A 288,358-nucleotide genomic window follows, 5' to 3' on the forward strand; every position below is an offset into this window, starting at 1 on the left:
GTGCTGGCAAGTAAATGCAAGCAGGCTAAGAAGAGCAAATCTTCTTCCAATGTCCAATGCAGGTCTCCAGCAGAAGGTGTGGCCCAGATTAAAGGTGTGTACCACCACACCTGGATCTGGGACTTGTTTTGTCCCAGGCTGACCTTGAACTCAGAGATCTCCTTGCCTTAGTCTCCTGGGATTCATAGCCACTATGCCTCAAGATCTCCATGCCAAGATCAGTAAGTCATTACAAAGAGACCTGAGAGTCCAAAGCTAGAAACTGACAGAAAGGCAAAGGAGTCGATAGCTTTCAGATACAAAACCACCTTAAGTTTTTGGAAAAGGATGTGGCTGCTGCTGGAGTCAGGCTACAGGGTCAGAGTTGAGCTGTACAGCTGAATCCAGCTGCAGAGGTAAAAGGGCAGGATCTGGTCCAGAAGAACAAATGGGTGGATGGATACAGATCTAGATTAACAAACAGCCAGGCAGATGGTAATTTGAGTAGCCTGTGTTAACAAGCCGTGACAAAGTAGAGCTGAAGCCCCTGGGAGAGCTGGGAGTTGTCAGGTTCTCAGACAGACCCACACAGGATGGTCAGACGACAGGTTAGTGGGGCCGTCAGCATTACAGTCATAAGTCTCTGCCCTCTGGGGTCCTATTTCCCTGGCCTATGTACCTAGTATATTCTCAGGAACAGGTTTTTGTTTGTTTGTTTTGTTTTTTTGTGGTATGCTACGGACGTGATAGTTGCTGTTGTGGTTCTACCAGTGCTTTGCTTTCCTTTTTCACGGCACACCAACAGCTTGGATCAGACATAGCTGCTGATAACTGTCTCTCTGGCACCACCGTGAAATGAAGGCAGTGGCTGTTCTGCCCCATCCCCAGCACCAAGAATGACTCTGGATTAGGTAAATTTGTTACGTCACTTGTGTTTGACAAGATATCTGACAGAAGGAACCTGATTCAGAGGAATCCTTTTACTGGGGATTACAGTTTGAGGGTATTAGGTACCTACCACACAGTAGGAGGTAGCTGGTCTCATTGCATTCATGGTCAGGAAGCAGAAAGCAATGAATGCTAGCACCTCTCTTACAGTCTTTTCATTCTGTCTGGGACCCCAGCACATAGAATGATGTCACCAGCATTCATAATGGGTCTTCTTGCCTCAGTTTAATTAACCCATATGGCAGCTGACAACTGTAACACCAGTCTGAGGGCATCTGAAGTCCTCTTCTGTCCTCCATGGGCATGAGACAGCCACATAGGGCAAAGGTATATACAGTCAAAACACTTATGCACATAATAAAATTAAAAATAAAGGGGCTGGAGAGATGGCTCAGTGGTTAAGAGCACTGACTGCTCTTCCACAGGTCCTGAGTTCAATTCCCAGCAACCACGTGGTGGCTCACAACCATCTGTAATGGGGTCCAGTGCACTCTTCTAGTGTGTCTGAGGACAGCTACAGTGTACTCATATAAATAAAATTTAAAAAAAAATAATAAAAAGAGAAAAATGATGTTTTGTGAAGGATAAAAAGAAGTAATTCCATTTAATTATCTTTTTAACACTAGGCTCAAGATTAATTTCTTTAGTATTGGCCTGCTTTATATTGTTCCCCTCTCATCCTGAGATGCCTTTTCCTCTATCCTTTAGTTAATATTATTTAGTTAATAGTGCAATGAGACAATAGATAGTCATTAAATATTAGCATACAAGAACACGTTCGAAACACGAAGTGGAACTCGGTGGTAGGATTGCAGGTTTAACATGTTCCATGCCTTCGATTCACTCCCCAGCATCAAACCAAAACCAAAACCAAAACCAATGAGCCAAGCAAGCAGACAACAACAGAAACCCATGTATTGTATAAATGATTTCAAGTCACCACTTATCCAGATACAAAGTAGTCTTCATTACATCCATTATTATTTGGAACAATACTATGTGATATCTTGACAACAGATACAGGTTTAGCTTTTCTCATACAAGATGTTATAAAGTGATAGTTACCACACGACAAAATATTCGAATTGGAAGGAGCTACTTCCTAACTCTGAAATGAAGGCAGCCTGTCAGAAAAGACTCATGGTGTGGAGTGTTTCTAAAGGCAGGTGAGTTATGGTTCCTTCCTAGAAAGCCAGAGCTCTCTCACAGAACAGGCAGGAAGGCAGAGGGCTCCAAGGCAAACTCCCAAACTGGAAGTACAGTGTACCAAAGAACTCCCTGGAAGAGGTGTGAAGGAGTCATGTTTCACTTCGACCCCTTTGGATTACCTGCTAAAAGCTCAATCATAATTACAGTAAAGTGTGTTAAGATCAGAAATTGAGTAAAAATTGTTGTGGTGTTTGACAGGGATAGAACAGAGCCCATTGAACTCCACCTTGGATTCAGAAGGGCCTGTCCTCCCTTCCTTCTTTTTGTTAGACTTCCTAGTGGGCGATTGCTACGTTGAACACATCCTCTAATCAAAAGCAACTTTTGTGTTTGGTCTCTTTGGTAAAATGTCCAGGCGACTTCATTCCAAATCTGTCATTACCAGGCCATCGTTTTCTTTTACAAAGCCCATGGGACTCCATCTTGGGTCAGTTCCTTCCTTTCCTGTGACGTTTGCTTGATTTATGTCTTCTAACTTTATTTTCTTGGTGTCTTGAAATAACCGAGTCACTGGTTCCACCCTGCTCTTCTCAGCTCCCTGCGTTAAGTGATCACTTGCTTCCGGGTCTATCGGTGCGGCAGGTGAACGAATAGCGGCTTTACTCAGCAAAAATCCCATTGGGACCGCTGGTCAGACATTAGGGAAGTGTGAGGCCCCCTCTTAAGTAGTGGGAACGTTTCTCCAATGGGATTACTGAAAGAAAATCAATAACAAGTGAATGCAGTAGGAACACCCACAATTTCATTGCGATGTCTCTCTGAGGGGAATGCTCTTCCAGTGGTGAGAACACAGGACTACACTCCACCCTCCAGTGTTTACGTTTTCTTTTTCAGCAAAAGATTTTATTTTTATTCTCAATCACGTGCCTGTGTGTGGATTTGTGCGTGCAGGTGCAGTGCCCAGAGAGCCCAGATCCTTGTAAGCCGCCCGATGTAGATGCTGGGCGCACGGATCCTTTACAAGAGCAGTCAGTACGCACTCTTCTGTGATGGCCTGGCTCTCCAGCCCCCTTTACATTTATTTATTTACAGTTTCTTTATTTATTTACATTTTCTTTTTGGGAAGTAATGTAGGGCCTATTGATTTCCTTGAAGGTCTTCTAAAACTTACATCCACGCTCCCTTTCTTTCTCTAGCTATCTGTAGGTGTGGGTGCCACAGTGTGCATATGTGTGTGTCTAAATCAGAGAACTACTGAGAACAACTTGTGAGACTCAGTACCCAGGGTCTTCATGTTCTACCTTGTGGTTCCTAAGACTGCCAGGCTTGGTGACCAATGCTTTTATTCACAATGACAACCTCCTTGAAAGTTATTTATTTATTGCACATGAGTATTTTGCCTGCATGTATATATGTGTACTGTGTGCATGCCTGGTGCCCATAGAGGCTAGCAGAGGGCATTGGATCCCCTGGAACTGGAGTTGTGAGCCACCATGTCGGTGCTGGAAACCAAAGCCAGGTCCTCTAGAAGAACAAGTGCTCCTAACTGCTGAGCCACCTCTTCAGCTCCAAAAGTTTGTTTTTGTTTTGTTTTTTTAAGAGAGATTTTCTTGATTGTATGTTTATTCCATTTCAGAAAAATAATTGAACTTCTCAACTTCTCTCAGTCCTATCTATAATTCTTGCTAATAAAAAATTTCATTACTACTAGGTTAAGTAAACAATCACCAAATGTCCTTAGCTACCAGAAAAATTCAAATTAAAACTTTGTTGCAATTCTATCTTGCCCTGTCCACTGTCAAGGAAACAAATGGCAACTGACAGGCTGAAAGGCTGAAGAGGCAAGGGGAGGAGGAGTCCTTAGTCATCACAAGCAGAACGGACACTGGTGGACCCATTATGGAAGTCAGTACCGGGGCCTTAAGAAACTTAAACTAGCCGGGTGGTGGTGGTGCACGCCTTTAATCCCAGCACTTGGGAGGCAGAGGCAGGCGGATTTCTGAGTTCGAGGCCAGCCTGGTCTACAGAGTGAGTTCCAAGACAGCCAGGACTACACAGGGAAACCCTGTCTCAAAAAACCAAAAAAAAAAAAAAAAAAAAAAAAAAAAAAAAAAAAAAATCCATAGGAAAGTCAATTCCTGCCCCTGGGAGACAGAGACAGAGCATCTTTGAGGCAGGCTAGACCAGCTAGACTAGCCAGCTCCAGGAACCTGGAGAGATCCCGTCTTAATAAATAAAAGCAGAGAGTTATCAAGCAAGACACCGAACGTCAACTTCAGAACACCCATGCAGACACATAGGTCAATGTGTTTCCATTTACACATAAACACACATGCACGCAAAAAAACAAATATACACACACAAAAAAGAATAAAAGCATTAAATGACGTGAAAGAAGAAGAGGGGACACTGGGGAGGGAGGAGAGGAACAAGTGGGGGGGGGTTAAATAGGAGGGAAATACAAAACAGGATTTTGCAGTTTTATGTAGGTACATATGTATGCAAATGCCATATAAGCCCATTTTTGCATACTAACTAAATAAATTTTAAAATTGGAAGCAGACATTTTAGGCATGTAAATAGGCAGAAAAAAGATATAACCCGTAACCAAGAGGCCAAAGAAGCTAATAGAAAGAAATTTAAAAATATCATGAATTACAGGATTCAGTACACATGTACTTTAACATAGTCAAGCTATTTTACATATTCCCAAGATAATGGGAGAACAAATATACAGAGAATATGTGTGTCTCTGTGTGTATACATACATACATACAAAAACCTATCTATCTATACATACATACATACATACATACATACATACATACATACATACAGGGTTTCTCTGTGTAGCTTTAGCTGTCCTGGAACTCACTCTGTAGATCAGACTGGCCTTAGACTCACAGAGATCCACCTGCCTCTGCCTCCTGAGTACTGGGATTAAGGGCATGTGCTACCACTGCCCAGTTTAGACAAGATATGTTTTATAATGGAGGATTTATTTTTTTTTAAAACATCAAACTTTCAGCAATAAAAAACACAATTTTAATTTTTATTGAGACTTATTTTTATGTGTATGAACGTTCTGCCTGCATGTATGTGTGCACTGTGTGCATGCAGTACCTGTGGAGACCAGAAGAGGGCAGAAGATCCTTTGGAACTGGAATTAGAAGGTTGTGGCCTTGAACCTGGGTCCTGTAGAAGAGTAGCGGCCAGTGCTCTTAACCACTGGGCTTGCTCTCTCCCCAACCACCTCTCTTTCTTTTTGTTTTGGAAACTGGGTCTCATGTAGCCCAGTGCATGTAGTTCAGGGTGACCGTGAACTCACTGGAGATGATACTGACTTTGAATTCCTGATCCCCCTGCTTCTTCCTCCAAAGCGTTCTCATTACAAACAATACCACAAAGTCTGGCACCAGGAAATAGTTTTCAGCTGAAGAGCTGTGGCTGAGGTTAACTCCAACCAAGAGTGGTTTTTATGGGAGAAACCTATAGTACACATAAAAGAATCAAAAATTTAAAGCTAAAATGTGCAAAGACGTTAAAATTTAACCCCCCTCAGGATAAAAATGACAATCAATAAATGGGCTAATGAAATGGGCCATTCTCAAAGAAGAAACATATACGACCAGTAAATGTTTTGAAACATGCTGAAAAGCATTAGCCACTAGGGAAATGCAAATTAGGGTTCTACCTCACCCCAAATCAGAATAGCTCTCATCGTGAAAACAAATTACAAGTGGTGGCAAGGATGTGGATGTGCCCCTTAACAGTGCTGGATGGCAAGCATACTGACCTGAACTCAGTGTGAAGACTTCTCTAAAAACCAAAAACAGAGCTACCTATGACTTAGTGTTACTGCTTCTGACATGCCAGAGGTCTTCATATGCTACCACAGGAACATTTGAACATTCATGTTTATTGCTGTGCTATTCACAATAGCCAGGAAACGGATCCAGCCTAGACCTGAACAGATGAATCAATAATGGAAATATTATACATGTACTATGAAGCTTTACTCAAGTATAAAGAAAAATGAACTCACAAAATCTGCAGAAAAATGGATTTGGCAAATTATTTTAAATGAGATAACCTGGACTTGTGAACTCAAACGCCGTATGTTCTTTCTTGCATGCTGATTCTAGCTTTAAATGTTTAAGTAGGGGGTATGTACGGGTGTGAGTGTGGGTATAGCTCATGAAACTGCAAGGTGAGGGGGGAAAGAGTGGTTTAGGGGTAACAGAACACTGTGACATGAAAACAGGCAGGGATCACTGGAGTGGGACAGCAAAAGAGAGGGGATGGGAGAAAAAGGGCAGGAGGAACAACAGAAACAAGTTCTGAACGCTAACGCCACAAGGAAACCTATGTACTTTGCGTCCTAATAAAATAAGTGAAAACAGGGTAAAAAAAAAAAAAAAGCTTCTGGCTAAGATGGGTAGAAGCGGTAACGCACTCACAAAGCAGTAAGACCTATCACACTAAACTGAAAAAAGAAAAAAATGGCAGCATAGCGCACTGCTCTTTTCTTTCCGTTTAAAAAGATTAAAGATGCCATTTTAATGCAGTTGGATAGCCAGAAATACCACATCAGGTAAGAAAAGGAGGCCCAAATCTGCTCACTGGTAGGAGCCAAACTTGGGGTAAAAACTTCAGACACAGCATTTAACATCTCAGGAGGTTTTATATCCTTCCTTGGTTTTCATCGTCAGGCTTGCTAGAGAGGACTGGCATGTAGAGAAGAAATACCAGCCTGGCATGGGGTAGATAATTGCTGGGTGTGACATTTCCCAGGTCCATTCTGACCCGAGTAGACGGGTGGCTAGGTGCCCCGATCACCGGGACAGATCGGCTCCCGCAGGGAGGTTGCAACAGGGCACCCCACCTGAAAGGTCCCATAGCACAGCTTCCTGACGATGGCGCCTCACCTGAGCAGCTCTAGGGCGTAACCGCCTCCTTCAGCCACGAACGCCTGAGGCTCCTGGGACCTCAGCAGGTGCTCTAGGGCTGGGCGACGGCCACCGCACATGCGCGTCTCCGCAGCCTCCGCGCAGGGGCGGGCTGAAGGATGGTTACTAGGAGACGGGACGCACGGGTCGGCCATCTCGGCGCTGCACGGCCGTGCGCCTGCGCGGCGCGGATGGGCCAGGAAAAGGCCTCAAGTCGGAGCCCTGAGGCGGGCCGGCGGCTATCTACGTCGCTACGTGCTCGCTCCGGTGCGCGTGCACGATCCGTAGTTTCCGCGAGAGGGCGTGTCGAGCCAGGTACGCGTGCGCACGGGGGCTAGGGCGTGCCGGACGGAAGTGGAGCAGAGGCGCCCGGGAGGTGGAAGGAGAGCCCCACTCAGGTACAGAGCGTGAGGGCGGGGCGTCGGCCAGCCCGGAGCTAACCGCTCCCGCCCTCTTCCCCGCTACGCCCTGCCGAGCGCCCGCCTCCGCCGGGGCGGGGTTCAGGGGGCGGGAAGGAGGAGACTGGGGCGGAGGATGGAGGCTGGGGTGGGGCTGGATGCCTCGCAGGGCCTGAGGCCCCCCTCAGTTGCTGGGATGAGCTCCGGGGAGGACGACGGCCCGGGAGGCCGGGGGAGGGCTGCGGAGCTCCAGGGAGAAGCCGCGGAGGTGCGCTGGGCTAGAAGAGAGCCACCCCGGGGCGGCTGCAAGAGGGTGGGGAGAGCCTGTGGGTGGTCCAGGGTGGGCATCGCTGCTTGGGTGGCTGCGTCCTGGGTAGTCCGCCGGATAAGATGGCTTCTAGGAGCAAACCTTATCCTACTTTCAGGGGAGTTCACGGTTAAGCACAGTTCCTATGGTGACCGCTTCGCTGCCTGCCTCAGCTTGGTTGTTGGGGGACTGTTTTGCTTAGAGACACTGAAGTGAAGCCCTGACATTTGGAAGCTCAGCCGGTCTGTTCCTGAACCCCTCAGTGTCTCCTCAATCTCTTCTTTATAAACTAGGAGGCAGGTGAAGGCAGAAATTGAGATATTGCATGAAAAAAATCTCATAATCGTTTTATAGTTTGTATAGAGAGAGGAAAGGCAAGGTAGGCTGGCTTTTGAAAAATTATTCGTCTCAAATAGGCATCTGTCATGCACTTGATACCTTAAAATGCCGAAGTGTGTATGTTCATAAGATATATTCCCTCAGTCGATTTAAACTTTAAGAAAGGTTTGCACGAGTGACAGTGTTCGGTGTTTTCTCTAAGCCTCTGCAGATGTCCGTGTCCCACTGTATTTTCAGGATTTCGAGTACATTTTGTTCACTTTCAGGAAATAAAGTCATAGTAATTTCGGAATAGAATAGGTTAAGATAAAGGAAAGTTATCACATTTAAGTGTGCCTCAAGAACAAAACAGTTGTATTTTTAATTAATCAATGAACTAAATCCTTCTGTCTTAATTATTGAGAAAGAAATAAAATAAATATCACATCAGTCAGTATTCCTTTCAAACCCCAAACCTCGATATTATTTAATGGCAATTTTAAAAACAGGTTTTACTTACTTTCCAAAGAAGAATCACTGTTGTAGTCCAGAATATAACCAGGCAAAGAGAGAGTCTCTGGGTTTTGTTTTCAGTCTTCTGCCTACTTTGTTTAAAAATAATTTGGGTTTAAAGTTTTCCACAAGTTGGGTCCTTTAGAACAGGTGTTATTTATTCCTCACGAATCAGCTGCTCTTCTCTTTGCTTGATCCCTATACTGACAGTGTTAGCCACTTCCTTGCTTTTCCTAATAGCTTTATCATCATCTTACGCTAACACACATCGTACAGTCTGGAACTGTATAAGTTATGGAACTTTATAAGGGATTGGTAACAGGTGTTCTACAGCTTCTGGACTCCACACTTAGAGATTGTATCCTTATTGCTTCTAGGTAGTTTGCTGGTTAGTGTTGCATTGTAAAGGTATGCCACAATTTACTGTTGGTGGACAGTAGGTTTTAAAATAACTGACAGGGTTATGGATACTAAAATATATGCCTCTCATGTTTTGAGGAGAGGCAGTTGGAAAGGTAGTTCTTTTGTTTTAGTTACACCTTTTGTGTTTGTCTTAAGTTACTAATCCCTTTGGTCCAGAAAAGCCTTCAGAGAACAACTAGCCCCTTTCTTGTGTTTCTAAGGTTTTGATAAACACTGCTTCTCCATTGTTTCATGCTGCACTGAGGACATAAGTTATTTCTTTAGAGACTGGATTGTAGAAAGGAGATGAGCTTGGAGCTTGGATTGGAATAACTGGAAAGATTTTGTGGTTTACCTTAAGAAAAGTTTAAACTTTAATGACTTAAAATTTTGTTTGAAGTGAGTTACCAAAAGATAGTCACTTATTTTTGTCATAAACACGGCATTCATAACATTTTTGTATGGTTATCCACATCTGGTAGGCAATTCTATCCTTCTTTGATGAGTCTGTAAATCTAACTTTTGGAGAGAATTGTAAGAAAAGAAAGCAAAACTTTAACCCTAGTTTAGCTTTTGCAGAACCAGTTTTCAGGGCTGAATTGAAAATACTTCAGTATTTTTAATTATTGTATCAATATAATAGACACTTGCCAAATATATATCATGTGATTCAGTTTGCTTAAGAGCAACAACACTTTGTATGTTGTGTGTGCCTGTGTATGTGTTATATGCACGTGTATACATGTGTGTGAAGGCCACAAACTGATGTGGGTATTGTCCCTCAATCCCTCTTTACCTTATTTATTTTTAAGGTAGCACCTCTCACACCTCTGAGTTCAGCTAGTCTGGCCGACCAGCACGCCCAGTGATCCTCTTGTCCCCTGCTTCTCTCCAGTGCTAGGATTACAGGCACACACAGCCACTGCTGTGTCCAGTCTTTTTTTTTTTTTTTTTTTTTTTTTTTTTAACAAGGGGCTGTGATATGAACTCTGATCCTCATGTGTATACAGTGTGTACTCTCCTGACTCTGATGATACATCTTAAAAATAATTTTTAAAAGTTAGTAATAAGTGGAAGGGGAGTGACTGGAAGGGGATGGGGGAAGTTAGTATACAAGTAGTCTGTTTCATCATGACATTTCATGCACATATATTGTTGTATCTTGATCCTGTATACCTCTCTCCCCTTCCCACCTTTTGTTGATATTTTCTAAGCATATAATCTTAACTTCTATTTCACTGAAAAATTAAAGTCCCACTAGATAGGAAGTTCCTCAGATTTTACCTCTTATTTAAAATTTCACTTACCTTTTCTTTTCTCATTCTTGTGTCAGAGTACAGTGTACCTTCTACCTGGATTTCCTCATGTTATTCACCTTTCTGCCCTTTCACCAATCAACATTCATTTATGCCTTCATTGTTTCTCTGCTGTAGGGCTTTGTTATCTGCAAAGACTTTAGGGAATGCTTTCTTTAAAAAACTTCAGTGTGTGTGTTTGTATGCACAATGTGCATCAGGAGGTCAAAGGACAACTTGTATGTCTGTTTATGTGTATGTGTGCTTGCACCTTGCATACTTGCTTGCCAGGGTATATGCTTGCCACAGTGCACATTCGGAGATCAGAGGAACCTGTGAAAATTGGTTCTCATCTTTTACAATGTGGGTCCCGGGGGATCAAACTCAGGTCATCAGGCTCAGGCACAGTGCCTTTATCAGTTGAGTCATCTCACTGGTCCTGGCCTTAAGGAATTGTTGAAGTGGTTTTGTGTATGCAGGTTAGATATCATTCATCGGAAATGCTTAAGATCAGAAGTGTTGCTGTTTCAGAGTTTGGGGACTTTGGGATATTGCATGTATATGATACATTCCAGGGATTAGGGCCAAATATAAACAGAATGTTAATTTATGTTTCATATGAACCTTATATCCATGGCCTGAAGGTAATTTTCTGTAACACTTTTGGTATACTTGGGTTTTGACTTTGACCACTCTCCTGAGATCAGGTATGGAATTTTCCTTTGTAGCATCAGAACGTTTTGGAATTGTGAGGATTTCAGGTTTGAATTTTCAGACTAAGGATGTGCAGACTTTATTTGCATTTTCTTGAGAGACACAGTACTTGTTTGATTCTGGAAGGGGTCTCTTGAAAAGAATGAAGCATACTTTTCTCCTTTAGGCAGTGAAACTTCTACAGTCTTAGTCTTCCTTTAACTTTTATTCTGCCTCTTTGGCTCTTGCAGCTATGCCGATTAAAAGCTTACATTTTATGTTTTGATTTTTAATCCTTACTCATTTATTAGTCCTCTTCAGATTTATTTTCATTCCTCCACAGAAACTGCTTTAATTAAATTTTATTATTTTAAAAATGTTTTATTAACTCTAAATATTTATTCATTGAATAAATACAGGTGTTTCATAGAGAAATTTTGGTGGATGTTTTTCAAACATAGCAACCAGACAACAGCCTAGACATCTTGGAATTTATATCCCAGTAGAAAAAACAAATAAATAATATAAGTTCAAGTATCGACAAGTGCAGTAGCCTGAGTGGAGAGTGATTGCAAGAGAACCTGCTTTAAGGAGGAAATTGAGGGAGAAAAGACAAAGAGCTGAGGTTTCGAAGGTGTCAGACAGGCTGAGGAGAGAATATTCCTGGCAGGGAAAAGTAGGAAGAGCATACAGTGGAATGGAACACATCCTAGCTCATCTGCATTGTTGAACCAAACACCGAGTCCTAGGTAGATTGTAAACAACAGATATTTAATCCTAACGGTTCTGGATGCTTATTAACAATACCTTATTGTTGTTTCCTCATGGTACAAAGTGTGAGAAGCCTGGGGCTTCTTCTATAAAAATCTATGACCTATAAAAATCATGACCTAGTTTATTTTTTAGTGCTAGGAACTGACCCCAGGGCTTTAGGAATGCTACCAACTGGCTCCAGTATCTCTTGACGTCATCATTCTGGGGATAAAGCTTTCATCATATTAACTTGAAGGACATACAGTTTTTCAGGTCAGAGCAACCCATGAAAGGAACAGAAAGATAAACAGTAAAGGTAATTGATAAGTGAAGAAAAAAGTACCAGATCTTTAAAGAGAAGACACCAACTCATACAGGGCCTAAAGAAGTTTAGATTTTATCCTAATTGTAGTAGAAAGCCATTGGAGTGTTTTTGAGCAAACTCTATAAACATTTTAAAGTGATTACTCTGATTTTAGGGTGAAGAATAAGTTTTATAAAGCAAGGGAAGGAGCAGGAAGACCAGTAGGAAACTTGTAATTCTAGGTGCGGGGAGGGTTGTACCTGGGTCTAGGCCCATCATACAGTGTGTAGAATTGGATGATGTCTTATGATTTCTATTGCTGTGAAGAGACACTATGACCATGACAACTATATAGGACAACATTTAATTGGGGCTGACTTACACTTCAGAGGTTTAGCCCATTTTGATCAAGGTGGCAAGCATGGCAGCATGCAGACATGGTACTGGGGAGGCAGCTGAGAGTTCTGCGTCTGGATCTGGAGGCAGCATGAAGAGGTAACAGCACTGGGCCTGGCTTGAGATTTTGAAACCTCAAGCCTACCATCAGTGACACACTTCCTCCAACAAGGACACACCTCCTTATAGTGCCACTCCCTATATGCCTAAAATGGCCATTTTTTTTTTTTTTCAAACCTCCACATTTTCACTCCTTGGCCTCCATAGGCTTATAGCCATATCATAATACAAAATGCACTTAGTGCAATTTCAAAGTTCCCATAGTCTACCATAGTATCAGCACTGCTTAAAAGTCCAAAATTCTAAAGTCTCTTCTGAGACCCATGTAGTATCTTATCTGTAGTCCCTTGTAAAATCAAAATGAAAAAAACAGATCACATGTTTCTAACATAAAATGACACAGGATAGACATTACTGTTCCAAAAGTGAGAAATACTGGACTAAAGCAAGACTGAAAACCAGTTTGGGGCAAACTCTTAAACTCTGAATCTCCAAGTCTGATGCCAAAGTCCTCTTCAGATCTTCAGCTACTTTCAGCTTTGTTGACTGTAATGCACTTCTCTCATGGGCTGGTTCCACTCCCTGTTAGCAGCTTTCCCCAGCATGTAGCCCATGGCTCTGGCATCTTTATCATTTTGGGGTCTCCAGAGCAATCCAGGCTTTGCCTTCACAGATTCATCATGCAGGGGTCTTTCTGGGCTTCCATTCAGACACCCCTGCCACTGGACTGGCCTCAATGGCTTTTCTTAGTTGAGGAGAGAGATTCTATAACTCCTTTCTTGTACCCTTGTCTCTAAAGCCAGAACCATGTTCTGCTGCTTGCTGGGGCTAGGACATGCTTTCTGTTTTGATTGTTTGCTTCAATGCATAAGTTTGGCTGTCCTGGAACTCACTCTGTAGACTAGGTTGTTCTTGAACTCTGAAATCCACCTGCCTCTGCCCTGCAGGTGCTGGGATTAAAGGCATGTGCCACCACACCCAACTCTATAAACTTTTTAAAAATCTCTTTTTATGTTTCTTGAATTCCTTTTCACAAGTCATAAGCTTGGCTGGGTCGGGTCTTGTTCTGAGATCACCACTCCGCTATTCCACTTAGCATCAGACTTCTCTTTAATCTGCATACATGTCCTGGTGCTCCTTTTCTCCTCAAACTGTACATTTTGTAGTTTTTCCTTCCCAGTGTTCTCCTTTTCACTATAGATCTATGGTATTATTGGCCACCAATAAGGTCAGACACAGTCAGCATTAGGCTGTTTTGAAATCTCAGCTAACACAACCCAAAGCTCTTTGGTTTAGCCTCAGGCAGACTTTTCAGACATAAGCAAAAAGCAGCCACATTCTTTGATAAAATATCACAAGAACAATCTCTAGGACACATACTAATAATATTCTCCTTTGAAATCTTTTGAGCCAGACCCCAACAGCTCAAATCATCCTCAGTACTACTGTCTTCCACGTTCTTATTAGGATAGCACATTAAGCACTACTTAAAATCCCCAATCACTTTTCTAGGCTGAAAACCCAAAGTGTTTCATATTCCTCCAAATAAAACATAGTTCTGCCTATCACAGCAATACCCCAGTCCCTGGTAACAACTTTTGTCTTAGGGTTTCTATTCCTGTGAAGAGACACCATGAGCATGGCAACTTTTATATAGAACAACATTTAATTGGGGCTGGCATATGCTTCAAAGGTTTAGCGCATTAAGGTCAAATTGGGAAGCATGGCAGCACACAGACATAGTGCTGGAGAGGTAGCTGAGAACTCTGCATCTGTAGCTACAGGCAGCAGAAAGAGATAGTAATACTTGGCCTGGGTGTGGAGGGACAGGGAAGTGGGAAGAAAGTGGAGACGGAGCCCACGAAGATGCCAGGAGTCAGACTCTGAAAACCAGCATCAGAGTACAGGTCTAACTTTATTGTTGATCACATAAGTTTATCTATAGCTTTGTTAGCCAATTAGTATATGTTTATGTATTCAAGAGCAAATGGGGTGGGGATGGTGCAACCTGTGTTGCTTAGCAGAATCAGACTCCCCTGTCCATGAGCCTGTAGGGGAGGATCCAATCCCCTGGGGAGATTTCCATGGAGACTGGAAGCAGCCTCTGCCCTGGCCTTGAGTCCTTTGTGTTGTCTCACTGGTATGCTGGGATCCATGTGAAATCACGTACAGTGGATCTCGACTCTTCAAGGAGCCTTGAACTTGGGGCGCCTTGCTCTCCATCCCACTTCTTCCTCCACCAGGTTTATCTCTACACCCCCACAGGTTTGAGCTCTGACACCTCAAGCCCACCCCTAGTGACATGCTTCCTCCAGCAAGGCCACACCTACTCATAGTGCTACTCCCGGGCCTAGGATGGCCATTTTTGTTGAAACCACCACAGATGGATTTAGGATATACATTTTGGAGATAGAACCAACATAACTCGTTGATATATTAGGTGAGAGTCAAAAAAAGAAAAAAGTCAAAGACACCCTCCTTTTTATTTTATTTTTTATTTTTAACCTTGGGCATGTACACTCTTGATGGTGGCTCATCACGGAGATCTGGGAAGAATACGAGGCAAAGGAGAGCTAAGGGCAGGCAGTGAGGGAGTTCAGAGTTTTGTTTCAGACATCTTAAAGTTGCTGTGGCAGTGAATATCCAACGAAAGCAGCACAGTGTTAAGCAGGCTTGTTCATAGGTCTTTGGGAATGGAAAATAGTATTTTCTAAATATTCTAATATCTAAATAAGTAGGTATTAGAGATCACTGGAATATGGAGGTCATCTGTATAGTATGTGAAATGGGAGATATTTAGAAAAGCCGCTGTGTGGTCTGGCTCTGCCAGCTATCTGTGCTGCCCACCATGTTCCCACACTAGAAGTGGCCAGAGGCCAAGAGCATCCCACGAGACGTTACTGGGATGGCTGGTTCTGCCAATTAGCTCCATGGAGACCATGACCCAAAGCATGGATCTTGGGCTAACTCCATCATCCTCATGGTTCTCTGCTAAACCCCAGACGATACCCACCACGCTCGCGGTTCCTGGTAGAATGAAGACTCTTAATGCTTAAAGATTATCCAATGGATTTATATATTTGGAAATGTTCAATATACAACATAGCCAACCAATTAGAATTGTTACCCAATATCTAACCTTTTGATTGAAATTGCTACCCAGGACTGCTAGAGATTCATGGTTCTTCCTCCATGTTGTTTCCTCTCTCCTTCTCTTTTCCCCTCCCTCTCCTTTTCCTCCCAACTCCTCACTCCGCCTACCTTTTGTATTACTCAATCATGGAGTTCCACTGCAAATAGAGTGTAGCTGGAAATATCCTGCTACATATCACCCTTTCTGTTAGAATAAAAGAAAAAAAAACTTTCCCTCAAAATATAATTAGAGCACAACTATTACAAATTTGTAACAGTAAGGTACAAGATAGACCTAATATCCAGTCCAACATTATTGTCAATAAAAAGACCATTGTCATCTATCTTAACTTAAAAGACTGTAGTTCTGTACCTGGCTTATGTCTTGGGTTTAGAATGAATGCCATCTGAAAACCATCCTTTCAAGTCAGTTCTCGCAAAGTAAATAACCTGGGTTGGCTATGAGACTATAAGTCTTCAGCCCCATCAGAAATCCAGAATGGGTGAATTAACTGAAGATATGGGAAGCACAAAGCATAGCTTTCAAAACTTAGACAATTATATAGACCGCTGATTACCTGGGCAGTCCCTTATACTTCAAAACGTCAGAGCATCTGATCTTCAGCCTCTGGCCCAGGATCATCTGACAGACCTAGTAATGCAAAATTTCTAAGGGCTGATTTCTCTGTCTAGGTAGAGATTATCAGTCAGCTATTTTGCATAGAATGTCCTATTTCTGGACAGTAATTTGTTTGTAGATGAAAAGAGGCAATACTTGCCTAGTGGTTGTCTCACCACTACTGGAGTAACTCCAAAGATGCTCAGTTTTTTCTTAGAATCCAAGAAGGGGAAGCTGTCAGGAGCAGACAGGTCTCTAGTCAAATGATCTTTAATAAAGAAATATCTGTACTGTCGATTCTGTAGACTTTTGATGTTTTTGAAAAAAACTATCTATATAAAGCAATCTGGACTTGTCTGTTAATTAATCTCAGTTATTTCTAATTAAAATCTAGAAAACACCCTAACAATAAACTTAGAGCCATGAATTTGCTATTGGGCCCTTAACTCACATTGCTTAATCATCTAAAAACAGTTAAAAAAAAAAAAAACAGTTAAAGAAGGACTGGGTCTAAGCCTTGTATGCACAAATTTTTGAATCAATAGAAGAATTTTATACCAAATAAACCCTTGAATTTGTATCAAAATAAATTCTGTAACAAAATAAGAAATTATGACTTCAGCTTAGTAACAATTATAAATATTTCTACCAATAGATTGTGGCTATGTGATCAATTCTAACTATTCCTCTCTGTTCCAATAAAAAACATTACTTTTCCCTAGAAAGACAGCCTAAAAATAGCCACTTCAGGTCCCAAGCCCAGAGATTTGGGGTGCTGATCTTCATAAGTTCTTCAAACTGAATCTGAGCATTGAGATAATTGAAGAGAGGTGGGGGGGGGAGGGTAAATAGGGGAGTTAGTTTGGCCTTAAGAAGGCCACACCAGTGATTGATAAGCCTCTGATGTCTATGTCTTAACTGGATCTAGCTGGAAGTCCAGGACATCAGGAGTTCAAGTAGGTCAGCTCAGCATGTTTGATGAGGAGATTCACTAAGGTTGTATATTCTGTAATATACAAATTTTAGTATCATCAAGATAAGTTTTTGTTTGATTCTCTGGAATCTAGTCTTCTGGAGGCCTACCTCTGTCATATCTAACCCATATAAATCTGGGAGGTATAAATACATCAGTCACCTTTTCTAAAAACACACAGACAGAACCTTTTTTCCAAATCAGCATATCCTTGAGCCAGTAACCAGAAAAACCTTTATACTGACCTTTTGTCCAGAGGAAAAACATAGTTACACATCTCAAAATCACACCCATTTTGAAAGTTAATCTAAAACAAATGAAGTAACTAAAGTACTGTAGGTGCCTATTCTTAGGCCTTTCCTGTTTGCCAAGCAGGATGAAACCCAAGATTCCTGTGGGGCCCACATAAACAGAATTTGAGTATCCTGTGAGGCGTATTAAAGCAATATATCGTATACCATTTTTAACACAACTGATTCACACTTCTATCTATTCAGCTCTCTAACTAGAGCAGCTTGTAGTTATACACTATACTCTCTACTCTGGAGTCAGTGACAATTTCCCCTATCTTAGTTCTGAACCACATGCTAGATTCCCCACATGATTCAAATAAATCTGTTTATAAATCTTTCCTAAAAACAAATAATCCCTATGTTGTAAATTCACAGTTAAATCTATGTTGTAAATTCACAGTTAAATCAGTATTTGCCCCAAGACAGGGGCTTTTTTTTTTTTTTTTGGTTTTTCGAGACAGGGTTTCACTGTCTGTCCTGGAACTCACTTTGTAGACCAGGCTGGCCTCGAACTCAGAAATCCGCCTGCCTCTGCCTCCCAAGTGCTGGGATTAAAGGCGTGCACCACCACCGCCCGGCTATCACAGTTGCTTTTTTTTATTTGGCTCTCTGACTCAGAGCAGCCAACTATGTTAAACTGTCTGTCCATAGGTCTCTTCCTAGAGCCACAGACAAATTTTCCCTGCCTATCTTTGTTCTGAGCTGCAGGCTAGATACCCCACATGAATCGTGACAAAACTGTTTCTAAATCGTCCCTAAAAGCAAATAGTCTCTCTGCCCTAAAGGTAGGTTACTTGATTCTTTTCCTAACAAGAAGCAGCCTGCAATTTCCCACAGCAGGGTACCTGCCTGCAAGCAGTTTCTTTTCTTTCTTTTTAAAAAAGATTTATTTATTTTATTTATATGAGTAAATCGTACCTGTCTTTAGACACACCAGAAGAAGGTATCAGATCCTGTTATAGATGGTTGTAAACCACCATGTGGTTGTTGGGAATTGAACTCGGGACCTTTGGAAGAACAGTCAGTACTCTTAACTGCTGAGCCATTTCTCCAGCCCTGCAAGCAGTTTCTTCTGTTTCAAAGTTCCCAAACTGGAGTCATATGACTCGTCCCAGCGCTACTCACTCACTTTTTTTTTTTTTAAATACAACTATAACTCTCAAGTAAATAATCTTAAATGTCTAGTGAGTTTGTACCCGGTGTTGGTGCGCCATCTGTAATGGTGATATTTAGAAAAGCCACTGTGCGGTTCAGCTCTGTTAGCTGTCTAGGCCACCCACCGTGTTCCTGCACTAGAAGTGGCCAGAGGCCAAGAGCAGGCCAAGAGCACCCCAGAGATGTTACTGGGGCAGCTGTTTCCGCCAGTCAGCTCCATGGAGACCATTGCCCAAAGCATAGATTTTGGGTCAACCCCATCACCCAGACGATACCCACCATGCTCGTGGTTCCTGGTAGAATGAAGACTCTTAATGCTTAAAGATTATCCAATGGATTTATATATTTAGAAATGTTCAATACACAAGATGCCCGACCAATTAGAATTGTTACCCAATATCTAACCTTTTGATAGAAATTGCTACCCAGGACTGCTAGAGATTCATGGTTCTTCCTCCATGTTGCTTCCTCCCAACTCATTTTTCTTACCTCTTGTACTGCCCAATCATGGGACTCCACTGCAAATGCAATGTAGCAAGAAAATATCCTGCTACAAGTTTGGAGTGTGGAAATTGGCAGGCCAGGCACTGAAGTTTCAGATTTACATCTTTCTTTACTACCCACTGTATTGTCTTGAAAGCTAGGGGAGGAATGGTAGCAACTCTGGCATGAAGTGTCAAGTAGGTTTTCTTATTTAATTACTAGACTCACCTAATACCTATTTTTGTGGAATCCTCACTTGATTTTCAGTTTACCAAGGAGAATAAAAAGTTTAGTTTTGTTAGCTTAGCATACTGCTTTTAGAAGCCTTCATGTTATATAAAGAACTCTAGAGGCTGGAGAGATAGGTCAGTGAGTGACATGATAAAGACTTGAGATTAGATCCTAAAACCCATGTGTTCTAGTTAGATTGTTATTGTTATGATGAAATAGCATGACCACAAGGGACTTGGGGAGGAAAGAGCTTATTTCCACTTACAGTTTGTATTGGTTGCTTTTTTGTTGTTGTGATAAAATGCCATAACCAAGGCAACTTATAGAAGAAAGGGTTTATTTGGAGCTTACAGTTCCAGAGGGTTGGAGTTAATGACCACCATTGTGGGGAATATGGCTGCAGACAAGCAGGCATAGTAGTGGAGCATCTGATAGCTCATCTCTGGATCCATAAACAAGAAACAGAGCACATGGCAGAGGCTTTTGAAATCTTAAACTTAGCCCCTCCCCCAGTGACATGCCTCCTCTAACAAGGTCACACTTCTTAATCTTTTTCAAATATCCACCAACTGGGAACCAAATATTCAAATGACTGAGACTTAACAGGGGATATCTCAGTCAAGCCACTGCACAGTTGTAGTCATAAAATGAAGGTAGGGTAGGAGATCAAGGCAGGAACCTGGAGGCAGGAACTGAAAGAGACCATGGAGGCATGTTGCTTACTGGCTTGCTCAGCCTGCTTTCTTATACCATCTAAGACCACTTGCCCAAGAGTGATACCACTCACGTGGGCTGGGCCCTCTCATATCAATCATTAATGCAGAAAATGCTCTACAGACTTGCCTACAAGCCAGTATGATAGAAGCATTTTCTCAGTTGGCTTCTCCTCTTCTCATATGACCTTGGAATGTGTCAAGTTGACAAAAACCAGCCAGCATACCTTGTAAAGCCAGATGGTAGCAAAAGCATGGAAGGTGTATTCAGGAGAAACCCTGGAAGCTTATGGGCTAGCTAGCATGGTAAATGCCGCAACAGACAATAGACCCTGTGTAAAACAAGGTGGAAAAGCTAGGGCTGACACTTGAGATTGTTCCCTGTCTTCCTCCACTTGTGCAGACAGACAGACAGACAGACACACACACACTTTAGACAGAATGGTAGGGGCATAACTTTTGTAAAACCCAAATGAAAAGGACCTCACCGATCCGTGGAGAACTGCAGACGCACCCCAAATCACTCACGAGAAACACAACTTGATGCAAATTGCAAGAGGTTTACTGGCTAGCCAGGGCTGTCTTTCCTTCAAGCCCGCGCAGGGGCAGCGGAATTCAGCAGCAGAACAAAAGAAGTTTACAGCTTTTAAGGGGGCATCTACAAACCAGGTGGGGGTGGAGTTAGGGAAGGGGGAAGGAGGGGGAACAGGTCACTAGGTCATCGATACATTTGATCTCAAATTCCTAAGATGGATGGTGTGTCACTTTATAATTGGCTATTTCGAACCAGTTTCACACCATATATCATGAGCTCCAGTTCAAGGGGGTCAGGCTTATCTCAAACTTTTAGCATCCTGGCACCAACTGTCTCAGGGCTGCTAGTTCAAAGCCCGGCCAAGCTAATCTCGGGCCCATAGCATCCTGACACCATGAATCTTAAGGTTTGTTTAGTTAGGGCCATCTGTTCAAATGGTCAGCTAATTTCCTGGGACTGAGGCGACACAGTGTTTGACTTACAGGTTTTTATGTCTTTGCTTTTAAGAGTAGGGTTCAGGGGATCAACTTATGATTTTTCTATCTTTCACTTTCAGACATTGCTTTTTAAGATTCAAGTAAATGTGTAAGGAAGATATATCTAGAAAACATGAATACCTAAATTGTTGTTTAATAAGTATATTATGGAAGTATATATGGAAGTCTTGTTGATAACATCATCCTCATAGAATAAAAAAACAGAGATCTTGAGAATATAGAGTTCAAACTGAGCCTTAAAATGTTAGTGAACAAGAGTGTTTCTAGGTCTTTGTATTAAGGATGTGTAGAATAGTTCTTGGAGGTGTTAGTCAGGAGATAAAGTTGTCAGAGTGGAAGGGAACAAATTGTGAAGAACTTTGTATGTTGGGCAAAAATAGATCTTAGCAATTAAAGCCAATAAGGACTGCAGGGAAACTTTAGAGTTGCAGGGTATCACTGTATACAATGAATAAGAATCTCCATTTAATAGCACTCCTTTGTAATTCATATATTCACCAACATTTAAAAACGAATTGCCAAAGTGAGAAGTTGTTTCTTCTGCTTTTCTGAGTCAAATTGTTTGTAAATAGGAACACACTTGTCAACAGAAACCGAGTGAGAAGTGGTAGGATTTTTATATATCTCATAAAGTTCTTTTTTTTTGTTGTTGTTGTTTTGTTTTTCGAGACAGGGTTTCTCTATGTAGTCCTGGCTGTCCTGGAACTCACTCTGTAGACCAGGCTGGCCTCGAACACAGAAATCTGCCTGTCTCTGCCTCCCAATCTCATAAAGTTCTAAATGATTCATAACTTCAAGTAGTCTGTAGATATGTGCTGACATTCCAGGTGGGGTAGTAGCTAGAAATGATTAGAAATGTATTTTCTATCTTATTTAGGGAAAGGAAAGAAAAGGAAATAGATCCGCTAACCAGTCTGCACAGGCTTGTTAGCGGGGATATCTTGATTTTATAATTTCCTCAGAGTAATGTTGGAGAACAGCAACTGTGTTGAAGGAAAGCTCTAGCACAGCGGTTCTCAGCCTTTTCAATGGTGTGACCCTTTACTGTAAGTTCCTCGTGTTGTGGTGACCTTAACTATAAAATTATTTTGTTACTACTTCATTGTTGCTGGTTGTATTAGAAATGAGGCGCTCAGCTAGCTCTGGCTAGCTGCCATCTAATTTCCCACTCGAATGCTCAGCACCAACCAGAGCTCCAGAATCTCACCACCCAGCTCTCTAAGTTCCCACTGGCGGGTCACTACCACGCCATTTCCGTGCTTCAAACTCCCACAGCCTTTGAGGATCATGCAAACCCAGGCTTTGCCGCCATACCTTTCTCTCTCAAACTCGGTTATGTCACCACGAGAAGAAAACACCACACATGGAACAATGGTAACTCAATCTTTGGGCGCAACAACTAAAACCTAATCTTGTAAACCTTATTAAATCTAATCCCTCTGGTGGCGGATCCTTAATTCACCATGATAGCGAGAAAATCTTCCACTATATCTTGTTCATACGCTCACCCTTGTCCAAAAGCCTTCTTCTTCTTCTCCTCCTCCTCCTCTTCCTCTTCCCCCTCCCCCTCCCCCTCCCCCCTCCCCCCTCCCCCTCCCCCTCCTCCTCCTCCTCTTCCTCCTCCTCCTTCTCCTCCTCCCCTTCTCTTCTCTTATCCAGCATGGAAGTCCCTCCTACTCGCCCAGTGATTGGCTCCTTTTTATTCATAGGGGATTGGTTCACAGGAAGTCACCTGTATGAGTATGTGACTCATTTTTTGTTTGCAACCCCTCCTAGGAGAGCAGAAATTAACATCAAAATGAAGACTGCACAGAGCCATCCACAACACTTCAGAAGTATAATTTTGCTACTGTTATGAATTATAATATATGAATTATATAATAGATAAATTATAATCTGATATGCAACCCCCAAAGAGATTGAGACCCACAGACTGAGAACCTTTGGTTTAGGATGTACTTTGTAAATCAATCTCTCTCTCTTTCTCTCTCTCTCTCCCTCCTTCCCTCCCTCCCTCCCTCTCCATCCCTCCCCCCTTCTCTTTAGTTTTTTGAGATAAGGTTTCTCTGTGTAACAGCCCTAGCTGTTCTGGAACTTGCTTTGTAGATGATATCACAGAGATTTGCCTGCCCCTGCTTCCCAAGTGCTGGGATTAAAGGTGTATACCATTACACTCATCAGCAAATTCTCACTTTTAACACAACAATAGCCCTGAGACAGGAAGATATTAATACTTTTCTAAATGACATAATTTCTTAGATATATTGCTACGTAAAAATGCTGTGGAGCAGTGAACTCCCATGCTAACCTGGAAGACTTAGAACATGTGTTATTCTGTAACTGTGCATCTCTGTGGTAGATTCCCAGACATGAGAGAACTTGGATGGAAGCTAGATGTATACTTTTGTGTTAGTAGATTTTGTACAATTATTTTCCATAAGCTATCATTTTATACTACCACAAATGATGATATGTAATTGTGAAGTTAGGTTCTAACTTATGAGTTTAGGGAGGTGGCTCAGAGGTTAAGAGTGCCTCTCTTCAAGCATGAGGACCAGAGTTTGAATCCCTAGCACTCATTAAACAAACAAAACCAAAAACAAACAAACAAAAAAACCCATCCAAACAACAAACCAAACAGTAACAACACCAACAACAACACCCAAAGCTGAGGCATGGATTTATATTCCACTAACCCCAGCATAGGAGAATGAAGAGACGTGGGTCCTGGTGGCTCTCGGGCCGAATTGTCTTGCCGAAATGGTGAGTTTCCAGTTCAGTGAGAGACCTCTCTCTCAAAGCAGTAAGGTGAAGCATGATCACAGTGTCCTGTGGTCTCCACATTTATACACTCATATGCATATTAAGTGCACACACACACATACACACACACAGAGCCATATATACAACTCAATTGGCCTTTGTCAAGGTGGTGGTTAAAAGGAAGTCCTCACTATTGTTTTAATTCATATTACATCTTTCAAGGGTATTTTAAGTGTTTCTGTAAATATTCATATTCTTTTTCTAATATTTTTGGTAGAATATTTCTTTTGCCTTTTTATTTATAGAACTTGTGTTTCAAAGATTGTATCCCCTTATGGATGAGTAACAAATGATTGTTACTATACAATGGCAATAGTTAACATGACGGATGGCTGCCATATTTACAAATACAGGTCTGGAGTAGACTCTTATTTGCCATCAACTCTTATTTCTTCAGGAAAGTGATAGGACAGGGCATATATCTTTAAAAAGCACACTCACCACCATAGTGTTATTTGTAAAACATAGGTTTTTTTTCCTGTTGTTATCTTTCCCCGTTTTTAATTCTTGGAATTGTATTTTAGTTACATCATTTCTTTCTTCCCTTTCCTCTCTCCAAAGCCTCCCATATCCGCCCTCCTAGCTCTCCTTCAAATCTCTCTTTTCATCAATTGCCATTACATGCAAACATACATATTTGTATATACATACGTCTTTCTAACTATAACTTGCTGAGTTCATATACTGTTACTTGTGTGTTCTTTTCAGAGCTGACAGTTTGGCACTAGACAACCAATTGTTGGCTCTTCCCTAGGAAATACCATCTCTTTGGCTTACAGCTTTACTCAGTTGCCTATAGTTCTGTGTAGTGTTGAGGCTTCATGGTCTTTTCCCTGTCCAGTTTGGCAAGTTTATTGGTGTCATCCTTGCTCAGCTCAGATTTGTGGGTCATGTTGGTGAGACTTTATAGGTGTAGCTTCTGATGTTACTAGATGACACAGTCTCATAGCAAACTCCCTGATCCTCTGGCTCTTACAATCTTGCCCATCTTCTGAAATGTTCTCTGAGCCTTAAATGTGGGAGTGTTTTGTAGATGTATTCATGGGACTGGGCTCCACAACTCTTCATATTGATTGGTTGTGGTTTTCTCTAGTGGTCTCCATCTGTTGTAAAGAGAAGTTTCCTTAATGAAGGGTGAAGATTATACTCATTTTTGGGGTGTAAGGACAAATGTGTATAAATGTGTACAAATGTAGGGATTATGCTGGTTTAGTAAATTTGTAGAATTAGTAATTCTCTTCCAACAACAATGATTTCACTACCACTGATTAGTTATCTAGGTTTCCAGTATCAGGCATGGTATCTCTCCTGTTGAATTATCTCTTTTGTTTTGTTTTTAAAGATTTATTTTATGTGGGTGTGTTTGTGTTCACATGCATGCATGTGTACCAGGGTGCCCACAGAAGCTGGAAGGCTGCATCTAATCCCTTGGAGCTGGAGGCATATATGAGCTGCCTCCCTCACTTTGAATGCTAGGATCTGAACTGCAGTCCTCTGAGTAAGCACCCTTAACTGTTGAACCATCTCACTAGCTCCAGGTTTTATATAAAACCTTAAGAAAATATAGCTTGGTAAACTTCACTTTACTGATGGGAAAGTTACAAACAATAGAAAATATTATGAAATAGATTGTTACTAATTTTCAAAACTTGATGTGAGAAGTCACAGCTCTGTTTTAAACAGAGCACCTCTCATTCTTTTTGTTAGGTTACCACCAAAGAACATCAGTTTGGTCTCGGGGCTCCAGTTTCTGAAGCTGGAAGAAACCAGAATAGTTTCCAACTAGAACAAGAAGTGAGAACCCAAGACAGATTCATCTCTACACTGAAATTACAGGTTAGCCTTGGTTTATATATTCATAAATATTTTTCTTAATTTGGCATGTGAGTTTATTTTAGAACAAGATGTTGAGTAAATAATTACTAATTCAGAGCTTATTTAAATCTAGTGATCATTCAATCATTCAATTTGGGGTGGGGGGTTGGTTGATTGAGACAGGGTTTTTCTGTGTAACAGCACTTGCTGTCCTGTAGACCAGGCTGGCCTTGAACTCACAGAGATCCTTCTGCCTCTGCCTCCGAGTGCTGGGACTAAAGGCTTGAACCACCACTGCCTGGTTTCATTCAATTTCTATAATCACTTTGATATAATAGATTCAGAGTTAGTGAATGAAAACTATGTATTATGTAGTATTTTTATTCCTTTCAGGATCTTGTTATGTAACCCAGGTTGGCCTCCAACTCATAGCATTCCTTTTGTGTTAGCCTCACAAATTATAGAGTTATAGAGATGAGCCCATGCTAGACACATCAGCTGCCTTTTAAAAAAGATTTATTTATTTTATGTATATGAGTACACTGTTGCTGTCTTCAGACATACCAGAAGAGGACATCAGATCCCATTACATATGGTTGGGAGCCACCATGCGGTTGCTGGGAATTGAACTCAGAACCTCTGGAAGAGCAGTCAGTTCTCTTAACTGCTGAGACATCTCTGCAGCCCACCATCAGCTGCTTTTTAATGCAGAATCTTACTTAGCCATTTCCAACCATGAGAGATAGTGGCCATTTCTTTCGACATACATTGCTGTTAAATTCCAAGTGGTTAAATACTTATGATATTTAGCTAGCAAATGACAAATAGAATTTCTTTGAACTTCCAAGTTAGCAGGGATTTAAATGTAGTGCTCTGTGCTACAGGTGTGAGCTCATCCAGCACATGATATAATGAAGGCTCTTAAAACAGACCTTCCAGGGGCAGATATAGCCCAGTCGGGTGAGTACTTGCCTAGCATTCACAGAGCCCTGGGTTTGATCCCAGCACCATACAAACTAGGAATAGTAGAACATGCCTGTAATCCTAGCACTCAGGAGATAGTGGCAGGAAGATCAGAAGTTGAAGGTAATACTCAGACTTACAATGAGTTTGAGGCCAACCAGGGCCTCCGTGAGACTCTGCATGGAGATGGGAAGCGCGGACTTTGGGGAAGATAAAGTGGATTCATCATTTCCTTTCCTGTTTCCTTCTGGTAAATTCAGCCTCAGACTGTGTATGTGAGATATAAAACAATATAACTGTTTTCCCTTTCATTAAACGCAGATTCTTTTCTCATACAGTATAATCTGAATACAGTTTCCCCTCCGTTTACCCCTCCCAGTGCCTTCCCACCTCCTCTCCTATCCAGACCCACTCACTTTTTGTCTGTCACTAGAAAAGAACAGGATCCTACCAGATAACAACAAAATATAAAGTATCTAAAATAAAATAAAATAAAATAAAATATATCATATTGAAAGTTGGACAAGCCATACCCATGGAAGAATAAAAGATCCCCAGGAGCAGGCATAAGCACCAGACCACTCATTCCCATAGTCAGGAGTCCATAGAGTACTAAACTGAAAGCTGTGATCTCTGAGGTTCCTTGAGCTCTGAGGGGAGGGGTTTGATGAAGACATCTGTGTAGAACTGTGTGTGCCACAGTCTCTCTCTCTCTCTCTCTCTCTCTCTCTCTCTCTCTCTCTCTCTCTCTCCCTTCCTCCCCCCCCCCCCATAATGTCTGGCTGTGGGTTTCTATATTTGTCCCTGTCTGCTGCAGGAGGAGGCATCTCTGAAGATGCCTGGCTGAACAAGGTACTGATGTATCATTAGGAGCCATTTTAGTGTTACTCCCCACTGCAGTAGGTCTCCACACTACCCCTCAAATGCCCTTTAGTTCTAGCTGTCTCTCTGCTCATTATCGTCCTAAATCCCATATCCCACCCAAGCCTCCCATCCTCATATCTCTTACACTCCATTCACTCTTAATATTTATTCTGTTTCCCCCTCCCAGAGAGATGTGTGTCTGTGTCTGTCTGTCTGTCTGTTCCTTCCACTATGCCTATATTCTTTAAGCCTGTGGATTGTTGCTTGGTTATAATTTATTTAATGGCTAATATGCATAAAAAGCTAATGCATACAATGTGGACTCAAAAAAAAAAAAAATCCCAGAGAAACACAAGGCAGACAACTAAGGTAATAACTGCTTGCTTCAAAACAAGCAAATTAAAAAACAAAACAAAACTACAGACCTTTCCTGCCAGCATAGGCCAAATAAAATCCTTTCCAGGCAATGACAAGGATCCTCAATTGTGCCTCTTCTTGACCTCATTTCCTTACCTCTACCCCTAAGAAGAATTGATATCAAAGGAAACTAAGTAGGGAACCAAGACTGATTTCTATCAGGTAGTAGGGAGGTGCATAGTCTCTGAGGTCAGTAGACACAGAGTGCACCAAGGCATCTGCTTCTACCTATAGTAAGAGGCACCCTTCTTGCTAGGAAGGTATCAGAGGAGAGTTAGAGCAGAGTCAGGACTTCTCCTAACAAGGCCTCTCTTATGTTTTGAATTTGGATTGTTTCTCTTGTTTTGAATGGGCAGTCTCCATTTTGTGGTGCTATTTTAGCTATTTTAGTCATAGCTGCCTGTGGTTCCAGTCTGCCCTCTGCTTCCTGGTCCACCAAGATGTGAACCAGCCCATTCTGCCTGTGTCAGGAACATTTGAGTAAGGCTGAATTAAAAGGCAATGAACAAATTTATTGGTGGAGGAAATTTCAAATGTTCTTGGTGTGGTGGTGGGAATCAAACCAGGGCCCTGCACATGTTAAACAAACACTCTATTCATTGAGTAATGGTCCCAGATCTCAGAAGAGGAAGTTTCAAGACTACATAATATTCAGGCTATTGCATGATTATTGCTTATTGTTTTCAGGAAGGTTTATAATGAGGGACAGGAAGTAGAGAAGAAAGATGTGCAAAACATGGAGTTTAGGAGCATGCCACGTGTTTAAAACTGCAGCACAAGCAAGTGCACAAATTCTTAAAGAGGTTAGCATGGCTGAGGAAAAGACGTTCATTCACCTTGCACTGGGGCAATAGGAAAAGTGCCTTGAGGGGATGCTTGACTCATGAAAGGCTTTAGGATGCAAAACTGAAAAGCCATTCAAGAGATTTTTTTCTTTGAGAGAGCCTCAGGGGTGTCTTTTAAATGAGACAGCTTAGGGAAGGATTTTCAGTGCACAGGTACTCAGATGTACTCAAACTGTGGTCCATGGGTCCCAGTTCTTGAGACGGCAATACAACATGAGATCACCTACATACTAATTTGGAAGCATGCAGAATGTAAGAATTCTAGTTATCTTAGAGGCTTACATCAATATTTTTGACAAAAGTCTGAGAAGTAAAGCAGTGAGTAGCACTGTCAGATTCCCTACAGGGAATTTGCATGAAGCTTTGAAGGTGAATCCCAAGTTGTGGTAAAGAACTCAGGACAGTGGAGTTTTGAAGAACCTGAGATACCTGATGAGAAAAGCTGTAGCACCATGTAGATTTTGCCCAAAGAGAGTCCCTATGCGTTTCAGACAGCAAGACCTATAAGCTGAGACACCTAAGTCCATTGGAGCTTACAGAGTGATACACATACACCAGGTTCCAGGCCTGGAGGACTCCAAACTGCCTCTTCTAAAGCACTTATATCATGGATTGGATAAAAGCAGGCTTTACTATCAGGGGCAAGAAGGGTATTTATGTATTTATTGATGATCCATTTATTTTGTTTACCCACTTAGCAATAAAATGAGTGTCATGTACAGAATACATAATTCATGATGCATAAAGGAGTTCAGCATATTGCTTAAAAGTCAGTGGAAAGGACAGGTAGATAAATTATTTTAATGTATCTTATAAAATAATAAGTGCAGAGAAGCTAACTCAGTCAATATGGTGCTTATACAAAGACCTGAGTTTAAATCACAGAACCTGTGTGAAAAAGTCAGACATGACAGTAATTCTGCTTGTAATTCCAGCTCTGGGGAGGTGGGCACAGGCATATCCCTGGGATCCTCTGGCCATCGAGAGACCCTATCTTTAAAATGCCAGAGTGGATAGTGCTTAAGGAATGACATTTGAGGTTGTCTTTGGTCTGCACACATATGAGCATATGCATACCACACAGCACACAGATTTACAGCATGAAGGGGGTCCCGAGGAAACAGCTCAGTAGGTGGAGGGCTTGTTACACAAGCATGAGAAATGAAATTCAGGTTTCCAGCACTCATGCAAATGCTGGCAGCCTTCTGGTAACCCTGGCATGCAGGAGTCAGTTGGCTAGCTAGATGGGGCAAACTGGGAGCACTGGGTTAAATTGAGGGAACTTGCCTCAGTATACGGTGGAGAGCAATTAAAGAGAACTCTGTCTTCCACATGCATACACATGTGCACACTTACCTTTTCACCCATCTGCTCATACATGTGAATACACACATGTGGGTGCACACACACACACAGAGTCCAGAAAAACCCACACACCAGAACTGTGAAGACAGTTGAATTAGAATTGTTTAACACTCACATCCTATGACATATTAAAATAGCACACTATTGATCAAAGTAGATGAGATAAGAAAGGTAGGGAAAAATGAAGAAATTTGGTATGATGATTTGAACGTGAAATGTCCTCCATAGGGTGAAAGTGTTTGGGCACCTGGTTCCTGGTTGGGGCAGTGTTTGAAAATTTTGAAACCTTTGGGAGATGGGGTTGGGTTTGGAAAGTGACTTGCGGGTAGGCCTTTAAGGGTAAACCTGCCTGAGTGCTCTGCTTCTTGGGATGACCTTGGTGTGAAGACCTCTGCCACATCCTTCATAGATCCTCAGGAACTGTGGTCCTGAATAATTGTCTGTACCCTAAGTTCTTTCTTCTCTCAAAAACCATGGTCCCAGATAATTGTCTCCACCTTAAGTTATTCTCTCAGGAACTAGGGTCCCAGATAACTGTCTCCACCTTAACTGCTTAACTGCTTTCTTCTCTCAAGAACCATGGTCCCAGATAATTGTCTCCACTTTAAGTTCTTCCCTCAGAAATTATGTCACAGTGACCAGAAAATCTAATTTGCTTTGTGAAGAACTGGTATGTGACTGGTGAGCAGGTAGTTTAACATGAGATTTCTGTTCAGGTTCCCACAGCTTGGCTGCACATTTAGTTTAAAGGAAGCAGAAAGAAAATGTTAAATACTCTTACCTACCAGGCAGGAACAAGCTAGTTTCTTTCCTGCACTTGAGGCCTAAGAAATTTTCCTGAGGCTTCTCCTGAAGAGGATTTTATAACATATAGGATATAGCACTATAATACTTAAAATGTTTCTAAATCAGTACAGGAGGAGTGTTGCAGTGTGTCTGCAGCTTAGGTGCACACACTGGTGCAGGAGGAGTGTAAATAAATTGCAAGTATTTTTTTTAAAAGCTGCTTTTAAAAAAAAAAAAATACTAATTTTGTTTTGCTTTGTTTTGTTTTCAAGACAGGGTTTCTCTGAGTAGCCCTGGCTATCCTAGAGCCCACTCTGTAGACCAGGCTGACTTTAAACTAAGAGATCGCCTGCTTCTGCCTCTCAGGTGCTGGAATTAAAGACATGCACCATCACTGCCTGGCAAAACAAAACAAAACAAAAAAAACTATCGTTTAAAATAGTATTTCTATTAAAAACATGAAATTTACATGAAAGATGCAGTTATTAAGAAAAAATAATTTGGTGGCTAGGAATGTAGCTTAGTAGTAGGCTGCTTGCCAGGCATTCATGGGGGCCTAGATATGATCCTCACCACACTGATTAGTTATTTAATTATTTAATTATTAATTAATTAATTATTTAATTAACATTTTCACTTTTTTCCAGGTTGGTGAAAACATGGTACAAAATGAATAAGACACAAAGATTACAGTTAGGTGTTGTTGCTAGTTAAGCAAAATCTGTCTTTTTGATTCTAACACCCAATTACTTTTCTCAGAAGGAAGCTAAGGGACCCTTTTAACATGATTACTTCCTTTTTGGTTATAACAGATTGAAGATCTCAAACAGACTAATCATGGCTTGGAAGAATATGTTAGGAAACTCTTGGATAGTAAGGAGGCGGTAAGCACTCAAGTAGATGATTTAACCAGCCACAATGAGCATCTTTGTAAAGAGTTGATTAAACTTGACCAACTAGCAGAGCAATTAGAAAAAGAAAAGAATTTTGTGGTGGACACTGCCGACAAAGAACTTGAAGAAGCAAAGGTAACTAAATTTATCACCAATTATATCTTAGTTGTACTTTAAGCATGTGATTGTAAAAGTAAGTTGGAAAAGTGTAATTTTCATATAATTTGGAAGCTTTTTAGTTTGGCACATGTTAAACTTATCATAAGGATTAAGTTATATTTTCCTCATACTTTATTTATTTATTTATTTTTACATTTTTTTGCTCATATTTCTCCCTAAGTTTTTTTTCTCTCTCCCTAAGTTTTATGAAGCTGTTATGAAAATTTCAAAGCAAGAAGTATAAGTCTGTATACACAATATTATTCTACTTCCCCATTTCTTCTCTTTGCATCTCTACAAACAGATACGTTCCCCATGCCTTTGTTAGAAAGGGTCTTGTTCTCTAGCCCAGGCTTGCCTAGAACTCTGGATCTTCTTGCTTCCCTCGCTTTCTGAGAACAGGGATTCCAGGTGTTATGGCTGACTCTATTTAATTTTTACACACAGTGGTTTATCATTGACTTTTAACCAAATGAGAAATGTTTTATGTTGTTAATTTGTTCATCTTGCTTAACTTAAGAGTTTTAGTTTTTGTTTAGGAAGATCTTTATCACATCAAGAGCTATAAATTTAACTTTTACATATATGAGTAGTGCATTGTAGTTATCCTCAGAAGAGGGCATCGGGTCCCATTACAGATGGCTGTGAGCCACCATGCGGTTGCTGGGAATTGAACTCAGAGCCATCTCTCCAGCCCCCTAAATTTAGTTTTTAAATCCTACCTTTACATTTTTCAACACATAAAGTTCATTTCTTTCATTTGAGAACATAAAGTCCTTGCCTGGAGAAGAAGGTCCTAGAACTCCCAGTGAGAATAAATAGAGCGGCTTATCTCTAGCCTATGCTAATGTACTTCACGTGGTCACTACCCAAGTATTAAAGGGCTCTTAAAAGTAGTGTGTATATTTTCAATATTTCCCAATAAACTTGTCACTTTATTTTGACCTTTCAAGCATAGCTTAGTAGTTAATTAAGTACAATCTTCGTCTCGACTGTGAATATTGTCAAGTTGAGAGTTTTACTGTTCTTCATTTTTCATAGGAAGAGGGAGACTGTCTGGGTATGGTTTGAAATTTCAAAGCCCACTCCTAGTGACATGCTTGCTCCAACAAAGCCACATCTTTGAATGGTTTCAAATAGCTCTATCTGCTAGTGACTAAGTATTCAAATGTCCTATGGGGGCCATTCTTATTCAAACCACCACACTTATCTCTCCCAGCTGAAATATTATATGTCTTTAAAGTCAAAAATCTTTAACTGTTATGTTTAAAAAAAAAAAAAAAAAAACAAACAACTCTTGGGTGCTGGAGAGATGGCTCAGTGGTTAAGAGCACCAGCTGTTCTTCTAGAGGTCCTGAGTTCAGTTCCTAGCATCCACATGGTGGCTCACAATATTTATAACTATAGTCCTATACAATCCAATGCCTTCTTTTTGTGTGCAGATGTACATGAAGACAAAATTACCCATATACATAAAATAAAATTTAAAAGTATCTCAAGTGCCTTAGAATCTGAGTGGTTATTATGTATTTTTTGAGTGACACAGACAGTGTTTGGTATGTATTTTGACTATCATCTTTTCTTTCTCTCTTTGACTAGAGTATAAACTCCCCAGGGCATTTATTGTATTTCCCACCATGAGTCAGGATCACACTGTCAGGCACACACCCAGTAGGCAACCACTAATCAGTTGTTAGGAAGGCAAAAACCACAGGATTAACACTTGTTCTTGGCCAGTTATAATTATTTTGAGGATAGGTCAAGTACTTTTGTTATAAAGGTTCTATATGTTTATTGTAAAATTTTCAAGTTTATGGGTATAGCTTAGTGGTAGATTGCTTGCCTAGAAAGGTTCAATCCCCAACACCACAAGCACACAAACAAGATTTCAGTTCACCTAGAACACTATAAAGAAGAAAGTACTACCTACCACTCTCATACTTGGATCTATTCTCACTCTCTTTTCTTCCTATTACAGATTACTGGTTAAGTTTTATCTGCATCTAGCACATGTGTACCTCCATTTTTTGAGGCAGTATCACACTGGATACTCTGTTTTACAGAGTCTTCATACTTAACAAAGAACAAAAATCTTTATACATTTATACTAGAGTTATATCTTTTTAGTGTTTGTACAGTAAGATGTATTAATCAAGGTTCTCTAGATGAACAGCCCTGATAAAATGAATCTGTATATAGAAAGGAGGATTTATTAGAGTGGCTTACAGACTTTGGTCCAGTCAGTTCAACGATGGCTGTCTACCAGTGGAAAGTCCAATAACCCAGTAGCTGCTTCATCTTCCATGCTGGATACCACACTAGTCCTCAGTAGATGCCAGAATCCCAAAGAAGTAGAAATGAAGAAACAAGGAATGCCTTGCTCTCCAGTGAGAGCAACAGCAAGCGGAGAACAAGCATTTCTCTCTTCCATGTTCTTACATAGGCTGTCACCGGAAGGTGTGGCCCAGATTAAAGGTGTATCTTCCCATCTCAGAAGATCTAAATGTAGTGTGGGTCTTCCTACTTCAAATGATTTAAGTCCCTCACAGGTGTGTCCACCTGCTTTCGTTTTAGCTAATTCTAGATGTTGTCAAGTTGACAACCAAGAATAGCCATCACAGTAGCATAAAATAAAACATTGAAACTTAGTGATTCAGAGTTGTACAAAGTTTATACAAGCTATAAGTTATGTTCCAAACATTAGGACCCTTAATAGTTTATAAACTTCAGTCTGACTTCTAGAGGGATCTTAGACGGCTAATAAAGAAAAAAATAGGATGGGGATATATTGAATTTTACTGATAGAACTTTTAATTAGTGTTTGTGAGGCCCTGGGCTTGGATCCTAGCAGAGGTAATTAATTGTTCCAGGAAATTCTAGTTTAAATTGTAGCATGTTTATCTTAGTTCAGGATAATGAGACAATAATGTGGTGTTAATTAATTACGAATATATTCATTGAACTTATTTGCTGTCTTTAAGCAAAGAGCTTTAGTATCTGTAACAAAAGAGTCACTTGTTTTGAAACATCTGGTAGAGATATGTTGCATACATAGCTATAGATGATAGCTGTACTGTAAAACAGAGTATATGTTCAGTCATAATGCTGATGTGAAAAGTGTCTTGTGAGCTGAGTAAGTAATGCATTAAAATAGTTCATCAGAGAGAGAAGACTGAAATACTTCACCACAGCCTTACATTGCTTTCCTGTTATAATCCTCAGAATTATAATTAATTTCAACATTTTGATCTAGTTAATGAGACAATATTGTACAATATAATAAATTAACATTTTATGGAAAACATTGAGTAAAGGAACCCCTTTTTAAAGTTTGGGTTCCTTTATTGCTGAAGGTAGGCAAGCATAGGGGACAGATTACCTTGTGCTTAAAATATTCGCTGTGAATGCTTTTATTTTTAAATGGTTTCCTCTTTATATTTTTTCCAATTAAGTCAATTTAAGCATCTTTAGTATAAATGACAGAATTTCTAATATTTCAGATTGAACTCATTTGCCAGCAAAATAATATAACAGTATTAGAAGATACAATTAAAAGACTTAAATCTGTAAGTACATTTTTTATAAATACATGGTAAGCAGTCATTTTTATTTAGTTAGTAAGCTACTAAAAAAATTAAATATACTCCTTGACTTGTATCTTTGTGAACAGTAAAACATTTTGTTTTCTAAACTTAACACCCACTAACAGAGGTTTCTGGGCATCCTTGTCTTCAGAGTGTGCCTTCTTGCCTCTCTGGTATCACTGCTTTCTTCTAGACAATGACAATAACCTTTGGTGGGTTTTAGCAAAGAGGTTTTTAATTGTTACTAGCTTTAAAATGGTAACTTCAGAATTTTTAATTTTTGATATATAAGATGCATTCTTCTATACTTTAAATTTTATGTCTTTCATAATTATTATTTTTAAGTTAGAAATTATTACTTAGTACCAGTTGATGCTTTATTTATCTTACAGCATGAAAAATTTTCTGGTTATATATTTTAATTTTTTATTTAAAATACTTAAAACACCATCTGAAACATGTCAACTTTTTCTCAGTATTCATAAAACAAATATAAAAACATTTTAAAAGTTTTTATAAATGTCTGTGTGAATGGTAGTTCATGGCAAGGTTCTTGAATGTGTGAACTGTTGAGAATTTATTACATATCCATTCATTGAACAAGTATTGAACAAACACAGACACTGAAGTATAATGTAATAGGAAAGAGTCCATAGTCAGTCATTCTGTTTCTAAGATTTGCTTCAGGTCTAGATGTTTCTGAAATTACTAATTATATATATATGTATGTACACATGTATGTATGTATATATGCATGCATATAATTATATAAATAAAATATATAATAAACATATATAATAACATATATTCTTCTGTAGATTATTAAATTATTGTTTTATTTAAATAAAGCACACCAAAATGGTAAAAATTATTTTTAAAATGATGTTTTTTTAAAAAAATAATGAATAAGTTTTTACATGTTATATTTTTTAACATATTAAATTTAATATTTTGAAGATTTCTTTGTGTTTCTATTTTTAAAAGGATGCTATAATTTAGCTTAAAATAATTGCTTAACTTTTTCCTCCTTGGCAAGATAATTTTAGAGACTGAAAAAGCACAAAATAAATCTCCTTCTAGACTTGATTCCTTTGTCAAGACTTTAGAAGCAGACAGAGATTATTATAAGACTGAAGCTCAGAATTTGAGAAAAATGATGAGAAATAGATCTAAGAGTCCAAGACGCCCATCACCAACTTCCCGGGTAGGTTTGGAGGACATTTTTTATTATTATTATTATTTATTTTTATTTTTGGTTTTTTGAGACAGGGTTTCTCTGCATAGCCCAGGCTGTCCTGGAACTCACTCTGTAGACCAGGCTGGCCTCAAACTCAGAAATCCATATGCCTCTGCCTCTCAACTGCTGGGATTAAAGGCGTGTGCCACCACTGCCCGGCTGGAGGACATTTTTTAATCTTTTAGTTTGTTTCTCAAGTTCTGACTTTTATTCTTTAATTTATCTAATTTGGGGCTAACTAATTTGGCATTTTACATGAATTACAGTATCAAAGAGGTTGGGAGGCAGACAACAAAAGCTCTTTATTCCCAGTAAAAGTTGTGGTTGGGAGCTAATGAGACCAGTGTGGTGCAGTTCGGGATGAGGTTGTAAAAGGTGATTTTGCTGTTGTTTTTCATTCCTTTTATCCGTGGTTATGGTCACTAAGGAGAAACTGTACTGCCAGCAGCCACACTGCCTCCTTAGCACTGAAAGAGGAAGACTCTCAAACCAGAAGTACTGCTGCACACTTATATCTTCTCAGCACCTGGGGGGCAGAGGCGGGGGATCAGGAATCCAAGGCTAGCCCTGGCTTCATAGTGAGTTCAAGGTCATCTTGAACTATCTGAGACTGTCTCAACAGCAAAAAGTAAAGTAAGAACTTGAGATATCTTAAATAATAATTCTAGGGTGCAAACTGTGATGTAGAGCTTTTGAAGTCAACTGCAAGAGACCGTGAAGAGCTGAAATGTATGCTGGAAAAGTATGAACGTCATTTGGCAGAAATCCAGGGCAATGTCAAGGTTCTCACATCTGAGAGAGACAAGACTTTCCTTCTTTATGAGCAGGTAAGCATATAAATACACAGATTGTATAAGAAACAGCACTCACTTCTAGACGTTTGCAATTCTTGTGTAGGTTTTATGACCACAAGTAAACATGCCAGTGAAATTAATCTAACACTTGGAATTATATTTTTTCCTAAGATATTCTCTTTTCCTTTTCTTTTATTGTGGTGCTGGGAATCAAACCCCAGGACCTTGTGCATTCTAGGCAAGTACTCTGCCACTGGGCTACATCCACAGCCCTGTTCTCAAGGTACTCTTTTTTTTTTCAATGTAATAATTTTTCATTAATTAATTAATTTATTCACTTTACATCCTGATGGCAGCCCTCTCCCTCCTCTCCACCATTTCACCCCCTCCTTCCATGACCCCTCCCCCTCTCCTTTTCCTCAAAGAAGCGGAGGATCCTGCCCTGAGTACCAACCCACCCTAGCACAACAAGTTTCATCAAGACTAAGTACATCCTCTCCCACTGAGACCAGACAAGGCAGCCTCAGTATTAGGGGAAAGGGATCTAAAGGAAAGCAACTGAATCAGGGACAACTACCACTCCAAACACTCGAAGACCAAGCTACACATCTGCTACATATTTGTAGGTGGCCTAGGTCCAGTCCACGCATGCTCTTTGGTTGGTGGTTCAGTCTCTGTGAGCCCTCATGGGCCCAGGTTAGTTGACCCTGTAGGTCTTCTTGTGGTATCCTTGACCCCTCCAGCTCCTTCAATCCTCCCCCCAACTCTTCTGCAAGACTCCTTGAGCTCTACCTAATGTTTGGCTGTGGGTCTCTTATCTTTTTCCATCAGTTACTGGGTGAAGAGGCCTCTCAGATGACAGTTATGCTACGCTCCTGTCTACAAGTATAGCAGAATATCATTAATAGTGTCAGGGCTTAGCTTTCTCTCTCAGCACAGGTCTCAAGATGGACCAGTCATTGGCTAGCCATCCCCTCAATCTCCGCTCCATATTTATCCCTGCACATCTATCTTGTAGGCAGGGCAAGTATAGATATTGAGAAACTATATATCTTTTTTTGAAATCAAGAGACCATCTGTCTTAGGGATTTACTACTGTGAACGGAAACCATGGCCAAGGCAACCCTTATAAGGACATTTAATTGGGGGTGGCTTACAGGTTCAAGGGTTCAGTCCATTATCATCAAGGCAGGAGCATGGCAGCATCCAGATAGGCATGGTGCAGCTGAGGAGGAGCTGAGAGTTCTACATCCTCATCTGAAGGCCTCTAGAAGACTGGCTTCCAAGCAGCTAGGATGAGGGTCTTAAGGCCCACGCCCATAGTAGCACACGTAATCTAACAAGGTCACACCTTCTAATAGTGCCATTCCCTGGGCCAAGCATATACAAACCATCATACCAGCTGAGTAGATAATCATCAAAATTGAGAGTCAGGAAGCAAAGTGGGATATAAAATCATCTGTAGATGTGCAGCAGATCTGGGGCTTCAGGATTGTTGAGTAGAGTTCAGAGACCATGTTGGGCTGTGAGTAAGGACTGGTGGAACTTCCTGTCAGGGTAAAAGTAGCTAAGACAGAAATAGCATATATAGAGATATAGCAAAAATAGAGAAAGATAAGCACTGTGGATATTCATTAAACAAATATTCCACCCAAGGTGTGTTGAGGTCAAATTTATATCTCAGAGTTGGTAAGTGGAACATATCAAATCTGTCTTAGCTACACACACATATACACATATACATATATATCACATATACACACCATATATATATATATATATATATATATATATATGCTTATACTTATTTGTGAACTCTTGAAAATAAAATTTCTACCATTTCCTTATTTCCTTGCTGCTTGCATATTATTCTGGTTTTAGTTTTAACTGACTAGATATACTATATGTGTAATTTAAGTTTTTCTTTTTAAAAATTCTATGTATTTCTATCACAGGCACAGGAAGAAATTGCTCGACTTCGACGAGAAATGATGAAAAGCTGTAAGTCTCCTAAATCAACCACAGCACATGCTATTCTTCGTCGGGTAGAGACGGAGAGAGATGTAGCCTTCACTGACTTACGAAGAATGACTACAGAGCGAGACAGCCTGAGGGAAAGGCTCAAGGTGTGGCAGTTTTCTGTGTGTCTTCAGTGGTACAGCATGGTGACAGTGGCACTGAGCCTGTTTTGTTGTGCTTGTGTCTTAAACAGATTGCTCAAGAGACAGCATTCAATGAGAAGGCTCACTTGGAACAGCGGATAGAGGAGCTGGAGTGCACAGTTCACAACGTAAAACAAAACCCTTGCTTCTCCTCCCTGTGCTCTTCCCTGTCTCTTTGTACTGTGTTAGGAAGAGTTCTTGTAGTTTTCTAAGATTGCGTTGGCAGTCCTAAACTTGTTAAGGTGGCCTACATGACCTGTTATTTCCTTAACACTGCGTCACCTATTCACACAGTCAGTTCTCCTCTAGAGAAACAGGGGTGCAGCTTTTTATTTTTGGTGTGTTTGGTTGCAAAGCTTTTTTGTTTCTATTATTAGAACATAGTCTCAGGAATATTAATTTTAATTGGAATTTACTTATTTGGGGGGTGGGTGTACAGGCTCTCATTATATAGCCTAGGTTAGCTTTGAACTCATGATTCTGCTGCTTCAGCCTCCTGAGTGTTGGCATTATAGTACCACTACACTTGGCTAAATTTTCATTTTTTTTCTTATCTCCATGTTCAGTTAAAGATAATATTGCCAAATTTGAGTATATCAAGCATGTGGGGTACTCTAGATATGTATTTGCAGTGTTTCAGGTACAGAAACAGTTAAGGGTTTGAATGTACTGATATGTTCATTTGAGGTATTTCCTATATGTAAAGAGTAGACAAGAGAAAAAATTATTTTCATAATCCTACTTTATGTGTAATATATTAATCTTAGATAATGAATCTTTGTACATATTCATTATGTATATAGTCAAATTGAACCAGATTAAGAAAGGTAAACTGACATACTGAGATAGACAGGCTTTATAGAAACACTATGTAGTGACTTGGTTTTACTCCTATTATAAAAGACTTTATCCATAGAACTTTCTGCAGTGTTCAGGTCTTCCCTAGTGATTGTCTCATCGAGTAGATTCTGCACTTAGTGGAGGACTATCTCTCTGCTGCTATGACCAGTACGGCTCCGCCCTGATGGTAGCTAACTCTGTCCTTCCACTTGTGTAGCTTGATGATGAGCGCATGGAGCAGATGTCAAACATGACTTTGATGAAGGAAACCATAACCACTGTGGAAAAAGAAATGAAATCATTAGCAAGAAAGGCAATGGACACCGAGAGTGAGCTTGGCAGACAGAAAGCAGAGAATAATTCTTTGAGGTAAACACTACATTGCCATTAAACAACCAGCAGTTTGCTGTACCGAACTTCCCTGCTTTATAGTACATTTCATAATGAAAAAAGGAAGCAGTTGTAGAAACCTCAGCAACATGTAATGGTGTCCTGAGATTACTGCTACACTCATTCTAATGTTAAGTTTGCAACATGTGTCAAGTTTAATGTTTTTATACAGTTTTTATACAGCCCTCTGAAAACTGAGATACTTAACTTTGGCATTTTATTGTTTAATGTACTTTTATAGCTCTAAATTCTTTTTTTTTTTTTTTTTTTTTTTTTTTGGTTTTTAGAGAAAGGGTTTCTCTGTGTAGCCTGGGCTTGTCCTGGAACGCACTCTGTAGACCAGGCTGGCCTTGAACTCAGAAATCCGCCTGCTTCTGACTCCCAAGTGCTGGGATTAAAGGTGCGTGCCGCCACCGCCCTGCTATAACTTTAAATTCTTTTCTAAGATCTGAACAATTTAAGAAAGCCCAGGCTCAAAACCTTAAGGGAAAGATGGTTTCTAACACAGGAGTAAATTAGTTAACTCTTTCATTACACTAGTATAATGGCAGGAGGATTGTTGCTGGAGCAGTTTGTGGGCAGGAAGATGCCTATATACCCGAGATTCTGCGTTAGTATTTGTTCTTGTGAAACAAAACTACTCAAGTTTCAGTAGAGATGAATTTCTCTTTATCTGTAGACATGAAAAATGTTAGTTGATATGAATGTGTAATATATTATTAATTCTACAGAAAATAATTGGGCCATATGTGAGTTCCCAGAGTCTGCCCTTGATCTTGAGGACCTGCAGTGTATAGTAGGAACCACTTGTCTGGACAGATAATTACTTAAAACCCCTGCTTTTCTTTGTAAAATTAAAATGCAAGTGATACCAAAGAAAGAAAACAACAACAAAGCAAACCTTGGGAAATAAAGAGAGTAAGGAAAGGTTAAAGTCGTCTATATAAAAGAGAAAAGGTTAGTGTAGAACTACTTCCAGCCAGAAATCTGTTCAGTGTAGCACGGAGGTTTCCTGTGTGACTGAACTCAGCAGGTGGCTGTTTATACCTGGTGTTTTGATTTCATCACATAGGACTCTGTGTTGTTAGAAGTTCTTACAAATGTGTAATAACCTGGGTGTGCTTTGTTCCTTTGGTGCAGGACCTTGCTGTGTGGCTTTGCACTTTTGTAGTGCCCTGCTTCTGTAGGATAGCAGTGTGCACCCTGCCCAAAGGTTTCAGGAGGAGGATTTTGTGTCGTCGTTGTTGTTGTTTTTGATGTATGTTTGCTTATTTAAAAACTTTTACTGTTGAATAACTGAAGCACATACACTAAACAGTCAATATTTGATATACTAAGGTTGGAAAACTTTGACCTTTCAAGCCATCACCACAATCAGGGTTCTAGCTTATTCTGCACTCTTATGTCTCCTCCTGTGATTTCACACACTGTTGATTCTCAGATGACCATTGGTTTTATTTCAGGCATGTAGGTATTTGAATTTTCTAAAAAGTTACACCATTAAAATTATATTGCATATGTTGCTTAATCAGGCTACTTTCCCTCAGTGTGTTTATTTTAAGATTTGTTCTCCATGCCGTACATACTTTATACTGTTTGACTGCTGACTTGTATGTCACTGTGTGGGTATGTACATTGACACTTGCATTGTTTCCAGTTTGGGTCTATAATGAATAAAGCCACTAAGTTCTTCCCTATGTAAGTCTTTGTGTGCACATATGTTTTATTTCTTGGATTTATATCTAAAAATAAATGGCCAAGTTATATGATATATTTTCCTTTCAGGGGAACCATTAAAGTCTTTCTCAGTGTGGCTGTTGACTGTGCATTTCTCCAGTAGTGTTGAGTTTTTCAATAGCTACATATTCTCGATGACATTTGGTATGCAGTTCATTTTTAACACCAGCTATTATTTTGTTGAATAGTTCTGTTTTTAATTTTTATAAAAATTTAGCTTTAATGTGGAATAATAAAAATTATATGTATTTTAAGACTATAGTATATTGTATATGTTTTGATACATATACATTGTGAAATGATACTTTGTGAACTTGCCTGCTGTGCTCACTGCTCCAGATCCTGTTTGTGCAGGTAAGTACTTAGTGCTGGCAACTAGGCAGTTCTTTTTCTTGCCCTTTGTCTCTTTCTTCTGCATTTGTGAGGGAGTGGTTTTCTTTATTGAGGCTTCAATCCCATTATCTTTTGTGTATTTCGTTTGGTTCATTGTGGTTATCATGAGGCTTACTACTATATTCTCTAGTTATGGCAGTCTTTTCAATGGCAAGTGTCATTCACATGGAAGGGCAGCTGTCTATTGAGACAAATACACTTCAGGTCAATATGCATATAAGTGACTTTGCTAGATCAGTGGGGTAGCTGTATCTTTCAGTGTTTGAAGCACTTTTAAAAAAATTTAAAATACTATACTCATAGATCAGTGCCTTGTTCAGCCATCTTCAGAGAAGCTTCTTCCTGCAGCAGATGGAAACAAACACAGAGACTCATAGCCAGACATTATGCAGAGAGTGAGAGACCTTGGAACACTGATCCCCAAATGGGCTGTCTCCATCAAATCCCTTCCCTCAGAGATCAGGGAACCTGGTGGAAGAAGAGGCAGAAAGATTGTAAGACTCAGAGGGGATGGAAGACACCAAGAAAACAAGGCCTTCTATGAGCAAATCTAAGCAAAGCTCATAGGAACTAGCCGAGACTGGAAGAGTAGGCACAGGGTCTGTATGGGTCTGCACCAGGCCTCTGTGTGTACCATTACAGCTTCCAGTTTAGTGTTTTTATGGGATTCATGAGTGTGTGAATGAGTGGGTCTCTGCTTCTTGTGCCTTCTTTTGGGCTTTTTTCCTTCTGTTGGTCTGTCTTATCCAACTTTGATTTGATAGTTTTTGTTTTATAATATTTTGTTATAATTCAATATCTTTAGAAGCATGTTCTTTTCTAATGAGAAACAGAAAGGGAGTCTGAATGGAGGGAAGGAAGGAAGGAACTGGGAGGAGTAGAGGGAGGAGTTTAAAAACAGGAAACAAAAAGAAACCAAAATAAATACATAAATAAAATAAGATAAAATAAAATAAAATAAAATGGTAGCTATCCTTATAGGAGTGAAATGGTATTGCAGTTTTGATCTGTGTTGTATAATATCTGCCTGGTTTTGCTAAGAGGCTTGTGAAGTTCCTATCTAGGTGTTTATGTTTTCCCCGGAAGTGCGGAGTCTCAGTCTGTGTTTCTGTGTAAGTGTCTTCTCTACACTCCTGCAGGAGACTGTTAGCTCTCTCAAGGGTTCATAGGCCTCAGCTGCTCTTCGCTCGCCCTCTTCTCCAGCAGTGTTTCTAAGTGTTGTGGCTCTGAGTCATGGCTGTGCGTTTACAGCTTGTTTCTTCCGCTTCGTCATGGCGGCTGCTGGTGCTGCCTCACTTTTACTCCTCGTTATTTCTGCTTTAACTCCAAATTTCTCCTGGACTCCTAGCAATAATTGTAATATATCTGCTGAATATTTTATCTGTGTGTTATTTTCCTGATTTCACTAACATGTCTATTTATGTTCTCTTATAGCTTAACTGCCTGAATCATTTATTTTGAATTTTTGCCCATGGACCTTCTAGATTTATATTTTTTGGGAGATTGTGTCATTTTTTTGTTTTTTGTTTTTCCCCTTCATGGTTCTTGGTTTGTGTTGATGTATGCACATTTATTGCCAAGTTTCAGTACGGATGCATCTTCACACAGCAGTGAGTACAAAATCTAGTTCATACAGTGGTGAAGGCACAGTGGCCAGTCTTCACCAGTGAGTCAGTTGGTGTCAGTACAGGCTGTGGGCATGTGTCCTCAGCAGCCATGACTGTGGACGTCTGAGTGATGCTGATGCTATCACAGATCTTCCACTTGTTTTCTCTTTTCTCTAAGGAGAAACTATGAATGAGGACATCTGTCTTGACACCTGTGTGGTACATGTGGGCATGCCTGCCCCAGAGCCCAGGTCCAGCTTCGTTGTTCTTGGCTGCTTTTTCTCCAAGGATGGATGCATGGATATGTTTGCTCCAGAAATGGTAGTGATCTTTGAAGGGTGACTGGGGAGCTTGGTGTGGAAGTGAGATGTGTGCAGTGATGGTGGCTCTAGAGCTAAGGGACCAGCTAGCTCACTCTGCTTCCATATAAGATATCTGGTCCTGGGTATTTGTGGAGCACTGGCAGAGTTATAGTGTGCAGTGCACATGCACCATAAATGCACATATGTGTATGCTGAACATGCACAGCATATGGGACAGGCTCAAGGCAGTGCTAGCCTGTGGAAGTACTGCTTCTGGTATCTGAGCTGCGAGCAAGCCCAGGTCGCTTATTACTCTGTGGTTTGAAGCACATGTGGATATTGGTGGAGTGGTCACAGCCCGAGGGCAGCAGACAATGTGACTCCTTTTTGAGAGGAAGGCCATAACAGCTTCTCCCCATTTAGCAGACCTGACTTGTGGTGGGGACTGATGGTGGTTATCTTCATGGTGAAAGCTGCCAATGTCTCATGCAGAATAGGCCACTGGTGACCAAGGGACCAGCCTGTACATGGCTGATACTTGTTCTTAGTGCCTCCAGATGTCCCAGGGCTCTGTGTGTGTGTGTGTGTGTGTGTGTGTGTGTTAGAAAGATGAAAGCTGGACTGTTTTCTGCCATACTGTGTTTGTTACTGTTTTTTGTTTGTTTGCTTGTTTTGTTTTGTTTTGTCCTGTTTCAGCTTTCTGATTTCTGGGATCACAGACCTCAGCCATCACCCTGACCTGCCATGTTGTTAAAGTAATTTTTGTTTCTGTTTTTGAGAATAAAACTCTATACTGGTTACCTTAGCTTGCTTTGTATTGTTCTAATAAAAAACATGACCAAAAGCAACTTGGAGAAGAAAGATTTTATTTGGATCACAGTCCATTGATGGAAGTTGAGGCAGGAGCTGAAGCAGAGCCCATTGGGAAATGCTGTTTACTAGTCTGCCCCTGTGACTCATTCAGTTTTCTATCTTATACACACCATAGCCACTTGCCTAGGACTGTACCACCTACAGTGGCCTGGGCCTTCCCATATCAGTTACTCAAGAAAATGGCATGTGATTGTCTGCAGGCCACTCTAATGGAAGCATTTTTACAGTTAAGATCCTCTCTCCCAAGATATGCTGAGGTTTGTGTTTGTGTAACCCTGATTTTCAGAGGGCCTGTCTTACTTCCACTCCAACAGTGTGCAGGGTGTTCAATTTGTACACATTCGTGTTAACATTTGATATTTCCTGTTGTTTTTGGTGGTCCTTCTAAAAGGTGTGAGGCTTCCCATAGGGGGTTGGACTTATATTTTCATAATGAGTCATGATACTGAGCATCATTTCCTGTGCCTCTTGGTTATTTGTATGTCTTCTTTGGAGAATTATCTTACTTACATCCATTGCCTTTTTCCCCATTATTGATATTTATTTATTTATTGTGCATAATATTAGGTTTCATATTTTTATGAACACACACACACACAGGTCTTAGTTAGGCTTTGTATTCCTTAACAAAACATCATGACCAAGAAGCAAGTTGGGGAGGAAAGGGTTTATTCAGCTTACACTTCCACATTGCTGTTCATCACCAAAGGAAGTCAGGGCAGGAACTCACATAGGGTAGGAACCTGGAGGCAGGAGCTGACTCAGAAGCCATGAAGGAATGATACTTACTGGATTGCTTTCCTTGGCTTGCTCAGCCTGCATTCTTATAGAACCCAGGACCTCTAGCCCGAGGATGGCACCTCAATGTGCCACAATGGGCTGGGCCCTTCCCCCTTGATCACTGATTGAGAAAATGCCTTACAGCTGGATCTCATGGAAGCATTTCCTCAAGGGAGACTCCTTTCTCTGTGATAACTCCAGCTTGTGTCAAGTTGACACACAAAACCAGCCAGTACATATATGGTCAGAGTATATGATATATATGTTCTTTTTCTCTCACACAGCCCTGCTTTTCCCTTCTTTCTTCATTAGTTACATTGTCCCTCTAGACACTTTGCTTCTACTTTCTTGTCATAATTCATACATGAATTTATGTGTCTGTATAAAAGTTAGGGTCTAGAGACAAGAAAGCAATATATTTGTCTTCTAAGTCTAACAGTTCATTTAATGTAATGACCCTTATTTAATTTTATTTTCCTACAGACAACATAGTTTCATTCTTCCTTATGACTGCATAAAATTCCATTGTGTATGTATACCATATTTTCTTTATCCATTCCTCTGTTGATGGGCACTTAGTTGGTTCCATCCTTTCCCCATAACTGCTGTGAAGAGAGCTGCAGTAAACATCAACAGCAAGAGTCTTCGCTGTGGTAAATCCTCAAGAATTGTATAACTGGGCACTTCGGTAGATTTATTTTAAGGTTCCTTCTAGGAATTGACATGCTGATTTCCATGATGGCTGAAAACTTCCTTTTGAGTTACAATGTTAATCCTTAATGTATCACATATTTTAAAATACAACACACTCAATATGCTTGCATAATGTTTTTATTCTCTACTATATGTTTATGACTAATAGCAAGAAAGTTACATTTTTGGCAGAACTCCCTCTCTCTTCCTCCCTCTCTCTGCCATCCCCCTCCTGCCTGAGCCAGGGTTTCTCTGTGTATCCCTGACTGTCCTGGAACTTGCACTATAGACAAGGCTAGCCTTGAACTCACGTAGATCTGCATGCCTCTGCCTTTTTACTGCTGGGATTAAAGGCATGCAACTACCATCACCTGGCCTGGTGAAACTTAAAGACTATGGAAATTTTTTATTGATTATTAAAATTTCTCTGCATAGACTTCTTATACAATAATTTTATGGTCCTTTGGAACAGGAAACTAAAAGTGGCTACATGTGACTGGGATAATATGATTTTCAAAAACATGTCTTATTTTTGCAACACAATGCTGTTTAGAGTCATTTGTGCCATTGCTTATGGAATCGATTTAATATTTTTTAAATTGCTAAGTACTGCCCTGTGGAATTGATAACACTACATGTGTTCATTCAGCTGGTGAATGTTTGGGTTAATTACTTTGTTTTTTACTCTAAAGAATAAGGCAGGTATCTATTTTTTATCTCTTTTTTTAAACTTATTTTTGTTTTGTGTATATGGGCATATTGCCTGCATTATGTCTGTGCATCATGTGTGTTCAGTGACTATGGAGGCCTGAGAAGGGCATCAGATCCTCTGGAACTGGAGCTAGAGACAGGTACTAGCAGCCATATGAGCGCTGAACGAGTAGAACCTGGCTTCTCTGTGTGAGCACCAAGTGCTCTTAACCTCTGAGCTGTCTCTAGCACCTATACATGTTGTTGGTTTATAGCTATATTTTTTTTCTTTTGGGAAGGGTCAGTAGTGGCATTTTTGGGTTATATGATAAGTATGTCTTTAACTTGACAATAGTTTTCTGCAGTTTATTATTATTAATTATTAGTTTATTTAATAATATAACTAATAATTTAGGATGCCTGTCTTAGGGCTTTCAGAGAAAATTAAGCCCTACACCACTAAAGTAAGTATTACAGATAGGAAGCTACCATTCAGTGATTCTAGATTCCTATAAATCTAGTTTGTACTGTTGAGAAATTGAGATGTATTACTATTGTAATTTTGTCTAATTCTTAATTTTCTTCTAGAACCCCACTTCAAAGAAGTTGTATGAGTGGGTTTTGTTGTTGTTGTTACTGTTCTGCGTTCTAGTGAATATTATTGTCCGTGTCTGACTTCCTAATGATGTTTAGTACATTTTTGTGCCATATCTATAGCTTCTTTGTGTATTGTCTGCTCACATCCTTTGTAGATATTTTATTTGATTATTTATTTTTATTTTAACTTTTTATTTTAATCAATCAATTAATTATTTTTTTCAGTTACTTTTATTGGATATTTTATTTACATTTCAGATGCTATCCCCTTTCCCCACCCCCACCCCCACCTAAGAACCCCCTTTCTCATCCCCCCCTTCTATAAGGATGTTCCCCCACCCACTCCCACCTCGCCATCCTCAAATTCCCCCACTCTGGGGCCTTCACAGGACCAAGGATCTCCTCTCCCACCTTTGCCCGACAAGGCCATCCTCTCCTACATATACAGCTGGAGCCATGGGTTCCTTCCTATATGCTCCCAGGCTGGTGGTTTAGACCCTGGGAGCTCTGGTTGGTTGGTATTGTTGCTCTCCCCATTGGGTTGCAAACCCTTTCAGCTCCTTCAGTCTTCTATCTCACTCCTCCATTGGGAACCCCATGATCAGTTCAATGGTTAGCTGTGAGCATCTGCCTCTGTATATGTCAGGCTCTGGCAGACCTCTAAGGAGACAGCTATATCAGGCTCCTGTCAGCATGCACTTCCTGGCATCCACATCAGCATCTGCCTTTAGTGACTGCACATGGGATGGATAGGACTCAATGAAGTTCTCTTAGAATTGGGTAAAGTATGTTTGCATTCAAGCAGAAATGGAAAATACTTCTGAACTAAATGCTAAATGGTTTTTGAAAAGAGGACTGTATAAAGAAATCAAAGAAAACCCATGTAGTAGAAAGTTCAGTTTTGGAGTTGCCAGGAAATATCTGCACAAAAATGCTTTTCTTCTGGTTGTTTTCCCTCAGTCTCACAAAATATTAAATTGATATTTATACATGTTCACTAGCACACCTGTACTAACTAGTTTAATTAACTAATCTTTAAGACAGGGTCTCACTGTATGACCCTGGCTGGTCTAGGACTCATAGAAATCTTCCTGCCATGCCTCCCAAGTCTGAAGGCAGATTTTAACTACTCTGTTTATTTTTTTTAAGATTTATTTTCTTTTAATTATCCTTGAGCCTTTAATCCCATTTCTTGGGAGGCAGAAGCAGGCAGACCTCTGGGGTCAAGGCCAACCTGGCCTATACAAGTGAATTGCAAGACAGCTAGGGCTACACAGAGAAACCCTGTATCAACCTCCCCCCAAATCATGTTTATATGTGTCTGTGTGTCTGAATATGGATATATGCACAGATTGTAGGTGCCTTTGAGGCCAGAGATGTCGAATATCCATAGAGCCAGAGTTACAGGTAGTTGTAGGCACACCAGGTGTGTGCTGGGAACCACATAGGTCCAAGAGCAGTGCAAGCTTTTGACTGTTGAACCAGCCCCACTAATTGGTCTAACAACAGTAGGATTTTTCAGTGTTTGAGAGATACTTTTTTTTTTTTTAAAGAAAGCATCTTAATCAAGGCCAGTTGACAATAGAATAAAATTAACAGCTTACTTTTCTTTCATTGTGTTTAAAAGCCCATCCCTGGAATGTAGCCAGTTTGATCATAGTATGTGGTTACTGTACAGGTAGACCAGTCTTTGTTCTCAGATTAAACCCAAAATTAAGCACTCAGCTAGAGATATAAGGCTGTGGAAGCCAAACACAGTGCTGGAGCTTCACAGTTCTCAGGCCCACAGCAGTGACAGAAGGCTCTAGAGCTGTGGCTTTCAACCTTCCTACCTCAGCCTGCTGTGACTGTTTAATACAGTTCCTCATGATGTGGTGACACCAACCACAAAATTATTTTATTGCTACTTCATAACAGTAATCTTGCTACTGTTATGAACTGTAATGATAATATCTGATATGTTGGTACTTAAAGGGGTCTTGACCTATAGGTTGAGAACCATGTCTCTAGAGGTTAACCTACTTTCTGACCTCAGGCTGAGGCTATAGGACTCCATGGTTACCCTCAGATGATAGGCTCATCTCCTAGTCAGAGTTAAAGCTACTACCACGTTACAACTCACTGCCCCCACTGACCTTCCTGCTGTCTGAAATACTCAATGGTCAACATCCCAGCTCCTCCCTCTCCATGACTACCCCCTATAGGGCCCTTTCCCTCTTCCCCTTGCCATGACTCCCTCCTAGGCTTATCTTTCACCATGAGGCAGTGGCACATTGTCCCCAGGTTCCTTACTTTGTGATTGTTCCATTTTGTAAGCCCTTAAAAGTAGGGAGGTTTGGTGATCCACCTTGGTCTATTAGGCTTGTGCAGCAAGTGCTTTTATCTGCCGAACCATCTTACCATCTTTGTATGTACATTTTTCTCATTGTTTCCACATCCTGGTAGCAGCTATACATAAACCAAGTGTGTGCGTATTTCTGAGACTCTTCAGTTCTTTTGAAAGGATCTTAGAAGTCTTCTGTCCAGGTTGCACATAGATGGGGGGTTTTGAACACTATATTTGATATTGATGATATGCTTGGTGTGTGTGTGTACATGTGCCACAGTATATGCTGAGAAGTCAAACACAGGTCATGAGCACTAAGTGCCTTTACCTACTGAGTACCTTGCCAGCTCAGTAGTTTTAGTACACAAACATGAGCATGTGAGAAACAGCACGTTAGGTAGCTTAGCCAAATATATTGGGGGATTTCCTCTGGTGTGTTTTTTGACACTTGAATCACAAGATTCTGGAATAGTTAGATTATCTTATCTTATTTTAGAGCATCTTGTGACTCTCAGGGTGACTTTGTCCTTACTTTGAGTGGAGGATGATCTTGAGCTCCTGATCTTCCTGCTTTTGGAAACTCCCAAGGCATGAACATATAGGAGCTTATTATTATCGTATCTCTGAATGTCTACTTGAAGATTTGGTTTAGTTAGTTGTGATCTATTAATTTGACTATTTTGATGACTATATATAGTTTTCCATTTTTTCTTCTTCTTCTTATATGGTCATAAGTGTTTTATAAAGATCTTTTAAAAAAGAAGTACAGCTTTAATAATGCAAGAATAGCTAAGTGTATAACAATGTTTTACATATGCTGACGTGTGGGAAATAACTACACTTTTTGCTTTTTATAACATTTTGTCAGATTTGCACCTGTGAAAAAGTAAATAAAACTTTTCATAACTTTTAGATGTATTTGCTTTATTTTTTGTTCATGTGTTTTGCCTGTATGTATGTATGTACACCATATGTACATCTGGCACCTGTAAACCTCAGAAGTTAATCAGGTCTCTGAATGTAACTCCCTGGAACTGGAATTGTTGTGCCTATTTTCATTAATTTTGACTTTGAGTGCTTCACTTGACATTTAAGAATTCCACTTTGAAGTATATGAGTGTATTATATTTTACTGTTTGTATAGTGTTTTTAATGAAATATGCTTCCCCGTAAAGTTCTTTTTTTACTTGAAATTTTTATAGATATATATAATACTTATTACTGCTAACTCTTCTGCTCCCTCCCTCCAAATATATATATATATTTTTTTTTTCCCAAAAACTATATATCTAGTACACCCAGTCGGCGCTGCCAGTGTGCACATGGTGCTGTCTACTGGTGGCATGGACAAGCTGCCAATAACCACCCTTTGAGAAAAAGTGACTCTCCCTCTGGTAGCAGCAATCAACTGCCAATAGATCCTTGGCTAGGAGTTTTGCCTTGGGAGTCACTCCCACCACCATGTTAGAATTTTTAACTACTTTGATCTTAGGCAGGTAAGCATAGTTGTGAGTTCATATGTCCAACACTCACACTATGTCCTGAAGACAGCAGTGTGTATCACTCCTCTGTACCCTCTGGCTCTTACATCTCCCTGCCTTCTCTTTCATGACATTCCCTAAGCATTCCAAGTCATGGAACTCTCTGAGCAGGTAGAGTCTGCATTAACAACTACCTACTGCAGCAAGAAGCTTCTTTGCCAAAGGTTAAGAACAGTTCAAATCTATGGATTAAACAAAAAAAAATTTAGAAGACAATTTGACAACATGACCATCTAGAGAAACAACACTAAGCCTAACATTGAGAGTTTCATTTAAAAATCCATGTCTTCTGGAGCATGTCTGTTCACACAAGACACCTCTGTTCAAACATCTTTTTTCTTTCTTGTGATACTCTTTTATTTTTATAACTATTTTATCTGCATGTATGCCTATGTACCACATGTGTGTCTGATGCCCATGGAAGTCAAAAGAGGACATCAGCTCTCTTGAACTGGAATTAGGATGGATGTGGACCACTTCTGGGTGTTGGGAACTGAACTTGACTCCTGTGCAAGAGCAACAAGTGTTTCTACCTTTACACATGTTATTATATTCTTAATTAGCTCACTTTCAAGTGGGGTTCCATAATATTTGCTTATCCTTATTTTTGGTCAATCTATACCTACCCTCCTTTCATTCATTCCTTTGAAGTTCTTTACTTTTATCCACTTAAATTTGCCACAGTAGATTCAGGTTAGTGCTTCCATATTCTAAGATTTCATCTTTTATTAACCACCATTCCTTTGAACATTGCCTTGATTCTCTTTCTTTGATTTTGATTTGGTAGATAACAGACCTTCAGATTTCCATTTTTATCTCTTTTTCTATCTGTTTTTTTACCTTGTTACCTGTGATCTTAATAAAGGTGATTTCCTTTGATTTGTTTGCTCCATTTTTCTAGTTGTCTCTTTAGCTTTATCTGTTAACTTGTCCATTGAGCTTTGTTGTTTTTTTATGTTTTAATGGTATTAAACTATTAGTTTAATTGTGTGATCATATTTTAAAATGTTGTGGCATTTGCATTCTATATTATAACTTATTTAAACACATCTGTTTTAAAGTTTCTGTACATTAGTACTGTACTCTGGAATTCGGCGGTATCTAATTTAGGTTTAACTTCTTATTAAATGTGTATTATTTCCTAATACAATTTGTGATTTGAGATAGGGGATCTTTTTCAGTAGGACTGTTTCTGAGTATTAGCTTTCACCTGGACTGAGAGTGTTGTCTCCAGATAAGTTTTGCCAGTGCCACAGTTTTATGTGTCCAATTTGAAGCCAACTTTGACTTTCTTTAAAAGTAAGAATTCCTCAAGGAAGAGTTCCCTGAGGCTTTTAACCGCCACCAGATTCTGTTCTGCTAGTGGCATAGCTCAGTGGCCTTATGTGGGCTATTTTAGTCTATTCTTTGTAATAAAGATACCTGTAGCATCCTTTTCTTTTGTAGGCCACTGAGTCAGACAAATCCAACTATGACTTGTATAAGTGTCATGGCTTGATTATGCACAAATAGTTATCCCATACATATTACTGTATATTTTGTCATATATGTAAATTGTCAGACAGTGATGGCACATGCCTTTAATTCCAGCACTTAGGAGGCAGAGGCAGTTGAATCTCTGAATTCATGGCAAGCCTAGTCTACAGACCAAGTTCCTGGACAACCCAGAGTACGTGAAGAAATCCTGTTGTGTAAAACCGAAACAAACAAACTAATTAATAAAAATAAAGTGGCTTCACATTATTTTTAAAATGCCTGAGTGTGATTTTGGTGAATGACTAACTTCTATATTTCAAGAAAAGGAGTTCACTTTACTTCCACACTTGGGGACTGTGGACTTCATGAGGGTATGGACATTGCCAACTTAGATCACTGCTGCTTCCTCAACTTCTAGTGCCTGTGTTCTTATACATGCCAAACAGTGTGTGTGGAGTAAATAACATGCTGTTCATGGGAGATTTAGTTGTAAATGTGAAAACCCAGAATAAACCTAGAAGTCTGATAACAAGGAATTTGCTTAAAACGTATATGATTATCACTCAAGTGATACTTTTCAGCTAGAAAATCACAATCTGGAGAGCTGCATTGTAAGATTTAAAGATACTAAATATTAAGTATAGGTAAGATGTGTTTCAATTTATCTTTATAGTATGATAACTCTAAAATGTGCATAGCAAAGCACAACAAAGCAAAACTATTAAGAGTATATGTGGCGTGCGCGTGCGTGCGTGTGCGTGTGCGTGTGCGTGTGAGTGTGTGTGTGGTGTGTAAAGGCCATAAGTCACCATTGGGAGCCCTCCTCGGTTGCTCTCCATCTACTTTTGAGTTCCAGTCTTTCTCCTTGTGAATCTTGACCTCACTGATCGGGTAGGCTGTCTGACCAGTGATCTCCAGGAATCTGTCTTTCCCTGCCCTCTCCCAGCCTCAGTGCTTCTCAGCCAGCCTGTTATTTGGGTACTGGGGATCTGAGTCCAGTCCTCATGTCTGCACAGTGGGGCTTTTACTGCCTGAGTGATCTTTCTAGCCCAGCTTCTTATTTTGCAAATTTCCTATGGTATGGCTTTATAAGAACGACAGTATTAAGAGGGACAAAACATGAGTGTCCTTAAGAGCTTTTGGATTTAAATATACTAAACATTGACAAAACAGAAAAATTCCAGAATTAGTTTTTATTATTAAAATATTTTCAGACTTTTATATGAAAACACAGAAAAAGATCTTTCTGATACTCAGCGACATCTTGCTAAGAAAAAATATGAGCTACAGCTTACTCAGGAGAAAATTATGTGCTTGGATGAAAAAATTGGTAAGTTTTTTCTGTTATTGCCTTTTCTTAAGTTTGGTAGAAATATACATTTTTCTATATTACAATTAAAGTATATATATATAAAGTATAAAGTACATATACGAAGTACACACACACACACACACACTTAGGGAGAGGCCCTTAGCCCTAAGTTTATGAATAAGATTAATGGAAAATGCATTTTTATTTGACTGTAACATTTTAAAGCTTAGATTTAGGACCAACAATTCTTAGTTATGACTTGAATTTCATCAGTCAAGAGACAGTTAAAGCCACACCCCTTTTTTTGTGTGATAATTAATTGTGATCTGATTGTATTTGTATGATGTTGCAGCTTACTCAGAGCTATTGAAAGGCATTGTACTGTATGTGTATTTTCACTTTGGGTAGAAAATGTTCACATACTTAGTTATATATACAATAGTGTTTGAGTTTACAAAAAATAACTTCGATAAAAATTCCCATTATATTGATGGGAACATCTTATTGCTATTACAATCAGCAGATAAGTTTTTGTCTGGATTATGGAAGACTAAAGAAGAGAAAATTAGGGTTGGGTGGTGTAGCTCATACCTTCAATCCCAGTGCTTGGTAGGCAGAGGCAGGCAGATCTCTGTGAGTTTGAGACCAGCCTGGTCTACAGAGTCAGTTCTGGTCTGCAGAGGCAAGGCTATACAGAGAAACCCTGTCTTGGCAACCAAAAGGGAAATTATTTTTAGTATTTGGAATTCTCAGGAAAAATCATCTTTACCAGAGAAAAGCACATCAATTGATTATCCAATACCAAATGGTCAGCCCTGAAAACATACATACAAATAACATTATATCGTCTGAGCAGGTTGGATTTAAATATTTACACACATACAGATATGTAACAACAGTTAACAAAAGGAGGCCATAAATTTGAAACAGAACAGGGAACTATGTGGGAGGTTGAAGCAAAGAAAGGAAAGGGGGGGTGTGGATGATGTAATTTTATTATAATCTCAAAAATAATTTCTTAAACTCCTTCCTGTTGTTTAGTAAATGTTAGCATGAGTAGCTAGGTAGGTGGATTTGCTGCTGATTGGGACATGAAATTCTCAAAGAGAAATAGGAAAGATAATGTAATAAGATACCCTAAATAAATGGGTATTTTAAAACCATGAAGTCACATAGGGGGAGGGGAAAAAGCAGAGAATAAGGACAAGAGAATCCAAAACAGGATAAGAAGAAGCCAAAGAAGCAAGAAAAAAAAAAAATCCAGAAGTGGATCTGTTTCGAAGGCAGGAAAGAAAGTGTTTTAAAGCAGAGGGTGTGATCTCTTGTCAGAGACTTTTGAAGAATGGACTAACATGGAAGCTAAAAATGTCAGTCAGCTTTAGCTCCCTAGCTGCTTTGGTAACAGTGATGAGAAAAGCGTGGCGTGTTATTTGTGGAGGAAGCAGTGATTCAGGAATGAATGAGAACTCAAATATGAAGTGGGAAAGAACAGGAAAGTCTGAAGACTTGTGTATACATAAATATATTTATATACATAAAATATGTACACACACACACACACACACACACACACACTTGCACCATGAGGTAGGGTCAGAATCTTTGAAGTGTAGGCCAAGAAAGCAATGAGACCCCTCATGTTGAAGATGCCTGGACTGTGAGATGCCCACCAATGGTAGTGGCTGTTGAGAAATAAAGCCAGTCTGAGCCTTTATGATAGACAGAGTGCAGATGCCTACATATATACATATATACACACATATACATATATACACATATATACATACATATATATGTGTGTATATATGTGTGTTTGTGTATGTATATATAAACATATATGTGTGTATATATATATGTATGTGTTTTTATATATATATATATATATATATATATATATATATATATGTATATGGCTACACAAAATAAAGAACTAGACTCTTGAGACATTTTAATTTTGGATAATCAGTTAGTGTGTTCTTCCCTAGGGAAGGCTATTTTTTTTCTGAAAATTCTAAATATTAGAAATAATTTTGTCTTTCATAAGCCTAACAAAAATTTACCTGGTCCTTCTAAGAAGACTTAGATATGATGACATCAACAACATAGGGAACTTTATCCGAGTGATTTTATTTGTAATCCCAAACAATTAAAAAACAGCAAGAATTTAGCATGGTAGGTCATACCCACAGTCTCAGCACTTGTGAGGTTAAAATTGGAGGATCATGAGTTCCAGACAGTCTGGGCTAGTAGCAAGTAACAAGTAACAAGTAGTAACAAGTCCCAAGCCTGCAACTGGGGTTATGCCATGAGACCCTGTCTTAAGAACAAACAAAACAAAAAATTTAAACAAGCTAAATACAGTGAAATGGAAAGTATCAAGGAAACAAAGTGGTAGCTCTGGTGAGATACAAAGGCATCCAGCTAAGGCTTATTAGAGCTTTAAAGAAATGGATATTAGCAGTTTCCTTTTCTGTTGCTGTGACAAAGTACTGACAAAAACCCTTAAGGAAGGCAGAGTTTATTTTAGGTCACAGTTCAAAAGTACCAACTCATCCTGCCAGGAAGTCAAGACAGTAGGAGCTTAAAGCAGTTGCAGACATATCCACAGGCAGAAGAGACAACAGAACATGCTTGCTGCTCAGCTTGCTTTCTCTACTCTTTGTACAGTACAGAATCTACTGCCTAGGTGATGTTCGACTCCCAAGTCAGAAGTGTCTTTCCACATCAATTAATGTAAATTAAGGGGGACCTATGTAGGCATACCATTCTCTCAGATGAATCCTAGATTGTCATGTTGATATCACCATAATAGCTGGATGATAGGTTGACTGGTTTTCATTAGAAATATACTTAGATATAGAATCATCAAAACGTGTGTTGCCTGGGAGTCATTACTGCCCACACAGAGAGACATGGCATTGGTAAGTACTGTATGTGACAGAATGGCATTACCTAGTAAGCACTGTGCTGGAGTGGCTCTTGACAGGATTAACTCCATAGGCACTGTTCTAGAGCACTGACTGGTCTACCAGCACTCTCCTCTTAGAGCACTTGAAGAGGGGTTCTCAAATGATGGCACCTGACATGGTCTCCTTGAAGGCTAACAAGACTTGGAGCCAGAGTTGTTGAAGGTTTATACCAGGTAATTCTGCTCTCCTGGAGCATCTGCCTCTCCAACAGTTCCCACCCACTGTGGATTAGAACCACTGTGGGGCTGTGGGGAATGGTGTCCTTGCCGAAATACAAGTTACTGTGCACACGCTCAGGATTTTTGATTCAGTAGGACCATGCGAAGTGTAAGAATGTATATTTCCTAGGTGGTTCTGACAGAGTTGGGTGATAAAAGCATGATTTAAAAACCTCTGCTTTGTTTAAGTTATTTGTGCCTTCAACATTGACTTTGGCTTGTCAGAGTTAGTTCTCAGAGGATACCACAGATGATTCTCTTTCTTAGAAATTTTAGAAAAATAAGGAAGAATCAAAATATTGGGAAGCAATTGGCTCTACAGCTGACCTGATATGATATTTTATTAAATTTTGTTGTCAACTTTACAATCAATATGCATTCTAGGCTACAAGGGAGAAAAATCTACAGGTTGTTTCGATGTTCCACCAGTCTCGTTTATTCCCCTTATAGAGTAGTCTGGTTCCATGGTGATATAGAGCTTTCCTTGGCTATAATTCAAAGACATTAATTGTGCTTTTATATTTATGGGCATTTCAAACTTTGTGATTCACAATTGTTTGTAATCACCAAAAAAGATTTTATTTGGGGTAAAGTATTCTTAAGTGATTGGGTAACATAAGACAACTAGTTGGAAAATATTTCAGTCTGATGAACTAGAAAAAAGAGTCTATCTTGATTAAAACAACACCTTTATAATTATTTAGATAATTTTACAAGGCAAAATATTGCACAGCGAGAAGAAATCAGCATTCTTGGTGCAACTCTCAATGATCTGGCTAAAGAAAAGGAATGCCTGCAAGCATGTCTGGACAAAAAGTCTGAGAATATTGCATCCCTTGGAGAGAGCTTGGCAATGAAAGTATGTTCTGAGAGCTAGTAGACAAGATACGCTTAAATAAAATGTTTAAATATGAAACTGTGGGTTACTTGACTCTGAATAAACGAATAGGATTTACTCAGATTTTCCTAGAGAGCCAAAACTTTAAAATCTGATGTTGAATGTTTTAAGCAAGTTTTAGAAAGTATGTATACAAATCCACTAGCTAATGTTTTAAATTTTCTTTTCATCATGAATTAGTGATTTGTATTTACTGATAATGATGAAATCGAGTATCAAAATAAAGTGGTAAGAATGTTTTTTTCTTTCAAACATTTTAAATCCATTGCCATATAATGTCATATGTTCATTCCATTAAAACTTCCTTTGTGGTTGTAAAATAGGAACATACTTTACTTTTTTTTTTTTTTTTTTTTTTTTTTTTTTTGCATAAATCTCACTGTGCAGCCCTGGATAACCTAGAACTTAGTGTGTAGACTAGGCTGACCTCAAACTCTCAAAGATCTGTTTGCCTCTGCCTCCCAAGCGCTGGGATTAAAGGTGTGCACCACCAAGCCCAGCTCATTTAAGATATTTTTGAGCACATGTTTTAGTGACATTGTCAGCTGTGTGCTTTTTGTTCATAAAGCTGGACAATAAAGTCGCCCATGATTTTTTTCTTGTTAAACAACAGAAGATTTCATGAGGAAAACAGAAAAATACAAAAGCTCCTTTTTTAGCTCATAAACTGATCCTGAAGGCAAGTCTAGTCTGTTTTTACATAATGTTTTTAGTAAAGATTGTGTCATTGAAGTAGGGGCCATCTCTATTCTAAGGGAACTAATTCATTAATATATTCATCTGTCATCCAATCTTTGAACAAATATTTATTGACACACCCCGGGTGATACAATAAAGACTGAAGGTAAATTGGGCCGTAGATTAATAGAAAGAAGATCCTACTATTATAGGAGGTGCCATGTGTTACTGGAGTTTGTCAGAAGCATGTCTGATTCGGCCTGGGGCTTGGGCCAGGAGGAGAAAGGTCTAGGAAGCCTTCCCAGAGGGACATGTCTAAATTTTTATAAAAGATGACTAGAACTAAGCTAGAGAAGGACTTAGGGAAGAGGACCGTGGGACTGTGGTAGACAAACAGAGCAGCTTACACTAGAGTCCACTGACTCTTGTGGGAGGATTTCAGAATAGTTCCAGAGTTTATGGCTGGAGCATAGGCTGCAAAGAGTTACATATAGACAGAGAAACAACCAATCACAAAGATACACGTGATGTTGACCCCGTGGACTTAGCCACGATGATGTGAGTGAGAGGTTACAGCTGGATCTCTGTTTTAGAATGAACTGTCTGTCGATTATAAATCCGCATGAAAGATGGATGGACTGAGGACCTGAGGCTAGCGACAGGGATTGGTAAAGAGTAAGATGGTGAGGCCCATCCTCAGAAGCTGTGGAGTCGTGAGAGAAACAGATCTGTTAAGGAAGTAGGGCTGAGATGTGCCTTCTTCCTCCTCAATAATCCTGTGTGTGAAGAAGGAACACAAGAAACAGAACATGCCCGGGAAGAGTGATCATTCACCTCCTGAGTTAGAATTGTCTTAGGGACATGCACATGGAATACTTCTAGGCTGCTGGAATTTTAGGTTTAGAGTGAAAACTAAAAATAAATTTGAAATTATGAGTATAATTGAAGTCATGGAAAGAAATGGTGCCTACATGTGTGTGTGTATACACACACGTGTGTGTGCATGCATATGTGTGTGCATGCACGTGTGTGTTTTGTGTGTTTGTGCGTGTGTTTTCTTGCTGAAATGATCTTTTAAAAATTTAAAGGTTTTATGAACCATACATCATCTGAAGGAAAAATAATTTGTTAAGACAGCATTAGAGAGCTAAGAGTGATTGCCAGGTATGGTGGCACATGCCTGTAAATCTGGAGAGGCAGGAAGATCTTTGTGAACTCAAGGCCAGCCTGTATTACAAAGCAAGTTCTAGGCTATCCAGAGATATATAGACTCTGTCTCAAAAAACCCAAACAAAACAAAAGAGATAATGTTCTCTGTAGTGACACTTTAGAACTGTACTAACAAATACCCTTAAGTAGAAAGCAAGACATTTCATGGTGTAATGTGGAGATACAGAAACAAGCTAATCTGGAGAACTCTGCATTAGAGTGAATAAGCTGTTCTCCCACCCCCGGTAGTCTTAGCTTTAATTTTAAAGGTTTTATTTTTATTTATGAGTTTGTGTGTACGTGCAATTATGTGTGAATGTCTGAGGAGGCCAGAATAGTAAGTTGGATCCCCTAGAATTGGAGTTACATACAGTTAGCTGAGAGCCACCTGACATAGGTGCTGGGACTCAAACTCTGGTTGTCTGGAAGAGTAGCAAGTGCTCTTAACTATTGAGACAAATATCAAGCTCTTGGTAATCCTAGTTTTAAGAAATGTTTTGCTACTTGGTATCAATTAATGGTAGAAAATAGAGTAGCAAGCACATGGATTTTTGAGTATGAAAAGCTAGAATTGGAAAGTTTTAGTTTTTCTTCTTTATAACTGTGCTCTAACAGTTCACATGAATGTATGTTCTTCACTGGAAGAACATACTCAGGTTGTGCAAGTGATATTACATTTTATTTTTAGGAATATTAAGTTTTCTCATGTTGGTAGGTTTGGAGATTGGTGGTATTAGAGTTCTACTAAAAGAAAAATTGTCCGAGAGGATATCTAATTGGGTTCTACTCAGTAATTTTTGCCCTAAATATTTTATATGTTTCTACAGAATCTCGCTTTTAAAAATCTTTTTGATTAAAAAAAACCTGTTTAGGGTTATAAAGTATATTCTGTACTTAATCATGTAATGTCTTTCAAGGCACTTGATGTTCAGTGAAGCTTTCAAAATTCATTTTTAAATTATGACATCACAACCTACCTAAAATCTTGTATAAACTGCCTTTTTTACTTTTTAAAAATTTGTATGTGTGCGCACGTGAGTGTGTGCATGCATGTGATATATGTATGCCTTAGGGTTTGAGTTTTTTACTGAACCCAAAGCAACTAACTTGGCTAGACTGGCTGCTGTCAATCCTTAGAGATCTCCCTGTCTCCACACCTCAGTGCTAGGATCACAAGTGTGCACCTTGTATGGCTGCTGTGGATGCAACTGAGGTCCTCATGCTTGTCCACACTTGTGCAGCAAGTGCTTTACAGAGTGAGCCACCTTCCCAAATCCCCAAATACTCCATTTTAAGTTGTGTGTATGTGTGTGTGTGTTTGAGGTTTTCCTCCATGAGTTTGTTCTTCAGAGGTATGAATTATGTTGGTAATGGGTGTTTTAATCATACCCTGGTGAAATATGTTTGGTCACACTGTCACATACAGAGTCTGCATCATTCTACCAAAGAGCACAAGCTAAAAACACTCTAGAGTGGGGCACATGAAGATAGTGCATGCTCTCTGAGGGTTTGGAAAACATGGTAATACTATCGGAGGCAATACATTCAAATCTATTTCAGCCTTGACTAATTCCACTCTTTCTGGTTTTTTTTTTCACAACAGCTCTGAAATATATTAGGGCAGATATTTGAAGGTTTGGTTGCTAATATAAATAAGGTACTCAGTTGTTTTTGTTCTAAGAGATAATTGCCTATGGTTCTTATGTGTGGGATTGAGCATAGGGAAGAGAACACTAATTGGTTGTCAGATACCAAATACCAGCCCTGAAAACATAACATACATACCATACAGACTGAGCACATAGTATTTATGTGTTTAGGGATATATGTGTACATACATATGCATATGCATATACATATACACACATGATAACAATGAATAAAAAAAGGAGTCCATGGATTTGAAAGAGAGCCATGGGGGAGTTTGAAGGGAGGAAATGTAAGGGGAAATGGCATTATTATATTCTCAAAAAATAAAATAAATAATTAAAAAGAAACAAGGTCAATTACATATCATCCACTTCCCCAAGTTTTATAATGTAAGGAACATATAGAAGTAAATTAATTCTATTTAGTATGGAATATTTTATTGCCAAACCATGGTAGTTATGGGGGTCTTATATAACTGGATGATAACACAAATCTTTTAACACAATATTAGTTATATGATCTCATATCAATACACTTATGAGAATTCTTTCCTTTAATGAATATATTAACTTTACCCAGCACAGGTATATACATTAACTATAGGATTAAAGTGTAGAAAAGAATATGGTATAAATGTTTACAAACAAATGAAAATCAAGGGATATGGTTCTTTTTATTATTCAGCTTTGGTAGAAATGAGTTTTAAATAATTTTAATTTAATATTTTTATTAATTTTAAGGAAAAGACCATTTCAGGCATGAAGAATATCATTGCTGAGATGGAACAGGCATCAAGGTAAATCATTCAAAAATATTTGAGTGCTTACTGGAGTCACAATATAATTTATGTATACTACAACGAGATTGACAGTCAGGAGACTGTGTTATGTATCAGGTCTGACGTTCAACAGAGGCTTAGGTGGTCTCAGAGAGCAAAGAGGAGGATGTTCACCAGGAGACATAAAGGGGAGGGCTTCTAAAGTAGACATAGTAGCAAAGATCCACAGTGCCCTCAAGTATAAGGGAAGTGAAGGGGACTAGAGAGATGGCTCAGCTTTTAGGAGCATGTTTTGTTCTTGCAGAGATGGTGGCCCAGATCTGGCCACCATCTTCCCACGTTCTTCTGCCCTTCAGTAGGCATGTGGTACATATACGCACATACAGGCAGAACAAGCATACACGGGAAATTAAATACATCTTTGGATAAAAAGAAGTGACAAAAGGAGAAGCCAAACATGCAATGAGGCCTGTACACTACACTACACAGAGTCTGATTTTCATCCTTTGGAGAGTAAAAACTATTAGAGATTTTAAAGTATTAAGATAATTTTTTTATTGAACTATCCAGGAAGAAGAGTTACTAAATTGGGCTTTAGAAGAGATTAGAGCAATAGAAGGAATGAATTGTTTATGATGAAAGACTTTAAGGAAATATCAGGCATCCAGGTCCTTCATTGCACATGACAGGATGTGTGTTCAGAGAATGATGATTTTGCCTCTGAATCTAAAGAGCCTCTGGGAACTTGTTGTAGACATGTCCAGCAAGCATGAATCTGCAGTGTTAGCAGGGAGTTAACCACAGAGACAATTCTGTGGGTTCCATGGAGCTGGGAACTATGTCAGGCACTGGAGGAACAGAGTCTTATAGAGGAGGATAACTATCCTATCAATAGTTGTCTGCATACTGCAGGAACAGAGAGATCTGAAGCTGCCCAGTCCATAAAGCTAGATACCTCAGCAGCCTGAAACCAGGGGGCCTAGAGCTCCTTGGAGAGCTGCTGGTGTTCAGTCTACATTGGACGACTGAAGAAGTTGGAGTCTGTTGACAGTGGGAACAGCTATAGTTGCATACATTCAGTAAGAAGGGCCAGGGACAGACAACACTGCTTTTTTTTCTGGAAGAGCCATTTAAAGAGTGCTGTCCACTTTGAGGATGGGCTTTCCCCAGTATGTTAAACTTCTCCAAAACCACCATCTCAGACATTATTCCTAGAGGTGTGTTTCCTAGGGTCTTTAAGTGTCATCAAGTTGATAAGACCGGCTATTGCAACTCTATCTCTTATCAAGTTGACAATCACATCTAATGCTTTTTTTTTCATTTTTAAATGAAGAATACAACAAGGTTACAAGTCCAGGTAATGAAGATACCTATCCCATGTCCAACTGAAAATGCACTAATTCTTCCTCCATAAAAATGGCCAAGTTCTTTGAGGAATGTTGAGGGTTTTTTTTGATAATTCATAAATTAAGTTTAATAATATAGATATAATGGCACATAAGTTCTGAAAGCAACTAAATTAATGTATTACATGTTAAAGCTATAATGCAGGAAAGAAAAACACAGAGATCTGCTTAATAATTATGTATGTATATGTACACATGCACATACACACACAAACAGGAAGCGTGATAATGAAAATCCTGGTTTCTATAACTAGTAATGTGTCTGTATCTGATAATGTACTGCTCATTCTGCATCTCCTCTGCTTCAAAAATACCTCAGTGAGTCTGAGTTTTTTATATAGGGCACGACTCACACCTTCAGCTAGGGCTTATCTACCTAGGCTGAATTGAAGTTTCTTTCCCATTGACCTTAATCAAAGGGTATTATAACACTAAGAGATGCCCTAAAAGATCTGCATTCAGACATTCCCTCACTGTGGGGTACTAGTCAGTCCGCCCCTGGTAGTCTGAACCAATCCTGATACTTTAATTTCTTTCTTAGCATGCCTTAGGATTTTCTTAGGATGCCTTAGCTTACAGATCAGTAGAATGGTTCTTGTACCTTCTGACTGAAATATTTTCCAGGCTCAAGAACCAAAGCTTGTAGGGCACCAGGATATAATGTTGTGGGAATAGAAAGTAAACATTCTAGTGGATCACTAGGGATGATGGGGCGTGGTACCATTTTCATTGTTATTCTAGTGGATCACTAGGGATGATGGGGAGTGGTACCATTTTCATTGTTATTCTAGTGGATCACTAGGGATGATGGGGAGTGGTATGATTTTTATTTCTATTTCTTAACTCTTGGATCACGAGTCCTGGCTAGAGGGAAATAGTATCATATGTTGGATATTGATTCAGAACATATACAGCCTTCTGGAAAACCCTGTCCTAGACCTCTGGGCTGTTACCACATAGTAGGTGTTTAAACTCAATCTTTAGAAGGTGGTTCTACTATTCTATCAAATCAGCTGCTTCAGGATGGTTAGGAACAAGGTAATACCAGTAGATTCTACAAGCCTAAGCCCACTGTTAGACTTCTTTGGCTGTGAAATGAGTTCTCTGGTCAGAAGAATTGCTGTATGGAATACCATGACAGAAAATAAGGCATTTTGTAAGCATTATATGCAGGAAAAATAATAAGCATCTTTTCAATAGGACAAAGGACAGATCTTTCCATGATGTAAGTAATCCAACATAGAAATAACCAGTTCCAGGCATCACTAAACCCATTAAAGAAATTCATGCTCATATTTCTATTTCTTTACCCTACTCCTAGCCCCAAAACCTTTATTATGCAGAGTTCTTTACAGGAATATGACCAATAGAATATATATGTATAGTAAAGAGGAATTGCCTCTCATGCTAGGAGCTAGGTATTCTAGCAGTGTTCCAGAAGCACATAGAAGTTGGTAGCTACCTACCCCAAGAAACTGGATGCCTCTGCTGTTCCTAGTTGATGCTGGAGGCCTGGAGCTCCCTGTTGTGCCATTGATGCTCAGGTTGTATTGGGAGGAAGGCCAAAGAAATAAGTGTGGTATCAGAGGAACAAGGCAGCAGGCATGAGTGCATGCTCAAGAAAGAGGCAGGCAGTGTGCTGCACTGACTTCCCTTCAGGTGACACTGCTTCCCCTCGGAAAGCCAGCTGGAAGTTGTTGCCCACTTTGAGAATGGGTCCTCCCCATCACTTAGTTCTCTCTGGAGCCACTCTCAGACACAGGAGGGTATGTCTCCTATATTTTAAATCCCCATTGAGTTAAGAATTAAAACTCTTGCTGGAGTTGTAGTCATGACAGGGATTACTCTGAAAAATAGGGCTAGAAGGAGAAGAACAGGGCTCTGAAACCCGACTTTTAAAGGCACAGAGAAAGAGGATGCGGCAGGGGAGTCAGCCTTAATGGCTATGGTGAACTTCCTATATTTGTTGGAAGTATGAGATGCAGTGACCCATGCACTGACTGAAGTGTGAAACTGCCAGAGAGAATGGAAACATCTTTGCAACGAAAGCTCCTTTAAATGCAAGCATCATAAACTTCTTCAGTTAGTTTTCATTCTGAATGTCCATCTTCTGTCCTGTGAGAATTTGTTATTCTATTTCAGTAAACTATCTCTTTTTATGTACTGTTTGATTTGTGGAATAGACAGTCTACTGAAGCCCTGATTATGTGCGAACAAGATATTTCCAGAATGCGCCGGCAGTTGGACGAGACAAATGATGAGCTGGGTCAGATTGCCAGGGAGAGAGATATCTTGGCTCATGAGAATGACAATCTTCAAGAACAGTTTGCCAAAGTCAAACAAGAAAACCAGGTATATTTCCTATTCCTAGAATTTTTTTCTCAAAGAAAAAAATTATTTCTTCTGAGACACAATCCTCATTTCATTTTGTAGAAAAGCTCTGACACTGCAACCCGCTACACTCTTGTTCTCTACTTTCATAACAGATTGACATATAATTTCTAGATGAATGTCTCAGACATAAGTATTAGATACTAAAGAGAAAGAAATGGAATAGAATGTACTTGTTTTAAACCTTAGAAAAACTTCTGTATCAAAGGGTATTTGAAAAACAAACAAGGATTAAAAGCTATGAAAAGTTTTAAAGTAGGGGCATATTTATGATGGACTGCATCATGTTGTAATATTATGTGTGGACTATGGTATATTTTTGGACCTTTTTTTTTTAGCACTATGATATTTTTTAGGGAAATTCTAATTTTTACTCTGTAACCCAATATATTTCAGTCTGACAGTCTTCACTTCTAATAACACTATATAAATTTGAACATTAAAACATTCTGTTTCTTGAAAAGATAGAAACTGAAGGAAGCTGGTGGCTTATCTCAGTCAGTATGTGTTTGTTAAGCATGAATCCTGAGTCTGACACCCAGAACCATACAAAACCAGGTCTTGTGGTACTGGGTGACCCTAGTCCCAGGTTATCCTTGGCTATAAGTCAATTTGAGGTCATTCTGGGATACTTGAGTTAACAGCTACTATTGCTGTTTAATATGCATTTCTGTTTATGTCATTCAATTCAAAATTTTAATACTATTAGTTACTGTTTTATTGTTGTGATGAAATATCATGACCAAGGCAACATATAAAAACAATTATTTAATTGGGTACTTGCTGATAGTTTCATAGGATTAGTCCATGATCATCATTGCAGAGTGTAGTAGCAGGCAGGCAGGTATGCTCCTGGAGCAGTAGTTAGGAATTTGCATCCTCATCCACAGGTAGCAGGCAGAGAGAAAAGGAGACCAGGCCTGGCATGGGCATTGGAAACCTAAAATCTCATCCCCACTATAGTATCCAGTATGCCGCTTATTAGCTTACCATGACGTAAATTTCTCTGCCTCCTTAAACTGCACACTCTTTATTGGTCACTGGAAGAAAACTAGCATCACAAGAGTTTACACGTGTTCCAGGGTAATCTTCTTCTTCCCTTAGGTCATATAAGAGAGGTCTTTATGTAAACCAGAGGCTAAGAAAGAACATGGCAGGAATTTTGGAAAATGGGAACCTTAGAAAGTTTTATCCTTAATACCACACCTTTTAACAGAAATATAAGTTCATTGTAGAACCTTCTTTTTGAAGGAAAGGAAAAAGAAATATCTCTCGGTGTCTTTACCACCCAGTTACTGTTGTGTTAGATTTTCATGTGTATCTTTACTTATTTCGTAGCAATTGCAATATTAAACATTGTGAATAGAATGTTTTATATTTCAAGTGTAGAGAATGTCTTTCTCTCTTCTGAGCATCTAGAAATGCTCAGCATATCTCTAATGGTAATGGTTCACAGGTTCTCTGGAACGATCTTGTTTACAATTAGACAATACCTAGAAGTTCCCATTCCTTACCACAATTGAAACTTTAACTCTTCACTAACTTGGTAGCCAAAATACTATTCTGTTGTCTTAATTAGCATATTTTTGGTTACCAGTAAAGTTTAATTTAGTGTTACCAACTTATACTCCCTTATGATGACTTGTCTGTCTGGGACCTTTGCCTGTTTTATTTTGGGATTTTTTTTTTTTACTACTTTCATATAGATTTTGATATGGTTGTTATATTAAATTTATATAATCATTTGATTCTAATATTTACAATTTAGATGTTTTCACATATAGAAATGTTTATTTATTATAGTCAAATCTAGCTATCTTTTTTTGATAGGCACTGTCCAAAAAACTGAATGATACTCATAACGAACTCAGTGACATAAAGCAGAAGGTCCAGGATACAAATCTGGAGGTTAACAAGCTGAAGAACATATTAAAGTCTGAGGTACATAGATACAGTTTCCCTTGCTAATGATACGTTTTCATAAGACCTTATTTAATGATCTGTTAGAATTGTGAACCAAGTCTTTATTCCATCAGATATTGCAGTTTTAACTGTGCAGATTAACCATTTAATTCCAAATCACCACTGTCCTGTAAGATGACTCTAGAACATGTCTTCTTTCAATTTGCTAAATTCAGAGTAAACACCCTAGGTAAGTAGATTCTCTTTAGTTGAAGAACCAGAGACATAAAATAGTGCGTTTTCTGTTACACACTGACAAAAGTGGCTCTTACTGATTATTGACAGGGTAGGATAGATCATACTGCTTTTAAACCATTGGTTTCTAAGAACCAGTAGGTTACTGTCATTTGCACATCTCTTTAGCCACTACTTGATCTAAGGTGTGTGTGTGTGTGCATGTGCATGTGTGTGGGAGAGAGAGACACTTTAGAGATTTCTGAATGTGGATGTATATATCAGCTCTGTAATACATAGTTTGTCTGAACATAGAGGTGCATTTAGTACTGTGTACTAAGTACATAGAGATGTACTTAGGTAAAATGTCTAAAGTAGTGTAATAAGTCAATATCATAGGTGTGGTGTTACCTACCTGAGACTCAAGGTGTCTGTAGGAACTTTGCTTCCCTTAGCTGTGTATTTGACTTCACATATCATTTAATATCTGCATACAAACATATTTTGAACAATTGCTCATGGTGTACATAAAGAATATTTTTAAGGGCTTGCTGAGGTAAGGCATTTTTAGGACTCCTAGATTGTACCTGTCACCTGCTGGAGCTTTGGAGCTTCCGAGTCTGGGGAGTATACATTTGATTAGAAAGGGTGGGGTGTTCATTTGTTGTACTTTGGTTATTTTATTAGCTCAGGATTTCTGATAGAGAAATGCACTGTTTCCAGGAAAGTGCATTTCTGACATTAGTGAAATTCTAATGGAAGTTTAAAGAGCAGGCAGGCTAGGCAGACCATAGTACTGAGGCCTTTTCCTTATACACGTGTGTTCTATGTGAATGTGCATGTCTCTCTGCGCCTGAGTGTGGATGCCTGCAAAGGCTAGATGCCCCTCCCGCCGGAGCTATGGAAAGTTGTGAGTTGCCTAACATGGTTGCTGGGAACCAAACCCGGGGTTTTATAGGAGCAGTATGAACCATCTCACCAGTCCCTAAGATAAGATACATTTTTTGAAGTAGCCAGCAATGGTTATTTAACATAGTATATCATTTATGGAATTGAATTTTCCCTATAGAAAGCTGGTCCTACTTAAACTAATTTATTTTTGGTATCATTTTGAAGATTAAAAAAAAAATCTGGTTCCACGAGTGGTAGATACAACTCAGTGGTAAAAGTACTTGCCTAGTATGTACAAGGGCCTGGATTCAGTCCCTAGCACTGCCAAAAATAATCTGGCTTTGTATTGTATGCACAACTTATTCATAAGTGTATAATATTACCATACATTTGGTATTTTTGGCAATACTTTTGAGCAATTTCTGACAACTTAATAGTAGAAAGCCCAAAAAAGATTATAGTCTGTGACCAAGAAAATTATGCTCAGAGTCAGGAGACATGGCTCATTCGTGAAGAGCTCTCTTACAGAAGACTCTAGTTTAGTGTTCAGGACCAAAGTCAACTCCAGGGAACCCAAAATCTCTGGTCTCCAAGGGCACCAGCTCTCAATGTGAATGCGTTCGAGTGTGCGCGCGCGGGCACACACACACACACACACACACACACACACACACACACACACACACACCAGTTTAAAATAATAAAAATAAATCTTATCAGAAATTGACATTTAAGATATGAAGGGGTCATGCAGAAATTCTGTGGCCAGTACATGCAGCTCGATAAAAAGGTTGGGAACAAGGTTGACCGCTGAGGCCAGCAGGGGTCAGTAAACAGTCATGGAGGAAAAGATTCCCTAAGAAACACAGGATGTGTTGTCTAGGTCCTGAAGGTGAGTAATGTGCTGAGTGGGTGGGTGACTGCGGCAGGTCGGGGCACACTTCTTTATGTTCCTTACAGGATGACCGTCTTTCTAGTTTAAGAGGTTAGTAGGATTTCTTCAAGGTTATGTAGCAAGTGACTTTCCAGTGGCCCAGATAGCAGTGTTCCACGTGCACTTTATGTAAATACTTTAAAGTTTTAAAGTAATACAGAAGATTTGCTTTTTAGGAATCTGAGAACCGGCAAATAATGGAACAGCTCCGAAAAGCCAATGAAGATGCAGAAAACTGGGAAAATAAGGCCCGCCAACTAGAGGCAGAAAACAATACACTCAAACTGGAACTTATCACGGCTGAAGCAGAGGGCAACAGATTAAAGGAAAAAGTTGATGCCCTTAACAGAGAGGTTGAACAAGTAAGTTTGTAGAAATGTGCTTACAGTGGCTCACATGTCATATTAAGTGAGCTTGGCTTGTCTCATCATACCGACAAACAGATGAGTTATATAAATGCACTGTAAGTTATAGCCTCTTAATTATTTTTTTATTCACCTTGGTTCTCTGGTACTCACAACCAGAATAACTATCAGCTTTTTTTTCTTAGTTGGGAACTGTTAAAAAAAGAAAGAAAGAATAATAAAACAGATCTATTCTTCCCCTGTAGATGTAAGGACATTAGCACACTGCCACGTTTGTTTCATGTATCTTTGTTTAAGGAAACATATCATCAGAGTTAGGAGCAGTGTGGCTCAGTGGTTAAGGGTTCTTGCTGATCTTCAGAGGACTTGAGTTCATTCCCAGGAGCCACACGGGGATAGCTCCTACCACCTGTCATTGCAGCTTTAGGAAATTGGTACCCTCTTGTGGCCTCCACAGATACCAGGACTCATGTAGTTCTCTTATACGTGTGAGTGTATGCATGTGAGCGTGTGTGCACGCATGCACACACACACACACACACACACACACACACACACAATAAAAATATGATAAATTAAAAGAAACCAAACATTAAACCTAAAGCTTCTCACACAAATATTGGGTACATGTAACTTTTACATTATTCTGGCTGCTTCTCATGAGCTTACATTCTCTGTGCATCTCTCTCCTACCAGTGACATATGTTTTCTGTTTTCAAGTCAGGTTTGTGTGTGTGTGTGTGTGTGTGTGTGTGTGTGTGTGTGTGTGTTACCTGCCAGTGTAGTGGCATATGTGTGTGGAGGATGAGGTTTGCAACTAGCATCTTCCTCAGATGTTTTCTACCTTACCCGTTTTCTGAGACAGGGTCTCTCAGTGAACCTGAAGCATGACAGACAATTAATTCAGCTAGCCTGGCTGGCCCAAAGGCCCCAGGACCACCCTCTCTGCTCACCAGTGCTAGGGTTGCAGGTGTGCTCCACCATGTCTGGATTTGTTTGTTTTTTTAAAACACAGTTTCTGAGAGGTCAAACTCAGGTCCCCATGTTTGCATTGCAAACATTTTACTGACTGAGCTATCTTCCTAGACCTATTCCTCCCCCAATCCCCACTGTGTGTGTGTTTTACGATTTTTATTTTTAAAAAAGATTTTTTTAAAAATTTTATGTATATAAGTACATTGTAGCTGTCTTCAGACACACCAGAAGAGGGCATCAGATCAGATTACAGATGGTTGCAAGCCATGTGATGGCTGGGAATTGAACTCAGAGCCTCTGGAAGAGCAGCCAGTGCTCTTAACTGCTGAGCCATCTCTCCAGCCTTATTTTTATTTTTAGTTATATGTATGTTTGTATGTTTATCAAATCACTATCTAAAAGTTTACTCTTGCCAGAAACCATGGGTTATAATTTGCATAAATAATATATTCAGCATTATGAGCCTTAATTTTCTCCACAGTTGTGTTTTGTGTTTCCTAGATTACAAGTGAAAATGAATGTCTTTTAATGCAACTTTTAAAAAACTACAACTGATTTTTTTTTTACCAAAACAATGTGTCCTCTAACCCCATGAAAATTACACAAACTCTCAGAAGCAACTGTGCATCAGAAATTAATTTGAAAAAAAAGAGAAATTAATTTGAAAGTTTTCCTTTCATACATTGTTAGCAAAGCACTTTTTAGGATAAGCATCCTCTGTTCTAAAAAGACTGTGTTCTAAGAATACCTTTGATGGACATGTAGGACCTCTTTAAGGAACTACCTCCACATATGGCTAAGATATTTGAGGCTTTCCCTTCAGCAAGAACAAATCCAGAACTAAAAGCCCAATAGCAGGAAGCTGGGAGTCCCTGGCAGAAGGCTGACACTTGCCTGGTTCACATTTTGTCAACAGCAGGTGGCACATGTCTGATGAAGACACAAGTTACAGGGCTCAGTGTTTATTGACCACTTAAGGTTCCTCTTGCGGCTGTTGACAATTAATGCTACTTTAAATCTTCCTGGTGATGATGGTGGTGGTGGAGGTGGTGGAGTTGGTGGAAGAGGTGGTGGTGGTGGCTTGAGTTCCTTGCTGCCACTCCAGTGTTCTGGATTCCCAAATAAAAGACACACACACAAACACACACACACACACACACACACACACACACACACACACACACACACACACACACACACACACAGATTTCTATTTTAATATGCTTTAAACAGCTCAATGGTCGGTTCACTCCCAAACTTCCACGATGCTAATGCCTCCCCTCTGATACTCCTGAGTTATTACTTACTAAAATTTATATTCTATCTTTGTTACCCTAGACCCAATTAGTGGGGCGGGATCCTGGGGCCACTTTTCCATGGCTCTTACATGATTAGTATGTTGTCTCTCTTCTGCAGCTCTCAGGCCTGGATCTTAGTCCTTTTCTGGCATGGCAAATCTCCTTTCTACCCTTGGTCCCCTTGCCCACGAATCCTGAAGTCCCACCTCTGTTTTCCTGCCCTGCCATTGGCTGCTGGCAACTTTATGTACTAATCAGAACCAACTGGGGGCAAGGACCCTCAGCATCTTACAAACTGACTCTTGTAAAATTTTGGGAATCCAAATAATATAATGCAAGCATTAGACCAAATTCACAACACCTCTTAGATGAGTTTTCTCTTAAATTTCTTTTGAATAAATTAAATTTTTTTAAAAAAAATTTTGTGTGCATGAGTGTTTGCCTGGATGTATGTGTACATGAGTCCCATGGAGGCCAGAAGAGGGCATCAGATTCTCTGGAACAAATTACAGATGATTGTGTACAGCCATGTAGATGCTAGGATCCAAACCCTAGTCCTCTGCAAGTGCAGTAAGTGCTCTCAGCCATTGTGCAGTCTCCAGCCCTTGGAGAATGATTCTTTTCTTACATTTGCATGCATTTTTTCTATTCAGTTGTTTGGTTGGTAGGTTTGTTTTTCAAGACAGAGTTTTGTTTGTTTGTTTGTTTTAATGTAGCCTTGGCTATCCTAGAACTTGCTCTGTAGATCAGGGTGACCTCGAACTCACAGAGGTCTGCCTGCCTCTGCCTCTCAAGTGCTGGGATTAAAGGCATTGCAACCACCACTGGCTGTATACTTTTCATATTAAGTGGCAGGAGTTCTCTATAATATTCTTGATCACAGCCCTTTTGAAGATTTAACTGTTAACTTGTCTTTTATTTGCAAGATAAAGAGATGTTAAATGCAGATGCAATTAGAATTATTATGAATTTTTTTCCCATATGATTTATGATTTTATGTTTTCTTTAAGTGATTCTTTAGTGTTCTATGACCTGGAAGATATGTTTCTATTTTTTCATTTAAACTTATACAGTGGGTGAGACAGATAGGAGAAAGGAAGGATCAAGAAAAAGTTGGTAATTGTTACCAAAGTGCACTCAGGGGAGGGGAAATGCTTATAATATCCTTAGTATTCTAGCTAGTAAAGCAGCGAATGACTGCTGTTTGATATCAGAAATTGATATAAAAGGAGATACAACTGTTGATACCCTGGTTTGATCATTGCATACTGGGTGTATTTCACCACTATGATGTCAATTTAAAGACAAAAGTTATCCTTAAAATGTATGTAAGTGGTAAGTGTATCTCTATCATCCCCCTCCCCCTGAGGTTTGAGGGAGGGGAGTGATGTATGCATCCCATCTGTGGTTGAGCATTCCCAACAGGAAGTGATATATGTATCCCATCTATGAATGAACATTCCCTACAGGGAGTGATGTATGCATCCCATCTGTGGTTGAGCATTCCCGACACTTACTTTCTGCACTTTGATCAAGTAAAGTTTCTACTTTAACTACCACCAAAGACAAAGACACTTACTGCTCTAATGAGGACCAAAAGTATAGCAGGCTCACCCCTAAGACCCGTGGTCTCTCTAGCCATTGGTTCTTGCCGAGATTTTCAGTATGAGACATGAATTTCCTCATGTTGAGTAGACCATAAATTTGATGAGAAAACACTTGGTTATCCCCCAAAACATTCATTCCACTCTGCATCCATGGGTATATCTTGCCACACCAGTTGTTATTATAGCTCACAGGGCCAATACTATTATTAAGTAATAATCCTGGGTACGACTGTCAATGACTTTCCACCCCTAGCAGCCTGCACAGCACCTTCCAGTAATATGGTTGCTTCCAGGTCAGCTCCAGCTTGATTTCTTCATGTTTGGTGACTAAAGTATGTGGTGTCTTCAGCTACAGAATACTACTGTTCTTTCCTCCCCTTTGAGATAGGATGTCAGTGTATAGCCCAGGCTGATCTTGAACTCATGACATGTCTGCTTACATCTCCCAGATTATAGGCATGTACCGCCACACCAGGCTTACACGTTTTCAAGTTACTACTTTTTCTAATGCCTTTTATTGAAAATTACTCCTGTTATACAGTTCTCCTATTTAAAGTATATTCACTGGTCTTTGGAATATTGAGTGTTATGACTCTGTAAAAATGAGCACTTTTGAACATTTTCATCACCCTAATACGAAAACAATGTGCCCATTAGCTGTCACAACCAGCTACTCCACTTTCTTCCATGTCTTTGCTCCATGTTGGGTTAAATTCTATACATGGTATTAAGTATAAGTTTGTACCCCTAAGATAAATCCTACTTGATCATTATGTATAATTATTATTCTATTTTTTGGTGCTAGATTTGGTTTTCTAGTAATTTTTGTTGAAGTTTATTTTTTATAACAACCTATATGTTTGTTATAAGATCCAAATGGTAATTGTAGGATCCATGTGACACCAACTTCTTTTTTTGTTGTTCCTTATTTTTCTTTTTTTTAAATTTATTTTTATTGGATATTATTTATTTACATTTCAGATGCCATCCTCTTTCCCCATTTCCCCTCTTTAGAAAACCCCTATTCCATACCCCCTTCTCGTTTTTTGCTTTTATACAATGTTTTTTTAATGTCAACCAAAGGCTTTATAAGTTTAGTAATGCTCAATATCAATCAGAAGAGTAACCTAATACCCAATCTAGATATATCAACTATCTTTGACTGGCGGAGACATGTGAACATCCGCCTCCATGTCTGGCCCCCCCCCTCTCATCACCTAGCTCCTCCTCCTCCTCCTCCTCTCCTTACTCCTCCTCTCTGTACTCCTCCCACCTTAGCTCCTCCTACACATCACCCTTCCTGTTAAAATAAAACTTTTCTCTCAAAATACAGTTAGAGCATAACTACACTAATTTATGTCAGTAAGGTGCAAGATAGACCTACTACCCAGTCCATCATTTTGTTGACTAAGCAGAACCTCTGTCATCTCTCCTAAATAAAAGACTTAGTTCTGAACCTGGCTTTTTTTTTTTTTTCTTGGCTTTAGAATGAATGTGAACTAAAAACTATCCTCTCAAATCTTTTCTCTCAAAGTAAATAGCAAGGATTCGCTATGAGACTATAAGTTTTCAACCCCATCAGAAATCCAGAATGACTGAGTTAACTGAGATTATGGGAAGCACAAAACATAGCTTCTAAAACAGCCAATTTATAGAGACCGCTGAACACCTGGACAGTCCCTATACTACAGAATGTTGGAGCATCCGATCTTCAGCCTTCTGGCCCAGAATCTCTGACAGACCTAGTGATGCAGAATTATTAAGGGCTGATTACTCTGTCTTGGCAGATATAAGCAGTCAACTATTCTGCAAGTGTGTCCTTTTTGGACAGTATTTTGTCTGTAGATGGAAAGAGGCAATTCTTGCCTAGTGGCTGTCTTACCACAATTGGAATAACTCCAAAGATGCTCAATTTCTTCTTAGAATCCAAGACAGGAAACTGTCAGGAGCAGATAGGTCTCTAATCAAAATGAACATTAATATAGAAATGTTTGTAACATCAATTCTGTGGATTTCTGATGTTTTGAAAACCAACTATTCATGTAAAGTAATCTGGACCCATGTAAGGTAATCTGGACCCAACTTCTTATAATAACTTGGAAATGTTCCTTTTGCTTCTAGTTTTTGTAAGAGCTTGTATAGATTTGCTGCCAGTTCTTTAGAGGTTTGGTAGAATTGAGTCTAAAGCCATCTGAACCTGTTCTTTCTGGAAAGTTTTTAAATTGCTAGTCAGACTCTTTGTTACAGGCCTATTCTATTTCTCTTTTATTCATTTTAATATTTTGTACCATTTAGTAATTTGTCAATTTCATTGAATTAATTTAATTACCTAGTATATCTTTATAATTATTTTATTTAATAAATCATACTTGCTTGCTTTCATCAAATTGAGAGTATCTTTTGCCATTATTTACTCAAGTCGTTTTTCTCCCTGGCCTTTTCTCTAAGATCTGGAATTAAAAGTACAAATGCATGGGTCACTTGATACTGTTCCACAGATTATGAAGGCTCTGGATATTTCCCCTGTCTTTTCTTCTTTGAATTCTGTTATTGTATCATTGCTATTTTTGTGTGTCATGTGTTGTGTGGTAAAAACAGATGAGCACATTTGCGTCTTTATACAATGTCACAACTAATTGAATAACAATACATTTATAACCTAAATCAGTTTTATTAGTTTCTGTTTGCCCAGCAATTTTGCCTTATAGCTAGCTGTTGGCAACCACAGGTTCTTTTATACTTTTCTTATTTACGAGTAAGTAATTAGTACTGTGCATATTTATACACATGGGTTATAGAATATCCAAGAAGAGTTTAAAACACTATAGAGTTTAGAAAGGCTGTCCTGAGATAGAGGTAGAGACCTGACACAGGTGCAAGAAAAGCCTATCTGTGACCAGATAAGACAAATTCTGAGCCCACAGGGGCAGAGCTGCTCAGGGCAGGATCTGGATGCAGGTCAGGACTAGAGACAGGAATCCAGGATTCAGGGACAGGTCAGGGCAGAGAAGGAGTCCTTTGTTATGGCAGTTTTCCTGGACAAGACGCATGAGAAGGTACTGACCAGGCAGAGGACCTGCCAACAGTTGCTCTTGAAGGGCTTCTTCTAAAGTCTCAGGTAAGGTTCCATTTGCTTTGATTGATAGTTTTTCTCCCTTGCCTTTCTGTTAAGATTCTGGAATTGAAAGTACAAATGTGTGGGTCACTTGATACTATTCCACTGATTATGAAGGCTCTGATATTTTCTCTTAGGAGTCATATTATATCAGATTATATTATTATTATATTATCAAATTTTTCTGATATATTGTCTAGTGTTGTTATTTATTGACATGATCTTTGGAGCTCATTGGCCAATCGATTTAGCTGAATTGGTAAGCTCCAGGCTCAGTGAGAGAACTTATCTTTTCAAAAGTAACGTGGAAAGTGACTAAGGAATGCACTTCATGTTGGCCTCTGAGACACACATACACAAAGAGACAGAGAGAGAGAGAGAGAGAGAGAAAGAGAGAGAGAGACAGAGAGACAGAGAGAGACAGAGACAGAGAGACAGAGACAGAGAGACAGAGAGAGAGACAGAGAGAGACAGAGAGACAGAGAAAGAGGATGTAGAGCCACTCTTTTGCTCTTTCTTAGTATTTAAAGTGGAGTAACTCATATTAAGGCTGTTGCTATGTAAGATGGCACACTGCGTCAAGTGTACACTGAAAGCTGATATCTGTACAACATAGACTCAGCCAAAGTAGGCCCTGCATGTTCTGCTCATTGTCTTCTGGTACTGCCCTCTCTGCAATGTTATATCTGCTTACAATGACTGATGCTCATTCTGGTTGTGAACACAATATTTTTCTTAAGATTTATTTGTTTATTTTATGGTATGTGAGCACACCATTGCTCTCTTCAGACACACCAGAAGAGGGCATCAGATCTCATTACAGATGGTTGTGAGCTACCATGTGATTTCTGGGAATTGAACTCAGAACCTCTGGAAGAGCAGTCAGTTCTCTTAACTGCTGAGCCATCTCTCCAGTCCCAGACACAATTTTTTTAATGAAATTTTTACATGTCTGACATGTTATATTTACATTCATTTGTTAGTTGTATTTTCTGGGACAGTTTTGAGGTGCACATGCTTACCTTGAACTTGCTACATAGCCTTGAATTTCCTTTTGTGTGTGTTGCCGATGATTAAGCCTAGACAAACCTTCTCCCACTGGTTCATTTCCTAGTCTTCTCACTTTTTGAGAGAGCAGTGAAGTTGTGCCGATAAACCATGAACTTTGGACTTCTCTTGTCTCTTATGTACCTGAATCCTGGGTCACCAATCCAATTTAACTGATTTAAAAATGTGTAGTACCTTTCTATTCACTAATAAGTTGTCATGTTGCCAGCACATTTAGGTTGACTGTTATTTGATTCATCCTTTCTGTTTAACATCATTTTCTTTCTTTTTATTTTTCCATCCTACATATTTATTTTCCTTACATATTTCTGGCTGCCACTGCTTATAGATATGGAAGTTACACATTGTACATCTTTTCCTTTAGATGTTAAAAATAAGTGTTAACATCACCAACTTCCTAACAATAGTTGACTAACAAGCACCACATCCTGCTCACTAGCACACACTTGAGCTTTCTGTCAGCCCAACCCCCACATTTCACAACCATACCATGCACTATTTTAGTTTCACAGTTTTTATATTCCTCAATACATAATCATTGCTGTTCTTGTGATCAGTACTGTTTGTATGTACCTAGAGACGTATAAAGCCTTTGTTCACTTGCTTCTCGTGTTCTGTTTCTTCCTTACTTGTTTTCCTTTTCTGACCTTCCTTCCTGCAGAAACCAGTATGTTCATTTTTTTTCCATCTCTTTGAAAATGACTAACATACCCTTAACCTTGAGATTTACTTTAGCTGAATATAGAATTCTGGACTGAGAATATTTCCCTTTATAACTTTAAAAATAACCTGGTATGTATTGGAGAACTGACTCAGTGGTTAAGAATGCATACTGCCTTTGCAGAGGACCTGAGCTCAGTTCCCCTGCCCATGTCTGACAGCTCACAACTGCCTGTAATGATCAAGAGGGTTTGATGCCTTCTTCTGGCTTCCAGGGATACCTGCATGCCCATAGTGGATACATACACACAAATAAAAATAGAAATAAATCTTAAAGGCAGTGGCCCCTGTTCTTGTTGGTAGATCTGTTTTCATTCCAGTGTCTCTCCTTGAATGTGTCCCTCTTATGGTCTTGTCTTTTTCATTGCTTCAGTTCTATTGCCATGTGCTGAGATTTGTTTCCTCTGGTTTTGGTATTTTGGGTTTTTCTTCCTCTGTTTCATTCAGAGTACTTGTACCTTTTATTAGTTCTGGAAATGTTTCAGATATTACTTCTTGGACATTATAGCTTTCAAGTTCCCTCTCCTTTCCTCTCAGCTCTTGCTTTATCTTGACTCATCTCCCTTCACTATTGGTCCTGTTATAGTGTGTGCACATCTGTGTTCTGTGCCTTTTCTTCCATGTCACTGGTTCCTTTTCCTCTGTTCTAGTCTGTTCTTGGTGTCTTTGTTATGGTTTTCACTGCAGACACTATGTTTCTTTCTAGAAGAGCTATTCAATTATTTTTCAAATGTGCCATTTTTCCATGTGTTACTTTTTTTCTTTTCAGATTCTTTCCTTAATGTCTTTTAACTATTTTGCTCAGTAAGGTGGATTTCTGGAAGTGAGATCTTTTTATGTTGCTCTATTTCATTCAGAGTAGAGGAAGATGTGGCTTCGAGGTGGATTTTGACCTCCTGTATTCACAGACTTTTCTTAGAATTCTCCACTGCATGGAATCTCGTGTGGTGCTGTGGGTTTGCTTTTGTATAGTGACTCTAGGTTATTACTGACAGGGCATAAATCTTATGTTAACATTTAGAAGTAGAGATGAGTAAAGTAACATCCCAAAATTATTAGAATTAAAGTTTATGTTTACCACAGAAGAAATTGTTTTCCTATCCAGAGATCTGGTCCAGATCAGCCTTTAGTGGTTTCTGTATGGCTAAAGAGACATCCCCCCTTCTTTCATTTATAGCACATTATTCAAGAATCCCAGGTTATCTAGAAGGCATGGTTTTGTGTGTGTGTGTGTGTGTGTGTGTGTGTTTGTGTTTACAGAAGCCATCTAGGAAAGAAAGGCTATAGCAAGCAAGTTTCCTGGAGATGTCCCACCTTTGAATGCCTGTGATGGGTGCATGCTGCAGAGGTATGGCCCAGAGACTTCATCCCAGGATTGCTTCCCAATGCTAATATGCCTTTCCTGTCACTATAACATAGCCTAATGATTCCTGGGCATCAGCCCACCCTATTGGGCAAATTTCCTGCAAATAACATGAAGATAACCTTTCATGAATTAATGCTGTTTAGATGAAGTAACGACTTTATAGAATTCCTGATTTGATTCAAATAATTTTAGAAAGAAAGTTCAAGGAAATGGTTTTAGTTGTTCAGTTAAAGAGATGTAATAAAGTTAGAGCCAAGAACAGACTATAGCTCCTCCTCTTAGAATATTAAGTAAAGGCTGCATAATAAGGAATACAATGAGCTTTTCATAAATTGCACTAAGAAGAGAAATCAGCTTGAGACAGATTTGTGATCCAGGAAAAACATTCATTCTAGGTCAGATCCACAGGTGTGCACCATGATAAAGCAAGGTCATATGAAACTGTTGCCTTGAACTTATAATGTGCTTATAGAATGAAACACTGCTTTGAACTTACTATCGACATCCTTCTGTAACATTTTATCTATGTGTAATTTTATGAAGAACTTTTGTCAGAAGGTATAAAAAGGCTGAGAGAGAAAAATAAAGTGTGGCTGTTGAGGCTGTGTTCCATCCACCAAATGTATATATGTCTGTGTCTGTCTGTTTGTATGTATGTATGCATGTATGTATGTATGTATGTATGTATATACACTTAAGGGTTAAAACAGTTTAGATTTTCTCTCTGGGCATTCTTGCAGCCCCCAGATAATTAAGTTTTGTTCTATCAGTAGTGCTGACCCCATAAATTGCCCACCACTGTCAGCAGGGAGTTGGGGGCCAATTGGCTGCTATCAGCATGACCCCAATCACCAACACCATACCCTCAGTTTACCCTGTGATATCAAAGCTGGTCTTTAACTGTGTGTGTGTGTGTGTGTGTGTGTGTGTTTTACTGGCAATTAAATCCTATTTTTCATGTTTGCTAGGCAAGGTGCTGTATCCCTGAACTGCAAAACCTAAATGCTCTCTTGCTTTGCTTCCTCTGGGGAAATAGGAATTTCTTTCTTCTCTGTAAGCTCAGATGTGAAATTAATAAAAATGTTTTGTTGCAAGACATGGTAGAACTTGAGAAGCAGAGATAGGAGGAATTATCTGATTTCAAGACCAGCCTGGTCAATGTCTGATCTACATAGTGAATTCCAAACCAGCTTGGGCTACATAGTGAGACCATGTATTAAAACAAAATGTTTTGTTGCTCAGTTTTATCTTGAGAGTTTTTCCCTTAGCTTAGCCAATCATCTTAATAGAGTCTACAACTCCAGTGTGAACTTCTGAAACACAAGAAGCCTGATCACCTCACCTCACCACTGAGAGCACAGCTTACTAAACCCTGCCTGACTCAGTGTCTCCTATTGCTTTCCTGTGACCACTAAGCTCCACTCATACCAGCCTTTTTCCAGTTCTTGGAGTGTGTTATTCTTGCACCCAACAGAGCTGGGGCGCTTTGCATGTTTTCAGCTTGAAATGCCTGTCCCTGCCATTTGTCTGTTCACTGTTCAGTCATTTACTTGGGGAAGCCATTTCTGACCTTCTGACTCCTTCAGTAGAGGTCGATTATTTTGTTGCCTACTTTCCCCAGAAATATGTTCTTAATGTATTTATACGTTCATCTATAGCATATTTGATTGATACTGGACTCCTTCAGTAGTAGAAGTTTGTGAGAACAGAGGTAATTTTGTTTCCCACTGAATTTGTCTCTAGGCACAGTGACTATAGCATGCAAAGTCTTTTGTAAACATGTGATGGTGAATGGACAGATGGACAGTTAGACAGATGATGTGAAGAATGAGTAGGAATGGCTACAGAAGGAAGAGAGCTCAAGAGAGTGAACAGGGCATTGAATTATGGCCAAAACACATGTGCTAGGAACAACTTTTAGTGTTTTATTCATGCAAAAGCACTTGTTAGAACACACACAGCCGTCACCTCCCAGGTCTGTTATGTTGATGTTGTAGCAAACAAATACTTCTCTTGGTAGGTGGCAGTGCACTTACATAAGCAGCGTGCTAGGAGAAAAGGTGTGCAGAGTGCAATGATTTTGAACATTTGAAAGCATTTATGTAACTTGAATCTCATATTATGGTTTTAAAAATATGCTTTTCTCCATAATTGGTTGTGCTTAATTTGTACTTGCTCAGAAGCATTTTCTCTCAAAAGTATTAGTGTTAGAAAATTATCAGTCCTCATTTTATGATAGTATGACTGATATAAGCTTGTCAGTCAAAAATTGAAAAAGAATTCTCTGAGGCAGTGGCTAGTAGCTTTTATTTTTCTTGGCAGCAGCAAGATTTGCTTTGTGGACCATGCCAATTGTGAAATGCAGATTCAACTATAGAGCAACCATGTGTATTTAACTGGCATTGAACCTGCAGGTATTTTAATAGGAAACAGTTTTTTTCCTAATTTTATTTTAAAAACTACTCATAGGATTTATTTAAAGGGAGCTGAAGCCTCAGTTTGTCTCTCTCAGAACACAATGTGTATCCTATCAGCACCGGTATCACCTGAGGTCTGCTATCCCGGAGATGAGAGATTTGCCTGCTGTGTTGTCCACGTGGACACTCTTACGGCTAAACTCTCTCCATCTATGTAAACAACCATCTTGTCCTTGCAGCACCTAAATGCAGAGCGCTCTTACAAATCCCAGATTGGAACGTTACACAAGTCTCTAGTGAAGATGGAGGAGGAGCTTCAGAAGGTTCAGTTTGAAAAGGTGTCTGCACTCGCAGATTTGTCTTCCACGAGGGAACTCTGCATTAAACTCGACTCAAGCAAAGAACTTCTTAATCGACAGCTGGTTGCCAAAGATCAGGAAATAGAAATGGTATGTAATACATTTATGATTGCTGCTACTTTAACAGTACTATATTTTTGAAAAAAGAGTTTTGTTTTTTATAAAATACTATATCAAACATTTATGACTCTTAGCTTTAAATTTTGTTATTATGCTTTTTAATTTTTATTTTTAAAATTTAAAAAGTTAATTTATGACAGCTGAATTCTAAGGAATTCAAGAACATAAAAAACCAAAAATCTTTCTTTGAACTTGTAGTTTGCAAATACATTTAGCTAGAATTATAAAACACATTGGCAGAGCTGTGAGCGAAGGACCACAAGCCTTACCCATCTCAGCTAAAACCTTGATGACATTCTCTTCACCAACTCCATCTAATAACTGGATGAGGTCTTTGAAGTTGTAATGCACTTGATTATATCTGCTTTTTCCCACATTACAGATAGAATATTCAGACCATACAGACCCGTGCTATCCAGGACCTCTCAGTATTGGCATATGAATAATTTGAGAAATAGGAGGAATCCATAAGGAATTACTGCTGAACTTGGGTGGCTGGGTGGGACAGCCTACATAGGCAATGGTGGAGAGGTTCGCAAGGACTCTTAAGTGAAAATAAGTACTTTTTAGTGACCAGTGTGGTATGTTTAAGAAGAGCTATCTGGAAATAAACCTGGAAAGATGAATCCAACTCTGAGTGTATAGACACTGGACAGTGTAACTGAAATGTCAGCAAATTTTGGTCACCTTGGTTATTGGATATTGTTAAATCTTACTGAATTTCTTATCTTGTTAATCCACCCTTTATGCTATGTTTGAGAATCATGTGTTTAGTTTATATGAATCTACTTTTAATCTTTTAATGAAGTGCCATCTGCCAAAGCCTCACTCTTTCTTAATTTTTTTATTTCATCATAAACTTTTAAAAGATTAATTTGCTACTGTAAAAACTTGAAAAATATAACCTTTTACTTAAACATTTACTTGATTTTTTTTTAAATTGGGAAATTCTTAGCATGTTACTATAACAACCGAAATGATATAAAGTTGAGCTATCAGTAGTTACAATCTCATGGTTTATAAACTAGCATGCCACTTGTAAAGTGAGTAGAGTTTTAAATCATTGCCCTCAGCAGAGGGCTTTATATAAAGCCATTTATATAAAGCTTGATAATGGCTTGATTGAAGAAATATTCACTGTACATGTTGTAGCTTCCTCTTCCCAGTTCTTCAAAATTACTTGTGACATTAACTGCTGTGACTGAACTATTTGTGTCTTGATTTTGTTGGTAAGCTGTGATGTCACATGCAGGGATCATCCTTTTTTTTTTTTTTTAACCTCTTCAGTTGTCAAACACATGGAGATTTTAAAACATTCTGTGTAGTTTAAATGAGAGTAGCCACCATAGGCTCATATGTTTGAATGCTTCTAAGAACTGTTTGGAAAGGTCAGGAGGTGTTGCCTTGTTGGAAAAGGTGGGCTGTGGCTGGGCTTTGAGGTGTCAAAAGCTCAGGCCATTGCCACTTGGCAGTCTTTCTGCCTCCTACTTGTTAATAAGGATGGAAGCTCTCAGCTCCTCCAGCACCATGCCTGCCTGCGGGCTGCCATGCTCCCTGCCATGATAGTGATGGACTCACCCTCTGAAACTGTAAGCCCTAATAAACAGTTTCTTCTATAAGTTGTCTTGGTATTTTAACACAACAACAAAAAGTAACAAAGACAACTTGTAGTTTTTAAGGTGATAGATTTGGATCTGATTTAACAAATAATATGAAGAATACCTGTTACTTAGTTTCCCTTAATGATTACATTTTGCAAAACTATAGTCTGATGTGATTATAGTATTAACATTGATCCAGGCAGACAAGAAACTTTCTACTGCAGAATCTATCATGTTTCCCTTTTGCAGATTTACAGAGTTGTCTACTATAGCCTATCCACATGCTCCTTAACCTCTGTTGGCCATTAGCCTGTTCCCCACTTCTGTAATTATCTCACTTCAAGAATCAGTAAGAATGTGGGGAGGACAAAGAGGGCTGAGGGGGTGTAAACAACAGCAATGTATAATATATATTTACAGATGTAATGAAATACTGTACTCTGTATGCCAATTAAAAGTAATTTAAAAGAATGATTATATATATATACATATATATATGTATATATATATATATAATCATACTATTAATTTTTTGAGGGTTGGCTTTTTTTCTTCTCAGCTTAAATCTCTGTAGACTCCCTCAGGCTGTTGTGTGTGTCTGTCACTGTTTACTGGAGAGGAATACTGACGATCATCTGGGTTGTTTTCAGTTTGGAATTTTTGAAAATAAAGTTACTATAAACATCTGTGAGAAGTTTCTCTTGTTTTATTTGCTTTTTGAGATAGGTTTTCACTATGTAACTTGGTTGTATGAGCACAAATCTTCACTTCTGTGCAAATGCTCACAAATGCTATTTTTAGGTGGTACGTTAATTGTATGATTACTTTTCAGAAAAGTTTCATGCAGTTTGCCTAAGTATTTGTATCATTTTTCATGTCTGTTGATGATGAATGAATGATCTAGTTCCTCTGCATCCTTCCTTGTTCAAACTTGTTGTCGCTTAAACTTTTTTCCTTAGCAGTCTTGTGTGTACAGCGCTATATCAGGGTGATTTAAATGTGCATTGCCTACTGTGCAAAGTTGATCTTTTCTTTATGATGTTGTTTGCCATCTGCATGTCTTTGTTTGTTACTACATTTCTCCTGTTGCTTGTCTTCATTCTCATTGGATTGTTGGCTTTCTAATGTTAAAACTGGCTTAAGGAAAAGCAGCAAACCTGGATAAACCTCCAAATAAATATAGAACTTGAAACAGTAATTTGAAAACTTCCAAAAAGCAAATTGAGGCCTAGATTGCTTTAGTTGTAAATTCCCTTAAATGTTGAAAGATGTGCTAATGTAAAATGTTTTACGCTTCCAAATAAGAGAGAACATGTCTTAACACGTCTAAGACTAAGACTCCAATATGATGCCCAACCCTGGCTAGAACCCCTACTCAAATGTTGGACTGAAATGGCATGTGAGGTGTTTCTGTGTCAACACGGGAAAGTGTTCAGGTGTTCATCATTTAGTGTTTGCTGTAGGTGTTTCATAGATGCTTTTTTAAAAATAAGATTGAGAACATTTCCTTGTATTTCCAACTTATAGTTTATGTTTACTTACATAGTCATCACAAGAAAAGAAATAAAGACCAGCATTTCTTATGACTATAATTTCTTTAAGAAGTCTTAAGTGTACTACAAAACCAATACAGAGCTGGGGAGACTACATGCTATGTAAAATGCTTGCAGTTTGCTTCTTCCCCACCTACCCCAATCTCCTAATTATGAGGTTAGGTTAGTGATTTGAGATCTTCTGGAAAGGGCCCAAAATATAAGATCATTCTAAGGACCTACATTTGGATACCCAAACTCATGTAAAAGCGCTGGGTACTTGCAGGTGCCTGTAAATGTCCTGAAGAAGCACAGACAGGTGGATGCCTGGAGCTCACTGGGCAACTATTCTAGCCAGTGAGCTCCAGGTTCAGTGAGGGACCCTGTCTACAAAAAGTAAGGTAGAAAAGCAATTGTAAAAGACACCTAAGTTGACCTATGACCTCTACACACATGTGCCTGAAACCAATCAATGTAATACATATTAAATAGTCGAGAACAAAACCTGATTTTCTCAAGTAGATGAAGAAAAAGAATTTGTCAAAATTCAATACTTTTATGTAAGAAAGAATAACTATAATCTGGGATTATAGGAAACTTTTTCAATCTTATCGGAAAGCATCTATGAAAAACCTACAGTAGCCATTATACTTGATGGTGGACAACAAGTGTTTCCCTGATAGTGACACATATGCCTTGCTGAGCATTTTGATGAGCATCTAATGGAGGGTGTAGCCAGAGTAATAAGGCAAGAAAGAGAGACAGAGGCATTCAAATAGAAAAAGATGTAAAACCATCTCTGCAGGTGACATGGTCTTCTACATAGAAAAGGAAACCCTAAAAAATTATTAGAACTAATGCAACCATGAAATTGTAGAACACCAGCCCAATGTGTCAAAAATTCATTATATTTCTTACTTCCACCTATGACCAATCATCAATTGGAAACAACAATAAAAACAGTTCCATGAAATTGACTGGCATAAAAAGATAGCATCAGAAAACTACAACGTTCTTAGGAATAATTTCTAAATTTTACTTATTTCTATGTGCATTTATACATGACAACTGTGTGTGGGCTGGTATGCCATGGCATGTGTGCAGAGATGAGAATACAACTGTGTTGAATCAATTCTCTCCTTTCTTTTTTACATGGGTAAGCACCTAGATCAAATTCAGAGCTCTAGGCCTGTGTGTAGTTGCTCACTTTCTAAGCCATCTTCCAGTTTTAGGAAGCGATATATTAAAAGAATCATAAAAGTTTTACTTTACAAGCAACAACTTATTGTTAAAAGAAATTATCAACTGAATGAATGGGAAGGCATCCAGAACTTGGTGGACTATGGAGACACCATAGAGTAAACCATAGAGACACAGTAAACCATGGAGACACAGTATAGTAACCCATGGAGACACAGTAAACCATAGAGACACAGTAGAGTGACCATGAAGACACATGAACCATGTGAGACACAGTAGAGCAAACCATGGAGATGCAGTAGAGTAACCCATGAAGACACAGTAGATCTACAGATTGCTTAGTTATTCATTTGTTTGTTTTCATTCTTAAAAAAATTTTAAGAACTGTGGGCTTGTTTATTTTATATATATGAATTTTTCCCTGCATGTATTACATGTATGTCTGGTTCCTGCAGAAATCAAAAGGGGGTATGAGATATTATGAAACTGGAGTCATGTGTGGTTATAAGACACCATGTGTGTTCTGGGAGTTGAACCCAGGTCTTTTATGGGAATAACTAGCACTCTTAACCACTGAGCCATCTTTCCACTTCCCTCAATATATTTTTTATCAATTTCGGAGAATTTCATGTACAAATAGTGTTTACATCATTTTCTCTTTTCTTTCCTTTCTCTAACTTTTCTGATGTTCCTCCCACTCCCTCAAAATGATGACCTCTTATACATATATATATATATGTATATATACATACATATATATGTATATATACATACATATATATGTATATATACATATATACATATACATACATTTACTCATACACACGCACGTGTGCACACACACACGTAACGTGCCAGACTTGTTTAGTGTTGCCAATGTGTACACGCATACAGGGATGAGTACTCGTGATGGGATAACCTATCAGTGGGCTTGTCCCTTGGAGAAGGCTGATTCTCTTCAGTAGGAGCCACATCTCTTCATCTAGGGTGGGGCCTTGTAAGATTTCTGCCTGTCCACATCGGCATGTCAACTAGTGTTGGGATTGTTCAAATCTTGTTTAATCAAGAGTTTACATGGGTGTTTTCTTTTAAAGGATAAAACAATTTCTTACAGATTTTAGCAATGACTAATACTTGATAATACTAATATGTTATGTTATTGATTTGGGTACTTTATTTGCATGAATAGTATGGCATATTAATCATACCCCAATAAAGCTGCTATCAAAGAAGCAGTTTTATTTCATAGTCCTGCTAGCAGAATATAGGAAACCATCCTTGTCATTTTTGTGATGTGAACATAAACAAACTAACAAAGTCACTGGGTTGACAGACTAGAACAGTGTCTTGTTGGCTTTAAGTTCAACTGAAAAACAGTAATGTCTAGATACAGCTCTGGACTGCTATGACCAGAGTGGGGAATGCTTCTGGCATCTGGTGAGTAGAAGCCAGGCAACTCCATAAGCAAAGAGTTATTCAAAGTGAGAATGTCAGGGTAAATAGGGTATCAGGATAAAAAAACTCTGGATTAGGAATAGCACCGTGTTTTATTCTGTATCTGATTACTACTAGCAGGGTGTCCTACTTTGCTTTGCTGCTGCTGCTGCACTAAATACCATGACCAAAAGCAATGTATGGGAAGAAAGAGGTTATTTTCCTATACTTTCAAGTCACAATCCATCATGGAAGGAACTCAGGAAAGGAACTCAAGGCAGGAAACTAGACCATAACATAAACCGTGGAGGAACTGCTTACTTGACGGTTCTTTCTGCTCATTCTCAGCTAGCTTTCCTTCTTTCATTATCTTTTAAAATTGTTCTTATTTTGTGTGTCTATGTGTTGTGGTAGTTTGAATGAGATTTTCCCCCATAGACCCCCATATTTGAATATTTGGTTCCTAGTTGATGGACTGTTTAGAAAGGATTAGGAGGTGTGGCCTTATTGAAGATGTGTCACTGGGGTTGCGCTTTGAGATTTCAAAAGCCCGCACCAGACCCAGTCTTCCCCGCTTCTATATTGTGGATCAGAATACACTCTCAGCTTCTGCTCTAGCACCATGCCTTCCTTTCTGTCATCATGCTCTCACTATAACGATCATAAACTAATCCTCTGAAGCTACAAGCAAGTCTCCAAAAATAGATGCTTTCTTTTATAAATTGCCTTGTCCATGGTGTCTCTTCACAGAACATTAACTCAGGTGTTTTGCCAGCATGTCTGACTGTGTACCATTTTCTTGCCTGATGCCTGTGGAGGCTAGAAGGTGTTGGACACCCTAGAACTGGACTTACAGCCAGTTCTGAGCTGCTGTGTGGATGGTAGGAATCAAACATGTTTCTGGAAGAGCAATCCCTGCTCTTAACTGCTGAGCCATCTTTCTATCCCTGCAGCTAACTTTATAACACAGTAAGACCCACCTACCTAAGGGATGGTACTATCTACCTAGGGATGGGCTCTTTCCTATCAATCATCAATCAGTATGATTGGTCATAGATCAGTCTGATTGAGACAAGTTTTCTATTAAAGTTTCTTCTTCCCAATTGGCTCTATGTTGGGTAAAGTTGACGATAAAAACTAACCAGCACAATCCATCCCTTGTCAACTTAAGCACAGACATGTCACTATTTAACTACAACCTTTCCTTGCCTTGTCTTCAAGATTGCATGTTAATATTAGTAGCACAAGACAAAACACGTCCGTCCAACTTTTAGAAGTCCCACAGTCTTTAAATTTTTCAGTAGTTTTAAAGCCTAAGTTTTTTATTTTAAGAATCCAAAGTATCTTGTCTGTAGGCTCCTATAAAGTTAAAAAGAACATGTTAAATACTTCTTGTCCCAGAAGAGAAGAATCAGGACATAGGAATAATAAGATTAAAGAAAAAGCCCCAAATTAATGTAAATAAAATCCTGTAGCCCATTGTTCAGGACTTACACATAATTTTCTTGCCTCTGGCAGGCTTGGACAGGCTATGTCTCTAGCTTGACTGCTCTCAAGACAAATAGTCATTTCTAAGGCTCAGGATGGCTCTGTTACACATTTGACATTGTCTATGGCAGATTCCAATGCTAACACACACTGTTCCAGGCCTCTTTATGACCCCTGCAAGCCTGGAGTCTTCATTGGACTGAAGGTACACCCTTACCAATGGCCTCTTCTAGCTTCTCTGCAGGAAAACTCAAACTCTGTCACACAGTGCTAAGCCTCAGCTGTTCTTCATAACACCTTCCTTCATGCCTTCAAAGCCAATACCATGTAAATGACTCTTACATATGTAACTTGGCAGGCCAAGTTCACCTGCCATCTTGAGATCTTTCCTTGGTCTCCTTAACTAGTTTCCGTTTGTTGACTCTGATGAAATATAGATCTATTCTCAGGAGATACCACCTTGATAATGTTGATCTGGTATAAGTCACAGATATTCTTCAACCCCAGATCACCAGCATCCATTGTCCTAGTAAAGCACAGGTTTCACCTGCACAGATTCCTAGTCCAAAATATCACAGAAATGGCCCAGATAGGATCTTTGCTTTCCTCTGAAACTTACAACCTGGGCATTCTGGTTAGTTTTTATTGTAACGTTGGGACAACCTAGAGTCACCAGGGAAGAGGGCACTTCAACTGAAGAATTGCATCAGATTGTCCTTACCTGTAAGAGGTTGTCTTGATTAATTGCTGATGCCAGAGTTCCCAGCCCACTGTGGGTGGTGACATTCCTAGGCACATGGTCCTGGATTGTATCAGAAAACTTGGCTGAGTGCAAGCAGGTTTCTGCTCTGACTTCCCTCAGACTGTCACCTGGAAGTGTCAGTCAAAGGCATCTTCTCCAGGTTGCTTTTGGTCATGGTGTTTATCACAGCAACAAAAAGAAAACTAGATCATGGGTTTTCTCCCCAATGTGTTTGCTATTTAACTATTTTTTTCTTTTAAAAAATTTCTGATCATAGTAGTACTTTTATTTTCTCTCAGTTTATATGAGTTCATTTATGTAACTTAGTTCTTTTCTCTCTGTCCACTGAGGTATTTGCCCCTCCCTAGTAATTTCATTTTTATTCATGTCTTTTTATTAGCTTTTAAAATGTATATATAATTATTACCTATATTACAGAATAAGAAATCATTCTTTTCACTGATAATCCTTTTTGAAGAAGTATTTAGCTTACTGAGAATACTTTGAGCTCAGAATACCTTCAAAAGGGCAAGCTTTCCCTAGGTTTATGTTAGAGAGTAGGTGGCATGTCTACCCTTCATGTTCCTTGCCTGTACAGTACAGTGATATGTCCTGAGGTATTTAGTCATAACGCATCCAGTTCAAGATAATGCTGGAGTCACAAGCACATTTTTTTGTCAGTTGTCCAAAACTAGATGAGAAAGTGTCAAAACTGGAAATAAAAGTGTTTGCAATTGGGACTGATGAAACTGTTAAATAGTGAATTTTCTGATATGGTCTGAGGGGTGGGGAAAGTGGTAACACATGTACATTGTGTGTATAATTGTTAATGAGAAACAAAGTCACAGTGTGTGGCACAGACCCCTGATAACATGTCAGTTAAGTGAGTGGACAGGAATAAGCATGGCTGTCTTTCTTCACACAGATGGAGAATGAGCTGGATTCTGCACGCTCTGAAATAGAACTGCTCAGGAGTCAGATGACAAATGAGAGGATCTCCATGCAGAATCTTGAGGCTTTGCTGGTGGCCAACCGAGACAAAGAGTACCAGTCTCAGATAGCGCTGCAGGAAAAAGAGTCTGAGATCCAGCTGCTGAAGGAGCACCTTTGCCTGGCAGAGAACAAAATGTGAGCTGGCCAGCAGTGTCATTTAGGAGAGTTTTAAAGCTGAGATCTAGAGCTTGAAACCCACAGTTTGCCATTGATTAAGCTGAGAATTAGAAATATTGTGATATGCCTAAGATGTAATGCCATAGTTTAGTTTTTCTAATCTAAGTTTTTAAATGTAACAATCTCTGCTGATTGTTTTGAATATAGTAGTTGAATGTAAAATATTGCCATGTAAAGCAAGCACCGTGAAACCACAGGGACTCTTGCGTTTATGGCCATTTGGTATTGCTGTCTTCCCATTTGTCACATCATAGCTCCCTGTGTGTCTGTAAGAGTATATACTAGATGCTCAGAGGGAATGAGCCCATAAAACACTGAGGAGTCTCTCAGAATTTTTATCCTAGTACTTTAAAAAGAGGTTATACTAACCTTTGATTTGAAGATCCTTAGTTTGATATCCCAGTGTCTGGATAGTAAAAGTTTATTAAATTTGGCCACTAATTATCTGTCTGGGTGGTGAAAGTTTATGAAATTGGTCACTAATGGGTCCTCAGCCTTTGTTCCTCTGGGACTCATCCATAAGGCTTGTCACCCTGTCTTCCTCACACCTGAGCTTGGCACCTGGGCAAGCATGGTAAGCATTTTCTCAACACTCAGCCACCAAGGATCCCAAGCCAGGGTTAGTTTTCTTAACAGTCCCCTGGGTCCTCATGGTTGTAACTGAGTCATTCTGTCAGTTCCAGTCAGAGGCTGTTGTGAATCTCAGCAGGTCCCTCAGGGTTTCTTTCTCAGACGGCTTGGAGGAAATACACCTTAGTAAAGAAGAAAGCTCCCACCATGTACTCTATTTCAGAATGCTGCTAAGTACTGTGGCTCAGAGCTAGCTAATGTGGGAAACTTTTCTAAAAAGTGCGTTTGTAAAGAATGTTTGCACAAATGAATAATATAGATTGATGGTAGATAATGCTGCCCCATTTGTGTGTACAGAACAAAAGACAAGGTTTGATTGATTGAATATGGCTGGGATCGCTGAGGCCTTTCAAGTAATTAAGTGTGTACACTGATATGTCTAACACATGCCAGTAAATCTGCCCCTAAAAATCAGTGCGTGGCTGAGGATGACCTCAGTCAGTAAGATGCTGGCTATGCAAAAATAAGGATCCAAGTTTGGATCCCCACCAGTATGCAGGTAAACCTGGGAGCAGCAGCAAGCAGCTGTAACCTCTGCACTGGGGAGGGGAAACAGACAGATTCCTGAAACTCACTGGCCAAACAGCATACCAGATGGATGAATTCCAGGTTCAGTTGGGAGACACTCTTAAAAATACAGTGGAGAGTGAATGAGCAAAACACTCAAGTCAGCCTCTGGCCTCCCCCACCCCCACATGTGCATATACACAGAACAGAAGCAAGTTCAACATGTGCACACCACACATCATATACCACATACGACACACACACACACATACCCATACATACATGCACCACACACCACACACAGATCACACACCACACACACCACAGAGCACATACACATCACACACACACACACACACACACACACACACACACACACACACGAAATAACTCAAAAATCACAATGTACCTTGGATCCAGCTAAGATGCCATTGGCAATATGACTTAATATACTCTTGGGGTTACAGGCATATTTTGAATTTAATCAACTGTCACTCTGTTCTTTTGTATAGGGCCATCCAGAGTAGAGATGTGGCACAGTTCAGAAATGTTGTAACACAGTTAGAAGCAGATTTGGACATTACAAAAAGACAACTAGGGACAGAACGATTTGAAAGGTGAGTTAATCTCTGTAGAGCACTTGGCCCAAATATATTGTTTCTTAGCTAACAGCTGGTTTATTTCAGTGGTTCTCCCTGTGGGTGCACATGTGTGTTATTTGTTTTTTGCTTTTGTTTTTGAGACAAGGTCTTATTCTAGCCCAGGCTAGCCTCAAACTGCTGATCCTCCTGCCTCAGCCTCCAGAATATTGCTGTTATAAGAGTCTTCTTGGCTCAGTCAGGAGTTTATTATTTCATGGTGGGTAGATTTTAACGTTTAAGTTGAGCTACAGTTTCATGATAGGTTTAATATTATACTGAATATAAATGTTAAAGCATTATTATTATTATTATTATTATTATTATTATCTTTATAGGGAAAGGGCTGTCCAAGAACTTCGCCGCCAGAATTACTCAAGTAATGCTTATCATTTGGGTTCAATGAAGCCAAATACAAAATGTCACTCACCAGAGCGTGCTCACCATCGATCTCCTGACCGAGGCCTCGACCGATCATTGGAAGAGTAAGTGTGCACAGGACCTGGAGTGTAGCCGTGTTCACAGTGAGATGCGAGGAAGCGAGGAAACTGATACTAAACCTGCTTAATAAGACATGGTGACACCAACAATAAAGGGTTTTCTTCTATAAATGAGTTTCATATGAATACTGTACTGAAGCGAGTAGCTCTGAGGAATGTCCAGCACTGTACTGTAATAGTGTTTGTTCCCCCTCTCGTTATGTAATACTTAAAATCAAAGCTAAGGCCTCATCGTGCTCTGACAGTGCACTCACCTGGGCCATCAGCCTACATGTTGTAGTGTCAAAGCCGTAATTCTTTTTACTTCTGCTTTTTCACGTACATTTATTACAAAATGTGGGTTAATTACTATTGCATCAGAGAATATTTATGCAACATGAAAGTATTTGCTACTTACTTCTATTTTACACTTTATTGTTATATTTCACAAATGTTTAAAGTTTTATTTGGGAATAATTTAAGACGTGTATGAACTAAATGTATAAAACTAAAACTACCTCTCATTCAATTTACTATTGTTAAAATTTTTACCCATTTGTTTTATTGTATAAAGAAGTGTCTCATGTACCCACACTACTGCATATTTCCCCTATCACTCTGTCCATCTGTCTGTCTGTCTCTCTCTCCCTCCCACCTCCCTTAAAAAGCAACAAGTACACCCAACTCCAAAATACCATCATGGGTGTCCATCTTGTCTTCCCTTGTGTTGTATTTGTTCTATCACCATAAGGTCTGAGGTTCAACACCAACAGCACACCCCCACTCCTGACTCACTCCTCAGCCCACAACGTGTCTGAACAGTCTCTAGACTTCTGCAACACCATCAGTTCAGTAAATATAATAATTAAAAAGCTCAATATCTGTTTGTAGACCATCATTCCTGCCCTTTATCCTATTTTTCCCAAGAGCATTAGCTAAATATCTAGTTCATGAATGACTTAAATTTGTTTTTGTATTCACTTATGATCCACTAATATCTGTATTATGACCAGTCATGGACATAATGTGTTTTCTGTAATAGTCTAAAAATGCTAAAAATTAAATATTAAAAAACACCCCCACTTTATAATGTATATATTCATATGTATGCATATATCGATATATCCATATGTATCCATATGGAGATACACACACACACACACACACATATACGTATATATGTATATACATGGATGGGTATTTTGCATGCATGTATGTCTGTGTACCAATTGTGTGCCTGGTACCTGCAAAGGCCAGAAGTGGGCATCTAGTTCCCTGGAACTGGAGGTAACAGCTGTGAACCACCATGTGGAATCAAACCCCAGTCCTCTACAAGAACACCCAGCACTCTTATTAATACTGAGTTTTCTCTAGCCTCATAAACCCCAGAATTTTAATGTGCTAGTTTTGCTTTGATCTATTTTCTCTATTATTAATTTTTATTCATTTTATTGCTTTCTTCCTGTGTTATTTTTTACTTTGTTGGAGTTTTCTCCTAGCTTTGGGGGTTAGGATTAATAAGTTACTGCTGTTCTTTGTTTAACTGCTAGAGACTTACACTCTCCATTTTTCTCTGTTGCTGCTTTGAATGACCTCATGTGTTCTTAAATGTTTTGCTTTCCTTTCAGCTTGTTTGTGAAATTCTGGTTTCTGTTTTATTTTCACTTTTGTCAGTGACTTGATGGGAAATCTTATAATTTCCGGTTGGAAAGGTATATTCTGTTTTAGTTTTTATTTCTGCTATATTTGCATCATGACTAGGACATACTATTTTCACTATTTCTGTTTCATGAGCTCTGTGGTCTGCATGCCTTCCACATGACCAGTTTTTACAAATGTGTGCACTTGAGCAAGTGTATTTCTTTTTGCAGTGTAGTATTATACCTACAAAGCACTGACTTTGTGGTTTTATGCACCTCTTTTAGGTAGATCCGATTACATTCCATCCACTTGGCCTGTCTTGTCTTGTGAATAATATTTTAAAGTCTCCTGTATATCTTAATTTCTCACACCTCCTATCTTTTAAGGCATAGAATCCTCTGTTTATTTTCAGAAATAGAATAGTGCCCACTAACACCAGTTCTCTTAGAAGTCTGCAGTCATGTAAAGAGGGGTAAAGTAAAAGGGGCATTGAGTACAGGGATGAGAACAAAGGGGTTGTTTACACAGATGGCAGGATTGTATATGATGAGAAGAAAGGATCTAAAGGTAAAAGTTTGGAGTTAATAAGTTTATTAGCATATATTAAAAAGCGTGTGGAATAAAAACTATCAAGATCTAATATTAGTCTACATGCCACACCAAACAAAACACAATTTCAAAAGTCAGAAATTTCAGTAGCATCAAATACGAGGGATTTTAATCTATCAAATTCTTTCTAGGTAATCATAAGACATTAATTTGAGACCAGCAGGCTCTAGGAGCTAGCACTACATGGCCAGAGCTTGCTTTCTTTAAAAGCTGTGGTTTTCTCTACTTGCTTTCGAGTTAAGATGTTCTAGGTTTCAAAGAACAATCTTCTTTCTGTGTAGGGGTAGATGCGTGCATGTTTGTGTAAATAGAGAGGCCAGAGGCCAACTCGGCTGTTGTTCCTCAGGTACTGTCCACCTTCTTTCTTTGTTTTGAGACAGGATCTTTCCAGCTGGTCTAGGCTGGCTGTCTAGTCACCCTAAGATCCCTGCTTCTTCTTCCCCAGCACTTGGGTTACAAGCAGAAATCACAATGCCCAGCTTTCTTTGAGTTGTAAAGATCAGACTCAAGTCTTCATGTTTACAAGGCAAGCACTGTACGATGGAGCCATCTCCCCAGACTTCATTTTCTTGACATCAGGACCACCTTGGAACTTAGTATCACTCCTGAATACCTAGCTGCTGTTTACCACCTTCTTGGTCCGGCTTTTGAACTGAACTGAACTGAATTGAACTGAACTTGGAAGATGCCCTCCCATTTTCTTTTGGACAGATATAGCATCTCACTACTAGGAAGTCAGTCCTAAGTCCAGCCTGCTGCCCAGGTCATTGGTTTTCTCTCTCCTTTCTGCATGTGGTGCTTGTTGTATGTAGCACCAGTGTTTGTCTCTCACACTGGCATAGCTCTAACACAGATGCTGGGACGATTGCTTCATATGTGGCTTGCTGTCTTGCTGCCTGGGCACTCTGAATTGCCACCCTTCCTTTCTGTGTGTAACTTTCATGAAGTGGTTTTCTCTGAAACATTGATACTCTTTGTTTGGTCTGGTATCTGATACTGTGTATCCAAGTTGCTGATCCACTGTTACTGTCTCCATTCTCCTGGTAAGTACCCTTAGCTCTTTCTCGATCTCTCTGTCTCACTGTGTCTCTTTTATGAAGTATTGGTTTGAGTTTTGCTTTATATGCCATTCAATTTCTTTTTACTAAGGTTAAAAAACTTTAATAGAAGTAAAACATTTGTACATTGTTACTGTAATTGTTGCATTTGGTTTCAAATCCAATACAATATCTTGTTTATTGTTTGCATTATGTTGTTTCCTGTATTCCTCCATTTGATTTGTTTTCTTTCTTTTAAAAACTGCAAATTTCTTGTAATATTTATAAAGGTTTGTATTTTATGTGTTACTTTTAAACTTCATCTTTCACTGTCAACTTAAACTGTTATCCCTGAAGCTGGAGGGATGCTAGGTAGTTAGGGGTGCTTGCTGCTCTGCCAGAGGACCCAACTTTAGTTCTGTTTCCTCTGCCTCTAGTTTCGTCTCTTCCAGGTTGTGAAAGAATTGCTACCATATGTCATATAGACTCACACTGACTCACTCAGTCTCAACATAATATATTTTGGGTCTTGGACAGAGTCTTATATGTCTCTTTTAGCTGCTAAGCCATATTTCAAATTCATCAGATGAATGGATGGACCACAAGTGACTTTAATGGCTATTACCTTAGAGACAGCAGTGAAAACAGTGCAGAGAATTTCATAGATCTTTTCCAGTTCCTGCAGCATCAGTACCTTGCAAAACAGGAAGTCAGCACTAGTATAACTCAGTGTACAGACTTTATTCATATTTTCCTAACCTTCACATGTATTCAGTGTGCATGCATGTAGACACATGTGGAGTCTTGGTATACACCACTTACTAATAACCAGATACTGACTTGTTCCATCAGCACCAAAGAACTTGCTTAGGAGATGATCTGAAGGAAGGGTACAATGGAATACATGTGACATGAAAGCAAAAGGGGCAACTATTATCGGATAAAGGGCCCTGCAGGTGGGGTGGTGGGAGGGGCACTGAGGCAGGGATACAATAGGAAAAAAACCAATAACGTATATGTATGAAAATGCCCATTACTAATTTAAAAACATTAAGTGTAAAAGAAAATCCTCCTTTGTGGTACCCATCCCTTTAGAGTTAGAATCTGCACCTCCTGTGTCCCCACCAGATAGTCCACTAACTTCTTCTCTACACTCTAATTCCATCCCTTGAGGAGCCTGTGAAAATCCAGAGGACCAGCTTTGAGACTGACTTTTTCATTCAGCAGAATGCTCATGCCAGCCATCTGTATGTCTCAATATTTCATTCTTTTTTTAAATCTTTTTTTTTGTTTTGTTTTTTGTTTTTTTTCGAGACAGGGTTTCTCTGTGTAGCCCTGGCTGTCCTGGAACTCACTCTGTAGACCAGGCTGGCCTCGAACTCAGAAATCCACCTGCCTCTGCCTCCCAAGTGCTGGATTAAAGGCGTGCGCCACCACCGCCTGGCTTAATATTTCATTCTTACAAAGTTGAATTCGTTCTTTACGGTATGAATATACCATGGTGTATGAACAAGTTCACTATGTCATTTCCCTTCACAGAAGCAGAGGGGATAAAACCCAAGGACTGCTAAAATAACACATAATACACCCTTTTTACACACACTAACATTATTTAATTTAAAACCTTTAATCTGTTTTGTTTTTTTTTTTCTATTATAGGAATCTTTGCTATAGAGATTTCTGACATGTGAAAAGATTCTCCACAGCCTTGGAAAGGTCAAAGATACAAATGGATTTTTTTCTTTTTTTTTTTTTTTTTGCTATGTGATTGCATTTATCTTTTGAATGCTTGACAGGGTTAAATGTATTTATTAACTTTGTGCCTCTGAGTCTGTTCTCGAGTGCCCTAACACAGATATCTGGGATGATTGATGTATGCAAACAAAATGCATATGGCTCTTTCCACAGCAACAGTGAGTGTGAAGTCTGCTTACTTCACTGTTGAGCACTGTTTTGTTAACTATCCGGAGTAAATAAAGAAGCTTGAAAAAGAGGGAAAAGTGTTTTTACAAAACTGATTTTCTTTCCTTTCTTGCTATCTCAAATGACTGGTTGGTTAGATTTTTGTCTTTGTGATTTATATTCTCACGGCTGGAGAAGCTGGGCCAAGATGGGCACAGCCTAGCAGCACTGGCCTGGGACCCAGTGTCACATTTTGGAACCAACCTGACATAACTTCCATGCCACAGTCTACCTTCAAAGTAGGAGCGTGCCAGGGCTCTCAGTGTGCACTGTTGCTGTGGTACTCAGCCCAAGCACCATGCGTTTTTACAGTTGAGTTTGCTCTTACTGTTGTTAGAAAGGTAGGTGATGATCTATCTATCCAGATGGAAGATTTTTAAAAAAAAATATGTATTCTTCATAAGTTTTTTTCAAAACATTAAAGTACCACAATGAACTTACTTGACATTTTATTATTATTATTTTTTTGCCTGTGGCAGCTGTCTGTAATCTAGAGTGACAAGATGTTTCCTTTCCCTCACCTGCATCTCTTATGTCTTTTCTGTCCATAGGCTGATTTACTGTTGATATTAGAGCCTGAATGCTACTGTATTTTACTGATATAAGCTATTTGTATTCTTACATTTTAATAAAAAAACAAGCCCTGTCATTAATAGTATTTATATGATGGACAATTTCTCATTGTATCTAGTCATTATTTGATATGGCAATAGGGACAAGGGTAGTGGCCTCCTGAGATCTTATTTCATCAGGACATAATCACTAGTATTCTGATACTTTATTACAAATTCATGTCATATGCTCACTTTAGACTGGTCTTCAAAACCTTCAGGCTTATTCAGCCTGTCTTAGACAATCATTACAGACTGGCTAACAGATGGGTAAAATAGGCTACCTGTTCATAAAAGTCTTAAAAATGATGTGCAAAATAACTTCTCTTACTCACATCACATAACATACCGATTTACACATTGCAGAATTAACCTCTACTAGGCGGGCGATCCAGTGACCTTGGCACTAGATCGTCACAGTGTTACTAATAGTTCACCTAGAAAATCTGTTCACCTGGAAAACCAATAAGAGCTTAATGTTACTGATGGTAAACTTGCCAGGTCATATGCAGATACAGAGTGTTAGGAGAGGGCATGGGAATAAAGTGTATAAGAAAGTATTCTCATACTTGATTAAAGTTGTACTTGGTTTGTGCCAAGCTACAGTTTCAAAGGAAAATTCTATGTTATGTACAAAGGGACCACTGTTACCTAGAGGCAAGAAGAACCTTGCCTGTGTTCTATATTGAAACTTTGAAGACAATCTTTTCATTAAGATAATAGTCAGGAACATTTGTTTGAAGTGGGATTCTTGTTGCTTGATATTAATACTTAGTAGCCTGTTGATGTGGTGGAGCCTGACTGCAAATACAGAATACCAAAAATATTCCTTCCTGGAAATAACAGCAACCAAAAATTTCCTGAAAAGTTCTCTAAGCACAGAAATGTTATTTTCAATTCAAAATATCTACTCCTGCTAAAACAAGTGTTGAAAAAGAGAATTGTTAACTCAGCGGGGCAAAAGAATTTTTGAAGTGGGCATGCCTTTACTCCTAGGACTTGGAAGCAGAGGCAGGAGGATTGCCAGAAGTTTAAGATCAGCCTGTACTATACAGTGACTTCTAGGCTAATTGGAACTACATAGAATCTACTTCAAAAAACATTGCTCTATAAAAAGCCCATTATAAAGTTCTAGGCACCCTTGGAATTGTTTTTGGTCTTGAGTTTATTTGAACCCTCACCCAGTTTTCTCTAAGAAGTAAAAGCACGAGAATCTGTGTTGATGTTCATAAGACAGTATTTCAAAGGGAGTGCATATTAGGTTTTGTGATTATACTACAATTATTAGAGGCTGTGGGTGTGGCTCCATGGTAGAGTTTGCCTTGCATAACCAATGGCCCAGGTTCCAACCCTAGCTTTAAAAACCATTACCATAGATTGTGTCTCTTTATTAAAGTTTAACAGCAATAGGAATATGTAACAAGTTTATCGTTTTCAGACAGTGTCAACTACATAACACAAAGGTTGAAACTGATGAAATGTTACTCAAGCCATGAAAATCTAGTGTGTTCAGAGTCCTTATTGGTGTATGCTCTTCTTTTCTGCCGTCTGTGCATCTCCCTAGACAATCTCGTTCTGACTTTAATCTGGCTCCCCAAATGCTGTGCTCAAAGTTGCATTCCTTACATGATCAGAAACATAACTAATTTGATGAGACTCACTCACTACAGTAAGGTCAGATGAGAGCTGCCAGTTGAAAGCAAGAGTCCTTAAAGTCCATCCCTCTGCAGCCTACTGTGTATTATACTCAAAGCAAACCGAAGGTCACTGAGTGCCACAAGACAAACCACAAACTATCAGGAAGTCACTTTTTAAACCTTTGCCTTGTCTGGGTTTCAAGATGTGAAAAACATACCACAAACACGTTAAAAACCTCGGGTAATTAGCCTACCTTCTCAGACCCTGCATGTGCTACTACTTTGTCCCTGAGACTCATTAGCTTTAAATGTTATGTAATTTCCAAATTGAATAAAAAACAGCATGTTTTATAAGATGTTTCTGTTAAATAGCTCCCAAAGCAACTTGTCTGAAGATATGATTTCCACAAAACACCCAGACTCACATCATAATCCACGCCCTTTAAATGAACAAGATTCAAAATTTACAACTGATGGCCCGACTCAGTGGATCGGCCTGAACTCACCACTGCCTTGCAATGAATTCTTGAGTTAAAAATGATTTTTTTGTTTACTTTTAAGGGAAGGCATTCTAAAGGTATATTGTGATTTAGAGAAGACTCCTCTTGAGATGACAAGACTGTAGAACCAGTGTAATGTAACCATAGCAGAAGACCACTTGTTTTGGTGTGCCTCATTGGGTTAGAATTCACAAAAGAGGAAACATATCCAATCACATGATGACTGTGCAGTCAAACATATTCAAGTCTGTACATTTAGTAACATGGCCTCTTCTGTTAGGCACGAATTATGCAAGATGGTTTAGATAACAGTTCTTATTATCACTAATGTGATTTCTTGGTTGAATCTAAATAAAATCTATAGTAGGGAGATGAGGCACTAGTGTGTAGTAACCCTGCCTTCTTACAGTGCAGACGGCAATGTGATGCTGATTATAAGAAAGATATCATTTCCTTATTGTCCTAGTCAATAATTCCTAACCTTCACTTCACTTTATATAGCAACCTAGACACCTCCACAGAAAAATACAACAATATTAACTGGCCTAGGGTACCAGCAACATAAATAGAATTAAACATTATAACTCAATTTTACAAACTCTAACCAATTCTTCTTAATTTTGCAAACATAATTAAATAGATTATAATAGATTCATAATACATATTCTATTTGTCTTACATTATATCTGCTGTAGTATATATTGTCTGTTTTCCAAATATGTTAATTTTTCAGCGTTAAGAGTTTTTATTTTGTTGTTTCCCATGAATTTCTAAAATTATGGTTTGTTTTGCTTTTTAAGATTTGTTGTTATTTTATTTCTTAACATTTGTTTGCTTTGTTTTATATTCATGAGTGTTTTTGCTTGAGTGGTGTGGTATGTGTACCACATGTAGGCCAGGTGAATGTAGAAACCAGAACTGGAGTTATAATTTTTTATTTTTTAAATTATGTGTATATGTGTGGTATATACATATCTTGAGTTCAGGTGTCTGCAGAGTCCAGGAGAAGGCATCATATCCCATAGAACTGGAATACAGGTGGTTGTGAGCCACCAACTGTAATTCTAGTTGTATGTGATGTCTTCTGGTCCTCTGAGAGAACAGTATGCAGTCTCAACCATTGTGTGTTTTTACATATTACAATGAAAGATCCTTGCCAGTCTGTACTACTGCTGTGAATTGTGTACTTTTGTGTGCTGTACACACAGTGAGTGAGCGGAAGTTGCTGTTTACTCTTATAAATGATGCTTTCTAAACAAACCTGGTTCTCTCCTGAGAGGACAGTAAATATTGGAGACAGGACACATAGCCTAATTGAGCATCCAGTGATTACTTCACCTCTGTGGAGACTGTGGTACCTGTGAGGATGTTTAGAGATGTAATTAACTATACATCTTTATGCACACCCAAACTGATTGGAAATGTATTTGCCAAATTTACATAATTGGATACCATTTGGAACTGCTACCAACTTTTGTCTTTGACTATTCACCATTAGAAATTTTTGTGTTATGTGCATATCTAAACCCATCATTATATGTGTGTGTATTATATACACACAAGTAGTATTTGCTTGTGTTTTTTTTCTTTTTTCTTTTCTCCAGACTAAATTTCTTTCCTTTGTAAGTTACCCAAACTGTGGTATTCTATCAAAGTAACAGAAAACAGACTAAGCAGCCATTTGCAGGAAGCATGGTACACGTCATTTGGTTATGGGTTTGTATAAGCCAACAAAAAGGTGACTCTTTAAAAGCTAATGCCCTCAAAACTGAATGGTCCTCATCTATTAAAGGAGTAAAACAACATTCAGTTTGGTCAGTCTGTTTCTGAGAAGATGATCAGGATGCTAGCCAGCACCAGAGAGCAGCAAGGTGGAAGGAGAAAGAATTGGATGGTATGATGATTGTGCCCTCAGCAGCCCTCAGGGGAGTCAAGAGACAGAGTCCCCACTTGTTCTAGTATGTCTCAATGTTCAGCTCTCAGGTCACAAGAGCCTGACCTCTTCTGGTTCCTCACACCTCCACACTCCTAGGTCCTAGCCAGATTTCCACTGTTAACATGAATGACTGAGTTTAGAGCTCATGTATTTAATATATGGAGATAAACTAGCCAGACGAGGCTACTGCTGTCCACAAACATCCATACCTGTTGTCATTTTTTATTATAACAATCTGATCCATAGAAAGTTCTGATCACTTCTTGCTTAAAAAAATAGTGTTTCTATAAAATCTTTATTAATATTTGCTGATTGGTTATTGACTTCTGCTCACCCAAGACACAGAGATAAAAGGCACAGTTTGCCCTTTGTGAGTTCACAGTCAGGTTTCAGAAATACAAGTGAGTAGGGAATATTAGAAGCACAGGTTCAGCAAAGACCCTACAGGATTAAGGAGGATTGGACTGGCCCGAGGATGGCAAGTGATGCACAACCTGCTGTGGGGAATGGACTTGGGGAGCCATGTCATGAGAAGGAAGGGCAGCTTGTGGAAGGGCACCATGGCATCAAGGTGAGGACTGAAAACTGGATGAAAGTTCACATAAGGTGGAGCATTATACCCGAGAGTCTGTACACTGGGATCTTACGGAAGACAGGGTCTATAAAGGGTTTTATTTCCTATACTAAGGAGTTTGAAAGCCATTGGAAATATTTCAAGGTGCTAATAAAGAATTCTAACCAGGGGACTGATTGTTTGGATTTGCATTTTTGAAGAATCACTTGATATGGGGATGGTCTAGACTATAAGTCCTAAAACTGAAACAGTGGGAATGGGGGTGTGAAGCTGATCACAGAGATAGTTAGCAGATATTCACCTTCATGGGGAAGGAGAGAAAAAGAGGACTTTTGCCACCAGTTTCACAGTTGCTGGCACAGACACCTGTGGGTGTTCCATTTGCCACAATGGTAAACAGAAGGAAGGGATGAAGGCACATTCTCAAGGGAGCCCTCCAGGTGGTCCTCCTGTCTCTCTGGCAGCTCTCAGATTCCTACATCTCCCCCTTAAATGATAGCTTTTTATAAGGGATCTATTTTAGACACCCCTTCATTATAATTTGTCCCAGAGATCTCATTCTGTTCCATAGCTTTAATTGCCATCTGCATCCTGGTGACTTATTTCTGTTTCCAGATTTGATCTTTTCTCTTGAGACCATATCTCAAAGGGTCTACTTAATATCTCCACCCAAATATTTGGGTTCAGTCACAGTATGTCTAAAGAACAGCCAGCACTATTCCCTCCCAGCATCCTATGTTCTTGCTCTCCAGAATGCCACTAATCATTATCTTGACTTTTAAGGCCAGTTGTCATCCCACAAAACCTCTTCCTTCCTTGTTAGCTACAGGAGCCAGCCCAAATACCACTTCATACTAACAAATACTGCTAAAAGAAACCAATACCTAAGTAGATGAGAAGACAGCCTGTGCTTGTGGATTAAAAGGCCTGAGATTGCTAATATGGTAAAATCTCCCCAAAGCCACCCACAGGTTAGATGCAACAAGAGCAAAGCCCCCAATGATGTTCTTTTATATGAATGAGAACCTGATCCAAAATTTTATGCAGAATTTTAAGAGACCAAGAAAAGTCAAAATAGTTTTTAAAATAGAAAAGTAAGATTGGAGGGTTCATGTTTCCAAATTTCAAATTTTCCTTTGGATTAGTCAAACAGAATTGGCTTTAAGATGAACATACAGGTCAATGACATAGAGTTTAGAGTGTAGAACAAAACCCATGCATTTAGGATCAGTTGATTTTCAATTCAGGCACCAAGCTCATCCCATAGGAAAAAGAACAGTGTCAGGACATTCTCTTGTGAGATGATGAAATTGAACCCTAGCCCACACTACATACAAACAGCAAACTGAAATGGACCAAGCTCCTGATTTTAAGAGTCAAACTATAAAATTTTTAGGAAAAAACAAATAAACAAAAGACAGAGAGCTGGAGAGATGGCTCAGCAGTTAAGAGCATTTGCTGTTTCATCAGAGGACCAGAATTCAGTTCCCAGCATCCATGTAGGGCAGACCACCAACACCTGTAACTGCAGCTTTATGGGATCTGAAGCACTTCTCTGGCCTCCATGCATGTATGTGTGGACATGTGCATGTGCACACACACAAATTTAAAGATACAGAGACATTATTTTGGTTTGGCAATGGTTTCTTAAATATAACTCAAATCACAACAACAACAAAAAAAGCCCTCAGAATCTTTAATTTTGTGTTACAGAAGATACCATCAAGAAAGTGAAAGACAATTGACATAAGGAGAAAATATCTGCACATGATATCAGACAAGGATTTACTATATCTAATATACATTAAAAATCTACAACAAAATCCAGTCCAATTCAAAATAAGCAAAAGCCCCTCAAATATTTCTCTAAAGAAGACCAATAATCAGATTTTTTAAAAAAAGATGCTCAATGTCATTAGTCATCAGAGTGATGGGAATCAAGCCCTTAAAATCCTACTTTAGACATGCTGTTACAGCTATAATTTAAAGAAAGGGTGTCTAACATGTACTGATGGAATATGGAGACATTGGAATTCTTATTCCTTGCTGAAAATATAAATGTGACCACTGTGGGGAAAAGTCTAGGAATTCTTAATTCCTCAGTAAGTTTAACACATAACTATTGTAAGAATTAGATAGTTTCATAAGTGTATCCCTCAAATGAACGTAAAGGTAGGATTCTAACAAAAAACTTTCATACCAATATGCATAGTAGCCTGTGGGGAGCAACAGAAGGCAGCTATCATCCTTGCAGCCATCTTGAGCCATATACCCTGACAAGAGAATTGATTACAACAGCCTACAACAGCAAAGCACACTCTGATAACATCTTGTTTTAGATACCCAGGATTTTCCCTTGGGTGTGTGAGACTTAAAGGTGTGTGACTTAAGGGTGTGACTTAGAGATCAGATTTAGAGACAAGACCTAAGGGCATGACTTAAAGGCATGGCTTAAAGGCATGGCTTAGAAGTGAGACATATAAAAGGCGAGAGGCAGACAGAAGAGACAATTACTAAGTATTAGACACTTAGACTTGGAAAGAGGATTAGACAGTAGGGACTTGAAACTGGAGACAGGCAACAATTATTAGACACTTGCACTAGGGAGACTGAAGAATAAACGGGATTGAATCACACTCTGTCTGGTCTCCATTCTTCAAGTCCGTCCTCTCTCTCTTGCTGAACCCCGACCCACAGACCAGAACAGCTTGGGGCAGTGAGGGCTCTAATGACTTAGCCCCCAAGCTTTTGGCAGTGCGGGCTCCAACATTGGCAGAGCGGTCCATAACACTTTGGCCCCCAAACGTCGGGTAGAACAGTTCTCAACATTTTTGGCGCCCAACGTGGGCCAGCTCAGGCCACAATAGTAGCCATATTCACAATACTCAAAAGAGAGTAGGGACCAAGAATATCAGCTGCTTATTTGACAAGCCAAAAGTAGTAAGCCCACTCACTGTCCAGGCCAGCTGGACAATCAAGTGGGACTCTTAGACCCTGTGGAGAGGACTGAGATGCGTGAGAAAATAAAAAGACACAGCAAGTCAAGAAGTCTGATCAAGCTGGCAAAATGTTTATTATTTATTTATTTATTTATTTATTTTTGCTTTTTCAAGACAGGGTTTCTCTGTGTAGTCCTGGCTATCCTGGAACTCACTCTGTAGACCAGGCTAGCCTCGAACTCAGAAATCCACCTGCCTCTGCCTCCCAAGTGCTGGGATTAAAGGCGTGCGCCACCACAGCCTGGCAAAATGTTTATTTTTCACACAGGTTATATACTCTAAAAACAGGATGTGGGGAGGGTTAGGAAAGGAAAGAGGGCTTTGCAGGTGGAGGAAGTTAGCTGCAGCTGTGGGGTCTAACTAAGTTATTCTCACAAAGCCTTTCCAGTACCAGGGGTTCTAAAAACATCTATCCATCAGGATGTTGGCTAAATCTAGAGATCAGGAGGAAGGGTTACTAAGGTGGGTTGCTATGAGGCCTTGTTTGAAGTTCTGAGAAATGACAAGTGAATCATGGAAGGTAAGCAGAAAGAAGAATAGTAGATAGGAGAGCCAAGGCTGAGTGTTTGCCAAGAATAAGGCCTTGCCATGGCTTCCCACACCCATATGATAGAATATTATTGCCATAAAAATGGGAGTAGGAAGTAATCCATGGTATGGCATAGATAACTCTGAAAACCTTGTAGCAATTATAAAGATACACATAAATCCGTGTATTCTATGGATTAATTCATATGAAATATGCAAACTAAAATTCATAGGGGCACACTGAAGACTGATGCTTGCCAGAAGGTCACAGGAAGAGACTGCTTTGCGAATACAGGGTATCTAGTTAGAGTGAAGATTTCTGAATGAGACAGTAATGGAGTAATGGTTGTACTACATTGAAAATGAGGTAGAATTATAGCATTTACAGTAGTTAAAATGGTAAATTGTGTTGTATGTATTTTGTTACAAACTTAAATCCTTTTTAGATGGTCTCACATACCCCAGACTGATTCTAAGCTAGTGATTCTCTTACTGCTGTGATTATAGGCACACATCAACCATGCCTGGCCTCTGTTGGCTTTAAAAAGTAATTTTCTCAGGGTTTCTATTACTCTCTGTTAGTCTGATTGAGGATGTTTCCCTGTAAAATCATGAAATACTCCTTTGAATCGTTTATCACAAATAGCTGCTCATAGAATACTTAACTAATATCTGGTTTTCCTCCTGTGATGATTAATCCCCACTGTCAACAGGACTTAGAGTCCTGTAGAAGGCACACTTCCAGGTGTGTCTGTGAGTTTACATCTGATTGACTCAGGTCCTGAACTAAATGGCAAGGGTGAAGGAGAAAGCAGACTGAGCACTGGCATCCGTCACTCTCTTCTGCTTGATCCATCAGATGTGGCCTCCTGCTGCCATCTGATGAATTGTACCTCTTCAGACTGTAGGCCAGACAAACTCTTTATCCGTTAAGTTGCTTTTTGTCAGTGTTTCTAAATGGCTCTCCATGGGGAGACATAAGCAATGTCTACTCTTCAGTGGTCCCAACCACAAGCCCTGACACGATTCCACCAAAATTCACTCTGGAGAATCAATGAGTTCACTGAGTTTCCTTATAGCAAAGGTGACAGGTTACGTACTGGGACAGGATATGAATACTCCAAGCCACGACCAGCTGGCCCTGGAAAACCCTTACCCAACCACATGTTTTTATTTATTTCCCTAGTGGCTGCTCTAGTGGTTGCAATATGCTTCATTAGAATTTGTTTCCTATTTTTGCTTAATTCCAATTAAATAGATGATAGACAGATACTTACCTATTATCATTCTATCAATCATCTTATCAGTGATTCTACCTATGTCCACTTGTCTCACATCGTATGTATGTTTATGTAGTCTCCATATATACAAGCCCAATAATTACTTGTTCTTATGTTTTTCAAAGAATATCAGAGAAGGAAGAGAAGCATCATCCTCTTTTGAGATTTACACAAATACATAAATGTGTATTGCATGTTTTGCCTGCGTCTATATGTGTGCACCATGTCTGTGCCTGATGCCCATATCTGTCAGAAGAAGGCATTTGATTCTCTAGAACTGGAGTTATGGGTGGTTGTGAGTCACCATGTGGATGCTGAGAACCAATCCTGGGTCCTCTGAGAGAGTAGTACCATTGAGGAGTAAACAAAAGTGCCTTTAACTGTTAGCCATCCCCTTGGATCCAAGGGTGCATTGTTTCTATATTATATTGTTCTTATATTTTAAAAGAATATTAACTCTTCTGTCCCAAGTTTGATTCTCTCCAGTTTTTTTCATGTGAATTCAAATGACCCAAATGGTGTTATTTACTTATTCTAATATAATTCTGTCCCTGTATTGTCAAATATGCTGCACATCTATCTCATACAAGACTAATTAATACTATTATGTGCATATCCTTTTATATAGTGGCTCTTCAAAGTCAGTTAAGACAATAAGAAAGAACCAACTTTGCACTGTCTTGTGTAATTACCTAAATAGTTACTTTACCAAAACTCTGTTTTCGTGCATGGATTTGAGTGACTCTCATGTTGACTCCAGTTGTCCTAAAGACATTCCTCTACCATTTCTCCTAAAGTTGGCTTGTCATTAGCAATTTCTCTTCATTCAGGGGAACTGAAAGATCTATTTCTCATTTTTGAGATATGGAAATCTAGGCCAGTGGTGTGTTCCTTCGAGCGGTTTAAGCATGCCATCCCATTGCCTTCTGGCCTCCATTGTTTCTGTTAGAAATAAGCCGTCCATCTCCTGAGGGTCTCAGAAGGCTCCTGAGAAGTCAAGGCTGCAGCCAGTTCTCACAGGATGTAGGTTATTTCAAGGGAGGGTGATACAAAAGAGCCAGGCTGGGCCCTGAATTGCTCCACATCATAACATGCATTCCCATAAGCCATGCTCTTCTGCCATGATATACACTCCATTGATCATGAAGGGATGCAATCAAGGGACTCCTACCAAAACAGCATCATGCTTTTTAGACTTTCCACCTCCAGATGTAATCCAAATAGACCTCTCTATAAATTTTTTTAAAAATTTATTTTTATAAACATTTTTTAAAATCATAAAATTGTATTAAACATTTTTCTGCCTATTGGTCTATTGTTGACACTTTATGAGACATTCTTATTATATCATTTTAATTCTGCGTGTATGTTTTGCTGTACGTTTGTATGTGCACTTGTATGTTTGTATGTGTACATGCATGTGTACACACATAAGAAACTAGTAATCAACTTTGGGTCTTGTTCCTCAGGTCATGTCCACCTTGCTTTTTGAGCTCCAGAGGTCTACCTGTTTCTGTCTCCCTAGCACTGGAATTACCACCTCACCTAGCTTTTTAAACATGGGTTCTGGTGTTTACATTCATGCTTGCAAATCAAATACTTTACTACCTGAACTATTTCCCCAGCCCTTATTTTATTCTTGTATTTAACTTTTTATTGACTCTGTGAATTTCACTTCATGACTCCAATTCCACTCTTTTTCCTCATATTTACCCTCTACCTTGCAACCTCCCCCACAGAAGAAAAAGAAAAAAAATCCCTTTGTGGAACCTGTAATGTGTGGCAGTGTGTCCCACAGTATACCCTTTTGTCCACAGTACTTTATTTGCAAGTGTTGCAATGAGACGTTGGTCTGGTTCAAGGCCTCTGACTTGTAATATATTATCAATAATGGATCCTCACTGGGACTCCTCTCAGATATCCTGTTGTTGCCTTGTGTTGTGAAGATCTCAAAGCTTTGGATCTGTAGGACCAGCTCCTTCACACACTCCAGCAGTTCACAGATGGGGTAGATGTGGGGGAGGGCCAACTCAAAGCCCTGGAGGTATCTGAACTGATCAGCCCACCAGCTCTCCACCCACACCTCCTGCATGAGCCCCCCAGAACTGCCCTGGCTAGCTCATCCAATGCTGTGGCCAGTGAGGGAAAGAGCCAACTCTACTTTTTCCGTGCCCTCAGGGCCAGCTCACCCAAGCCTATGCCTGCAGGGCCAGCTTTATCCCATGGAGGTGGAGGGCAATTCTTCAGAGTGCTGCAGCAGGTGAGAGGTAGTGACAGCTCTCCTACTCTCATGACCCTGGGGCCACCTCTCCCACCTGCTGTAGGTATCAGGGTAGGGGTATCTCTCTGTCGCCCACACAGCTCTAGGGCAGACAAGTGGCAGGGCCAGCTCTCCCACACCCATGTCCTCAATGTTGGCTCACCTTCAACCCTGGCAACCAAGGCTAGTCCTACAGTGCTTCCTGGGAGAGGTGCAGGATTCCTCAGCTCTCCTGAGTGCTGTAACTGTTGAGGGGCAAAGCCAGCTCTGCATAGCCCTCAGACATCAACATGGCCTCAGGTAACAGCCAAGATCAGGGATGTCCACCTGGCCTTTGGTGATAACATAGCCTCTCTGATGCAAGGGCACAGCCCCAGACATGGCCCTCAGTGGCAGCACAGGCTAGGATTTCTGCATGGTCTTAGCATCATTGGCTACCCACATCAGGCTGTTCCTCATCCTCAAGTGCCGAACTCCCCCCCTTCACTTTGCACACATCCTTCTGCTTCTCTTTCTCATCCATCTCTCACTTACTTGCTCCTCTTACTGGTACCCAGGGTCCTCTAGGTATCTGGTGTGGTCTCTGGAATGCTATGCCCTGCCCATGAGAAGTGGCACCAGGCAGGGGTCATCTTGAGTATGGTCTGCCCTACTGGGCCGCATGATCCTGGCTTGGGGGCGGGGTCTTTTGGGCCCCATAGCACCTGACCCAGCGCTGATTTTAATTCTTTAAACTTTTAGTTCCTGGAAGTATAATAGTTTCTCTGGAGTTTTAGTCTACTCAGTTCAATGAGTAGAACCCTCAATAGCACATCCATTGTGTGCTTTCTCTCCATTTGTGTAGTGGTCAACTCTAATACTTCCATTCTGCAAGCCCTGCCCTGATTGGTTCATTTTTAAGATTTATTTTTATTTTTAAATTATGTGTATGGGTGTGTATATCTGTGTATGAAATTGTGCACATGAGTGCAGGTACCCGCAGAGGCCAGAAGACGACATTAGATTCCCTCGAGGCTGGCGTTATAGGTTAGGGTTCCGGTAGGTGAGCTACCGGAAGGGAGTGCCGGAAACCGAACCCAGGCCCTCTGCAAGAACGGCGAGTACTCTTCACCACTTCGTCAACCACCTTGTTATTTTTGAATGGTCGTCAAAGTCATCATTTTTTTTTTAAAGATCTAAACTGAATTAATATTCAGAGTATGGCAGAGTCCATTTTTCTTTTTCTTTTTTCTTTTCCTTTAGAAATGTGTCCAGGGGTTTTTGTTTGTTCTAGTTTGGGGTTTTGGGTTTTTTTTTTCCCCACAGTTACCGGTGATAGTACAGGAATAAACTGATCAAGAGTGGGTGGTTGATGAGGGTGAAGGCCTTAGAAGAGCAGTTGTGCTTGGTGGTTGTTATGGTTTGTATATGCTCGGCCCAGGGAGAGGCTCTATTAGGAGGTGTGGCCCTGTTGGAATAGATGTAGCCTTGGAGTAGATGTTGTCTTGTTGGAGGGGGCGTGGCCTCATTGGAGTAGGTGTGTCATTGTGGGTGTGGGCTTTAAGACCCTAGTCCTAGCTGCCTGGAAGCCAGTATTTGTTAGCAGCCTTCAGATGAAAACGTAGAATTCTCAGCTCCTCCTGTACCATGCCTGCCTGGATGTTGCAATGTTTCCGCCTTAATGACAATGGACTGAACCTGTAAGCCAGCCCCAATTATAAGAGTTGCCTTGGTCATGGTGTCTGTTCACAGCAGTTAAACCCTAACTAAGACAGTGGTCATAAAGAAAAGATGGGATCCCCTTCTATCTGGTTGTGTGTGGAAAGCTTATCTTCAATCCCTTCAGTTGAGGTAAGCAGGAGGTCGAAACAAAGAAACAAAAGGGGAGTGGCTCAAGTGGCATAGGGGAGGTATGGCTTGTGCTGGAAAAGACCAAGGGTTTCAACTACTCAGTGAGCACCTGTGCTTCCTCAGCATCCTGCGGAGCTAGTGCCAGGAAAAATCCAGGGTCTTTTTTTTTTTTTTTGGTTTAAACTTTTTGTTTCTACACTTAGAATTTTGTATCTTCTGTTTTACACTTACTAAAACAAAGACCAAATTTCAGAAAATTTGAACAATGTAAAAAGTATCTTTTATTTGCCTGAAGTCATTGTCATCTCCAAGGCTTGCTGTCTCTGTTTGCTTACCTAGGCAAGTCTTACAAAGGCAAACATTTAACTGTTTCAGAGGCTTAGTCCGTTATCATCAGGGCGGGAAGCATGTTAGTGTACAGGCAGACATGGTGCTGGAGTTGCTGAGAGATTTTGATCCAAAGGCAGCAGAAGGAGACTTATTCCACAGTGGGTGGAGTTTGAGCACAGGAGACCTTAAAGCCCGCCTCCACCATGACACACTTCCTCCAACAATGCCACATCTACTCCTAATAGTGCCACTCCCTGTGGGCCAAGCATTCAAACACACAAGTCTAAAAGGGCCAAACCTATTCAAACCACCTCAGGTGGTATTGGGAGCCGATTCCTAGCAGAAAGCGGCTATCATCTTTGCAGCCATCTCAGACCATATACCCTAACAAGAGACTTGTTTTGCAAGCAGCCCACAACAGCTGAGCACACTCTGATAAACATCTTGTTTTTCTCACATATCTTGTTTTGTTGTTTAGTGCCCCCAGCTGCAAGGCACACATGGTAAAGTGTCTTCACTTGTGTTCCCCTGCTTGTTCATGACTGCAAGGCATGTGGTAAAGTGTATATATACCCATGATTTCCTTTTAGTAAAGGGGACTTGAACAGACTCTCTATCTTGTCTCCATTCTTCATGTCTCTTGCCCCTCCATCCCCACTCTCTTTCATGCTAGACCCTGTTGACTGACCCGAACAGACTGGGTCACTTGGTGCCTAAACGTGGGGCAGTGCAGACAGAGACAAGGTGGTTTTATATATGATATTGTATATATGATAACGTTGAGCTGGGATCAATTCAAGCACCACAAATATGACATGTTTTTAAGATTTAAGGAGGAAAACTACTTTTCTATTTGCTACCTATTTACAAGTGTCCCGCTGAGCCCAGTTTAAACCAGTTTCATCTTGGCAGCACACAGACTTTACAGTAGTGTACCTGTATCCCCTCCTAGGCTACTGTGGGGAGCCGACAGAAGGCGTATATCATCCGTGCAGCCATCTTGAGCCATATACCCGGATAAGAGACTTGATTACAATAGCCTACAACAGCTGAGCACACTCTGATAACATCTTGTTTTAGATACCCAGGATCTTCCCTTAGGTGTGTGAGTCTTAAAGCTGTGATTTAGAGCTGAGAGTTAAGGGTGTGACTTAGAGATCAGATTTAGAGATAAGACCTAAGGGTGTGACTTAAGGGTGTGACTTAAGGGCGTGGCTTAGAAGTGAGACATATAAAAGGCAAGAGGCAGAGAGAAGAGTTCAGTACAACTTGGAACTAGGAATTAGGTTAGAGAGTACAACTTACAGTACACCTTGGAGTAGGATTTAGGCAATGAGGAAGAAGACACTTGGACTAGAGAACTCGGAAGAATTACTATTAGGCATTAGGCACTTAGCACTTGGAACTTGGAACTTGGAGGCACTAGGGACTAGGACTAGGGACTTGGAGAGAAGAAGAGATACTGAAGAATAAATGGGATTGAATCACACTCTGTCTGGTCTCCGTCCTCTCTCTCTCTTGCTGAACCCAGACCCGTGGACCGGAGCAGCTTGGGGCAGGCTACAACATCTAATAGGCAATTGGCAAGATTCCGAGACAAGAAACATTAGACTCTTCAGTGTGGTAGAAGTCCTCTGCTTTCTGAGTTGTCCTGACAGACAGTGGAATCTCAGAGACAATGTTAAAAGGGTCAGTTTCTCTAATGATGTTTCCACTGATATCAGTACAATTGGAAATAAGCCTAGCTCAAGGGCAAATAATTAGTGTGTGCCTGCCTGAGGTTCAGGGAAACAGTGTCTAGATAAGCAGACCCATTCATCTATCTAGAGGCTTACATCTGAAGAAAGAAGTGGGAAGATTCAGAAACCTATCTTGTGGCTGACATTAAAACAAAACAAAACAAAACAAAAAAAACAAGCTTAAAGTGGCATTTGTTTCCATATAGAATAAATGTATTTTTCTTTCATTAGCTTGTTCCCCTCTTTCCCATGAATCCCATGTTTGGCACCAGTGACTCAGAGATGCTCAGTGATTATTTGTTCAACAGATGAGTGTGAGTTTTTAATTCATCATTATGAAAGGCCTTTCTCAGTGCTTGTCTGTAACTCTGAGGAATCACTAAATGATATAGCCATACAGCCAGTTTAATGTGGTTTTTACAGCCTACCTGTGCTGGTAAACCACACACCTGTCTGCTGGCCACAAGCACTGCTTGGCTGGGGTAGGGGGTAGGGGGGGTAAGGGAGAGTGAGGGAGGCCTGCAGTTGTACTTACAATACCCCAGTTCTTCCCTCCCCCTCCCCCTCCCCCTCCTTGTTCTCCCCCTCCTCCTCCCCCTCCTCCTCTTCCTTCTCTTCCTCCTCTTCCTTCTCCTCCTCCTCCCCTCCTCTTCTTTCTCCCCCTCCTCTCCTCCCTCCTCTTCCTCCCCTCCTCCTCTTCTTCCTTCTCCTTTCCTTCCTCCTTCTCTTTTTCTCCCTCCTCCTTTTCCTCCTCCTCTTCTCCCTCCTCTCTCTTCCTCCTCTCCCTCCTCCTCTCCCTCCTTCTCCTCTTCTTCTTCCTCCTCCCTCTCCTCCTCTTCTTTCTCCTCTCTCTCCTCCTCTTTCACCTCCTCCTTTTATTAATTAATTTAATCACTTTGCATCCCAGTCAAAGCCCCCATCCTTCCTCTCCTACCAGTCCCACCCTCACCAATCTCTCCCTCCATCACCTCCTGCCCTTTTCCTCAGAGAAGGAGAGCACCCCCCACACACACACACACACACACAACTGGGTACCACCCTGCCTGGGATATCAAGTCATAGCTGAGACCAGGAAGTCCAGCTAGGGGAAGAGAATCCAATGTCAGGCAACAGAGTCAGAAACAGTCCCTGTTTCCAATTGTTAAGGGTCCCACACTAAAGCATTCTAAATGCAGATAAAGGTATTTCCCTCATAAATAAACACAGATTTAACAAGGCCTTGTCATAGTTTATGCAACCAGCCAACAAAAACAAAACTCAAACAGTGGGTCTTCACAGTGGGTGGTAAAGGCAGATCTGAAGAGAGAGTCACAACAGGAAAACAATCCAAGAACACAACATGTCCTGAGAAGCTGAGAATTGTATATCAAAAGCAGATTAACTAATGAAACCGGGGTCTGGCCATTTCGAGGAAGCAGCAAACAGTGAGTGAGCAGTTAGGACTGAGGTTCACATGGACCTGAATACATCTACTGGAGGAAAACTATGCTGCCTTTTAAAACACACTCTAGTAAGTAACTACACAGTCCTCTGTGTGTGTGTGTGTGTGTGTGTGTGTGTGTGTGTGTGTGTGTGTGTGTGTGGAGAGAGTGGGAGTTTGATAGTGAGAGATTGAGAGAGAGAGAGAGAGTGAGGGAGAGGGAGAGGGAGAGGGAGAGGGAGAGGGAGAGAGAGAGATATCAAGAAACAGAGAGACAGAGAGAGAGAGACAGAGACAGCGAGAGAAAGAGACTATTTGAACCCAGAACATTCAGTTGCACCTGTTATAAAATCCGTATATGTGTTAGAAAATTAAAAACTGTATTTGTGATGATTTTATGCTTGAAGAAAAATTCCCTCCAATTCTATACCTTGATTAAACTATAAACTATAAAAACTACTAAACTTGCTATAACTGACAGACTGAACATCTGAACATGACAGCCCTTCCAGGACATCTCTCAAATTCCTCTGCTTATCCACAATCCTCAGATATTTGTGGAACTGGATCGTTAAGAGAGAGGAGGATTTTCAGGAAGTACACCAAAAGATAAATGGCTCTAGGTTTCCGTCCATGCCCCTCAGGCAGATTAGCCTTTTGAGGTTTTGAAATGAACACCTTGGGGGTGGATGAGGGGCCAGTAAGCAACTAGCAATGTAGCAACAGAACAGTCCCTTCCTTCATAGCAATGAATGGCAGATTTCTAGACATTGATTCTTAATGAAAAAGAATGGCTAGGAATCGTCTATTTGAGTTACCATAGTATCAAAGCCAGACAGGGCAGTCTGTTGTCTCCCTGGCTGCTTCTCTGTACTGTCTGTTCTCTCGTGTGCTGTGTTCATTGTTTAAAAGCTCTCTGGGGCAAAACAAAGCAGGCATATCTGGTTCTACAATGAGGATGGAAAGATTTGCTTTCTCTGGAAAGCAGTCTCTTTGTGACTAGGACCTCACAGGATCCTAGACCTGACACCTGTTATTTCAGATGCATCAAACAATGACTAGACAAAGCTGCTTGCTGGGCTGAGCCAGGGGTGGGGGAGGGGGAGAGGGTGGAGGGGGAGAAGCAAGGGTTCTGATTTGCTTTATTTTAGTATTAGAAAGAGATAATAAAAATAGAGTCGGCAATGCTCTTTGAATGCACCTTTATTATAACAGGTTACAACCAGGCAGAAAAATACACAATGCTCGTGTTTTTATAAACAAAATAAATTATGAGATGATATAACCATAATCTGAGTAGAAAATACACACTACATCCAACTTTAATAGTTTCTTTTGGCCCCAATTTCAGTCACTATTCCTGTCTCCTCCTAGTAACCAGCATCCTGGCATCTAGGGCTGAGACTTTAGCTTAATCCCTGCAGAGGCTTTCAGCAGAGAAGCTCGCTCTTGCTTCTCTTTCAGCTGGGGTTTTATGCATAGGCTTGCCCATATTGATAAACACGGTAGCTTCAGCTGTTCATTTCCATGGTGAAGACATGTTATTACCCTAGGGTAGCCCCCTAGGAGCTCACAACCACCTGTAGCACCAGATCCAGGGGATCTAACACCCACATCTGGCCTCCTTGAGCGGTGTATACATGGCATATGCTTGCATAGACATGTATACAATAATAAAAACAAATCTCAAAAAAGGAATGGTGCTTCATTGTATGCCTTTCGGCATGTATGTGGGGTATGCATCTACACAGTAGAGTTGATGGACTGAGACGGCTACTTGGGGCATTGTCTCTCCCATTATGGGGTGATTTCATTTAAATATGTATATATTTTAGGAAGCTTCTACAGTAGTGGGTTTCCATATTGGTTTCCCAGAATGCCTTTGGAGTTAGTCGTCTCTTCCCATATCCCCTCCTTGCCCTGCTTTCTCATCCCCTTCCCCATTTAATCCTCCTCATTTCTCCCTTTGTCTTTTCATAATACTATGCTTCCATTTTCCTTGGGAGATTCACCTCCTTCCCCTGGTCCCTTACTGTGTACCTGAGGCTCTGTGCTTATTTGGATTGAAACACACGTATTGAACGATTAAAAGTAAATAAACATCCATTGTCAGGAATGGGTTAATCTTGTTGAATCATTGACCAAAGGGGCTCCATGAAAACCCCCAAATATCACAGGGCATTGCCAAGGCCATTGGTTATTCTGCATGGCCTGACAGTATGGTCCTTTGATGAAGACGACATTTACTTATGTCATGAAACACAGAGAAATGGAACTGGTGCCTAACTACAAGCTACACCCCTACTACACAGCATTTATGATACTGGAAAATACTCTGCACACTGTTGGAGGAGAGAGGTAACCACCAACATCTCCCAGCTACGGTTCCTCAGTCCTACAACCATGACCTGCTGCACGGTATGCCGGTGAGATAGTGGCACAGACACTTTGAGAGTAACCAAGCACCTTTTTTTTGGATAGGATTAAAAGGCTCACTCCATGAGATGGAACCCAACACTGCTAAATTGGCCAAACCCCTGAAACTAGATACTGTAGAAACTTAAAAAAATAAAAAGCTCCTATTTAAACTCAAACATTAACTTCCCCCAAGGACACATCCTGGGAGAAGCACATTTCAAAGACTCAAACAAACATTCGAGGAAGAAAGACCCAAGATAGGAGTTTATGAGCCCTTAACACAGTAAAACCTGGGTAAACAGAAGCTACTTAGGCTGATCTTCTCTGTTGTAGAAAGATAAGGTGCAAATTTGAGTTACTTAGCAACCAGGCCTGAGAACAGAAACCAAGCCTGAGAACAGCTGTTAGAGTTTGGCCTTTATGGTTAATGTTTAAGAAGTAATTGTATAACTACCCTCATAAATTCTGTAAAAATAGTATAAAAGCTTCCCTCAGCTATAATTTGGAGTTCTTCTTGCTGGCATACAAGGGAACCCCAGAGCACTGGTTTTTATCAATTTGTCAATTTATTAATAAACCTCATGTTATTGCAGCAAGTTCCACATCCATGAGTGGCTCTGGGGGGGAGTGTGTCACCTGGTTTTGGATCATTAAGTCTGACATTATGGAGGTTCCACTGAGATACACTCTCTCAGACCCCACGGCTCCAGGGATTGAAGGTCTATTCGATCCAGCAGGTTTGTGTGTTGTCTATCTATTCTTTGTTTTTGTATCTGTGAAGTGTCTGTGCCCGTGGCAGGGGCAACTATTTGTGTACTGTGTCTGTGAAGGATCTGTGTGGAAAGCAGTCTGATTACAACCCTGGGGTAGGGTCAGGTCCCGAACTTTGACAAGGAATTTGTGATAGTGAAAGCAACAGGAGAGGGTAGACATACCCGAATGTCACAGGCCACAAGACTTTGGGGGACCCCCAATGTCTGTCTGGGAGATAGGGTCTGAATCTGTTAGATTTGGTCCAGTGTAAGCGGGCCAAGTTGTCTGGTTAACAACCCTTCTCCATCTGAAGGTGGTTTTATAGCCACCACCACATGGAGGCAGCATCTGTTGCTCTTTTGTGGCAGTCCCATGTGTCGGATGTCCGTGTGTTGTTCATTGCTGGTGGTGTTAGATGTCTTGATTATGTATGTTTTCTTGGCAAACTGTCTGTGTGTGGTCATCATTCTTTGTGTTCTTGGACTTTGACATTATTTTTAACTGAATCAACTGTGTTAAACATCCTAATTAACTATTAAAAGAGCTAAAAAGAAGTAACTGCCAGGGGGCCAGCCCCAGATTGGTGGGAGGAGAAAAAAATCTTCTCTCTTCTCTTCATCGGTTCTTCTTGAGGCAGCCGAGGGGGTGGGGGTGGGTAAGACTTGGTTTTACGAGATTCAGGGTAAGGCCTTGGGCCTTAGGAGATTTGTGGTAAGACTTTGGTCTTACGAGATAATTAGAGTTGCTGTTTAATAAAATCTTACTTATCTACATTAAAAAGTTTACTCACTATGCTACTGTAGCTGACCTGCTATCTGTTTGATCCTCTGAGACCAGAAACTGCAGTTTCTGGCCACATTAACACCTCAGCCCAACCCAGCAGAGGATTAGGCAAATAGCTTTTGTACTATCTCAGCAGGAACTGCTGGGCCCTAACTTATGTCTGCTGGTCTGAGGTTGCAGGAGAAAAAAGACACTTAGAGATGTGGTTACTAAGTTGTTAAAAGTTTCCTATGAAAGCTATCTAAAGGGAAAAGTAGAAGGGTCCTAAGTGAGAAAAAAGGAAAACTTCTATCTGGAAAAAGAGAATAAATCTTGAGTTCCCTTTTAGTGACCTTTAGTTAATTGTTTTACAACCTCACTAGAATGTGCTCTGAGCAGGAAAAAGTCTGGTTACTATCTAAGGACAATTAACTGATGACAGAGTTCTCATTGCAGAGATGGCAGAGTTCGAATTGCAGTTTTGGCTATCAGAGAGGGACCTAATAACAGTTCCGATATAAAAGAGCTGCTACAGAGCAGAGAGACGGGTCCTTTAGAGAGCAGCCACCGTGGTTCAGGTAGCCCACCCACCATATGTAGGGTTTTCTTCAGGTGGCACTGCACGGAGGACGCCCTCATCCAGCCCATGTTCAGCGAGCAACAGCTCGTGGCTCCTCCAGCGCAGTGCCAAGAAAAGAAAGCTCTGTCCCTCTGCTGTTGGTGGCGGCAGGACAGTGCGTGACAACTGCTTAGCCTGGCATGCTTGGAACAGCCCGTAGCTGTGGTGTATCTGGGCTGGGGACCTCAGGGTCACTGCTGTGTCAGCCTGGTGGCTTCCCACCTGAAGCTTGCAGGGACTTTGGTCGCTGTCTGCTGAGTAGCGCTGAGACAAGTCATGTGACTCCAGCTTGGGAACCCTAAGGCAGCGGAAACTGTTTGCAGGCAGGCAAATTTCTCACTGCTGTGAGAAATTACAGGCTGATCTGAGAGTCAGAAAGCCAAAAAAGGAAAAAAAAAATTAGGCCTCTGGGCACCCAAACCAAGTGCCCAATATAACCTAGATGAATCTAGAAGAAAAACACCCTTTCCCCCTTTTTGTTTCTTCCACAAGACCTTTGTAGGTTCTGGCTGTTAAGAGTGCTCTTCAGGACCAAAGAGCAAGAGAGGATATGGAAAAGAAAAAAAATGTTCCCTTAGATAAGGGGGCACCATCAATTGACCAGACCGTGGTCAACAGTGGGTTGTTTCTGACCAGGTAAGGGGTACTTAAAAGCCCACACCAGAATCTATTGGCAGGTCTAGAGGGAGCTACAAGGCATGTGAAGTTAAACAGGGATCAGAAGAATTGCCCACAGTCTTCCTAAAATGGCTTACAGAGACATTTTGTCAGTACACACTATAGCCTTTATAGACAAGGCTATTAGATATCAGGAAAGAGCTTCAGAAGCTAGAGGGACTACATGATAAGTTGTTAAAAGGTTTAGTGTGGGTTGCTGAGGAAGTCTACCATAACAGGTAGACATAGAAAGAGAAAGAGCAGAAAAAGAGATAAGAAAAAGATAAAAGAGAGATGAGAAAAAGAAAGGTGACAGAAAAGAAATTTATAGAAAAGCTTGGTTACAGTAGTTAAGGGAAAGCAGAAAAGAGAGACTCCAATCAAAGGGAGACAGAAAACTCCTTGAAAAAGACCAGTGTGCACATTGCAAGTAAAAGAGCCAGCTGCTGAGCTTGAGAGTACCCTAACAAATAGAAGCCAGGGTCAGGAAATCCCAGGCCTGAGGAAAATGCCCCCAAATGGTGAAAATATTAGCTCTGAGTAAATACAGTGATTAAGGTAGATGGGGCTTGGACCCACCCAATTCTTGGTGGATACAGGGACTCAACACTCAGTCTTCCTCCAAGCTGATGGCCCCATTTCTAAGAAAAGATCTTGGTTCCAAGGAGCCACTGGCACCAAGATATAGTCATGGACTCCCAAAAAAATCGTGGACCAAGAGATGGGCTGGGTGTCCCATTCATTTATGGTCATCCCAGACTGTCCCTATCCTTTGTTGGGTCAAGACTTACTACCCAGGATGGGGGTCCAGATAACCTTCCTACCCGACGGGCTACAACTAACTGGCCTAAAAGGAGAACCCACAGGTAGAGAGAAAACTTCTCCTATTGACCCATGCTGGGAGCCAAGGCAACATGCTTTACAGACTGGAGCAGTTTTCTCCATGCTGGTCAGAGACAAGCTGGTGCTGCTGCGGTGGACAGCACAAATGTCATTAGGGATGATCTTCTGCTCCCCACCCTTGTGCTTGTCGGTGCAGAAAGCAGCCTTGGAACTTGAAGCTGGCAAGAAAATCAACATCTACACGGACAGCAGGTATGCCTTTGCCACAGCCCATGTCCACAGGGCTATATACCAAGAGAGAACTGCCCACATCAGAAAAAAATCTTAGATCTCTTGGATGCCCTGATGAAGCCAACAACTGTGAGTACAATTTGTTGCCCAGGACACCAGAAGGGAAGAGACTCAGTGGCCCGAGACAATAACCAGACAGATCAAGTGGCTTGAGAAATGGCTATACGAGCGCCTATCCAGGTTATGGGCCTACAAGAGAAACCCACCGGGGATTAAGACTAGATTAAGAGATGGCCTCACTTAAAACACACAGAAAAAAAAAAAAAAAAGAGAAAGAACACAGATTGCCAGGAGAACTATGCTCCCCAGAAAGCAAACAAAAGACTTACTAAGCTAAATGCACAGATAGACTCTTGCGAGATCTAAAGTGTATAATGGACCTTGGGTTTTGGGCCAGAGAGATAGTAAAACAGTATAAGGTATGCCAACAAGCAAAGGCTTATGAGGCTTAGGGTAAACAGAAAAGAAAAAAAATATACCTAGGAGAGAACAACCTAAAATATATTGAGAGACAAATTTTGCAGAAGTTAGGCCAGGAAAATATAGATACCCTCTAATATTTGTAGGCATTATCTCTAGATGAGTTAGGGCTTTCCCCACCCAACAGGAAACAGCTACTGTGATAACCAAGAAGATATTAGAAAAAAAGCTTCCCGAGGTTTTGAGTGTCCAAGGTAATAAGATCAAATAACGATCTTACTTCTGTTTCTAAAGTAAATCAGAGATTGTCAGAGATATTGGGAACTAATTGGAAGCGCCATTGTTTGTACTGTCCCCAGAGCTCAGGGCAGGTAGAGAGAATGAACAGAACCCTAAAAAGAGAACTTAATTAGATTGCCCTTGGAGATTGGCGCTGACTAGGTGGTATCCCTTTCCTGTCCCTGTTCTGAGCCTGGAATGCCTCTCTTGTTTGACTCCAGCTCTCGACTCAAAATGACCTTCCAGGCTAATGAGAGGCTGTTCCTGGTGCCGTCAACCATCCCAACCTCCCTTGAAGTAGATGAAGTAACTGCCTGATTTCACATAACTCAGACCAGCACCTGCGCATGATGCCAACGGGAGAGCAGCCAGACACCTGAGCAACCCCCTCAAGCTCAAGATCACCTGCTATTCTGCAAGGCCAAAGAGCAACAGGCCTTGACTCCTGGGATATCCCCACTCTAGAGACACAGGGGTGGAGATTACCCAAACGTCAGAGATAAGAGACTTTTAAATCTAAACTGTGTCCCAGACACAGCCTAAGAGGGTGGGGCTTAGGGCACGTATGTGTGCTCCGGAGATGACAGCATCAGGCCCATCAGTATGTGTGTGTAAAGAGACAGCTACTGTACCTAAGGGTATAAGTACATACTGGAGATCATCCAGGGTGTGAGAAAAAGATAGTTAAAGATTTAAGGACAAAGATATAGTTTGATACTTAGACAACAATATCACGCTGTACACCAAGATGGCAGCTTGTGATTCCAGGATTGGAATCAGCCACAAAAAAGGGGGGAATATAGAAACTTAAAATTAATAAAAAGCTCCTATTTCAGTTTTTAAACTCAAACATTAACTTCCCCCAAGGACACATCCTGGGAGAAGCACATTTCAAAGACTCAAACAAACATTCCAGGTAGAAAGACCCAAGATAGGAGTTTATGAGCCCTTAACACAGTAAACCTGGGTAAACAGAAGCTACTTAAGCTGATCTTCTTTGTTGTAGAAAGATAAGGTGCAAATTTGAGTTACTTAGCAACCAGGCCTGAGAACAGAAACCAAGCCTGAGAACAGCTGTTAGAGTTTGGCCTTTATGGTTAATGTTTAAGAAGTAATTGTATAACTACCCTCATAAATTCTGTAAAAATAGTATAAAAGCTTCCCTCAGCTATAATTTGGGGTTCTTCTTGTTGGCATACAAGGGAACCCCAGTGCACTGTTTTTTTTTTATCAATTTATCAATTTATTAATAAACCTCATATTATTGCAGTGAGTCCCACATCCGTGAGTGTGTCTGGGGGAGCACATCACCTGGTTTTGGATCATTAAGTCCAACAATACGTCATGGCCCCAGGAGAAAACATACTACTATTATTCTGCTAAAGGAGCATTTTAGGGCCATCATTGGCTATGGTGAAACTCTTCTCTTCCCTGTCCTCTCTGTTCCTCTGGGGCAAACAAATCTCCTTTGTAGTGACAGCTTGGTCTTTAGGGTCCTGAGCTGCTACTTTTCCTTTTGCTATCCAGCTTCGGAGCACGTGTGGCTTTGTCTCCAGATGCTTTTACAACTCTCTGGTCTATCGACGTGACAAGTAGACCATTCTCTATTGACTGGGTCTTTACAGTAAAGCCTTTCTGTCTTCTGCGCCACAGGTGCATTCATGGCCTTGCTCTTGCTCAACAGCGTCTCAGGCTACCACAACAGAGACAGAATCAGGACTCCTGTGTGTTCCAGGCCAGCCAAGTCTACATAGTGAGACCATCTAAAAAGAAGATCATTTAGTGGACTTTTATTAGGTTCTAGCAAATCTGTGGATGCACTATGGAGAAAACCAATGTCCTTATAATATTGACTCTTCTAGTCTGAAAGCATTATTCCTCTATCATTACTTTCAATAATGTTTTGAGTCACTGTAACCATGCATGTTGAAATTATCTTACTAGGCCTATGAATTTCCCCATGCCTTTATAATAGGCATGATGGATATGTATCATTTTCAAAATGGCAAATTTGCCTTCCTGCTGATGTGTGGTGTATTTATTTTATCCTAACATATACTAAAGAGCTTCGTTTGCATCTCCCAATGACTCACAACACTGATATCTTTTCATGTATTTGTGAACTTCATATTGTGAGAATTTTTTTCTATCAAAGGTGGCTAGTCTGACAAGGACCAATATTTCATAATTGCCCCTCCCCCACCCTGTAGAATTTTCATGCAAAGAAATTCAAATCTTTGACTCTCCCTCACTTAGTAAGACTTCTGTTTGTGCAAAGGTGCCTTCCCAGAACTTGATGGCCCACATTAGCTGCCCCTCTCCCCTTTTCCTTTCTTCCTTTTGTTTTTTCCCACATCACTTTCCGAATTGTTCTATCAGGAGTAGGCTATGGGGAGCTCCCCCTTGCTTTAAGGGCGTAAAAGACAGAGAAACATGTACTGCTTGCTAGCCTGGTTTGGGTTGTGGTATATCCATTACAAAAAGAAAACCTTGATGTGTTACTCTGTGTGTTTCTCTTTGCAACACTGAGAATATTCATTTCCAATATGTCTTTGGAGAAATGCCTGTATAAATCACACATCCACTTTTTATGAAGCTATTTGCTTTTATATTGCTAAGTTGTAGGAGTTTTTTTTCCTATATCCTGAACACAAGTCGCTTACCTGCTATGTAATTTACAGCTGTTTTGAATGCGTTTGAACTTAGCTGATGTACATTGAGACACAAATACTGGTGGTTTTGCGAATTTTGACCTCTTTTTCCTTGTCTGTAGCATTTCTAAGAGGTGAGGTTCTTTCCTCATGACACAGAGGCTTACTCCTGTGTTACTGAGAGTTTTACTACGTGAGCATTTACAGTTATCCTTACCACCACCATGACTTTTTATGTGAGAGGAAAAGAATCAGATTCACTCTCTAGAATGTATATCCCAGTTACCCCATCATCATTTGTTGAAGAGATGGCTCTTTCCCCAGTGAAAATTACTCAGCCATCAATGTGGGGAATGATTTCTGTGTTGCCAAATCTATTCTTCTACATATGTGTCTGTCTACGACTGCACGGCGCTGCCTTGGTTTCAGTAGTTTATAACTTTTCTTCTTCTTCTTTTTTCTTTTTTCTTTTATTTCTTTCTTTCTTTCTTTTTTTTTTTTTTTTTTTGAGATAGGGTTTCTCTGTGTAGCCCTGGCTGTCCTGGAACTCACTCTGTAGACCAGGCTGGCCTCAAACTCAGAAATCCACCTGCCTCTGCCTCCCAAGTGCTGGGATTAAAGGCATGCACCACCACTGCCCAGGCTAGTTTATAACTTTTAAAATATATATTTTTTTATTTCTCTGTCTCCTCTCTGTCTCTGTGTCTGTCTCTCTGTGTGTCTGTGTCTGTCTGTGCCTGTCTCTCTGTCTCTCTCTTTCTCTGTCTCTGTCTCTCTCTCTCTGTGTGTGTGCGTGCACCATGTGTGTACAAGTTCCTGCCAAAGCCCAGCAGACAGTGGAACTCCTGGAACTGTAGTCACAGTGGTTGTGAGCTTCCTGATGTGGGTGCTGGGAACTGAACCACAGTCCTCTGGAAGAGCAGTGGAAGAGCAGTGAGTGCTCTTAACCACTGACCCATCTCTCCAGCCACTTTCACTGTAACTTGAATCTTCCTATATCTCTTCTGTATTTTCTAGATTGTTTCGATTGCTCTGAATTTCTTATGTTTTCCTATAAATAAGCTTTTCAGTTGCCAGCAGGGAGGGAAGGTGAGCTAGTGTTTGGTAGACATGGTGTTAAATCTGTAAGCCCATTTAGGGCACTTGTTATCTTAACAATAAACAGTAAGACTGGCTGTGACTGGCTTTCTGTCTCTTTAGATATTCGTCAACTTGTTCCCACAGAGGTTTATGGTTTCAGTGTACAAATCTTGTGTTTCTGTTGTTAAGTTGATGTCTATGCTTTCTCTTATTTTGATGCTATTTTAAATGGGATTTTCTTAACTTTGGGTTATTTACTGTTAATATACTATCGACTTTTTTGTACTGATCAGTGAGTGACCTTCAGCCCTGCCGGATTTGCTTATTGTTTCTGATATCTCTTGGATAATTTATTGGGATGTTTATATATAAAATAACAACATCTGCAATGTACTTTACTTTACTTTTCACGTCTGGATGCTTTCATTTCTCTCACTTACCTGCCACTTGATGTTTTAGCTGCTTACTGCTGTTTTACTGCTGTGAAGAGACGCCAGGACCAAGGCAACTTATAAAGGAAAGCATTTCACTGGATTCTTGTTTACAGTTTCAGAGGGTGAGTCCATGACCATCATGGTGGGGATCATGGCAGCAAGCAGGCTGGCATGGTGCTGGAGCAGTAGCTGAGAGCTCAGGGCTTATCCACAAGTAGAGGCAGAGTGAACGACTGGGCCTGGTGAGGACATTTGAAACCTCAAGTCAGCCATCTGCCAGTGACACACCTCCTCCAACAAAACCACACCCCCTCCAACAAGGCCACACCTTCTCCAATAAAGTCACATTTCCTAACCTCCCCCACCCCCAATCAGTCTACCAACTAGAAGCCAAACATTCAAATATATGAGCCTAGGGGGACCATCCTCATTCAGAGCTTCACACTTGTTTCTGCTCTCCACTGAATAGAGGTGGTGAACACGGGTGTCTTTATTCTCTTTTAGGTCTTTCACTGTGGGCAGCCATTCATTGTTTCAGCCATTAGCATAAGGTTAGCTGTCTGCCTACCACAGACCACCTTGTCAAGTTGATATGTTGATGGTATTCAGTCCTTTACATATGCTGCTGAATGAACTTTTGTATTATTTTATATTCTAAAAGGAGGAAATATTTTAATTGTTGTAAAGCATGGGAGGCATGTGCTAGAAACGTACACTTCATAAACACTTTCTTATAAATCCTTTGATGAAGAGCCTCACTCATCTTTATACAGTACCCAGTATATAAAGCGATTATCCTTTTTGGGATCTAGAGCCAATCATGACCACAAGCCCAGCTCCATCGCTGGAAGGCTGACAGAACTCAGTAGCTGCCGTGTAGATTACTCGCTTGAGCGCAGTAAAGCCATGTGTTAATTAACTTATGAGATGACAACACTAGCCAAATCCACAGAAACACAAATACCCAAAATGACATGCTTTGCATGTACAAATATCTATACTCGAGGCACAGCTCTCAAGTAACCAGACAGATTCAGTATAGATGGAGGATGTAAGAATCCCAACACGTGAAAACTGTCCTCACGGAAGAGGCTGGGATTTCTGTGAAGCTATTTATATAGCTTCCAGACAGTTTGAGGAAGAACATCTTCTCCCTTCTGCCCCATCCCCCGTCCTGATCCACTGCTCCTCTCTTTCTCTTTCAAAAAGGAGCAGGCCTCCCAGGGATGTCAACGGAACACAACATAACACAGCGTAGAGAGATGCAATAAGACTAGGCACAAACCCTCATGCCAAGTCTGGACGAGGCAACCCAGTCGGAGCAAAAGGGTTCCAGGAGCAGGCAAAAAAAAAAAAAAAAAAAAAAAAAAGAAAAAGAAAAAGTCAGAGGCTTCCCCCACTCCCACTGTTAAGAGTCCCACAAAAACCCCAAGCCCCCAAGCTAAACAACCACACCATCTATGCAGATGACCTAATGCAGACCCATGCAGGCTCTGTGGCTACTGCTTCATCTCTGTGAGATTTTTTTGGGGGGTGGGGGGAGAGTCTTTAAAAATATATTTGGGAGCTGGAGACATGGCTCAGTGGTTAAAAAAAATACTTGCTGCTCTTCCAGAGGACCCAAGTTCGATTCCCAGCTCCTACATCAAGAATCTCAGAGCTGTCTAGAGTTCCAGCCCTCTGACCTCCACAGGCACCGGCACTCATACTCACATGCAGACACTAAAAACACTAAAGGACAGGAATAAAAGTGGAACATATTAATATATATTTATTATAATAAGAAGAAACAACACAGCATCCCCCTCTGTTATCCCACCACAGGCCACACAGCATAGAGGAGCAGCTGTCTGTGAGTGAGAACTCATCACGGGTTGTTGCTTACTTTAACCAGCCCTGTTGTGAGACAAAGCTTCTCTCTTTTAGGTGTATGTGTGTTTGGCCTGCATATATGTGTACCACATGCATGCAATACCTTAAGAGGCCAAAGGGGGGCATCAGATACCCCTGAGACTGGAATTACAGACAGTTGAGAACTGCAGTGTATGGCTTCTGGGAATCAAACCTAGGTCCTTTGGGAAAGCCACCAAAGCTCTTCCACTGATCCATCTCTCCCCAAAGGTATTTTTTGAAAAGATGTGTGTGTGTGTGTGTGTGTGTGTGTGTGTGTGTGTGTGTGTTGGTGTTGGTGTCAGTGTATGGAAACCAGAGATGGCATCATATACCCTGAAGTTGGAGTTACCAGCAGTTGTGAGCTATCCTGGTTATTAGAAACTGAACTTGTTTCCTCTAGAGCAGCAGAGAGTGCTCTTAACTGCTGAGCTGTCTCCCGCTAGCCGCTGGGTCATCTGTTCTGCATCTAAGCATTTCCAGCAAAGAGCAAAACAGTTCTGCCCATCACCCCCTTTTATTATTTTACTTTTTCATAAGACTTCCATGTAAGGCTTTGTCTTAGTTACTCTTCTGTTGCTGTGACACGGAACCATGACAGAGGCAACTTAAAGAAGAGTTTATTGGGGCTTACAGTTCCCAAGGCTGAGTCTATTACCGTCATGGCAGGGAGCATGGCACCACACAGCCAGACATGGTGCTGGACCAGGAGCCGAGAGCTTCCATCTTATCCATAGGTTAGAAGGAGGGAGGGAAGGAGGAAGAGAAAAAGAGAGAGAAAGAGAGAGAGAGAGAGAAACAGAGAGACAGAGAAACAGAGAGACAGAGAGAGACAGAGACAGAGACCTGGGAATAGTGTGAACTTTTGAAATTTCTACTATCCCCAGTGACACACTGTCGCAACACCCCCCCCCCCCCGCTAGATCAGCAAGGAAGACCGGATCCTTCTCAACAGCCTTTATTGGAAGCTCTCTTTTAAATTTCTGGGAGAGACCTAGAATGCCCAGAACGAGCTCTTTATATACCCTCAGCCCTGGGCGGGGCAAAGTGCATGGAGGTGCACGATTGGTCCATTTGCAGTGCTTCATTAGCATACACTTCAGCATACCCCTCCCGGGAGGGGGTGATTGGTCAGGTTCGTGGTACCCTAGTGGTACCTCATTTGCATGCCCCGTTTGGGAGGGGCTGGAGCCAAATTCCAAAGTGCACTGCACATGCGTAGTTACTACCAGAGCCTAAGCAGGCACCATCTTGGATTGCCACGTCAGAGGGGCTGGCAGCGCTGTCAACCGCTTTGAGTCGGCGGTGCTGCTTTACTCAGCTGACAGATCTGCAGCTCCATTTAGTCAGCCATCAGGTCGGCGGCTTACAACACTCCACCTCCAACAAGAACAAGGCCATACCTAGTCCTTCCCAAACAGTTCCACCCACTGGGGACCAAACATTGAAATATATGAGCCTATGAAACCCATTCAAACAGGTACACCCCATGGCCATAGACCCCTGGCCATATCACAATACAAAATGCACTTAATCAAAAGTCCCCGTGGTCTTTCCATCTCCAGACTATTTAAAAATCCAAAGTCCTAAGTTTCTTGTGACTCAAGGCAATCTTCTGATTGTAATGCTCTGTAAAAAGAAAAAAAGAGAATTACATACATCCACCACACAATGGCACAGAGGATGCATTATCATTTTAGGCTCTCTTGGACATCTCTGACTAACAACTTCAGAGGGTTTTCTCATGTCTTGTATTGGCATTTTTGTTAGTTAGTTAGTCCATGGCTCTTGGGAGTATATTGTTACCCCATGTGGTGTAACTTCTTTAAACAATGTATCTATGTATATACATACATTGTGTGTGCAATTTTAGATAAACATAAACTAATAGTGCCCTGTTTTCTCAGACACTCTTGGTGTAATTTATCCCCTCCTTTCCTCTCCTTTGCCCAACATTTTAACTTGAATTCATTAAGTAGGCTTTGTGCTTTTTGATGACGAGAGTCTAGCTGAAGCAGCACACCTGTGAACTGGCTGAGCAAAAACGGAGACCCAAGGCTCACAGGGTATGCTGTCCAGTGTCTGCCATTGGTCACTCCCTCCCCCACACCTCCTCTTAGATTTTGTGTGTAACTTTGCTAGGGCTGCCATAACAAGGTTCCCCAGACTGAGAGGCTTGAATGACAGGGGAGTATCCCCCTCCCAGTTCTGAAGCTGAAGCCCACTGGCAAGGTGGGAGTGTGTCTGGCTCCTCAGAGATCAATGAGGAAGAGTCTGCTCCAGATTTCTTAGGTTTGTGGGTTTGTGAGCCATCTTTGGTGTCTTTGACTGGCATATTCACCAGCAGGATTTCCGCCTGTGCGCTCACATGGCGTTCTTCTTGTGTGTGTGTGTGTGTGTGTGTGTCGAAATTTCCTTTTTTATAAGAATACCAATAACATGGTGTATTGGATAATATTGTGTCAACTTGACACAGGCTAAAGTCAACTGAAAGGAGGAAACCTCCATTTAAAAAATGCTCCCTTAAGATGGGGATATAGGCAAACCTGTAGAGAATTTTCTTTAACTAGTGATTGATGGGGGAGGGCCCAGCTCATTGTGGATGGTGCCATCCCTGGGGCTGGTGGTCCTGGGTTCTAGAAGAAAGCAGGCTGAGAAAGCCAGTAAGCAGCACTCTCCATGGACTCTGCATAAGCTCCTGCCTTCAGGTTCCTGTCCTATTTGAGTTCCTGCCCTGGCTTCCTTAGATGATGAACAGTGATTTGGAAGTGCAAGCCAAATAAATTATTTCCTCCCCAAGTTGCTTTTGGTCATGGTGTTTTATATGCTAAGACACATGGGATTAGGTGTCCACCCTTAATCTATGATGCCCCCCCTTCTCCCCAACTACATCTATAAAATGTTTTCCAAATAAGGCCATTTTCAGGATGCTTGAAGCTAAGGCATGAGCATATGAGCCAGAGGGGAATGAACTCAACCGGCAGCCTGGTGCCTGGTTTGTCTAAATGGTGATTAACCCAGGGAAGCTCCAGTGGCCCTTTGGGTATCTCCAGTGACAATTTTCATCAGTTATGAGAAGCTTGCATCTTGAGTATCTCCAGATCCGTGTAAGTCCTGGGCACCGTGCATGGCCCGCAAGGCCCTAGTCACCTTTCCCCAGCCCCCCACCAGCTCTTCTCCCTCAAGAGTGTCTCCTTTCCAGATCTGCCCTGTGAGTCTCAGCTCTTCCAGCCACCCTGAATTCCGAGCTTCATTTCCTTAACTCAGCAAAGCTGCCAGACTCCGGCTTCCTTCTCTCTCTGCCCACGCAGCACAGAAACCACCTTCAGGCAAGAAGCCAAGGTGAGCTTCAGGCTGAGCGCTCATTTCTCTGTTCTTAGGGACCACAGTCCTGTGCTGCTGTTTTAGTTAAGCGAGCATAATCATTTCCAATTTTTTCCCAGTGTCCAGTTGTTTAACCCTTTTTATACCGCTATGTTCACCTGTATTGGTGTATTGGTGTGTGAATGTGTGTGTGTGTATGTGTGTGTGTGTGTGTGTGTGTTGAATACTGGAATGCGGTATATATGCACCACAGCTGAGCTAAAAGGACCACAGAGCCATATCCCCAGAGTTCTCACAAAGGCCCACACAGACCAGTTCATGGGCCCCTCCCAGCCGCACCTGTAAGCCCAGAAATGTTCGCTCAGCACAATCCCCTCTGAGGCCAAGGGGGAAGGCAATTGACAGGAGGAGAGTGTAGCACCCCTAAACTTCAGGCAATCCGCCCCCCCCAAAAAAGCATGGCTTCTGTCTGCCATATGAATGTAGCTGGTGTGGCCCATGATTTCATTGTTAAGCCCCATGAACTAAACGGAAAGACATTCACGTTTCTGTCAAACATTTGAGTTGAGATACACCAAATTATCATAACCCAAATTCAATGCTTCCTGTAAGTTCTCCACTAAGAGAGGGGAACCGACCTCTGATATAAATGCGGCACTCGCCAGAAGTGTCTTGGGGTCAAGCCACTGGGTCTTTGTTCCCACGTGACTATTCACTGCTGTTTGAACTTTGGCAGGGTCCCTCTGGGTTTCCTGGTAACTGGAATGCAGATGATATGTTGCACAATTGTATTTTGAGCATGAAAGGGAGCATATGTGTGCCACCATCACCCGCTCTGCAGCTGACTCATGCGGAAGCAGTCTGTGCCCGGCATTGCAGTAAGAGGCTCGCAGAAGACCCATACCCCAACATTTCCCACGGCGCCCTTGCCCATGCTTTTCACCAACAGCCCAGCGCTGCTTAGGGACTTTTTTTTTTTTTCAGGGTTTCAGGAAATTACACATACTCCCATTAAGCGGGTAAATTTCAAATCAATGATTGCCATTGATCCCTTTGAAGGGATTGGTTTCCAGTTGTTCTACGAATGGAACTTTATACGAAGGCTTATTGGAATGAGGGTTTGGAGAGGAAGGCTAGCAAACCAAGGAACTTGCCTACCTCCCAAAGGTAGTCCAGGAATGCTTTGGGCTGCGAGAGGACTGTCATGTGCACCAAACTCGGTTGCGTGACAGCTTCCCACAGGAGCCCCACCCAAGGCAATTCTGTATGGACTCGATGCTGATCAGGCAATGGACAAACCAGATTCAAAATACAATCAAGAAATCAAGAAATCTTGTCTCATATCCATGAAATAAACCACGGACCTCCCCTCCTGGACATTCTAAAGAGGAGGGGGTGACGAAATTAATAGACATGGGGTGGCTACCCGTGGACGTGGGTGTCTCTTCTCCTTTCCTCTCGACAAGTCTCCGAATCTACCCAAGGACTCAACGGCACAGTCAGACCACAGATGCACCATCCCTGCTCCTGGTTTTCCATGGAAACAATGAAAAAATTATTCCACACCCTCCTTCCACTCCAGACACTATTTTTAGTGCTACCATTTGCTATAGAAACAGTGGCTTCGTTCTCTCACCTTAATGCCACAGCGTTTCACTGACAGAGATGGGAACAGCTGCTTAAGCAGTTTTCAGAAGAGAGTATGTGTTTTGGGTACCAAACACCTGCCTTCTGAGCGAGCACCTTTTGTCTGCAACTCAGCCACAAATTAGCAACAGCCCAAATATTGGCCATTAAAATATTTTGGTGATTAAAAACACCTTTTAAAAAATTTATACTCTATCAAATAAATAAGGTACGATTTTCCTAGCAAAGGAGCTAGGAATATGGCCATTTGTTCTGCTGTGAAGATAAAATTGTCTTAAAATTTTGTGTTGACCAGAGAAATTCTGCAAAGTGCAGAACTGGACCAGGAAGTGGTTTGTCTGTACACACAGCAGTGAGCAGGGGTCATGCCCACCCTCCCCTCGATGCAGGGGTGAGGCTGTGCTTGGCTGTCAGTTGGTAATCTTGGAGTGGGCACCTTTTCCTCTAGAAAATGAGGAAGGAAAGCACATTTTCTAAGATCCTGGGCAGACCTAAGCTTCCAAACCCTAGTCACGTAGCACATCGTGCTGGGGAGGCGAGAGAGGCTCCAGGAAGCTCCATCTAAATGAAAGCCGTGGATGGCATTGGGTACCAGAGACACAGCAGCCTGCTCATTGGCACGATTATCACTCTTATTCAGCGCCTTACATTTAGACTCCCACATTTGTTCTCCTCGCTTCTAAATTAGTCGGTGTAAAGACTTTTAAAAGATTAGCTGGTTTAAAGCCACATTTGCAAAAGGGAGCTATGTGGGCCAGCACAAAAATCAGATACTCGCTTGTTTTATCTCTCTCTGCCTGAGAGAAAAGTAGTGATTTGGATGTTTTCTTAATAATTAATAATTCCCAGTTCTATTATTTTAAATATCATTCCATATAAACACAATATTATTGTTATTGGCATCAGTCCCCAATGATGCTCCAGATTCTTCTGTATCCAGGAACCTGATCACACATTTGCATAAACAAAGTAACAAGTGTTTTCACAAACAGGATTAAGCAGTCAACCATAGTGTCCTATGGAATATAGTACATGGTTATTGATGTTTAGAACTGACACAATTCTGATATTTATGTGTCCCAAATAAAAGAACACACCTTTTTGAAGTGGGGAAAGGATTAATAATAAATCCTGTAACATTTGGGTGGGTTAAATGCAGATTGTTTTGGAACCATTGTGATGAACTTTGTGAAAAATCTGTGTGTTGCTGAAGAGTTTATACATAGCTGAAAGGTACTTAAATAGTTGTCAAGATTCCAAAACAGATCACCAGTGTTTAGCATGAAACAACAACAACAACAACAGGAACAAATTATATCTCTTATCCAAAAGCCAGGATACTATTAGAGGAGACAGTGGTAACCTTCATTTAGAATACTAATTATTATGCGTATACAGGCAGCACCTGACCCCAGTGTGTCTGGACTACTGCCACAGTGTCAGTATTGAGCAAGAACTGCAGAATGACACCAGCAATGAGATGGGAAATCTAAACAAATGTTTTATTGGTCACCCAATGTCGTGATAAGTTGCCAAAAACTCAGTAGGGGTGCAGGGGTGTGTGCTGTGCACATGTATGTGTATGTTTGTGTTTGATATGTGTGTGTGTGTGTGTGTGTGTGTGTGTGTGTGTGTGTGTGTGTGTGTGTGGTGTAAACTTGTGCACCCGTGCATATGTGGAGTCCAGAGGGACTAGACCATTGTTCCTTTGAGGCAGTGGCTCTCACTGGAGCTCTGCAGCTGCCTGGGCCAGGCTGGTTGGCCAACAATCCTACTGTCACTGATGTGAAAGTGAAGGATCAGGTTCCCTCACTTTCCAAGCAAGCACTTTACCCTCTGAGCCATCCCCTGGCTCCAAACTGGTAGCTTTAAGTAAGTTAACCCTTTTATAGTTCTGGGGGTTGGAGCCCTGGTAGAAGAAATCTCATTGAGTTAAAAATCTCAAGGGCTTTTATTGATAAAATTGATACAAATCAAGGCTTATACAACTCCCCCTGCTTCTGGAGACAGGAAGATTTGTACCCTTCCCTTTTTAGCATTAGCCAATTCCCACTTTTCTGGGCTTACGGCTCCCTCTCCCACCCTAAGGCACTGTTCAGTGGAATTCTCTAGCCCCCTGCCAGCTCTCAGGACACCATTGGCCCCTTCTCCCATGAGCAGTTTTGTGATTGTGTTGGACCACCCAGAGGATGCAGGAAACTCCTCCCACCCGCTCTCAGATGCCGAATAGTTACATTTCTGTAACTATTTAATTTCTGGTGAAGAAACAAACCCATAGACAAGCTCTTCCCACGAGACTGTGGAGGGAAATGGGAATACACAGCATCAGAGAGCAGCCATGGCTGGCAGGGAGCCACCCAGGGACAATGACAAATACACACTGGCGGATCATCTCCAAACTGTCAAAGAATGCCGTAGCATACCTTGGAAGCAAAGCAGTAGTAAAATACTAAACATTAAATTGTGAAATAGCCACACAGCAGAACGTTAGCAAGTTGTTAAGAATTTATACTTATGAAGACTTCATTATCACATGCAGAAATACTTGTATCTTAATGCAGTTCTTTAAAGAGAATATAGCCTCAACTGTTGGGAGTGGGGTGGGGGTGGGATTGAGCCAAGGCTTTGGGTGTCCTAGGTAAGTGCTCTACCTCTGAGGTACGTCTCCTTCCTTGTGCATTGACTTCAACTAGTAGGAGACATTTGTATGCCCTATTTATAGTAAAGAAAAATGGAAACAAACCAAACCAACCAAACCAAAAAAAAAAACAGCAATAGAAGTGACCTCTGGGGTTATTAGAACTGCTGGTGGCCTCTCCTTCTTTGTCATTTATGTAGAGCCCATGTAGGGTTCAGAAAGCAATGAAATGTTCAGAGAAAAGCCCAGTGAGGCTGGAGACCTCTTTATGGGTTTAACCTGAGCAGCTCTGTGCATTTTCTTGGCATCTGGGCAAGGCCTGGCTGTAGGAATCAAGGAAGTTGGTGTAGGTTGTGGTTTTAAACAGAAAAGCATGCTGGGAGGATCAAGGACTCTGGGCACTCACTGCTGGTGTCCTGGTGAGTAGCTTCATGTAGCTGCTGTGAGGATCAAGGCCAGAGTGGCTGCAGAGTGGGCTAAGGCAGAAGGAAGGTAACAGAACAAGCTCTGGCCAATGACTGAGAATAGGGTGGTTGGGGAAACTGAGTCTGAAATGGAAGAGTGGCTGCTTTGGCGTCCTCTGTAGGTCACACGCAGCCGGGCATGGTGGAAGTTCATTGTCCAGTGATGTTCCTCAGCCAGCTGCTGTGTGAGCCCACTGTGCTAGCTGGACACATACTAGTGCTGAAAGCAGAGTCAAACCTTACCCTTTAAAAAAATTATCAACTTAAACTTAATTTTTTTATTTCTTTAGTTTTTTATTATATTTCTACACATTTATGGAGGAGTGTGTATGTGGAGGAGAGAGAACAACTTGCTGAAGTTGGCTCTCTCCACTACAATGTGGGCATCAGGGACTGAAGTCAGGTTGTCAGCCTTGGGGCCAAGCACCCTTACCCACTGAGCCATTTCGCTGGTCCATCAACTTTTTTATGTTTATGGAGGTATGCTTGCATGTGTGGGGGGTTACATGTATATGGAGGTTCACATGCATGTGTGTATATGTAGAAGCCTAAAGTTGACTTTGAGAGTCTTCCTTGTTGGCTCTCTGTCTTATTTATGGAGGCAGAGTCTTTCAGATGAGCCCGGAGCTCATTAATATGGGCTAGCCCAGCCAGGCAGCTTTTGGAGGACTCCTTGTCTTTGCTTTCTGTATGAGGACTGAAATTCCAGGTGAGAGGCCACAATCTCGACTAGCATTTATGTAGGTGCCAGGGATTCAACCTCCAGTCGTTACACTCATACAGGGAGGCAGCTCGTTGAGATCACAGTCACCAATGCTTTCCTGGGCCACAGTCCCGATGACTGGAGGATGACTTGGCTCCTGGCTCCAGAGTGCCACCCAGATAGAGACATCCTTGTCAGCAAGGTCTCTGCTTTTCTGAAGCTAGGTGAAATCAAAGAAACTGGCTGGTTGTCAGGGACCCCCAAGCAGAGTGTAGGGATGAATTGTCCTGCAGAATGCAAGTTCCCACTGCCAGCTTAGGTGAGAAAGCCACTCTATGGCAAGCCTGTCATTTAACTGAAAGAATCTGCAGGACAGTGGAAACTCTTTTCTAACCCTCTTAGTGACATTGGTGAGGGACTTTGACCAAAAGCAACTTGGTAATAATGAGGTGGGGTGCCCCCCCCACCACAGCCCCTTTTTTAGAGAAGCCAGGGTGGGACCTCAGCCTGCCCGGGGGTGTCACCACCCACAGTGAACTGGGCCCTCCCACATCAACCAATCATCAATCAAGAAAAGGCCCCCAGGCAGGCTTAACAGAGAAGCACTCCCTCAATAGAGGTTACCTCTTCCCTGATGACTCTAGCTTGTGTCAAATTGACCAAAACTAACACAGGAATAATTGAGCAAAAAGGAAATACAAATACTTTAAAATGTAAACAGGAAAAGCTTTTTTTTTTAAATGTTGCTTTCAGATGCCCTGAAGGAGGCTTCTCTCTGGGTGTAAGAAAGTTGTCTCCTTTTCTAAATTCAAAACTTTTTTTTTTTTTTTTTTTTTCCTGTCAGGATCAGAGGCCACACTGAGAGAGGCAGCCCTGCTCTATAGTAAGAACGTGGATTGTGGGTTTAGACTATTTCTACCACTTGCTGTGACTGTGGAGAACACATGGGTTCCTCACTCGTAACATGGCAACAATGGTGGATCTTTGTTCAGGGTTCTGCTGGGGACCGAAGCCTTCACAGAGCAGCTGCTTGCCCATGGCTTAGAACAGCATCTAACTTTTCACAATAATGTGTCCCCAGACAAGAGATAATGGACTTAGGAGTAGCTTTGCCTTCTCTGTCTTGTCAGTAGGGTCTCTTCCCTTGCAAGAGGATGTTTGAGGATAGCTAAGAGAGACTTTCTAGCTGGAAAAGCACCCAACTTCTATGCTCTCGGCTGTGGCTGTGCGGTGGTTTGTGTTGGCTTTAAGAAACTATGTTTCCTTTGAAGTTCCATAAAGCCTTACATGAACACAATAGCTTTTTCTCAGCTGGCTTGAAGGCTTGGTGATAGAGTGACAAGAAGAGCTCCCTGACCAGCAGCTCTGAGAACCAGAGTTGTCTGAGAAGGTGGAAGTCCTTGGGAGTCTCCTGTAGGCAGCTCTTCATCTTCACGGTTCCTCCTTAGTTTTCCCTGTTGCCAACCTAGTCACCAAGTTCCCAACCACTTTCTATTTTGGGTGTTGACACCGTGTTCTCAGCCTTAGCTAATCACCAAGATCCTCTGGGATTTTTTGTCCTCTGAAACCCTCCAGGAACTTCAAAAGCCACCCACAAGCACACACAAATAAAGCCAGAGGCTTCTGATATTCTGAAAACAAAAATTCTTAGGTTAGAAGGGCAATTTTCAGTCAATAAATATTTAGCGGTTACAGCCGTGCAGGATACATGTAGATCTGAACAGCAAGTAGCAGCAGGCTCAAGGTGGGTGAGGGCACTGGTTTGCTGGTAGTTGTTCAGTTTAGTTTGAGGATTTCAAACAAGGCAAACACACAAACCTAACCAATTCATTTGCTCCTCCGGTGAGTCACCTGCTCATTGTGAGTGCTTGTCAATTTAGAGACTGATTCATGATTTGTTTTTGTTCTTAGAGGGAATTAATTTCATTTAACCATCAAAGGAGACTTTAAGTGACTAGCTTGAACCAAAGGGTTTGATTACACCCAAAAGTTATACCTATCGCCAGGTTCTTTCCCGGTCTTCCCATTTTGTTTGGGATTTTGGTCTCATTTTAAAACCAGCTGTGGGGAGAGACTTTTCAAGATAGAGGTACAAGTATGTGCTTCGTGTGTCCTTGCTGTCTCTGGTCCCAAGCCATCAGTCCCAAGACTCAACGGTTGGGTATGGATTCCTCTAAATCTGACAATAGTATTCTAATATCGCTGTGAAGTCAGAACTCAGGGACCACTCCACTCCAGTGCCACCGTCTGATGGGAGAATTCTCTTTTCCACCTGGGTCTCCTGCTACTGCAGTCGGGGCGCCCTACTGGGGCGCAGCTGACATTCCTTGTACTTCATTCTTGACGACAGCAGTGTCAGCAGGCCAAAGAGGGGCTCTCTCTGTAGGTAGCTAGCTGATGAGCTGAGCAGGTAGGTATTCAAGGCCAGCCCTTTTCTTCCCCAAATGGGCCAGCTCCCCAATTAGATGAGGGAGTGGGGGTGGGGGACCAGGCTGAGACGTCTCCTTCAGGTTTTTATCCCACACTTGCCCGTGTCACAGCAATGATTCACCTGGAGACGGGCGGCAGCTTCCCTCATTGGCCTTCAGACGCTCGGACCCACAAGGTTATGAAACAACTTTTACTTTTATCCGTATGCGCACGTCCCTCGGTGCTACCCGGCGCCCACTCTCCGAGGCCCAGGTGGCAGGGAGGTGGCCCACAGGAGCGGAGATCGTGGGCGTCCTTGTCCCGGCGGGGGTCCTCGAGCCCTCGGACCTCGTGCAGGCAGGAGCCAGCCAGGCTCCCAGCTCTGCAGCGCCGCCGCGTGGGGTGGCCAGGGTCCCGCGTGCCCGGCGGTAGCGGCGCGGGGGAGGCGCGCGGGCCTGGGCGGCGCGGAGCAGAGCTGAGCAGAGCGGAACAGCCGCGTCCGCCCCCGCCGGGCCGCGCGCAGCCGAGTCAGGAGCCGCGAGCGCGCGCCCAGCGCAGGGCCAGCGCGGCGCCCGAGGGTCGCGCCCGCGTCCGTGTCCATCCCCCGGCCGCAGACCCCGCGCTCCCCGCGCCCTACCGCCACCTGCTGCGCAGCGCCGCTGGCTCTCGACGCTGCGGCCGGGGGTCAGCGCGCACCCCGGCAAAGCAGCCCCCCGCGTGTCCCCGCGGACTGAGAGCTCTTCCCGGCACGCTCGCCAAGCACAGCCACGCTCCGGTGCCAGGTACCTGGGACGGTCTGAAATGGCGTGGCCACACAGCACGCGTGGGGCGCAGACCTAAGAGGTTGAAGGGAGCCGGGTTACGGGGGGAGAGTCTTGACGCGTTCTCGAAGTCGCGTCCTGACGTGGAGCTGGGGAGGTGGTGGCGAGCAGAGCTCTGGTAGCCCAGGGCCCTTTGGACACGGGACCCACGCCACCCCTGTGGGGGCCACGTCCACGACACCATGGTCGGTGGGGCGGAGAGAAGCCAGACGCACAAGTGCCCAAAGTTTTCCTCTGAGCGCTTTGCTGGACTTAACTTTGAAATGTGAGGCAGAGCTGAGCAGTTTAACCAGTTTTAACACTAAGAAAACAGAGCGAGAGGGGGAGCAGGGCTTGCTTGCCCGCGTTCCAGTTCTTAGTGCCAGGGCATAATCGCGTCTGTCTCCAAGGGCCACGGCGAGGGAGACAGTGGACACACTGGCTGTCTTCCTTATGCTTCGGGACATGGTTTATTTAACAGGCTTGGGGCTTAGGTTACAAGCCACAGAGGGGAGTCTGGGTTTAATCTTAGACATAATCAGAATTTGAATCAACAAATATTTGTTGAAGCAGTCATTTACTAACCGGCAGGACTTCGTTCTCAGTATGAGGTAGATGTACATGTGCTGAGAGGCGGAGTAGTTACCCAAATGAGCAAGCATTTGTTTTGTGAAATGCAAGGGAATAGGAAGACCGCGGTGTGACTGGACTTGTGGCCTGCAGGTGGCCAGCTGGCATCCTGTCAGAATTGAACCAGAAAATCCAAGTGGGAAGACAGGCACCTGTGTTTGTCTCTCTCTTGGGAGCCCACCTCGAACCTTCCAGAACTATTTTGAAGTAAGCCCCTCCTTTGGTGGAGGCTGGAACTTCCTTCCATTTACCTAAATACATAGCAACCACAAAATAGAATCTCAGCTCTGATGTTCCTTGGGAGCTCAGTCATGCCGACACACACACCTGAGATGACTGAGCACCAGGATCACCTCAGGAGCTCTTTGAGATTATAAAATGGTGGGGGTGGCTGAAGATGCCTGCCCTGTGTTGAACTGAGCTGGATTCTAGGCTCAATCCTAGGGTTGTGCAATTCCATGTTGGAGCATGAGGCAGGACAGAGAGAGCAGGACCTCTGATCCTGTCCTTTACTTAAAATTGAGGTATTTTGTACACCATGGGTTTTCTTATTTATTTTAAATGCTTCACAATGTTGCATTTAACATTTCTAGTAACTTGACTGATTTTTTTTTCTTGTAACCTGAGAGGCATTTATCTTTGACTCCCTGTGGTTCTAGATTGTTTCTGCCTCTCCAGCAGCCCTTCCGAATTTATAGAATCAGTGTAGTAGCCAATATGGGTAGTATCCATCCATAGCTGTTGCATGGCCATGCTGCAGGATCTGGCAAGCACATGAGATTTGGCGCGGTGGGCTGTCTGCTATGATAGTTGAGCTAGAAGCATCAGCCCTCAGCCTGCTTCGTTGGGCCTTATCGAATCGTGCCTTAGTGAGTCCTGGTTTGCCCTTAAGGAAAAGCAGAGAAGTTATAGCATTCTGAGTGTGTGCCTGACCCCAGATTCCTATCCTGAAGGCTCTATGGTGATGATGATGGCCCCTGCACTGGATTAGAGCACATTATAGTCAAGATTCCAGAGAGCTTCTTCCCTCCTTTGGCTGCTCGAGAATGCACCTGTGAGTCAGGAAACAACCCTCCCCAGGTACCAGATGCTTGGATGCTTGGATCTTAGACTCCCAGAACTGCGAGGAACAAACTTCTGTTGTTCATAAGCCACGTAGTCTGTAGTATTTTCTTACAGCAGCCTGAATGTTACATAGCAGCCTGTGCTGGGAGAGTTCTTAGCCACAATGGGAGTATATGAACGCTTGGGCCCTCCTGTGGGCTAAGTTTTCTGGGATAGCCTAGTAGGCCTGCGTCTGACTTGGCAAGCTTGAGACAATGTGCTTTCCGCCCGGAACTTAGCCCAGGCAGATAGTCTTATAAATATTGTTTGTGTTGTACAGAGACCCAGCGGAAGCATCTGCATTGGGATAGATGCATCTCCTGTTGTGGGTTTATTGTGAAGGGGTGCAGCTTTTTTGATGTGAATTTAATTTTGTGGCCTGGACAGCATAATGCCCTGGCTCCCTTTTGGGTATACCCACTTCTAGCTCAGGAGTCTGTTTTTCTTGGGCCGATTTCAAGTGATATTTCAATCACTGTGTAGCTTAGAGCAGCTTACTCCCCCAGTCCTTCTTTAGGAACCTTCTTGTCGAGGTGGTGGCCAGGCACCAGGAAAAAGCCACAGTGAAATGTGGACGTGGGACGTGGAGAGGTTGCCTCTTGTGTGTTGGTCTTCTTGCTGTTCTCCAAGGATCCCCCTCCTCCTTAGCCTCCACCCTCACCCCAATGCTACATTGGTCTCCTGGCTAGGGTTTTTACTGAGTATTACTTAGCTGTTTAGAACTCCTCCCTGTAAGGCTTCATCAAGGTCTCTATAAGGTAGCTGGTAACTTGCCTAGGTACTATGTAGTGTGGTACTGCCACACCAGGCTGCCATTTTGCATTTCTGGGTAGCCTTTTCCCAACATTGCACACAGGAAGCTGAAGCAAAGCTTCCTGTGCTTGCTGTCTCCCTCTCAACCCTTCAGAGGTTCCGGGGACAGAGGCTCTATCCCAGTCCCCTCCTCCTAGGATCAGAAGAGCTTTTCCATACCTGGGGGCAGGAATGTTTCTTAGGTGGTTTCTTCTGTAGTTGAATACAGGCTTATTACAGTAGAGCTTTAGGCTGAGACAGCTTGGTTTTATAACTGAGCTGTGAAGAGAACATAAACACAAATTATTTTATTCCATGACGGCAACATGTTCTGACACAGCCAGGTGACTATAGGTAAAAATAAGTTACTATAGACATTTCAAATCCAAAAGGAAAATATTGTAAATGCTCCTGATGCAAAGAAATAATTAAATTCTTAGGGTGATGGATATTCCAGTTGTCCTGACGAGATCATCACGCTTTGTGGTACGTGGTTATAAACCATATTCTGCCTTAATTTATTTAAAATGCATGGTGACTGTCCCTGGAAAAAGTGAAGTGGGGTGGGGGATGGAGGGAAGAGACTGAGAAAACAAGACCAGAAAGTGCCTCCCATCCCTGTCTCTGTGTTTCTGGGTAGGCTGCCCTGGGTTAATACACACCGGACATTTTCATTTCCATGAATTAACGCAGCTTCTTGTTTCCGTAGCTGCTTCGTCTTAAGAATGAGCCACGGTATGCTTGGTGTTTATTATGATGAGATTGCAGAATGGCAGAAAAGCCTGTTACAGTTCAGAGGGCTTAGGCGTTATCAAGGGAGCAAGGTGGGCCCGTAGGAGGGCTGGTGCTGTGTGCTGAGCCCTGGCCTTTCTCCATGCTGGGCTCAAAGGCTCTTGGAAGAGGTGAGCCTTCAAATGGACTTAGCCACATGAATGTGAGGAGCCAGAGACCAGCTCAAAGCATCCTCTGCACCAGCCAGTGGTTTGTCTGGCCGCTGTGCACATCTCTTTCACTAATGAGAGACATGGTGCCTGTAGTGTCGTCACCTGCAGGTAGGACAGCAAGGGTACCTGGCACACTGAGCTCTTCTTGCTGTCTCTAAGCTGAACGGAACGGTGACTTCTCATTAGATCCCGTTCACAATTCTCACCAAAGCCAGAAAATAATGTTGAACTTTTGGTTAGGTAAAAGATCCTGCGAACACACATGTGATTCGGACAACATTTCCGATTGCTTTAAGGGTGCTCCAGCTCACCATCCTGAGCTGCCACGTCTGTGTTCCGCAACCTTAGTAGTGAGCTGAAGGAGATGCAGGTTCAGGTGTGTCAGCATCAACCACCAACTTCAGAAATTCTGACCGCATTCCTGAAGAGATCCCCGAGAGGAGGCAATCTCAAGGGGTTTTTGTGATTTTTAGTGAAAGGAGACAAGGAAAGAGCCACTGGGGAGGCAAGGCATGGGAAGCTATGAGCTCCTTGGGCCTTTGCCTAGCTGTGGTATGTGGGACCAATCTTTAAATGTATGCAGCTGAAGAACTTCCAGAAATATTTGCCCTTACCTCTGAAGTCCACGCCCAAACCTCTCCTAGTTCTGCTTCCAAATTCTCTTGTCTGTGGGAGGCCCCAGGCCCATTTAGCTGTGGTATACACAGTCTCCAAGAAACAGTTAGAAAGATACAGTCAGTTGTGGGATATGGAAATGTCAAAGGGACTTTGCTTTCTCAAAGCAGGAAGTCCAGGCCAATGAGGAGGTCAGGTTTTGGGTTTCTGCATGACTGCTTAGAAGCCTATGACCTCAGGCTCCTGTGGAATAGGAATGTGGTGCGCGCGCGCGCGCACACACACACACACACACACACACAAATTCACCTGCACACACACACATATGTACCTGCACACATACACACACACAGATGCACCTGCATACACACACACACACACACACACACACACACACACACACACACTATGTACCTACACACATACACACACACAGATGCACCTGCACACACACACACACACACGCTATGTCAGGTATTGAATGAGGTAGAGAATGCCATATTAAGTATTTGCAAGTGTTGACCTTAGCAGGTAGACCCACGAGATGGCTCAATGGGTGGAGACATCTGCCCCCAAGTCTGAGTTCAAGCCCTTGCACCCATGTGGTAGAAGGAGAGAACTGACTCCCGCAGGCTGCCCTCTGCTCTCTCCATGTGCCCTCTCACACCTACATGTATGTTCACAAAATAAACAGAACGTTTAAATAAAAAGAACGTGTAGGGGCATTTGTTAGAATTCCCAGTTAGATACCCTAGTGAAGTCACATAAAGCGTTAAAGGGTTCTTCAGCCTTTGGGATCCGATATTATTTATGTATGTCTGTAGCACTTAGTGTTCCCAAGCAGAGCTGATGGCAGGGGTGCCATGCAGGTAATGACCTTGATGGAATTAAACGTGCAGTGAGAGGCCGGATAGGTGCCGTTAGCCCATAGTACCAGTGTGCCACGGTACAAGCCTTCCATATCCACCTCCCTGAAGCATCAGACTTTCCCGATAATATGGGATTCCAGGGACCAGACTTGACGTACTAGCTGTGTGAGGCCACATAGATTGTAGGTGCCACAAGCCAAGGCCATACACTTTCTATTGGGGGAATATGGGAGTGCCTTCTTCTCCGTATCAGGACCAAAGGACCAGAACAGGTGTCATCCATGGGCAACTGGATTATCCTGTTCCTCTTGTATAAATAGTCATATGCATACGAATATTGAGTGTCTTTTCTGTATTTAATGTGGCGTGCTATCTGATGCCCAGCTGTCTTGGGTACATTTAGGATGTTGTGAATATTAGGCATCTTTTGGGCCTCCCAAACTTTCCTGTGTTTAATACACATACTGTATTTACTATTTCTTTGTATTAAACATATCATACAGGATATGTATACATACATGTGCTGTAATACATGTGCAGTCTTTCCCTCTGAGCCCAATGTTCTCAAACAGTAAAACAAAGGCACAGAAAAGACTGGCCTTAAGTTAGTTTCTCAGTTTTGTTTTCTAGATTGAATATATTTTTGTGAAATCATTCTCTTACCGATATAGGTGAGATGAGATGCCCAGGGAACTCCTGGGAGCCAATACAGGTCTGTATTGGGCAGTGAAGCCTAGTCATATCTATTTTAGGTTTGGAGGCTGATCTCGGGCTGGCTTGGGCTCTTGGCTGCTTCTAAAAGAAAAGTGGCCACGGTGGGGGAAGCTCACTGTCATGTGTGCTGTTTGGAGTCTTGTTGAAAACAGGTCTCAACAGTTCACTGTCGTTGGTCTGGTTATCGCTCTGGATAATGGTTGGTATGGCACATTGCCTTACACCCAGCAGGTTCAAGGGCACATGGGTAGGCACAGGGTCCGCACATTCTCCCGGGGTATAAGCCAAGACCTGGATCTCTTGAGTTCTGTTCACTTCTCTGCAGCTAACATGGGAGTTGCAACAACCATCCTGGAGTGTCACCTCTGGTCTGTACCTGCTATTCCAATATGACTTTGTTTTATATCTCAGTCATATATACATTCATGTATGCATACATACATACATACATGTCTTAGGGTTTCTATTGCAACGAAACACCACTAATCGGGAGTGCTTATGAATGCACCACCTATGTCAGCCAGAAGACAGTGTCCTCTGAAGCTGGAGTTACAGACAGCTCTGAGCCATCCAGTGAGGGTTTGGGAACTGAGCCCTTTGCAATAGCAGTATGTCTGCTCAACTGTGAGCTCTGAATGCCGCAACCCTACTCCTACCCCAGTACACCCTTGTTGGCCCTTCCCGAGCATGCACACAACTTGTGACTTAGAAGCTATATCGTAAGTGCAGTGGAGGTGGGGAGGTGAGGGACAGACTCACCCACTAAAAGTCTGAAATCACGCTGCCTTATCTCTTCCTGGAGCTGGTGATTCACTCTGTAAACAGATCATTTTCAGAGGACCCCAAATCCATGTCGTTTTGAATAATTGTTAGGCATCTGCCAGAAGCTTTGTTGGAAATTAGCTCCTTTGTATCCCTTTGTATCCCTTCGTGTTCATATGCTTTCGACACATTGTTGGTTTCGATGAGATCTCAGGATACATGCACAGGCATTCGGAGGACCCGGTTGCCATTTTCCGCGGCCTGGCCCATGTTCTCAATGTTTTCTCCATGATCTTCATGAGGAAAGACAGGCCTTTGGGTTGGGGTGTTGTGGTAGATGAGTCTTATCTGGTACTACATTCTAGAACAGAGAGACACCAGGAGGCTGTAGGTGAAGGAGGATCTGGCTGAGCAAACAGGGGAAGCAGAGAGAATGAATTGCATTGATCAGGCCTGTTAGAAAGATGGAGTTTTGTCCAGACTTGTGCTTTGGCTCACTGCCTTGGAACTGCTCCTTGACTGATCTCTTGTGTGGTACCAGGCCAGATGTTGGCAGACTCAATGGTCTCCACCATCAGGGAAAGCCAGGGGCAGAAAAGGAGCGGGTATCTCTATATCGTTTGGGGAACATCCAAACACCTGTCTGTGCTATAACTGAAGACCCATGAATGCATTGTGTAAGAATATGGAGTCACCCTTGGTAGCTGTGGGTTCTAAAGCCATGAATTCAACCAGCCGCAAATTGAAGACATTTGAAAACATTGTACTGAGTACACAGAGACTTCCCCCGACCCCACCCCCGCCCTTGTCTCTGTTCTCTAAACAATGAAGCTTATCAGCTATTTGCATAATATTTGCCTTGTGTCAGGCATTATAAATAATCTAGAAATGATTTCAAGTATGGGAGGCTATATGTAGTTTCTATGCAAATACTATACCACTTTAAAAGAATTGGTTTTGTTTACGTGTATGTACATATGTCTGTGTGGATGTATGACGCATGTGTGCGAGTGCCCTCAGGAAGGACAGAAGAGGGTACAGATCCCCTGGAGTTGTGATTATGGGCCACCTGGTGTGGAGGCTGAGAATGAAACTCAGATCCAGCAAGCACTAACCAATGAGCAATCTTTCCAGCCCTGACATTTTCCTTAAGGGTGTAGTGGTTTCTGTCATTACTATAATGGAATACTTGACAAGAAAGCTACTTAAGAGAGCAAGGTCTTTATGTTGTTTGAAAGGACAGTTTGTTGTAGCAAAGAAGGCATGGTAGAATTCTTGGCGACTTGGCTGGTGAGATGCCTTACATCTTAGCAATGGAGGGAGCATCTGAGAGAGACTGTGCTGGAAGCAGAGCCACATTGTAAATCCCACCCACCCCCCCTCCACACGCACACCAAAGCCACACACACTCCAGCAAATCTCCTCAGCTAAATCCCATGTCCTAAAGTCCTCACAACCAGTGCCATCAGCCAGGGACCAAGTGTTCATACAAATGAACATGTGGGAGAAACAACAAAGAGATTTGAGTGTCTGCAGACTTGGGTTGCCTTGGTCAGGGTCCTGGACCTCCAGTCTTTTTCAGATCCTGTGCTGTGAACATGTTTATGAAGCAGAGGTGATGTGTGTATTGCTCTACAGACTACCTTTTCAAAAATAATATGTGTGTGGAGTTTCCTTTCCACATTCCGCTGGATTATTAGACACTTGTTCTTTGCACCAGTTTCCTGGCTGGAAGACGTTCCATTCTGGGGATAGGTCTTAATTTCCTCATCTAAGTCTTGGATAGGGCATACTTAGGTCATGTCCTCATGTCCAACCTTTCCCCATTTAGCAGAAGTACAACTGTGAACACCCTGGTCCAAGTTTTGCTTCTTCACAATTGTCTGATTACTTCTGAGTGCTTAACTCTGATGGAAGATTCTTGTGTATGTACAAGGCTCCTCCTTTGCTGTGTCCTGCCTGAAGTAATTTCTTTTCACACCAGGCTTCTTTGCCGTGAGATGAATTGGTACTGAGATTTTATGTGTCTTGGTCGACAGCATCTGTGTTATTTAGGATTCAGTCTTAATTAGTCTAAGCAGAAGAAGGCTGAAGGCAGGAAGCGCAGGACTGACAGATTGTTAGAAGCCTGGTCCTTGGCCAGACATCCGGGTGGTACATCAGCAGCCATGCAGATCTTGTCCTGCAGGAATTTTTGGTGGCTTCATGCCTTTAGCCATTGTGCCCACTCCATGGAGGGTCCCATTCGCTGCTCAGAGTCCATGGAGACATGGCTTGAGGATCTACGACCTCTGCCAGCATCCATGGGGACACTTGATGCTTCCATGCAGGAGCCTCTCTGACAGGGACCCTTGGATCCCAGCTCTGTTCTCTTAGAGAGGTCAGATTCCAGCCTGGGCATCCAAACAGGTGGAGAACAAGGAGAAGACACACAAAAAACTCTTTCAGACTCGGTTAATGGGAAGCCTGCAAGCCAAGAGTTGGGAAATCAGGTCCCCAGGAGTCCTGCCTTCAAGGAGAGGGCACATGAGATGTGAGGTAAATGTTCTTGCACTTTCTCAGTGCCGGGTGAGTACTGAGGAGCCCCCGTGGCCATGCGTGGGCAGGAAGCAGCACTTAATGTGGTGCTATGTAAATAGCTGCTTTTTTTTTTTCATGAGTCATAATTAATCAGCAGTTGGCTTATTTTCCTCTTTCCCTGTTCCTATGGGCTTTTGTATGCAACCACTCTGAATTCGGGTGGCCATGTGGTTGGTTCTCAGGCCTAAGTGTGTGTGTGTGTGGGGGGGGGTTTCTTTTCTGTTGATAAGGGACAGCAAGCCTGTTGAGAAGGGGGCTTACGAGAGACCATGTTTGTAGCAGCTCGGAACATGGCAAATGCCAGGGAATGTGGGAGACAGTGGATGGAGGTAGACAGGGAGGACCTGATGGTGGGGCCCTTTAACCACCAACAGCAAACATCATTCTGGATGTTTAAATGACCTGGTGGTCCCTCTCGATGATAGAAGGGGGCTGGAAGGAGAAGCCCCTTCCTGCTCTGGGGATAAGCCCTGGGCAGACCCAGCAGGGCATACTTTTGCTAGGTCTGTCAGGGAAACCTGGAGTTTTTGACAACAGGGAATCTAGTAGTGGTTTGACATTCAGCAAACGGTTTGCCTTTCCTCTGCCCCCCTCCTTCCTTTTCTCTCCCCCCTGCCTCCCTCTGTTTTTCCTCCCTGTCTTCTCTCCCTGTTCTTTTGCTCTCCCACATCCGAACTCTCGCCCTAGGTTTCTATGGTACCTTCTCTTTACAGATTTAAGTAGTATTTGATTTCTATATAGCAGTCATTTCTTCTTAATGTACTGATTGTGCTGTGTGAAGTAAACTATGCTAATTACCTTATTGCCAGCAGCTGTGTGTGTGCGTGTGTTGCGGGGTGGAACGGGAGCAGAGAGAGGGAGAGGGGTGAATATTGGATATTCAGGATGCCTAGTATAAACCCTCACTGCCTTGTGCTTTCAAATAATAATTGGAGCACAGCTTATCATTGTTTTGAATCATTTCACCTTGACTTTCTGAATTGATCCTTAAAGTCACTCTGTGAGCTTACAAGGAAGGGATACTGAGGCTCAGAGAGGGAAGGATCTTGGCCCGGGTGGCTTAGGTGGTGAAGCCAGAGCCAGCGGGTGGCACACTGCCTGGTTCTCAGCATGGTTCCTCTGCCCTCTCGATTCCCACATGCCCTGTGGGTGTTCATCTTATCATTGCTGAGACAGTTCAGCTGGCAAGCAGGGCATCAGGTGGCTGTCTCCTTGGCTGCATTTGTCCCTGTTTTACAGAGAAGCAAACTGAAGCACAGCACAGCCACAGGACTCATCCATGTTGTCACGATGTAGAAGAGCGGGGCCTTTCTTCATCACCTTGTCTTTTTGTTTTTAGTTTTTTTTCCTTTTAAAAGTGATGTGTATGTGTGTGTAAGAGGGATGCCATGTGAGTGCAGATACATGCAGAGACCAGAAGAGGGCGTCCAATGCCCTTGAAGCTGAAGTTTCAGGCAGATTGAACCACCTGGCATAAGTCCGGGGAACCAAACTTGGGGTTCTCTGGAAGATCAGCAAGTGCTCTTCACCATTGAGCCATCTCTCCAGCCCCCATCTTCTTGTTTTGTCTGGAGTTTTGAACTTGGAAATGCCCAACTGGAGAATGTCCTTGTGAACTCCTGAGTGTTGTTTCATTAGTGTAAGCGATGGCTTGCTCAGGTGTGCACTGCTGGAGCTGGACTTTGGGAAGGACTCCTTAGACTCCAGGCCCTACCAGAGAACGCCTCTGTAGTCCATTCTGTACCAAAGCCTCAGACTGTAACAAGGCAGATGCCCTCCTACCTCTCCCTGCCCCACCCTGAGCAGAAGGACAGGACCATGACGCTCACTGGTGAGGACTGACTGGATCCAGTCCACACTCTAGCCAGGTGCTGTTTGGTGAAGCCTAGACCTCACTGTCTTCCTCACACTGTGGGAGCCGTGATACATGGAGCTCTGGGGAGAAGTAGAGGTGTCTGTGTGGAAATAGACAGGGTGACAGATGTCAGCAAGGGGACATTGCTATTAGTGTGACAGCTGTCAGTGAGGGGACATTGCTGTTAGGGTGACAGATGTCAGCAAGGGCACATTGCTGTTAGAGTGACAGATGTCACTGAGGGGACATTGCTGTTAGGGTGACAAATGTCACTGAGGGATATTGCTGTTAGAGTGACAGATATCACTGAGGGGACATTGCTGTTAGGGTGACAGATGTCACTGAGGGGACATTGCTGTTAGGGTGACAGATGTCATTAAGGGGACATTGCTGTTAGGGTGACACATGTCATTGAGGGGACATTGCTGTTAGGGTTACACATGTCACTGAGGGATATTGCTGTTAAAGTGACAGATATCACTGAGGGGACATTGCTGTTAGGGTGACACATGTCAGTGAGGGGATGTTGCTATTAGGGTTAGGAGTTCTGGGCAGTTGGTACTTGGTGAGTATAGAGTTGGGGACAGGCGGTGCTTTGAGTGGCATGGCAGGCAAGGCTCTGCAGCAGAAGGGAGGGTGCACACCAGCTTCCAGCCCATCCCAAAGTAGAGCTCCAAGTGCAAAATTTGGCTCTTTCATTCTCTAGATGTGAGGGTCTCCTTGCCACTGTCCTCTGCCTGAAGACTGGGAAGGGACTAGTGTTGACTCGGGGGCATTGTGTGGATTCAGCAGAAGCACTGGCACCTGGGTAGTGGCAACCCTGTGTCAATGCCCGAGAGAGCCCATTTTCTGTAGGTAGAACAAAATAAGGCCAGGCGCTTTACAAAGAAATAAGATTTATTTAGCTTGTCACTCTGGGGCTTTAATAGTCAGAAAAACTGTCAGCAGAGGAAGAAATGATTTGGTAGGATAGGAAGGGAGAGAGATTTGGGAGCCAGGGTTGCTGGCTTGTTTGCTTGATAATCAACTCTAATGGGAATGAATTAGGATCCCCTGAGAAGTACCTTAATCCCTCCTAAGGTGCCAGTCGTTTTCTAGAAGGCTTCATTCCTTAAAGATCCCTCTACCTCTGTATCATTGAATGGAGGAGCAGGATTCCCACACCTTGCTTTGGAGGACCACACCCAAGCCTCTGCAGCACGTGATTGGCTGACTGGCCTGCTCAGCCTTCCTTTTCCTTCTAAAGGGAGGCTGATGAGTGAGCGCTGCCGTGCTCCATGGTTCGGTACTTACTGAGTAGTTAGAGCTGACGTCTTATCCCTCCCATTAAAAATTGAAATGGTAGGGGCCAGAGAGATGGTTCAGAGGTTAGGAACTCTAGCTGCTCTTTCTGGAGAAGCTGGGTTTAATTTCACCACCCACGTAGTAGCTCTCAGCTCCCTGTAACTCCAGTTCCAGGGAATCTGACACCTTCTGGTCTTCCACAGATGCAAGCATGTGTACGGTGCACAGAGAGACATGCAGGCAAATCATAAAATAAAAATAAACGTTTAAAAATTGAAATGGCGATCTTTGTTTCAAGGTGAAGAAACTTCAGGGGTGAGGTGAACATGGCTTCCCTATCCACATCCCAGAAGACCCAGGGAGTGGGCTAGAGTTCAGATCTGGTGGCTGCAGCTCTGCTGTTGTCTTTGGGTCCTGGGTTGGCACTGGGTGAGGTTGCATAGCTGTGAGTGTCTGTGTCCCGAGTCATCTGGATCCTTGAGCTATCCCCAGTGAACTGCTCACCATGTGCTCAATGAACCGAAGGAGAAGGTATTTGCTAACATCCGGTTCCCGCTTCTCCCCGGCTCTCAAATCAACCCATGCAGGTGGGTATCATAGAGATCTTTCCCTCTTCTGATGGACATCCAGACTTCGGCACACAGTTGGCAGTTTCAACTGCTGATTGTCCACTGAATTCAAGTTCATCCTGGTTTCTTTCCCAGGTGTTCTAGTTCTGTGTTACTTCAAGAAGTGCCCGAGGTAACCAGTTTATAGAGACGTTTGTTTTCGTTCACAACTTGGAAGGTTGCGTGATCAGTTGGCCCATGGCTGTAAGGTCTTTGGTATGGCGATGGCAAGGAATGTGTGGCTGGATAGACCTGACCATGTCATGGCTAGAAAGCTAAGAGAACAGGAGTCCCCAAATCCCTTTCCAGGGTGACCTGAAGACCTTCCACTGGTGTCACCTCTTAAATGTTCTACTATCTCCGAGTACTACCACCTTCTCTCTGGGGATCAAGTTTTTTTTTTTTTTTTTTTTTTTTTTTTTTTAACATATGGAGAACAATGATCTAAAAAAAAAGTCAAAGGATCAATATGCAATATACCATAGTGTTTTTCTCTTTGTCTCTCTGTCTCTCCTTCCTCTCTCTCTCTCTCTCTCTCTCTCTCTGTGTGTGTGTGTGTGTGTGAGAGAGAGAGAGAGAGAGAGAGTGTGTTTATGCCATGGTGCTCCTGTAAGGTCTGAGGATATCATTCCATCATAACATTCTGAGGATCAAATTGAGGTGACCGAGTTTGTAGCTTTACTCACTAAGCCATCTCATATCAGCCCACAATTTCATATTTCACCTCAAGAAAGAATTTTTTTTTTTTTTACATTTAGGTACTAAAATAACAGAAAGTGCTTGGGCACTTCTGGTGTACTTGTGTACGTACATGTAGAGGCCTAAGGTTAGCATTGAATGTCTTCCTCGGTTACTCTCTGGTTTCTTACTGAACCCATTGCTTGCCAGTTCCAACTGTTCTGGCTAGCCAGCTTGGCCAGTCTCCTGAGTGCTGAGACCAGAGAAAGCCAGTGTCTGCTCAACTTCTACTGAGGTTCTGAACTCTGGTCTCCTCTCAGTCATCTCTCTTACAACTCTCCCCTAAAGCATTCTTCCAGGTTTCTGTGTATGTGACATTGAGAAATTTGGAAAACCTTTATATGACAGTGACTATATTTTCCAATCAATCATTAGAAAAGGCATCATTAACAAAAAGATGCTAAATATTGAGGGTTGCTTAGGTAACACTATTTTATTAATTCTTTCAACATCTACACATATTTGGAAAATCACTCGTGTGTGCATGTATGACATAATTTTTCATTTCAAGATAGTACTTGCATATAAGAAATTCAGATACCAATAACCAAGGTTCATGTTTGGAAATTGCATATTTTTAGGCTTCCAGAGAAACAGACTGGGCTGGTTGCCTTCATAGTTCATTTTCCCTCCTGGGAATTTTGCCTGTAATTTCAGTAGTTTCCACCAGGAGGTGCTGTAGTCAGGCTACTTCTGCATTTGGAAATTTCACCCATCTGTAAGATGAAGTATAGCTTCCCATTCCCTAATATTCTTTAAAATAGAAATATTATATATATTTATCATATTACATATACATACACATACATATACTCTCCTGTGTGACTGAACAGAATACTGCCCCAAACATGAACTCAAATTTAAAAGATACAGCGAGGCTAAGAGAAAAACCAAATCCTATTGAGTGGTCATTGCTCTGTTCTGTTTAATTCTGGATTTTATTTCTTTTTAGCTTTCAGGCGTTAATTTGTCCTATTGACAGTATCTGTTGCCTTACAAAAGCTTTGCAGTTTCATGAGGTCCCATTTGTCAATTGTTGGTCTTAGAGCCCGAGCCACTGGTGTGCTATTCAGGAAATTGTCTCCTGTACCAAAGCATTCAAGGGTATTTCCCACTTTCTTTTCTATGAGATTTAGTGTATCTGGTTTTATGTTGAGGCCTTTGATCCACTTGGACTTGAGTTTCGTGCAAGGTGATAAGTGTGGATCTATTTTAATTCTACATGCAGACATCCAGTTAGTCCAGCACCATTTGTTGAAGATGCTTTCATTTTTCCATTGTATGGTTTTGGCTTCTTTGTCAAAAGTCAAGTGTCCATAGGTGTGTAGGTTTATTTTTAGGTCTTCACTTGGATTCCATTGATCAACCTGTCTATTTCTGTACTTATACCAGGCAGGGTTTTTTTTTTTTAAATCATTATTGCTCTGTAGTACAGCTTGAGGTTCGGATGGTGATTCCTCCCAAATATCTTTGGTTGTTGAGAATTGTTTTGGCTATCCTGTTTTGTTTTTTGGTTTTGTTTTTTTTTTTTTTTTTTTTTTTCATATGAAGTTCTATAGATTGCTCTTGGTAAGATGGCCATTTTTACTATGTTAATCCTACCTATCCATGAGCATGGGAGATCTTTCCATCTTCTGATATCTTCTTTGACTTCTTTCTTTGAGGACATTAAAAACAATTCCAATCATTAAGCAAATATCCACCACCAAAGAGGCTGAAGTGTCATATCCCCACGGAACATTAGCTATCAGGGACAGAGAGGTACCCCAAGCTCCTCTTTCCCACTGAACCCTCTTATGAAGTTCTGAGTCTTTTATAGGCATGTCTTGTCCCTCAGTATCCTGGCTTCTCAGTGAATACGAGCCTATATGGAGATTTGAAACACACCTGACTGTTAAGAAAATTTAAATATGAACTACATACACATCAGAAAGTTAGGTAAGAGTTTTTCCTTAGTTTGGATACGGAGAGGTTGTGGAATCTTTCAGAGGTGTGGCCAAGTGGTGGGCATTTGAAGTGAGGTGTAACCTTGAAGGGGGAGGGGGCTGTCAGATTGTCAGATCCTGGTTCCTTCCTCTGCCACACCTTGAGCTAAAGCGACTCCTTTGTCATCCATTGCTCCAGAGAGCACAGTCCCACCGTGGTCCAGAGCATTGGGATCAGTCATCATGGTTTTCTGTGAGTTTAAACCTTTGCTCCTTTTGAATTGACTTATACTAAGTATTTGTTATAGTAAACAGACCTGATCCTTACAAATTCCTTTAAGCAAATCTCAGCTGACAGGTGGTGGCCCAATGGGAAGAGTTACTTCTCTTTGTTCTGTGTGGGGCTCTGTCAGCCCACAGCCGTTGAGGATCCTGGGGTGCTTCAGGGAACCTGTCACTTAGGTGCAGTGAGGATCCAGGAGAGAGTGAGGGCTCTGAGGGATGCATGGTATCCAAGATGTAGGCACAGACCCTGCCTGAGCTGGGCCTCTGTCAGTGATGAGGTTTCTTGTTTTTGCAGACTCAGGACCACTTTGACATCTTTGAGAAATGGGTGCTTGGGAGTCACAAGACCTTTAGAGTTATAGTTAGGGCAGAAAGGGATGGATTTTGAAATACCATGGACTGTTTGAAGTCTTCCCTGCTTGGTCCTTTGGTCATGAGACTTGCAACTCTGCCACCTCATCTGTCAGTATGGCAGTCATTCACACTAGTCTGCAGAAAGGAATCAGCTGAACACTTGTCAGGAGGACTGGGTCTCAGTTCTGAGGTGTCTTTCCCTTCGCTTGGTAGGCCTGTGTTAGCAACCCTATGGCTGCCCAGGCCTCACCCTGCTGGCTGACTCAGGTCTGGGTGGGGCTATCTGGGTCTAACAAGCTTTGCAGGCAAACCTGCTATGCAGTTGGGACAAGAGCTACAGCCTTCCTGCAGGCAAGTCTGGGCCATAGTCAGGTAGACTTGCTTGATTTCCAAGTACAGGCTGCAACCTTCCCTTGGGAGGTAGGAGCCTGAGACCTTCTCAGGAGGTCTGAGGAATGTGACTGGCATGGCTGATAGACACTCCCATTGGCTCACTGGGCAGAATCATAGGTTTTCCTTAGGCCTCAGCGACCATCTTCCTGGTGTCTTTCCTTTGACTCACAGGATGAGTTGGGGGAGCTGCTCCCCACACCTAGGTACACATTGCTACTGCCCTGATCAGTTTTCCTACAGCCATGACACCGTGCTGAGATTCCAGGGAGGTCTCTACGATGGGGCTGCACGGGGACACTCTCATATTCTGTACACAAGGTGTAAACCCAATGGGATTCATCGGTGCAAATTAGGAAAGGGGAGCCATTTCCAAGTAAGGAAGAACAGGGGGCATTTGCATCTGGGAAGTATGTCTGGGTGCAGAGCAGGGTTCTGTCTGGAGGAACTGGGGTAGATCATGTGCAGAGCTAACAGCATCCTGTGTACGGGGTGGTGATCAATGTCTGTGTCCTTGCCTGAGGAGCTTTGTGAGCTTTCAACCAACCTGGACAAGGCTCTGTCTCTAAGTAAACCACCAGGCTGCAGCCAAACTAGGGAAGGGCCTGGGAGATAATGCACTCAGCCGGAAACTTTGGGACCACCCAGAACTGGGTTGGCAGGAGTTGCAGAGTTGCCTGGCTCAGCCCTGGACTTAGGAACCACTCAGGAGGTGAGCCAGGGGAATGCTTCTATTCATGGTTGGATCAGAGCTGAAAACTCCAGGAATAGGGTTTATAGGAAATCTGTGGAACTGGTAGGAAGGACGTGGTACCGATATACCAGAGCACAAACCAGTGTGTGCACAGAGATGTCTAGATGTCCACCACGGGAGGGGTCAATACCATCAGTAGTTCAGGTTTTCCCAAATTAACTTGTAGTATTAATCTAATTTCCAGCCAGAAGCTAGGGAGATGACCAGATGTGGAAATATCATATATTTATAATAATTTGAACATTTTGATGTTGGGGTGAAAATAGTTCTTGTGGAAAATACTGGAAACTCTGGAAAATGTAGTTTACCATATCTAGTTGATGTTTAACAATAACTATGATTAAAATTTAATCCCAGACCTTTCCCTAGTTTAGATACAGCCAGTTTTTGTTTTTAACTTTACTTAGAGACAGAGCTTTGTCGATATGGATTAAAACTTAAGTGTAAAAATAAAAACATTAAAGTACTGAAAGAAAATGTAGGTAAATAAGCCATTATGAGATGAGAAATATCTTTCTATACCATAATACTAGAGTCAGAGGCCTCAGAGTACAGATGTTTTATTTGAAAAGTGTGTGCATGTGTAAACTTTAGTGTGCACAGAAAAAGTGTAAGGGGAAAAAAGTGTAAGTATACAGAAAATCATCCGTCAGATGGTAACCCAGAAATTTGCTCACGATGTGTAAAGTGAATATAAAAATCAATATGCCAATTTTTTGTTTGAGACAGGGTCTTGCTGTGCATCCCAGGCTAGCTTTGAACCCACAACTCTCTTGTCTCAACCCTTCCAAGTGCTGAGATTGTAAGTGTGTGCCACCACTGCCAGCTTAATACCCATTACTTTGAAGGAACTTCCAACTAAGAATAGGGTAAAGGGTAGGAATTAGTTGGCAACCCGAGAAATCTTAGTAGCATAAGTACATGTAAAATCAGATACAAGATCTGCTGTCCAACTAGCAAATTTCTGGTAGTGTTTAGTTGTTTGTGTGGATGGATGATGGTACTCCTTGCAGGTGGCGGTGTGTGGCAGGAACTCTCCTGGAACTCTGGGAGTGGAGGATACAAGCCTCCCGCCAAGCAATTTGGCAGTCTGTCCCAAAACCTTTAAAGGAATTCCTCCCTTTATCCTGCTGATTCCATTATCCTGGGGAAACAGTTTCTGCAGGTAGAGATTCCTCTGCAAGAATGTTCATTCCAGTGTTATTTATAAAAAGGGGAACATTGGAAAACCATTCTCCAGTATCCAGAGTGGGTATCCAGTTGTGGGCAGTGAGCCAATTCTGTGTCAGATGCAGTCACACCCTTAGGAAGACCGCTGGAAAAATGCACAGTCACGAGGGAATGCTGCAACTTAAGGTTGGAAGGATGACATGCAGGAAGAAAGCAGACTGTGGGGAAGAGGCTGAGCTGCAGACAGGATGTGTCAGGGAGGGGCTAGCCTCATGTTTTTGTTGGCTTGTTTTGAAACAAGGTTCTGCCATGTAACCCTGGCTGCTAGGATGTCCTATTCAGACCAGGCTGATCCTGAACTCACAGGCATCACCCTGCTCCTGCTTCCAGAGTATGAGATTAAAAATGTGCACCACCACTCCTGGCCTAGTCTTTATGGTTGGCAGGTTGCTGTCTGTGAACGTTAACTGAGCAGGGATCGGGTAAGAGATGCCATTGTTCTAGGTAAGGAAGAGAACATAGTTTGTGTGGGTGCCGTAGTCACTTTTTTCTGTTGTTGTGATCAAACACTCTGATAAAGGCAACTTATAAAAGAAAGCATTTAATTTGGAGCTTGTGGTTTCAGAGGGCAGGAGTCTGTGATGGTGGAAGCGAGGTCTGGTGACAGGAACACCAGAGTATTTACATCTCGATCCACAACTAGAAGGTGGGTTGTGGGAACAGATGGACAGACATACAGATGCACAGACAGACAAACAGAGAGACCGAGACTAACAATGGTGTGGGCCCCTCCTCAATAGCGTGCTTTCTCCAACAAGGACACACATCCTAATCTTTCACAGACATTTTCCCAACTGAGGAATCAAGTATTCAAATATATGAGCTATTGGGGGCCATTCTTATTCAAGTCACTACAGTGGGCTGTATTCCACCATGGAAGGGTGGAAACTCACACTTAGAGGCTCTGATGAGATTAATGGACATAAAGCTCTGGCTTGGGCCCATGGATACCCCATTTTTTCCTGGTTCCCAGCCACTTCTGGGGAGCTGCTGTCCTCACTTCCTTTTCCTGGTGTGCATGATAGATTGGGGAATCCAAAATCAAAATAAAAACACAGTATACAAACTTTTAAAATTAAAGAGTTCAGGACTGGCGGCTATACAGTTGACTCAGAAGTTAAGAGCAGGGGAACCCGAGTTTAGTCCCAGCACCTACAGAAGCTCACAACTGTCTGTAACTCTAGTTCCAGGGGACAGTGCTTCTTCAGGCACCTATACACATGCAGTTTATATAAACTCATTCAGGTACACACATACATGCTCTTAAAAAGCTGGGTGGTGGTGGGCACACCTTTAATCCCAGCAGTTGGAAGGCAGAGGCAGATGGATCTCTGAGAGTTTGAGGCCAGCCTGGTCTAGAGTTCCAGGATAACCAAGGGCTACACAAAGAAACCATGTCTTGAAAAGCAAACACAATAGCAAACAAACAAAATTCCTAAAAAAAAAAAAAAATTGGAGCCGGGTGGTGGTGGCGCACGCCTTTAATCCCAGCACTTGGGAGGCAGAGGCAGGCGGATTTCTGAGTTCGAGGCCAGCCTGGTCTACAGAGTGAGTTCCAGGACAGCCAGGGCTACACAGAGAAACCCTGTCTCGAAAAACCAAAAAAAAAAAAAAAAAAAAAAAAAAAAAAAAAAAAAAAAAAAAAAAAAAAAAAAAGACATAAAACTTTTAAAAGATAAATAAATAAATATTTATATTCATATATTTTTATATTCACATATATATTTATCATATATATATGTATATATATATATTCAGCTCCAGTTTTCAGTTCAATGAATGGCTTGATAATTAGGAAAATCCCTGTATTTGTAAGCATATCATATCATAGGAATGGTTGGTCTCCTGGGAATTTGCTCTCTTGCACTTTCTTGCTTTGGAAGTTTGGGGGCCAGATCTCCTGTTACCAGATACCATGTTAAGTCCATAATGCGTTCACACTATGTTGGCTCACCAAGCTCTACCAAGCGTTAAATATCTGAGAGACTTATGTAGTCTTGATGAGAGTTTTGATTGGATGGAGGCTCAGTGCTACTCCCTGAGGCAATTTTAGGAAGCACTCACGCTTGGCCCTGTCAGGGTTGAAGAGTGCTTTGCTGGAATAGCTGAGCCTCTCACCTCAAGCTGGTGCTGACTTTCTTATATCTTCGCCTAGCACCCGCAAGTGGAGGGCAGTTTCCCCCTCACCTCTATGGGCATCCATCCCATCTGTGGGTCTGTGCTGGTTTGAATGAAAATGGCCCCCATAACCCCACAGCGACTGGCACTATTAGGAGGGTGTGTGACCTTGTTGGAAGAAGTGTCTGTAGGGATGGGCTTTGAAGTTTCAAGTGTTCAAGCCAGGCCCAGTGTCTCTCTCTCTTCCTCCTGCCTGCAGAACTCTCAGCTCCTTTTTAGTGCCATGTCTGTCTGTATGCCGCCATGCTTCCTGCCATGATGGTAATAGACTAAACCCCTGAAACCGTAAGCTAGCTCCAATTAAGTGTTTTCCTCATTAAGAGTTGCTTTGGTCGTGGTATCTCTTCACAGCAATAGAAACTCTAGACACCATGTCTGTGCAGAGTGGTCCTCCTGCCTCCATCCCTGTCCTTCACACCAGCATCTCTGTCCTTCACCAGCCAGAGCCGATGATCCACCCCCTCATGCTTTCCAGTGATTTCCATGGGGTCTCTACAGCTTTTTGAATAGCAGGAATCTAGGCAGCAACTCCAGGGTTCCAGATGTCTCCAGTCTCTAAAACAATCCCCGGGCATCCTGGTACTGTGTGACCAGAACAGCTGTTCCCACGCACATACTGCTCATATCCTGGGGGATCCCAGAAGGTACCCCTTGAGTCCTCAGAAATGATTCTATCAGGATACTTTGTGTTGGCAACTGTCTGTCGAACACAGCCAGCAGGGCCCAACGAGGGCACTTAGCTGCTGCAGAGAAGGAGCAGCCAGGGGTGGGTCATCTCCAGTCCTCTGTTCCTCCTTGTCTCTGGCCTGGGTGTCCTGAGATATGGCATGCAAAGGCCTTGCTGTCTGTCTTTGTCACTCCATGCATTGTCTTAAACACATGCCACTGCTGTAACCAAGCCACTCGTGCTAGGAGGATACTAAAAACGTTGCTGATGGTGTCTTAGGTTGCCTGCTCTGGAGTATGCCTCTGGCTCACTGGGACTCCTGCTGACTTGGGTGGGACACTGCCCACTGGGAGCTAAGGCCTTGCCCAGAGAATAGCCTTTTCTTTGTCCCTTCCAAGGGATCCTGGAGCCCTGGTGATGCTGTGAGGAGCAGTTGCAGGAATGAGGGAGGCTGACTGCCAACAGCACCAGCTCCCGTAGCCTGCCTCCCATCACTCCTTGGGCCCTCATTTTAGCAGAAATAAGAGGGAGGAGCCTGTGGGTGGTGATGGGGGCTGTTACAAGAGTGGAGAGTTGGCACTCTGACTGGGAAGGGATAGGTGCGGTCTGTGCTCTCTCTGCCCCCAGAGGCTCTAGTTGGAGGAAAGTCTCCTTGGAAGAGCCTCCCTTACAGAGGATGGAAACAAACAGTAAGCCTGCCTGGCCCATATCCAGCCGTGTAACCTTAGAGCCACCACTGGTGGTGACAGGACCCAGCTTATGTAACCCGAGGGCCCTGGTGAGATGAACTGAGGAGCCAGGGCAGGTGGAACCTGTGTGATTCAGGAAGCTCCTGGGGGGGGGGGGGGCTCTGTCCACCTGGGCCCCATGTGGTGGTGCTGCCCTTTTGCCTGCCTCACAGCTGCGCAGAGCACAGGACAGGAGCCAGAATGAGGGGGGGGTGCTCTTGAGCTTGGTGGAGTCCAGGGAGTGGGGAGTCTAGGTTTCTTGGAGGCTCTTTCCTGCAGCTGAAGATACTCAGTGTGCAGATACACGTTTATCTACTGCACCTCCTCACTGTGTGTTGGCACAACATCTCATCTCCCTGGAAACCTCTTCTGGGATGCTTAGCCTAGGGTGCAGGCGCAGAGGCTGGCTAGGCGGCTTCTGATATTGTTTGCATAGGCTAGGCTGCATCCCAGGGCTCCAGGCCTGCTATTTTTTTGAAGTGAGGGCCCTCACCAACATGCTAGTTGGGTTCTTGGAGTTCTCCTTTTCGCCGAGACCTGGCTCCCAGTATCAGTAGAGCTCATGGGTCACGTGTGATGAAAGACTGTGCTATAGAGATGATGCCTGGCCCTGTCGGTGGGGCCCAGCTGTGCCATTCTTAGTGGAAAGCAAGCTCGGATGTCTAAGGTGTTTCCTGATGGGTTCCAACCTCCTTGATACCCTATTGTGTTACCGTGGTTACATGGGCTCACAGGTTGAAGGCCAGGGCTTCTCTGTAACTTAGTTTACTGTTTTCAGAACAGCCGTCAGTGTGAGCATTGCTTGGTGGTTTGTTGGATTTACCGTGGAGGCTTGGTATACATAGGTAACTTAACCTGTTTATTAAGGTTGTCCTTTCTGGACATGCAGTTACCCATGGCCTCTTATTTTGTCTTCCCCCACTCCCCCCCAGAGCTGAGGACCGAACCCAGGGCCTTGTGCTTGCTAGGCAAGTGCTCTACGACTGAGCTAAATCCCCAACCCTGTATCCATAGCCTCTTAAAGACATAGACTGTCCTTTTGGGGAAATGTGATCCTTAGGGACCAAGGGGCCTGCTTGTGAAATGCTACCAACATGGCCATGTGGTTCTTACCTGTGTCCTTCCTTTAGCCATGCCTACTCCATGAGCCCTTCAGAGCCTGGCCAGCACGTTCATGTCTAACCATACCCCCCTTCTCTGACAAACTTCCCCCCATGTCTAGCCTTGATTCTTCTTGTTCCTAAAACAGAATCAAGGGCCTCACAACCATGTCCTGTCTGTCCAGAGGGCCTGGTCACCTAGCTGACTAACCACAGGCCACCCTGAGGCAACTCTTCTGGACTGGTTTTTCTCTGTCACCTCTGGACAGATGTGTCTGTTCCTGCTTCTCTCTCCTCTAGCAACCCGTACTTAACTGTTACAGGTGGGCCAGGAATGTCAGTCTCTTTCCCCGCTACAGTCTGAGGTTCTGATGTTGATGATTTTGAGTCTAAAGCCATGGGGGGAAATGACCTGTAATAGGAGTTCAGAAAATAGCGCTTGAACAAGGTTGGCTGGAACCATTAAATACCTATAATCTTCAATTTTGGTGTAATGCTTTTCGTGTCTGAGAACTTTGTCAGTGTCAGAAGTTTTTGCCACACACTGAAGTGGGTCTTGATTATAAAGAGCCATCACCGGGTAACATTGAACTCCAGGGTCTCAGTCAATGGATCTATAGTATGAAGTTGGTGTCTGTGCAGCTTATGGAGCTTGACCTTTGGGTTCATCTTCCAGGGAGATTTGGTGAAGGTCGTTGGGAGACCTCAGAGCTAACTCCGGATCCTTTGTGAGCCTGAGGTTGGAGCCCCAGCTGCTGCCCAGTGCCCAGCAGGTGCCTTGCAGCCTCTCTCCTGAGCTTGCTTCTGGGTACCTCAGCCTGAGTCAGAGCATGTGCAGCGTGGGCTTGCAAGGGTGGCAGGGAGCCCAGAATTAGCTCAACTGTGCTTTAGGAGGGCTGTGGTGGGGAGGGGGAGGCTGTGCCAGGCAGCAGCCACAAACCACAAAGGGGGTCACAACTCCAGAGCCACCACGGGCTTCAGAGTAAGGAGAAAGCCTGTTGGCTCCTGGCCCATGCCCAGCTGTAGGTGAGCAGTTGATTGGAGAGTAGGTTGTCTGTACCCCACAGCTAGCATGATTGGCATGCTGAAGATGGGTGTGGGTGCGGGGCAGACATGACCATGTCACTCCCAGGACGAGTGGCAGACAGGCGTGGTGCTCACCATGCTTGCTGCCCACAATCTGGCCAGGTAGGGCGGCTCAGTGCATTCACACACCAGGCAGGTAGACGTATACCTGAGCTGAGCCAAACAGCTGGGGGGGGTGGGGGAGCTGGGGGGGGGGGGCTCTGTCTGGCATTCTCCTTGCCCTTTGTAAGCTTTACTCCATCGTAGACTGTTTTATCTGCCCTCATGCCTTTCCCTGCACAGGTATCTTGCTGAAGAGGCTGGTGGTTGTCACCAGAGAAAACAGGGAAACAGAACTTGTCACTCTGCCAGTTTTCAGGACAAAACCTGAGGGGCATGGAGGGATCGGGCTCTCAGGAAGCCACCAGCTGAGTCACCTCAGGAAGGAATAGTGGATGTTGAATTGCGAGTGTGTCAACACTGACTTAGAAGAAAGAACGGTGTTAAAGATCCCGGTGTGCAGTGTGGGCACACGGTGCTAACTTTGCGAGTTTCCCCGTTGCCAGGTGAGACTCACGGGAGCAGTGTGCTCACTGTGCCCAGTGTTTTTTGTGTGGCTAGTCATGTGAACAGAACAGTCTGGGAAGGAAAAGAAGGTCTCTGAAGGTCCTCGGGGCGGTCAGCTCTGTGGCTGTACCAGGTGACTTGTGCCTTCACACCCCAGATGGCATGGTGACCATTGTCTGGGTTCAGGAGTCCATACCGCCTGGCTCTGTTGTCACTGAGAAGACTTAATAGTGCCTGAGTTGTGGGTGCTTTGTCTGTGCTGGAGTATGAGGTACCCGTATCCAGATTCGATCTGGTATTCACTGGTCTGAGGGCATAGGTGAGTGTCAGGAGTGGTGGTCAGGTAATCTGGACCTAGCACACAAGCAGGAATTCTTTCCTTACCCATGGATCGGGGATACCAGCCTTCTCTCTTTAGCACTGGATGCAGACTTCACACACGCAGGCATGTGCTAAGCACTGGGGCCTCCTACCCTCTTCACACCTCCCTGCTGATACCCAGGCTGGGCACAGGGTGTGTTCTTGCCAAGAGTCCCGTGAGTCTTGTTCAGATTTGGCTCTTTGCAAAGTACAGCATGTACTCGATTGCCTTGTTGGGGGCCCAGCTCTACTGGGAGGTGGGCAGGGCCTCGAGGCCCAGAGAATGAGAGGCGCTTGCAGGCATTCTGCAGAGGATGGTGGACATGCTGGGGCTCTTGCCTCTTTATTCAGTGCTTTGCCCAGGAGCCTGCTACCCGCCTGCTGCCTGCCATTGTCCTATCAGAACCCGCTGCCCACACCACCTCAGCCTTCCTCTGAAAAAATCAAAGGTGTCTTAGCAGTTTCTTTGTCTCTTTATTTCACACTGATGTATTATATAATAATAATAGGTATTATTATCACTCTATTATTAATAGTTTTTATTCACTGTGCTGGGGATTGAACTCAGGGCCTGGCACATGCAAGCACTGACCACTGAGCTACACGCCCAGCCAATTTCATCATTCTCTTACTGTCTCTGCACAGCAAGCTTATTAGAACCAAGACACAATTCTGGGGGAACTTTGAGTTAAATGCTTCACGTGCACCACCAACCCTGCAGGCACTCGTGACAGTGTGAACAGTGGTTAGCAAGTGCAAGTGTCCTTTGTAGACCCTTGTTGGGGGGCCACTCAGCAGGTAAGTGGACAGCAAGTCCATGCGGACAGGAGAGGACTTCTTCTTAACTCTGTTCTTTTTATCCTCCAGGTGAGTGGAGGCTTCCTTCACAGGTCGCCTGAGACCATCAGAAAGCACAGATGTTTCTATTACAATTTGTAACAGTAGCAACGTTCCAGTCAAAAAGTGGCAATGGAAATAATTCCACGGTTGGGGTTCACCATGTCATGAGGAGGTGGGTTAAAGGGTTGCACTGGTAGCAAAGTCGGGAACCACTTCTCTAGGCTGTGGGAGAGAAGAAAATGCCACCGAAGGAGACAGTGTCACTGCCGCCTGCCCGTGGTGCTTGAGGAAGCAGAAGATGGGGAATGGAACAAGGTATAGCTTTTTCTCCCTTCAGAATCCCATCGTCCCCTTGACTGAGCTGCTTAGCCTGCAGCCTACTCACTTTATTGCTGGCTTCCCCGGCCTTATCACTGGCCCTTTGCCCTTCCCTCCCTCTACTGGGCCTGGTGCCTGGGGACACATGTGAGTTTACAGGTGGCGAGAGGGAACCAGACAGAGACCAGCATAGCAGGTGGCCAGGGGTGTGCACACAGATGGAGTGTTCAGTGCCAGGCCCCTGCTCCCCAGGAACGCTGGCTGGTTGGAGTCAGGTTTCCAAGAGCCTTAGAGAAGGCAGGTAGGTCAAGCAGGAATGTAGCAGAGTGGGGAATGGCCATTCCCTAGCCAGTGTTTGTTCCAGCCCTGTGCCAGACAGCTCCCATTGTTTTATGAACCAGGATTTGACGGCAGCTTTGGTTGCATGGGTCCTCATGACACGGAAGCAGTTAGAACTTCCTCTAGGATTCTTTCAGATAATCACGGCTGCTTTCTCAGGCACATAATAGGATTGTTCCACCCTTGCCTGCTTTTTTTTTTTTTTTCACGTTATGGCAGTTACGCTGCCATGCTGGTACCTGTAACCAGAAGAAAAGTGAGCCCATGTGAAGTGAGCTGCGTAAATAACTGACCCCCCAGCAAGCCCAGGGGCTCTGATGCAAGCAGCAGAGGAACTCGAGAGTCTGTTGCTGCTGTCCAGGGCTCGTGAATCTCACAGTGTCCATATAAATCTCACACAGAATCTGCCCGAAAGCTGCCTGCAGGCTCTCTGCATCTTTACCCGAGGCCTTCTGGAAGCTTCTAAGACACCAACTCATAGCACAAGTCTTTAAATAGGTCTTTTCCAACACCCATAATCCTTGTGTCCTCATGAAGCCATTAGAGTCTGTGGGCTTTTCTTACAGATAGTTCTCCGAACTTTTCAGATTATTCCGAATAGTTAGAAAAGTAAATCAAGGACCTTTGTCTGGGCGAAGAGAAGGTGGCAAGTCATTAAGGAGATTCACCCATGGAAACCAAAGGGCTCCGCCCACTTCTCCACTGTAGCCTTTTGTAAGTTACAAATATTGTGCTACAGATGGTGGCCACACCAGACAGAGGAAGGTCACTGGAATATGAGCTACCTGAGACGCCAGAACCCTGGTCGCCAGTGCAGGGCAAGTGGCTGTTTGTGTCACGGTGAGGAAAGGTCAGTCCTTTGAGGTTTTTATCTGCCTGATAGGTCTTCACCCTAATGGGGTTGAGTTTTTCTTTGACTTTTTATTGGGACTGATAAAATTTGTTCGCCAGCAAGCTGTTATGTTTACAAGCAAACCCACAGACTGCGGAGAGAGAAACTCAGTGGGAGCTGGGTAGCCAAGGAGCACTGCTTGCCTCTTTGTGCACCAAGGGCAAGCATTTACCAGAAAGTCACTTGAATTGGGAAGTAAACTTGGGTGTTAGCCAGCTTCCCATAACCACATTCCTGACATCGCCAGCCTATGAAAAGGCGTCTCTTGACTCATTTTTTATTTTTATTTTTTTTGAGGTTTCAGTGTAATATTGGTTGACCCACGTTTCTGAGCCAGCAGCAAGGCAGCACACACTGGTGGAAATGCATGCAAGGCAGAGAACACCCTTCCGATGACTGGGCACAAAAGAGTCAGGAAGAGTCTGGAGCCATGGTCCCATCAAGAGCACGCCTCTAACGATGACCCCTAGGCCACAGCATTTACAGTTAGTTCCTTAGGTCTAACTGTAGCACCTTAGGTCTGTGTTTGCTGGCACAATAGAGCCATTCCTGCCCCACAGCTGAGCACTTGGCAGTCATCTCATGGAGATACCTCTGGTCCCACACACATGTTCTCTTCTGCCTTTTAGCTGGGATTCCAGATGAAATGGCCAGTCAGGTCCAATGGTCATGACTTTGAACATGGACAGAGCTTTTAGGGAGTGTCTCCACCAGGCTTCCCAGCATTCAAAGCTGCCTGCTTCTGCCCGGTATCATCGAGTTGAACCGGCCTCATGCTCCAGGGGTTTTATCTGAAGCCACACATTTTGCTCTGGGGCCTCCCACATTGGCACAGGTGGTTGGCAGGTGTCACAATATTAGCATTTTCTGCTTCAAGAAAATTTCTCCATCAGTTTAAAAAAAAAAAAAACTTGTGGTCTTGGGGTATGTAGTTCATTTGTAATCTGTTCTACCTAGTATGAAGAGTTACCGTTTAAAAGGAATCAGATTTCCAATCCCAGCCATAATGGAGCAATCCGTGTTGGATTTGCTTTCTCTCCTTGAACAACTGGACCAGAACACCACCCGGTGCAGGTGTCGGATGCAAGTAAAGACCCACATTTGCTCTGACGTTCTGTCTGGGAATGCTGCCTGAGCCTTGGCACAGGGGAGCAGAGACCATAAGAGAGCTGAGCAGAGGTGTGTGTATGTGTGTATGTGTGTGTGTGTGTGTGTTTCCGTACGCACGTGCACACAGAACTAGGCATACTGAGATGGTTAGCATTCATGGCAAAGTGTACTGGAGAGAGGACAGCTCTGTGAGAAGACTTTGAACTGCGCCATGGAGCTGAGCTCCGAGGCTGGACCTGGAACAATGCCAGGGGTTGGGTAAAGGAGCCATGAGCAGGGAATCAGGAGATGGCAGAACCACACTGCTGAGTGGTCTAACCTGCTGTAGTAGAGGGACCTTACTCTTAGAACCATGGAGAGGCTATCCCTAAGGAGTCTGCAAAGAATCTATCAGAGCTCTACAACAAAACCGAAACACATGCTTTCTTAGGAGTAAGGTCCTATGCCAGCCAACTGAATATGCCCAACGAAACTCACCGTTCTTTAAACAAAGTATCATCTGCTGCACCTGCCATACAATAAAATAATTATGAGACGTGAGGACAAGGTGGTCAGGAGCAAAGAAAATTAGCCAGTGGCGCCAAAACTGTGCAAAGAGACCTGTAGGAGCTGACTCAGTGCGATCCCAAGTCTTATTTAAGTGCCCCGAGGCCTCTTTGGTTCCCCAACAAGCACCCAGCTGTGTCTGGCCTCCACATTCTTCCCCCTGCTCTGGTGTTTCCGGTCTGGGTGTTTGCCCTGCTGTTATGCTGGCATGGCCTACCCCCACATGTATCAAATCCCCACGCCCCCGTAGCCCGCCCCTGTCAAGTTCTTCAGGCTCTGCTCACTTGTCCTATTCTCAGAGAAGGCCATCCCTAGTGCTGAGCGTGGGGTCCTTTACAAAGTCTCCACCTGAGTGTTGCCATTTGAGTTCCCCACAGGGCCTAGTGATAGAAATCGATGGGACAACGAGTCAAAAACTATTTAGTTGCCTGTCCAGAGGTATCCAGTAAGCTTAGACCAAAAGTTCTGGCTTTCCATGCTGTAGCACGAGGAGAAACGGGCCTCATTTTTCATAGGACACCTGCTCTCTAATTTGGAAGTTTGGGGTGTTGTCTGTGTGTGTCGGGAAAGTGCTCCACTACTGAGCTCCCCTCCAGCTCCTCCCACTGACCTCCCCTCCAGCTCCTCCCACTGACCTCCCCCAGATCCTCCCACTGAGCTCCACTCCAGCTCCTCCCACTGACCTCCCCTCCAGCTCCTCCCACTGAGCTCCCCCAGCTCCTCCCACTGAGCTCCCTTCCAGCTCCTCCCACTGACCTCCCCTCCAGCTCCTCCCACTGACCTCCCCTCCAGCTCCTCCCACTGACCTCCTCTCCAGCCCCTTCCACTGAGCTCCCCTCCAGCCCCTCCCACTGAGCTCCCCTCCAGCTCCTCCCACTGAGCTCCCCTCCAGCTCCTCCCACTGAGCTCCCCAGCTCCTCCCACTGAGCTCCCCCCCAGCCCCTTCCACTGAGCTCCCCTCCAGCTCCTCCCACTGAGCTCCCCTCCAGCCCCTTCCACTGAGCTCCCCTCCAGCCCCTCCCACTGAGCTCCCCTCCAGCTCCTCCCACTGAGCTCCCCTCCAGCTCCTCCCACTGAGCTCCCCCAGCTCCTCCCACTGAGCTCCCCCAGCTCCTCCCACTGAGCTCACCTCCAACCCCTTCCACTGAGCTCCCCTCCAGCTCCTCCCACTGAGCTCCCCTCCAGCCCCTTCCACTGAGCTCCCCTCCAGCTCCTCCCACTGACCTCCCCTCCAGCTCCTCCCACTGACCTCCCCTCCAGCTCCTCCCACTGAGCTCCCCCAGCTCCTCCCACTGAGCTCCCCCAGCTCCTCCCACTGAGCGCCACTCCAGCCCTCCCACTTTGATTTTTGAAACTTGAGTGCCTCCTGACAAATTGTATATCTGCTTTTTTGTCCTCTGTCTTCAAACAAGAGAATGAGAGTTTGTCTTTGGCTGTTGATCACCATTGAATCATCAGTGTCTGTGGCTGTGGCTGGAACTTAACAGTGGCCAATAAACATTTGTTTCATGAATGAATGAAACTAAAATGTAATGCCCATGGGGGCAGACTCTGGGAATAAACATACCAAAATGAAAATACTCAACATGGCAGGTTTGCTTTGTCCTATTTCAAAAATCTGTGTAGTTTTATCATGAAAGAACATTTTCAGTTAAAATTTTTTGAGGGGTTAAAGAGATGGCTCAGAGATGAGGGGGTTCATGTTATTCTTGCAGAAGACTCAAGTTTGGTTCCTGGAACCCATGTTGGGTTTCGTGGGTAACTTACAGGCATCTGTAACTCTGGCTCCAGGGATCTGGTGCCCTCTTCTGGTCTCTATGGATACCTGCACTCACATGCACACGTGTATAATTTTTAATTTTGTTATTGTTGGGATAAGGGTATAGTTTAGTGGTATAAAGCTTGCTTAACATATGCAAGTCCCTGGGGTTGGTGCCCAGCTTCCCTAAGAAAGTAAATAGATTTGAAATTGTTTTGAACAGCTAGGTAGCACATGTCTGTGAGATGGACACTCTGGTGCCCAGTCATCTTTTGCAAAGTACCTTCTGTACATGACCTGGTGATGTAAGTTACCTGTGCAAAGCTGCACAGACAAGCCTGGAATTCTGGCTTACCAATGTATCCTGTAATGAGAAATCAGTCCTGTTATGGAGTTTTTACATGGGCTGTGTGGCAAGGTAGTCTTTGGAGTCTGGTTTTTAGAAAATTAAATGTGGTTCTATCCCCATTTTACATGTATATATACAAATATTCATTTGATATGACAGGTTTGGGAAGAATAATCTAGGTGTCCAAGGTCTGTTATGGAGGCAAGATTGATTGGGATAGAGACTGGGCATCATTGAAATGTAGGAAAAGGCTGAAGAAGGGCCCTGCTAGTCCTAGGACTAAGAGCCTGACAGATCCAGACAGATCCAGCCAGAATAAAAAAAAGTGCAAGGCCCTGCAGGGACCATGGGCTGGAATGATTTTGAGTTGTCAAGGTCCATCTTCTGTAACAGAAGCCACCTAGAGAGACATGATATCCATTTGGAAACATAAAGGCAGATTTTTCTATCTCCAATAGAAATCCATGTCAATAACACTTGTGGATCCATTGCCAGAAGAAAGACTGGGCTTTTGTATGCAGGATCTCACTGGAGTCTCAAAACAGACAAGGAAAAAAAATTCCTCCTCCATCTGTTCCAATGAAAAAACAGGCAGAGAAAAAAACACGTGGATCTCCAAGTTTCCTCCCATATTAGGTAGTAAACCTGGCACAGGTTCCAGGTCTTAGAAACTCTAAACCAGGGACGGATGGGGGTGTAGCCTGGTGGCAGAACATTTGTCTAACATTTGTGGGGCCCCAGGTTTAATCCCCAGCATTGAAAAACAAACAAAACAAAACAAAAAAAAACCTCAGAACTCCAAAGCAAGCGCTCTATTGGGGGCTCCAGCTGAGGTACATGAGGGAACAAGTCCCCTAGAGGGACAGATGGAGAAAATGGCAGAACAATGCCTCAGCGTGCTAACATGGTTGGAGGGTCCTGCAGACGTGTTCTGAGGCAAGAACAAATGAGAGTGGCCCTCAGACAACAGGGTCTTAAGTTGATCTCCTATAGGGTGCATGAGCAGACGAGGCAGGAGTTGAAGCTGTTATTAGTGTTGTCTGGGGGCTATACTTTTATGAACATCTCTTTGGGCGTCATCACCTTCCCGGTCCTCAAACCATCTAATACTGACAGGAGTCATGAGCATCACTGACACCTCAAACGACAGAGGTTACAGGCTCTCTTACCCGAGGCGTTGTCTCTGTTTTACAGGTGTCATTCTGGGTGTCAAGTGGCTAGGGGCCCAGACAATGACACACTCCCAAGACTGAGATGTAAAACAGCCAGACTGTAACTGAGGCAACGTAGACCATTCTCTCTGAGGTTGAGGTTAATCCTGATGCGATTGTTTGTCATAGTTAGTATATTTGTGTTTGGGGAAGAAAAACTTACCCTTTAATGTAAGTGCTTGCGGCTATTTACAATGTGTCCACGGAGATGCACATTCTTCCCACAGGTAGAATTACTTAACAGAATGAATCATGATGCCTTCTCTTACATCTCACTGAAAAAAAGAACACTGTCTTGGTTTTTTTTTTTTTTTCCTACATGAGATTTTTAAAGGTGGGGGTAGGAAACAACAGAAAATTTAAAAACCCTATTTTATTTTTGTGTGTGTGTGTGTGTCCCCACAGAGGTCAAAAGATGGTTTCTTATCCCTTCATGCTTGACCTAAAGGCATTTGTGAGCTGCCTAACACAGATGTTGGAACCAAACTCACATCTACTGCAAGAGTGGTACATGCTCCTAATCTCAGAGCCATCTCGGCAGCCCTCTGCACAGGTTCATAAATCAGGGAATTCTTGTATGCTAGAAGCAAGCACGTGGCAGGGTTAGGGTAGCTGGTCTCTCAGCCCCCCTGATGAGACCTGCTGATCAGGAGGTTGTCAGCAATGGCATCTTGAGTCTATTCCATGTGTCCTCTCATTCAGCCTTGCTGTGGCTGGCTGTGGTCCTCAAGGGTTAAGGTACTGGCTGCTTGGTCCTTGGGATGGTGCTGTTGGAAGATATTTGAAACGTCAAGTGACTGGGGGCTTCATGGGAGGTTGACAAGTCATTAGGGATGCTGCCCTTGCCTTTGAAGGGGATCATGTTGTTCTTGTGAGATTTCACAAGAATGGGACATTGAGAGAGCAGGCCTGGCTCCTGCTCTTTCAGGCTTCCTGTCTCCATGCTCTACTGTGACACCATTTGCTGTGAGACCTTCAGAAGAGATTGAACCCAGAGGCTGCTCAACCTCAGATGTTCTGCTTCTGAGACTGTGAGCATTCCAGATGGATACAGGCTGTGAGAGGCTGGGTGTCTGTCTGCAGTTGCCGGAGTGTCAGGGTCGCGGCTGACTGAGCTAACTTACACGGCAACAGTTATATTTCATGTTTTTGCACTGTCTCAGCATGGGGTCGGAGTCTCTGTACTTTCTTGGGGTTGGATGGGAGATCCCTGACAAGTTCTTCTGTGCTCAGCCCCTCCTTGGGTTCAAAGAGGGAGAGGGGATGTTTCTGGTGTCTCCATTTTGGAGACCCTGGTAGTCATGAACCATCACAGGGTTTCTCTGAGTCGTCATGAAGTAGGCTGTTGACTGAGGCTCCTGTATGCTCAGCCTCCGTCTTCCTCCGATTGGAAGAAGGTAACGTCCTGGTGAAAGTGAGAGCTTCCTCCTTCTCCTTAGGGAAGAACAAAGGTTTACTTCTTCAGCATAGAGTCGTACAGTTTAAGGTATGAGAACAATGTGCTCTTGTGCCCTTGAGCCCAGGGGTGGGATTGCTTTTAGGTTCAGCTTTTGCAGAACACGACTAGATCCTTGGCTCCCTGCCATATATTCTTGAAGGCTCTCGCTTCATGCGCTGCTGCTGGAGTGGGGGAGGCAGGTAAGCCTAGTCCACTTGGGAAGGCAGTGGGAGCCTGGTGTGGTCTCACTGGCCTCTAGCTCATGAGAGTTCTAGACAGGTAAATTCTTGCCTGTGCCATGCTATGAATTCAGGTGGTTCCTGTGATAGATGATGTCATCGTCCTCATCCCAGAGGGAGCAGAGGTTATCACAGCTTAGCAGCTGCCAGTGTTAACAGTTTATAGCAGCCAGTAGGGGGCTGAGCAGTGGTACAGGCAGCAGCTTGGAGCAGTGTCTGGATTTGTGAGTGAACCGAGTCCCGGAGTGTTCCACAGTGTACTATTCCATTTTTGTGACATTCTCGAGGAGACAGAATGTGAGTGACGGAGAAGAGATCTGTGGTTGCCAGGGGCATAAGAGGGGTGCTGTGCAACCCTGAGTGAGCAGACGGGGGGGGAAGTGTTTGGGGATGATGGGATGCTTATGTACCCGTCAGCACCCAGCCAGGTGGTGGCCATGTGACTCTCTACATGTGACAAAACTCATGGAGCTGAACATTGTGATCATTTGGAAATAAAGTGTTAGAAGGGTGGGTGTCGCCCGAATGCAGTCACCTCTGACTACAGCTCCTCACCCCAGAAGTCACCTCATTGGTAGCAACTTTCAACTCAGGGCTCACTCCACCACTGTATCAGCAGCTTCTGGGTTCACTCAGAGCTGGTTTCCTCTGTTGCATAAAAATAGATGGCAGAGTTGCACCTCTGCTCCAGACTTGGCCTGGAAGACATGGAGGATTCTTCCTGGGGTAGAATTTGAGAGCCTATCTCAGGATTTCTTTCTCTTTGTGTTTGATGAGTGTTTGCAGGAATGCATTTTCATATGTGAAGTTTGCCAACCCAGAACCATTACTCTTCAGCTCTGTTTATTATTTTGGAATATTTTCTTCTCTGAAGCCATTCTGGTAACAAGCATATGACTCTGCTCCTTCAGTACCCTGCCTTCTGCATGTTTGCCCACATTTACAACTAGGGTCCAACCTCTGTGTCACTTCTCCCTGCCCACGTCTGCTTCAGAAGCCCTGTCTTGTCTATTCTGATTTCTAAATGGCCCTTAAACTGGCCCCAGGCTGCCATCTCAGCCTTCCTTCCTTAGTCCCTGGTAGCCTGAGTTTCAAGGTTGATGATTATCTGTTTAGGACAAGAGGACACAGAGAGACTCCTGATGCTTTTTTAAATCATTTTTTAAAATTGCATGAGTAATAGAGGGTGGGATGTACACAGTTCCTGAAGAGGTAGTTCCCTCCACAGAGAGGCTGAAGTGTGACCTTCATCCTGCCACACCACAGAATGTCAAGTGTGGCTCCCTCTGCTCTCAGTCAGAACACAGCATGAGGCTCTACGGAGGCCCAGGTCTGTGGTGCTGAAGGCCCATGGACCAGCTCCCCTGATCTCCTGAGCAGACACAGTTCTGGTGGATGGATTTCTGTGCAGCATGCTGCAGAAAGCCTGTTTTCTTCCAGATTTGAAAGGAAGTTGTGGATAGTGCGTAGGAAGGATCCTTCCTGGACTTGGGGGCAGGGGGGGTGCTATCAGGGTATGGTGTCAGGGTTAATGCACCCCAGAAGGGAGTGGGCCAGAGTGCAGAGGTTTGTGAGCAGGCAGCAGGGAGACTAGGCAGTGGTCTGTGAGAGACCAGAAAAATGATGGCAGAGATTCTGCAGGTAGGAGGACGTGAGTTTGTTGAGAGTGTGAGGAAGAATGAACTGGGTTGCTGTCCTCACTCTGAATAGGCCAGCTGGACCTGTAACCAGCTATAATTTACATAAAAGTGTAGGTGTGTAGTGAGGTTTCCACTGTTGTTCGAAAGTAACGTTATGCGAGTTGAACCTCCTAATAGCCAAATCCAAAGTCCAAGATGCTCCAGAATCTGCACATTTTTACAGCACTGAAATGCAACAAGAAGAAAATGCCACACTACCTAGAGCCTGGTGGCTCCTGCATGGAATTGCAGTGTTTGGGAGGTAGAGGCAGGAGGATGAGAAATCCAAGGTTACAGGAAATTTTGTCTCAGAAAAAGAAACAAACAAATAAAAACAACCAACAAGCAAAAAACAATACCCGCCCAAAAAGGAAAGAGACAGATGAGAAAAAAAAAATGTATACCTAGCCTCCTGTGTTGGGTTGCAGACCAGGTATTTTATAAAATACTATCAAGCTTTGTATATAAGATGCATATAAAACATGATTTTCACAGATTTGATCGTATCCCCTTTTTGAAGATACTGTAGATACTTCTTTCTAATTTAACGTATACCTTTAAACTGTATTTCAACCTTGCCCTGTAGAGAACAATGTGAAAGTCAGGGTTGCTTTTATTTTCTCAGAGGAAGTGATGAGATGAGAGCCATTTCCAAGCTTTACAAATATGAGGCTTGGGCTGAGCCCAGAGCATTTTTTTTTCTCTGTACTAACTATCCCTAGAAGCTTACAGCCTCCATACAATCTAATCTTCTGCTATCCCAGACCTTGAAGGCTTCAGCTTCCAGCCTCTATCTGCTGACCTAGGCCTAGAATATTTCAGCCTCTGAGACTTACTACTGAATAAACTCACCCTTTCTACCTCTTTCTGAACTTTGGCTGGCTGGTTAAACTCAGCTGTTCTGCTTAAACCCCTCCCCAGGCTGACTGATTCAAACTGGTTTTTTTCGCTTCTCACTGAATTGCTCTGCTTGGAAAGACTGCCTTTGAATTCCACAAACTGAACTATTCTGAACTGAACTGAACTGAACTGAACTGAACTGAACTGAACTGAACCAAATCTAACTGAACCAAACTTCTCTCTCTCCCTCTCTTCTGTTAAAGTAGTCTCTCTTTCCTGTCTGTTCTTTTGAGAGTTGGGTGTATCCTATCTCTGATACATTCTGTCAAATCTTTCTCTGATTCATCACTTTGTCTATCCCTCAATTAGATGTCATTGTTTGGGATTAAAGGTGTGTCTATATTCTAGCCAGAGGGATTAAAGGTGTGTGGTGTGTCTGCATTCCAGCCAGATCAAAAAGACTTAGGTCCTTGGATGTGATCCTTTGCCAGAGCAGCCATGTTGCTGGATTAAAATTCTTCTAAGAATAGGTTTGGGAAAGATGAAATATGAATCTGCTTGTTTTGAGAATACAGATGAGGGGATGAGTATATGGCTCAGTCGGTAAAGTGATTGCTGTACAAACAGGAGGGCCTGAGTTCTGATCCTCAGCACTTATGTGAAAGTGGATACATTGTAATCCCTGTACCAGAGAGTCAGAGACAGGCAGATGCCTGGTGCACATTGGCCAACCAGCCTAGCCAAATCAATGAGCTCAAGCTTCAGTGATAGACCTTGCTTGTTTTGAGAGTAAAGTGGAGAGAGATTGGAGTTAGACATAAGGAATCAACCACTAGCCATCACATGCACACACATACACCTGTAGCCACACTTCCCCATATACATACCCACACAAATACACACATATATACAGCATACACCTATACAGAAAGAGAAAGTTCATGACTTACAACCTTCACATTCTGTTCAATTTGACCAGATAAAATATGGGAGGAAGAAATAGGAATTCCATTGTTATAACTGTACCAGATTACATGTACTCATTATTCCAATAGTTTAAAGATAATGGACAGATAATTTGCACATCCCAGAACAAGGTTTCGGATGATCACCAGTACCTAATTCCAGGATATTTTCATAGCCCTCCAAAGAAATCATGCATCCATTACTAGCCTTCTCTAAGCATTTATTAGAATTTACCAGTGAAGCTGTAAAGACATGAGCACCTCATCATGGAAAGTTAAAAATTCCCAATCCAATTATTTTTGCAACAACTAAACCTTAGGCCTACTCACAGTTTCTATTTCTTCTTGAGTCTTTTTTTTTTTTTTTTTGGTAGTTTGTGTCTGTTTCATTGTTATCTAGTTTTCTTGACACACAGGTGTTGACTTAAGCATATTAATTTCTGTAGTGTTGATAGTGATGACTCCATTTTGAGTTTTGATTATTAACATTTTGAATTTCCTATACTTTCTTTCATGGCACATTTAGTTATAGGTTTTTTTTTTTTTCAAAGAACTTTCTTCTAGATTGTTTTGTTAGTTTACTCCTTTTCTATTTTAAATTTTATTAATTTCTTTTCTGCACTTCAGTATTTTCCTCCTGATTGCTTGCAGCATAACTTGTTCTGCCTCTGTATGTTTTTCTATCTCTATTTTTAAGGTAAAAAGCTACGGATCCAGGATTTTTTTTCTTTAAGCATTTACAGCCACAAACCTCTTCCTAAGGATGGTTTTAGCTACATCTCATATATTTTGGTATATTGAAGCTTTGTTTTGATTCATCTCAAAGTATTTTCTGATTTCAATTAGGACTCTTTCTTTGACCCGTTGATTGATATATATATATATATATATATATATATATATATATATATATATATATATATATATATATTTTGGGTAAGATGCCATTTAGTTTGCACAATTCCCTTCTGTTCCTTTTCTAATGTGATTCTGTTGTGGTTGGAGAAATCTTTGCCACCTAAATATTTTTAAAGTATTAGTTCTTTTATGGCCTAACAGATGGTCTACCCTGAAAATGTTCTTGTTCCCTTGAGCAGGACCTGAATTCTGTGTTAATTGGGTTCTTAGGTCCTTGATTCTAGGTCCCAGTACATTATCAAGTATTCTGTCTCTTGTGCTGCTTATGTTTTGTTTTGTTCTATCGGTTATGGAAGTGAGATATTAGCATTTTCAACAATGACTGCTGAATCATTGATTCTCTCTTCAATTCTGTCACTTTTGCTTCATGTATTTTGAGTATCTGTTATTGGTGTGTTTCATGCAACTGTTAGATCTTTCTTGAGTGGCCCCCTCATCATAATGCAGTTCCTCTCTTTATTTCTGGTAACCTTTGTCTTGGATCTCATACTATAGTAGCGTGGTTGTTCTAGCCGTGTTTGATTGACAGTTTCATGGTCTTATTCTTCCTTTTGATTTCAGTTTTAGTGTCTTTGACTGTATAGCTCATGTCTCTTCATGGATAGTGTTAGATCAATTTGTGTTATGTTTTCTGTCAACTTCTGTCTTTTAATTGGAGTATTTATCGTTTCATTGTAATTATGAAGATAGCATTTACAGATTATCTTTTGGGTGTGTGTCTTACCTCTGTTTTGCCTCTTACTGCATTGCTGCCTCCTGTTATGTTAAATAGCTGTTTTCTAGTGTACCCCTTTAATCTCCTTGTCATGTCTTTTATGGTTTTTAGTGTATTTTCTTAGTAGTTTCCCTGGGGGTTTCCAATGTACATCTTTATTGTATAACAGTCTCATTTGGATTAACACCAGTATAATTCCCGAAGCGTGCAAAGCTCTCTGCCCTTGTATACTCTCGTTCCTGCAGCACTTTCTGAACTATTGTTATACAAACCGTATCTTTACACACTAGGTGTGCATTGGTACAAGTTTGCAGTTTATAGATTTACATAAGCGTCTTTCAAGTTGAGGGAAAAAAGAATTGCAAATGGAAATGCAATTATATTTCCTCTATAATTACCTGTATAATTACCTTTCTTAGCACTATTCTTTCCCGTGTGGGTTTGAATCACTGTCTAACACCCATTGTTTCCCATAACCCGATTATCTAGTGATAATCCTTCTACGGCTTGTGTTTACCTGGGAATCTTAATTTTCCTTTCATTTTTAAATTATCAAAAAAATCATATAACAAATTATTAGCCATTTTACATCGGCCAGTTCAATAGCATGTGGTGTATTACAGCATGGTGCAATGCTGACCTCTGATCTCGCTCCAGAGCACCACCCACAAGGAAACTTCTGAGCAGCTCAGTTTTGGAAACCCATTTGGGTGGGTTTAGCCTTTCAGCCTGTGTACATTTCATGCCTCCTGTCCTCTGTGACTTCGCTGGAGTTACTGAGAATCCCTTGCATGTGGTGCGTTGCCTCTCCCCGACTGCTCTTTCTTTATCTCTCACTTCCATAGTCTCGTGGGTCTAGGTACGAGTGTCTGTGTTACCCTACTTGTGGTTACCTACTTGTGGTTCATTGGCTTTCTTGGATGTGTAGATCATTTACCTTAAAAGTTGGAAGTATTTATCTCTAAATTCTTCAGTTATTCTTTCTGCACCTATGGTTTCCTCTGGAGCGTCTTGTGTGCACACATTGGACTTCTTGTGTGTACACAGTGGATAATTAATGGTGCTCCCTGAGTCTTTGAATCTCTGCTCATTTTTCCCACTATCTTTTCTGGTCCTGAGATTGGTTAGTATTATTTGAGATAGCTCAACCAGTTCTTCCTTCTGAGGGTTCACACTTACTATTGAACTCCTTTACTGATATTAAAATTTCAGAGGCCAGGCATGGTGGCACAGGTCTATAGGATTATGGGAGGCAGGAATATCAGGAATTCAAGGTCACCCTTGGCTATTGCTGTGGTTGACTCTTATCAAAATCATCTGAAAGAGAGAAGTTGAGCAGTTGTTTTTATCTGGTTGGTCTATAGGCATATCCGTGAGGGAGTCTTAATTGGTACATGAGGGGGTCCTGGATTGGAAAGTGCAGACTAAGGTCCTGGCTACATGAGCCTGTGTGAGACAGAGAGCAAGCCAGCAAGCAGCATTCCCCCATGATTTGTGCCTCCATTGAGTTCCTGTCCCTCAGTGATAGACTGTGACCTGGAAGTATAAGTCAAACAAGTCCTTTCCTTCATAGGTTGCTATTGGTGGGAGTGGTTTATCACAGCAGCAGAACAGAGGCAGAACAGCTGTATAGCAAGTTCAAGGCCAGCCTGAGCCATGATAGAGCCTTTCAAGAAAAGAAATAAAGTTGGTTACTGCATTTTTTTAACTCAAGAATTTTTGTGGCTCTTTTTAAACTTTGTTTTGGTTTTGTTCTTTTTTTTATTACATTTATTTATTTATTTATTGTGGGTTCACAAGTGCCCAGGCCTGTGTGTGGAGATCAGAGGGCAACATTTTTTTAAAAATTACCTTTTATACAATATTTTCTAATTACACTTTAGCCCTTTTCATCTCCCCACCCAACTTCATGTTCTTTCTTTCTCTCTTTGAAAAATAAGTCAGCTAACAAACCAAAGAAAACCCCTGAAAACATTCTGCTCTGTACCCCTTAACAAACAAACAAACAAAAATATACAAGAAACCAAAATGTACAAGCCAAAGACCATCAAGACAAAAAATAAAAAGTCCAAACATAGCAACTTGAGACAAAAAGTCCACAAAATATCTTTGAGTTCATTTTGTATTGGTTAAGTACTACTAGGTGTGGGGTCTTCCCTTAAGTGAGGTTAATACACCCAGTGAGAGTCCACTGGGAAAAAACAATTTTTCCTTTGCAAGCGACTCTATAGTAGTTACTCTGCTGTTCCCTCAACAATTACCAATGGCCTTGGGCCTCTGTGAAGTATTTGGCTGTAATTGACTCTAATAAACACCTTACTTGGAAAGTGAGATGCTTTTCACACTCAATAAGCACCATCCTAAGTTACAGTAGGTTTCCCTTTTCTAAAGCGAAGGATTACATAGTCTCCAGCACCATCACCACCACCACCACCACCACCACCACCACCACCACCACCACCATCATCACCACCAACATCATCACCACCAACATCATCATCACCACCAACATCATCACCAGCAGCAGCAGCAGCAGCAGCAGCAGCCCCCTCACCATCATGGAATAGAGCTTTAAAGAAGCCTCAACCCCACTCTCCCCTGAAACTGACTTCTAGGCTACCAGGTCACCCAGTAGTTGTGACACTGCTGGGTTTGAAGTTGTCCTGGAGCTAGAGACTGGGGGGTGGGGGAGGGTACCTGTGGTGTAATGCAGGAAGAGAAAAGGCCATGGAGCTTGCTGTTTTACTGAGACTGGGCTGTTCCTCTTGAATAAACACTCCTTGAATTTTTGCATCAGTTTCTAAGATTTTGACAGGTTCATGCTAATTGGTTTGGGCCTGTTTTCTCATGGCATCCATGGAGGAGTGGATTTGGGGCAGGGAGGGGCGCTGTTTAGGGTGGAACCTTATTCTGACATTTTCCGAATGTTGATTGATTACTTTGTATCACCAACAGTGTCTTGACTCCCAAGCCAGCTCAGTTTGGTCATGTGTTCACTCTGTCCTGAGGCAAGTTACACATCCTGTCACAGTAAACTCTGTTGCTTCAAGAAGTCGGGGCTGACTGCCAGGGGAGAGCCCAGCTTCTCCCTCTTGTTGTTCTCAGCCTCTCATGTTCCTGTTGCCCGTGTTGTCCGTTCTTCCTGACACAGTTTTTGCTGAGCGTCTCCCCCTAATTTTTATCATTCTTTACCAGGCATATTTTTACAATAATTACGGCATTCCAGATTGTAAACATTCTTGCTGTTGAAAGCACTATCCTGCTTCTTAGGTATGATTTATTTCTGCCAAGAATTTCAAAGAGATAGTTACTGTGTATTAATCTCCATTAAAAAAATGAGAGGGGGAAATGCAGTTTCTTTCCCCACCATGCCTTCCCCATTGGCATGACTTTCGAGGAGCGACTTCTGAGTCTGTCTTTATTTAGCCTGGAGTTCAAAGGTCATATTTGCTATCCAAGCAGTGTGTCCGCTGCACCCTTCACTGTTGATGAAAGCGACTTCAGTCATGGGTTTCCATCATTGCCTTGACAGGATGTCTGTGTAAATTGTAGCTTCTGTACTTGAACTTGGGCTCCCTTTGGATGCCCAGCACCCCTCTAGATACCCGATTTCCACAGACACACTCCTGTCTGCCTGTGCCAGGTACCCTGTCATTATCTGCACTACTCAATGGTCATTTGTTTTAAGATTTGCTGCAGAAAGCCCAGGATCATAGTCTGTGCTCTAGAAGGCCTTAGTGTTGGTCAGCAGAAGCTTCTGTAACAGAGTATCAGGGAGCAGGTAACTTAGAAACAATAGAAACACACTCCTCACTGTTTATGGAGACTAGACCTACATGAACACGGCTCTGGCTTCAGTGTCTGGGGAGGATCCATCTCCCATCCCCCAGGCAGTACCTTCTTTACCATGTACTTGCATGGAGGGAGGGACAAGAGAGTTCGCTAGAACATCTTTTATACATGCATTGGTTCATTTCATGAGGGCTCCACAGTCACAATCTAGTCCCCTCCCAGAGGCCCCACCACCTGGGTACCAGCACCTTTCGGATCAGAACTTCAGCATATACACCTGGAAGGCACTTCCCCTTTGTGAATGACGAGAGTGTAGCGTCAGCCCCGTGCCCTTTCGTCCTTTGGAGTTGAACTGGGTGGCAGGGATGGTGAGGGTGTGTTCTTATGTGGCTAGGCAGGCATGATGTTCTTCACTGTGGGAGAGAGTAGAGTTCAGGTCTAGCCTCCAGAATCTGAACTTCTTTTTTACTCATTTCCAGCCCTACATGTCTCTTCCTGGAAGGCCGGTGTTTGGCGTGTGTCGTGCATGTCCCCAGTGCTGAGCCACCCCTAGCTCTGTGACTCATCTTGACCTCTGAGCCATTTGGGTGATGTTTGATGATGGGGACTTTGATGCTCATCCTGGCTGTCTCTGGAACTCCAGGCCACTCATCCAGGATTAGAAAGACACCTTTATCTGGCACAAAGCTCTAACTCGCCCTCTCTCTGCTGCCCTCTGCTGGCCATACCGGTCGATGGGACACCTGTAGTTCTGTCTTTCCCCAGCACAGGCTGCTCCCCAGGCTCAAACCATCTCATGTGGGTGGCACTATTTCTGAATCCCAATGAGTGAAGACGGACAGCCAGAGCAGGCTTGCCTGGAGGTGGTGTGGGTGGGTCTCCATGTGCTGCATTTTGAGAGCTGCCAAAAATACCAGTGAGCAATAATACCTTCCATTAGCTCCACACCTCCTTTATGCATGACATCATCTCTTGGGTCTGGAACAACAGTCTGTGTGACAGACCTTGTCGTCCTCTTGTGACAGCTGAAGGACTTACTAGGGAGGTGACCCCAAGGCTACAGGGAAAACAGCAAGGTGGAATTCCTTTGGCACTATTTGGACCCAAGAGTACCATTCTATGTGCGTGGTGGAAAGTTACTGCATCTGGCTGATTGTGCCAGTTGCACTTTGTATTAGTTTTGTGCAAAGACATTCTTCCCAGAACTGGTGGGAGCAACCCACTGCTGTGCCTTGTTGTACTCCTGCGATGTGCAGAGGCCCTGGCTGGGACCAGCAGGTGTCAGGGAAAACAGAACTCACAACCTTCAGTTTTGTATGAGTTCCAGCAGTGACTGCCTTCCAGGGGTAATTTCAGCCAGTGCTGGGCACACAGTCACCTGAGTCCTGGGAGGCAGATAAGAGGATTACCAAATAGTCCCTGTACCATGACTCCAATCCATCAAAACCTAATCCTCCTGCCTCTCTGTACTCTCTTTAGGGTAGCATTGAGTCTTCCCTTGTTTTGCTTCCTCTGGATCTGGTGACTTACCCCACTCTGGACCACTGGTGATTCCTAAGGTTCGTTCTGAGTCTCTCATCCTCCCCACATGAGGCGTTGAAGGCTCAGTGTCCCTCCACAGCTCTCTGTCAGTCTATCTGCTACTCAGTCTGTCTTCCCATGCCTGTCTCACTCAGAGGCCATGAGACTGAGTTTTCCTTTCTCGGTGGAGAACGTGAGGCCCTTGAAACCACAGGACCCATAGAGAGTGGCCCAGAGCTGTGAGTTTGCCCATCTTCCTGGTTACTGAGCTCATTAGATGGGACTTAAAGGCACAAACGGTGCCTTCGCCACTTGCAACTCTACAACAGATAGCCTCTTCATTGACTGGTACCCACCTTATAGTTCACCATTGTCTGCCCTGGATGCAGCTGTACTAGAAGTGTACCAGCCACATTTGTCCCATAGATATAAAAGCTGAGCCAGAGAAAGTATGTCCAGACAGCCTCAGGGGTTTCAAATGCACTTCAGTCAAATATATACACATACACACACACACACACACACACACACACACACAATCACTCAGTCACTTATGCTGAATGCTTATGGAATTGGTTGGGACTTTTTTCTCTCCTGCAAATAATCCTTGCAAAGAGTAGTCGTCAACATTTAAAAAACAGATTTTCGTAGCCCCCGTAACTGAAGTCTCAGGTAGCCGACTTCAGGAAAAGCTGCAGTGCATTACAGAGCCTCTGGGTGTGTTGGTTTCTTTTCTCTGCAGACATCCTGCCAGGCCCAAGAGAAAAACACTTCCAACAATTCCAGAAAGCTCTCAGCCTTACTCTCCTTTGTCTGAAACCAGCCACATGTCACCCAAGAGATGCAACAGCATTGACTGGATTGATCACCTCGAGCCTGAGCCATCGGCTCTCATCTCAGGCTATACCGTGTATTAAGCGTGTGGCCTCGGCAGATTCCTATGGAGTTCGTGCTTTCAACAAACATAGTTTCCAGTTCTGCTCAAAGCACAGTCCCCTCTGCCCAGTGGTACCTAGAAGTAGAACTCCCTTTGAATGGAGAGAAAATGAAGTGATCATTAATCCATTACCCATGGGTCTTCGTTTCTAGGTGTTGCCTACTGTGTGCTGAGTTGGGACTGAAATTCCACCTCAGCTGGCCTTACTTGACCTCCAGGGCTCACAGGGAAAGCCTTGTGTGTGGGAGCCGAAGCCTTGGACAACAAACTGAGCCCTCCTCAACCTGGTCCACTTGCATCTTAGATCCATTGCCCTTACTGTTCGCTTTCTGGTTTAGAGAGCATCCTGCCCTTCCCTGCAAACTCTAGGTTCTGTGTGAAGAGCAGAGCTTCCAGGGATACCCAGCACCTGCACTGTCAGAAGCAGCTCTCAGAATGTTCTGGGTCGATTCTGAGGGCCTCCTATCACTTTACCAGATATTGTTCCCTGATTCCCACCAGACAGATTCCTGCTGAACACGGCTGGCTTCCATGCCTACATGAGGCATGCACTGAGTTCACAGCAGTTGCTTGTCTCTCGGGTGAGCACTGCATGCTTACATTGGGGGTGTATCCCCATGACACCTCAGCTTAGGTTTACCTCATGCAGCGAAGGTCACACCCAGAGCTTGAGACACACCTCACTCCACTGTGGCTGCCACCAGAAATCACCTAAGAGCTTTAAAAATGACCTGACACCTGAGTCCCACTGTGATCTGAGTTGTTTAAAGCCGTGGTTCTTACGTTTGGATCTCCAGAGCATCCTGTTAGATGTTGAGTATGCAGGTAGGGGCTGAAGGTGTGTAGATCTCTGGCCAGCTCCCATTGGGCTGAGTTGCTGCTTGCTGGGCTTCTTTGTGAGTGCCAGGGACATTGGGATCCACCTTTGGAGGCCTCTGAACCATCCCTGGTGGGTGTGTACATCACCCTGTTCCAGGTTCTTCCATCATGGACTCCAGTCCATGGGGCTGCCTGTGGGTAGAAATTGAAACTGGATCCATGGCTTCCCATTCAAGGAGTTCTTTCTTGGTTACAGGCGGGTACCTAGTGTACCCCCATCTAACCTGTCAGACAAGAAACCACTGGGACATCCAAGAGATCAAGGGGCATTGAGGGGGCAGGTTTTCTAGGGAGGAAGGAAGGGCCCCAGGCTGGGTTGCCTCCCTCTCAGAGCCTGAAACTCTGAAAAGGAACTCTTAAGTCTCCTTAGCACCCCTAGGGGGTGGCGTTTTGGGGGAGGAGCTTCTTCCTCTGAAGGCAGGTGATTTGTCAAAGTGATCTAAATGGGTACCTGTTCATAATGTCTGGGCAGTGTTCCACGTGGGGCTCTCCTGGCACCCTTCTTTCCCCCTCTCCCCTCGGAGCACAGAGCACAGATGCCTGTCCAATGGTACTTGCAGCTGCTTGCAACACTCTTGCCTCTGGCTGGAAATATGGTAAAATGGAGGTATAAAGGAAGAACCTTTAGGGTACCTCTTCTCTAATGAGCTCATGCCAGAGGGCTGGGAACCCTGCTGTGCTTCAGGAGCAGGCACCCCCAAATAGAAATAGGAGTCCCATTGCCTATGGGACTTAGTACTCTTGTGTACTGATCCTTCCTGTCAGTCCTCCTTGCATGTGTGCACGTGTGTGTGTGTGTGTGTGTGTGTGTGTGTGTGTGTGTGCATATTTGCATGTGTGCATGCTTGTGCGCATGCATACCTGAGTGTGCGTGTGAGTGCATGTATGCATGTGTGTGCATGTGTGTATCCACATGTGTGCATGCGTGTGCGTGTTTATGTGTGTGTTTGTGTGTGTGGACGTGTGTATTTGCATTGTGCCAGCTATGCCAGGCAAGCGCTCAGCCCCTGAGCCACACCCCACCCTTCGTCTGCCTGGTGATGAAGGACTTTGTCACCTGGCTCAGGTGAGCTGTTCCTAATGTTCAATCCAGTTTCCGTTTAAGGAGAAAACATGTGTTACTTAGAAGAGTTGCAGGATGTGATCAACTGTGAGGACATCACCGTTTTGTTTACTGGAAGGGGAACGTTTGAGAAGTCCCCAGTGTCCTTGTTTATCTATAGGATCCTGCCCGCCCTCCTTGGTCCCTTTCCTGTGCATCAGCCAATGGAGGAATATAGTATTCTCCCTAGGGAGCATCGTGCCCACTGCGGTGACACAAGTGACCCTTGCCAGTGGAGTTAAGCTCTGTATGTTCTATATTAGTAACTGTGCCTAACTTGGCACCAGAGCATATGCAGAAGCCATCAGGCATATTAGTACCATCTTTGGAGATGTTCCGTCTAACTGAGGAGCCAGCTGGACCCAAGAGACATTCAGTGCTGAGTGGTGTGGGCCATCAATATACTGTGCCCACCCCCGCTGAAACAGTCAGGAAAGGGGGAGAGTTGCTGCCTTTTTTAGGTCTTTGAAATACAGAGGCTGGAGTGATTTGGAATATTAGGTGTTTGCATATAATGAGCCAATGTGTCTCCATATTGCTCCATGTCCTCGTTCTCCAAATGTGATGCTTCAGAATTACAGAAGAGGGAGATATTTATGTCAAACCAAACCAGCCCCCGCATCTGAATCACACAGGGGCACTCTGTCAGAGGATCTTACCAAATGGCTCAAACAAAATGAACTCTTTGGGAATAATTTTTGTCTGAGCTGTTTAGAAGAAAGTTAACATGACAAAGGCTTCTAAAATGGAGTGTTATGCCCTAAAGCCTTGATGGGGATAGGGGTGGGAGGAAGAGAAGGGGGTGGTTAATCCGAAGTAAGGATTATGAAGGAGCTATACGGAACATCACTAGAACATAACTAGTTTGTAAGCCCATTAAACGTATTTTAACAAAGTTTGAACGAAAGTGCCCCATATTAGTAAATGATGCTTCTCTCAGGATGTGGGCCATTAAAATGAAAATCTCGGTGCCAGGCAACACCCCTACAAGTTACTGATCAGAGAGGTTCCAGAGACACACAAAACAACATAGCCTCTTGCTATTGTTCTTGGTTGCCCACTGTAACTGGATGGTGAGATAGTTAGTGTTGCTGAAAATACCACATACTTTTTTTTTATAGGACATAGAGAAATCAACCTCAAACTAACCAAGACACACCATGCCAGCCAGCCCTCACAGTCCCAGAAAGTGCTGTGCAGGCTGTTAAGGTACAACAGACACCAGTGGTCTTATCCATCGCTGACCCTGCATGCTACAATATAGGCCTAGCTGTGCCTACTAGTTTAACGGTGGTAAGATCATTTATGGCGTTAACCAAGTGTTGTCTTGGTTGGATTTGAGGCTTCTTCCACAGGAGGGATTTTATGCCTGGTAATGTAAGTGTGGTCAGAATCCATGACCAGAGACGTCATTGGTCTTGGAGGACAAGTGTTAATGTTGCTTTTTCTAAATGGTCACTTTGTCAGACTGCATTCTAAATATTTATGTTTATATCCATATATCTGAGCTGCTCCCACCCTTGGTAAGAGAAGCAAATTACTGCAGGGAGTGGTAGTTAACGCAGAGACTATTTACCATTCAAAGAGCTGAAGATAACTGACCTGGAGTGCCTAGCCATAGCTGGAACAGCGATCCCATACTCCCACACCTCCTGCACGGCCAGGGACCATCACAGAAGAGGGAGCAGAAAAATGTAAAAGACAGTCATGCAGTCCTGTCTCTTGGACATGATGACTACTGCACACAACAGCACTGGCTACCACCAGCACAAGACTGAGTCAGTTAAAATTCCCAGCAGGGAGCAGGGAGGAGCTCCCTGGGCCCCACTCCTAGCTGGCAAGTTATAGGCGGATGCTGGAGACTCACTTTTTTTCAAATGAGTGTGACCACTGGTAGTTTCTCCACAACCCAGTGGATGAACCCATGCCCACATGCATATGGGCAGCAGTAATTAGACTCAGTGGGTTAAAAATAATTATTTAGGGAAGACATGAAGTTGGGAGGGAAACGAAATGTGGGGGTCTCGGGGAAAATTTAGACATGAGCATAGGGTGGGTATTATCAAGATTCATTGTTGTGTGTGTGAAATTTCCAAAGAATACAATTTGTTTTTAATGAGTGCAGGTTTGCTCTGCTGAACACTCTCTTCAAGTTTTCTGAGCCTAGGCGAGGCTTACTGAATCATAAAGTATTTACCAATCCTCTCTTGCGTGTAGAAATTAGGACATCAAAGAAAACAGAACCAGCTGTCCCCGGTGAACTTGAAGTCCAGGAGAGTGATGTATCCAACCCAAATTGTCAGTAGGTGGGGAAGCTTGCTGGTTGCCTGGGGAGAGGAAGCATTCCTCATGGCCAAGGTGCTGGGAAAGGCAACTGGTGTGTGTGGGCAAGGCAGTGGGCTCACGTTTCCCCTGGAGACCATGCAGACCACTAGGTATGGCAGTTGGGGGAACAGCAAGAGTGGTAGGAGAAGATTTGTGGCACTGCCATGAATGTTCATTTTTCTGGACAACAAACATTTTTTAAAAATACATATGTCAGTCTCATCTCAAAGATGTGTCATGTGTTGTCATCTAATCTAAATATCTTTACATAAAAAGAAGTCTATGCTGGGCTGGAGAGATAGCTCAGTCAGTAAAATGAGCCGAAGGAGTTAAGGTTAGCCCCCAGAATCCACATTTAAGAAGCCATGTGTGGCGGTAGGATGTGCTTGTATTAACAAAGCTGAAAAGGTGGGAACAGGTGGACCTCCATTGCTTGCTAGCCAGATACCCTGTTCTACTTGGTAAGCTCAGGGCTAATGAGAGACTCGGTCATTTAAAATAAATAAATAAATAAATAAATAAATAAATAAATAAATAAATAAAGTGGATAGCACTTGAGGGACCACACCTGAGATTGTCCTCCGGGCTCCACATGTACACGCACACACACATATGTGTGAACCCTTCCACCCCCACCCCCCAACCAACATGCAACTATGTGTGTTCATGGGTACAAAGAAATCTGTGCCAATTTTACAGTCCTCCAATTTTTTTAAAAGCAATGTAACAGAGTCCAAGCAGCACACACCATGTGTGCATAGGCAAGCCACTTGTTTCTGTCACTCAGCTTGTGAGATAAGAAGGCTAGAATCCAGTTCTACAGATTTTCGTTACTTCTGCTAACATTGGTCACAGGTTTATAGCCAAGTGTGGATCTGAGCAGCCGGTAGTAAGTAGCTATCTGGAGTATTGTGTTGTGAGCAGTCCTGAAAATGATGCTGTGATTGATTGTTGATGTCTGCCAAGGACAGACAATGAGAGGGTGGTGCCAGGTGCTGCCCCTTTACCTCATCTTTCTTTATGGTAAAAAATGAAGCATCTCCTAAAGCAGAAGCTGTGGCTAGTGGCGACTTTAAAATGAAACTCCCAACACATTCATTTAAATTTATAGTCATTTACTGTAGTCTAACACAAGCATTCCATGCTGTGAACACAAAGCTGGCCCTCACAAAGTTCCAGCTCTTGGAGAAAAACACAGTCAGTAAGGAACGAACCTACCTTAAACACCAGAAGCTTGTAACAGGATGGGAAATGTGAACACGGTTAACAGATTTAAGCCGTGTAGTGCATTTGCAGGCTGCCTAAGCTATTTTTAGATTAAGTTAAAATAGAAGCTAATTTAATACCTTTTTAGTTCCTAACACACCAAGGTGATTTCAAACTTATAAAGGCATTAAAATACTACCTCCATTTTTGTTGAGTTTAAAAATACAGAGAAATGAAGCTGTACAGTTTGGGGTTTGACAATTTCATTATTTCTTAAAATCTTCACATCAGCACCAAATTCAAATGTCCTTCTGAGATGATCCCTGGAAGGCTTTGCTCCTATGTGTGACAAGCCAGTTTGCAGATGTGTGCCTTACCCTGGGATCCAGCAGGTTGGGGGAAAACTTGGGAGTTGACTAAGGCAGGCCATCAGATGGATGGGTCATATTTATTGGCACAGTGCTCAGTATGTGGAGAGTGAATCGTTGCTGTTAGGGGCCACCCTGTCACCTGCATCCTACCAGCCTGCTCACCCACCCCCACCAAGGCAAACCTAGAATCCACTAGCCTGCTGGTTTCCATCACATAGTAACCTTTATTTCCGTCCTTAGTGCTGAAGCCCGTTCTTTCAGTCTCTTGCTACATTGTTTCCAGTGATTCCTGATGCTCGGGTTTGAGTCCTGTGCTCACATGTCTCATCCTCCCGGTAGTTCCTGCAGATAACGGAACACAGAATAACAGTTCCTCTGTCCCAGGCCTCTGCTGTTCTTTCTGGCTCTGTCAGCTGGGACTTTCCTTTGTCCCTGTCAGAGATTGGATCTGCCTCCCCACACCCTACAGAGTGACTGACAGTCCTGACAGCTGTCTCCTGGGAACGCAGTGTCTGGGAGAATAAAGCTGAGGCTTTTTGATCTGCCGAGTTTCCCAGGAAGCCACAGGCAACAGGAAGAACAGAGAGCTGGGAATTAAGTGGCCAGGCATCTACTTGGTGGGTGCCTTCATCTGTTGGATAAGGGACTGGGTCATACTCTGTCCACAGCCCCAGCCTCACAGGGCTTAGCTGCAGCAGCTCTGTAGAGGGACAGTGTGGGAAGGGACATTGTTCTGGTTTTGCTGCATATGTGTGTAATATCTACATGGTGACTACACAGCTGAGATTGCCCTGTGTCGCATGTGCCCAGGGAGAGTGAAATGGAAAGGAACCAGGTCCACAATAGGTTCTTAGGAGTTGGGGGTGTCAGGAGAAGGCTTTGCCTTCCCCTCCTGTGATCTGAGGGATGGAGCTGGAGTGATAGTGGTTCCACGGTCAATCTGTGGCTCTATCTGGAAGCAGCACTGTGGCAGTCAGAGAGGACGAGCCTTTCTTTGTAAAAAGCAAAGCAAAACAAACAAACAACAAAAATAACCATGTCTGTCACCTGTACTTGGGCTGCCTCTAAAGGTGGGATAGTGGTAATATGCCGTGACAGTGGGAAGCTGGCTTTAGGCCAAAGAGAAGATGCTACTGGTTGCATATGCTTTTGTCTAGGGGTCTTCCAGGGAGCCCCCAGACCCCCTCATTTCTGCAGTGGGATTTTCTCAAGGGTCTGAGAGGAGGTTGCAGCACATGGTTCTGTCTTTAAGAAGTTCTCAAATGGTTTCCTTTGTGTTCTGGGTTAAGGTAGAGTGCACTTGGCATATTAAGGGTAACTGACCCCATGGGGCCTGAGACGGAGCAACTTCTGTTGTCTACATTTTTCCAGGAGGGAACTACTATGGAGCCGCCGCCTCCTCCTCCTCCTCCTCCTCCTCCTCCTCCTCCTCCTCCTCCTCTTCCTCCTTTTCCTCCTCCTTCTCCTCCTCCTCCTTTTCTTCTTTCCCTCCCCCCTCCACCTCTTCCTCTTCCCCCTCCTCCTCCTCTTCCTCCTTCACCTCCTCTTCCTCCTCCCCTCCTCCTCCACCATCTCTTCCTCCTTCTTATCCTCCTCCTTCTCTTCCTCATCCTCCTCTTCCCCTTCGCCTTCTCCTCTTCCCTCTCCTCCTTATCCTTCTCTTCCTCCTCTTCTTTCCCCTCCTCCCCCTTCTTTCCCCCTTCCTCTTTCTCCTACTCTTCCTCTTTCTTCCCCCTCTTCTTCTTCCTTCTCCTCTTTCTTTTGCTCCTTATCGTCTTTCTTTATGATTTATTTATCTTATTTTATTTTTGAGTATATTTTATTTTTTGAGCCTTATATTTATTTTTTTTAATGAGCCTTCATGTATGTATGTGCACTCCACGGGTGCTTTGGTATCCAGGGAGATCAGAAAAGGGCATTGGATCTCCTAGAAGTGGAGTTGCAGGAGACTGTGAACCACCATCTGACTGCTGGGAACTGAGTCCAGGTGCTCTACAAGAGCACGAGCCTCTGATCCATTTCTCCACCCAAGTTATACACCCTGGAAAGAACGATGGAAGCCTGTTCATGGGACAGGGCCTTATGAGAACTCTTTACATTTGGAGTACCTGGCTCAATGCCTGTGTAGTCCGTGGCAAATCTGGAGTTCTTTGTGACAGCATGTTTTAGATATGAAACAAGAGCAGGAAATGTAACATGGCAGGAGCTACTTGTAAAAGGCTGATGTGAGCAGCATCCATCCAAGGGATGGTTTGGAAGCTAACTCATGCACTAATGACGTCGTAAACATCTCTCGATTAGTTTTTTGACTTAGCTAACTGTGCAGCTATAAAATACTTAGAACCCACAAACAACTCTCTCCCAGAGTTGTTTCAACAGCCTTGAACATTCAGAATTTAACATGGGTAAAGCACATAGCAATGTCTAGATATCCATGCCTGAGTGAGAGTTACCCTCAGAGGTAGGTGTGCTTAGTGATACATGATGTGAGGCTCCTTCAGCCCGGTTTCCAGATGGCTGGACCCTGCATTCCTGCCCTGGGCCGTTCCAGTTTAGGATGTTTCCAGCCTCAGGTCAGAGGATAGCTGCTGCATGAAGTGTGCACAACGGGCTGTGGAGAACGGAGGTGAAAAGAAGCCCTGGGTGGGTCCCCCAAATCCACAGTTCCAGCTGCTGTGGGCAAGCTGGTTACATAGAACTCTGAGCCTCTCCCGGGATCGCTTCCTCTTCAGCTCTGTGGCAGAAACAATATGTTCCCAATGTGGTGTTACAAGGGGCCTCGATTTATCTCTTTAGGACAAATTCCTCAGAACAGAAATGACTGACCCCAGCAGGATGAGGCTCTAAAAGGCTTTCAATACTGACTATCAGATTGTCGGCCCTCAAGGGACGGAACTTGACTCGTCCCTCAAGCTCTTGGCCAGTGTTTCTTAGCAGATCGCTGGCATTTTAGGATAGACAAACACTGGGGCGGTGTACAAGGTTTGATTAGAGCATCAGATTTTCAGCTACAAGCTCAGTGATCTTGTACTAGCTGTTCAACCTTGAAGATCCTGTGTCCTCTTGTAAAAGTGAGCTGCAGCGTCAGATCCCTGGTGGGGATGAGCATTACACGAGAGGGGACAGAGATTCTCCAGGTCTGTGTTTGTGCTAATCCTTCTGAACAACGTGACCCTGGGGAACCTGGAATGTTATTATGGTTTGAATATCCTCACCAAAGAGCAAGTTGAATTTTAATCTCCATTGGGAAGCATTAAGAGATGGGCAGGCCAGGGACTCCGCCTAACGGGTAAAGCACTTGCCTCAAAAACATGAGGACTGGGGTTTAGATGCTTGGAAACCCATAGAAGTCAGGTGGGTGTGGCAGCCTGCCCATAATCTTATCACTCTGGAGACAGGGAAAGGGGATCCTTGAGACAGGTTGATACCTCAATAATATGTGCTTGAGGAAGACACCAGATTTCAACTTCTGACCTACACACACATACACACACACACACACACAGAGAGAGAGAGAGAGAGAGAGAGAGAGAGAGAGAGAGAAGAGAGAGAGAACTTGCAAAATAAAAGACATCGAGAAAGAGATGGGCAATCAAAGTCTTTAAGGACTAGTTGACCCATCCATGGATTCATGGGTTACTGCCAGTGGGTCTGTCATAAAAGCCACTTCTCCTTTCTCATGTCTGTGCCTCTCACAGAGTGGTGTCCTAGGCTGTGTCAAGACTCTTCAGAGTCTCCACCAACAGCAAGGCCCAATACCAGATGCAGCCCCTCCATGTCAGACCTCTCTGTAGAGCTATGAGCCAAATACATTTTTATTCCTTATAAATTATCTAGTGTGTCCTATTATTCAGTTATAAGAAGAGAAAATGGGTCAAGACAGAGGTCCTACTATGAAAACATTGGGTATTTTTCCATAGAAGACTTTCTGTTTCAGTTTATAAATGGCATTCTAATGGATACACATAGGTATTACGAGTCTACGACCCAGATATACATGGTTTAGACACTGGAACAAGAAGCGTAGTTCCTGAGGGCTATGGGTAAAAAACGAGCAGCCACAGAGAGCATGCTGGGAGGTGGAAATGTGTGCAAAAGCTTCTGAGGACCCACCTCTCATCTGCCTTCCCTCTCTTTGGAGAATCTTGGTCCTTAGACATACAGAGGTACAAACACAAGTTGCTACGCATTCCCTCCTGGGCCATTCTGTGTTGGGCACCATTCTAGACGCTGAGCCACCACAGTGTCAAGGCACTGTTGAGCTGCTGGGACCAAGCAAGTCGCACCTGAGAGCAGGCAAGCGGCATAGCGGCCCCTGATTTGTCGGACTTCACAGGTCGGAATTGCCGTGGTAGGTGTCACGTGGTGTGGCGTCTTTCTGCCACCAGGCCAGAGCTCAGCTACCTCTCACACTGCTCCTTAGAAGCAGCAGCCCTGAGGTCCTGGCTCTGTTGCTTCAGTGTTTCACTCGGCTACACGGCACCTGAGCTGCCTCGCAGGAGACAGGGAACTGTCAGTTCATTCTCCCTCTACCTAAGAGAGAACAGGATAGGTAGCAACTGGGCTGCGGACTCTAACCCCACATAAAGAGAAGAGGGTATAGACGACCTCCACAGCCCTTGGTGTCCCCTGTTTCTGTCATCACTTGCCACTCTTGTCGCGATTTTCTCTTTAGAGAAACCTGGGCTAGAGGTCTGTATCAAGCAATTTTGGAAAACAAAGAGTTTTCTAGAACCACTCTCTGAAGTCGTAGTCCGCCTGGATTTTAATAATACAGAGACACACCCCTACACTCATTCGTTAGTTGTCTGTTCTGTCAACACTTATAATGTTGCTTAGAAACTGCTGGCTGTTGCAGCCCGAGGCAGGCAGTCGGGCTTTGCCAGGAGGGTTGCTGGAGTCTATTATTTTGAAGTGGTGGCTGTAGATAGGCAGAGAGGTTGTCTCTAAGCTCTTGGCTTTGTTACTGGGAGAGACAGAGATCCCAGCCAGAGAGGCTGTATCGTGACTTCTTGGGTGGGCGTGGTCTTGCACCTGCCAGGTGTGGTTTCTAGCAGGGCAGGAGGGCGGGGAATGTTTTCACAGACACACAGAGCATGGTTAGCCTGTGCCTAGCCACAAGCAGCATTTGGGAGGCCAGGAAAGGGCAGTTTGAAAATGTATGGAGGGAGCCCAACGAATCATGACAATCTTCAAAGATTCCCCGCTCCTTGCTCTTCAGAGCGGACCTGGGGGCAGGAGGGGCTGTGTGCCTCAGGCGCATGAATGGTAGTGTTTTTTAGATTTTCTTCACACTGAGATGTTTTCTTCCCAGGCCCTGGCCTTCTTCAGATAGAGAATTGCTTTAGGGTCAGAGCCTGGGCCATTAGCCCTGACAAGCTGGGAACACCCTGTACTTACTCAGCCAATTGACGAGATAAATTAATGCAGAAAAATGGGGAGAGGAGATTTGTTCATTGTGGCCCTGCTGGGAAGAACACAGAGATCTAATGGCCTACCCCTCCCTAATTCCCTCTTCAGGGTCCTGATAGGAGATTTAGGCTTAAATAGAGGCCTGGAAGTATACACAACTAAAGCAGTCCTGGCCAGGGTGTGGTACTGCCCATCACCGAGCCTGCTATTGTCTCTGCTTCAGTCTCTCCTGCAAGGTAATCTGTATTGTGAGAACTGAAATCGCTTCCTGGGAGACAAATTCCTCCTCTGGGTGGCATAGGTTGCAGTCTTTCCTTCCCTCTAGGTGAGGCTCCCCAAGGAATTCTGGTGTCCTGGGACAATTTATTTCAGTAGTCAGATAGCCAAAGGGAGGGGCCAAGTGTCTGTTTAGGTTTTGTCCTTCCTGCCCCTCAGCCTTTGCCACTTCCCGGTGAGGACAGTGAGCTAATGCCTGGAGTTCGTTGTGTTTGCTCTCTGTGGTGCGGCAGGGATTCCAGTCACCGTGAAACAGGTGACAGCCACTCCAGACCAACTCCCCAAGGAGTCAGGCCACCCCCACTCCTTGCCCACAGAAGGAAGTGCGTGTGCCTCTCAGAGAGCAGTAACTGCCTTGTGCCTGCACACCTGCCCAAGGAGCTCCGGAGAGCAGCGCCGTGGTTGCCAGAAACTCCACTTCCTCATGGCTCCGAAGAGTTGCTGGGGGAACAGGGACAGGATCTCGTGCCCAGTGTCCAGTGGTATCCAAACAGCCCCTCGCCCCTCCAGAGTGGACAGGGAGGCCCACTCTTCTTCCTGTTGCTAGTTGCCAGAAGAATGAGAGAGCCAGAGGCTTGCTGTACGCTCAGGAAGATGTCTGCCTTTTACCAGTGCGTCAGGCCTGATCCCAGGTGGGCCCCTGAGAGCAAGGTGGTGAGGTGGGGGGAGTCCAGGGAGGCAGGCCACTGGGTCATTGCCAGGGCTCGGGTACTTACCATCATTGAGACTGAGGCCAGCCCTTTAGCACCTAGTGTCTTGTGTTCTAGAATGTGGGTGATCTCCTGTCTTACAGACTTTATCCTGTCTCCTCCAGTTGTGTGAATTTTGGGCCAAAATAATAATTTTCTGTGTCTCCTTTAACACACATTCAGAATCACCAGAAAGGGGAAGGAAGGAGGGAGACACGGCCGGCTATGTAAACAGAGTGCTCCCTTCTTAATGTCTTTTGCTTGTTCCTTGGATCTACGAGGCATAATTAATACCCTTGGAGTGGAGATGGAAACCAGAGGTCAAGACAAAAAGACTCGAAGCCCGGCATGAAAGGGCTGTCCCCCAGCTGACAGATGAACGCCTATGCAAATGGCCACCTCCCCTAGCCCACTGACCTTATCCCCAAAGAGTGTTTGGCTCTCAGCGCATTGTAATTGCCTGCACTGGGTGCAGAGGGAAGCGTGACTGTGGCCGATTCCAACTCATTTGCTCAGCATAAGTAAATGCATTGCATGTCTCAGACCCCAGTTGGAAAATTCCTGGTAGGTCAGCCTCCATCCTTACGAATGCTGTCTTATACTGCAGAAAGCGGTGTGCATGTGGACCTTCGTCCTTGCGACTGCTTCAGAAGGAGTTTACTGATACCTGCTTGGCCTTTATGTCTGATTCTGCGTATTTTGAATGGTCCAGGATAGCGTGGCAGCCTGTCTTGTTAATAGGCTTTGGGTCATGGCTTCCTATTTATAAATCTTCTCAGTTACACATCTGACAAATCACAAGAGTGCCGGTCATATATATGTCATATTCTGGAAAACTCAAGCGTTAATTTCAGCATGTGTGAATGTGTGAGTAAGGGTTGTATCACCTTAATATACTCAGAAAGTTAAGAATAAGCCAACTGGTAAAGGTGTTCCTTGCGCCTGGATTCCAGGGTCCTGCCCATCAGACAGGTGTTTAGCAGTCAGCACCTGACATCTGGAGCAGTAAGGCCACATCTGGAGCAGTAAGGCCACATCTGGAGCAGTAAGACTCACATCTAGAGCAGTAAGGCTCACATCTAGAGATTCTTATGTTAAAGGCATTTTTGCAAGACACATCCCCAGTATTACCATGGATTTATATTATATTTCCCCAAGAACTATGCAAATAGTAATTATGTAAAGTTTGGAGCGCCCATGCTTAGCTATTTTTGAAGTAATGGGTTGGTCAGAAATCTTTAATATGTGTGTGTGTGTGTGTGTGTCTGTGTGTGTGTATGTGTGTGTGTCCATGTACAAATTTCTTGTAAATTTTAAGGTAACTATGAATATATGTATAAGCTGTATATGACGTGTATTATATGTTAGTGTATGTGTTCTATGCTAATAACCTGGAAATGTCTAATGTTTTCACCCCTGGCCTTGTGGAAGCTGCCATGCAATGTCGTCTGGGAACTGAATTCCTCTCGGGTGTGTTTGTGTGGTAAAGCCTGCTGGTAAAGATGGACTCCTGTGTCTATGAGCGTGTGCTACCGTTTACAGGGTCTCCGAGCACCATCAAGTCAGTGATTATGCAATTTTCAGAACACAGTAGTCTGTCTTACATAAGATCCTATTTGTGTGCTCATAAGCGATGCTATTTATCTTGTGGATGGCTGAGCTGTCCTGTGTTTTCTTTGCACAGAAACACTCCCAGGAGCTGTGGCCTGACGCCTCATTTTCTCCCTGTGCCTTTGCCAGCCCTGCCCTGCCCATAGCTGAAGGGAAGCCTAGGGACAGCCAAAGCCTCCATACCTGGCCCTCTTCTGCCCCCACATTCCTTTACTCTCACACAGCAGGCCCTTAGAACCCATCAGGGTGTGAGGGAAAACAGCAGTACCTCTCAGGCTAAGGAACTAACTGTGACATGACATGGGCAAGCATAGTCACAGATTTTAAAGTCTGCCCCTCACACCCAGAGATGCTAGGTGGCCTTGGTGGTAGAATTGTGTGTGGGACATGCATGCCATCTCATTTTTAATAGGAAATTATCTTTCCTCTAGCAAATGTTACTAAGAAGTGGTTCATTTGTTCATTCATTCATTCATTCATTCATTCAGCAGTGTTCCTTGAGACTCTGCATTGTGGCAGTACCCTGCCAGTACCTAATCTAGTCCCCCTTTTTTCCCCATAGAGCTACCTTCAAGTATACATACTTAGCAAGAGAGGGGTGGCTTGTATCTGCAGGCCAAGCTTTATTGTTGTTATTTTTTAAGATGAGCATTAATTTGAAGATACTAAGAAGCCCCAACACTGACCAGCCATCAGTTCCTTTTCCTTCTCTGCAGGCTTTATCAGCAGCAGCTGAGCAACCTCGAATTCAGACCCTTGTAGGACCTCCTGTTGGTATAGGTCTGTCACAGCCTCCTCCTCTTCCTGACACACAGGTAGGGAAGGGTCACAAACAGCCAGGTGTCCACTTCAGAACAGGCAGGCATCTGTTAGAGAGAGGCTAGACTGGAGTGACATCCGTTGTCAATGTCATTGCCTCTGTTCTGTGGGCACCGCCGTCCAGCTCCTCTGTTCTCAAGGATAATAATATCATTAAGGAGCAAGCTGGCACTGTTTCTCGGCAGAGATTTCTCACAAGAACTTTGTGAGATTTGCACATTCCATTTGCCTCGATAATGTGAAACTTATTTTTCTATAAAAAGGAGCAGGCAGATCCTCGCATGACTCACTAGAGAACAATAGTTTAAGTCATAATTTATTTTCGTCCTTTCCTTCCCCCAAGAGAAGGAGAGATTGATTAAGGGTTCTGGCTAGGGATCAGGTGCACATCTGCAAACAGGCATCAGGTCAGATAATCACATAAGCACTCACGCAACTAACAGGTCTCCTTTGTGAGTGCAAAGGTGCAGGGGCGCTTGCAGTCTGTTAGGGCAAATGCTGGCTCACCCAAGGAACCTGTGAGCCTTCCAAGGGAGTCTAAGCTGAAGTCAGAAGGATGAGGAGGGTTGGGAGACCACCACAGAGCTGGAAACAGGGAACCTGGTACCCAGTGGGAGCAACATTTGCAAAGATTCTGGTCTGGATGGATGTGGGTATCTGGGGCTGGAAGAACAGGACTAGGGTGTGGACTTGTGCGGTTTGTGTAGGGAGCCTTGGGTTCGAATCCAGCCTGCCACCTCCTGGTGATGTTTGGTTTCTCCCCTCATTTATATCACTCTCTGTTCCTGACTACATCTCCCTCTACCTCACAATGTATCATCTTTCCTTAAAAAATTGTGTGTGTGTGTGTGTATGAATGTGTGTGTATGTGTGTGTGTATATGAGTTGTGTGTGTGTGTTTTATGCATATTTATGCAGTACCCCTAGAGACCAGAAGAGGTATTAAATTCCTGGAGCTGGAGTTACAGGCAGTTCTAAGCCTCCTGATACCGGATACTGGTATACTGGCAACCTAACTCACAGAGCTGGGAGTGTTCCTAACCACTGAGCCATCTCTCCAGCCCATCTAGACCTTGTTTTAGCATGAGTTTGTTGGAGAAAAATTGCATCAGGTTTTCTTTTCTAAAAATGCCTTTCCCATATCCTTCTGCCCCTCTGGCAACACCTTCGTGGACATAATTGACGTACTATAGCGCTTGCCTTTCTACACAATACAGTAAATGGGTTTCAACAGTTGAGCTTATGTGAACGTAATGTCATCTTTAAACATTCTAAACTCCTCAGAAGAAACCTTGTATCCATTGGCAGTGGCCTGCTATTACCCTGTCTTTCCTCTCCTCTCCCCACTGTGGGCCATCCTTAATCTACTTTGTGTTTCCATGGGATCTTTAACAACATTCAAAGGTATCCTTGTGATAAAGGCTTACAATTAACTTTAACAAAAGTTAACAGTGTATAGGACTTCAGTCCTGTTCCAGTGCCACAAGGGAGAGGTGGGCCCCTCTCATCTGTCTTAATTTCTCTCTTTCTGATTTTAAGACATCTTATCTTTGTCTTCCAATAGCTTGATTATAACATGCATCTTTTGATTGGACATAGTTCTGCCTACGAGGATTGCACTCGGCTTCTTAGATGGTTTTATTTCTTTCTTTCATTAATTTTGGGGAGTTTCCACCAAGTCCCCATTGCTATATTTCCTGTTATTTCATCCGTTTTTTCTTTCTTTTCTTTAGATTCACTAATTTTCATAGTACCAATTTTGATCTTGGTGATTCTTCTGCCTGCTCGATTCTGCACTTGGAGCCTTCTGGCCAGCCTTTCCTTCCTTCTCTGTATCTTTCATTTCCAGGATTGCTCTTCGTCGTCCTTTTTAGTTTTTTGGTTGATATTTCATTGTTGTTTATATGGTGTTTCCTTGATACACTCCACACCCTTCATTAGCTTTCAAGCCCCATTGAGACGGTTGTGTAAAACCTTTGTCTGATGTAGTCAGCACCAAGTCTTCTTCAGAGGCATTTCAGTTGGCTGGTTTTCATCCTCTGAGCCATGTTCTCTGTTTCTTTGCATCCCATGCAATCTTGCTGTTACTATTGGACATTTCGGTCTCACAGTGTAGTAAGTAATTCTAGAACTCAGATTTTTCTCTTTCTTCCAGGTCAGTTCTGTTGTTGCTGTTGGGTTTTTGTCTTTTGATGTTTTCTTTTGTTTGTTTGCTGCTATTATTTGATTGATTTCCGGACGCCATTTATATTGATGGGCATTGTGCAGTGTGAGCCTGCACCTCTCCCTGGGCATACACAGTGACTAATTTCTGTGATATGGAGATGGTTTTGAAGGACCTAATCTTTGATGGTGATCTCTCACAAGGGACAAAGCATTTTACAGTTAAAGGAGTGGAAAAGGGTGGTGGCGTATTCTATCCCCTGGATTTACCGGGTCGCTGGGAGGAAGGAGTCTTGTAAAAGTTGGAGGGAGGTTCAACAATGGCCTCCATCTTTTCATCTGCCTCTTTGTGACCCCAAGTGGCAGTCAGAGCAAATATCCTCGGAGTGAAAGGAAGAGACCTCTTTGCCCTTTCTAGATCTTACCAGCTGTGTGCAAGATGCTCCTGGAATTACATGCATTGCTTGCCGTGGGGCTGGGGACCTGGCACATGGGTGGGTGCTTCTTTGCTAAGAACAGACCGAGATTGAAATTAACTATTCCTTCTTGGAATTTGTAAGCCTTTATTAGAACAAACCCCAAATGGTTTTACCAGACAGATCCTGCCTATTGTAATCACTCTCTTCTTCCTCTGCCGTCTTCCCAGAATCCTCTATGGCTATAATGTGTTCTTTCCCTTTTCCTTGGTGCCTGGGATTGGCGTTGTGGCCGTATGCTGATTTTCTGTCTGATAAACTTTTCCAAAGTGGCCTTGACCTCTTTCATTTTCACCAGCAATGAATGCACGTTTTCATTTCTTCACCTCTGTCCACGCACGTATTGTCCTTTCTTTGACGGCAGCCGTTCTAGTGAGGAGGTGGTAGTCCTGACTTGTGACGTGACTTGTGAGTACTGTTGTTAAGGATTCTTCCATGTGCCTCCTCTCCAACTTCCCATTCAGACCCTTAGTTTTTTAAATGTGATGGTTTGAATACACTGGCATAAGAATTGCTTCTATATCCTATATATTATTCCCTTATCAGACGCATGATTGGCAAAGACTGTCTCTTACTTTCTCCGTTGGCTTGACACTTTCAGAGTCCTTTGAGACAAAAACATGTCATTTTGATGAAGCCAAAGCTTACCACTCTGCACATCACATCTGAGTAATTATTGCCCAGCCCTAGATCAGAGACTCACTCCTGTTCTCTACTGAGAATTACGAATGTACCTTTGGCATTTATATTTAGCTCTGTGAGCCCCTGTATGTAACATGTATGTCGTGAGGTCGGAGTGAAGATACATTTACATGCAGATGTCCCAGTACAAGTAGTTGAAAAGATTGACATCCTTGTTAAAAATAGTTGGCTCTCATAGCATGCACTCACATCTGGCTCTGATTTCTAATCTCTTCATCTATGCCTGTCTGTCAGTTCGGTGACATGTCCGTGAGTCTGTGTACCCATGTGTAGTGTGTGTAGGGTGTCTATGCCGCCTATGCCTTTGCACATGGAGACTAGAGCTGGAGTTACCGGCATGTGTGGTGGGAGTTGGGATTTGAACTCTGGTCTTTATGACTATACAGCAAGCACTGTCAGTCTCTGTGCTGTGTTTACAGCCTCTTTGATAAGATTTGAGAGTAGAGAGTGAGTGTTTTATTCTTATTTATCAAGATTGTTTTTACTATTCTAGGCTTAAAACGTTTTTAATTGAGTAAGATAATTGAAAAATAATAGTTGTATATTGCGAATCTTCAAATATTTGTTCTACAAGTTATAGAAAGAGAGTCTTGGTTATGGAAGTAACTGTTATAATTGAGTCATTTCTCCATTTTTATCAATGGAGCATATAGGTTCTCTTTTTATATAGCTTAGCCTTCATGCTTATAATAGATGTGTTTTCTTGATAGAGTGTGATAATTTTATCATTATTAAATTATACTATTTATCTGTAATTTTTTTCTAAAACCAGGTTTCCCAATATTAATATATTGGCCAGTTTAGAATATTGTTTAATTCCCATGTGATTATATTTTTATATCTGACTGCCTTAATTTTCGTTAGAAAACATAATTTATTCCACTTTAACCCTTTAAGTGTGTGTAGACTTGTTAGGGTATGGCGTCGTGTGTCCTGGAGTTTTTCATGTGATATTTAGGAGTCTGTGTATTCTGTTGCTATGTATTTTTTGTTACCAGGTGGGGTGATCTGTGGATTCCTGATCCGTCTAGTTAATGTTGTTCTTCAAGTCTTTTATATCCTGTTGACAGATCGCCCATATGTTCTAACAGTTAATAAAAGTCAGGTGCTGGCCTGCACATGCACATTTATAAGTCACTGAGTCAGCGTAGGTGCCAATCAACAGCTGCACTGAGGGGTGTGCATGTGCATGTATGTGTACATGTGTGTAAACGTGTTCGTATGTGTGCATGTGTGTGTGGGCACATGTGTTCGTGTATGTGTGTGTATGTGTACATGTGTGTGTGCATGTGTGTGTTCATGTGTATATATGTATGTGTGCATGTGTTTGCACATGTGTGTGCATGTGTGACATATATTTATATTTTAATGGTGTGTGACATACCCTTAAAAGAAGAACAAAGTCACATTGTTTGCATAAATATTGATGTTAACTGAAGCTTGTTGTGCTGCATAAAATAATATGAAAGTGTGGGAGCTGAACCTGAGTCCCAAGGAAGAGCAGCCAGTGCACTTAACCATTGAGCCATCTCTCCAGCCCCTGAACATGGGTTGTTTGGTTTTGTTCGTTTGTTTTATGTAGTCTGACAATTTCTCCCCTTCAAGTGACTAAATCCATCTGCATCACTGACACGGTTAGCCACACCATTTGCCCCTCCTTTTCTCATTTCTTTAGTGAGTGCTTTGTCCCTCTGTAACGCCTTCACTTTCCCTTCTCTCTGAAGTGTAGCTCACATCTGACTTCTGAACTGATTTTTACCTACATTTTCTTCTGTTATTTACAGCGGTTGATCTAGGCCTTACAAACACAAATCCCGACATAGCAAAAGCAGCTTTCAGTCTATACCAGCTTAATTCTATTTCTCGTATGTCTCTGTGTGTGATGTGATGTGATGTGTGTGTGTGTGTTCTGTGAGCACATATGTGCAGTGTGCATATGGAGGCCTGTGTTTGATGCTGGGAGTCTTCCTCTGTTACTCTTGACCTTACTCATTTACACAGGGTCTTGGTTAAACCCAGAGCTTCCCTATACTTCTAGTCTCCCTTGTCAGTTTGTTCCAGAGATGCCCCCGCCTCTGCCGTCAGACAGCCTCCATGCAAATCCAATGTTTACATGGACTCTGGAGACCCTAGGGTTTTTCACTTACATGTAGATTGATCTGTTCTTCACAGTTCAGTTCCCCCTCTTTGTTCTTCTATTTTTTGCTGTATATATTGCATCCATATTTACCGCAAGCCTAACAATAACAACATAGCAAAAAAAAAAAAAAAAAAAAAAAAAAAAAAAAAAAATCCTTTGTCTCTTAAAGGAACTTAGGCAAAGAAAAGAATAAAAATAATCTGTGGAGAAAAAAAGGTATCTACTTTCTTTGACCAGTTTTGGTTTTCTGTCGTCCAGTGAGTCAAGATTCTGTTCCCAACCACTCCCCTCCCCCCTCTCACAACTGGATTGCCGGTGAAATAGGTCGCTTCCCTTGCTGAGGGCAGACTAAGAATTGTTCAAACACTGCTATGTAAAGTGTACTTGGAGAGACATGCAGTGTGGGAGGATTTATCATATCGTAGGGTATGTCATGCTCCGTGTGTGGTCATATGGGGGCAGCTTATAGGAAACAGGCTCAAATAGGTAAGTGTAGTAAAAAAAAATATTAAAAATCCTGGCATGGGGTTTCTACCTGCCTTAGACCATTTATGCTCTCAGATAAACATACACACAAAGCCTTTATATTTTAATATGCCTTAGGCAACACAGTAACTGGACAACTGCCTACCCTCCATGTTATTAAAATCTATCATTAACCCAAGTTATTATTTATTATGTTTTATCTAGGCTGCTCTTAGCTCTAACTGGAAACCTATATGGCAATCATATTTTTATGGCTCTACTAACCCATGCTGGCTCTTTCCCCTGTCTTCTTCTATTCCTCTTCCTCTTTCTCCTCTCCTTCTTCTCAGCCCGCCAAAACTCAACTCCACCTATATCTCTTCTCTCTGGCTATTGACTATTGACATCTTTATTTACCAATCATAATCAACTGGGGACAGGGTCACTCAATGTCTTACAAACAGATTCTCTTGGCTTTAGAACCAACAGCCTAAAGGGCCCCCAAATTAACATTAAAATAGAAATAACATTAGGCCAGCCCACTAGAGTTAAGGAAGTGAGTGTGTGTATGCATGTGTGTGTGTGTCCTGCATTGAAGGGGTCAGGGTTCATGTAGAGGCATGAGGGGACTTGACTGGTCCATCAGGATCTCACTAGGTCAGGGAGTGACAAGAAGGGGAATGTATCAATGACCTGGCTATATCACGCAGGTCCACAGATCATTTGCCAGTGAGGTGTTAGAGAAATATGAAGGTCTTCAAAGATTTGTTTCTGTGTTTTCAAGTGTGTGTGTGTGTGTGTGTGTGTGTGTGTGTGTGTGCATGTGTAGGCTCACATATGCCCTCACAATCTAGAAGAGGGTGTCACATCCCATAGAACTGGAGTTACAGGCAGTTGTGAGCCTCCTGATGTGGGAACCGAACTCAGATCCTCTGTAAGAGCTCTATGTGCTCTTAACCACTAAGTCTTTCCGGCCTCTGAAGTTTTAAAAATTTACATTTTTCCTTATACACCTCCTTTATTCTGTAATTGTTACATATGTTACATATCTATGTGGTATAGCCTTGATAATAAAATTTGAAATATCATTCTGTATAGCTGCTTTTTAAATCATTTGGAAAGAAAAGGGAGAAGATTTATCCAGGCATGTGTTTTCTGTTACAATTCCCTACAGAATTCCTTTTGCTATTTGTGTTCTGTGGTTTTGTGTGTATGGATTCATGTTACTGTCTGGTGTTTCTTTAAGCTTGAAGAACTTAGCAGCGACTGTAAGGGAGGAACACTAGCAAAGAATAATCTGGCTTTTTACTTGAATGCCTTTATTTCAGTTTTCAAAACTAACCTTTATATTTATGTTGTGTACTTGGGTGTTTTGCCTGATTTATATCTATGCACCAAGTGCATACAATGCCCAAAGAGGACAGAAGAGGGGGCTATATCCCTTGGAACTGGAGTTACAGACCACTGTGAGGTGACATGTGGGTGCTGGGAATCAAACCCTGGTCCTCTAGATGAGAAGTCAGTGCTCTTAACTGTTGAGCCACCTCTCCAGCCACCTTGCTAACTCTTAATAGATCATTGTCTATAGAGAGTTAATACTGAGCTACTTTGTGTAAAATGTGAGAGCCTTGTGACAGGGTAGTCTTGCCCACTCTGCCGTTGCTGCCACGCCTTAATGGCATAGTTTCATCTACATACGCTGTTCACTTAGCAACGCTTGCTTTCTTAGATCACTGTATCTTGTGCTGCTCTTCCTCCGTTAAAGGAACGTCTTTGACCTTCTCACCACGTCCCTAGTGAACACATTCCTAATTGTCCACTTGCCTAAATATTTATATCTACACATACATTATATGATGCTTCATTGCTGACAGATTATTTTTCTGGGTTAGAAGCCAGGTTACGGGGCCACTGTGGATTCTTTTAACACATTTTGAAGATGTTATTTATCTCTTTGTCTTATCTTTGTCTGATGGCCGTTCATACTGCCGTCTGCCCGCATAAACTGCATCATTCTCCTTGGAGTGTTATCGAGGTCTCTGACTTCATCTTTGCTTTTAGTGCATGAGTCTACATACTCTGAGGTCTACGATCTGCTCAATTGTGAGCTAAGATTCTAAGCTTCCTATGTCATCTATATCTGTATTCATAAATTCTCTAAATTTCTTTCTCTTTTCCTTCTTCCTTTCTACCCCCCCCCCCCCTTCTTGTCTTTTTTCTTTTAGGCTTTCAGGTTCAATCTGATGTACTTTCCCAGTGTCCTAAAGAACTTCTTTTTACATGTTCTGTGGCATGTGTCTATTGTAAACAAGTTATTAAACTTCACATTTATCTAGAGATAGGTAGGTAAATAACAGATACCGTGTGTGTGTGTGTGTGTGTGTGTGTGTGTGTGTGTGTGTACGTACGTACATACATATATGTATGTACATACACATATATGTGCCTTTATTATTTAAAAATTAGGTTAATAATTTTTATGGTATTACTGTTTTGCCTGAATGTATGTCTGTGTACCATGTCCATGCCTGGTAACTGCAGAGGTCAGGAAAAAAGCATCCGATCCCCTGGAACTGCAGTTATATATAGTTGCAAATCACCATGTGCGTGCTGGGAACTGAACCAGGCTCTTCTGCAAGAGCAGCCAGGGCCTGTAACCTCTGAGCCATCTCTCTAGCCCCATACATCTTGGTTATTGAAGGATAATTGTGCTTCAGCTGTTGGGACTCAATTGTACCTGTTAGATCACCTGCACAATGCCGTGGTACAGATGCTCTGTTAGATCACCTGCTCTGTCTGTGCTCACTTCCTTTCTCTCTGCTTTTAGGAAAGTAGTGTCTGTTGATTTATCTGATTCCTGTCTCCAATCTACTGCTGAGACCATTTAGTGAATTTTTCACTTAGGAGATGACACTTTCATCTTTAAGATTTGCATTTGTTTCTTATATTCTCATATATTTCTTTCACTTCGGAAGTCTACTTACTCCTTGCGACCATGAGTTTCTTCTCAGTCCTCAAACAACTTCTTTCAAATCTTGGTTTATTCCTTAAGCCGTCGGTCACTTGGGCTTGCTCTCTGTGAAGTAATATTCTTCCTCTGACTACTGGTCACATTTTCCCGTCTCTGTGCGTGATCGGCACGTTTGGATTCTGTGATAGACACTGAGAGAGATGTTGTGGGAACTCTGGAACCAGCTGTGCTCTCTAAAGGGTATCGATTTTCTGGCTGTTAACCTGGCTACACTCTGTCCGTGAGCCCCATCTCTTCGCTAAAGGGCTCCCTTTCCTCAGTTTCCCACATGTGGTCTTCTGTCGGGTTTCTCAATAGACCCTCAGTTTATGTGCAATTCACAGGCACCAAAGACTATGGAAGACTGTACTTAGATGTCTGCGCTTCTTTCCAAGTTCTAGCCTTCCCAAGACAGCCCCATATTGCCCTCTGTTCAGGCAGTCCTAATGTCTGTTCTCCAGGTCAGGCAGGTCGTTAGCCACCTGGATCTGAAGGGCCCTCGGGGCGGAAGCCCTGTGCATCCTAATCCTCTATAACCGTTTCCTTTATTCAAGATCAATGCTTACCTAACATCTGCCTACTTCAGGTTGCTCGGTTATTCCTTTACAATATTCAACACACACATAGTCAATCTTGATATCTGCGTCAGGCTGGCAGGACGCAGGCCTTACCACATCCCCAGCGGCCTATCCACCTTTAAGGTTGAAGGATATAGTTTTTTTTTTTTCCCCCACGGTTAAGAATTTATGTTGGTAGTTACTTTTGGCCCATGAAGCTTTCTGCTTAAAATACTATTGCTTCTCAGAGAATACTACTTTTTCAGATAATGGCGTGAAGCCGGTAAACATGGAAGCCTGCCATTCGGAACTGAGTGGAAGGAGGGCACATTAAAGCTGTTTCATTGCTTCATTTTAACCTACCCCCTCCTCAGGCTGACAAACACCCTTTGCCAGCCAGGGGTGCATTGTAAAAGGGCCAGGAGACTGAAAGAATCCATGGCGGTCAGAGCTGATCTGCAGGGCAAACACCAAAACTTTGATCTGTAATTACAGGCTTCGATGTATGTACCGAGTGCAGAGATGTTTTCCACTGTGTAGGTAAATGTAGTGGATTGGAGCACTTAAGACAATCTATTAAAACCCTGGCTTCCTGTGGACACATTCAAAGGATTTTTGGTAGAAGTTGCAGCAACTGGTATAACTCAGCTGTCAGTGGGGAAGGAGCTGTGGTCACAGTTAGAATGGAGGAAGAGCATACCAACCCCCCACCACACACTGGGGCTTCTTTTGGAGACAGGACTCCCCTGGAGTCTACGGGTACCCACAAACACACTAAGTACTGCACACTGCAGAGCAACTGGAGGAGTACAGCATCCTCCTGAGATAATCAGACCCCTGACGAGGCCCTTGAAGTCCAAATTTAGTCTAAAGAATAGGTTTTCTTTAATAGAGGTTGACTTGAACTGTGAGTTCCTGGAGCAAGCCTGTCTTCCTGTGAGAAGGTAGGACAAGCTCACTGACTGTGGCCTCCCAGTGCTTCGCAGAGGCACGATTCTCACAAGGGCCCAACAGAGGTGACCAGTTGTGGCGTTTCCCCGTAGGATGCCCCCACGTGGTAGAGACACTTCTCCGTTTGCGTTTGAGTAGTCTGTGGTGGGCGCTTGGGCAGCCCCTCCTCTGGGATGGTGGGCATGGCTCATCAGTTAGCCTGCTGTGGCTGGAGTGTGGGTTAGGAAGCTCACTTGTCAGCAATTCCCATGACAGATAGTGGTGACACTGCCAAAGTGAGCCATTTGCTCAGTTTTCATGAGATAAATTTGACACCTGCAGTCAGGACAGCAGCCGTGTGCTGGGGGCATGATGGAACACAGACAGGAGTATCTGATGAAGCAAGCTCTTGCTACATGCTGGCTTCTGGTCCTGTGGTGGCTGCTCCTCGCTGTCACCCCCATGGGGTTTAGAGTCACTGTGGAAACATACCTCATGAGTGTGTCCATGAGTGTGTTTTCAAAAGAGGATTTAACAGAATGGGGAAGACCCACCCTGAATGTGAGGGTTGTCATCCCATGGTCGTCATCCCTGGGGTCCCAAGCTAACAGAAAGAAGAAAGTGAGCTAAATACCAGCATTCATCTGTGTCTTTCTCCTGACAGTGAGCACAGCTGTGACCTACTCCCTCGCACTTCCATTGCCATGGCTTCCCCAACATGGTGAACTGTACTCTCCAATCATGAACTAAACCAAGCCCTTACTGAAGTTGCGTTTGCCAGGTATTCCATCACAGTGATGAAAAAAGTAGTTAAAGTGGGTCTTATTGGGTTAAAAGTATTATTGTCTGTCTTTTATACATGGGAAACCCATTTATGAGCCCAGGGGCTGGTAGGTTTCAGAATTAAGGTGCAAGTCTGAGACCCTGCAACTCCATTGCACACACCTCTGTAACAAGACAGTTGGAGCATGAAACATGGCCAGGAGCTGAGATCTGCTATATGTGCTTCCTCCGTCAGTGGGAAATGTTTGTCTTCGTGAGTCCTCTGGATGTTATGGCATCTTGTGGAACTCCGAGTTAATCTTTAGAGAGGATAGGGGCCACACAGGTGTGACCAGGTTCCTTCTTGCTCCTGATCTGCCCTAGCAGCTCTATCACAGAGACATCATTCAGCCCAGGAGAAACAGGTCTGAGCCTTTGGGCTGCTCCAAGATTATAGGATAGAAAGAGGGTGGTTCCCGCCCCCCACCCCTGCCCATGGGGGCGCACGCACACTGTCTCACACAACCATACATACCCCGGCACTTCCTGCCCTTGACACTTCATGTGCCAGAAGTGACATCACAGTTTCTGTAGAGTCTGCCTTCTCAGCTCCACGGCTCATCCACCTCAAACTCTTGCCCTCAGCCTGAGAATCCCATCAGCCTCAGTGCTGGAATCCTGGCTTGGTCTAAGGCAGGGTTGCTCAGTGGGCAGAGCCGTCAAAGTGGGAGAGTCTACGCTTTGAACTCCCTGACTTCCCTCAGCTCCATCCAGGACACCTAGGTGTGCACAAACGGAGCTCCTCAGGGCCCTCGCCTTCACCAAGGCAACACCTGAAAGAGGCAGGGACCACTTAGATCTTGTCTGTTGCCAGTGGTTCAGAAGCACCTGTGCTCTCAAGTGCGGTCAGTGTGAGCATTCAGAGTGAGCTCTGCTTGCTCCAGATGTGCACTCTCACCTCCGGCCCAGCCAGACGGAGCTCTCCAGGGTTGCCTGAGACAGTTGATGCCCTGCTGCTCTGGGTGGGTCATTTGCAGTCATTGTGATTAATGCCAAGTTTACAAGGGGTAGAAAACCGCTGCACCTCTGCCTCTCTACCCCAGCAACAGCCGGGCAGGTGATTACCCGGGTTAATTAACAGTTGGTGACTCTCCGCCCACCCTCACCAGGCTCACCCTCCCTTCCGCCTTAGGCCCTTCCTTGATAACCTCTTCCCCTAAGGCTCCTGGTGACTCCTCAGCCTCCAGTACTGTCTCCAGTGACTGAGCAAGTCACGCAGGCAGCAGAGTGGCTGATGGTGCCAACCAACCATCTCGGATGGCGGGAGGTGAGTCATCTCTTTGACTGTGTCATCTGTTACTTTGACTGTGAACACGGAGAGGGACGTGTAGAGCGGCCAGCAGTGATGTGAGCAAAGGCTGCTTCTGTTCTGTCCCAGCACTCTCTCCTGGCCTCTACAGGTACCTGCACACTCTGTCTCTCTGTCTCTGTCTCTGTCTCTGTCTCTGTCTCTGTCTCTGTCTCTCTCTCTCTCTCTCTCTCTCTCACACACACACACACACACACACACACACACACACACACACACAATTTAAAACATTATAACTAAGGATAGGTGTGGGGCCGCAATCAGGAGTATGCTGGCTAGTTTTATGTAAACTTGACACAAACTAGAGTCATTCTGGAAGAGAGAACTTCAGTTGAGAAAAACGAGCCTACCAAATTGGCCTGTGGGCAAGCCTGTGGGCAAGCCTGTGGGCAAGCCTGTGGGCAAGCCTGTGGCATTTTCTTGCTTGATGATTGGTGTGGGAAGGCTCAACTCAGTTATGGTCTGTGTCACCCTGGGCTGGTGGTCCTGGGTGCTATAAGAGAGCAGACTGAGCAAGCCATGAGGAACAAGCCAGTAAGCAGCGCCCCTCTGTGGCCCCACACCTATCCTTAGCTCTAGGCCAGCTAGTGCTACATAGTGAGACCCTCAAGTAATGGTGATGATGATGGTGATGATGGTGATAGTGATGGCAATGATGAAGAGGATGGTGGTGATGGTGATTGATGGTGGTGATGGTGATGATGTTGGTGATGGTGGTGATGGTGGTGATAGAGATGTGAGAGTGATGAAAACTTTTTAAAGAAGCCAGCCTGGAGGGAAGAGGAACACTCTAACATTTATATTAAAGACCACCCAGATATTAGTGCCAGCTCCAGCACAGAACGGTGTGTGTGTTTCTGTCCTTCTGTTAAATATATTCGTTCTATCCCGTCATTTTTACCATCTGTAAGTGCCAAACTATGAACTGGCTAATCAAACATTTGTACCATTCTTTTCAGCACGAGGATTCATAGTCACTCCATGTTAAAAAAAAAAATTATCTTTCCAGATAGAGTGTGCTGTACCCAGAGGGAGGGTGTGCTATCTTGGGTTGGGTAGGGAGGCAGGAACACAAGTAGCACCCATTTCTGTAGCAGGATTAGGGATGAGTCAGACACATATTTGTGTAGGAAGATGGTAAATCCAAATGGACAAACTGGTTGTAATAACTGGGCTGGTTTACTTGGAAATGACCTAGGGGGCATGGGTGTGGGGTACGGTGAAAGAGGGTAATTTTATATGAGGTTCATCAGACGTCCAACCTACTTCTGTATTCGCTAGGAATTTTTCCCAAGTTCAAAGCCAGAAGACTCCGTGTAAATAATAATATTAAAATATCGTGCCGCCATTCGGGTGACACCCAGGAAGAATTTTAACCCAACAGCATGCTACAAAAAACAAAGCCATGTTTCGTAATGTGTGTGCTGGGTAACAACTATCTGTTTAAGGTGGACTGGAAAGGACTAAAACATCACTTGTGGTTATCCTTGGTTGGGCAGATTATGGGTGTTTTGTTTTGTTTTGAATTTGGGGGGAACGTTGAAAACCTCTGACCTGCCGTCCTGTTCGGTGATGCCGTTGTGTTTTCTGTGGCACTGCTGACACCAGCCATTAGAAAGCCACTTCTGTGGTCACTACCCATGTGGTCATGGATGTGGTCTTTAATGTCCTCCTCTCTGCCCTGGACTCTGGCTTTTTAGACGTGTGTGCAGGCGAGGTGACAGACAGAAGCAGTTCCCACCACATGGCATGCGTTAGTGGCTGCGTATGACGTGTTCCTCTAACATGGATTTCTGTCTGCTTTCAGTGACCTGGATATGATTTCCACAAGGGTGATGGACATTAAACTTCGGGAGGCTGCTGAAGGCCTTGGGGAGGACAGCACAGGTGAGACCCCAACTTGCCCTGCTTTGGGGGAGAGCTTTGCTCTGTGGCTTTCTTTGTGGAGGGGAACATCCAGCCCCTGTACCTGGTCTGCTCAGACAGCCCCAGCTCCACGCTGTCTCTGGGAAGACAACAGCCTCGCCATTTAATGCCATCTGGCAACGTTTCTTTTCGTTGCTCTCCAAAGAGTGGGGTCTTTGACTGTCTTTTTCCTTTTCATGAAAGCAAATATGGCCGTGTATTTTATTTGAAAGCAAAGGAGCAGGGGCTGAAGCTGGAGCACCTGCACTTCTTGGGGGCAGGGGGGTCATATTCAAGGCCAGATTGGGCTACACACAGAGGCCAAGGCTAAATGGCTCCATTTATCACTCAAAGGTATGCATAGGAGGTTTTGTCAAGTACAAGATGAGCTGATCCTCCAGAGAAATTCCATCCAAAGAGCCTCTTTCCCTTCTCCAACTTCTACAAGGCCTTTATCTTAGCCTCCGCTGGGCCAACTTCCAGCATGAGTCATTACTTCAGAACACATTCTGAGAACACCTAGTCATGGGACTGGTGTTTATGTCTTGATACAGTTGTGAAGTTGATATTAAAAGTCACTGGTCTCCCTCCATGCACATCCTTATTGGTTCTAGCCATTTCACTCATCTTAATTTGTTAATAAGGGTCTCCAACCCTCTCCTGTTCAAATTCAAAGTCCCAGATGTGGTTTTCTTTGAGTTAGGTCAGGAAGGATAACTTCCCATGATGATGACCCCATGGCCAGCTGTTGCCTTCAGACACTGATTTTGGTGCATTCTACTTGTGTATGAAGATGGATCGTTCAGTTTACATTAGGACCAGTTTTTGTCACACTTCAGTAGGTACTAAATAAATCCAAGTACAAAGTAAGGGTATTTTAAGATGAACCCTAAGTGGAGAAAATGGTCATTCAAACTGTATCATCTCATGGGACACTAAATTATTGCTTTTTAAAATAAGAAAATGTTATAGCAAGTATTTAATTTTCCACAAAATTAGCTTTAGTAGAGGCAATTTGGTCACCATGAGGAATCAATTTTAGAAAATAAGGGCATCTGTGTATTGGGGTTTTTTGTTTGTTTGTTTGTTTGTTTGTTTGTAATAATAGTGAACTTGTAATAACCAGACCAAGTTTTCCTTCTTAAATTTTGAACATTCTAGATGAAAATGTGAGTCAAAAGGAAAATGGTAGCTTAGAAACGTAAGCAAGCAAATTTTCCTTCAGTTTTTTACTCTGAAACTTGGAATCCCATTTTCTTGTTGGGCAAGATGGGGAGGTGGGTAGAAGGTGATTTTCAGGATCCAAGGAGACTGTCTAATAGCAGGCCTTCCCTTGGATAAGCTACAACTGTAGGGGTCTGAACCACAGATAAAACAGCCCTCCTATGCACATGTAGTCTTAGTTGTTTGATTCGGAAAATCCAGAGACCCTCAGCCTTGAACGTGGGTCAGTAGTGCTCCTGGATCAGACTTGACCCCAGGGACTGTGCAGAAGCAAAGCATCTTCTTGAAGGACTGTCAAACTGTCTTACCTAGAGAAGGGCATTTGGGAGGTAGAAACCAGACATCATGAGTTCAAGGTCATCCTCAGCTACATAGAGAGTTCAAGGCTAGCTTGGGATACAATCAACCCTTTCTCAAGCAAACAAATAAACCAGCTAAGAGGGGCTGGAGAGATGCATTGTGTTTAAGAGATTACACAAGCTCAAGATCACGGGGGACCATACAGAAGGCAGAGAGAAATGTGAGAAAATGGGAGACGTCTAAGAAGACAGAGAGCTGAGAGCAGGCCTGTGCACACATTCACATGGGCTTGGAAAGGAGAGGATGCCTGGAAAATTCTAGAATTGTTAAGAAAGAAAAACAAACAACGGCCTGGTCCGCAGATTTAAGATGCCCGGTGAGGGCACGAGAGATGGTTCAATGGTTAAGAGAGCTTGCTACTCTTGCGTAGGACCTGAGTTCAGGTTCCAACAAAGCCACCTGAAACTTCAGCTTTAGGCCAGACGGCACCCTCTTCTGGCCTCTGCAGGCACCTCGTGTGTATGGACATATATACCTAGATAAAAATCAATTAAAGAAAGAAAGAAACCCAAGGATTCCTAAGAGGAATAAAAGGAGTAATACATTAATAAAAGGAATAAACAAACAAACAAACAAACCAATGACTCCTAAGAGGAATTAATAAAAGGCAACAGAAATACAGTGGGAAAGACATAGAAAGCCAAAGTTCAAATTAAGAGTCTTAAATCCAAGGAGGAGAGAGATCTACCATCATAGGAGCAAGAAGAATCACTGCTGATTGATTCTTAACAGTACCAATCTGGAAGGCCAAACCTAAGGAGGACATCTGTCAGGACTGAAGGGGAAACAGAGGCATTGTCAAAGACCTACGCCTGCCACTGATAGGCTCCTTAAAAATTGTGAAGTAGAAATTGACAACTAAAGAAAAGTAAATAAAGCCTTTCTCTCTCTCCTCTCTCTCTCTCTCTCTCTCTCTCTCTCTCTCTCTCTCTCTCTCTCTCTCAAATTGTTAAGACAAATTTATTTATTTTGAAAATTAGTACGGACATATAAAATATAAACTCAAAATGAAAATAGCAGAGCCCAAATCGTCATCTCTAAAACAGAGAAGGAAATACATTGTTTTCTGAGCATTATGAGAAGTTTATGGAAACTATCAATATATGAAACCATAAAGTAAGTCTCACCGGATCTGAGTAGAACAAAATTCAGAGTGCATTATTGCACTCCAATTAAATTAATAACGAGGAGAGAGAAGTTTGACAAGTGTTTGGAAACGAAGACGCGCCGTTCCGTACGGCACACAGATCCAGAAATGCGTGATCCTGGAAATCAGAAAATACTTCGAGCCAAATAATAATGGAAACACAAAGTTTTATGATGTGTAGAACTTAACAGATCTATAGGGAACTGCCTTTCCTGAAGTATTTTTATTAGCAAAGCAGGGAAGGTTTAAACATTGTAGGCTTTCCTCAAAAGAACCTTTAAAAAGAAATCGCAAATCTGGCTCTGAGGGTGTGGCTCAGGGGTCCAGCTCTCGCCCAGCTTCCAGAGCCCCAGAAGACCTAACTCTTCACAAGTCATTGGTATAGTTGACCAGGTGAAAAGATGGAAGCACAAATAACACTGGGCATGTGCAAGGACACACACAGGTGCTCGACACACAAGTGCATCTTGGTGGTAACTTTTGCCAGTAAATTTTAAATGTTAAGGTGCAGATGAATCCCTACGAATGTGAGGTAACAGAACAGACTGAAGAAGTTGGAACCGGTTGGTCCTGTAGCTGTTTAAGAAGCTGGGTCACAAAACCTAGGAGAGGAAGAAATTGAAACAAAGGAGATGCTGACTAACTTTTGAGGTGCATGTGACCAGACTGATTTAGGTGTCTGTATCCAGGCAGTGCCTGTGGAGGCCAGAAGAGGGTGCCAGGTTGCCCAAAGCAGGGTTTTCCATTGGCATAAAAGTACACAGTTGTCACACTCTGCTCTGAGCAGCCAGGCTCCCACCCGGACTCTTCATGCCCTGAGCAGCACCTGGGTGTCAAGGCTGGAGGCTTGTTTACTTGTGAGAGTCTCCAAGGACACCTAATAATCTGTTGACTACTTGAAGGCCAGGTGGTATCCCTGTCAAATGCAAAGACCTCCTGAGAGACTTTCAGCACAAGCTCTGGATGGAGAACCATCTGCACACAAGATAAACATTCCGTGATGTGAAAGGAAGTTTCCATCAGACATTGAGAAAACTGCCGTACAATGTTTGTTTCCTCTGGAGCAGTGACGTTTGCCCGACTCTTGCTGGCAGAATCTCAGGTTGTTCCCCACATGAATTTGAGGTCATTTCAAGTTTCTGAGGGGACTTTGACACAAAAACAATTTAAAAGACCCTCTCATATTTTAAATCAGTTCTGTTTGGAATCTACTTAATAAAGCTGTCTTAGACGGTTGTAACAGCTAATTTCTGCTGTGTCACACAGCATGTTTGTATGCTCTGATCCTGTTCCCTTTTACCATCCCGTCTTACATACAGATACTCAGAGAAGGATAGAACATGGCTGAACTGCCCTGGGGGAGTCATGGGCTTCTGGGTCTGAGAGGCCCTGTGGGCAGGAATGAAGGTGACATCGGAGGAACACACTTTGGCCACAACCTTTTCTCTGTAGCAGTGGCCACAGTTTTCTCATTTTTCTTACATACTCACCCCAGCACACAATTTTAAACATGAAATAAATCCTTAAAAAATAATATATTAGAAAAAACTTGGATTATCACACAGCCCTCCCTCATCTGACGTTATGTGTATGGAATATTTACTATGTGTATTCCAGAGATTTGAAGAACATGGTATCTAGAGAGGATGGTTGCTTGGATTTGGGTTCTTTGCTCATGTCCAGAGTTCTTGGCTCATTTACTAGTTGGAGAGATGGCTCAGGGGTTAAGAGCATCGGCTGCTCCTCCAAAGGACCCACGTGGTGGCTCACACCTATCTTATAACTCCAGATCCTGGGACCCAGAGCTCTCTTAGCGCCTCTTTGGGCAGCGCATGCATGGAGCACACAGACGTACACACATCTATACACACACATTTTTAATTTTTTAAAAAAAGATAGGAACCAATATTTGTTTCAGGGGTGCAGACCTTTCATGTCATGTCTGTCTGCAGTATGCTGAATCCCTGGTTTCTGGTCACCTGTGTCCCTCATACACCTGTACTGCTGGTCACCTATGCCCCTCACACACCTGTACTGCCGGTCACCTGTGCCCCTCACTCACCTGTACTGCCGGTCACCTGTGCCCCTCACACACCTGTACTGCCGGTCACCTGTGCCCCTCACTCACCTGTACTGCCGGTCACCTGTGCCCCTCACACACCTGTACTGCTGGTCACCTGTGCCCCTCACACACCTGTACTGCTGATCACCTGTGCCCCTCACACACCTGTACTGCCGGTCACCTGTGCCCCTCACTCACCTGTACTGCCGGTCACCTGTGCCCCTCACTCACCTGTACTGCCGGTCACCTGTGCCCCTCACACACCTGTACTGCCGGTCACCTGTGCCCCTCACTCACCTGTACTGCCGGTCACCTGTGCCCCTCACACACCTGTACTGCCGGTCACCTGTGTCCCTCACACACCTGTACTGCCGGTCACCTGTGCCCCTCACACACCTATACTGCCGGTCACCTGTGTCCCTCACTCACCTGTACTGCTGGTCACCTGTGCCCCTCACACAACTGTACTGCCAGTCACCTGTGCCCCTCACTCACCTGTACTGCTGGTCACCTGTGTCCCTCACACACCTGTACTGCCAGTCACCTGTGTCCCTCACACACCTGTACTGCTGGTCACCTGTGTCCCCCACACAACTGTACTGCTGATCACCTGTGTCCCTCACACACCTGTACTGCTGGTCACCTGTGCCCCTCACTCACCTGTACTGCTGGTCACCTGTGTCCCTCACACACCTGTACTGCTGGTCACCTGTGTCCCCCACACACCTGTACTCTAATACATTCCTGCTAATCTTTTTTCTTTTTATCTGAATAGGAAAGAAAAAGTCCAAATTTAAAACTTTTAAGAAGCTGTTTGGGAAGAAGAAGAGAAAAGAATCACCCTTACCCACAGGAAACAGCACCTGGAAGCAAAATCCGGCCAAGAGCGAGGTTATCGTTGTTGAGGAGTCAGGGCCGGTGTATGACTCTGAAGATGAGCTGGAGTAAGTTGCTTTTATGTGTGTCTGGCTTGTGAGCCTCAGGAGGGGACATTGGGCACAGGAGGTGTCCTTTCACTGTCTTAGTATCTTGTTAGGCTCCTGCGCCTCCTACCCAGCTGGGTGTTGTGACACCCTTAGGAGTTCCTCGGTACGTGGTGTGTCCATTAACTTTTCCAAACACAGGGATGGAGAAAGGTGGGGGAAACCCGATTGTGTAGTTGCTACCTGCTGGGTAAAAAGTCACAGTAACCGGGGCTGGAGAGATGGTTCAGTGGGCAAGAGCACTTATCTGTCGCTCTTGAAGAGAACTGGGATTCGGTTCCCAGTACCCACATTATGGCTAAACCATCTTCTGTAACTCCAAATCTGAGCTCTCTGATGCCTCTGAGAATGTACATGTATGACGCGCATATGTGCATGCAGGCAAATCATGCAAAAGCATAAAATAAAATTTCATAAACTCCTTTTTTAAAAGTAAGTTCACAGTAAAGCCTGGGAAGATGGCTCCGTGTAGGTCCGTAACTCCAGAGCTCCTGAAGCAACATGGGAGGCAGAGACAGAACACACTCCAGAAGCTCATGAGTAAGCTGGCCTAGTGGCAGTGGTGAATAAAAAAGGGCCTGTCCCAAACAAGTTGGAAGGCAAGGACTGCCATCTGAGCTTGCCTCTGATGTGTACCTGGGCACTGTGGCATATGTGCATGCCAGCCCCCCTACACACACACACACACACACACACACACACACACACACACACAGGTTTTTTTTTTTTCATTTTAACAGCACAGTAGTTTCAAAAGATGATACTATGAACCATAACAGAAATCAACAAAATCAGCCATACGTGACTTGGGAGCCTGCCCAGAATCGCATAGCAGAAAGGGCAGGATTGGGATACGGACCCTGGTTTAATTAACCAAGAGTGCCTAAGGATCTGGAACACAGTACCGAGAACACACTTGAACGCTGACTGAGGAAAGGCGCACTCCCTAGAGCAAGGCCTCAGATAGAGCAGCCATGGCTTCTTGTCTGGACCTAACAAATTCAGTCACACTGGGATGGGCACTCAGGTAGCTCTGGGTGACAAAACTTCTTTTGTAACTTGTAATTCATCACAAGACAGTCGTGTGTCTCTCCCAGTTACCCCGACGGTTGTATTCTGGACTGAAAAGAAGAGGAAGCTTGTAGTATCTTTTCAATGTCAACTCTCAACATCAATTCTCATTTCAGGGTAAAATGCCAGCCAGAAGGATATGGCTCCAGAGACAAGGACAGGGCAGCCTGTCTCTAGAGGCAGAGAAGTTACACTGGCCACTTGGTGGCACTGTAAGACTTAAGATGGAGAACAAGAGGTCCTGCCTCCTCCTCCTCCTCTTCCTCTTCCTTCCCTTCCTCCTCTTCCTCCTCCCAGAGCTAGCTAGAAGCAGAATGGGCATGTGGGTACCTGTAAGACTGCAAACTTGTTGTGGGAGGGGTACTCCTGACTAGCCCAGGGAAACTAATCCCACCCCATCTCCTGGTGTTTAATAAACAAGCTTGGAAGTGATTTCTCCAGCCACAAACAGTAGCTAGAGGACCAGGCTCTGGGGAAACCCATACATGGGCCATGTTCCTTTTTGTAGGAACCCAGGGAAAGTGGGACAGGGCCCTTGATATGTCCATAACTAGCACACAGTAGGAACATGATTGACGTTAGTTAATGAAAGAAAGATGGTGGGGGTGCCGGTGGAGAGACAGCTTAGCAGTTAAGATTCTATACCCTTCTACAGAGGACCTGAGTTCAGTTCTCAGCACCTAGATGAGGTGGCTCACAGCTGCCTGACTCCAGCTCCAGATTTAACCCCTCTGGCTTCCGTGGGCACCTGTCTGTAATTACAGGCACCTGTGCTCACATGCAACCCCTCCTCCACGTGTGTGTGTGTGTGGGGGGTGTAATTCAGGATAAAATTTTAAAAAGAAAAGAAAAATTTAAAGGTGATTAGAGATCCGGTACAACCAGGTCCTAGAAGGAAACACGATGTTTTCAAGGTCAACACTGAGGAGCAGACCCTTTCTTTAGTCTCTATGAGACTCTGTCATTAGTCTCTGCAGCAACTTCTGCAAGGTTACAGGCAGATGGCCTGAACTTTGGTGTCCTGGTGCTGGCTTCATCGGTGACAGCCCCCTGGGTCCCTTTGCCTCCAGACACATTGCTCTCAATACACTTGAGTTAAAGCCTTTGTTCTCCCGGTTCTATATTGATTTAGATCATCGGTTCTCAACCCGTGGGATTCCACCCCTTTGGGAGTCACATACCAGATACTCACATTATAATTCTTAATAGTAGCAAAATTACAGTTATGAAGTAGCCACAAAAATAATTTCATGGTTGGGGGTCACCACAACATGAGGAACTGTATTAAAGCATCTCAGGGTCAGGAAGGTTGAGAACCGCTGCTCTGTGCACAGAGGTACAGAGACTGACCTGGGGGAGATGTAAGTGTGGCTTTCTTCTGCATCAAGAGACCTCTATCCCTAAGTAGATCAGCTCCGCTGCTGCTGCAGTTTAGCAGGTCAGTGTCAAATACTCCACCAATCTTGTGGTTGTTGTTTTAAGATGTATTTATTTATTCTATACAGTTTTTTATTTATTTATTTTATACAGTGTTCTGCCAGTGTGTATGCTTGCAGACCAGAAGAGGGCACCAGATCTCATTACAGATGGTCGTGAGCCACCATGTGGTTGCTTGGAATTGAATTCAGGACCCCTGGAAGAACAGACAGTGCTCTTAACCTCTGAGCCATCTCTCCAGCCCTACTCCACCAGTCTTAATCCTGAGTGGTCGCTGTCAGTACTCCACTGTTTGTACCTGATACTCTTAACATGTGGAGGATTCATTTCCTCAGTGCAAAACAGTGGCTTTCTAATGCCTTCGTTTATTTTATACTTTGCTAACTGAGTTTCTTCTATGGAAAACTTTTCTTTATCAGGAGGGAGAGATAGGTTAGCAGTTAAGAGTACTTGTTACTCTTGGAGAAGATCTGAGTTCAGTTCCCAGCACCTTCATGGTGGTGTACAGTCTTCTGTAACTTCAATTCCAGGAGATCCGATGTCCTCTGATCTCCACAGACACCAGGCATGCATGTGTTATACATTGTGTAGGCAAACCCTCACAAGTGTGTAAATGAAATAAATCTAAAACTTAAAAAAAAAAAAAAAAAAAAAAAAAAAAAAAAAAAAAAAAAAAAAACCAAAAAAACCAGCTTTCCTTTGTCAACTTAATGAGAGCCTGAAGTACAATCTGTTCAGGAAAAAAAGAAAAATAATGCTTGGTTAGTGTTTGCTTGGTGTCCGTTCCCGGAGTGGTCCCTGATACCATCGCACCTAACTGTGACCAAAACATTAGTTTTCTTTTCTTTTTTTCTCTCTAAAAGATCACTGTAAACATTGTATTTAAAAAAAATATTTTTAAATTTTATTTTATTTACACAGAATTCTGTGTAACCTAGACTGGCCTCAAATTCACTACACAGTCAAGGACAACCCTGAACTTTTGAGCATCCTCCTGTCTTTAGGGTGCTGGGAGTATACATGTACGCCACTGCACACAATCTTATGTGGTACTCCAGAATGAACCCAGGGCTTTGTGCATGGTAGGCGGATGCTCTGCCAAACGTGCTACATGCATATTGACTCCAAACACACTGATTTCAAATAAATTTGGTGTGCCTTGATCCATAACAGTCTTTATTCATTGTCTCATCTTGCACTATGGAGACTTGCTTCCGATTGGCTCCCACTCTCTGGTCTTGATCCCAGCCACTTCTGAAAGCCTCCTTGCTTTCCTGCACAGGAAGAAGTCCCCGCTCGGTGTGCCGTATGCTTCCTGGCTTGGATCTTTTTCACAAAAGTCATGTTTCCTTCCTGTCAGAGAGAAGTTGTCTCGGAGATCACAGAGTGGGTGCGGTGGCCACGATGGCTACTCAGCTGTAGTCTCTTTTAGACTGGGTCAAACTAGGAAATCGGTTTATTTCTGAGAGAATTCTGAGCAGTTCATTCACTGACACTTTGCAATTCCAGGGAAGATGAAACCTCCGACCTTATTTCTCTGTATCCCATTTTCTGTTACACTGAAAAGCTTGGCTTGTGCTGAAATCGCTGTTTGCATAGCAGTGGCTTCTCTTTCCCTATTTCCACAGTGATCCTCCTGCCTCTGACTGCCCAGTACTGTGCCATGATGTGCCATCATGCCTGCCACATAAAATTAGGCTGTTCTTCCCCCAGTCTTAGACTTTTCCCTTTTGGATTGACTGTATGTCTTGTTGTGTAACACACTGTATATTTCCAAAGACAAAATTGTAACTGTTGTTACCTTTGACCCTGTCTCCCCATCCAGTTCTTTCCTTCCCACTTACAGAAACCATACTCAGGTATCTGCCACTGTATCAGTTTTTATTTTTAAAACCATTAGCAGGCACATGGGCATGCTCAGTACATGCTTGCATATATAGCCACCTCTGCTCAAAGACAGCTGATGTGCCACACTCTTCTGTCCTGTGTGTTCTGGTTTTATTTGGTGTTTTCTGGTAAGCCCACACCAGTGCTGAGTCCCCATCCCCTCCATCCCCTGCCCAGTCCTCTCATTTGTTAAATCAAATGGAGCTCATTTGATTTAACAGATCCCCCAGGGGTTTTCTTCCTATCTTTTCCGAGGCCTCTTCCTGCTGCCTCTACTTCTAGTTACACCTGGACTGGAGGTGTTTGGCCAGTAGTTAGGGTTTCCGGATGGTGGACCCAGGCTGTTGAGTGTAGGAAGAAAATCTAGGCGTATGTATGGCCTTGGCATTCAGAGCGTGTGCTCTTTGGGCTGAGTGCCTGTGAAGATAGACCCTTCTGGGCACTCTGGATTTCCACTTGCAAGCTGGCTGTTGCAGGCTAGAAAGGACCATTGAGCTGGAATGCTCAATGGAAGAATACTTTCCTGGTACATGCGCACACATACACACACACACATACACACACACACACACACACACACACACACATATATACAGAGAGAGAGAGAGAGAGAGAGAGAGAGAGAGAGAGAGAGAGAGAGAGAGAGACAGAGTATTACAACACAGTTGGATATACAGTGGAACAGGCCACACCTTCATGTCCCCAGTGCCTCATAGAGGACAGGATGCCCAAGGAGGACAGGGTGGGGCTGGTAATGCACAAGATGTCCCGTGCATGCAGAGGCCACTTTCCTTCTTTCACTGAAGGTCTCAGCCACCTCCTTCCACCTATTCTTCAGTAGGCTAGGAAAGTCTGATGGCTAATTCCCACATCCTCTGAGAGCATTTTATGAATGTCCTGGGAGTTGTTTTGAGTCAGGCTGTTGGGCTTGAAGCCAGGCTTCCATGCTTTGGGTCACAAGCACAGTGGTAGGATATACAAACCGTGCCAGATCGTCAGTGCAGGGAGCATCTGTATAGACTTGCAGTTCTTGCTTCTGTGGTCTGGACCATCTTGGGGAGGTGCTGCTGCATTAGCAGCCTCCAGCTTATGGACAGCATGTTAGCTTAGCTCACAGTCCACAGCTTCACATTCCCAGGACGTCTGAGACAGATTTCCATAGAACCCAGCCAGTGCCAGACTTTCCTCTGTATAGGCTTGTGAATTGGACCTCACACCTCCAAACTTTTGTTTTTCCACTAATCAAAAAAAAAAAAAAAAAAAATCTACAACCTTCAAACCTCTTAAGAAAATGCCCTTCTGTAGGTTCTGACTAGTGTTTGACAAGGACAGGGACAAAGGAACAACTGCCAACTATGTGTGACAGAGGGCTTTTGGGGGATAACACACATTCACTCATCCCCTCTCTCACTCTGAGTCCCTAGGATCAGGGACAGATGGAGGTGGCAGAAGCTCACAGTGTTTTGTTTTTTGTTTTTGTTTTTTTTTTATCCTAGGGAGTCCAGAGGCACGATGGGCAACCGGGCCCTCTCCCACGATAGTATTTTCTTTCCTGAATCGGGACAGGACCCTGCTCGGCCTGTGCGGGTGTTCTCCCAGGAGAATGTGTGTGACCGGATCAAGGCTTTGCAGGTAAAGGTTTGCTTGCCACTCTCATTGTCTGTCCAGTGTTAATCCAGAAGTGATATCAGGTTAGTGTTTTATACAGATGAAAGTAGGGTCATGGATTCTTCACAGGTCTCAGGCATGCAAGTTAGTCACATTCTGACTCACTGTTGGTGACTGCCTAATGAATAAGGATAGCAGTGAGGGAGCTGGGGACAGACATTCAGGTCAGGGCACTGTGTGAGGGTGCTGAAGTTACTTCCTGAATGGATGAATCAGATCAGGAAGATTTGTTGCTAGGTATTGTTGATGAAAATACTAAGAATGGTTACTATTCCCTCAATCTAGTTAAAGATACAATGTAATGTGAAGCTGGGGCCACCACCTCCAGGAGGCCTTCCTATCAAGCGGACAGAGGAAACCGGCATGAGCTCTGAGGATGACGGACTGCCCCGGAGCCCCCCAGAGATGTCCTTGCTGCATGATGTGGCTCCAGGCACAACTATAAAGGCGAGTGCAGTCTGTGCCCTCGAATGTTTCCATCCACACCTGCCACTAAGCATTGCTAGAACTCTGGAGGCCCTCCATGTCTCCTGGCAAGGTCTCCATGAGTGAGGAAGACTGCGCCACCGTTTAGTGTGATTGTGTGGTCAGTCTGATGCCATCTGCCCTGTAACTTGTCTTTCTTGTCTGAGCAGATGCCCAGACCCAGAAAAGAAGGAAAGTGGCTACCTCTCCTCTGTGTCTCCCCTCCCATCACACTGGCCAGAGGACAAAGAGAACAGTAAACACTGAATAGCATTCAGCTCAGTTCCTGAGTCCTGACCGCAGGAACCTGTTGGTTTGGGCAAGTCACGTGAAGCCCTTTGGGGAAACAGCAGCCCAGGGTGTTGGATCAGCAGTGTCTGACCTCAGCCACTGTAGGAAGTGATCCCAACTGTTGTACTTCCATAGACTCCATCTCATGAATAAACACCCCAGCATGCTCATGAGGCCATTTTTGTGTGTGGTAAGAACATTAATATCCGTTTAATGTATATAGAAGACAAAGTGGATGGCTGTTTTCTCCATCTTAATAAGCTGTGTTAAGGGCAGATGTAAAGGGAATGACCCAAATTATATTGACCCTTGAAGAACAAGTTAGAACACAGTTGGTGTTTGATAGCTATGCAACCTTGGGCATCCTTGGATCACATTCACCCCTGGCCAGGCCAGGGCATTGCTTACAGTGTAACGATAGAGTTAACACTTCTGGGCTGTTTGGAATTGTATTCAGTAACCACTCAACTTTGGTACACAGAGTTCCTTCTTCCCTGACACAAGCTAGTTCTCTTTTTTGTAGTTTTGAGTCCCCAGAATATTAGTAATGAAAAGTCAGGACTGTGATGTGGCTGGTTTTAAGTCAGCTCTAGGGGTTAGGAACTCCCATGGAGCTGCCTAGAGTATTACTCCCAGAATTTGACTTCAGGGTGAGCCTATCCCTGCTCACTGTCAGAGTAGGGTCTGGGCCCATAGGCTACCAACCCATACCTGCTCTCCAACTTCAAGAAAGCCTGGATGATGGGAAACGTTGCCTTACTCTGTGGAATAAAACTGCACATGTTAGCAACGTAAAACACTCCTGTGTATGATTGCATTTTCCCTTTTCAGAATTAGATATGGTTCTATGTCAGGCTCGGTTTGTGGGGAGCTACCTGCTGAGAGGTACCTGCTGATTCATTTTTGACTTTACCCTCCTTCCTCTATCTTTTGAGCCTTGCACTTGAGTCTCACAGTAGCCGGCTTCATCTGCAATTGGCTGCATCGAGTGGGGTGGGGTGGGGTGGGGTGGGGTAGGGTGAGATGGGATTGCTGGGAGCAGCTTCCTTGTTGAGGACAAAGCTCAACTCCAAACCTGATTGGCATTGCAGTGCACACATTTTAATTAGCCAAATGGAGGTCACTCGTGCTGAGCCTGCACTTACCTAATTTTTTATTCCTATGGTTCTGACTTTTTATAATAAAATAAGCGCTGATGTTTCACCAGTTATCAGGTTGTACACCCAGTCTACTTTCATCATAGGAAACCAAAGTTTTCCAAAGGTGGTGCACGACTTTAATTCTAGGCAGAGGCAGGTGGATCTCTGTGAGTTCAAGGCCAGCCTAGTCTATAGACTGAGTTCCAGGACAACCAGGGCTACATAGAGAGACTTTATCTCAAAAACCAAACAAACAAAAATGTTAACCTGACACTAATATTTAGGTCCAGTGCTCTAATAGAAACATGCAGGGGTTGCCCCTTATACTGGCTGGTTTTTGTGTCAACTTGACACAAGCTAGAGTCATCAAAGAAGAAGAACCCTCAGTTGAGGAAATGCCTCCATAAGATCCAGCTGTAAAGCATTTTCTCAATTAGAGATCAATGGGGGAAAGCCCAGTCCACTGTGGGTGATGCCACCCCTGGGCTGGTGGTTCTGGGTTCTATAAGAAAGCAGGCTGAGCAAGCCACGAGGAGCAAGCCAGTAAGCATCACCTTCCATGGCCTCTGCATCAGCTCCTGCCTCCAAGTTCCTGCCCCATTTGAGTTCCTGTCCTGACTTCCTTTGATCATTAGCTGTGGAAGTATAAGCCAAATAAACTCTTTCCTCCTCAACTTGCTTTTGGCCGTGGTGTTTGGTTGCAACAACAGAAACCCCCAACTAAGACATCATACATCTGAGCTGCGTGCACCACAGCATCCCTGCTTTGTTGTGAAACACAGCTTTGCAGGACAGCCTGCCAATCAGAACTCTAAGTAGAGGCTCGCTGTACTCAGCGGCGCAGGTGTCTTAGGGTAGTTTCTTGTTCTTCCTCATGGCTGCCAAGGGCCTCTTGTCCCCTGGCAGCGTATTTGCTCACTGCTGACTGCTGGTTCCTCCCCACTGAGGTGTAAGCTAGTAACTTGTCTGTAGCTCACCATATGATAGCTGAAAGCCAGACTCCCCGTGTGGCTGTAAAGACCCTTTCGAATGAACAAAGAGAGCTTGCCAGACAAAAGGCTGACGGGGGCTCTATGCTTCCTGGGATCTGCACCCTGATGTCTCACTGCTGGGCCACATTTCCAGCTTGACAAAAACAGCAGGTTCCTCCACCCCTAGAAGATACTGGGCTAGTCTGTTTTGTTGGTGAAAGTCCTGTAAAGAGAAGTGACCTTGGGACTGTCCCCACCCTTTGAACTCCGAGTCATTTGCTCTAAAGGGATATTCTAAAACATTCTCTGTCATAGCCAATTGAAAATACTCTGTCCCAAGTACAGTGTAAAGAGCCCAGAAGCACACCAAGGGAGAGCTGGTAGGGTAGCAGTCTCCACCCCTTGTCACTAACTTAATGCTTGGTGTGTTTGTTCCTTGTACCATGAAGATCCTAGTGTCCTCATCACAGCCGCAGTCTCCGGACCACATGAGCGATGCCTCTGTCTCGTCTCGGACCTTGGATGGCAGCCTGGCACCTGTGGTTGACTTCAGCCACCCTCCAGAATTCTCCTCCTGCCTGGACAACTCTGCAGCTAAACACAAGCTCCTGGTGAAGCCCCGCAACCAGCGATCAAGTAAACTGAGGCGGCTATCTTCGGTAATTGGCCTTCTTCCTCTGTGTAGGGATGGGAAGGGCAGACATGACAGTCCTACCTGCTGCCTAGCCTCATAGCCCTTCTGAGCACCTCCATGGTGGGTAAGATCACATTACAGATGCTAGTTTGTTCATCTTTTGCACCTTGAATCGGTCATGTCTCCCTTGCATAAATACCCTTCTCAGGCATTAATACTTGCATGAGTATGTTCATTCCACAAACACCAAGAATACACTATGTCACATGCCAAGCCTTACACCTTCCATTCCTGGACCTCTCTTAACCTTGTTGGGCCTTGGATGCCTCAGCTCTAGAAAGTTGGGGGAGGGTAAGCATAGCCAAGGACAATGACTCACACTGAAAAGGACTTACAGAGTAACAACCATCCCTGTCCTCTCCTCAAGACACAATCGCAAGTGTTGAAGATCTGATGACAAGCTAAGGCACAGACAAATGGCAGGGCCCACTTAGGCTTCAGGAACTTCCTGAAGAGAGTGAGTTGTCTGTTTGGCTCCTGGGAGGTACTTTACAAACTCAAGCTGACAGAGTTACCTTTGCAAGAATCAGTGAGGTGGTAGATGAGTTGAGGGTAATTGCAGACACCACATACATAGGCACCTATGTATGTATGCATCCACACAATGTATGCAGAAATATACAAACACACACATGGGCACCTCATGCTCAAGCACGTGCACACACACACACACACACACACAAATGGAAAAAGGAAACAAAGAAAAAAGGAACAAAAAAATAAAAAGAATATTAAAAGAAGAAACCTCTGTCTTACAAAGCGAAACACTGGCTATCAAGACTGGTTTTTATTATAAAGTTGAAACACACTTGGGTGCATCTGGAAGTGATAGAGGTTGAGCCCCTTCTTGCTGCTGCTAGCCAGAGGTTCTAGGCCATGCAGAAGCTGCTTTTCTACCCTTTGGGTTCTACTCAGCATCTCATTAACACCTCTGGAAAGCACACCTCCATTCCAGCCTTCACCCTGCTTTATCCCCAACGATCACCTCCTGTAGGTGCTGGTAGCCCAGCTGGTAGGTGCTCTACCCACACTGGACCCCCAGCTTTCTGCCATAATTGTCTGGGTTCTGTGACTGATATGACCGAATGCCTCAACATCCGTGATTTCCTGTAGTAGCAAAAGAGCAGTAACAAGAACCTGGAGCTTTTAGAAAACGAAATGAAACCTTGTATAGATTTCTTCCTTCACATCCAAGTGAAGAGAATTGTGAATTTTGAAAAAAAAAAAATTAACTTAGGTATGGTCACAAATGTCCCAGACTTTACCAAGCAGATGCCAGCTGAAAGATGCTAAAATAACAGCTGGGCATGGTGCTAAAGGTTAGAGCACTTGCCTCTCTGCACAAGGCCCTGGATTTAGTCCCCGGCATTACAAAGATACAACTAAAGCATCAGCAACAAGAACCAACTCTATCGTACCCAAGGTCACCTTTCCTACCATAGGACACGGAACAGAGCACTGTTTAGTGCAACACCCTCAGTGATTCCCAAGGTCCAATGTCATGAACATTTTAAATCATCAACTGCAGGCCCGTTAACCTTGAATCATTTTCACATACTGCCTTAGGAGGCCCTGAGTCCATCTTGATTTTTATTGTCTCCCTGCAAGGATAGATTGAGTGTGCGGTAAACAAAAGGAACCCAGGTTCAGATTCCAGTGATCTTGCAGAAGAACAAATGGCACAAGGCAGTGTAGGTACCAGGTGCACTAGAGGCCAGAGCAGGAAATACCATGAGGTTGAGCAAGATTATCTATAGGAAGGAAAGCTTGAGGGACTCCCCAGCTGCGGGTGCACTGCCCCGGAGGGACAGATCCAGAGGCAGCATCTGGCACAGTGGTAGAGACCTGGTTTCTCATGAGTGCAAGACCAAAGAAGTTAAGATTGAATTTTTTTTTTTTTTTTGAATTTTATTCTGTGGCTCACAATTCACTATGTTTTACTTAATACACATGACTTTTTAAGAAAACTATATAGTTTTTCAATAAGAGCACATCTCTGAGCAAGCCAGCAGTGGCGCAGCGGCTAAGGTAGCCGCCTGCAGAGGGCAAGCCCGTGCCCTTTGCTCTCTCTCTCCCGGTTCGAATCCCCCTTTCCCCGTGTGACTCTGCCCGAGTTTCATGGGGAAAAAACAAAACAAAACAAAAAAACCACATCTCTGAAGAGTGATGCCATGGGTCTTGGTACTGTGCCCAAGACCAGAGAGGGCCTGTTCACCTGGGAATACCTGTTACTATAAGTTAGCTCAGTCTTGACTTAAAAAATCTCCATGTCTTTGGACTCCAGGCTCTCCAAGTAGGAAGAGATAACAATCTTTTCCTCACTCAGATACATCTAGGGTAAAACAAAATTAACGGAGAACACAACACAAGATGGATAGTTGCTCCTTGTTGGTCCTCGGACCTCTGTTTGGCTCTAGACAGGCACCCTTTGGGACACATGAGCTACTGTTTTTGTTTGTTTGGTTGGTTGGTTAGTTGGTTTTGTTTTTTAAGACGGGATCTCACTACATACAGCTCTAGCTGGCCTAGAACTTGATATATAGACTATGCTTTCTTACCCAAAACTCATAGAGATCTGTCTGTCTGCCTCCCTAGTGCTGGGAATAAAGGTGTACAGTAACATGTCTGGTTGCATGCGTTACATTTAGGTTGAGGGGCTAACAGTCATGGATTGGCTGAATTTATGAACAAGGTTCCATGTAAACTCATAAGGGCAGCTGAAGAGTGTGCGGACCTCTACTTCAGCACCAGCCTGAGGGCTACCGTGCTGCCCAAACTACATTTGGCCCTAGAGAAGCAAGGACGAGATAGGCTGTCTAATATTTGCTGCCATGATGATATCTCTCACCTTTATTTCTCCTAGAGGGCACAATCCGAGTGCCTGAGTGATCTGTCGTGGACCTTAGAGGAGGAAGACTATGATGAGAAGCCATTGTTCCTTGTTAGCATGGAAGAGAACCCAGATGCTAGGAAGCGGGACTTGACGCTGAGCAGAAGGCCTGAGTTTGGGGGACCCGCAACCTTGCTGTCACCTGGAGGGGCCTGTGCCAGGCGTGCTCGCCTACAGCACAGCATGGCAGTCAGTGCCAGCATGGAGGAGGGAGGCTCTCCTAGAGATGAACCCTCAAGTCTCCCGGCTATGCCAGAGGTCACTGAGCCCATGGCGGTCTCAGTCCCATGCTTGGAGTCCTCATCTCTGCCAGAAAGTTCTCCATACCACATTCCTCATGGTGAAATCACGAAGGAAGAGCTGTCCACAGGAGGCCTGTGTCCCCTAGTGGAGAGTACATCAGAAGAGGTTCCTGGTGGTTCTGGAGATGTGGAAACCCCACTATCTACTGATGTCCTCGAGGGGGGCGTGGTACCTTCCAAGGGGAACTCTACACTTCCTGAGGGAGACCCAGCATTTCCTGAAGGAGACACAACACTCCTTGGAGGGGATACTATGCCTCCTGAGGGAAGCACGACACCTCCCAAGGGTGTCATGGCACCTCCTGAGAGAGACATGTCACCTTCTGAGGGAGATGTGGCACCTCCCAAGAGGATCATGGCACCTCTAGAGAGAGGCATGTCACCTTCTGAGGGAGACGTGGCACCTCCCAAGAGGATCATGGCACCTCCAGAGAGAGACATGTCACCTTCTGAGGGAGACGTGGCACCTCCCAAGAGGATCATGGCACCTCCAGAGAGAGACATGTCACCTTCTGAGGGAGACATGGCACCTCCCAAGAGAATCATGGTACCTCCAGAGAGAGGCATGTCACCTTCTGAGGGAGACATGGCACCTCCCAAGAGAATCATGGTACCTCCAGAGAGAGGCATGTCACCTTCTGAGGGAGACGTGGCACCTCCCAAGAGAATCATGGTACCTCCAGAGAGAGGCATGTCACCTTCCGAGGGAGATGTAGCACCTCCCAAGAGAATCATGGTACCTCCAGAGAGAGACATGTCACCTTCTGAGGGAGACGTGGCACCTCCCAAGAGGATCATGGCATCTCCAGAGAAAGACATGTCACCTTCCAGGGGAGATGTGGCACCTCCCAAGAGGATCATGGCATCTCCAGAGAAAGACATGTCATCTTCCAAGGAAGATGTGGCACCTCCCAAGATCATGGCACCCCCAGAGAGAGACATGTCACCTTCCGAGGGAGATGTGACACCACCCAAAGGGATCGTGGAGCCTCCTAATAGGGACACGTTACTTCTAAAGGGAGACATACCACCTCCTGAGACTATCACTGATACTAACTTGGAGACAACTTCAGATACAGAGAGACAGGACCAAAGTGTCCAGAAGGAAGAGGAGCTGACCCTGGTGGTACCCAGGCCTGAGGGAGTGGGAACAGAGTCTTCTACAGCCCCTGCCCCAAGCCCTCCGGTACCCAAGAGCTGCCTGAAGCACAAAGCCTTGGTTCTCAGTGGGTCCCCCACAGAGTCTCCTCTGAAAGAGCCCAGCCCAGCAGTCCAGGAGAAAGCAGCTGTGCTTCCGGCCCGCCCTAGGCCTACACAGGCTGCAACCTCAGGAGGTCCAGAGAGGGCAGCCCTGGGGAGAAAGAACGAGCGGAGTGCAGAGCCACAGCGCAGCGTTAAGAGGTTCTCTGTGACCTCAAGCAGGGCACGTACCCGTGCCAGCAGCTCTCGCCTTCCAGAATATTCTGCGCAGGTGCCTGCCGGGGGCCGGGCACCCTTGCTGCGGAGTGGCCTTGCCTGGAGGAGTGAGGCAGCACTTGATGACCTTCAGGTGCTGCCAAAGCCACAGGAGCGGAAGACAACGGGTGGTGACCCTCAAAACTCAGGGGATAAGGGGGCCGGCCAGGCAGGACCGGGCAAGAGCCCCCAGGATGCTGAGCCATGTGTCTCCTCTGTGCAGGAACCAGCCTCTGGGGAGGACCAGAACCCCTTCCCAGTCAAGCTGCGGTCCACCTCACTCTCACTCAAATACAGAGACAGCTCTGCTCAGGAGGCCAAAGCCATCAAGAGGTACAGCGCTGAAGTCAGGTTGGAGAAAGGAGGCCTGGCTCTGCTCCCCAAGGATGAACAGAGCCACGTCGGGACTGCCCCCGCACAGCGAGGCTCCAGGTCCCCCAATGGGCAAGGGAAAGGAAAGACCAAATCTCCTGAGCAGCCTGGTACCAAGCCACCCCTGCCCAGGAAGCCACTTCTGCAGAGCCTTACCTTGCCATATCCACCCGCAGGCCTGGATGCCAGCCCTGGGGAGTCCGAGAGACTCATACCGGTCATCCTGCCTCCTGAGCCCAGGAAGGAGAAGTTGCCCCATCAGGGAGCTGGTAAGAGCCTTCCAAGATGTTGTTGGGAAAAGATGGGTCACAGGGGAAACCGTGTTGCCGGATGGTCACAAAACCTGTGAAAACAGGTTCAGATCTTAGTACAAAGAGAATTGGAGGAAAAGTTTCAAAATCTCTTAGCATTGCTGACATTTTGAAAGTTGGGGAGCTGAGGCTGCTGTTCTTGCTTGCACAGGCCCGGGATTCAGTCACCAGCATGGAAAAACAAAATGGTGGAGACTTAGGAGTTGGGGCCATAGCAATGGCTCAGTGATCGATTAACTGCTCTTGCTGTCCTGGAAGAGGAATGGAGTTTGGTCCCCAGCTAACTGGTGGCTCACAGCTAACTGCCCCGAACTCCAGCTTCAGGGGTTCTGGCATCTTCTCTGGCCTCTGCAAGCACCTGGGCTCACACATGCATGCGCTACAAGCAGATATCCCTATACATATAGATAAAAATAAATATTTTAAAGGAATCAGGAATTGTAATGTAGATAGATGGTCAAACCCTAGGCTTTTGTGTGAATGCAGAAAAATCATATATGTTGACACAATAGGACAATCTGGAATCCAATTTGTGGACTATTCTCCGGTTCTAAATGGGGAATACAAATGTTTCCACTTATGTCGCAGAAAGCCAACAACGTGTGTGCTAATATTGATGCAGGTTTCCCCTGGGCCTAGTTTCCTGGGTTCTGAGAGTTCTTCTGACCTTATTCTGCCCCCCCCCCAACCCCAAGAAAAACTTTCTTCCCCTGTCCTAACCAGACCTCTGCATGGCCTCATGTGGAAATAGACCCAACAGTTGTATAGTCTTATTTCCCATTAATAACATAAGCCAGCAATAAGTGGCCTCTTTAATTGAGTTGCAGATACCCAGTTCCAACAGATTCCTTTTGATTTGGAACATCAGAAATAAACCAAGGAGGGATACAACTCATCTTATTTTGTCCCTGTTCATCTTAAAGACAGTCTCGTTTAAAGGTTATTAAGCAGTGTCCCAAACCTAACACCTTCTCCCTTGGGGGACAGGAAGTAAAGTTGACCTTCCTATGACCTTCCAGGCACACACAGTACGCATGTGCACACGTGCACACACAAGCACACGACATATGTATTTGTGCCTGTAACAGAGAAATTGGAACCTTAGCAACAGTTTTTCCATGGCAGATTTTATTTTAAAATGTTCCAGGCTATTTTTAAGTGGCTCCTAAAGACCATGAGTCCACTTGAGCGCTGCACTGTGGGACAGAGAGGAAGCCAAGCTTGCTGGTTCCCTTGAGAAATCCAGAACCTTGAAAAGCAGCTTGAGACGAAGGAAAAGTATGCTCAGGGTAACATCATCAACACAGGTTCAGAGATAATCTGATGTTCTCTGTGTCCACATAAGACCCCAGAAAATCGTGGCGTGGATACAGTGTTTCGAGTTCCTAGGGGATGGAAGGTTTCCAACACTTTGGAGGGGAGCTTTTCTGGTCTCTGGGCTCTTGGCTCAGACAGGAACTTTTGATACCTCGATAGCCACTGCATCAGCAAGGGAGTCTGAAGGAAGAAGCCTCAAGTCCTAGATGATGATCTGCTCTGTACTGTTTCAGTGTGTTCCTGAGGCAGCGGTAGAGTGATTCAGAAAGCTGTTTTAACAACAAGGAGAATTGCTTTGTAGGTGAAAGTTTGATGTTACCATCTGCTCTCATGGTCCAGGACGGGAAATGTCTCTCAGGGGCCTAATGAGCAGAACTCAGGGTCACAGTTAGAGCTAGAAAGGAAGAAACCTCGGGGGTGGCGTTTAGCCCCTTATTTATGAATGACCTCTTCGACACTATGAAATGTCTAGGATAGGCATAGGCAGGAGGATTTTGAGTTGGAGGCAAAGTTGCCCTAAGCAATGAGACCTGGGCTCATAGATAGATAGATAGATAGATAGATAGATAGATAGATAGATGATAGGTAGATAGATAATAGGTAGTTAGATAGATGATAGGTAGGTAGGTAGGTAGATAGGTAGATAGACAGACAGACAGACAGACAGATAGACTGCTAGATCTTGCTTAAGTAGTAGAGAGTTATCTTGCCCACGTCTGTGTGTTGGCATTTTCTAGTCCATAGAAATAGCAACTGATTTCCAAAGCGAGTGCTTTTCGGCTCCTCTTGCTGGGCACAGGTAGTGGTTTAGATTTTCCTGAGAAGGGAAAAGAGGAGGAGTTGCCCTCCATCTGTTAGGAACCCATCCTCTCAGAGGCTGTGATATGGGGGACAAGCTCTGGGACTGTGAGTGCTGCCTGATCCCTGTCTTCTCCACTCTACCATGGAGTCTGCAGGCTGCCTCAGACAGACAGCAGAACCTCAGGTCTGTGTGGTCGATCCTCACCTGGGCAACAGTGTGCACACTTAGATCACTGATGTGGCTTCTGCCTTCATCCTCACTGCTCCCAAACTGTAGCAGCTGGAGGCCATTTAATTCATATCAGACATATAGATAATGAAAGATTTTATAACCGTGTTCATCTGTTTCCTACAATTAAGTTTTGCTATTTATTACCTTGTGGTGGCAGGGACTTTGCCCAGGTTCACAGATCGTTAAGTAAGAGTATCAATTGTCCCTGATGGGTGCCCAGCTCTAAACTCTGCTCCAGTGACGCCAGCTATGTTGTCCCCTGCACAGATGTTTTTCTTGTCCTTCCGCATCCTGTGTTCCCTTTAAAGGGAAGAAGGAACCTTACCTTAGTGGTGAGGGCAGGAGATGTCAGAATTATTGTAGCAGACACCGGAGCCCAGTTTGCCAAAGGGACTGTACATCATGGGGCTATGATAAAGTGGTTGCACAAGCCAAGTTGTGTACGTGCCTGCGTTTCTCAGCACAAACGTTTAAAGACCTGGGCCACAATTTGCTGATCTGCCATGAGAAGAAAATGGCCTACAGTTAGCCAGCTTGTTCAATTTCCAAGACACTCTCCTTCCTCCTGTTGGTCTAGTGCATCTCAGAGTCTAAATTACAGGTCGGGGAAACAACTTCCCACACACATAATTAGACCTTATTTTTAGAAGGAGATAGTGTCATGTTTTGAAACGGTCTAAAACACACACACACACACACACACACACACACACACACACACAAAACATGTAGAAAAAGTTTGCCGTGAGCCAGGAATTTTGGCACATGCCTGTAATTCTAGCTACCTGGGAGACAGAGTCGGGCCAGTGGTAAGTTTGAGGCCAGCCACTGCAACCTGGAAATATTCTGTCTCAAAGCAATGTTTTTAAGGGGTAGAGAGGTTATCTCATGGTTCAGTTTGCTTTGTATCATTGTCATAAAACACTGTGACCAAGGACAACTTATTGGGTTTACACATCCTGATCACAGCCCATCATTAAGGAAAACAAGATAGGACCTGAAGCAGGGCAGGAACTGAAGCAGGAACTGAAGCAGAGACCATGGAGGGAGAGCTGCTTATTGGCCTGCTTCCTGGCTCATATTTAGACACCTTCCTTGTGGCTCCTAGGACCACCTGCCCAGGGGTGGCATTCCCTGGAGTGAGCTCTCCTGTCAATGCCCCCAAAGATGTGCCTACAACTTGCTGGAGGCATTTTCTCAACTGAAAGCTCCCCCTTCCGAGATGATTCAAGCTTCTCTGTCAGGTTAACCAAAAGCTAATCACACCCCTCACACGTACAAGACCCTGGTTTCAATCTCCTGGGCCTACTTTGATTCTTTTGGAGGAATACCTACATGCATCTTGAGCAGTTTTGTTTTTGTTGTTTTTTATTTTGTTTGGATTTTTTTTTTTTTTTTTGGAAACCCATCTCTGCTCACACTTGCATTTTCTTTTAGCCTTACCCTTCCCTCAGAGAGCATTTGTTGTTTGCCTGCTAGCCTCTGGCTCCCAGCCTTTCCTGTGCTCCTCAATGTCTGTAACTCTCTCAGAAATGGGGACATTTCACTCTGGAGGGAAGTTCAGATCAGAGGCTCCCCAATCTCCTTATCCATGAAAACCTCCTAAACACAGTCTCCCACATTCCTTTTGGAGGTCTCATTGCACAATGATATCTAGAAGAAGATAGATGAGAAGTTCCCCGAGGGAGCCGGAGGGCCTATCATGATGATGCAGAAGACAAGAGAATTCTTTAGAATGTTAACTCTAGTCTGTATCCTATACGTGACCATTCTAAGCATCTAAGCATGAGTTAAAAGCTCAGAGCTTAACAACAAAAAGGAAGAATTTTACTGTGTGTAAATCTTAAAATAATTTTTAAACATATAAAACACAGAAGCTTCCTCCCCTACTGAATGCCCCTATTCCCTGTCTGAATGTTAATCCCGCCCTACATAAAGAGACCAATTCCTTCCCACACACATATGACATATGAGGATAGGCACACGGATGATTTATTTCATCACAACCTGCTATCCATACTGTCCTGCCATTTGATATTTGGAATCCACCATAAAGCAAGGACATCTTTCACAGTCAGCCTGAGTAGCTGGACCCATCACTTTAAGTACTGTCTACTTTGTGTGCCTCCTGACGAAGGGCATTGGGCTTGTTCTGGGCCTTTTCCCTCTCTGGCACTATCCTGGCTAGTTTGATGTCATCCTGATACAAGCTAAAGTCATTGTAGAAGAGGGAACTTCAGTTAAGAAAATAATCCCCACCAGACCGGCCTGTGAACAAGCCTGTGGTGCATTTTCTTAATTAGTGATTGATGTGGCTCAACTGACTGTTGCTGCTGCCAGCCCTGGGCTGGTGGTCCTGGGTGATTTAGTCAAGCAAGCTGAGCAAATCACAAGGAGCAAGCCAGTGAGCAGCACTCCTCCGAGGCCTCTGCACCAGCTCCCGCCTCCAGGTTCCTGCCTCCAGGTTCCTGGCCTGACTTCCTTTGATGATGGACTATGTTGAGGAAGTATAAGCAGAAATAAATGCTTTCCTTCCCAAGATGGTTTTAGTCATGTTTTATCACAGCAATAGGGACCCTAAGACAGTCACTATACCATGGTCACCAATCTGGCCAATTTTGCTTCTGAATCACATCATTGGCTCTCCAGGACAGATTCCCAAAAGTGGACTCTTGTGCACTGTTCACTGAGTTGACTCTAGATTGTCCCCCACGAAGACCACACTGGTCTTCCAGCACAGTGGAAACTGTTTCCCACACCCCACCCCCACCTCCTGGGTATTAGGTGAGGCTGGTTAGTCTGTGCCCCACCCCTACCTGGTATGAAGGAAGGAAAAATGTCAGTCATGCCGTACAACTTGATCAGTGAGTTTCAGCCATCTCAGCAGCAAGTGCTGTAACTTTCCCTCAACACCCCCATCAATACCTTTTTCTTCCAGCATGGGGAACCGAACTCAGGGCTTAGTGAATACTAGGCGGGTATTCACACTGCCCTCTAGCCCCCCAGCACAGAACTCCTTATCTTGAACCTGTCTCCCCTCCAGTTCTCTTCCCATATCCAACCATGGAGTGGTCCTCTTTTAAAAGCTCTCCATGCCTTCCCCACACATGTGGAGTAGAGTTGTAATTCCTGGGTCGGGCGCTCAAGGCTTTTTAGATTAGGGCCAGAGTCAACATCTCTACATTCTAAAGCCCTTTGCTTCCCCTCAGGCCTCAGGTTTCCCTCTCTCTGGCAGCCTCATCCCCCGCTCTGCTGTGGGAAGCACACACTACCCTGACCTGAGCAACATGGATTTGAAGGGTTTGCTTGCCAGAGTCACTTGAGTTTCTCAAACTCGGAGTGTTATTTCTTTGCATATAAAATGAGGTTGTTGCTAATATGGGTTATAGGAACACGGAACAGCAAACACACTTTACCTGTGACAAGTGACACCATTCCATAGCACAGAACTGTTTTCTCAAGAAAGTGCCAGTTTCTTCTTCTCAGTGGCAAAGAACACACAGTGGCCAGGATACTTCTTCCTGGCTCAGACAGAGGTGCCAGGCCACAGATAGAAAACCCCAAACTGTGTTAGCCGTTCGGGACACATTTACCAGCCTACCTTGAATTAGGGATGGCGGAACTCCGTGGCACTTCTGTGACAAGCAGAGCCATAGCTTGAGATTCCCCCAGTGGAGGGACTGGGACAGGTATGGACTACTCACATACTCTTGGATCTCTAGGAGATACTGTGAAATTTCTTGGAAGACTGGGTGTATGTTCCCTGCAGTTGAGCATCTCGGAGGATTGGTGGCCAATTCCAGCCACTTCTGGATGTTGGGCAGATAAGGCTTCTCTGTGACCTCCTGGAGTCCCAGTGCTATCGAGAGGACAAGAGAACCCCAGAGAGCAGTTGGAACCCAGGAGACCTAAAAGTTGACCGGAATTTTCCAGAGTCCTTCTGGACACCTGCCAATTATAGTACAAGCCCAGCAGAGAGTGGCAGGTGTCAATCAAAGAAGAACTCTCTTAATCTCCTGCCCACTTTTTTTCCTAGACCTGCAGCCATTGAGAAAGAAACCTGACCCCTTACCTTCAGGGAACAGAAAGCTCAACCTGACTTAGCTCAGGGACTGTGTGTTCTGGTTTCCACCTAAGGCAGCTTTGTCTTCCCGTGGACATCTGCCCATTCTCTAGACACAAATCTGATTGTCACAGAGCAGGTGGAGTGAGAGAAAGAAGGCGGTGAGCATTGTCTAGTGCACAGGACAGTCCCGCCATGGTGTAGAATTACCAGCTCCAAAGACAGTACAGAGCCCAGGTTTAGTCACTATCTTGGCCACTCAGAGGGAGAGTTCAGAGGGAGGAAGTGGGTGTATCAGAAACTCATGGGAACATACTCCTTAATACGGGGTGCACATTACTCCGTAAGTCAAGATCAGCAGTCAGAATGGCTGTGTTCACATCTTAGCTTCGTTTCATTGTGTCCATAGCTATCAAGGTTTTCTAATGGAATTAAGGGTTTGCTAAACTGGTGAACACAGTACAATCCAAATATGTCCCCAACAGCAGTAGCACACTTGGAAGGCCAGGAACCTAGTAATTGCTTAGGCCTTGTGTGATACTGGGTGTATCCACAGTGAGAGTAACCCAGCAATGGCTGCTCACCCAGAGAGGCCATGAACCCAGTAGTTGATCCATTTACAAGACTGGGTACCTCAGCAGTGCCAATGAAGGCCTGGAAGTAAGGCCAGAAAGTAGGTGGAATAATCCCACTTCTATGTCCTTTGAATCTGGGCTGCTATTAGAAGGTGTCACCCATATTTGAGGTGGGTCTTCCCACATCCATTAAGGCTAGTAAGACAACCCCACACCAACTTGCTAACAGGCCAAGCTGATATAGACAATTCTTCAACTAAGGATCCCTCCTCCCTCAGATGAATCCAACTCATGACATGTTGACATTTAAAGCCAACCATCCTGGGCAAGTGACTTTGCTCAGTGAACCTCTAGCGAGGGTCTGAAAAATCAACTCCGAGGAGAGTTGTGAAGGTCCTTTTGAATGCCATGTCTGCTAGAGTTTGGGTCTTAAATGCCCCTCAAAGCCCTATGTGTCATGTATTCAAAGCTTGGTCCTAGCTCATGAGCCTTTTGGGAGACGAAGGAACCTGTGGCAGACAGGCATCCAGGAAAGAGATTAAGCAAACCTTCGAATTGAATATTGGGAATACAGTCCCTTCTTGTCCTCTTTTGCTTCCTGGATCCCATGAAGTGAACAGGCTGTCACCAGCTTCTGCTGGCATGTCTTTCACCATCACTGGCCCAAAGAAACAGGGCCAAGTGGCCTTTGAGACCCTGATACTCTGAGCCAAATTAAATATTCCCTCTGTTTAAGTTGGTTCTAGTGCTTTGCTGTAGTTTCACAGAGAGTTAGCAGTGCCACTCTGAGAGGCAACATCTAGTGGAATTAAGTTCTTACATCTCTCTGGTGGAGAGGCCTTACCCACCTGCTAAAGGGAGGTGAGTGAGGCCCCAGCTGTGCAATAGGAGGGAGATCTTTGCCCTGTGGACAAGGGCCATCCATCTCTGTAAATAGCTACTTACTCCTTCTTGGTCACTGGAGGCAGTTCTCATGGGGTTCCAGCTGTTATTGGATCTTCTCTGAAGGGCAGAGGCAAAGACTCTCATGGAGGGTGTTTGTGTAGCTTGTGGGTTATATGAGTGGGTACCATACAATCTGACAGTTTTCTTATTATTCTGTTGCAGCTCAAAATTATTTTCAAATAATTGTTCCCACATACTGTGTTCTTGCAGGACCACTGTTCCATCTGAGGCAGGTGATAGAGACCTGCTGGCTCCAGGCTGAGAGCTGGGCTTGGGTCATTGCTTTTTGCCCGAGAGTCTAGTTTTAATTGCATAGTTGTTGTCAGTTGAGAAAAATAATGCCCTTTGGGTCTAGTGCCCCTATTAACAACAAACCTTGGCTACCAGGTACCCACTATGCAGTGTTAGGCCCAGCCAGTCTGGGATGTCTGCCCACCTTCCTGGTCAAGCATTTAGCAGCAAGTCCTGTTTGCATGAGGAAGAGTCTAACAAGACATCTCTCCCTTAGGGCGCCCCCAGTAAATGTGCTTGCACAAGGGTGACCAGATTCCTGGCCTCACTCCTCGTATCTTACCCAGATGTGAGTCATGTGTTATTTTGTAACCACCTCTGGGCAGGAGGGCTTTAAAAACACAACAAACTAAAACAATGACCCATAAACTTGGGCCTCCGGTTCTCATGTTTATGCCTCTCAGAGCGGCACTGCTAACCCTCTGTGAAACTACAGCAAAGCACTAGAACCAACTTAAACAGAGGGAATACTTAATTTGGCTCAAAGTATCAGGGTCTCAAAGGCCACTTGGCCCTGTTTCTTTGGGCCAGTGATGGTGAAAGACATGCCAGCAGAAGCTGGTGACAGCCTGTTCACTTCATGGGATCCAGGAAGCAAAAGACAAGAAGGGACTGTATTCCCAATATTCAATTCAAAGGCTTGCTTAATCTCCTTCCTGGATGCCTGCAGCTTGACCAACCAGCATGTGCCCAGTGCAGACAAGGAAGAGCAAGGTAGCTTACAGCCGCCAACTGTGACACAAACGGTGGAGAACCATCTGGATCCCCACAACTCTCGCCATCCCAGGATTTAAACAGGAGTGACAGCCCTTGTAGAGATCATGGCATTTTGGTTATTAGATAGGTGTGTATCCACTTACAGGCAGGTGTCTCACACTGCATGTGTAGGGATCAGAAGCCAGCTTTCGGAAGATAATTCTTTCTTCCCAGCATCTCGGTCCTGGGAATCTGGTGGGGGTGAGGTGTCCCAAGTCAGGTCTTCAAACTTGGCAGCAAGTACCTTTACCTACTGAGCAGTCTCAGTGGCGTGACAGCCTTTTCTTCTTCCTTTCTTGTGGGTTTGAAGACTGAGAGAGGTCAGGCAGAGGTCAGACTGTAGGTCAAGCAGAGGTGAGCTTCTGAGTTGAGGGTGGAAATGAAAGCCACAAGAAGCCTGAGGCGGCAGAAGAGTCGAGCATACCCTGGCTATGCCTCTTGACCTGAGAGGAAGTCACAGGGTGAGGACAGTATGGTCCTTTTGGCCTTTCATGTGGCTGGGGAACAAAATTTGGAAGTGGTGGACGTCTTCCTGGGCGGTAGAGAGCGGGAGAAGGGCCACCATCAGAAAGGGAAATGGAAGGAGACCACAAGGGACCTTGGAGGCTGAGGGAGGCTGAGGGAGGCTGAGGGGTAAAGAGAGTGGGAAGGAGCTGCCAGTGAGGGATAAGACTTGCTCTAGAGTCCCAGAGTCCCTTGATGCCAGCACTTCTTGAACTGTGGAAACAGCTCCCAGGCAAAGGCCTGCCTTATCCCCTGTGTGAGCAGGGCATTAGACTCCTCTTCCTGACCAGTGTTCAGCAGCTAATGAATCCAGATGCTGTGACAGCTGTGTGTTCTAGTTTGTATTTACTTTTGTGTGTTGCACCATAGGCATGTGTTTGCATGACTGTGTATTGCATGTGACCTTCACATGTGCACACCATGTGAAGGTCAGAGGTGGACGTTGGGTGTCTTCCTCCGTTGCTCTCCACCTTGGTTTCTGAGCATGGGTCTGTCACTGAACTTGAAACTGACCAGTTGGTTGAGATTAGCAGCTCAGAAAGCTCCAAGCCTCATCTTCTCTCTGCCTGCCCAGAACTAGGGTTAAAGTGCATGTCACCATGTCTGGCTTTTTGATGTGGGCAGTGGGGATCTGAACTCAATAGGCAGCTTACGTACCTCCTGGGTAAGTAGGCCCCTCAAGTACCCTTGCTTATATGTACTTTTTATTGAAGAATACTATAGGTACAGAAAATCCATACATGATATTTGACCAGAGCAGTGAATTTTAAAGTTAGGGAAAATACAAGGTAAGGTATCTGTGCTTGTGTGGTCTCAGAATCAACCTGTCAGTACATAATCTTATTGTATGCTCTGTGTGTTTCTTTAAAAAAAAAAAAAAAAAAAAAAAAACTTAATATGTATCCTTGATCTATTAGCATTGAACTCGAAGCTGACAGCATTGTGACTATGACTAAAGTACTTTTCTAATGCATATTCTCTTTGTAAGCAGGTCATAACTATCCTACACTTAGGGACTTTGAACAACATGTCAGCACCACTCTTGGGGCATGGTGCTGTATGCCTTTAATCCCAGCACTCAGGAGGCAGAAGCAGCTGGATCTCTGTGAGTTTGAGGCCAGTCTGGTCTACAGAGTGAGTTCTGGGCCAGCCAGGGCTATACAGAGAGACTCTGTGTAAAAATTTAAATACTGAAAACACCAAGAAAAAGCCCAAACATGTGGCTCTAAATAGACCACAAATAAAACACGTGTACGGTACAGGCATCAAAACCAGAAGGCAGAATGTCTTCCAGTTACCTCTTATCTGGGAACATGCACACCAGGAACTCAGATTTCCTCCTGCCAACTACATATATTCAGGGAACCACAGAAGTACCCGATCTGGTTGCTGATGCATTTTGGCAGGGAAACAGTGAGCTTTGGGCATTGATTGTTTGCTGAATGAGGAAATGAAAGGATAGTGGATTCATTCGGGGTTGGAGCTAGTTCACGGCTCTGTGTTTTGTGCTTTATGGAAAACCCTTGCCGGATTTCAAAATAAAGCCTCCGGCAAGCACCGTAAGCCCAAGTTCTGTTATAAGATTGCCCCATGGCTGCTGGACAGAACTGATGGGAAGCCTCTAAAACTCACAAGTGATATTGACCAGGAGCTGGCTGTGAGCCAGGACCGATAACAGATTAGTGAATGTTTTAAGAACAGAGCTTCAGTCTTACAGGCTGAAAGCCTAATGTAAACCCTGAAGCAAACACGAGGTGCTGTATTCCCAGGACACAAGGGCCATGTCTGACCTAGAGGTCCCCTTAGTGTCTGTCTGTCATGTCCACCATGTATATCACGACTGTAGCTGGGGGTCTAAAAACCAAGCAGACAGGACCAAGCGCTGTTCTGGATTCAACCACTTGAAAGACATGGTTGCTAATACATCCACTTTAGATCAGAAGTCTTATTGAGCGAACTCAGGCCTCTTCTTCCCTGGAGAAGGTTTTAATTCCTGGAAATGAGCTGTGGATATACATTTTTACAGTGATGGTTCAGGGGCTGCAAAGATGGCTCTCATTGAAGCATTTGCCTCAAAAGCGTGAGGGCTTGAGCTGACTCCCCAGCAACCAGTTTCTTATTATCTCAGCATTGGGGTGGGGGGCACAAAGGAGGCCCCCTGGGGCTTACTGGCCAGTCAGTGTAGCAGTATCAGTGAGCTCCAGGTTAGATGAGTGACCCAATCTCAAAAGTAAAAGTGCATAGAGATTAGGGAAGACCCCTGTCCTTCATGTGCATACATGCACATAAACCTGTGTATGTACTCATGAACATGTGCAAACACACACACACACATGAATATACATGTGCACACACACACATGAATGCGCAAGCACACTTATACACACACATGCATGCATACGAATGTACGCATGAACGTGCAAGCACACTCATGCGAACACACTTGTACACACACACACACACACACACACACACACACACACACACACGCATACAGTTTCTTCAAGAAGGACAGCACATAGAGCAGCATGCTGTCCTGTTCCAAGCTTGCTTAGACCAGAACATCTACTTTAATTTCTCAGCCCAGGAGTGGGAGCTCCTGGAGTTCACATCCTCCAGCTCCTTACCCCCCACCTACAACTATGTCTTGACAGCTCTAAGCCTGCAGGCTCAGCTTTGTGCCAGGTGTCATGTAGGGTGTGGCTCATCATTTGGGTTTCACCCTCAGCCCCTCAGCTGGTCACTTGTAGGATTCTTTCTGGAAAAAACAAACCAAAACAAGCAAACAAACAAAAACCAGTGCCTTGAGTTTGAATTTTAATAGGCACCAAAACCAAGCAAAGAGGGTGACTCTGAGTGACGAAAAGTGTTTGCCACCTGTAGATTGAGAATCCCAGGACCGAGTGAGTGGTTAGGACTTGGGGAGGTGGCGCCTTCTAAATACAGATAGCTAAGTCACATATGTCCACAAGCTAACTCCATAAGCCCACTTAGTTTGCCCATCTTTTGAAAGAGATTAGAAAGCAGAAATCAACGAAATGGTTGTGTTACATTGTTGCCAGCAATGACAGAATAACAGTGCGAGCAGCTTCTGCGGCAGCAGCCAGTGGTCTTCTGCACACACGGCGGCAAAGGAGAACAGGTGCCAGGTGCCAAACCATGCTGGGGCTTGGGGGAGGGGAGGGTGATGTCACTGAATCCTTACAAACAGCTGGCATAGATAGCAGGTTGTCTTGTGGAATTTTTACACCTACACTTACCCAATTTAAGGGGGTCGGTAAGCCCAGGAGCACACTGCTAGCCTGAGGCCTTAAACCCCGCCCCAGGACAGGCTGTGTTGAAGACTGGTGCTTTACTGTGTTTTCCCAAATAGAGCTTGAGGGAAGAGACTATGCTACCGAGAAGGAAGGAAATTTACCAGCTGTTCCTTTGATGGACTCATCTCCTTAAATAACAGTTTTTCTCTGATCAGAAGTCACTTGCCATGCAGTGCGGTTGTTTGGGCCAAGCTGGGTGGCTCTCCAGCTCCCCACACCTGAGATACTTGCCATCTGGAAGTATTAAGTCTGTGTTTGTTCTAAGGCAGATTAGATTGTTCCCTTCCCTGACAGCTGTGTGGGGAGCCAGTTTCTCTCAGACCCTCAGCAAAGGGATCACATACATTCCAATACATGGTGTCTGCTGTTCAGTGAGAAAAATGCTGGGCTCTGCAGGTGTTGGTTGCAGAACTGGGCACACTTGACAACCTAAAACCCTTATTATGCGGGGAGGAGGAGCTGAGATGTCAGATGTCTATAAACCAAATCCCCAGGAGACTCAGGTCTGTCTGTTGAGGCAGGAAGATAAACAGTGGAGGGTTTGCCTGTGGCTTTATTTGAACTGATACATCTGCAGTGTCCTAGAGCTGACCTTTTGAGCAGATCTAATCTCAGAAGAGCTTTTACGTTGCAACCTTGGCCCTGAGAGTTAAAGCTTTAAGGGGTTACTGACAACCTTTTTGGCCCCCGAAGGCTGCCATAGACTGCCCACTGCCTGTCTTCATTCCTCTCTCTAGCCCTCCCAAGCCCATGTGACAGAGGATAAGGGTGCAGGTCATGGAGGCTGCTCAGGCCTGTGTCACAGAGCAAAATGGCTGTCACCCGGCTCTGCCCAAACTTAGTTGGGACAGAGGTGCAACATCTCTGAGACTTGATATTGTGGGAAGTGTCCAAGTCGGCGGGGGAAGTACAGGAACCAAACAGGAAAGAAATAGCTGCTGAGAGATCTTGGCCACTTGCTCAGGTCAGTGCTCCATGGAGCTGCCAGTAAGGTCACATTCTGGCATACCCTAGTGCAGCTGCAGGGTTCACCCACTCCTGTGGGTCAGCATGAAAACTTAGCTACATGGGCACACACCAGTGCAGTTGGAAACATTGCCACATGATCCAGCTCCAGAGCCCCGCCCTCCCTTGTGGCCCCTCCTCTGGATCCGGGCCCCAGAGACCTGCCCTCCCCAATTCCCCCACCTCGTGGCCCCTTCTTGCCAACTCCCCTTGCATGAAGTCCCATAGAACCTTTCTGCTCGTTTCTTTTAAGGTTTTAAACTCTACATGTACAACTGGTTTGTTTACGTGTTTGTCAGTGCACCGTGTGCGTACCTACAGATGCCAAAGAAGGTGGTGTAACCCATGGAACTGGAGTTCTAGATGGCTGTGAGCCACATGTGGGTGCTGGGACTCGAACTCAGGTCCTCCAGCAGAGCAGCCAGCACTCTTCCCAGCCCTCTATATTCTCAGTTTAAAAATGTATCTTTTAGCTCAGATGAAATTATCCAAGTGCAGGGAATAATTTACCAGAACTATGTCTTGGTCCTTTGGGCTAAGAGGAGACAGAGTGAGAGGTACCCAGCACTGATCATTGAGGCGGTCGGTTGGTGGGAGACCCTGAACACACCAGACCTGCTGAGGCTGGCCTGACCCTCAACAAACTGCCTCTCTGCTCTGATTTAAAACTGGAATGGCAAGTTCCTCGGGGTGTGAATTTAATCTTATCAGAACTGTGCAGCAGAATATGTTGTTAGCTGAGAGAATAAAGTTCAAACCCAGAGCAAAATTTCCATCTCTTTCCAAGTGAGGCAGTTGCCTCTGGCCAGTGCTCACTGGGATAGGGATGGGGTGAGGGTGAGACACACAGGAAGAGAGTTCAGAGGGAACTCCTGGTCACTAGGGTGAAGAAATGCCAAGAGAGGGCAAAGAGGACCCTTTAAAGAAAACAAACAAAAAAACCAGAGAGAGCCTCTAAAGATTTTGTGGCAAGCAAGAGAAGAGAAATACAGTCTGTGTTAACCATGCAGGTCCCTAACACTTCCTGTGTCAGGTGAAGACAGATGGTTTTAGAAATGGCATCACAGCCCACAAAGGGATGTGTTTAGCACATCAAGTAAATCAGGAATAGGGAAGGGTTGCTGGTCCCAAATGGAGACTCTTATCAAAGACAAACGGTCTGTGTGTGCATTCCTGCTCCTCCAGAGAGAATGCCCTGGTATAAATTAGCTTCAGAATGCACGTTGGAGTGACAGTTGCATCTCATGTTTCTGGTGGCTCAAACCAGAGGATGTAATCTATTTGAGGCACCTTTAGAAAAAAACTGAGGTTTGCCGAGAAAGAGGAATAATATCATCAGAGAGGCTTTGGCTCAGGGGGTGAATGGGAAGTGAGGTCTCTCTGAGACTCCACTCCTCAACCCCACCTCTCCTCAGCTCCCTGAACCAAACAAAGCAATATAACATACCGTGCATGGGAGGAAGCTGTGGTTGGGACTGAAGAGGAGGGTGGGACAGTCTTCTACCTAAGAGTGCTCCCTTTTGGCCTTTATCACAGAAAAGAGTCAGCCTCCTATGGCTACAGGTCCTGGGAATGATGGGCAACCCACCCCACCCTGGATCACCATGGCCCGGCAGAAGCGAAGAGGAGCCCCAGACCTGCCCGTCAACCAGGAAGAGAAGCCTGGGTCACGGCTCCTAAAGACAGAAACTGGAAAGCAAGCAAAGGTGGCCGAGAGAGCCCAGGTTAGCACTCCTTTAATGTGGCACTCTCAGAGTGGGGGTTGGGGAGGATCTTGGCTGGGTGAGATGGGGGCAGGTACTCGGTTTGCTCACAGAGGTCCTGCATGAACATCACAGAGACCCCGTGCCTACAATGGCTGCTGACATGCGCAAAGGCACTATGTCAGCTTCTGGCCCCCATGGAGGAGCCAAGCTGCTTCTTCTTTGCCTGTGTGGGCTGGTAGAAATGCAGTAGAGACGTCTGCTCTGGCCTCCTAGGCAACGCAGCTCAGCCTCTGGAAAAATTGAAGACAGTTAAAACAACGTCTCCCCTCAGACACAAGCTAACTCTGTCACCAGCTCCACCTCAGCTCATTGTGCGGTGATAAATGAACCCTGCATGCTCCTACTGCTGTCTGCTGGCTTCCCTTTTCCCTCACCTGGGACTACACAGCCAAAACTAGGGACCACATGTTGTTTTCAACTGAAAACAGCTCTTACCAACCCCAACAACAGTGCTTAGAAGCTTGTATAGCCAACCCTCCACCAACCAGTATGATAAACAGGGGTTCTGCTGTTTGGGCCTGCACTGTTGTAGGACCCACTTCCCTTCCGGCTAATGCAATCCTCAGTTGTGTCTACACAGCTGAAGACCTATATGTAGTGTAGAGGAAGGGAAATTACAGAGCGAAATGTTAGCCCATTTCAGCTGCTGCCGTAGAGCACGTGTTACAAAGCCATTTCCTACCGCTTTCACATAGAGTCCCTGCAGTATACCATCTGGGGCTGAGGCTGTGTTATACAGGCAAGGAGGGAGCCACCATGCCCACGTGGGCTGCAAGGCACTGGCACAAGTCATAGCTCTGGCATTTTGATGGGTGACACCAGTGCACAGAGCCCTTTCCAGAAAGTGCCAGCAGCAGGGTGCATCTTGGGAGAGACATTTTGTAACTAAGTCACTTGGAGTATTTACTCCCCCCACCCCCTCCGAGTCTGTACTGTTGGGCAGCACATGTCGTTTTGTGTCTCCATAGGAGTCTGTGAAGCAGGGTGACTTCGTCCGGAGCAAATCTTTCCTGATGACCCCAGCAAAGCCTGCTGTGACCCAGAGGCAGGGGTCAAAGCTGAGCCTCAAGGAGGGGCTTCAGAGAGGAATCTCATTGTCCCATCAGAACTTGGGTATGAGATTGGCTTCCATTTCCAGATACTTTGGTACCATATATATATACATACATACATATATATGTGTATATGTATATATATGTATATGTGTGTGTGTGTGTGTGTGTGTATTTCTTCCAATGATTGTAATTTGTGTTACTGAATCATTTTGCCATGTTGAGCTGCATTTTTTTTAACGCAGCTTTTTTTCTTAAGAAGGACTTTACACGTGATAACAGACATCCATAGTCAATGTGCATTTTGGTAGATGTATCTAACAGTGAGATTATGGATATTTGTGGAGTCCCACCACCCTGGTGACAATCTAAGAATAGGACATCCCCCTCATACTGCAAAGAAACCTATTTGTTACATTCTCTTCCCTGGGGGTAGGTAAGAACTAACCTACTTTGTGTCTCTGTGAGATTTCCCTTTTTGGGAACATGAAATCATAAAACACAGGCCCCTGTCTCTGCTGCTTCTGAAAGTGATTCTGAGCTCACTGAGGTGGTATTTGTCATCTCACATAGTGCTAAGCATAAACCTGGGATCTCCTGCACACTGAATCATATGCTCTACTATGGAATGACACACCGAACCTAATATTTTTTAATTTTTTATTTACTTTGAATTGTAGTCAAAAGACACAAAAATTTTACTTTCCTAGGCACCTTGTGAAGGTGTTAGGCTCGTTCCCATGTGCAGCCTACCTCTGGTGTTCTACAGTTAGACCCTGAACCTTTCTAGGCTTGCTTTTCCTCCAGAACTACCTAAGCCTGCTCCGAAACTCTTTCAGTCATATACACCCCACACTCGATGCTTCAGTGTTCACACCTTTACGTACTGATGGATTGTGTGTTCTGGAGCAGAGTGGAGACCGTAATGTAGATTTAAAGCTGTAGGAGAGGCTTAGTGAAAACCCACACTGGGTCTCTTGCTTGTGTTTGTTTTGTCTCCCAGCAGCTCAGGCTGCAGCATCCACAGAGAAGGAACTTCATCAGCTGAAGAGAGCCAGTTACGCTAGTACAGATCAGCCATCCTGGATGGAACTCGCCAGAAAGAAATCTCAAGCCTGGAGCGACATGCCCCAAATCATAAAATAGATTGGCAGCCTGCTGATGAAGAGTGCCCACTGTATCGACGAGCCACTTAGTTTTAAACTGCCAATAAATCGTGGCAAGCAGACTGTGAAACTTAAGATTGATTTTTGTCAACCGGTTATGATGTACTCAGAGAACAGAGAGGAACCAGGGAGAACAAAGACCAGCAGACAGCCTCAGTGCCGGGCCAGAGGGGCTGTGGTAAGAATGTTGCAAAGCCCAGGGGGCCCCATTCCTGTGCTGGGATGTCAGCGTGAGCCTACGAGTCCCAGGTCTGCGCTGCCTCTTGCCATCAGCCAGTGCCTCTGGCCACCGTCTTGCCGTGGACCACCGTTGTCTTTCTTGTTTACTGATAGGCATGATGTTTGTGGTAAAGCAGGGATGCCCTTTACAAGAGCAGCTACCCACCTAACAATCCAGTTTCCTGAAGAAACCTACCCCGAGAAGGAGAGGAAGGGATGTGGCAGGGTTTGTCAATTCATAGACTGTTTCCAAAAATAATTTTTAAACTTTTCCACTAGGCATCTGTGTCCTGAACCATTGCAAAATGCATTGCCTGTTTAATAAAAAGCTTCAAACATGTTTCTGCTTTGTGGGTAAATGTTATTTTTGCTCGCAGAGAGCATCTTCCAACGCTGAGGGGAATGCCTTCACACCTCAGTGAAAACCCTGACTCACTTGGGAGTTGAGTTTGGGGTGTGTTGGGGGGTGGTTGGCTGGTTTTTATTGTTCTAACAAAACATTGGTTTTCATTTTAGGAAGAAAGGATTTGTAGGATTTTTTTTTTCTCATTTGCTCTATGTATAACATTGTAAGAATATGAAATTCTTAAAGGCAGCCTGTCCTAGTTTGCTTTCCGTTTTGGTTACAAACATCATAACCAAAAGCAGCTCGGGAGGAAAGGGTTTATTTTAGCTGACACATCCCAAGTCATGATCCACTCAGGGAAGCCAAGGCTGGAACTCAGAACAGAAATTGAAACCCAGGGCATGGGGAAATGCTGCTTATAGCTTGTTCCTTGTGGCTAGCTCAGCCTGCTTTCTTATACAACACAGAACCACCTGTCCAGGGGTGACTCTGCCTGAAGAGAGCTGGGCCCTCTCACAGAGAACTCCCTTACAGACTTGACAGTATGCTGGCTAACGAGGAATCTTCTCAAAGTTTTCTTTTCCCAGGTTACTCTGGCTTGTGTCAAGTTGGCAAAATGAAATAATAGATAAATAAATTAAATAAATAAATAAATAAATAAATAAATAAATAAATAATAAATCTAAGCAGGACACTATCAATACTTTATGGCATTTCACCCGTCCAGCTTGCGTATTTTTGTTGACAACTGGCTCACTGGTTCAGTAGCCAAGACTGTAGAATGTGGCAGACTTGGGCTGAAAGAAAAGTTTGGGATCTCAGAGTTCCTGTGCAGTGGCTCCTTAGTAGCTGCTGTAAAACAATTCCAGTCTGTTCCTCCACAAATGCCAGGCTCTATGGAAGTTAATTCAGCTAGACGCAAAATCAGTCCAGCCTCATGATACGCTCTATTATCATTTGATTTTATGTGTCCTAAGAGTTGCCACTTTTAGTCTATTTTTTCCATTCTCATGAAGATTTTCCTTCTAGCTGTTACTACTACACAATTGTATTGCTCTGCCTCTGTCGAAGGAGTATGGGTCAGTTTCGTTCCATAGCCAAATCGATTTATGAATGGCATTCTCTTAGAGAACATAAAAGCAAGAACTCTAAAGCTTTGGCCTGAATAATTTTAACTAGAGAAAAATCAGTCTGTCTGTACTTGCCCCAAACCAGCATTTCTCCGGCCAGCAGAGTGTTTCAGGGAAACGCTTTGCAGGCCGCGGCTCCACCACAGGATCAAGGAGATGTGATTCAGTTTTGATAAAACAGATGTGACTGTTGTTTGTGTTTCAGGTTGTGGCAGACAGCAGGCTGTGGGTTTTTAGGGCAATGGGAGAATTCAGTAGGTAAGATGGCATCCTATAACCTCTGCCCTCTGCATGGAGATTGGGCTCTGCCTGAAGACCCGGAGGACAGCCAAGCTTGGACAGCCAAGGCTCGGTGATGATCTAGAACAGCAGTGGGGAAAGCCGGGAAGGAATCGCCAGACTTGGTTCTCCTGAGAAGAAGGAATGGGCATTGCTTGGAATACGTTAGCCACTTTAGTTACAACCTCCTCTTCAGTCCTTGGGGTGAGTATGTATTTCTGTTTCGCAGATGGAGTCATTGCAGCACATTGAAACTAAGGCCATTGACGGCCTATATTTTCAAACCCTACTGTGAATTGATGTCTTAGTTACGGTGTTAGTGCTGTGAACACACACCATGACCAAGGCACCTCTTATAAGGACAATATTTAACTGGGGATGGCTTATGGGTTCAGAGGTTCAGTCCATTATCAAGGTGGGAACATGGCAGTACCCAGGAAGACATGGAGCTGGAGGAGCTGAGAGTTCTACATCTTCATCTGAAGGCTAGTAGGAGAAGACTGGCTTCTAGGCAGCTAAGAAGAGGGTCTTAAAGCCCACACCCACAGTGACACACCTACTCCAACAAGGCCACACCTACTCCAACAAGGCCACACCTCCAAATAGTACCACTCTCTGGGCCAAGCATATTCAAACCGTCACAACTGACACTCCTGGTTTTGTTTTACAGAGCTGAGGCCTAAACCCTTGTGCTGCTAGGCACATACAATACCATGTAGATGAACCCCCAACCCTAGCATTCCTGCTTTTAAAACACAGTAAGTACAGGAGCAAACTTTGACCTTAAAGACATCATGGGAGCACACTGAATGTGACCTTGTGAACTCATGAGTCTTAGGAACTTGATATGTATACACCATGCTGTCTCCTTGGTGACCACCTCTGTCCTTCAGTTCCTTTAAAGGATGAGAAAATGTGTTGCCTTTTGTTGCTTTACCACTTTTAAAGTTTCAGCATACACATTTGAACAACATGGAATGTTTTTAACTTGTGTAGAAAGAAGTATCTCTACAGTGGGTCCCCATGAAAACTCTATCTTTGTGGTGTGCCCATTTTTTATGGGACAGGGATACAATGAATAGACATTAACTATGAAAAAAATCAAGGAAAAGTGCTTGTTAGGGCAACAGTGAGTCTAAGCCAGAGTTTTCTTGTGGCTGAACGGGCACTTGAGGTTGGGGTAGGGGGTGACTGATGAGGTAATCTAATTAAATGGCTGATCCTGGTGGCTCGGGTAAAGTGACAGCCTAAGTGGGTGCATTTGATGTGGTGTGAGAAGCAAAGAATGTAAATAAGGGTTGGCACCTAGGTTTTTGGCTGGAGTTCTTGGGCAAGTGCAGAAGTCATTTACAGAAACGGGGTTTAGGAGGGAAACCCACAGAAAAGAGGGCATCTTCAAGTGTGAGTTCCCATGGAGCCAGTAGGTAGACATCTCATGTCCACAGATCATGTTACAGATTTGGGAAGTCTTTGTTTGAAAAAGGACAGAAGGTCTGAAAGCGGAAGAGGGAGCTCTCGGGGCTGATCTAAAGGTGCCCTGATTCTAGAGGTCTGGAAAGAGCGGATGCATCCAAATTGTCTTTGGAGCAAGAAAGAGGGGGAGTGGGAGCTGAGAGAGGAAAGGGCAAGGTGTTGAGAGGAGAGCATGCAGCTGTCCAGGCTGAGATCTTCTGGATGACAATGGTTAACGGACAACAAGAGTGGCCATTGGCTCTGGGTGCACAGAAGCTGTAGGTGACTTGGTAAAGCTCTTTACAGGTACGGCTGAGGTAGAGCAAGCCTTTTTATTCATGTACACTGGCTGCCTCCACTGAAGGCAGCATTTGAGAGGTCAGCATTGGACTTGAGAAAGATGAAGCTTTTATACCTCAGGGGTAGAAGGCTTCCAGATGAGGGAATTGGTGGGTGAATAGGTGGAGTTTGAGAAGCAGGCCATATGCATAACATGTTAGTTGGGACAACCTCCAGAAACAAGGACATGATTTCCAGGAAATAAGGCTGTTTCCTGGAACAGACACTTTAGAACCATTTATAGTTAAGGGTGTAGCTGGGGCATAGCCCAAATTCTTGAGAAACAGATGTTTAATCATAAACAGGGATGAACCTAGTTTGTCTTTACTATAAGATGGCTCTTAAGCCTAAGACAGATGCAGGCTGGTTTATCACTCTAATAGCTAACAACAATCTGTGGTTTCTTTTCACCTCAAAGAGCTAGGTAAATCCATAAGGATAGCAGCATATTTCATGCTTGGGAAAACCCAAAATTTCCACCACAATTCTTGGGCATTTTTGCTCTCTCAGCTCTGCTCTGTGCTTGGGATCTCTGCATTTTTTTTTCTTTAATGACTGTTGCTGTCTTAACCCAGAAGGTGGCCCCTTTAGCTGTCTGTAGAATTCCATGTGCACATGACATTCCTCTGTGTGTGTGTGTGTGTGTGTGTGTGTGTGTGTGTGTGTATGTGTGTGTGTGTAGGTACAAAGTACAAATGCACATAAACACACATAGAAGTCAGGGGACACCATCAAATAGGGTATTTTTCTTTTTTCTTTTTTTTTGTTTTTTTTTTTTTTTTGAACTGGTTTATTCTCTCAAATGGTAAGTTCTTAGACAATGGATATTTATCACATACCAGTTTAACTGCTTCCTGGGCAGCTTCTTTTCCACAGAAGGTGATAAATGCATAGCCTCTGTTCTGACCAGAGAGTGGATCCATCATGAGGCGTAGATCCCAGATAGGACCAGCCTTCTCAAAAAGGGGCACCAACTCATCCTCATACAAGTCTCTTGGAATTTTACCTACGAAGACCTCTGTTCCAATCCCAGGCTGCACACCCGAGTACACAGTGTCTGGTGGAGGACCACCATACTTCCTCTGTCCTGTGGTTACATCCAAAGTATAACCAGTCCTCTCAAGCAAGGCCTTGATCTTTGCTTCATCAGGCCCTTTCGTGGACTCTTGTACCTTGCTGCCTTGTTTCTCTCTTTGCCTGTAGGTCTTCATAACTCCACATAAAAATGCACTTTTGTTCTGAACATGAGATAAGTCACTTTCTTTGAACTGCTGTAGTACAGACAGAGCTCCTTCTTCATTAAATTCCCTGAGAGCATCAATGGCTCTTTCATCAAGATCGACATAAGCTACCAACCCTGTCTGAAATATTTCATCAAGTCTTTCTGCCACCTTCTGTGGGAGGCCTGCCTCTATCAGTGTCTTGTAGTGTTCTGTGTGAGTTTCACTGGAAGTATCCATTGGTTCTTCCTCTTCTTTTAACTGTACCGCATTACCATTCACCTGATTAGCCATTTTATTATGCAGGGCAGAGCAGGGGGCAGGCGACCTGGCCCGTGAGAATCAGCGCGAGGCGCTTTGAAAACGACTAGAAATGGCTAGGGTATTTTTCTTTACCACTTATCTGTCATTTTTTTTTTAAGACTGGAGCTGACTGGTTAGGCTGTCTAGACAGCAAGCTTCAGGGGTACTCCTGTCTTTTCTCCCCAGCACTGGATTGCGGGTGCTCACCCAGCCTTCATCTTGGTGAAGCCCATTGAACATATGGGGTAGCATCACAGTTTTGTGGGTGTGAGGAGATACAGCTTTCTTTGTCTTCCTGGTCCCATAGCTCCAGCCACCCACAGCAGGACAAATCCCCCTTGGTTGTCTCAAGAGCATCAGTCTATCTACACGCCATTCCAAGTAATTAACAGAGAGCCTCTCCCAAACAAAGGCCTCGCCTCACTGACAGGCGCCTTGATGGATGGAACTTTACCAGCCCCATCCAAGCCTATCCTTTGACTAACGCTGAATAGCACCCACAGCAAGATCTGCGTGTCCCAGCATGGCCAGCATGCACTCCATCTATCTGAGTTGTCCCATTTCTCAAAACAGTCTTTGTATTGGACTGACCATCAATGGCCCTGCAGATCTCCGGGCTCTAGATTCCCGTAAGCTTAGGACTGTGGCTGCTGCTGCAGCTCTGCCAGCTGCCAGCTGGAGGATAAGCAAGGCTACCTGTGTAAGACAGGGAAGGCTGGGTGTCCATTCACTCAGTGAGGATTCAATGAGAAGAGAAGGTGTGCAGTGAGTGCGAGACCCCTGGCACCATGTGCTTTAGCTTTTCATCAGTCTGGAATGGAAAACTGGGGATGGGTGGAGGTGGGCTGGGAACTAAATGGAAGATATTCTTTATACTGGAGCCCGGAAGAAAACAAAAGGTGGCCACTTTTTATAGTGATGGCTTAAAATAAAAAGCAAGTATTTTTAGGCTGCGGATTTAAAGCATGCCCACAAATTCACCAATCCTCTCTTCAAAGTGTGGGTCATCCTGACTGCTCACTTCTAGTTGCAGCAGAGGCTTCTATCCACAGGGGATTTGCTGTAAGCACCCTGAACCTTCTGATACTAGTATCAGTACATGTGTTGTGTGTGATATGTGTATATCTGCAATGAACCAGGACCATTGAACTTGATGGAAGTGCTTCGTAGTGTCTCTTCAGCATGCCTGAGTTGCTGGCCTTCCTACGCTTGCACTTTGGGACCTTTTCTTGTGTAAAAGGTAAGGGCATTGTGTACACAGCACTGTCATACCACCTTAATCTATCTGATAAAAAAAAAGAAAAGAAAAGCTACTAAGGGCCTGGCTGTGATGACCTGGTTACATGCTTGCCCCAGGACAAGCAGAAGTGTCAAGGGATCATTCATAGCTCAGGCGGGAAGAAGCCAGGTCATGTAGGATGCTGGGAGACTTCTCATTCTGCTTAAAAATAGAATGCAGAGGTGGAATGATAGAGTTGGCAAATAATAATAATAATAATAATAATAATAATAATAATAATAATCTGTAAAAAACACATGCAATCTAGATCTCTAGAATTTCCCGCTTGCTATTGGCTGACTTTGGGCAAGTGAAACTGTGTACAAGGGGAAGCAGTGTAGGCTGGAGCAGAAGTGGGCTGGGGACATAGCCACTCAGTTAAGTGCTTACTGGGCAAGCAGGAGGGCTTGAATCTGACCCCAGAACTTAACTGAAAAGCAGATGTGGTGGCACATGCTTGTAACCCCAACCCTGAAGAGGAGGAGATAAATGAATCTCCGGGCTCATTGGCTGGTCAGCCTAGATGAATTCGTGAATTCCAAGCCAGAGAGAATCTGTGCAAGAGGTTCATGCATGTGTGTGTGTGTGTGTGTGTGTGTGTGTTTATTTTGCATGTACATGCATGTGTGCATGTGCATGTGTGTGTGCATGTGTATATGCATGCCTGTGAATGCACACACACACACACACACACACACACACACACACACACGGGTGTGCATGCCCTACTCCTGCTGAGGCCAGACAGTGTTGGCATTACCAGTTGTGAACTAGCCCACACGGGTGCTGGGAACAGAAGTTGTGTGCTCTAGAAGAACATCAAGACACTGGACCATGTCACCAGTCCTACCATTGTTTTTATATCATACAGGTTGGGGCTGTTTGCTCTGAGGAAAGTCAACCCTGTAACTTAAAAATACACAATGAGCACCAGGCAGTGGTGGTGCATACCTTTAATCCCAGCACTTGGAAAGCAGAGGCAGGCAGATTTCTGAGTTCAAGGCCAGCCTGGTCTACAGAGTGAGTTCCAGGACAGCCAAGACTACACAGAGAAACCCTGTCCCAAAAAAAAAACAAAACAAAAACTACACAATGAGCCCATGGAGAGGCCTGGTGAGAAGAGGCCTGGATGGCTCATTTATAGGGCTGGAAAGTTGCTCCTGTAATCTGAGGCCTCCTGTCAACCACTGCCATTAGCCTGGCTTTGTGTGAATAGCCTGTTAGCTTCACTGTCTTGGGACAGTCTCCTCCAGCCCTAAGCTCTCAGGTGACCACAGCCAGCTAATTCAGAGATTGAAGTCTCTTGAGCGCTCCCAGGCCAAGCTGCCCAGCAAGGACGCTGAAACTGTGGAAATAAATGTTCTTCATTGTTTTCGGCCATTGTGCCTAATTGTTTCGTGTGGTAATGGTAACTAATAAACATCCTTCTGTGCCCTGGTCTGGGTGAGCTTCAGTGTGATATTTGACTGTTTCCCAAAGGTAGGTACATATTGAAGGCTTTGGTTGCCAACCTATGGTACTGTTAGGAGGTGGTAGAATTTACTGGAAGAAAGCTAGGTTGTTAAGGACATTGAAGGGACATTAAGACCCTAAGCTCTTCCTGTCTCTCTTGCTTCTGGGTGGCCATGAGGTAAAGTGGCTTCTCCACCATGTGCTTCTGCTCTGATCTACCACATCACCCAGGCTGGCCTGAAACTATCTATTCTACCTCAGCCTCCGAAGTGCTGGGGTCACAGGGATATGATACTATGCCCAGCTCCTGCTTAGTTTAAAGTTAATATTTTAGTTCGGGTTGAGAACACAACATGAGAAAATGTAACTAATACCTCTCAAACTTTAATCTTCTTTAATCGGCCTGCAGAAATGGCTAGTGGGGTGCATCAAAGACCAGGGATCCCCTTGTACCGTGTGGAGCCCTTCTCAGAAGCAGAGGCCACAGAGGCCTCGGCTCCAGCCACATCCTATGCACACACTGGTCTTGGCAGTTTAGTGAGTTCTAACTAACAGAAAGTGAGCACCAGTGGTGTGTGTCCTACAGACAAATGGCTAATTTTCTAGAAATGATCCACGGGAGAACAATCAGGCCTCCAAGCTTGGAAGTGTTCACAGAGGGAGCCTGTGGGCAGGATGGGGCAGGGATGCTTGGGTCAGAGGAAGCAGAACTGTCTGTCTCTACCAGGTCTTTAAAGGAGGAAGAAAGAAGCAACAGGGACTAACCAGAACCATAAATTAAAACCCAGAGCAGACAGAGGAAGAAGTGTTTAAGTTATCAGAGTTTTCCAACATGGGGCAGGATGTCTGATCAGGAGTGAGCACCATTGCCCCCCTCCAAGGGGAGCAAGAAGAGGGGGATGGCCATCTTCAGGATGGTCTTTATCCTCCCAAGAAGAGACGGATAAAGGGTGGGAATGATCACAGTTCTTTGTATTTATAACAAAATTAAGAAAATAAAGAAGCTTTTCAAGTCAGTAGCTAATCCATATCTAGAAGTTTACATTTGGAATCATGAGGCAGGGGTGTTTTATTGCAGTTTTCCATAATATGCATGTTACCAAGAATCGATCATTCAGAAACTAATCCAAACAGCTTCTATATAAAATGTCGTGAAGTGTCTCCAGCACACATTCAAAGCATGTTATAAGCAGAAGGAAACTCTGCTGAACCAGCCATCCTGAGATGGACCCTGGCTTCCTCTCCACCAGTGTATCTAGTGGGAAAGGTTATGAATAGCTATCACTTAGTTCTGAGCCTTCTAGTCTCTTCTGTGCATCTCCTGTGTGAGGGGGATAGTCATGTGTTCCTTAGCAGATGAAAAAAATCTAGGGCTGGAGAGTGGCTTAGTAGATAAGAATCCTTGCTGTACAAGCAGGAGGAGCTGAGTTCAAATCCTTAGCCCACCCTCACACCCCCCACACCCCCCAAAACACAAAGTATGGCACATGCCTGTAACAAAGGCTCTGTGGAGGGCAGAGACAGAAGGATTGCTAGGGCATGGCGGCTGCTACCTTAGCTCCAGAGGCAGTGGGAGACTGTCTCAAGAGAAAAGGCAAGACGTAGTAAAGCAGGATCTGTGACATTTTCCTCTGGCCTCTGAACCAGCACATGCGCATGTGCACATACACTTATGTGCACAAACAACACATGCAACACACACACACACACACACACACACACACACACACACACACACACACACGGTGGGGGAGAGGAGGAAGGGATGAGGGAGGGAGAGGGAAAGGAGAGAGGGAAGGAGGGAGGGAGGGAGGGAGAGAGAGAGAGAGAGAGAGAGAGAGAGAGAGAGAGAGAGAGAGAGAGAGTCTTTAGTGATAGGCATATTAGGAATACGCTGAACTAACCAAAGCTGACGGCCTGCTTTGGCCTGGCACCGGTGTTTACCAGGTTGCTGGCACCTGCTTTATATGCACTGTTTAGTTTTGCTCCACACTGCTTCATTGGAGAGCTATCTTCATTAACATGGAGATGAAGGGGGGGGGCTGTGTTTGTGATGCCAGGGTTATTAAAAACAACATCGAGGCTGGCTGGCTGTGGGGGTGTGCTGAGGGCTCCCACTTATTAGCCTCTCCTTGGAGCACTCTCAAGTATTTGCAGGGAGGCCAGAGGCCTTGAAGACCAACTTGTCCTCCCTACAGAGCACCTAGTTTCACAGTTGCTGTTACATTTGCAAAACCCGGAAGTTCTACTTGTAGCCCGCTATCCAGTGAAGAACACGTTGCCCCTGAAAGATCCCCCATGGGGATGACAGTTTCGCTCTCAGACATAGGACAATTTCAAATTGCTACAGAGACAACGGAAACTAGAAGCAAATCGCTAGGGAGACCTTTCAACAAAACAAACCCAATCTTGTAGAAGCAGAGGCTGTTAAATTTAGATACTGTTTCCTCCCAAGAACAGGGTAGAATGAGATGATCAAGTTGTTCCCATTGTCAAGTCCTCTCCCCTGACATCCCATCCACTCTCTCTCTCTGAGGATCAGGGGCTCCACCAGGTGCACTATGCAGGTTCGTAAAAGGCCAGGGTGGGCAGTAGAGGCCGAACACCCACAAAATTGCTGAACATAGGGCTTCAAGTTGTCCTGTCTGCCTGGAGCACTACCTCCCGGGTCAGGCTGAAAAAAACTTTGAGGACAGGTTTTTTTTTTCCTGGAGAATCAGCTTGTTCTGCTAATGGTTGCACCTCCCCTCATCCTGGGCCACACCGGGATCTAGAACATGATGGAGTCCTTACAACCTTCCCAGTATGGGCTGCATCTGCAAAGCCTAATTGACTATGTAATGGTGTGCAGAGCTTTTTTTTTTTTTTTTTTTTTTTTTTTACCTTTTTGATCTTTCCTGTGGGGCACTGGGCTTCCACGGTGTCTGACTGAACTGGGGACCTGACCCCGTCAGAATCTTATGCTGCAGTTCCAACTCTTGGTGTATCCATATGTGACACAAATCCTCAATGAGACTATGTGGTAAACCCAGGTCGCTAAGGTGGGTCCTGGTCCAGTATGCCTGGAAAATCAGAAGAAGGGATGACACAGGCACATGTACATGCAGTAAGAAGATGCCCATCTACAAACCAAAGAGAATTAACATCACTGGCTCTTTGATTTCTAGCCTCCAGTATTTCTAGCCTTCAGAACATGAATCTCCACCATCCCAGCCAGGTATCCGGTGTACAGCTGAGCAGCCTGACACACAGGTCTAGTGGACTTGTATAGCAGAGCCCACACCTGAGCCTTTGTGAAGAGCCGCAAACAGGCTTATCCACTTGGGCAAAAGCTTTCATACCTTGGGCAGGAAGCCATCTCTGAAAGAAAAGCAGGCTGATCTCCAGTTTCTAATTCTCTCAATTTTGAATAGCCGCAGTTTCCGTCTGCTTACTCGTTCACAGCTCCTTGCTTTGGTCTGGTCTTCAGAAGGCTCCACTTGCCCCCAGCAGGGTTTTCTATGCTGTGTTCCCCATCTGTGGTGGGCAAAGCAGAGCGCCTGATATAGGTGTTTGATGAACATCTACCGCATGCATAAGCAGATGAGTTTCAGCTATGTGAGTCCATGAAGGGTTGGTCTATAAAACCTGTCTGTCAGCCACATGTACATCTAATGTGCGCTCTCTCTCTCTCTCTCTCTCTCTCTCTCTCTCTCTCTCTCTCTCTCCCCATGACTGTCAGAATCCAGCACAAAGGCCCTTAGTGGGGGGTTGCAAGGCAGGGCAGATATAAACAAGGAGTCAGCAGTAGGCCCAAGACCGCTTTTCTGATTGTGCCTGACCACACGCTGCAGTCACTAGTGTTAGTGTGTAGAGTATGAAAGCATTGTCTGTTCACTTGCAGCTTGTGGCCCAGAGTATGGCCCCTGTTCCATGGGTTGTCGGTGGTGGAATGGTTTAGAAATGAGGGTGGTGTTGCTGGAGCTGTTTGTACTTTCTCTGATGTCCTTCCGGTTATTTTATTATTGCTATAGAGGAGTCAACTATAGAATGCTCTGTTTCTGCCTTCACGTCTGTCCAGTTTGTCAGAGTGCATTTGGAAACCCTGTCACCACATGCAAACATGGAGAACTGTCCTGCCTTCTGGAGAGGTTGATACCTCAGATTTGTCAGTTTGGATTGTCTCTCTTGGCTACTGATCAACCTCCTTGCTTGAAGGCTTGCTTTGTTTTAATTATGTCTTTCTCTTGATTATTGGTATCTGTGGCATCGGTGAAATCCCCCAAACCCAAGCCCCAGACTACCCCGAAAATCTAAAATACCACAAGTAGAAAGTCCCACACGAGACCACTGACAAGTCGGTGACCACAAAGCTTCATCTCATACACATTTTGTTTTAGTTTGTTTCTGAGACAGAGTCTCACGTTGCAGCTGAGGCTGACCTGGATTGAGTCTGGCTAGCCTCAAAATTAGGGTAATCTTTCTTCTGCCTCAGCCAACCAAATGCTGGGATTACAAGGTGAACCATCACCTGACTGTTCTCAGAATTACTTTGAAGAGCTTCAAAAGCTTTTAAAATTGCCACGAGGCTATGAGAATAAAGGGTACATGCGACATCAATGAACTTCATGGTTAGATTTGAGTCCCATTCCCCAGATGTCTCATATTCGGCTTTCAAAATCTAAAGGAAGTCCAAAGTTCTAGTCAGGAGAGACACTTGTACAGTAGTGCCCTCTGAGCCAAACTACTGCCATCTCACAGAGAGGCAGGGAGGGTCCTGGGTGAGGACCTGAGCATCCAGCTGTTCCTCCTACCCAGCTGATTGCAATCCTGCTTTAGCTGCAGAGGCCTCTGGCTCTTAGTGGCTGAAGGGTATGAGGAGGAGGACTAGGGGGCAGGAACTCCATCTATGTGGCAACAGAAAGGCCAACATCCCTGCAAGGGAAAGACTTCCCAGCACAGTCTTTTTGATGGGAGCACCATGCTCCAGTCAATACCCCTGATTTGTGCTGTGTAAGGAAGCTAAAGAACTCTTGGTTCCCAGACTGGACTTGGATGGAACCATACCTCGGTTTGTTGCTGGGACCTCAGGAGGAGATGGGGTATTTTTACATCGCCTCTGAGAAGGAATTTTATCAACACTGCTCACTATATCTTTGGCCATTCCCTACCTTGTTTCCCCCTGTGTATTAAAGCCAAGGCTCCTTGCACGCTAGGCAAGCATTCTACCCCTGAGTCACATCCGAACTCCAGCCTCTGACTTTTTAATCTGTGTGTGTCTTTATGTTTCCAATAAATTTATCATAGATTATATATATATAAAACAACACGCTGCCACTATATATACCCAACTGATATATACACATACATATGATATATGATAATATATGATATATATCAGCTAATATATATAACATATATATCCAGCTTCCAATATATACATATTATTACATAATATGCATTGTTATTCAACACTGGTCATTTAATTGACATGTTCATTCCATTCACATTTGAAATGAATGTTAATATGGTTGGATTAAAAGTTAAGCAGTCACTCTTTCTGGTCCCAGGCGCTGTAGGAGCCATGGGTTACCATGCAGACATGGCCAAGTCCAAGAACCACACCACACACAACCAGTCCACCGAATGGCACAAAAAAAATGGCATCAAGAAACCCCAGTCAAAAAGATATGAATCCCAAGTTCCTGAGGAACATGCGCTTTGCCAAGAAGCACAACAAGAAAGGCCTGAAGAAGATGCAGGCCAACAATGCAAAGGCAGTGAGTGAACGCGCAGAGGGATCAAGGCCCTTGTGAAGCCTCAGGCCACCAAGCCCAAGATGCCAAAGGGCCCCAGCCGCAAACTCAACCATAGGCTCTGCCAACCAAAGCCCAAGGTTCAAACCAAGGCAGAGACCAAAGCTCCAGCTAAGGCCCAGACTTCAGCTCCAGCCCAGGCTCCCAAAGGTGCCCAGGCCCCTGTGAAGGCCCCATAGAAAAGACTCCTCCCAGTGTGAAGACAGATGGACTGCTGTGACCCACCTACCCACACACTATTTGCAGATGACCGGTGTCCTATGCTGTTTTTACAAATAAACTTGAGGCAAGAAAAAAAAAAAAAAAGCTAAGCAGTCTGCAGACTATGTTCTGTTTGTTCCACCTGTGTGCATTGTTCTTTTTGCCTTCTCTGGTTTTCAGTGGGTTGACAGGGTCTCACTGTGTTACGGTGGCTAGTCTTGAACTCGTGCACTCCAGCAACCCTGCTTTGAGTATCTCAAACTGTAAATCTGTGCCAAGCACCCAATTTTATTATTTGAATGTATCTCTTCTATTAATTTGGTTTTTTTTCTATCTTTTGATAATATTTAGAAACTCTTCTAAGGTTTACAGTATGTTTGTGTTTATTATTATTTTTAGAATCATACATAGTAAATGTTGGCTTGTGGACAATTCTGCCAGGCTCCGCCCAATGGCTACCTAGCAACAGCTTGAGGCTCCACCCACTAGGTACTGGTAGTAGGCCTATGAAAAGACCACTGGATGGATCTCTCTCTCTCTCTCTCTCTCTCTCTCTCTCTCTCTCTCTCTCTCTCTCTGTGTGTGTGTGTGCGTGTGTTCTTTTCTGCTCCCCCATTCCTCTACCTCTACCTGTTTTCCTGCCAATAAATTGTTGCTCTAGGTCTGTTGCCCCGTGGCTTGATTCTTTAGGGGGACACCTCGGCATGGGCCCACCAAGATCTCCCTCCTCATTATACCATGGCTTTATAAAGCAACAGTAATAGGTTTCAGGCTGGAGAGATGATGGCTCAGCCGTTAAAGCTTAAGCTCACAACTAAAAATATAAGAGTAATAGGTTTCATCGTGGGACCCTCATAAGTACTAGTGTTGATCTTCTCCCCATCTCTCCTCTCTACTGTGCCTGCTCCCCGCAAGCTCCCCTTCCGCTTTCATAGACTCTGTTACTCTCTTTTCTCCTACCCCCAAACATGTCCTTAATATCTCTTTTTTTCTTCTCAGAGTATCCTTTCAAGACCTATACACCCAATACCCATGGGGACAAACATAAAAATTAGAATCAAAGCTGTACTTTGGAGCGCTAATGTGGCACTTGTCTTAGATACCTCATACGACATAGTAATTTCCGGTGCCTTCCATTTCCCTGCAAATGTCAAGACCTGGGGTTTTATTCATGGCTGAATGAAAATCTATTGTGTATGTGTTCCACATTTTCACTACCCATTTATCTGTGAACGGGTGTGTTGAAGGCACCGCAAGGGGCAGTGGGCTGGGAAGTAACAAGTACTGCCTGCAGCCTGCGGTGAGGAGACTCTGAGCATTCCTTCAAATAATGCTATACTGTGTCACACCCATTGCAAGGGTGCGCACTCCCAATCCTTCCCACCCCATGTGCTATGAAACATCTTCCACTGCTACTGCAGATGCTCTTCAAAATGTATTTTTTTTTACAGTCATTTTAAAAATTCTGTGCCTGGGTTTATTTCATTTCTTCTGCCCTTTAATCATAACCCCCAGGCCTGGAGATTTTCCTTTAATGTTGTGAGAGGATGTTTGGAGCAGTTGGAGGGCAGCACAGGCAATAACGTCTTTCAGGTGCTGGAAAGCAGGGTGGGCTGGCAACCCAATGCTCTATAGTTACTTAGAAAAGTTTAAAGAAGTGAAAGAGAAAAGGAATACAGACCTTTGCAGACAAACATCAAGGCGGCAGGAAAAATACCTTTGGCAGTTTGGGGGCCAAGGTGTGCCACTAAGGAATCATGGCATGCTGCTGATCTAATGCAAGAGGTTTATTGGGAGAGGAGGGGAGAAGGACAAGGTGTCTCTGAGTGGACACATGAGAGAGAGCTACAGACAGACAGACACAGGGAGACAGACAGACTGACAGACAGGCACCTGGAGACAGATCAGGAGACAGAGATAATGAACAAAATAAATCAACTTGGGATGACAGCTTATAGGACAACGGAAGTGTGCTTCACCTGGCATTGGCAGGGAGGATGTATGCTGACTCACTGAAAGGCAGGCTGGCTGAATGGGCCAGATTCACAACTCGACTCTATCTCTACTCAGTAAGCTCAGCTGCTTTATACTGACTCATCCTCAAATTATTTTCCGTAGTAAAGTTGGGATCCTGGTTCCACGTCTGGGTCTCCACCAATCTCTTCCTTCTTAGCCAGCTGTATTCGAATGTTACCTGATACTTGGTTGTTAGACAGCAACATTGTATCATCGTATTAAAACACTCTGAGTTCTTTGGATTCTCTTATTTGCATTTTATTTGAGTTAAAAAAGACTTTTAAATGTGTCACGAGGAATAAGACAAGTACTTTCCAAACACCTTCTGGAGAACCAGGCTTTTCTTGAGAGGAAAGATTTGGCAGACAGAAAATTACCATTTCTGTCTGTCTCAGCTTCTCAAGGCTCCTCCACAGAAAGGAAGAACCCATCCCAAGATCGAATGCGTCATTATTAGAGGCAGTTTAAGAATGAGTCGGAGTTGTTGGAAGCTTTTTATAACCTAGATTTCAAGTTTACAGTTGCTTGGAAATCCATGCTTTATGAAAAGTGGGAAGTTTGGGCTTTTCTCTCATCTCCGTTTCCTTTTTTAAAAAAATACAGATAAAGAATGTATAGTTTTAAAGGTAGTTGTATTCTATGAACTTTTGCGGGGAAAGGCAAAGTAGAAACTGAGTTTGTAGCCATGTTGTTTTTGTCCAAAGTGCTAAACTGTGTCATTGACATAAGATCAGCCACATACCACACAAATGATAGCGATTGTCCCAGTTAAACTTTATTTACAAAAGCAGGAAGCCAGCCCATGGGCCAGAATTTGATGAATCCTGAGTTATAAAAAATGAAAAATTGAAACCAGGAGGGCGTCTATAATCCTGGCACTTGAGAGGCAGAGGCAGAACTGAGAGTTTCAGGCCAGCCTAGCTTACGTAGCAAGGTCTTGGGAGGTGAGAGGGATGGCTCTGTGGTGTGAGTGAGTGAGTGTGTGTGTGTGTGTGTGTGTGTGTGTCTGTGTGTCTGTGTGTCTGTGTCTGTGTGTGTGTCTGTGTATGGAGAAATAGCACAGTCTTCCACCCCATACTTAGAATATTATTGTTATTCTGAATCCTTTTTTCTTCCTTCCTCCCGCCTCTGTTTCTTAGCAATAACGTCTCATGAAACCCAGGCTGAAATGGTGAGACTGGCTTTGAATTCTTGACTCTCCAGCCTCTAGCTTTTGAGTGTCCCCCACATTTCTTGATTTGTTAATTTTTCATAGTCTCTTCTAGTTCCTTTGTGAAAATTGTGAGGACAGAGAAAACTGCCTAACTCGTGTAACTATTCCTTCTCTGCAACTCTCCTGGGTTTGTCTCTGCATTGTATGTGTGTGTGTGTATATACACATTCATATGTGTGCATGTATGTGTATACATTCATATATGTGTGCATGCATGCATGCGTGTGTGTGTGTGTGTGTGTGTAAGTGTGTGCCTATGTGAAGAGGAGAGTACAGGTCAGGAGTCAATACCCAGTATACTTCTCTATTATTCTCCATCTGAACTTTTGAGATAGGGTCTCTCACTCTCACTGTGCTGGTTTGAATGAGAATGTCCCCCATAAGCTCATATGTTTGAATTATTGGCCACAAGAATAAAAGATCCAAGCCATTGGTTCCAGGAATGGAATATTCTATTCTTGATGAAGAACTGTTCAAGCAGTGCCAATGAAACCATTTTTTTAAAATTAATTAGATCTCCTTACAAATCCAAAGAATTTATTAAATTAATGAATTGTCTATAGTCTGGGAAGACTGGAGATGTGTGATTGCACTTCTGAAGCTGTATGATTTAGTGCTGAGGCCTTCTGGGCCTCCGACAACTTCCATGATTACTAAGACCATAATGTGACTTATACCCTTTTCACAAAATGCAAAACCGTGTTTTCAGTTTTCTTAAAGTAAAAGAAATGGGGGGGGGGGGACCTTATTCCTTATCTCCTTAAACTGTGTCTTAAGTATCATCTGCCAAAGGCTAAGTACTCAGCCTGTACTATTGAATTAGACTTGGAGAATCCGGCCCCTCCCATACAGAGACCAGGCTATCAGCTATACTTCAGCTATTGTGAGGTTTGAAGAGAAAGAGGAAATGGAACCAGAAGAAATAGCGGTGGCTGTGGTGGTATGACTGAGGATCTGGGAATTCCCACACAAAAGACTAAACATTAGTTATGTCTGTGAGGAGACGATATCTGTCTTTCTTCTTTTCTGGGCCTCTACTTCTCAGGACTTTAACCCAACTAGAACTTATGCCTTTGGCTCTCCAGCTCATGCCTCTGAACTGTGTCACAAGCCTTTCTGTCCCAGCTGACAGATGGCACATGGGGAGCCTTCTCAGCCTTCAGAACCATGTGACCCAACAGCTCACAGCAGACTTCCCCACGACACAGACCCACTGTCCCAGGTTTGTGATGGTTCAGCTTACGCATTCCTAACTTCACAGCAGTACCCAAGACAGTCACTCAGTAGAAACCACACTTCAGGTTTGGGTTTTCTTCCATCCCTAGGCTGGCAATGCTGCCTTGGCACGGTGAGCAGGTTCCAGTCAGGAACCAATGATTCAGTACTTCCAGTGTTCCTGTCACTCTGATCTCCTTTGAATGTAATGTTTCTCATAGTCTGCAGGCCCAATGTGCTTCCAGTGGTGAATCTTAGTGGTGACTACCTCCACACCCATTCTATTCTCACGTTCAGTGCCAACTTCAGGACAGTCCCTGTGATAGTCAGTTGTAGGGCGAGCTTGATGTTCTCTACCCTGCTGCAGACTATAAAATGGCCAATCATGGTTTAGGTGAGCTGGGTTAGATGTATTAAATGCTTTTCTTTTTTCTTTTTACCTGGTATTTATTTTTATCTTGCAATGGATTTGTCAGGATTAAACCTCACAGCAGACAGAAGAGAGGGCGTTTGTGTGTATGTGTGCATCTTCACAAGCGTGTCTCTGCCTCTGGTTTTGTTTCTCTGGAGAGGGCGGAGCAGCACCCCAACAGTGGTTTCAAACACACTGTGAGGACGAGTGTCTGTCCTCATGCTGACACTGAGGTTTACTCGCTGTAACTCCTCAGATCTCTTTTGTAAACAGGTCGGTGAGCAGTGGCCACAAGAAAATGTGTTTGCTGAGAGGTGAGCCCACCCACTGCTCCAGTGGGGAGTGGCTACAGGACTGGAGACACTCAGGGGCAGGGAGTGGGGGGTCACTAGAGTCAAGGAACAAAGCCATGTGTTTAATTGGACTTGGCAATTACCTCTGTGGTCCTAAACCAGCTTGGAGGAAGGTAAAAATTTGTTCATATCACTTGGAAGTTGGGCCCCAGCTCAAAAGGAATGCTTTGTATGCCTTCCCATGCCTATGTATACACACACACACACACACACGTGTACACACACATACACACATACACATATACACATACACACACACACACACATATATATACACACAAGCACAGGCACACACATACATACATACACACACATACATACAAACACACACATATACACACACAAGCACATGCACACACATGTACAAACATAGGCACACACATATACACATATGCACACACATACATACATGCATACACACACACACACACACACATACATACCCACAGCACAAGCACAGGCACACACACATATATACATATACACACGTGCGCGTGCTCACGTGTGCACACACACATGCACACCCACACCTACCAGTACTCCCACATGAAGTTGTTCAAGTACATACAACACTTGTTGTCATGGGTCTTCAACCTTTACTGCAACCAAACTTCATCCTTATAGGATCCTTCCCAAAGCCTCTCACCCCATGGGGAAACATATCCAATTCTTCCATGCCAGCAGGAAACCGCCCAGTGGGGGTATGTGGGGTCTGACAGGAGGGCAGGCCAGGTATCTTGAGTTCTCCTAGACTCCCAGAGTCGTTCTTAACCGCAGGACACTTGACAGGCACTTCCATAATAAACAGTGTAACAAAACACATGTCCAGCTGTCTCCTGCTTAGTTTAAACAACTTGATCCCTTGTACGTTGTGCTGGTCTTGGCCCCTAGCAGGGTACCAGATTATAAATCTGTGGTGGATGTCCTTTCCTGTCAGCACTATTAAACACCCACAAGGGTGCCTGACGTTCTTCCAGGAGGCCCCGTGCCAGCAGCTAAACCCCAAAGTCCCTTCCCATCTTTTATACCGGAGAGGGTCACAATCCAAGAGCCACACTGCTTCCATAAAGAGGCAGATCAGCACCTCCCTGTGCGTAGCCAAGCTGTCAGCGAGTACAGGATTCAGAAATAATCAATCAGAGCAAGGTGGGGGGAGGGGGAGGTGGGTGGCAGCAGCTGTGTGTTTACCAAAGGTGGGGCCGGCTAAAGCTGTGTGGAGTGGTCAGGTGTTTCAGACGTATTTTTAATATGACCGGAAAAGGTGGGGTTGACTGCTGGAAGAAAAACTAGGCACGTGTCCCTGGCACAGTTTTCATGTCTCCCCAAGGACACAATGTACAGCATTCAGGAGCACCTGGCCAGAGCCCAGTCACCAGGTGTTTCTGAAAACCAACCCAAATCTTATCCTTAATACTAAACCCATAAATATAGACAGGACTTTCCTGAGCCTGAGAGCCATTCTAGCAGTTGGCCCATGGTATCTAAGAAGACAGTTCCAGGACCTGTCCATCCTCTGTGTATCAGAATTCATGAATACACAAGTTCCTTGTACAAAACGGCATGGTGCTCACACACACCCTCTGCTCCCCTCCCATACAGGAGGGGTGTTCCGGGCTCAGAACAGTGCCAGGGGAAGGGGCATCATCCAGTCAGCACCAGTTTTCAAGGACAATTTAGTTAAGGTCTCTTTTTAGGGTTCTGGTCATTCTCTCTACCTGCCCTGAGCTCTGGGGACCGTATGCACAATGGAGCTTCCAATTAGTCTCCAATATCTCTGCCAATCCCTGACTTCACTTAGAAACAAAAGCAGGACCAGGCAAGATTTCTTCTAATATCTCCTTGACTGCCGTGGTAGCTGTTTCCTGCTTGGTGGGGAAAAGCCTCAACCCATACAGAGAAAGTATTTTCAAACACTAGAGGGTATTTGTTACCATATTTTCCTGGCTTAACTTCTGTTAAATCAACCTCCCAATATACTCTAGACCATTCTCCCCTAGGTCTTTTGCCCTATTTACTCTTGACTGCATAAGCATTTATTTGCTGACATACCTTATACTGTTTTACTATCTCTCTGGCCCAAAACCTGATTCCTTAACTGTTTGGGCAAGGTTTTTATCCCCTAAATGAGTCCATCTGTGCATTTGGCCTAATAAGTCTGTTGCTTGCTTTCTGGGGAGTATAGTTTTTTCCTTCTTGTGTGACATTGCCCTTCCTTCTCTAGGTAATAGTTGGTAGGGTGGCTAGCAATCTGAGTCCTTTCTTCTGTATATTTTAAGTGAGGCCATCCCTCAGTCCAGTCCCATTCCTCAGCAGGTATCTCTTGCAGGCTCATAACTGGGATAGGCTCCTGCATAGCCACTTGATCTGCCTGGTTAATTGCCCTGGGCTACTGAGTCTCTCCTTCTGATGTCCTGGGAATGACTAAAACTCACAGTTGCTGGCTTCATCAGGGCATCCAAGAGATCCAAGATTTCCTGTTTGTTTATTTCTTTTCCCTCTGATGTGAGCAGTCCTCTCTCTTGGTATATAGCCCCATGGACATGGGCTGTGGCAAAGGCAAACCTGCTATCCATGTAGATGTTGATCTTCTTGCCTGCCCCCAGGTCTAAGGCTTTGGTCAGAGCTCTACCTTTTAGGCTGACGTTCCGGAGGATGCGGTTCTGTCCAGACCACCTGGCACTCATCCACAATGGCGGCCCCCACCTTGCATTGTCCTTCCACCAGGTAGCTGCTGCCATCAGTGAACCAGATCGCCTCAGCATCAGGGAGTGGCCAATCTAACAGGACTTTTACCATCCCTCGTCCTCAGCTAGAATTTGCTGACAATCATGAGCTGGCAGGTCGAGGTCGGGGTCAGGTGACAGAGTGGTCGGTTGAGGGCAACTGGTGACATACAGACCAGATCTGAATTTAGCAACAGAGTCTGATAATGAGTCATGTGGGTGTTGGACAGCCATTGATCAGGGGCTGGCCAACAATGCTCTCCAAGGCATGGGGAGCTGTTACAGTCAGGTTCTGCCCCAGAGTCAATTTATCAGCATCTTTAACTAGAACCGCCACTGCCACCACTACCCATAGGCAAGCAGGCCACCCAGCAGCGACAGGGTCTAATTTCTTTAACAGATAGGCAACTGAGCACTTCCAGGGGCCCAGCCACTGAGTAAGCACCCCCTTGGCTATCCCCCTCTTCTCAGCCACATAAAGGTAGAATGGTCTGCTGGCGTCTGACAGTCCTAGAGCAGGGGACTCGAGCAGAGCCTGCTCTGCCTGTCAAAACCCTGATGTTCTTCTTCCTCCCAATGGAAGGGCTGTCCGTTTTAAGTCGGGGGTAGAGGGGGTCAGCCAGTTCAGCAAACACTGGAATCCATAGCTGGCAGAACCCAGCCGTGCCCAGGATTTCCTGTACCTGTTTGGGGCTCTGTGGAGGAGGGATGTACAGGATTGGTCTCCTTTTGAGCATTGGAGAGCCCGCTCCAGCCATCTTTCAGCAGGTAGCCCAAATAACTTACTTTTCTCTGGCAGATTTGGGCCTTCTTGGCTGAGGCTCTTATCCCAATCCTCCCAGCTCCTCCAAGAGGCATTTAGTTTCCTCTAGACAGTCCTCCTTAGTCTTGGGTCCCAGGTTTCTTCACAGGCAGGAGGGGAGTGTCCCAAGCCGATTGGCACTTCCAAAGAATTCCTTGTTCTAGGAGCCTGGTAATCGTGGGTCTTGATTCCGTTGCGAGCCTCCCTCGACATCGGATGTTGGCAAGCAGACACTGAAGACTTGGGCTCTGAGGTCCACATGGATGGGGGCCTGGTTGGTGGCCCTCCCCATCCCTGCCATCTCAGCCCAGGCCTGGGGAAAGGAATCGAGCCACCAGTCTAGGTCCTGGGGTGCCTCATCCGAGGTCTCAAACTACTTGTATTCATCCTCTAGCCTGAGAGTCAGGACTTGGAGTGGTTCTCCCTGAGGGAGAACCGAGACAAACCACGAGCCCCTGCCTCAGGTGGGTCAAGATGTAACACACAAGAGACAATCAAGCTATAGAAAAACCGCCCTTGTCACAGGGTGAAAGAATCTAGTAACCAGGCACTAGGCCACCTTACCCCAGGGCCAGGTCTAATGGAGGGGAGTCCTCCTGACTTCCTCCAGGGGACCCGAAGCATCCTCCAGGCTCCCTCATGTTAAGGCATGTCTTCCTGCCACTCTTGACCGCCCCAAACACCTGCACTCTCCAAGTCCCCAGAAGCTTGCAAGCAAACTGAAAGTTCAGACAGGCTTACAGAGACAATGACAAACAGTGAGACAGACAAAAACCATGGTACCTGTTCGAGCTGCTCTTCTGATCACCACTCTCCCGTGTATCCCCACAGGGGGTCGATTCCAAATGTAAGACTCTGACAGACGAGCCTTAGCTACTGGGACACCCCACCCCCACCCCCACCCCCAGTGAGCCACACGGAGCAAGCCGGAGAGATCGATACAAAAGCAAGAGGAGTTTATTGTTCCAGCACACTGGGGTCGTGTTGCATCCAAAAGGAGAGGCAATGACCCTGGGCAGCCCAGTCAGCCAGTTTTTATACAGCTTTCAGGGGTAGAATAGAACAACAGCCACTAGGCACAATGTGATTGGCAGAACAGTGTGACTTTTAAACTGATTGGTCCTTAGGTGGGTCAGCTCTGAGGAATGTGTCTACCTGCTCTGGGCTTCCCTTATCTGCAGGTGGTCAACAGTCAGTTCCCCTCTGTGGGCTTCCAGAGGGGAGGGGTACCTACATGTTCTATGACCTCTCTCTTCCAGGGGGTAAGGGATGCCTGCGTGCTTCCGGAAAGAGAGGGGGTCTGGTGGAATTTTCCAAAGGCTCTGAGCTGTCCTCTTCAAGCACACTTAAAAAGACTCACTTCCAACTACGCTCCACCTCCAGAAGTTTCCATCACTTCTCTGTAGCACCAGAACTCAAGGACCAAGCCTTCAACACATACTTTTTGAGGACATTTAAGATCTAAACCATAACAGCAGTAGGCAGATGCAGGGGCTTTATGGTGGGGACACAAGAAGCTTAAGCCAATGGCTTCCACCTCTCTCTGTTAGCCACGGTTTGCTCTACTGCCATATGTGGGAGCCATGGAAGTTAGCACCAGGAAACTGGAAAGTAAGATCTCAGAAAACAGAGCAGGTGAGGAATCCCAGGCCCTCGATGGGGACAAAGAGGAAAGTCGTCCAGGTTTCATGGAGGGATGAAAGGCAACAGGATTGGCTGCATGTGTAACTCCAGAGCAGCGTTTTGTAAGCATTTGAGGGTGTGAGGCTGACCTGAAGACTCATGTGGCCCTCACCTCCTGCTTCCTGAAGAGGAAGAAAAATGACAATTACTGAGTTATGACACACTATGGAGGTAGGTGCTTTCCAAAGGATGGTGGTCGTAAACAGGGCTGGAGGCTGAAAAGGAGAAATTCATTACAATGGCTTTTTCATTTGACAGTGCACTCGAGTGTGTGATGAATGGTAACTTCCCAGCCTGTTTCTGGTTCCAGGATCCACAGTTGTCTCTAGAGCAGCCATGGCTCACTGGTTCCTTTTCTAGAGATATTCTGGGAACATGAGAGAGAAGAACCTAGCTAAACATGGGAGTATGCAGAGGCTCTGAGGTGTGAAGAGTCATTCTAATCCACCCGTAATCCTTGCTCCCATGACTAATCTACAAAAGGTTCTCTAACTTAAATGAGCAGAGGGGATTTCATTCAGTAGGTCTGGAGTAGGGCTTGTCATTTCCAGCAGGTTCCAGGTTCTGCTGAGACCAGGATCATGGGGACCATTAAAGGCCAACTTAGCCAGAATATCTAAGGGGGCAGTGGTAGGGCTGTCACTAAAGATGGCGCTGGTGGAGAGAATGATGGCACACACACTTCCTCACCCCAAGATTTGAAATAGAAAAGTCTTAGCAGGGCTAACAACTTGGGGCTTTGGGGTTCAATAAGAAGCTGGGGGTGATCATTCCAGTGCTGTAATCTGCTAGATATCTGTTTTGGGTGTGTGTGTGGGGGGGTGCTGTCATGTAACACAAGTTTTCTTTCTAATCATTTGAGCTGCCCGTCGGGTAGACATGTTGGTCGTGGGAAGGCCTTCTGGGAGTCTGGGATGATGACAGATGGACAAATGGGTGACCGGCATCACAAAAGCTGGCAGATTCCAGATGCCTTTCAAAGATACCGCAGCATGAAGTCACTGATGGCTTTGCCTAGGGATGGTCCCCGGGGAAGAAGAAAGGATGTAACGCCTTTTGAGAAGTTGTCTTGAGCAAATGAGTGTTTCTGTTGGTCACTTACTGACACGGAAGGATGAACTGAGGGAGTTGGGCCTGCCAAGCCTGAAGAGACTGAATGTGTGGAGTTGATATCAGAGAGACAGGTATGTAAGAATGGGCTTCAGAGGAGAGGCTCAGCTTCAAGTATAAAGAGGAAGTTGGAGGAAGTGTTGCTCAGTGGTGGTGCATTGCTACTCCATGACCTGTTACCTGGGTTCTATTGTAAGAGCAGGAGGTGAGAGGGAACTGGGAATTTTCAATACAGGCTCTACTTAATCTCTAGGCATGCTGGGGACAGAATCTTCATGCATTCCAAGCACATGGTCCTCTGGCCCACATCCCCAGCCCAGCAAGGGCATCTCTAAGGCTATGAGAGGGCTTATAGATTGTAGATAGAGAGAGTAGCAGAAGCTTCAGGATACCTCCAAGGGACAACAGTCAGGAACAGGATAAAAAGAATGAGGCTGGAGGTGTCACCCAAGAGAAGCACCCATGTGGCTTCTCACCCAAGGCTCAAAAAAAGAAAGTCCAAGCAGTGTTAAAGACCCAATGACTCACTTCACCAGCCCCCACCCACCTCCACCCTGCATTGTGGGATCACTTTGGAAGAGAAGTATAGAAGTTGCATCTGGAGGTTTATGTCCCTGGTTTGGATGAGGCAGCTTGACAGTCGTTGCTGGCCAATGGCTTCCTGAAAAAAGGACCGAGGGAAGAGCTACCTGTATCAGATTCCTCTTACATGGTGAAGCAAGTGGTGGATCCCAGCCTCTCTCCCTCCCCACTCACATGCCTATCCTCATCAAATAATTACACGAATCATTTATTCATTGTGAACCACATGACCATTGTCTTATAATTGGCTTTTCACTATTTATATTTTTATAACCACATTAGACCTTTACACTTGGGGGCCTGGAGAGGACATCTTTGTTTATTAGTTTATAGCTTAAGATGAATATTTTATACTGGAACATTTCAAATAGGCAGAATAACTCTTAATCCATTTTTATCTATACTAAAATTTGATTATCCCTATTTCTGTAGCTTTCCAGCTCTGTGCAAATAGTCCTTGAGGAATAGGTGCTATCAATTTTTAATAACTAACAAATTAGCAGAGAGTCCTATTCTCCCATAAGTATGTTTTGTAACTGTGGGGCAGAGGAAGTGGCTTTGCTTCCTCCCTGATCTCAAAGTGATAATGAGCCTCCGGCACCTGGTCATCTTAGGGTGAGTGGCTGTTGACGCCCTGCCCTGCAAGACACCTCAGGAACATTTGGGACACCTACGCCTGGGATGTCCTCTGAAGTTACAGAACAGACCATTCGGCATAAGTGACTTGCTTATCCCCTATGATCTGGGCAAGGAAGCTTTAGACAAGTCCCCTCGCTGTCCGTTAGGACTGTGTGCATCCTTCTCCCCAGGTTCCTGTGTGGAAGCCTCGAGGCCAGGACCCCAGAGTGTTAAGGGTGGGTGAGCCGAAATGAATTTAATTGAATTTCACAGGTGTCTTTATAGGAAGGAGAAATTTAGGGACGGAGAGAGAGCCTGGTGGTTAGGAGCACTTGTTATCTTTGCAGAGGGTTGGGGATTGTTTCCTATCACCGTAACAGGTGGCTCACCATCACCTGTAACTCTAGGTCCTGGGCCTCAAATGTCCTCTTTTGGCCTCCTTGGGCATCTGCACATATGGGCGTGTGTGGTGTGTGTGTGTGTGTGTGCATGTGCACACACATATAAAATAAAATTTAATTTAAAAAGAATTGGACATAGACCATGCAGAAAGACCTGTAAGATTTGAGTAGACAGCCACTGGCCAAAAAAAAAAAAAAAAAAAAAAAAAAAAAAAAAAAAAAAAAAAAAGACTCAGGCAAAATGACTAAGTGTTTGTGTTGGTACAAACTTCAGGAATCTAACCCCAAGTAGTTCATTTTAGGAATATTTAAGCACAGCACAATTTGGCTGAAAACTTTCCTGGTGATAATTAACTCAACCCCAGGTGTCATTAAAGCTTAAGATACAACTATATCAAAATTCTTTGTAAAGTACATATGACATCTTCCATAAAGATGGTGCCTATAGACTGACTACCTGTGATATTTTCCGTAAAGGTGATGTCTATAGATTGACAAGCTCACAATAAGTCTAGGCGAAGATCCAGTGTGGTCACAGCCACATAGATAGCACAAAGGTCACCAGGTTATTAATTATGTCTGCTCCCAGGCTTCTGGGCAGATGACAGGTTAGTCAGCCCTTCCTCTGAAGAACAACCCTGTATGTTTAGCATTCCTGGTTCCCTTAGGGCTTATGTGTGAGCTCAAGAACCTCTGTGCCTCCCACAACTTATAGTTACAGTGAGAGACTCTGTTTCAAAGGAATGAGGCTGAGAGAAACAGAGGACACTGGTGTGTGTGTGTGTGTATATACAGGCACACCACATTAATGAGAGTAGAACAACACCTTTATGGCTGGAAAATACCAGGAAAAAAAAATCTCATAACTATTAACTATTGGCCTTGAAGGGAACTCACTTTTGGGGGGAGGGGGCTCTGCAGAGTTCAGCTTTATACACTTCACTCGCCAACCACGAGCATGGATTTTTAAGCACAGTTCCCTAAATTTACCCCAACAAGCAAATGGTATGAGATACAGTTGTCCTTAGGCTCCTGACAGCCCTGTCACATTGGCTTGTCCCAGAGGCATGAGAGACGTATGAGTCCAGATGATTTTCGGAGCAGGAGGCAAACACCACTATGCACTGAAACGTACCGTTTGGTATTCTGGCTCTGTAGACTCCAAGCAGCTGGCTGCTGTCCTCCATGTTCTGGGATGTTTACAAGAAAGAAACTTGCCTGACTTGGCTGTCAAGTTCACAGCAGGGATGCAGTTCTTGCTTCTCATATCAGAGGGCAGGTGGACCTCAGGAGAATAAAGCCTCCCTAAGACACTTCACAGAAACTGCACTGACCAGACCAGTCTCTGGAGTGAAGGACAGAAAGGGAGAAGGAGCCAATGTTTCTCAGGTTCTGTCTTCCTGAGCCTCTGGGACCTTTACCATTCTCCACTCTCCTTAGTATAAGGAAAAGATTAGTAATCTAGACACTGGCAATAAATAATTCTGCCAACAGCTCTCTAACCACAAACAGTCTTAATCTAATATATATATATATATATATATATATATATATATATATATATATATATTCATTCATTCTCAGGTAAGACAGTAATAAGCCCAATGCCCCCTTAGTTGCCCTCAAGCTACCTCAAAAGAGCCAAATGCCTCCTCTAAGCCAAATACTGTCTTTTCTCTTAATACCACACGGAGTCTACCTTATGCATAGCTTTCTTAAACTTTCTACCCATGATTCCATCTTGCCTGAGAAACTTTTACATGACCCCATACCTATAGGTAATCCGTATAAAATAGGTATACAAATCAAATACTTATGGATAGTCATATTCATGAGGGAACTTATTTTAAAAGAATCATTTGATATACACACAATTTTGCTACTTATTAAAAAAAAGCAAATTTACATACCGAGATACATGTGTTTATTTTCCGTAAAGAATTAAGCTTTGTGGGCATGGTGGTTCACACCTTTAATCCCAGCACTACCTAGTCAGAAGCGGGTAGAGCTCTGAGGTGAGAATCAATCAACCAAGTTGACCTAGTGAGACCCTGTCTCGACTCACCACACCCCTCCCCCAAATTAACTCTTGGCTGTCAGGTACTGTAAGGCATGTAAAGCATCTCCAATATAGCCAACATTTTAGAGAGCTGATCAATATTCTGATTTTATATTAGTCAATGCTGAGAACACCATCTCACACAGACACCTCATACAAAATGGCTAAAGGCCATTTAAGGCCGTTTCAGAAAGTGTTGTTTGGGGAAGTGTCCTAATCCCGAGCCAAAATTCATCTAATGCTTGTTTTATAAAAGTACAAGTCAGCCATTCAAACTGTAAGTTTAAAATCAAATAGACAAACCTGGTGTTATCCTCAAGATACCCCACAGATACATGCTCAGGCACCGTGACAGGTAAGAGCAAAAGACAGTATGTCCAGTAAAAACAGTGCAATTCGTAATGTTCAATAGTCTTGAATCTAACCTAGGGTACTTCTGGGACCACTCATTGGTGTCGTGTGCTTTGTGCAAAGTGCCTGTGTTATGTGCTAGGAACCTAGTCTGCCAGGCAATGACATGTGGCTTCCTGATGCCACATGGTCCTTGAAGTCATTACACATTTGATTGCAAATTTTTTTTTGTCACTGTGTGTTCAGAAATCTTTATTGTTGCCAAGTTTTTGTGACCCTTGTAATGGGCCCCCAGACCTTAGCACAACTGACTCCATGATGGGAGGACCATTCAGGCCATAAAACTCAGTATCTAGACACCACCACCCACTACAACTAAAATAGAGGCCTAATCGATCAAAAACTATACTTCTGGGAAAGTACTAACCTTGCTTTTTATCTTCTGTAGTTCTGCTTCTGGCTAACTATTCTTGTTAAGTGAAGTATGTTAACACAAGACATGGTTTTTATGCTTAAAAGCTCACCCTGGGGAAGGCTCTGTGTTACACTTGGATCCAGAAACACAGCTCACCAGTGCCCAGCTCTACTGTGTTGCCCAGGTGAGGCGCAGAGCCCACTCTCCAGAGCGCTGCAGTGGGCCAGGGACAAGGCCTGCTCACTCTCTCTCATGACCCAGAGGTTAGCTCTCTCGAACTGCCTCCAGTAGCAAGGGGCAAGGTGGTGGATGGCATCCCTGCCTCATGACCCAAGCTACCTCAAGGCAGAGGAGAGGCGGGGCCAGTTCTCCCTCACACTCTTGGAGCTGACTCACCCCTGTCCTCTGGACCAGGGCCAGTCCTACTAGACTGCCAAGCCAAGGTGCAGGGCCTGCTCTCCTAAGTGCTGCAGTTGATGAGGGGCAAGGAGAGCTCCCCGTTCCCTCATGTTCCTGTAGGCTGGGTGGGAGAGACTGGGATCTCACAATGGCCACTCACAATAGGCTACTCTTCTCCATTCATGGCTACCCTCGAGTCTCCAGTTCCATCTCTCTTCAGAATGCTCAAGCTGCTCCATTTCTCTTTCTCTCCCATCTATTTACCACATACTTGCACGTTGTGGTGGCTCCCGCTGCAGGCTGGCCACAGGGCTGGCGGGCCCCTGGGTGACAGTCTGGTATGTGTGGGGTGGTGGTAAGTGGGTGCCTGTGCTATGCACCCACTGTGCTGTGCTATCTACTGGAAGGTAGATCTGTGGGTAGCATGGTGGTCCATAGGTCTTTGTGTGCATGGTGGTAAGCAGGGTTCTGTGT

The 288,358-nt window shown here is 43.6% G+C and overlaps 3 protein-coding genes and 1 pseudogene across 20 annotated transcripts; 2 read left to right on the plus strand and 2 right to left on the minus strand.

The window, feature by feature from the left end:
• Positions 1–1,822: 1,822 nt before the first annotated feature.
• C17H2orf15 (chromosome 17 C2orf15 homolog) lies at positions 1,823–7,198 on the minus strand. Of its 4 annotated transcripts, XM_076915037.1 has the most exons (3): positions 7,005–7,198; positions 5,873–6,042; positions 1,823–2,830 (listed from the first exon to the last, which is right to left on the minus strand). In XM_076915037.1, exon 3 carries the CDS (start codon positions 2,753–2,755, stop codon positions 2,498–2,500), a length of 258 nt encoding a protein of 85 aa, XP_076771152.1. In that variant the 5' UTR covers positions 2,756–2,830; positions 5,873–6,042; positions 7,005–7,198; the 3' UTR covers positions 1,823–2,497. The 4 variants fall into 4 exon arrangements, with proteins under 4 accessions (XP_076771152.1, XP_076771151.1, XP_034377502.1 ...); XM_076915036.1 differs by lacking the exon at positions 5,873–6,042; XM_034521611.2 differs by lacking the exon at positions 5,873–6,042 and having other exon boundaries at positions 6,962–7,198.
• On the plus strand, positions 7,161–102,246 carry Tsga10 (testis specific 10). Of its 11 annotated transcripts, XM_076915030.1 has the most exons (21): positions 7,577–7,691; positions 25,261–25,416; positions 25,626–25,754; positions 31,786–32,001; positions 35,526–35,591; positions 36,646–36,813; positions 37,515–37,673; positions 39,596–39,766; positions 39,853–39,930; positions 40,860–41,011; positions 55,262–55,377; positions 59,251–59,405; positions 63,722–63,777; positions 67,349–67,517; positions 69,387–69,497; positions 71,694–71,879; positions 84,688–84,897; positions 93,850–94,052; positions 95,744–95,848; positions 96,208–96,354; positions 101,295–102,246. In XM_076915030.1, exons 6-21 carry the CDS (start codon positions 36,763–36,765, stop codon positions 101,317–101,319), a joined length of 2,094 nt encoding a protein of 697 aa, XP_076771145.1. In that variant the 5' UTR covers positions 7,577–7,691; positions 25,261–25,416; positions 25,626–25,754; positions 31,786–32,001; positions 35,526–35,591; positions 36,646–36,762; the 3' UTR covers positions 101,320–102,246. The 11 variants fall into 11 exon arrangements, 10 of the variants coding, with proteins under 10 accessions (XP_076771146.1, XP_076771148.1, XP_034377470.1 ...); XM_076915031.1 differs by lacking the exons at positions 7,577–7,691; positions 25,261–25,416 and adding an exon at positions 7,161–7,340; XM_076915033.1 differs by lacking the exons at positions 7,577–7,691; positions 25,261–25,416 and adding an exon at positions 7,161–7,340 and having other exon boundaries at positions 36,690–36,813.
• Positions 102,247–144,173: 41,927 nt separating this feature from the next.
• On the plus strand, positions 144,174–258,076 carry Cracdl (CRACD like). Of its 5 annotated transcripts, none has more exons than XM_076915042.1 (10): positions 144,174–144,305; positions 218,901–218,980; positions 224,567–224,735; positions 230,666–230,801; positions 231,123–231,284; positions 234,153–234,362; positions 237,261–239,685; positions 255,070–255,257; positions 256,268–256,412; positions 257,355–258,076. In XM_076915042.1, the coding sequence occupies exons 2-10, from the start codon at positions 218,911–218,913 to the stop codon at positions 257,495–257,497; spliced, it is 3,648 nt and encodes a 1,215-aa protein (XP_076771157.1). In that variant the 5' UTR covers positions 144,174–144,305; positions 218,901–218,910; the 3' UTR covers positions 257,498–258,076. The 5 variants fall into 5 exon arrangements, with proteins under 5 accessions (XP_076771157.1, XP_076771158.1, XP_076771155.1 ...); XM_076915043.1 differs by lacking the exon at positions 144,174–144,305 and adding an exon at positions 168,798–169,060; XM_076915040.1 differs by lacking the exon at positions 144,174–144,305 and adding an exon at positions 201,626–202,032 and having other exon boundaries at positions 257,358–258,076.
• Positions 258,077–262,013: 3,937 nt separating this feature from the next.
• On the minus strand, positions 262,014–262,845 carry LOC117722761 (heterogeneous nuclear ribonucleoprotein R pseudogene; annotated as a pseudogene).
• Positions 262,846–288,358: the final 25,513 nt, after the last annotated feature.

Source organism: Arvicanthis niloticus, chromosome 17, assembly GCF_011762505.2.
Source record: "Arvicanthis niloticus isolate mArvNil1 chromosome 17, mArvNil1.pat.X, whole genome shotgun sequence".
Taxonomy (NCBI): domain Eukaryota; kingdom Metazoa; phylum Chordata; class Mammalia; order Rodentia; family Muridae; genus Arvicanthis; species Arvicanthis niloticus.

Excerpts from the sequence above, each read along its gene's own strand:
- Cracdl (XM_076915039.1), top strand. The coding sequence starts at position 201,959 with ATGAGAGAGCCAGAGGCTTGCTGTACGCTCAGGAAGATGTCTGCCTTT. Across the intron at positions 218,981-224,566 it reads CCTTGGGGAGGACAGCACAG|GAAAGAAAAAGTCCAAATTT; the intron begins GTGAGACCCCAA and ends TTATCTGAATAG. Across the intron at positions 256,413-257,354 it reads ATTGTCCCATCAGAACTTGG|CAGCTCAGGCTGCAGCATCC; the intron begins GTATGAGATTGG and ends TTTGTCTCCCAG.
- Tsga10 (XM_076915027.1), top strand. The coding sequence starts at position 7,620 with ATGAGCTCCGGGGAGGACGACGGCCCGGGAGGCCGGGGGAGGGCTGCG. Across the intron at positions 35,592-36,645 it reads CAATTAAAAGACTTAAATCT|ATAATTTTAGAGACTGAAAA; the intron begins GTAAGTACATTT and ends CTCCTTGGCAAG. Across the intron at positions 84,898-93,849 it reads AAGATCAGGAAATAGAAATG|ATGGAGAATGAGCTGGATTC; the intron begins GTATGTAATACA and ends TTCTTCACACAG.
- C17H2orf15 (XM_076915036.1), bottom strand. The coding sequence starts at position 7,180 with ATGGCCGACCCGTGCGTCCCGTCTCCTAGTAACCATCCTTCAGCCCGC. Across the intron at positions 2,831-7,004 it reads TACGCCCTAGAGCTGCTCAG|TAATCCCATTGGAGAAACGT; the intron begins GTGAGGCGCCAT and ends ATTTTCTTTCAG.